General features: G+C 40.7%; 4 protein-coding genes and 1 pseudogene across 5 annotated transcripts; 1 reads left to right on the top strand and 4 right to left on the bottom strand.

Annotated features, from left to right (window-relative positions):
* Positions 1–34,907: 34,907 nt before the first annotated feature.
* On the bottom strand, positions 34,908–53,115 carry LOC308688567 (adhesion G protein-coupled receptor E3-like). Its single transcript, XM_081361702.1, has 14 exons — positions 52,993–53,115; positions 52,527–52,844; positions 49,931–49,962; positions 42,007–42,078; positions 41,668–41,857; positions 40,055–40,174; positions 39,748–39,929; positions 39,477–39,638; positions 39,195–39,401; positions 38,885–39,117; positions 38,735–38,801; positions 38,561–38,652; positions 37,394–37,544; positions 34,908–36,733 (listed from the first exon to the last, which is right to left on the bottom strand). Exons 1-14 carry the CDS (start codon positions 53,030–53,032, stop codon positions 36,569–36,571), a joined length of 2,031 nt encoding a protein of 676 aa, XP_081217828.1. The 5' UTR covers positions 53,033–53,115; the 3' UTR covers positions 34,908–36,568.
* A 24,563-nt stretch (positions 53,116–77,678) lies between these two features.
* On the bottom strand, positions 77,679–106,824 carry LOC308687496 (adhesion G protein-coupled receptor E3-like). The gene is made up of 14 exons (XM_081360070.1): positions 105,619–106,824; positions 105,257–105,505; positions 102,546–102,577; positions 100,240–100,311; positions 99,835–100,027; positions 93,871–93,990; positions 93,564–93,745; positions 93,296–93,457; positions 93,014–93,220; positions 92,704–92,936; positions 92,554–92,620; positions 91,145–91,236; positions 80,750–80,900; positions 77,679–78,284 (listed from the first exon to the last, which is right to left on the bottom strand). Exons 1-14 carry the CDS (start codon positions 105,620–105,622, stop codon positions 78,144–78,146), a joined length of 1,905 nt encoding a protein of 634 aa, XP_081216196.1. The 5' UTR covers positions 105,623–106,824; the 3' UTR covers positions 77,679–78,143.
* Positions 106,402–199,610, bottom strand: LOC308687455 (hemicentin-1-like). Its single transcript, XM_081360017.1, has 28 exons — positions 199,477–199,610; positions 199,132–199,380; positions 198,799–199,044; positions 190,471–190,527; positions 182,431–182,487; positions 168,218–168,274; positions 161,460–161,516; positions 150,761–150,817; positions 144,123–144,179; positions 130,707–130,763; positions 116,316–116,657; positions 115,969–116,217; positions 115,627–115,881; positions 115,258–115,512; positions 114,150–114,404; positions 113,783–114,037; positions 113,415–113,669; positions 112,307–112,561; positions 111,940–112,194; positions 110,832–111,086; positions 110,465–110,719; positions 110,097–110,351; positions 108,989–109,243; positions 108,621–108,875; positions 108,248–108,502; positions 107,880–108,134; positions 107,512–107,766; positions 106,402–107,398 (listed from the first exon to the last, which is right to left on the bottom strand). Exons 1-28 carry the CDS (start codon positions 199,553–199,555, stop codon positions 107,205–107,207), a joined length of 5,583 nt encoding a protein of 1,860 aa, XP_081216143.1. The 5' UTR covers positions 199,556–199,610; the 3' UTR covers positions 106,402–107,204.
* Positions 199,611–223,206: 23,596 nt separating this feature from the next.
* Positions 223,207–226,540, top strand: LOC308688880 (dnaJ homolog subfamily B member 1-like; annotated as a pseudogene). Its single transcript has 3 exons — positions 223,207–223,239; positions 223,347–223,847; positions 226,302–226,540. The product of its transcript is annotated as a dnaJ homolog subfamily B member 1-like (transcript).
* A 760-nt stretch (positions 226,541–227,300) lies between these two features.
* LOC308687488 (adhesion G protein-coupled receptor E3-like) lies at positions 227,301–270,946 on the bottom strand. Its single transcript, XM_081360060.1, has 14 exons — positions 270,835–270,946; positions 270,385–270,732; positions 252,205–252,236; positions 249,708–249,779; positions 249,361–249,550; positions 240,015–240,134; positions 239,708–239,889; positions 239,437–239,598; positions 239,155–239,361; positions 238,845–239,077; positions 238,695–238,761; positions 238,521–238,612; positions 235,944–236,094; positions 227,301–228,509 (listed from the first exon to the last, which is right to left on the bottom strand). Exons 1-14 carry the CDS (start codon positions 270,887–270,889, stop codon positions 228,345–228,347), a joined length of 2,076 nt encoding a protein of 691 aa, XP_081216186.1. The 5' UTR covers positions 270,890–270,946; the 3' UTR covers positions 227,301–228,344.
* Between the last annotated feature and the right edge of the window lie 17,412 nt (positions 270,947–288,358).

The following is a 288,358-nucleotide window of genomic DNA, read 5'->3' as shown; positions in this document are numbered from 1 at the left end:
TGTTTGTTTTTTGGATGACCAAGGCTACTGGAAACATGTTTTGTTTTTATTTAGTTTTTACTATGCTTTCTATGCATATATTGTGTTTGTTTATTGTTTGTGTTTTTTTTTTGTTTAGATTGCTTTCCAGTTTTGAAAATGTGGGTTGGGTTGCTCTTTGGCAATATTAATAAATGATGCAAATGTTTTCAGAAATGTGTTTGAATCATCTGTTGTAACTTATCTTAACATAAAGAGGGACCATTTTTACATTTCTCTTTTCTGTATGTTGGATATTGTTGATGCAGAGTTCACTTAGTGTCAGTGATATTCAGTCACTGAGTTTCCCAAAGTTTAAATGGCACAGCATGCACACACAAAAACACACATTTAAGGCTTATTTAGTTAATTCTTGGCTAAAATGTGGCTGAACAAATGGCCTGCTTGTGGCCCAGATCTGTTAAACAGGAGTGGACTACCCAAGTGCTATCATTTCAGGTATACATACAAGGTGTCGAATCTGGGCCCGAATTAAAATGAACTGTGGCTCAGATATGGGCCAGTTCTGCTTCATTTGTTTTGTTTATGGCTGACATGTGGCATTGCTATGGCTTAATTGTGGCCCAAATCTGGCAAACAAGAGCGGACCGCCCAAGTGCCATCATTTTCATCTGGCCCACATACCGCGTGGAATGATGGCACTTGGGCGGTCCGCTCTTGTTTGTCAGATTTGGGCCACAATTAAGCCATAGCAATGCCACATGTCAGCCATAAACAAAACAAATGAAGCAGAACTGGCCCAGACACCAAAGTTGCTGTGGCCCAGATCAGGCCCACACTTGACACTTTCATCTGGCCCACATACCGCGTGGAATGATGGCACTTGGGCGGTCCGCTCCTGTTTGCCAGATGTGGGCCACAATTAAGCCATAACAATGCCGCATGTCAGCCGTAAACAAAACAAATGAAGCAGAATTGGCCCATATCTGGCCCAGACACCAAAGTTGCTGTGGCCCAGATCCGGCCCACACTTGACACTTTCATCTGGCCCACATACCGCGTGGAATGATGGCACTTGGGCAGTCTGCTCCTGTTTGTCAGATGTGGGCCACAATTAAGCCATAGCAATGCCGCATGTCAGCCATAAACAAAACAAATGAAGCAGAACTGGCCCATATCTGGCCCAGACACCAAAGTTGGTGTGGCCCAGATCCGGCCCACACTTGACACTTTCATCTGGCCCACATACCGCATGGAATGATGGCACTTGGGCGGTCCGCTCCTGTTTGCCAGAGGTGGGCCACAATTAAGCCATAGCAATGCCGCATGTCAGCCGTAAACAAAACAAATGAAGCAGAACTGGCCCATATCTGGCCCAGACACCAAAGTTGCTGTGGCCCAGATCCGGCCCACACTTGACACTTTCATCTGGCCCACATACCGCATGGAATGATGGCACTTGGGCGGTCCGCTCCTGTTGGCCAGATGTGGGCCACAATTAAGCCATAGCAATGCCGCATGTCAGCCGTAAACAAAACATATGAAGCAGAACTGGCCCATATCTGGCCCAGACACCAAAGTTGCTGTGGCCCAGATCCGGCCCACACTTGACACTTTCATCTGGCCCACATACCGCGTGGAATGATGGCACTTGGGCGGTCCGCTCCTGTTTGCCGGATCTGGGCCACAGCAACTTTGGTGTCTGGGCCAGATATGGGCCAGTTCTGCTTCATTTGTTTTGTTTACGGCTGACATGCGGCATTGCTATGGCTTAATTGTGGCCCACATCTGGCAAACAGGAGCGGACCGCCCAAGTGCCATCATTCCACGCGGTATGTGGGCCAGATGAAAGTGTCAAGTGTGGGCCGGATCTGGGCCACAGCAACTTTAGTGTCTGGGCCAGATATGGGCCAGTTCTGCTTCATTTGTTTTGTTTACGGCTGACATGCGGCATTTTTATGGCTTAATTGTGGCCCAAATTTGGCAAACAGGAGCGGACCGCCCAAGTGCCATCATTCCACGCGGTATGTGGGCCAGATGAAAGTGTCAAGTGTGGGCCGGATCTGGGCCACACCAATTTTGCTATCTGGGAAAGATGAAGATGAAGGTGGTATTGATGAGGTTGAAGATGTGACGGGTCTGATGGATGCACTATCTTCATTCGCTGGTTTAGTCATGTGATCTGAAGCTGTTGTGGTTGGTTTACGTGACTTCCTCTCTGATGTGTCTGAAGCACAAATGATCGTTGGGTTTAATTTATGATACATAATATATAGATGATGACATTAGAAATCTAAATGACAGTCTGTATGCAGTTATTGCAGAATAAAAACTATTTAAGATTGTTTGCTTGCATATATTGAGCATGCATTTAAGAAGAAGTCATATTGTGGCCAGTCATGTGACCACTTTGAACTTTATATGACACAGCTGTTATTAACGCTTCACTGATGTCAAGAGTGTGGTGCAAATATAGCACTGTATGTGTGACCAGCAACACTTGTTAAATACAGTCTTCTAGACTGCAAACAACAAACAAATCATTATATATAATTTTACAATCAGATGATGATCTTAAAAATAAGTTCAAAAGGCTGATAGCATCTTACCATAATAAATGAGAGATTTAATATCCCAAAGTCTCTTTATGGCACAGCAGTACTGATGTCCATCCTTGAGTCTCATCCTTGAGAACGGCTTCTCTGTTAACAAAGACTGATAATGGAATAAATATAAAATGAAAAGGTATTTTACAATAGAAAGACCTGAACTTTTGTGTACAGATAATGTATACTTTGTGTTTTGAATGAGCGATTTCTCCATAACTGAGACAGTGTTGTGTGTGAGGTGTGAAGTGATGTGGGTCAGTGTCTGTGGTGTGAACACTCGCTTATCATCATCATCTACAGAGGATACTGTGGTTTCTGTTCTCTCGCCTCTTTACATCTTTACAACACGTATACAGCGCTCTCTCAGACACACACAGACCTCTCTGATGTTACTGATATATTAGTTATGATTATATGTGTTTTACACCATATCTGTGTGCACTGTCCACTTCACTCATACAGAATATTCTGACTTACCAGGTTTAATTTCCAGGATAATCTCTGTGTATTTATCAGATTTTCCCAGTCATGTCCTCACAGAACACCAGTATTTGCCTTGATCCTCTGTTCTCAGATCAGTGATGGTGACGGTGAAGATGCGGGTCATTCTGTCATCGGTCAGAGAGAATCTTCTGTCTTTAGCTGGAGATCCAGATTCAACAGGAATGTCTTTATAAATATCTTTCACTAGGCTTACTAAACACTCTCCTCTGCAGAAATACTTATTCTTCTCTTCATATCCAGACTCATAGGGACAGCGTATTTCAACTTTTCCTCCTTCATAACCAGTGAAAGTCAAGATCTCCGTCGTCTCACACGCCAAGACTAAAAACATAAGAGAGAGAAACTCAGCTCAGAGCGAACATGGACCTGATTGAGAACAGATCGGCTACGACAATATTTGCTCGGCTTCTCGAATGAATAAGGCGGTGGTGATTTCCGTGATAGAAGAAAATTTGGTTAATCGTCTGATAAGCAACAGCGTTGTGGTAAGTGGTACCTTTATTACTGTTTCACCGCTGGTTACACCTACTACTAGAGTGACGATATCAAATGTGCCGCCATTCATTAAGAATAGTGAAATTGAACGAGCTCTTGCTAGGCCGCTGTACGTGAGCTGTATCGTTCAGTTTCGTTCCACCAAACGGGGTACTAATTTTTCTTTTGCTCAATATGTTCAACGTTAATAAAAGGTATCCAAGCAAAAAGTTCTCCACGCATTTTCCTGCAGTTAATGAGAAAAGTGTATTTATTGGCGCACTATATTGACTGCGTATTGAGACATATAAAACGGTTGAGCTCGATTTTCAACCAATCAGCATCGAAAATGTAAGTAGGTCACAGCCGAAATCAAGCCAATATCACTACGCACATGTAAACAGAGGAGGACGTAAGCAGCGCATCTTCATCTGATAGCGGCGATCAAGCTCGATTAACACCCGTAAAGTGTATTCTTCATGTCGGAAAAGATGGTGGGAAAGGTCCGCAGCCCTTTCCTGAAGTCCGATGGGAAAAAAATCAAGCAATGTGCGTAGGAATGGCTCAAAACGTCGGACACTACGGAGCTAACGTTAGCTATTGCTAATAAACATGTTGCCCTCCTGGACAAACTGGTCTCTGATGTCCCAACAACTACGGGTTTCACCCGGCCTGCTATCGGCGTTTTATAGACGCTTGACTTGTGTGCATGTGCGTGATGGGTAGGTTAAGGGGTCGAGTTAGTGTGTGGGTGGGTGTGTGTGTGTGTGTGTGTGTGTGTGTGTGTGTGTGTGTGTGTGTGTGTGTGTGAGAGAGAGAGATGGGTAGGTTTAGGGGTCAGGTTAGTGTGTGTGTGTGTGTGTGTGTGTGTGTGTGTGTGAGAGAGAGAGAGAGAGAGAGAGAGAGAGAGAGAGAAAGAGAGAGAGAGAGAGAGAGATGGGTAGGTTTAGGGGTCAGGTTAGTGTGTTTGTGTGTGTGTGTGTGTGTGTGTGAGAGAGAGAGAGAGAAAGAAAGAGAGAGAGATGGGTAGGTTTAGGGGTCAGGTTAGTGTGTGTGTGTGTGTGTGTGTGTGTGTGTGTGTGTGAGAGAGAGATGGGTAGGTTTAGGGGTTGGGTTAGTGTGTGTGTGAGAGAGATGGGTAGGTAAATAAATAAATCAAAATTAAATCTTGTTTACAATAATCATTCCTGTGAATATGTACATTTAGTGCAGTTACTGCTCGTGTATGCAAATGAACAATTCACCATTAAATGTGTTATTATTAAAAGTGTTTTTCTTTGTATACTTTTGAGTTTAACTTGGAGTGAGATTTGGGGAGATTTGGGGAGATTTGGGGGGGGGGGGTTTGCAAAAAAACACTTGCATCACAATAAGTGTATTGTGATTGTCAAAACATTTTAGTAACTAAACTGAATTTTGACAACATGTTACAATGTGTATATGGTACAATTTCTGGTAAGCTAAGTTTTTTTTTGTTTGTTTTTTACAAATTTCTTAAAGAAATTTCACGATTTCAATTCTTGTGATTTGATTTAATGTTGACTCATTTGGATAAATATTAGGTACACAAGATAGGCGTTCATTTTTCTCAAGAAAAATAGGCTACACACAGACAGCCCTATTAGCTGGTAGTATTATTTAAGGTTAAAAATAACTAAAATTAAATATGTGTTTTTTATTATAATAACAACTTTATTTAATGATATAAGTACAAAATTTAATAAATATGTAATATAGTACACACATATTTAGCAAAATACTCTCTATAGCTCTTTTTCTAGCCAACTAACGTGCCTATATTATGGTCAATAAATGGCTTTCCTGAGAATGGATGTGTGTCGTGAGAGCGTGTGAAAAGTGTCAATTGCGTGAGTCTCACGGTGAATGCGTGAGAGTTGGGAGTTCTGTTATTATATTTTGGCTTAATTCTATTTGTTATTCAGATTTTACCTCAAATATTACCTTTGAATTGGAACAACATAATGAGAAGTAATTGGGATGTTAATGTTACAGTAGAAGTTTTCTTGATAATCTCATCATGTTTACTGTCCCTAGATAGCAACTTCAGGTATATCACAAATTTCAAACTGGTTTATTTTGTAGGCTACTTCAAGTGGTAATTCGGCATTTTTGGGTTTATATGATAAACAGGTTTGAAAGTGCAAAATTCCCTATGTTTTCCCTTTTTTTCAAAATGGGCACCTTTAGCATAATTTTTCTCAAATTTTTTTTTTTCTCATTTTTTTCAAAAAGATTGTGTGTGGAGAACTTTTTCCTAAGGAATCTCTATATATTTCTGATATTAAATATGTGGAACGAAACGCTATTTCTAGGCCTCTTTTAGGCTACTGACAATCTCTCTCTCCTCACACACACTCACACACTAACCTGACCCCTAAACCTATCCATCTCTCTCTCTCTCTCTCTCTCTCTCTCTCTCTCTCTCTCTCTCTCTCTCTCTCTCTCTCTCTCTCTCTCTCTCTCACACACACACACACGCGCACACTAACCCGACCCCTAAACCTACCCATCTCTCTCTCTCTCTCACACACACACACACACACACACACACACTAACCCGACCACTTAATCTAGCCATCACGCACATACACACAAGTCAAGCGTTTTTTTTTTTTTTTTGTCTAGCCTATAAAACGCCGATAGCAGGCCGGGTGAAACCCGTAGTTGTTGGGACATCAGAGACCAGTTTGTCCAGGAGGGCAACATGTTTATTAGCAATAGCTAACGTTAGCTCCGTAGTGTCAGACGTTTTGAGCCATTCCTACGCACATTGCTTGATTTTTTCCCATCGGACTTCAGGAAAGGGCTGCGGACCTTTCCCACCATCTTTTCCGACATGAAGAATACACTTTACGGGTGTTAATCGAGCTTGATCGCCGCTATCAGATGAAGATGCGCTGCTTACGTCCTCCTCTGTTTACATGTGCGTAGTGATATTGGCTTGATTTCGGCTGTGACCTACTTACATTTTCGATGCTGATTGGTTGAAAATCGAGCTCAACCGTTTTATATGTCTCAATACGCAGTCAATATAGTGCGCCAATAAATACACTTTTCTCATTAACTGCAGGAAAATGCGTGGAGAACTTTTTTCTTGGATACCTTTTATTAACGTTGAACATATTGAGCAAAAGAAAAATTAGTGCCCCGTTTGGTGGAACGAAACCCTATTTCTAGGCCTTTTTTAGGCTACTGACAGCGGCCTATGCGAGTTATGGAACGTTTGCTAGTCCAGTTAAAATGATTTCTCTTGGATGCAAAAATGAGGCTGTAAGGACCATCCATTGGCCCAACGACGGAATCCAACGGCCTGGCGAAGGTTTAAAGCGTGTATGTCTTTTCAGCGATCCAGTGAAGTTCACTTAATTTATTGGAACTTAGTTTTAGTATTACTTTAGCTCTATGCGTAATCTGACTCCAATTTCAAATGATAACCAAATTTAGATCGTATTTCTGATTAGAAAATACTCATAAATATTGATTATGAATTAATTTAGATCTTTGATTATTCTGATTATCCCATACTTTCAATTATTCGTTCATTACGGACCTAGTGTCGCTTTGAGACGTCACGTCGCGACTGCGCGCTCACGATCACAAACTTGCCAGTCCTGAAATAGTCAGAGGGTGTAGTACAAATATTTTACCCTATGCGGTCGCACACTACAGACCCATAGGTGTAATTTATATAATATTTGTAGCATACAACATGCTAAGTCAGGGAATAGTCAGAAATCAGAAGGTCTCCTAAGATGTGCCCCATGGTCCATTCAAAGTGCCTTCAGTTTGATCTATCCTGGACAAAGATTTGCGGAAACACCAGACTACACATTAATCTACTGGAAATAATGATTTCAGAAGAATGCAGAATAAATCAAGGTTAACATTTATTTGTCAGGTAAAAATGTATCATGCCAATTACAGAAGTAAATTATTAAAAGCCAATTCAAAAAGACATAACATCATTTACTCAAAGATTACTCTAAAAGTAAGTAATGTTTTCCTGACAAAGACACACAGTAATGTGTCAGGATTTTCCAACAGGAAAATACTGCCATGCATTACTGTGTGGGGGATGATCCCGGTAAAAGATTCCCAAAGTGTGTTCTATTCCCTCGCCTTAAATACCAGACCAGAACAAAAGGGGTTAAACAAATGTTGTTTAGAGTTGGTTGGGCCAATCCATGTACCCTAGGGGGGTAGCACCTGGTTTCTTGAGATATCGTAAAGAGATATCAGCCAGAGAGATACAAGATTATCCTAAGTTCTCAATCTTTCTCATTAAACCAATGACTGCAATGAAATTAAGACCATTTTACCAGTCGCACTGTGCCCTTTAAAATGACATCAAACATGTAAAGGAAAAACAACACATTCACAAGAAACACCATATGTGTTAAATAGACATTCTTAATGAACTTTCAGTGCCTTGAGGAGGGAGAAGAGGAGGGAGAGGGGGGATGAGTTGAAGTCAAACAAAGGGACAAGGAGATACGTTTGGGCAGGACAAGGTTCTGTGCTCTGTCTTTGCTATCTGCTGTCAGGGGGCATTTTATGGCGTTATTGCAGGGTGCGTTTTGTTTTAGCAGGAAAATCAGTTCTTACAGACGGCCCCTGGCCCCTTGGGACAGATTTAGATCAGGCCTAAGGGGACATTTTTTGGACATTTTCCTGTTTCCACATTTTCAGTGTTATTCTCTGAGTGTTCATAGGGCTGACCACTGTAGTTTGCAGTGTTAGTCGATTGGTGCAGGAATCCAGTCGTCACCTGAAATAACAGCATTAAGACAGGTTGAATATTAAAATGAAAGCATGGCAGAATGCGGGGATTCTGCAGCAGCTGGACAGGGTGTCACATGACCCTCTTGGCCGGGTTTGCTTCCACCTGCACTTGGCTGCGTTGGTGTTCAGTCTGTAGAATGATCTCGTTGTATCAAGTCTGTTTGCTTTGGTCAGCATGATCAGAAAGTGTCATTGGAAAGTGTCATCATAATGCTTTGCGGAAACATCTTTGTCCTCCCTAGGATGTTTTAACTGACCCTTTGAGAAGTCCTCGGTCACCTTCAAGCAGAAGGTTTCATTTGCCGGGTAGATCAGAACTCCATTGTTGAAGGAATCATTTCACTGATGACGCTCCACTGCGTGTAAGACACCTGAACAACTTTTGAATGACCATGCAATAATTGAACACTGATGTATTTGTGGTTATTGTAAGATGAGGAAAAGTTATTGGATAAACACAAGAACACAAGATAACAAAACATGATGTACTCAAAAATATGAAACCCAAAAGTCAAAGGTGCGAGTGGTAAATATGGTCTCTTTTTCAGAATCATATATTTAATGAACAGGTGTAATTTGATCACCAAATTCTTCACCACCGCAGTGATCTGGTAGTGGGATTTAGACTTGGTCTGGATGAATCAAGGACGGGTAGCAGAAAGTCACCATAACTAGTATATTTACTAGTTGTATGCATAATTAAAGTAATTAGAGTATATCACATAATTAAACATGGAAATACACAATTTCATAATTATAAGATTGTCTACATTAGTTGTTATAAGTGCAAATCATCAATGAAACTTAATGTTTTAATGGATTCAATTAGAGAATGAAATGTATAGAAACAGAGATTTAAATTCTCTGGTTTAACTTTTGTAATTATCCTCTGTGCATTTGATGTACAGACTAGGTCACACTCAATAGTGCAGGTCTGAATTGTATCGTTGACAAATAGAAATGCCTGCATTTTAGATTTAGCTGTTTGGATCATTTTTTATCGTCATTAGTCATTTGTTGGAAACTAGGGGGCCCTCCTGGTTTGCAACAACGCTAACGACTGGACATAATAAATATTTTGTCCAAAGACCAGTTGCATTGATTAATAGGTCTCAATAAGATTTTTTTTTTTTTTTATGTGGATTTAAATCAATCGATGTGTGACCACAGCCATGCATGTCCTATGCACAGCACAGTATTTACATACAGGAAGTTTTGAAGACTGTAATGCTGAAAAGAAATTATTAAAATAATTTTCCTTGTCCTATATGTATGAAGGTAAATGATGTATTGCATGATGTGAATAATTTTGGCCTGGTTAGTCTTATGATCTATGCCAGGTAGAGATGTTCTAAGATTGCCATAGTGATGGTGTGTATTGTGTATGTTTGTGTACAGGAGATGGGTGGTGTTTTATCCTACCATAATCTGTGTTGCATAATTTAGTTCCAGTTCTAAACTGGGAGGCCACATACAAGAGCTACTTCTGTAGTGTTATGAGGTGTGAGCGGCCCCTTGAAGTTTCTCCACCCCCATCTCCTAATGTAAAGTTGTGTGTCCTGCTTAAGGCAGGCAGAACCAGACCCTTATGGAATCTGGTTCTAAAGAAAGTAATTTGTCAGCCTGTAAGGAAATAGACCTAGAGAGGAAAACACAGTTTAATCTTGAGCCTTTATACAAATTGCATTTAAGATAGATGGTCGATCTCAATATTTATTTGATGGCCTTAGCCAGACAGTTGTTACTGATGGCTTTGATCTGTTAAGATTTTATGCCATTAGAAGAAACTTTGTTTTTGTTTACAAAGACATATCATTCTCATTGTCAGGCTGCAGGGTAGATGAAGTAGGAGGCAAACTCGCAGATGAAGTAATCCAAGGTTTTAATTCACAATCTCACAAAAACAAGGAACAGGGAGCATGTGCTCAGGCAAAGATCGCCTAACATAAAACATTGACCGACAAGTGAAGACTGAAACACTCAGGGCTTAAATACAGGGGAGAACAGATCAGGGAAACAAGACACAGCTGACAAGACTAACGAGGAACCAGGTGATACAAATGAACTAATGAGGGTAACCATGGAAACCAAGGAGTGGCGGGAAAACAAAACAAAGGAAGTCATGTGACTAGTGACCAAAAAACACTCAGACAGAACAGAATCGTGACATAACTCCCCCCTCCCGGTAGGCGCGTCCTCGCGCCGTAGAAAGACCAAAGGGGTGGGAGGGTGGGCGCCCTGGAGGCTGACGGGGAAGACAAGGCAAGGGAGACAAGGCAGGAAGCCTCCAGGGCGGAGCAGACTGTAGGTGTGGCCACGGTGGAGCAGACCCTTCGGGCGGCCACGGCGGTGAGGACCCTTCGGGCGGCCACGGCGGTGAGGACCCTTCGGGCGGCCACGGCGGAGAAGACCCTTCGGGCGGCCACGGCGGAGAAGACCCTTCGGGCGGCCACGGCGGAGAAGACCCTTCGGGCGGCCACGGCGGAGAAGACCCTTCGGGCGGCCACGGCGGAGAAGACCCTTCGGGCGGCCACGGCGGAGAAGACCCTTCGGGCGGCCACGGCGGAGAAGACCCTTCGGGCGGCCACGGCGGAGAAGACCCTTCGGGCGGCCACGGCGGAGAAGACCCTTCGGGCGGCCACGGCGGAGAAGACCCTTCGGGCGGCCACGGCGGAGAAGACCCTTCGGGCGGCCACGGCGGAGAAGACCCTTCGGGCGGCCACGGCGGAGAAGACCCTTCGGGCGGCCAGGACGGAGCCCTATGGCCCCCCCCAAAAAAATACTTGGGAAAAGTCCCGGGTACCAGAGAGGGCTCGGTGCAGGGCAGCTCCAGCGACGAGGGCTCGGTGCTGGGCAGATCCAGCGACGAGGGCTCGGTGCTGGGCAGATCCAGCGACGAGGGCTCGGTGCTGGGCAGATCCAGCGGTGAGGGCCTTGTGCTGGGCAGATCCAGCGATGAGGGCTCGGTGCTGGGCAGATCCAGCGGTGAGGGCTTTGTGCTGGGCAGATCCAGCGACGAAGAGGGCTCTGAGCTGGACAGGACCAGCGGCGAAGAAGGCTCTGAGCTGGACAGGACCAGCGGCGAAGAAGGCCCTGAGCCGGACAGGACCAGCGGCGAAGAAGGCTCTGAGCTGGGCAGGACCAGCGGCGAAGAAGGCCCTGAGCCGGACAGGACCAGCGGCGAAGAAGGCTCTGAGCTGGGCAGGACCAGCGGCGAAGAAGGCTCTGAGCTGGGCAGGACCAGCGGCGAGGAAGGCTCTGAGCTGGACAGGACCAGCGGCGAAGAAGGCCCTGAGCCGGACAGGACCAGCGGCGAAGAAGGCTCTGAGCTGGGCAGGACCAGCGGCGAAGAAGGCTCTGAGCTGGGCAGGACCAGCGGCGAGGAAGGCTCTGAGCTGGGCAGGACCAGCGGCGAGGAAGGCTCTGAGCTGGGCCGGACCAGCGGTGAAGAAGGCTCTGAGCTGGGCAGGACCAGCGGTGAAGAGGGCTCTGGGCTGGACGGGACCAGCGGTGAAGGCTCTGGGCTGGACGGGACCAGCGGTGAAGAAGGCTCTGTGCTGGATGGAACCAGCGGCGAAGAGGGCTTTAGGCTGGACGGAACCAGCTGTGAAGTGGGCTGTGAAGTGGGCTCTGAACTGGACGGAACCAGCTGTGAAGAGGGCTTTGAACTGGACGGAACCAGCTGTGAAGAGGGCTTTGAACTGGACGGAACCAGCTGTGAAGAGGGCTTTGAGCTGGACGGGACCAGCGGCGAAGGCTCTGTGCTGGACGGGACCAGCGGCGAAGGCTCTGGGCTGGACGGGACCAGCGGCGAAAAGGGCTCTGAGCTGGGCGGGACCAGCGGCGAAGAGGGCTCTGAGCTGGACGGGACCAGTGGTGAAGGCTTTGAGCTGGACGGAACCAGCGGCGAAGGGAGCTTCAGGGTCGACGGAATAAAAGAAAACAAAAGCTCTGCGGGCATGACGCTGTCTGTCACAGGCGCAGCGGGCATAACGCTCACAGTCTCAGGGGCGGCGGGCATGACGCATACTGCCTTGGCTTCGGCAGGTCTGGCGTGAAGTGCAGGCTCGGCTGGACTGGCGTGAAGTGCAGGCTCGGCTGGACTGGCGTGAAGTACAGGCTTGGTTGGGCTGATGAGAGGAGGGAGATCAGAGAAGTCATCATCCCTGGAGATTGGTTCGATTGAACTGATGAGATGAGGATAGGACTGGGTGTGAAGATCTGGTTGGACACGTAGATGTTGGCTCTGGATAAAGTGTCCGGCCCCATATCGCCCACATCCTCCCCTGTGACCTCCACGGGTCCCCCTGAACACAGCTTGGCGGGTTCCCACAAAGGCCTGCCTCCATGTCTCCATATTTTTTTAAGGTCGGTCAATCTGTCAGGCTGCAGGGTAGATGAAGTAGGAGGCAAACTCGCAGATGAAGTAATCCAAGGTTTTAATTCACAATCTCACAAAAACAAGGAACAGGGAGCATGTGCTCAGGCAAAGATCGCCTAACATAAAACATTGACCGACAAGTGAAGACTGAAACACTCAGGGCTTAAATACAGGGGAGAACAGATCAGGGAAACAAGACACAGCTGACAAGACTAACGAGGAACCAGGTGATACAAATGAACTAATGAGGGTAACCATGGAAACCAAGGAGTGGCGGGAAAACAAAACAAAGGAAGTCATGTGACTAGTGACCAAAAAACACTCAGACAGAACAGAATCGTGACACTCATGATCATGTGTTTGCAAAGAAAAGGTCAATTAAACAGTGATAATGGTCAGATCTTACTGCTATTGCATCTAAACTCACACAGTCTGCTGTGTTGTGAGCATTAGGACCCTCAGGTCTGCTAGGGAAGTCTCTTTACATGATGCTGTTTATTTACACTAGCCAGATCTGTGTTTAGAGCAATTAGATCACCAGGTGTGGTGCTATGCTTGTTTGTTTTAGCCTTTGGAATTTATGGTGCCATTCAACTCTTGACCATTTGGATCTCTGTGGTCCATAAAGACTGTAGATTTTCTGCCTGATGTTTACATTTCACACACCTGTTCTTAAATGTTCAGTAAAATACCTTCCCAGATCAGATTCCATGTGAGCTGAAGCTCCCAGAGAGGGGTTTGTTAACACTTGCACCACTTCGTTTGTGGTTTTGTTGCAAGAGAAAGTTTAAATTTGTACCTCCCCTTGTTACTGGGTTAAAGACCTGTTAGATCAAAATTAAATCATCCTGTGGCTTTGGATGGATATTTAAGACATGGTAATCAGGTTGATCATTTTAGTTGGTATATACTGAGCATTGTAATTTCTCTCATTAAAGATTTTTGCACAAATAGACGGTAAAGAAGTTCTTTCTGATTCATTCTTCCTTTCAGTTTCCTTTCTTACCAATACTTTCTCTAACCATCTATTATCTCATTCCTCCCAACACTAGTAGTGTTCCTCCTTCTTGTTCCCTACATACACGTACCATCTTTCTACATTCTGATTCTTTTAATTCTCATTAAACATTCTTTCCTCTTCCAACCCAATGCTGAATCATTACGAGATTAAAGCCATTCTTGGCCATTACAATATAATATACATTACAATCTGGTCATAATATAAATTATATTTTATAAAATTGTATAAATCATACCAATCTTATTTACTGGTCTCGGGGGTTTTTACTGAGTAATTTGTCCAAACTGACTTGTTATCTTCTCACTGATCTTTTAGAAGGTGATTGGCCCTGCAGCTCCAGCTGTGCTGGCATGAGCATTGTGTACACAGCAACAACACAAACTGGAAACCAGTTACAGCTGCTTTGATGCTGTGAACATTCAATGGACTGCATGAATTGAGAAACATGGGTCAAATCATTGCTCAATTTAAAGATTTTTGTGACTACAATTTAGAATTGGACACAATTATCTTATTTTAGGCTGAGATGTTATCAGTTGCATTCTTTTAAGAATCTTATTTGAATATGAAAGAAAGGTTGGACAAACAGGTCTCATGGAGGGCGCCAAGATTGTTTTATGGTTTGTTGCTTTTGTCAGTCTCTTTTGAGACCTCAAAAACATACAAGAATGCAGTGGTTGCAAAGTCTGACATAAAACCAAATTAAAAGCTATGTTTTATAAAACTGAGCCTTAAATGGTGTTGTTTAAACCATATTTGGGACATCAGTCATGAACTTTTTTGACACTATTGAAAGATTTTCAAAGAACAATGATTACTTTGATGTAATTCATAGTGGTCTTTGTCTAAATTATCTCATAAGATAAGGACAAGCTGTGCATGTCCTCTGACACTATCAGGGCTGGTAACAAGCCTCTTAGTAACACAATAATTTTCATTATATACATCAGTTGTAAAGTTTAGCGTATTTTTCCAAATTTCAGCCTCTAGGACTTCTGCATAGCAGCTGTTCTCTAGGACTGAAATCAATTTCTCAGATAATTTCTTTTGAAATATTCTAATTGCATTGCACTGTTTTGTCCAACTTTACACTTCACACACAAGGGATTCAAGTGAGACAGTTTTACTTGTTATCTTTTAGCTCATCAAATCACAAGGTTTTTCACAAGTTAGCGTGACCATTTTCTTATTTCCAGTGTTGCAATGTTGTTGCAACAAAACAAATAATTAAATGTAACGACATTATTTACCTCAGAATTTAAGTTTTTAGTTTTCAACCCTCTGTTGAGTACCAGAATAAAAAATTTAATTATGTTATTCCAATTTAGGTTTCATCACTTGTTGCTTGGGCAAACAAGGAGGTATTTAAAGTTAAAGCAAGGGATATCTTTTCTCATCTACGCTGCCGCTATCATGTCCCTGATATGTGGTTTTATCTAATTCTCAAGCCCCACCGGATTTTGCGTTCTCCGGTCTAACTGGGTATGCCGACCCATTCTACAAATGTGTCTATATGAGGTGCGTCTGAATTTACCCTCAACCCTTCTAAAAGGCAAAATAGAATTGACTTACCAAACGGCTGAAGAAAGAGAAGGACATCTTACTTCTCTTATTTGTTGCAAGTCCCAATATTTCACTGAAAAGACACTCACAACCTGGAGAATCACGTCGAGGTCACCACTTTGTAAGGACCATCCATTGGCCCAACGACGGAATCCAACGGCCTGGCGAAGGTTTAAAGCGTGTATGTCTTTTCAGCGATCCAGTGAAGTTCACTTAATTTATTGGAACTTAGTTTTAGTATTACTTTAGCTCTATGCGTAATCTGACTCCAATTTCAAATGATAACCAAATTTAGATCGTATTTCTGATTAGAAAATACTCATAAATATTGATTATGAATTAATTTAGATCTTTGATTATTCTGATTATCCCATACTTTCAATTATTCGTTCATTACGGACCTAGTGTCGCTTTGAGACGTCACGTCGCGACTGCGCGCTCACGATCACAAACTTGCCAGTCCTGAAATAGTCAGAGGGTGTAGTACAAATATTTTACCCTATGCGGTCGCACACTACAGACCCATAGGTGTAATTTATATAATATTTGTAGCATACAACATGCTAAGTCAGGGAATAGTCAGAAATCAGAAGGTCTCCTAAGATGTGCCCCATGGTCCATTCAAAGTGCCTTCAGTTTGATCTATCCTGGACAAAGATTTGCGGAAACACCAGACTACACATTAATCTACTGGAAATAATGATTTCAGAAGAATGCAGAATAAATCAAGGTTAACATTTATTTGTCAGGTAAAAATGTATCATGCCAATTACAGAAGTAAATTATTAAAAGCCAATTCAAAAAGACATAACATCATTTACTCAAAGATTACTCTAAAAGTAAGTAATGTTTTCCTGACAAAGACACACAGTAATGTGTCAGGATTTTCCAACAGGAAAATACTGCCATGCATTACTGTGTGGGGGATGATCCCGGTAAAAGATTCCCAAAGTGTGTTCTATTCCCTCGCCTTAAATACCAGACCAGAACAAAAGGGGTTAAACAAATGTTGTTTAGAGTTGGTTGGGCCAATCCATGTACCCTAGGGGGGTAGCACCTGGTTTCTTGAGATATCGTAAAGAGATATCAGCCAGAGAGATACAAGATTATCCTAAGTTCTCAATCTTTCTCATTAAACCAATGACTGCAATGAAATTAAGACCATTTTACCAGTCGCACTGTGCCCTTTAAAATGACATCAAACATGTAAAGGAAAAACAACACATTCACAAGAAACACCATATGTGTTAAATAGACATTCTTAATGAACTTTCAGTGCCTTGAGGAGGGAGAAGAGGAGGGAGAGGGGGGATGAGTTGAAGTCAAACAAAGGGACAAGGAGATACGTTTGGGCAGGACAAGGTTCTGTGCTCTGTCTTTGCTATCTGCTGTCAGGGGGCATTTTATGGCGTTATTGCAGGGTGCGTTTTGTTTTAGCAGGAAAATCAGTTCTTACAAGGCCTTGAAGCACGTGTTATCATTCAGAAGACAAGTTTTTATGTTTCTGAATGAACAAGATTTGAATGTTTCTTTTAGACTGGGGCATGAAGGAAAGTCGTATCTGGTTTATGCGAGTACCGGGAATAATAAATGCTTTGAATGTGGAGACATTGGGCATAAGAGGGTTGCATGTCCACATAAGGCTCAGAATGTTGAGAATACGCAGCAGAATGTTGAGAATACGCAGCAGAATGTTGATGATGGGAATCGTGAAATAGATCGAGGAATACAACCTCAGGCTGTGAGTGAAGTACATGATGGTGGCGTTGCTGTGGGTGATAGAACGAGGCCTAGCGAGGAGCCTACACAGCAAAAACTCCAGTGTTAAATTAACACTCCTGGGAGTGTATATGAGTCCACGCTCAAGAGTGTAAAGTGTTAAAATATGAGTGTTAAATTAACACTCAAGAGTGTTAAAGTTAATGAGGTAATCAAGTGATTAATTGAGTGATGATTGATCATTATTGAAGACACCTGATGATAACAAGCAGAATCACTGAAGGAGAAAATCACAAATTGTAAGTTACCATTATGGTGATTGGTGTTTGCTTTAGTTGGGCTCTTGAACCTTTTATGTTTACTTTATATTTTGCTTGTCTGCTGTTATTAATTTATAACAGTCAGATGAACAAAGAAAAAATGTGATCTGATGGTGTTGGTTATGTTTTGACATAATCATGTTGTGATCTGAAAAACTAATTAAACTAACTCTAAACATATTGAGATAGTTTGGTTTAACTAGTTAATTACAACAGCTCTGTGATTCTACAGCATATGATTTTCAGTATTTTTCATATAATCGAAAATATTTAATAAACATTATTCTTATCAACAGACTTTCAAATGAATTTATTGAGAAACACAGACATCAATAATCAGCCTGTGAATCTCAACAATGGTGACAATAATAAAGCATGTTGCAGTGGCTGCCACCAATCACAACTCATTAATGGCTCCCATCATGCATTGCGGTATGAATAAATTATGATCTGAATTGTCTATGTAATTTAATTTTCCCTACTTGAATATTCTGCTTGTCACCATTGTTGAGATGCATAGACTGAATCTTGACATCTGTGTGTGCCTAAAAGAAAGATTTTTTTTTTCAAAACAACTTTTAAGAAATCCTTTGTATTATATCTAAAATTCTGGATATCTATGCAGAATCACAGTTATGCTGTAACCAACAACATAAATTTAAGTCAGAAATAAGGATCTTAATGAGTTCAGTGATCAAGTTCAAATGATGATTGTCATAATATAACCAACACCATCAGATCACATTTTTTCTTTGTTCATCTGACTGTTATAAATCAATAACAGCAGACAAGCTAAATCTAAAGTAAACATATAAGGATCAAGAGCCCAACTAAAGCAAACATTGATCGCCATAACGGTGGCTTACAATTTGTGATTTTCTCCTTCAGTGATTCTGCTTGTTAACATCAGGTGTCTTCAATAATGATCAATCATCACTAAATTAATCACTTAATTATCTCATTAACTTCAACACTCTTGAGTGTTAATTTAACACTCATATTTTAACACTTTACACTCTTGAGTGTGGACTCATATACACTCCCAGGAGTGTTAATTTAACACTGGAGTTTTTGCTGTGTACTGTTGTTGTGAAGCAAAGTAGGGATACTGAGAGAATGATGAGGGCTGATGAAGTTACAGTGACAGCAGAAGTAAGTGGAGTAGGTGTAGAAATGGTGATTAGTGAGGCTGGTGGAAGTGAAATTGAGCCACAACCTGAAACATCACAGGGCTTTGAAATGAGTAATGATGACAATGAGATGGTGGATGACGATGCTTGTTCGGAAATTTCTGAATTTGGTTCCCATGTTATGGGAGAATTGTATACATTGCAGGAAATAAATGATTTCTTGGATGTAACTTTTGGTAAGATAGTTGAAGTAAATGACTTCTTCTCAGATGTGGATAAGTTTATTGCTTCAGTAATTATGCTACAGAAAACGGTAAGCCATGACGAACTAAGTAAGAAGAAGAGATTTCGTTTGAAGAAACTCTTAACGAAATTACGTCAGGGTAAATCTCGTGCTTCAAATTAAAGCAATGCAATGATTAAGTTGCACAGGGTGTCTCTCTTACAATGGTTTCTTTTTCTATCCCTATCCTTTCATTTTTCTATGGAGTGTTTGAGGGTTGGTTCCTTAAATATAAATGGGGGTAGAGACAAGAAGAAATTGGCAATGGTTTCAGAATTTTTGAAAATAAAACAGATTAATGTTGCATTTTTACAGGAAACACATACTGATAATAATAATGAAATAGAATGGGGTATGTGGTGGGGTGGAAAGCTCGTCTTAAGTCATGGGTCAAATAATAGTGCTGGACTTGCTATTTTATTTTCAAAGAATATGAATGTTAATATTTTAAATGTTGAGGAAATTGAAAAGGGGAGGATTATAATAACACAAATAGAGTTTGAGGTTTTTTTTTTTTGCTTTTGTAAATGTATATGCCCCGAATAATGGGTCAGAAAGGGTGAGGTTTTTTATGAAACTGAATGAATCTCTTAAGAAAATTGATGATGGTGTGTGTATTATTGTAGGGGGAGACTGGAACTGTACAACAGATTTCACTGTTGATAGAAATGGTGAAGAACCTCATAATCAATCTAGTTTAGTACTATCCAAAATAATGGAAAAAAGAGGTTTGGTACATATATGGAGAGTAAGGAATGGAAGGGAAATACAGTACACATGGGTTAAAGTGACTGACAATATTGTTTGTGGGGCTAGATTGGACCGGTTTTATCTTGGAAAAATATGGAACAACAGAGTAATGAATGTTTTTCATTCACCAAATGCCTTTTCAGATCATCATATGGTTGGTTTAGATCTTAACATGAAAGAATTGTCAAGACGTACATATTATTGGCATTTTAATGTTAAACTGTTACAAGATGTTTTGTTTTGTGAAAGATTTACAATGTTTTGGAATGAGTGGAAAATGAAAAAAGAGTTTTTTTGAGAATATTAGCCAGTGGTGGGAAGTGGGAAAAGCCCAAATAAGAGTTTTTTGTCAGAATTATACCTTGCATTCTTCATCTCAAATTAAAGTAACAGTACAAAGACTGGAAAGAGACATTGTGCAGTTAGAAAAAGAAATTATGGATAATCCTGGAACTGTGCAGAAAGACTTTTTGGAAAAGAAGAGAATGGAACTTGGATCTTTTTTACAGGAACGGACTAAGGGAGCACTGATTAGAGCCAGGTTTTGCTCGATTAAAGATATGGATGCTCCTAGTTCTTATTTTTTTAATCTGGAAAAGAAAAATGGTCAACAGAAACAGATGTATCATCTTCGTCGTGCAAATGGAACTCTAACCTCTGATCCGGTGGAAATCAGAAAAATGGCAGTGAATTTGTATGCGTCGTTATATAGTAAAGAATCATGTGACTCTAAAAGTACTGAGGAATTACTGCTTGATCTACCAAAGTTACCAGATGGACATAAGAAATTGCTGGATAATGAAATTACCTTTAAGGAACTCACAGAGGCAATGCAGCAACTGTCTTCAGGTCGGTCTCCAGGAATAGACGGATTGCCAGTTGAATTTTATAAGCAATTTTGGAATCTAGTTGGAGTGGATTTGTATGAAGTATTTTTAAATTGTTTTAAAGAAAAATCACTCCCGTTAAGTTGTCGACGTGCAGTCCTCTCACTGCTACCAAAAAAAGGGGATTTATGTTTATTGAAAAATTGGAGACCAGTGTCCTTACTATGTCTGGATTATAAGATACTGTCAAAATGTCTGGCTAATAGAATTAAGCATTGTTTAGAGTGTTTGATTGATAAAGATCAAACGTATTGTGTCCCAGAGAGATCTATTATAGACAATGTATTTGTGTTACGAGATTTAGTTGATTTTAGCCACCTTAATAATAGTGATCTTGGAATTGTATCATTAGACCAAGAAAAGGCATTTGACAGGGTGGATCATGGGTATCTGTTTAATGTTTTAAAACATTTTGGTTTTGGTGAAAACTTCTTATCATATGTAAAATTGTTGTACTCTGATGTGTTTATCATGGTAAAGGCTGGTGGGGGTCTTAGTGCTCCAGTACCTCTTGGTAGAGGGATCAGACTAGGCTGTCCATTGTCTGGGCAGCTGTATAGCCTAATGATTGAACCTCTCTTACATAGATTAAAAAAACATTTACAAGGTGTGTTATTTAAAAATGGAAGTGAAAGTGTTAAATGAGTTTTGTCTGCTTATGCAGACGATATTACGGTGTTTATCACGAGGCAAGAGGATATTAGAAGTTTAAATGAGGACATTAAGCTTTATGAAAAAGCGTCCACTGCCAAAGTTAATTGGGAAAAAAGTGAGGGTTGTATTATGGGTCAGTGGGACGAGGTAGGATATCCACAACTTCCAGGTGGCTTGAGATGGGGAAGGGAAGGTTTAAAAGTGTTGGGAGTTTTTATAGGCAATAGACAATATCAAATGAAGAATTGGGAGGGTATGCTGGATAAGGTGTCTGCCCGATTGTCTAAGTGGGAATGGCTGTTACCACAGTTGTCTTATAGAGGGAGAGTTCTGGTCGCCAATAACCTGGCAGCTTCTACACTATGGCACAGGTGTGTAGACATGGATCCACCTGAGGACATTATATGTGAAATTCAGAGGAAATTGGTAATTTTTTTCTGGAGTGGCGAGCACTGGGTCAGAGCATCAGTGATCTTTTTGCCAGTTTGCGAGGGAGGACATGGCCTGGTGGACGTTAAGAGTCGTATCCACGCGTTCAGATTACAAGCAGCAAAAAGATTTCTTTATCAAAAAGACTTGTTATGGACTCCTACAGCATGTGCCATCTTGCAGAGGGCAGGTGGGCTTGGTCTTGATAAACACCTGTTTTTAATGAACTTGGAGGATATGAATTTGTCTGAAATCACACCTTTTTATCGGACAATGTTTCACGTGTTGAGGAATGTTTTAAAGGTGGACAGAGATTGGAGCAGTTCTATTCACTGGGCTCCTGAGGAACCATTGTTTTTTAACAACATGATCCAGACAAGACTTTTGTCCTCAGTGAGTGTGCGAGCATGTCTGCTCAGGAATGGTATCGTGAAGCTGGGTCATCTAATGGATAAAGATCGATGGAAATCTGTGGAAAATATTAAGGAAGTGACTGGTTTACGATCACAGAGACTTGTTTCAAAAATGATAGAGGAAATTTCTCTGGCAATACAAATAACTTATGGAGAAAGTATAGCAACAGGACAAATGTCAAATCAGAATGACATGAAAGTTTTTCCAAGGATCAAGATTTCGTCACTAATGTGTGATGAGAATGAAGGGGAAGTTGCCGATTCTATCTTGAATTTACAGACACCTCAACTGGAGTATCTGGAATGTGCTTCGAAGAAGGCACTTTACCACACAGCAGTTAAGGTGATACACCAGAGGTCACTGAAGAGACAAAAAGCTTCCAGATGGCTAGAGTTGTTGGGACCAGACTTCCTTGCTAGAGACAGGTGGAGGACCCTGTACAAACTCCCTGTAGAAAAGCGAACTGGTGATCTGCAGTGGAGGATCATACATGGGGCGATAGCTACGGACAGGCATGTGGCACACCTGAACCCAGCAGTGGGGGGGGGGGGGGGTGAGGGTGTGGTGAGGGTGAAGATCTAGAGCATCTGTTTTTAAAATGCAATAGATTAAACGATTTGTTTGAATTACTTGCAACTTGGTTTCAGGGGTTTGCGGAAGAATTTTCAGATAAAATATTTATAGGAGGGTTGAAATATAGATTTTTATTAAGAAGGAGAGTATGTTTATTGAATTATCTAATAGGGACAGCAAAATTGGCCATATGGAAAACTAGAAAGAATAAGGGCCTAGAGTTGGCAGCAATGAATTCTAGAGTAATGTGTATGAGTCTGGTGGCAGCAAGATTGAGAATGGAATTTACATATTACAGTCTCACAAATAATGTAGCTGCTTTTTGTGAAATCTGGTGTATTAATGAGGTTCTATGTGTCGTACATGATGATCAATTGGTCTTAAGTTTTTAAAAAAATATGTATTTTTATTTAGTTTTTTGAATATTACATTTTATTATTATTATTATTATTATTATATTATTATTATTGTGAGTGAGATATAAATGATGTCTAAATAAAAGTTGTTTAATCCTCTCTCTCTCTCTCTCTCTCTCTCTCTCTCTCTCATTCACTCACACACTCCCCCTCCTCTCTCTCTCTCACTCACTCACTCACTCACACACACACACACACACACACACACTCATTCGCACACACTCACTCGCGCACACACACACACACACACACACACACACACCCACACTCTCTTTATCTCTCACTTCCAGTGTGATTGTTGAGCAAGTGTGTGCGGGGCGGTGTGAGCGTTGTGCAGACTGGTGTGAGTGTTAAAGTGTTAAAGTGGTGTGGTGTGAAAGTTTTTTATTCTCTTCATTCTGCTGTGTTGGATTTTTTTATTAATCAACTAACATTTATTTTATTTTTTTGCAGGAATGACATTCCTATGCTTTTAAATATTTCCAAACTCTTTGGGGAAAACTTGTTACTCTGAGTGTGAGTGTGAGTGTGTGTGTGTGTGTGTGTGTGTGTGTGTGTGTGTGTGTGTGTGTGTGTGTGTGTGTGTGTGTGTGTGTGTGTGTATAAATAAAAATTAGGGGAAGTGAAACTAGACAGATTACTAGTTCTCACACTTTGTGAAGAGTAATCACAAAAACAGAGTTTGCTTGTGCCAGTGACAGAGGGAAAAGTTTGGGGCTTTTGAACCAATTGAACCAATCATATTGAAGGTGACATGTTAGTCACTATAATCTTATTTGTTGTCTTGATTCTATAAAAACTGTTGTATCCGTGTTTTCTGGTGGGATTCTCAATGGAATGTGTCTGAGATCCTCCGGCCTTGCTTCTTGGGAGAGATTCCCTGAGAACTGCTCGGAAAGATCTCCTGGCCGTGATTAAAGCATTTAAAGGACATTTGCTGAAGTCTGTTTGTCGATCATTCCTGTGCAGGAAGTAAGCTAGTTTAGGGGAACAAGTTAGTTAGCTGACTATTATTGAACTGGGACGTCGATTTGTAGACGAGATCCAGATAGTTATGTTTAGGGAAAAATCTACCACACTGCTTATCTTTGTGTTGATTTTTTTGTTGTCTGGTTTGTTAATAGTTTTTGTTAGTTTAGTTTGAGGGCTGTGTGCGACCCGTTATTTGGAGGCATGTCGGCCGAGCAAACACAGGGTTTGAGTTCACTCAAGAGACGCCATGCGATTAAGGTGGCGTCTGCGGTGAGCGACGAGGAATGTTGTTTGGCCGTTCAACATGACATCCTGACTTTGCGTAAACATACACGCCACTTTCAAGTCAAGGGGCGTGTTATTTATACGCATTTTGAGCTTTCCGCGTGTATGTCCACGCGCGTGTATGTGTACGCCGTTAAACGTCAGAGTGATTCCGCGTGTATGTGTACGCCGTTAAATGTCCGAGCGAAACGGGGGAAAATGTATATCTACATCTGGGGAGCAATATTTGTTTTCCTAGGATGGTAGGGGAACACTCATAAATGGTATTAACCCGAGTGATGGGTAGGTTTAGGGACGCGGTTGGGGTAGGTCATATATATTTATATACAGTAATGTAACGTAAATCAACGGCGTTGATAAACACGCTGAAAAGCGATTATGCGTGTTGATAACACGCCAAAAATGGAAATACGAATTGGCGTGTCATACATATGCCATTTCATGAGATCAGTCTGCCGGGGAAGTGGTGGGACACGCTAGCGTTTTGTCCGCTTCTAGAATGAACAATGCAACAGTGTTTTTTCTGGATAGTGTAGACAAGGTGAATGAGTTGGTAGAGCGGGGAATTGTTATTGATGGCGATATTTATTTCAGTTCTCCCACTCTCCTTACCAGCGAAAATCATTATTCTATCTAATGTACCACCTTTTGTTAGTGATGGATTTATAACGCAAGCTTTGACACGCTATGGAAAGTTGGTGTCCCCAATAAACAAGATTCCAATTAGTAGCGAGTCGCCTTTATTGAAACATATTGTTTCTTTTAGAGAGTTCGTATACTTGATTATTCCGGACGATGCAGATCTATCTGACACTGAATTATCGTATTGACGATTTTAGCTATGCTATTTTCATCACTACTGGAAAAGTCAGATGCTTTGGATGTGGTAATAAAGGGCATTTAATTCGGAATTGTCCGAACAAAAATACTGAGGGAGAGGAAGGAAAAGAAAACGGAAGAGTTGAACAAGGTATTGACGAAAAAATGTGAATGCATTTTTATACAAGTCTTTTAAATGATAAATTATTTACTGAATTGTTTACATTTTTTTGGAAGGTATGTAAGGAGAAGTAATCTTCCTTTAAATCTATACAACAATGGTGGTTTGTTGCACCTTGTTCATTATATGGCAAAGTGCAGATAAAACAATTTACGCAACAATATACTCAGATGTCACAAAATAATTGAATTGTTGTTTAGAAATTCTTGAAAAGCATTTTGATGCTTTTGATGCTTTTTCAAGCTTTTGATGGATTTACAAAAGTTGTCTCACACCTCAAGTGATATTAATTTAAGGGAAAAGCTGAACTTAAAGAGCTGTTAGAGCATAAAGCACAAGGAGCATTAGATGTAATATTGATCAGATGGATGCACCTTCCAAATATTTCTATGGTCATAAGAAGAAAAATGGGAAAAAACGTTTAATTCATGCTCTGCGTTCTGAGGATGGGACTTTGTTATCAAATCCCAGACAGATGCGTGAGGTAACAATGCAGTTTTATCAGTCCCTTTACAGAAGTGAACTTGAGCCGGAAGAGAGGGAAAAATCTCCTTTCCTAGAAGATCTACCCAAGATCTCAGAAGACTCCAATGAAGAACTGGGATGTGGTCTAACTCTGGGAGAGCTCTATAAGACACTCTGAAATATGGAGTCTGGGAAAGCTCCAGGTGTGGATGGGCTTCCAGTGGATTTCCTGAAAGCTTCCTGGTCGGAGATGGGATTTGATCTGCTGGAGGTGTTCAATGACAGCTTGCTGAACCGTTGAGCTGCCGAAGGGCAGTGGTTACTCTTCTTCCCAAAAGAAGATCTCACTGAGATAAAGAACTGGAGGCCAGCATCACTTCTGTGCAGTGATTATAAATAACTATCTTAAACTAGCTAATAGATTGACTAAAGTAATAGGACGGGTGATCCATATCAATCTTATTTTGTACCAAACAAAACTTGTACTACTTAATTAGAGATATTATACAGGCTTCCAAATTATTTAATATCAATTGTGCTGTGTTGTCTTCAGACCAAGAGTAAGCGTTTGATCGGGTTGAGCATGCTTATCTATGGAATGTTTTAGAAGCTTTTGGTTTTAATGAGAAGTTTTCAAACATGTGACATTGAGAGTGTTATGAGAGAATGTCTAATAGGAAGAGAATTGGCACTCTCTGCTTACTTCCGGTATTTGGACTGGCTGCAGTAACACGTCTCTGTCCATGCGGGGACGCTCGCAGGCGAGTGCAGAATGAATGGAGGTCTATGGCGAAATACCCCTCAAAATCCACTTTTCTCAGGATATAATTTTTTGTCTAGTAATTTGAATGTTGTATTCGAAAGGAGATTACACATTGCTGGGTGTTAGATTTTTAGAGTCACTTTTTTGCTTTAAAAAGTCTTTTAAAATGTCAATGACGTCATACACATCGTACGACCAGAGATACTGCTTTATGGCAATCCTTCAGTCACTTTGGTGCTTTCGCACTCTGCACTTTCTTTTCTCTCGAGGCATCGACAACACAGCTGACACAGGTAAACATACAACACAGCTGACACAGGTAAACACACAACACAGCTGACACAGGTAAACACACATCACAGCTGACACAGGTAAACACACAACACAGCTGACACAGGGAAACAAACAACTCAGCTGACACAGGCAAACACACAACACAGCCGACACAGGTAAACACACAACACAGCCGACACAGGTAAACACACAACACAGCCGACACAGGTAAACACACAACACAGCCGACACAGGTAAACACACAACACAGCCGACACAGGGAAACACACAACACAGCCGACACAGGGAAACACACAACACAGCTGACACAGGGAAACACACAACACAGCTGACACAGGTAAACACACAACACAGCTGACACAGGTAAACACACAACACAGCTGACACAGGTAAACACACAACACAGCTGACACAGGTAAACACACAACACAGCTGACACAGGGAAACACACAACACAGCTGACACAGGTAAACACACGACACAGCTGACACAGGTAAACACACAACACAGCTGACACAGGGAAACACACAACACAGCTGACACAGGTAAACACACAACACAGCTGACACAGGTAAACACACAACACAGCTGACACAGGTAAACACACAGCACAGCTGACACAGGTAAACACACAGCACAGCTGACACAGGTAAACACACAACACAGCCGACACAGGTAAACACACAGCACAGCCGACACAGGTAAACACACAGCACAGCTGACACAGGTAAACACACAGCACAGCTGACACAGGTAAACACACAACACAGCTGACACAGGCAAACACACAACACAGCCGACACAGGGAAACACACAACACAGCCGACACAGGGAAACACACAACACAGCTGACACAGGGAAACACACAACACAGCTGACACAGGGAAACACACAACACAGCCGACACAGGTAAACACACAACACAGCTGACACAGGGAAACACACAACACAGCTGACACAGGGAAACACACAACACAGCTGACACAGGTAAACACACAGCACAGCTGACACAGGTAAACACACAGCACAGCTGACACAGGGAAACACACAACACAGCTGACATGGAAACACACAACACAGCTGACACAGGTAAACACACAACACAGCTGACTCAGGTAAACACACAACACAGCTGACACAAGTAAACACACGACACAGCTGACACAGGTAAACACACGACACAGCTGACTCAGGTAAACACACGACACAGCTGACACAGGTAAACACACGACACAGCTGACACAGGTAAACACACGACACAGCTGACGCAGGTAAACACACAACACAGCTGACACAGGTAAACACACAACACAGCTGACACAGGGAAACACACAACACAGCTGACACAGCTGACACAGGCAAACACACAACACAGCTGACACAGGTAAACACACAACACAGCTGACACAGGTAAACACACAACACAGCTGACACAGGTAAACACACGACACAGCTGACTCAGGTAAACACACGACACAGCTGACACAGGTAAACACACAACACAGCTGACACAGGGAAACACACAGCACAGCTGACACAGGTAAACACACAACACAGCTGACACAGGGAAACACACAACACAGCTGACACAGGCAAACACACAACACAGCCGACACAGGGAAACACACAACACAGCCGGCACAGGGAAACACACAACACAGCCGACACAGGGAAACACACAACACAGCTGACACAGGGAAACACACAACACAGCTGACACAGGTAAACACACAGCACAGCTGACACAGGTAAACACACAACACAGCTGACACAGGGAAACACACAACACAGCTGACACAGGGAAACACACAACACAGCTGACACAGGTAAACACACAGCACAGCTGACACAGGGAAACACACAACACAGCTGACACGGAAACACACAACACAGCTGACACAGGTAAACACACAACACAGCTGACACAGGTAAACACACAGCACAGCTGACACAGGTAAACACACAACACAGCTGACACAGGTAAACACACAACACAGCTGACAGGGAAATACACAACACAGCTGACTCAGGTAAACACACAACACAGCCGACACAGGTAAACACACGACACAGCTGACACAGGTAAACACACAACACAGCTGACACAGGTAAACACACAACACAGCTGACTCAGGTAAACACACAACACAGCTGACACAGGTAAACACACAACACAGCTGACACAGGTAAACACACAACACAGCTGACACAGGTAAACACACAACACAGCTGACTCAGGTAAACACACAACACAGCTGACACAGGCAAACACACAACACAGCTGACACAGGTAAACACACGACACAGCTGACACAGGGAAACACACGACACAGCTGACACAGGTAAACACACAACACAGCTGACACAGGTAAACACAATACACAGCTGACACAGGCAAACACACAACACAGCTGACTCAGGTAAATACACGTGCTAGAAGAGTTTTTGTTTTGTTTGTTTCTGGTCCCGCTTCGGATTCCACGATGCCATCAAGCGGTATCTCTGGTCATAATCAGTCCTTCACTGACCAATCAGCGTTCATTAGCAGAATGCTAGCGTGTTATGGGCAACAACAACTCAACCTGTAAGAGATCGAAAGGACATAAGTACTCGTTCATTCAACTTTCGACCTATAACCCATGTTGAACTTGCAAAACCTACAATAAAATCTGAGATTTCTCAACGGCAATTGGGTGAAAGAGACACATTTAGCCGTCTAGCCCCATAGACTCCCATTCAGTCTGCACTCGCCCGCGATCACCTCTAGTGGAATTATAATGGAACTTCAACCAAGATTGATACAATGGGGCTAATAGGAAGTGCCAAGGCTCTCTGTAGACGGGCTCTGGTGTTATTAAGTTTAATAGTGGCTTATGTGCTTCATTCGAGGTCAGTAGAGGTATTAGACAAGGATGTTCATTGAATGTTATATTCTCTTGTTATTCAACCACTTCTACAAACAATTAGGAAGAATTTAGATGGTTTTAGGATACCACTTCGTGATGTCAAGTTTTGTATATCAGCTTATGCCGACGACCTTATAATAATTCATAAACAAAGTGACATATATGTTCTACTAGAATTCAGCTGTACATTAAAGACTTCCCAGTGTTGGTGTGACAGCGCGATCAGCGGTGGTGTCATTCCGCTTGTGCGTTTTTGGAAGCCGTCGCCAGCAGATGGCCACAGTAGTTGCCTCTCGTGTTTGGGCATTCAACACGCTGAGGCAGCTTTTGTGGATAGTTCATGTTCCCATTGAGGGAATATGACTATCACAGCGCTGAGATCGAGTATCACCTTCCTGAAGGGAGGTGCAGTCCCCTCGCCTATGCCCAGATCTAGCGTCTATTCTGCCCCGCAGAATAAACCTACTTCTGTGCATGACCTGGGTGATCTGAGGATTACTGTGAGGGCTTCCCCGCCGAGACAACCTCCGCGGGCCCCTCACGCCTCACAAGTGCTGCTGCCATTGGAGCCCCTTAGTGAACGTCTTGGTCCTTCTCCTGGACGACCAACTGTTTCCTTTGGGGCTGGGAAAATGCTAATAATCATGAAATAGACTGATTAAGTGTGATCTTTTAATCTAATCCCTGTGTTACTGCAGCATGAGATCCAGCAATATTATAACAATAAGTTAGAAAACTTCAACAAACATGAGCATGCAGAAGTCAGTTTATGATGACACACACAGACATCAACAATCAGTGTATGAATCTCAACAATGGTGACAATCAAAAGTACCTTGCTGCAATGCATGTTGGGTACCAGCATAGTACAAAACTCCCATTATGCATTGCAGCATGAATAAATTATACAGCTGAATTTTCCTATTATTTTAATTCTAAATATTTACATTTATTTTTTTTTGCTGTTGTTTTTGTTGTGAATTAGTAGCTTTTCAGTGATGCTCTGAATTGATCTGCGTATCTAAATATTATTTGTGATTGTCACCATTGTTGAGATTCATACGCTGATTGTTGATATCTGTGTCAGCTTACGTACGCTTTTTTTTTTTTTTTTTTCATCCTTGTTAAAAGATTTAAACCAATTTATATATTGCTGGATCTCATGCTGCAATAACACAAGGTTTGTGACGTGAATATATTAGTGGAACAACATAATTGTTAGATTATAAAAACCTCAGGGAATCAGGTTATTTCATGATGATTATAAAACCATCAACAGGTAACCATCATCACCTGATCTCATTTCACTTTAGCTTTCTTTGCTGCTGCAAATGTGTTTGACACACACACTGTCATAGTGGCCAAAAAAGACAAAAGGTATAATAAGAGTTAAGAGCCCAACTAATGGAAACACTACTCACTGTTATGGTGACTGCAAATGAAACAGAGTTAAACCTCTGTTAAATCTCAAAAAAACTTTTGTAGACGTCTGACAGAAATAAAGTCAGTCTGGTTAGTAATAAGTGAAGCTGGTAATGCTGTTTGTGGAGTTGTTTGATCCTCTGCTGAGATCTTCACAGATTTAATGTCTCTTGTCTTGTCTTCATTTGATTTTATCTAAGATTGTGGCTGAAATTACTCCATATTTAATATACACAGATTAGTAACATTAGTAATATGTACCTTTGAGGGACTAATATGTACTCTTTAGGTACAAAAGTGTACCTTTTGAAAAGGTACCGCCACAGCGACAGCGACAGCTTTTGTACCTTTTTTTTTAGAGTGTAGTTGGGCTCTTGACCCTTAAATCATTAACCCCCTGAGGTCGACGGTATCGCCGGCGATACCAGCTCGCTTTTTTTTTATCAGTGTAAAAGAAACTCATGAATACTCTGTTGACTTTGATTTTCCATAGGAGTTCCATACATCAATCGATTCTGTTAAATGTGTATTATTTTTGTGTATACTCACAATAAAAACATAGTGTTGTGCTTTTCGACAAATAAAGAAAAATAAACACGAAGCGAGTTCTGCCTTCTCTCTGTCCGTGTAGTCCATTCTGAAACGCGTCCGAAAATGAACCATAACTCAGTGAATACTTCTCACACATACACGTGATATATGTCTTTATGAAGCTTGAAATCTCTTCTTTTAAATGAAGTAATTTATATAAAAAACAAATATTCTCATCTTGTGAAATCTGTATTAAAAGAGAGCGATTCCAGTCGACCTAATTAGAGCTAATTCAAATGTAATGTGACTCCGCCCACGGAGAGCGCACGCTATTCAAACGCAAATGGCTGAGGTAATCCGCGCAATCCTGTGAACGCCCCCATCAGCTCGAGAAAACCAAAACACAAGTTTATTCAGAACATTACTTGCTTACACCGTCTTGCAGCGCTGTAAGGAATAATGAGGAATACGAGGAATAGGAGCTGAGGAATACTAGTAAGTTTTTCCTTCTCGGGTTTCTGTTTATTGACGAATGAACGGCATGCGCTCTGTTTTTTCTCCATTATGGACGCGAGCTCTAAAAAAAAAACACTAAAAGACTTTCAAACTTTCACAGAGACCTCAAAACAGAAAGTACAAATCCTTTCTTTAAAACGAATTTCGTTTTGTATCAATTGTATCTTAATTTTAATATTTTTTTCATTAACAACTTTCCTGGATTTAAAGTAAATAAGCCTATCGTCAACGAATGATGATGTTTTAGCAAACTGTATTGCTATACTGAGATGAGTAAAAATCGACTGAAATATGTTGAAATAAAATGTTGGCTATTTGTATAAGCAACGTAAACTGCAAATTAACATTTATATGCCCTAATATTTCATGAAAACAACTTTACAGTCAGGCGAAATATGAAAGACAACATTTTGTTTAGTAGATTTGGGTACAGTTTTTACTGTAGAATATACTGCCTCGTCAAATAAGCTTTTGTTTAGCAATTTCTATATATAAAATAGCCTAATATTTTTGTCAAAAATAAAGTCATCAACTAAGATGTTAGCTGTTCCAATGTTGGCTATATTCAAAGTAATGAATACATAGATAAAATGTAGGCCTATAATCTTTCTTTTTTTTTTTACAAAGAAAGAGTACACTTGAAATATTGTTGTAATTGTAATTATTGTTGTAATTGTAACCTTTTTAATAAAATAGCACAACATATGTACAAGATAGATGTAAGCAAAATCTTAAATGGTCAATATAAGTCTTCTTCTAAATATCTTTTGTCCAAGCATTGTGGCTCAGCCAGTTTCACACCTGTGTGAATGGCTCATCATTATGCAGAGTGGGTGGTAATTCAGGTGAAAACCACTCCTCGTTCACGCCCCCTCGCATATTGGCTTTCCAAGCAAAACCTGTTTTACATCAATTTAAATCAATGTATGGTTTTATTTGAACGATAAAGCAAGACTATTTTCACATAATTTTGAAGAAAAAACTATAGGCGACGACATCCATTGGTCAAAAGTCTTATTGACACATATTTACTATGTGTTTTGTGGCCTTATTTCAGAAATTTTAGTTTTTAGTTTTTTCAATATCCACGCATAAACATTATTCTCTCAAAAATTAAAACATGTACATACACGTGGCTCACATATTATGGTAGCCCTGTTTGTGCTTTATAGAGTGAATTTACACCTTTGCCATTAATATGTTTATAAGCAACTGAAAAAAGCACAAATGTCAGGGCATGTCAGAACATCTCAAGGGCCCAGAAAACCGCTCAGACTCCAGAGGGTTAACTTTAGATTTTGTTTGGCTGCTGTATCTGAGTTATAACAGCCAGATGAACAAATACAAAATGTGATCTAATGGTGTTGGTTGTGTTTTAACATAATCATTATTTCACAATCATTCATGAACTCATATAGAGCCCAATTTCTGAGTTAGGTTTACTTTATTAATTATAGCAGCACTGTCCTTGTACAGCATAATATTTTTAGCCTTTTCAATGAATTTTTTTTTACTGATTTGATTATTGGATTTCATTGAAAAAGCTAAAAATATTATGATTAGGATGAGCGCAATCAAATATCCCGCAGATGTGGTGTTTGTGGTGAAGGATAAGCCACATACAGTGTACAGAAGAGACAGATCATTTATTCTGCAAAAATTACACTCAAAGAGGTAAGATGGGCTCCTATTTTAAAAGTTGGCTTACAAATTCTTTTCTTCCCTGTCTGTATTTTTCTAATCCTGTTCTTCTCTACTTTCTCAGGCACTTTGTGGTTGCACAGTTAATGTTCCAACACTGGATAATCACACGGTTAACTTAACAACTCAAGACATTGTCCGTCCCAGGATGAAACGGCGTGTCACCGGGGAGGGTCTTCCTCTTCCGAAATCCCCAGATCGTCGTGGGGACTTGATTGTCGAGTATGAGGTCAAGTTTCCCGAAAGATTAAGCCAGAGTGCCAAAGACAAAAGCTCAAAGTCAGATAGAGGACAAATTTGTAACAAATACTAGATTTATTTAAAATAAATGATTCAAACTATTGTGGGTCATTTCCAGAGGCGGACAGAGTACACAGCTTCATTACTTGAGTAAAAGTACAGATACCCCTTGCTAAATTTTACTCAAGTACAAGTAAAAGTACTACAGTCAGATACTTAAGTAAAAGTACTGAAGTACTTGTTTTTAAAAGTACTTGAGTACCAAGAGTACAAGAGTACATTTTCTAAATATTGCATTACTACTGCCATAGTGCTTACATTTATGTACAGAAACGTCCTACATGGAGTTATGAAAAATGTTAATGTTAATAATACCTTGGAGAATGTAAAGAAATTGAAAGTAAAATCAAGTCATTTTCATCTTTTTACCATGCTGCTTTATTTAACATTTTCACTTGCTACTAAAGTACAGATCCCTCAAAATTGTACTTAAGTACTGTACTCAAGTAAATGTACTCCGTTACTGTCCGGCTCTGGTCATTTCTTATGCAAAATTATATGGAACCTTTTTCTGTTTTATTACAGGTAATTTATGTTATTGTTTTTAATGGTAACACTTTAGAATACTGTATCTTACTTACTGCATAACTAATAAGTAATTATTGAGGAACTAATAGATAATTATTTATTAACACTTAAGTCACTACTGTTAACTACTAAGGAAGATGTGTTAACTAATTAGTATGTAATAGAATTGTATGATTGTGTTAAGTTTCAGTTAGTTAATCAATAACTAATAAATTATGTCATAACTCTTGAAGAACTATTATTAATTATCTATTAATTAAAGTGCAAGAAAAATAACTAAGAAGTAACTACTAATGAACAGTCATACACAGTGGTTACTACAATAAACCATTTTATTTTAGCAGTGGAGTGGTGGATGAAGTACACAAATCAAGTACTTGAGTAAAAGTACAGATAACCCAATAAAATATTACTCCAGTAAAATGATAAACTATTGGCCTATTCATTTTCAAAATTACCTTAGTAAATGTACAAAGGTAATTACTTGAAAAGTAAAAAGCACAGATCAATGTTTTTTATTTTATTTTCTAGCCAGTTTTAGTCATTCTTCAGCACTAATAAGAAAGATGAGTGCAGACATTTACTAGGCTATATATTGATCTGCAAATAAGCAAACTTTTTATTTAATTAGCAAAATGTATCATAATGTATGATAACTTATCTATTTTACAAAGGTTTAGATAATACCGTTAATAATGTGTTTTTTACAGTAAGTTTGATTTGAGTCAGAAGTATGTGGTAATTCTGTATTAATTACTAATGAGTTCCCTATATTCTCACTTTAGAATACTGTTCCAGGTTCCAAGTAATTCATCAAGAATTATCTAATAATTATTTGTTAATTACCAATTAATTTCCTTATATGTTCACTTTAGAATACTGTTTCAGGTTATAAGTAGCCTAATTCCTGGATAATTATTTGATAATTATTTATTAATTACTAATGAGTTCCCTATATTCTCACTTTAGAATACTGTTCCAGGTTCCAAGTAATTCATCAAGAATTATCTAATAATTATTTGTTAATTACCAATTAATTTCCTTATATGTTCACTTTAGAATACTGTTTCAGGTTATAAGTAGCCTAATTCCTGGATAATTATTTGATAATTATTTATTAATTACCAATGAGTTCCCCATATTCTCACTTTAGAATACTGTTCCAGGTTCTAAGTAATTCCTGCAGAATTATTTGATAATTATTTATGAATTACTAATAAGTTCCCTGTATTTTCAGTTTCCCTCAGTCATTGCCTCAAACATGAATTTACTCAATGGCATTCTATGCTGAGGAAAACAGACACACACAGTACTGTATATAAAATATAAAAACTAATCTGAGGTTAGTTTTGTATGACTGTTCATTAGTAGTTACTTCTTAGTTATTTTTCTTGAACCTTAATTAGTAGATAATTAGTAGTAGTTCTTCAAGCGTTATGACAGAATTCATTATTTATTGATTAACTAACTGTTACTTAACACAATTAACACAAATATATTACATACTGATTAGTTAACACATCTTCCTTAGTAGTTAACAGTAGTGAAGAAGTAGTTAATGAATAATTACCTATTAGTTCTTCAATAATTACTTATTAGTTATGCAGTAATTAAGATACAGTATTCTAAAGTGTTACCTTTTTAATTGTGAAACTAAATTTGTTTATTCACAAATAACTTCTGTGGGATCTTTTTGTATTGTGAGATTATGAGTTATGAATATGTTTTGAGTTTTGAATAGATTGTTTAATAGAAAATAAGATTTGAAATGTTACAGATATCACACTGCTTTAATAAAACACTTTAAACTGAAAAAAACAATTGCTTTATCTTATTATTTTTGTTAGCGTATTAAACGTGTAACCCTTTATACAAGCCTCTAAAAATCATGCTAGTTCCTCTACCAAAGAAATGTTGCACTTAAAGAAATGTATAGATTCACATAAGTGTATTGACCGCTGTAAATATATAGCATGTTAACTAGTGAAATTTGTCACAGAGTCGGTCATGACAGAATCACTTTCATAAGAATTGCACTTCCTTTGCTGAATATGGATGCTTGTGTCATCAGTGTTTCTTGATGGTGTTAATTTGAGTCCACAGCAAAGACTTCTGAAGAACTTCCTGTACTGCTGCCTGACCTGGACAAGAATGAGAAGAGAAATAGTTTTAAACTCTGGTTAAAAAAACTAAAACACAGAACATGTCCAGGTTATTTTTCAAGAATTTAATTTTAGAAGATGAGAAATGAAAAATTAACTTAACCCTTTAGAACCTGAAGCTAAAATAGGTGTGAGAAAAATATATTGACTAAAACAGCTAGCTTTCGTCAGACGTCCGTACGCAAGTCGACTTGCACCATAAGAGTAACCAGTGACGCATGTATGACGTAGATGTAGGAGTGGCGTAAGCTTTGACGCCTCTCACGGTTCAAACAAACAGGGCTGGGCAACAAACTCAAGCTCCTCTCATATTTTCTCTCAAAAAAAATATTTTTAAACTAATTTGTGACTGGTGTTTTGTTTTGCTCTATCTCCGTGTTCATCATTACGTTGTGCGTCAGGTCAAGGGTCACTCTTTCACCGAAACGGCCATTCACTGCCATTATAAAGCTTGGAAGAGCCAGGACATTTTTAAATAAATCTCGGATTGTATTCGTCTGAAAGAAGAATGTCATATACACCTAGGATGACTTGAGGGTGAGGGAATCATGGGCTAATTTTCATTTTTGGGAACTAACCCTTTATTATAAAGTAGGTGAGAGATGATTTTCTGGTAGACTGTCTGTACTGATGTCTGACCTGATTATTGAAGACACAATAGACCAGGAACATGAAGGTTCCCTGCTGGGAGTTCAAGATCAGGAAGGGGATCTCCAGCTCCTTCCAGAAACCCAGAATCCAGGAGCAACCAAGAACCACAAACTGAGCCAGTGTTTTAAATGTCATTTTCCTGCAGAGAAAGATGGAGAGTTAATATATATTTATTGATTATATTGTTGTGGAAAATCTGCAATTGTCCTGTTATAAGTATGACTTTTTGTCTGTAGAACACTTCTGTATTGTAATCAACCACACTTGAAACTTGTTTATTAAGAAAGTGGTTTATGAAGAAAAACTCTGCAATTGTTATTGTAAAATATATATTTTTAAGAAAGTGGTTTATAAAGAAAAACATACCACACTTAATGTTTTAAGCATTAATTAAAAAGCATAGAGAGGAACAAAACATGTATTAGAAAGAGCTTTGCTAAAGAAAGAAGATAAATGCAAGCATTACCGTCGGATGTGTTGCGGACGAAGCGCAGAATGCAACAAAGAAGAAAAGTCTGAAGAAGGAAGACTAAGAGTCGAAAGGGTCCGAAATTAATTCCCAGAACTCATGACACCTCAAGACTTAGGATTGGATAAATTGTCTGTAAGAGACTAATAATTTATGGGGATTTCCAAAGATGACGACCTCAAGAAATCTGATGGTCTATAAAAGGCTGAAAGGAGAAGATGAAGGCAGACGCTGATTCGTAATGGCCTCTCCGGTGTTACAACGCTTGTAAATGATTTACTCTTGATGTTGTTTTATCTTGTTTTTTATATATTAGTACTTTATATATAAACTAATTAACCTGTAGATAATAAAACTATATTTAATTGAAACTAAGAAACTCTTTTGCTACTCTCGACTGCCAAAAGTCTTTGATTTCTAAAAAAGTGAGCTGAACAGACCATGAAGAAGTCTTCTGACCTGTGGATTGTGAGTATGAAAATTCAGATGCTTATGATTTAGGACACATTTGACTTTACCTAACCTGAGAATAATCAAAATAAGGTTAAAGGTGTCTAGAAATATGCAGCATGTAACAATATATATATATATATATATATATATATATATATATATATATATATATATATATATATATATATATATATACACATTTCATGGAGTGTTCAAATCATATTGTTTGTTACTTGGTTTGTTTCATATGTGAAACTTCAGCGTTCAGATTTTTCAAGGTGGAGGTCAGACTGATGATGATGTAGATGAAGAGAATCATGTTTAACTGCACAGTAAGAGAAACAACAGTAATTAATCTTTAATCACTTTTCCTTTTAATACAAAGTCATGATGAGAAATGTGCTTACTGCTAGTATGACGCAAACAGGTCCCTGAAAACTCCAGTTAAAGCCTTTATCCATTTTAATCCAGCACCTGTTTAGAGGAAGAAAAATAATTAAATGAACAAACATGAAGGATGAAGGTGTTGATCTCTGAGTCGCTCAAACTAAACTCACTGTTCACTTCCGTAGCCTTTAGGATTCACCCCAGCAGACACAGCCACCACAACCAGAGCAACCGTATATCCAATCACACACAGGAATCCACTCCTAAGCACGCCCCTCCTTTTGGAGCTGATCTGTGATAGGTTCTTCACACAGATGAAGAGCAGCACAGCTTCAATGAACATCCACACAAAGCCGGAGAGAAAGAGGAAGTGCAGCACACCTGATATCACGGCACACAACACCTGGAGATCATGAGAGACGGTTATGATGATTCTCAGTGAGACTGTGCTGAGCTGTAGAGCTCCTTCATCATTCTCACCTGATGACGGCGTATGAGGCTCAGGAACTGTTGTGTGAGCAGGAACAGAAGGTGAGCCAACAGAAGACTCACGCAGAGGTTGATTCGAGCCACATTATTCACTCCAGGACTCCACTGACAAAGGGCAAAGGTCAACAGGGCCAAACTGAAGAACACCAGCCCAACTGGCACACACACCAAATTCAACACGTCCATCAGTGAGTTGCTCTGAGGAAACATGTCAGAGTACATGAGTGCCAAATCTGTGCTGTTCTTCAATGCTCACTATAAATGTTCTCGTACCTCTGATGGGCGGTTGGTTTGCATGATGACAGCGAATGTGGACAGATGACCACAGGAACACACAGTGTAGCTTCTGTTGGTCTCTAAAACAGAACAACCATCTACAATCCACTCGCTGATGTTCCAGTACACACAGGACAGAAATGTGTTGTTCTCAATCTCCTGCAAAAAGAAGAAAGAACATGCAGAGAATAGTATAACTCTGAATGTTAGATGTTTTCAGATGTTCATCAGTTCTCAGGTTGGACAAAAACACATTTCAGTCTCTCACTCTGATGTGTCTAAGGGTGAAGTTGACTGGTTTGGTGAGTTTAGTGTTGGTGGTTTTGGGAAGAGTAGCTGAGATCACAGTGGACATCATGGTTTTATTCGTGTTAGTTGATGTGTTGAAGAAGTCTGGCTTCAGTAAATTCTCCATTGTGTTATAACTCATGAAAGCCACAGCAGCTGATCCTGTGTGACAGAAATAGAAGAAACTTGTATTCAATACATTAAAACCTTTAGTTAAATGTGGTTTAGTGATATATCTTCTAAAAATGTTTTATTAAAAATGTTGTATTAAAACACATCTCACATACTTGTTTCATTGTTGTTCTTGGCGATCTCAATGAGATCGATGTCCACAGAAGAATTTGTCGTGACAAGTCGAGGGATTTTATCTAAGGTGACACTGGGTCCAACCATGAAGATTTCAACCTCTGATTTAGAAAATAAGCAGTTATGTTTTGTTTTTTGTTTTTATTAAAGTTGATTCAATCTGCACAAATGTGCAAAAAACAAAACAATAAAAGACTAAAATAAAATATCTATTTAATCTAATTACTAGTTTGAACTAATCAGTTAACTTTGTACACAGCAAAATCCCGAGAGTTAAATTAAGTCAAGCTGGTAATGCTGTTTGTGGAGTTGTTTAATTCTCTTCTGCTGAGATCTTGAGAGATGTAATGTCTTCTTTTATCTTTAGTTGATTCATCTTAGGGTAGGGGAGACCGGGGAGTGTTGCAACAGGGGATGGTTGCAACATGTCATTTTTCTCCAATTAGAAAAAAACTAGAGTGATGACACTCATACTGCAGATGCACAGTTAGACCCTTCCCCCAACAAGAAGACAGTAGACATATTCAACATATGAATAATAGTATAATAATACTATAATATTATAGTAGGCCTAAAACAGTTAATATTTTCAGAATTCTATATGCTCATTGAGACAAAAAGCTAAAGTTAATTAGTGAAATTTAAGGTATTTTTAACATGTTGCAACCGTCTCATGGTTGTGTTGCAGCTGTCCCCTGGGTTGGGGTCAGTTACAACATCTGACTTCTTCCATTCAAATAAATACTGTGAGCGATATGTCATATATAATCATCTTTAAATGGTATGGGTAATTAGCAGACAAATTTGGTTGATCTAGTCCCAATAGTCTCTGAGTAACTGAGAGAAATGCAAAAAGTGTTGCAACTGTCCCCGGTCTCCCCTACGTTTACACAACAACGATACGCTTAAAACTCAGAAGTGTTTCCTTTGAGTTTACAAAACTTTGCATTTTCAGGCATCCAAACTGACTCTTTGTTGTCGTGGAAACGAACAGCAAAAACTTATAAAAAGTTTTATGTTTTTAGTTGAAAACGGTGTCGTGTAAACAGACCCTAAGACTGTGACTGAAGCGGGTGTTCATCACTAATGCTCAATCATCTCTTAATTAATCACTTAATTATCTCATTAACTTTAACACTTTTAACACTCTTTAGATTGGGACAATATGTACTCTGAGCAGTGTTGATTTAACACTGGGGATTTTGCTGTGTGCCTGTAACGTTGTAGTAATCATGAAGACATTGATTAGCTTGTTCAGGTGTGTTTGATTAGGGTTGGAGCTAAACTCCAGGAAAGTGGATCTCGTGGTCCAGAGTTGAGATCTCCTGCTCTACACCAGTGGTTCTCAATTCCAGTCCTTGGGACCCGCTGCTCTGCACATTTTGTATGTCTCCCTTATTTACCAGATCATCAGCTCATTAGGAGAGACTCCATGAACTGAACTGAGTGTGTCAGATAAGAGAGACATACAAAATGTTCAGATCAAGGGGTCCCGAGGACTGGAATTGAGAACCCCTGCTCTAGACTATATAAACTCCCTGATATCATATATAAGCTCAGTTTCATCATCAATAATAACAGTGTCTCCACTCACCAACAGCAGCAAGAGTAAAACTGACACTGTCATGTGTGTCTGTCGGCTTCACCAATGTAGAGATGAGTTTCTCGTTGGTTTTTAACACATGGTTTCCGTTGAAGGCTAGTTCAGCTGAGCTGACTGATGATGAAGACTCTGAAATCTCTCCTGAAGCGTTGAGGACCATATTCAAAAAATCGGTCACAGCCTAATTTATTTATCAGAAAAAAAAAATACTGTAAATGTAAATATTAAGAAAGCCAATTAATCAGACCTGCGATGTCAATCTTGTAACTGACAATTACATTTGATTTGATTATTTTATATATATAAAAAAAATATATCTTGAAGACTTACAGTCAAAGGAAGCTCTTGAGCTGTAATGTTCTCGATCTGCTCTAGAAGATTTTGAAGCTTTTCAGTCTGACTCTGAAATCAAAATTGAGAAGACAGAATTTGACGATGTGTGAGTGATGACTTTAACCGGGTATGCTGAGTGCCTCTGAAATGAGACACAGACAGTGTTTTTTAACAAATTTCTTTAACAAATGATTCAATGACATATATATTTTAAACATTTGTCGCCACCTACTGGTGGAAATGAAAACACTTTTCTAAAGGTGCTTTTCTCTATTTTGCTCGCTACAGTGGACAGTGTTTGTATCCAAACCATTGCCGGCCCGAGCCTTTTGGGGGCCCTAAACTGAATTTGATTTGGGGGCCCCCCTCCCACCACGCGTAGTTAAAAAAGTTTTAACTTTTCCTTTACTCTTTTACTAACTCTTTGAAACTTCTGAAAACAAACTGTAAACATATTCCAGCATTGCAATCTTGACATCGCAGCCTGATCATTATAGCCGTAATAAATATATAATAATAAAATAGTCAACCTAACATATAAAACTTACACTGCTCTGTTTAAATAGTCAGTAGTACAATTCATACCGTTCACAGTAAGCACCGCTCCACTGTGATGTTTCCAAGCACATTTTTGCGTGTGAAAAGGATGATTTTTTCCGTCGATATTGGAATGTGAGTGAAGTACAAAGAAGCCTATAATAAAGAATAGTTTACCATCCAAATACATCGCAAATCGCTTACTTTCACTTTCACTTTAAATTATTTCGTTTTGGCTTGTTTATAGTTATTTTTTTATTCTTGTTCTGTTCTGAATATCATTAAATTTAAAGGATAAATCATTGATTTAAATGTTAATCATCGATCATTGATCAAATCAAATTTTTGTATCATGGCTTAACATTACCGTGACTTTGAGCATGAATTGTTTGCACGCGAGATTATGCTCATGACTCAAACACTGGAAGAAAGAGCAGCAGATGTAGACAGGTATATTGATCATGAAATCAGAATTTTACTTGTCTTGAATTATTCATTCATTCATTCATTTATGTCACTTGTTTAAGTTAATTAATATGTAAAAAACAGGGGGTGGCCAGGGGGCCCCAAGCAGACACTTAGTTCGCTTATGCCTTGGGCCGGCCCTGATCCAAAATAACAAACTTTTGTCACAGAAGTACTGGAATAAAAGTTTAAGTTTGTAAAAGAAGTAAAGAGAATGTGTGGTTGAAATGGACAGCTTCGTGGACAGCTTTCTCTGCGCATTAAATCCCCCATATTGCCAGCAAACAATGAGAATGCAGAACAATGATGATGACAGAGAGTATAGGCTTCAAAGCTATTGTGGACCCGCTTACCCAAAACCCTGGTTTGGCAAATAAATGAATGACGGACAGTTATGTATTTCCAAAATTTTATTATGTAAGCTTTATGTTACTCATCAAATAACAAGGGAATTTGTAGTCATAGTGTTAATTAATTAGCGAGTCCACAAACTCATTCTTTCAATTGGCTTTTGTATGCAGAGTATTCACAGCTTATATGGACTGAATGCCCCCATAAACCATCAGCAATTATTAGCTGTCAGAAATAGGGTACAGTAGGAGTCCATTTCTGTCCCCCAAGGTACATATATGTACCTTTTTGAGGGTCAAAAAGGTACATATATGTCTCCAAGCATTTAAAGGTACATATATATATATATCACAATATCAAAAGACAGCCTCTAGTAAGTATTTTTTTTTTTTTGTAAAAAAAAAGTTTTTTTTTTTTTTTACGGTTTTAATGATACCTTAATCATTTAATGCAGATTTTAACTTATCACTATATTTGAGTAGCCTTGAAATAAAGGAAATAAAAGTTTTGTAAGTCAATTTACTGATATTAAATCATTATAACACAGCAAAAACTCCAGTGTTAAATGAACTCTCCTGGGAGTTTATATGACGACTCAAGAGTGTTAAAGTGTTAAAATATGAATGTTAAATTAACACTCAAGATTGTTAAAGTTAATGAGATAATTAAGTGATTCATTGAGTGATGATTGACCATTATTGAAGACACCTGATGTTAACAAGCAGAATCACTGAAGGAGAAAATATATATTTTTAAGACACCATTGTGGTGATCAGTGTTGGATTTAGTTGGGCTCTTGACCCTTAAATCATTAACTTTAGATTTTGTTTGGCTGTTGAATCTGAGTTATAACAGCCAGATGAACAAAGAGAAAAGTTGATCAGGTGGTGTTGGTTATGTTTTGACATAATCATAATTTGTCTGAATCACTGACCTCATTTAAAGTCTAATCTCAGGCTTAAATGTATATTGTTGATTACAGAATCACTGTGATTCCACAGCATAAGATCCAGAATTTTCAAAATAATCTAAAGGATTTCTTAAAAGTTGTTCTGATAATACAAATCTTTCTTGTAGGCACACACAGACATCAAGAATCAGTGTATGAATCTCAACAATGGTGACAAGCAGAATATTCAATTAGGAAAAGGAAATTAGTAAGACAATTCAGATCATAATTTATTCATACCGCAATGTATGATGGGAGCCATGCATGTGTTTTGATTGGTGGCACCCAGAATGCACTGCAACATGCTTCATTATTGCCACCATTGTTGAGATTCACAGGCTGATTATTGATGTCAATGTGTCTACATAAAGTCATTTTCAAAGTCTTTTGATCAGAACAACTTTTAAGAAATATTTTGGATTATATTGAAAATGCTGAAAATCATTTGCTGTAGCATCACTGTGATGCTGTAATCAACAATATATATTTAAGTCTGAGATTAGATTCTAAATTAGTTGAGTGATTCAGGAAAATTATGATTATGTCGAAACATAACCAACACCACCTGATCAGTGGCGGATTTAGCAAATTGGGGGCCCAAGGTGAAGGTATGTATGGGCCCCCCATCCGATCTTTAAAGGTGCAATGTGTCATATTCTGAGGATCTATTGACAGAAAAGCAATATAAGATCCATAACTATGTTTTCAGTGGTGTATAAAGACCTGAACCGTTATGTTCTTATTACCTTAGAATGAGTCATTTATATCTACATAACCGCGGAAACCCCCTTCTATGAAGATCGACATATTGTGACATCTAAAAATCACACACTGCACCTTTAAAAGAGTTTAAACCACAAAAAAGTTTGTTACCTTATTCTGCAATTTTTCCTCCTTTTTTCAGCACCGCTTGGGTAGCTTCGCTTCGTTTTTACTCTACTACTCTGTACACTCTGTCAATCACTTCTTTTTCTCTGTCAGTTTTTTGTCGCAATACAGCCTTGTCACTTTCGCAGATGTGTGAGATAATGGAATAGTCCAATGTAGTGAGGTGGGGGGCCCCCTCCTTTCTGCGACTAATGATTTGATGCCATTTTTTGCAAATGAAGATTTAGAAATATATAATTTGCGAAAAGTAAAAAATAAATAAATAATAATAATAAAAAAAACTTAAGCATAAGTTAATGGGGCATTTTGGGGGCCCCTAGGTAGTTTGGGGCCCAAGGCAATTGCCGACCTTTGCCTAATGGTAAAGTCCGCCCCTGCACCTGATCAACTTTTCTCTTAGTTCATCTGGCAGTTATAACTCAGATACAACTGTCAAACAAAATATAATGTTAACAGTTTAAGGGTCAAGAGCCCAACTAAAGCAAACACTGATCACCATAACGGTGTTTTAAAAAATAATATTTTCTCCTTCAGTGATTCTGCTTGTTAACATCAGGTGTCTTCAATAATGGTCAATCATCACTCAATGAATCACTAAATTAGCTCATTAACTTTAACACTCTTGATTGTTAATTTAACACTCATATTTGAACACTTTAACTCTCTTGAGTCTGGAGTCATATAAACTCCCAGGAGAGTTCAATTAACACTGGAGTTTTTGCTGTTGGACCTCAAGGTACATATATGTACCTTTTTGAGGGTCAAAAAGCATTAAAAGGTACATATATGTACCGTTTCTTTTAAAGGTGCCTTGTGTCAAAAATAATAAATTCATACTCCACATTCCATACCAGATGGGGGCAGTATACCTCCAGAAAGTGAGTTGGTCTACTCTAGAGTATGAATATGACATCTTCAAGCTACTCCCCTTCACCTTTACCAGTGAATATGTTCATATTCGTTTTGTTCATATTACATTTTTATTGTTAGTTTGAATTACATTAATTTGGCAGACAGCATTCTCTGATGTTGACCAAGCTAGCGCCAACGTAACCAGAGCTGCCAACTCTCACGCATTCACCGTGAGACACACGCAATTGACACTTTTCACACGCTCACGCCACACATCAATTTTCTCATGCACAGAAAAATCGCGAAGCAAAGAGGACACGGATACCGACAGACTAGACAGAGCAGGTTAGTTATGATATAAAAAAAATCTCAGCTCTCAGATTCTGTCAATTTTATTACGCAATTCAAACAATAAATACCGTTTTGGCGCGTGTAAATGTTACACGACAGATCCCTAGCGCACGTGAACCGATCATCTCTACTTATAGTAAAAAAACACGAACACTGTTGAAAGATACAGTAGGCCAGTGGTTCCCAAACCTGTCCTGAAGGACCCCCAACACTGCACATTTTCTTTGTCTCCCTAATCAAACATATCAGATTCAAGAAACCTTCAGGACAGGTTTGGGAACCACTGCAGTAGGCTATCAACTTACCAAAATGTATTCCTCATACATAATATCGACCAATCAGTGTTTTTTATCAGCGTGAAGAGGTCAATAACACAGTTGGAGAACAATTATGTCAGATTTACCTCAGGAAAGCCATTTAATAAACATAATATAGGTCACGTAGTTGGCAAGAAAAAAAGAGCTATAGAGATTGTGCACAGCAAAAACTCCAGTGTTAAATTAACACTCCTGGGAGTGTATATGAGTCCACGGTCAAGAGTGTAAAGTGTTAAAATATGAGTGTTAAATTAACACTCAAGAGTGTTAAAGGTAATGAGATAATTAAGTGATTCATTTAGTGATGATTGAACATTACTGAAGACACCTGATGATAACAAGCAGAATCACTGAAGGAGAAAATCACAAATTGTAAGTTACCATTATGGTGATTGGTGTTTGCTTTAGTTGGGCTCTTGACCCTTATAGGTTTACTTTATATTTTGCTTGTCTGCTGTTATTGATTTATAACAGTCAGATGAACAAAGAAAAAATGTGATCTGATGGTGTTGGTTATGTTTTGACATAATCATGTGATCTGAAAAACTATTTAAACTAACTCTAAACATATTGAGATAGTTTGGTTTAACTAGTTAATTACAACAGCTCTGTGATTCTACAGAATATGATTTTCAGTATTTTTCATATAATTGAAAATATTTAATAAACATTGTTCTGATCAAAAGACTTTCAAATGAATTTCTTGAGAAACACATACATCAATAATCAGCCTGTGAATCTCAACAATGGTGACAATAATAAAGCATGTTGCAGTGGCTGCCACCTATCACAACTCATTAATGGCTCCCATCATGCATTGCGGTATGAATAAATTATGATCTGAATTGTCTATGTAATTTACTTTTCCCTAATTGAATATTCTGCTTGTCACCATTGTTGAGATGCATTGACTGAATCTTGATGTCTGTGTGTGCCTAAAAGAAAGATTTTTTTTTTCAAAACAACTTTTAAGAAATCCTTTGTATTATATCTAAAATTCTGGATATTTATGCAGAATCACAGTTATGCTGTAACCAACAACATAAATTTAAGTCAGAAATAAGGATCTTAATGAGTTCAATGATCAAGTTCAAATGATGATTGTCATAATATAACCAACACCATCAGATCACTTTTTTCTTTGTTCATCTGACTGTTATAAATCAATAACAGTAGACAAGCAAAATATATAAAATATAAAGTAAAAGGTTCAAGAGCCCAACTAAAGCAAACATTGATCGCCATATCGGTGGCTTACAATTTGTGATTTTCTCCTTCAGTGATTCTGCTTGTTAAGATCAGGTGTCTTCAATAATGATCAATCATCACTAAATTAATCACTTAATTATCTCATTAACTTCAACACTCTTGAGTGTTAATTTAACACTCATATTTTAACACTTTACACTCTTGACTGTGGACTCATATACACTCCCAGGAGTGTTAATTTAACACTGGAGTTTTTGCTGTGTTCTATATATGTGTACTATTACAATACTATATTTATGTACGTTATATGTTTATCGAACAGCCTTCGATACATTTCTATGTTATAACTTCCCGAAAAAACTACACAAACATATAAAACAAACTTCTAACGAAATACTAACAGCATCTTACTTACCAATCCAAAAGAAATGTTGCAAGTTCGGAGTCGAACCTCATTTCTTTCATGTCCATTAGTTGCTCCAGCGATGGAAAGCAGTGCCAATGTTTACTCTGGTTCTGTTCCTTTTTTTTTAATCAGATTTTATTTGAATGTAGTAGTGGGCGGTAGGCTACTTTCCACACGATTGACATCAGGTTCAAGTACGCCCACAAGCCGTGCGAGTTATTCGTGTATTGCATGTTTGACTGGTGGTTATGTTGCCCGCATACCGCCTCCCATGGCCGAAACTGGTATTACGACACCTGTCGGGCCGTGGCTAGTAATGCTAATGCTAATTCAGGTTGATATCTCTGCAGCACTATAACTTGTCATTTTTTTAATGACATCATCGCCCTTATTTCTTCTCATTCTTTTGATGCGTGTAGCTAATTTTTTGGATATTTTTACCTCAATTCTTACACATGGCACCTTTAAAGGTTAAGGTACAATATTGTACCCTTGAGGGTACAGCCCCAGTGACAAGCGATTGTACCCCTAAAGGTACAACTTTATTTTCTGAGAGTGTATGTAGAGCCAGCCCTGATTGGCTGCTTGAATCTCAATTTAAAAGAATGTCCAGTTCGCGGTCTTTCTTTCTTTTGACCATCGGTGGAGAAGTCATAGCACGGTTACTCATGGTTCTTACAGGGCTTTCAACCGAGGAGGTCCTTCAGAAAATATCAGAAGCAGACATAGAAGTAACCGAAGTCGAGATGAAAGGAGATAAAATGGACTTTCAGGCAAATGAAACCTACTCAGATGATAATAACTTATATGTCACAGTTTGACATTGAGTTAAAAATGAAATGTTGGAAAATGTGAAAATGAAAAGGATTTAATAAATTCTGATTTTAATTCATCGTGTGTGTAATATATATATTTATCTCATTATAGTCAACGATTGTACACAGTAAATTCCCCAGTGTTAAATTAACACTGATCAGAGCACATATGGTCCCACTCTACATGGTGTTAAAGTAACACTGAAGCAGTGTTAAAGTTAATGAGATAATTAAGTGATTAATTGAGTGATGATTGAGCATTATTGAAGACACCTGATGATAACAAGCAGAATCACTGAAGGAGAAAATCTCAAATTGTAAGCCACCATCATGGTGATGGGTGTTTGCTTTAGTTGGACTCTTGACCCTTACATTTTTAACTTTCATTTTTGTTTGATTGCTGTATCTGACTTACAACTGCCAGATGAACAAAGAAAAAAAGTGATCTGATGGTGTTGGTTATGTTATGACAATCATCATTTGAACTTTATGTTTTTGATGTATGTTGTTGGTTACAGCATAACTGTGATTCTGCATAAATATCCAGAATTTTAGATATAATATAAAGGATATTAAAGTACAATTATGTACTTTAAAGTACTTTAAAGTACAATTGTACTATAAAGTACAATTATGTACTTTATTTTCTGAGAGTGTTAGAAAAGCACATTCATATTTCAGATTACACACATATCTAAAATGCACATGTTATTGCACTGCTTCAGTTTGGACTATTATTGATAGGAGTCTCTACAACTTCAATTTCAGAAACTCAACTTACGTTGCGTCCTTCCAGCAGTGTTATATTTATACCTGCAATGACAGAAATCAGAATGAAGACAATAATATAGTAAACTGCAAAACTTAGAAAAATAACTATTTTATTAAGCAGCAATTTCAGCAAGATTGTGGATTCAGCAAGATTTCAGCAGTTGTGGATTAATGGTGAGAGCAGTGGATCCAACTTTTTAGAGTGGTGTACCTCCTTCTGCGTTCCCCCTCTCTTCCGGACTTCAGTACCTTTTCCATTAAGGGACAATATTTGCCCCCTAAATTTATTTCCCAGTGCTTTTTTTTACTTTATGAATAAGTTTATGAAATAAAAAATGTTTTAAGTGAAAAATGTTCAATAGAGGAATATTCAATGACGGAAAAACGAAGTGGTTCTTTGAAATATTAAACTAAAACCAGTAAGTCACTGTTTTCTCAATGAGCGAGTCATTGATCCTTACATTCAGTAACAAAGCAACTAGCTGTATTTATCAATGAATCATTGAATGATTGACTCACAATTCTTTTCAAAGCTGCAGAATTGTTTACGAAACACTGCACTCTTAAAAGAGATGTGTTAAAAATGACACTTGTTGTGTAGATTTTAACACATGAAGTGTGTGTGTGCTCAGGGACATGTTGTGTCAAATTTAACACACAACCTGTGTCGATTCTTAACACATCTCTGTGTTTATAAGGACTACACATTTTGTATTAACTTTAACACAACTAATGTGTTATTCCTCTTACACAGAAGTATGTTGAAACCTTTTACACACTAATGTGTTATAGTTACACAACTTGTGTCAGATATGTGTCACATGTGACTGTAGTCGGTGTGTATTTGCCAGAGTTACTTCCTGTGCTTTTACAACTGAGTGTTTGGATGAACACTGAAACGTATTGTTAACTTGTGTTTATGGAGTCCAGTGACGTTTAATAAAGAGTTTGTTTGAACATTTGGATGGTTTAGACATCATGAATCTACATAGACAAGCTCTTATTGAGAATTAACTGAGTTTTAGATGTTGATGTTTCACTGAATGTTTTATTTGAAGTCACCAGAATCGTGATTAATGGCTGCTTTATTTGAGCTCTTGACCCTTTACTCTTCTTTTAGTTTTCCTCTGGCTGCTTTAACTGTATTTTAATAAAATACATTTGTTATGGCGAGAGAAAATATGATCAGATGTTTTTTGATGATGTCATAATCAGCAAGTGCTGATCTGATCAAGTTTATGAGTATATGGATGGTGCACATTTAATTTATTTATGTGCTGTTAGTCATAACGATCTTATCACACTACATCATGATATCCAGCAGTACAGAATAAAAAAAATAAATGTTTTCTGAAATTTTGTTGTATTTAATGTTGTTGTATTTAATGTTGATAACAAGCAAGAATGCAATTGTTCCCAAATATCCACACGATGGCAAACGTGACATTGACTACGTTTACAAGCTGTCAATATTCGGGTTATGGTCGGGTTAAGGTCACTATTTGGGTTTCTGAAACATTAGGAATAACCCGTTTACATGCGTGAGTAGAGAGAGTTACTCCTGTATACATGGAACTTGTAATCAATGGGCAATATCCCGATGTAAACGGCGACGCACGGTTAGCGTCTGGACGTACGGACAACCTTAAGACGCAATATGCGTCATTTCCGATTCTTCTTCCTGTATCCAAAGACAACAGCAGCAGCACGCGGATAATGAATAGTTCGGGGCAGATAGCGATCGCCTTTGTTTGCACTTTCCACGCTCCAAAAGTGTGTTGCTGTGCTGCGTCTCGCCATGTTTACCTCTACTTCTTGTTTACTTCCGGTATACTGCACGTGGGTTTCTGTATGCGCCGTCTCTACTCAAAAGACCAAGATTCCTTGCGAATAGAACATGCGCAGAACACAAATCAATGTTCCTTTTGATGGGGATATGCCGATACGCGTTTACATGACCAAATATTCGGGTTAGAAAAGGGGTACCCCAGGGATCATATTCGGGTTTTTGCCGGTGTTTACATGGCCGTGCGCGACCGGGTTATTGCTAATATCCCGGTTTTGAACGGGTTATTGGCTGCATGTAAACGTAGTCACTGATTATCATACAACAGGTCAACAAAATCTGAAACACAAAATGTTTATTTTAAAAACAGTACTATCAGTACTTACTCTATTTTGCAACAAAACAATAGTTCCAACGAAAGAGAAAAGCAGAACTGCAGCACACAATTGCCTAACTCCTCGATGCAACTCAAAAGGGTTAGATTTGTTCGAGTTTGTAGAATGGATGAAACGAGGACATAAATATAGAATCTTTACCCACTTGATAAAACGACTCCCAGACCCAAATTGCACTTGTAGTGCAAGTGTGGTAAAGTGGACCAACAGAAACACTGAAAACTGCACTTGTAATGTATCCAAATTACAACACTAGTACTAAAGTAAATAATGTGGTAATACTGTCCAAATTGCCACACTAATTATGCAACACCAAATGACCACTCAGATGTCCAAGTTCAATGTGAACGTCTGTTATTACAGTAAGTGTTGAATATCGTGACGTTGTGGAGATCATCATGAGTTTGAGGGTCTCAGTTACTCACCTGTTAAAACCTCCAGATTCACTTCAGTGCGGGGATCTGTTGTTAATACATCAACTCCACACTGGTACGTCGCAGAATCCCGTTCTATCAGATCTCTGATGGTCACAGTGAAGACTGCTGAACTTGTGTCGTCATACAGAGAGAATCTATCATTCTTAACCCATTTATCTTTCTCATTAGTCCTGATTTTATCTCTGCACACTGACCCCTGTTCTTTACAAATATACTTTTTATTCTCTGTATATCCTTCATCATATTTGCATTTGATTGTGACTCCTTCTCCTGAATATCCTGTCACACTCATGTTGCTCACGACACCTACAACAAACCAGCATTAAAACACTTTAATTTACACAGAAATTAACTCTCCTCAACAGTCAATAGAACAACATGAACTGAAGTTAAAGACTTTCCTCATCAAATCTGTGCTGTTTTTTCATGATCTACTCTGAGTTCAGATTCTTACCAGGAATCATCAGCAGAGTGAAAGTCCAGATGATCTTCATTCTTCTCTCTTATTAAATGATCTTCTCTGTTGTTAGTAGATTCAGTTCTTCTGAAGCTCTCGATGTGTGTTCAGAAGAGTTATGAGTGTTTCTTTCCTGGTTACATGTTTAACATGAAGAGCTGAATGTGTCAGAGATGCCCACTTCCCCTGAGAGAGAGAGAGAGAGAGAGAGAGAGAGAGAGAGAGAGAGAGAGAGAGAAAAGAGAGAGAGAGAGAGAGAGAGAGAGAGAGAGAGAGAGAGAGAGAGAGAGAGGGGGGGTAGGGTGGGGTTAGGGGAGAGAGAGAGAGAGAGAGAGAGAGAGAGAGAGAGAGAGAGAGAGATTTTTTTGAATTTTAAATACACCTTTATTATAACAATTTAGTCTTGAATTATTCACACTTCATCCAACATTTTTTTATTTCGTTTATACACATGTATATTTAAAAAGTCAACACCAATTCATTTCTCTCACATAAAGTACACAATACCTCATCAACACACCAGATTTCTACTAGTTCTCTAGTTGTTTTATGCGCACGTGAACGTCATGGCAACGTACAACACAAAGTGCCTCCCGCGGGAAACACTTAACATAACGCGTAAATGCGCGTAGCTAACATAAATCAAGCAAGTATGCATGGGCCACGAAGTGTTGGCAAAATAACACATTAACGGACCGGAGGAAATAATATGGATTTTTGTTCCAGAAAACTTAATTAACAAAATAAATTCAAGCACTTTCAAGGAACTGTATCTATTATGTTCATTTTCAAAAACTTTCCAGGGCCTTGAATTTTTATTTTTTTTTCAGATTCACAAACTTACAAGGATTTCAAGGACCCGTGGGAACCCTGCTTACAACACGTGTTACAGCGCTCTCTCAGACACACACAGATCTCTCTGATGTTACTGATATATTAGTTATGATTATATGTGTTTTACACCATATCTGTGCACTGTCCACTTCACTCATGCAGAATATTCTGACTTACCAGGTTTAATTTCCAGGTAAATCTCTGTGTATTTATCAGGTTTTCCCAGTCCTGTCACACCACACCAGTATTTGCCTTGATCCTCTGTTCTCAGATCAGTGATGGTGACGGTGAAGATGCGGGTCGTTCTGTCATCGGTCAGAGAGAATCTCCTGTCTTTAGCTGGAGATCCAGATTGAACAGGAATGTCTTTATTGCGTACTGGACACTCTCCTCTGCAGAGATACTTAGGCTATTCTGCTCTTCATATCCAGACTCATAGTCACAGCGTATTTCAACTTTTCCTCCTTCATAACCAGTGAAAGTCAAGATCTCCGTCGTCTCACACACCAAGACTAAAAACATAAGAGAGAGAAACTCAGCTCAGAGCGAACATGGACCTGATTGAGAACAGGTGCTGTTTTAGAAAGACCCAGAAACACAGAATAAACTCTTACCTGACATGATGAGCAGGAGAAATATGAGAAGTTTCATTTTCGGCTTTATCTGTGATCCGCTGGTGGCCTGTTTTATGAAGAGCTCTCTCTCTCTCTCTCTCTCTCTCTCTCTCTCTCTCTCTCTCTCTCTCTCTCTCTCTCTCTCTCTCTCTCTCTCTCTCTCTCTCTCTCTCTCTCTCTCTCTCTCTCTCTCTCTGTGTGTGCGCATGCGTTGAGTGAGTGAGGTGCGTGGATGGAGAGTGCGTGACGGCGTTGTGAGGTACGAGTGTTTGGAAACTCTTTTTCTGCCTTTTTCTACCCTTTTCTATCTTTAGTAATTGTTTTTAGAATTTTATATTGAGGTTTAGGTAATATTTGTGAGGGAGGTGGTTGTTTTTGGGGGAGTTTTTACTCCCAGTCGGTGTGCTGGGAGAATGGCAGCTCCGGGTGCGGAGACCTTGGAGTTTCTAACAAGGCGTCATGGTGTGAAAATTGATGTTACTGCAAGTATAGAGGAGTGTAGTTTAGCGGTGAGTGCAGTAGTTGGTCATGAGAATGTTTTGTCGGCGTCGCGAATTAACAATGCGATTGTTTTGTTTGTTAAGACGATCGATTTGGCGAACTTGTTAGTGGAGAGTGGGGTTTTTACCTCAGTTTTGCCTCTTTCTACGCCGTCTAAGAGAGTAACTTTATCTAATGTGCCGCCGTTTATTAGGAATGAAGTTTTAGTTGGAATGCTCGCTAGGTATGGAAAACTGGTCTCTTCAATTAAAATGATCCCAATTGGAAGCAAGTCATCTTTGTTGAAGCATGTGGTGTCTTTCAGACGTTATGTTTACATTGTATTGAAAGATAACGTTGAGGAACTTGATCTGACTCTAAATTTTCGGCATGAAGAATTCAATTATGTAATATATGCCACTACTAATACAATGAGGTGCTTTGGTTGTGGTGAAAATGGACACCTGATCCGTGCTTGTCCAAAAAGAGAGGATAACACAAATAAAAATGCACCAACTGTTGCTTCAGAAAATGTAACTGAAGTGCAGGGTGAAATAGCCACAGTTGTTGAGGAGGTGCCGGGTCCAAGTAGAGTGTCGGTTGCTCCAACAATGGTGGAGAGTGTCTCTGAGACTATAGAAAAAGAAGTTGTTGAAGAAGTCAGTGTAGCTGTAGCTGAGGAAGAGGAGGTCATAAATTCCCAGAGGAGAGAACAAGCAGAATGTGTTTCAGATGATGATAGTAACAGTGGAGACGAGGCTAGGGTAAACCCAGAGGATGGGGGTTCTGTGTTGGAAGATGAAGAATGTTTTTTTAAAATCCCCCAAAAAAGGAAGTTGTTGGAATGCCCTGCTGATAAAGAACAGATGGTATTCACATGAGCCAGACTGACACTGAGAGCGAAAGCGACATGTCAGAATGTAGTGTCAATGTTAGTCTTCCCCAAAGTGGCTTCTCTAGCCGTACATATACTGTTGGAGATATTAAGTCCTTTTTGAAAATGACGAAAAATGTGAAAAAGGTCAAACTAGAGGAGTATTTTCCTGACATAGTACAGTTTATTGAGAAGGTAAAGGTTTTTAGAAGTGAAAGTTGTTTCACCAATCAAGAGGTTCTTGATTGGTGAAAGGATCGAGAAAATTCTTACGAAATGAAGTAGTCAGTCAGGTGGGCCCAGTGAATCCAGCCAGAATGGATAAATTGATGCATCTTTTATGGCTTTATTTCTTTTGCTCTCTTTTTTTATCCTTTATGGGGGAAATAAATCTTGCTTCTTTGAATGTTAATGGAGCAAGGGATTTTAAGAAGAGAGCTCAAGTATTTGAATTAATGAAACATAAGAGAATTGATGTGTTGTTCATTCAAGAGACCCATAGTGATGTATCAAATGCTGTAGAATGGGTTAAAGAATTTGACGGATTAGTGATTTTAAGCCATTATACTTCATTGAGTGGCGGAGTTGCTGTGTTATTTTCTAAAAACTTTACTCCACATTCCTATAATGTAGAGGAAACAATTAAAGGAAAGTTGCTGAAGATCAAAGCTGTATTTGAAAATAGTTCTTTTGTTTTTGTCTGTGTATATGCTCCAACTATGGCATTGAAAAGAATGACTTTTTTGAACACTTTGGATGGTGTTTTAAATGATTGTAACAATGATGATTTGTTAATGTTGGGAGGGGATTTTAATTGCACTGAAAACGTCATAGACCGGAATCATGTTGAACCACATATGCAGTCAAGAAAGAGGCTAATTCAAATGAAAAAGTCTCATAGCTTAATTGATATATGGAGAAATTTCCATGGTACACAGAGACAGTACACTTGGGCTCACGCTCATGATAATCAGCTATCGCTGGCAAGGCTTGATAGATTCTATGGTTTTAAGCATCAATTAAGTATGTTTAGAGAATGTTCAATTAGTCCGGTTTGTCTTTCTGATCACAGCTTGATAAAATGTGTTGTAGCAAAAAGTTTTGTGAAATCAAAAAGTGCTTTTTGGCATTTTAACAACAATTTATTATGTGACACTTTTTTTAGAGAAGTTTTTAAAGAGTTTTGGACAAATGCTAAATCTATGAAAGCTTCTTTCGTAACTTTGCAGCAGTGGTGGGATTTTGTGAAGATACAAATCAAACAATTGTGTCAACAATATACTCACAACGCCACAAGAGATATAAATAGCTCAATGAGTGTGTTAGAAGAAGAGCTGATGAAGCTACAGGAGCTTGCAGAGTCCACAAAGGAAGCCACATATATAGAGCACATTAAAAAGAAAAATAATTTGTTAGCCGATATGCTAGGTTGTACAACAAAAGGTGCCATCATTAGATCACGTTTCCAAAGTGCAGAATTAATGGATGCTCCTTCAAAATTCTTTTTCAGTTTAGAAAAAAAGAATGGTCAGAAAAAGTTTATTCATGCCTTGCGATCAGAAAAAGGGTTTTTATTGACAAATCCCTCCGATATTAGAAAAAGAGCTGTACATTTTTATGAAGATTTGTACAAAAGGGAAATTTCAGAAGAACAAGATGGTAATTTGGATTTTTTGGAAAATTTACCACACATAACTAAAAATGCAAATGAGGAAATAAGTAAAACTTTGAGTTTAGTTGAGCTTGAAAATGCCCTTAAAAAAATGGCAAATGGAAAGGCACCAGGTATTGATGGCATTACAACTGAATTTTATAAATCTTTTTGGGTAGAAATAGGTCCAGAATTGGTAAAAGTTTTTAATGAGAGTTTGGTAAATGGACAACTGCCACAAAGCTGCCGGAGGGCAATTATTGCTTTATTGCCGAAAAAAGGAGATTTAAATGACATCATAAATTGGAGACCAGTAAGTTTATTATGTAATGACTATAAAATATTGTCCAAAGCTTTAGCAGTCAGATTGGGTGAAGTTATTGGATCTATTGTTCACCCAGATCAGTCATATTGCGTCCCAGGAAGAAGAATCTTTGATAATGTTTCTTTTATTAGAGACATTGTAGACTGTGGAAACATTTTTGACGTAGATTTTGGTATGATATCCATCGATCAAGAGAAGGCTTTCGACAGAGTCGAGCATATTTATTTATGGAAAGTTTTAAAAGCCTTTGGTTTTAGTTCAGAGTTTATTGCAATGATTAAAATGATGTATTGTGGCGTTGAGAGTATATTAAAGATTAATGGTGACTTATGCTCTCCGTTTAGGGTGTACAGGGGTGTCAGACAAGGCTGTGCGCTGTCAGGCATGTTATACATCTTAGCCATAGAACCCCTGTTAAATAAACTAAGAACTGATGTGTGTGGATTGCGCATGCCAAATTGTGTTAATGTTTTTAAGTTATCAGCGTACGCTGATGATGTCGTTGTCATAATCAGTGAACCCAATGATGTCAATGTGATGTTGAAGGTTTTGGATGATTTTAAGACTCTTTCTTCTGCAAAGGTTAACTGGAAAAAAAGTGAGGCCATATTAGTTGGAAAATGGCCAAAAGGTGAACCAAGAGTTCCTGATGGTCTAAAATGGACAAGAGATGGTTTTAAATATCTAGGAGTCTTTTTAGGAAATGAACATGTTGTAAAAAAGAATTTTGAAGGCACTGTTGAAAAGGTCAAAGGGCGACTGGATAAGTGGAGGTTTTTACTCCCTAAAATTTCCTATAAAGGAAGAATCTTGATCATCAACAATCTGGTTGCCTCTGCACTTCTGCACCGCCTGGCCTGTATAGATCCCCCAGTGGATGTGTTGATGAAAATTCATGTTAATAGATTTTTTCTGGGACCGAATGCACTGGGTACCAAAAAGTGTTCTGTATTTATCAAAAGACGAAGGAGGACTTGGTTTGATACATTTGCAGAGCCGAACGGCTGCATTTCGTCTGCAATATGTGCAGAGACTCTTACAGTGCTCTTCAGAGTCGAGTTGGATGGGAGCTGCTTGTGCAATCCTTCGGAATATTGAAGGGCTTGGACTGGACAAAACTTTGTTCTGGTTGGACTCTCAAAGATTAAAACTATCTAATTTTCCAGTTTTTTATCGCAACTTATTTAAAGTCTGGTCTCTATTCAAGAAAAATAGGGAAAGCAATGTTGCTTCTCTGTTTTGGTTACTTCAAGAGCCATTGGTCTGTGGCTCACGTTTGGACTTATCACGTGAGATTTCGTTCCTCATACCAGAAAGGACTTTGTGTAATGCCAAGTTGACAGTAGTTGATCATTTACATCAAATAGCGGGATCTGCTTTTAAGAATGTGACTGCGATTGCTGAGCATTTGGGACTCAATCCTGCCGTATAGTAGCAAAAGCTCTTGAAAAATGGAGATCGGCTCTTACTGAGGAAGAGACAGAACTGTTGGATCAATACTCAAAGGGGTTGATATTTCCTGATTGTAGAGACCCTTTTCCGAATTTGGGTATATCTCCCATTTTGGGAGAACACAACAGTATGTTTTTGGATTGTAAAGAAGTAATGATTGTGGGTTCACATGTTGCACTTGGGAAAGAACTGTACAAGGTTTGTGTGAAAGCTTTTAATAAGAAATTTTTAGATAACAAGTGTGATACACCTTGGCGAAATATACTCAATCTTGCTGTCAATGAAAAACCAGAATGGAGAGCCTTGTATAAGTCACCATTAGTCAAAAAAACTGGGGATTTACAGTGGAGAGTGTTACACGGGGCTATTGCAGTAAATGCTTTTGTCTCCTTGATCAATTCTGAAGTGACTGAGGGTTGCCCTTTTTGTTTGGAGAAAGAAACCATTTTTCATGCGTTTATGCACGGTATGAGGTTAAAACCCTTATTTGATATCTTGAGAAATATGTTTGCTTCTTTTGATGTGGTTTTCTCAATGAAAGTGTTTATTTGTGGGTTTAAATATGTGAAGAAAAATCGTCATCTGTGTCAATTGTTAAACTTCTTGTTGGGTCAGGCAAAAATGGCGATTTATGCCACAAGAAAAGAAAAAATTGAGCAAAATGTTTGCAACAGTTTGGCAGCAGTTTTTGTAAAATTAGTCAAATCTAGGATTTTGATTGATTATCATTATTATAGATTAATGCATGATCTTTTATCTTTTGAGGTAATGTGGTGTTTAAATAAGATCCTTTGTGAAATTGTTGAAGAAGAGTTGTTGTTTTCTTTCTTTTAAGTCTTTTGTTTTTAATATTAATGGTGTTGTTTGGTAGTTTGTAATAGTTTTTTGTGATGTAAATTGTAATAAAGGGTTTTGAAAATCAAAAAATCTCTCTCTCTCTCTCTCTCTCTCTCTCTCTCTCTCTCTCTCGTGCGCATGTGCGGAGTGATTGTGGGAAGCGTGCGACTGTGAGTGAGTGACGGCGTTCTTGAGTGAGTGCTTTAAACTTTCCTTCTAACTTTTTTCTTTTTTTTTTGTATAATTTTGCTAGTTAGTAGTTTGTAGTAGGTTTATTTATAGTCCAGTCGTGTGGTCATTATGGGTTCAAACTCAGATGGGTTTTCAATCTTGACTGTCCGACATGGTTGCAAATGCATACCAGATGATTCGGTGTCGGTGGAAGATTGCTTGATAGCAATCGGAAATGAAATGAAATTGGTGCACAAAATATTTTGTCTGCGTCAAGGATGAATAAGGCTATTGTTATCTTTCTGAAGGAGTTAACTATGGTGGATCATTTAGTTGAGTGTGGTGTATCAGTGAGAGATAATTTCATTCCTGTACTGCCGCTGTCTAACCTTTCAGAAAAGGTTATTCTTTCAAATGTCCCGCCGTTTATTCCCAACGATATGCTTGAACGCATTCTTGCGCGTTACGGCAAAATCGTCGGTTTAATGAAGATGATTCCTCTGGGTATAAAAAAAAAACAGACTTAAAACACATCATGTCTTTCAGAAGACAAATGTTCATGATTTTGAGTGCTGAATATCAGGATTTTAATGTTTCAGTGAAGCTGACAGTGTTGAGTAAGGATTATACTATCTTCATTACTTCCGACACAATGAGATGTTTTGTCTGTGGAAAGCATGGACATACTAGACAAACGTGTCCCACAAAAAAGGACGCTGAACAAGTTAACAATGGGGATGAGTCAGTCACTGTTAATGAGCAGGTAAATCATACTCCTGATGAAAACAATGAAAATAAAACTGTTCAGAACTCTGAAAAAGTTAGTGACAGCCTTAGTGAACCTAGTGTGTCTGGTTGTGTTGATAACTCTGATGTGGTCCCCATTGTTCTTGATGTATTGAGTGAAATTGTTGCTGGTGATTGTGTAGGAAAACAGGATGGTGCAGAACTTGTTGGTGCTGATAGCGCTAGGGTTTCTGAGTACATTGGAGAACAAGTGGAATTTGAGGGAGCGACGAATTTGATGGATTCACAAATAGATAACTTGTCGCATAATGAGACTAGAGATGGTTTGGAACATGATGGACGCTCTCTTTATGATTCTGACAGTGAATACTCAGATAGTTGTGGAGAGAGCATTGATGCAACCTCTCAAGGAAGTTCCACTTCTAAAACAAATGTATCCTACTATACGGTTGAACAGTTGAATAATTTTCTTGATTCTACAAAAAATCAACAGAGACCAAAAATTGAAATGTTTTTTCCAAGTCTGAGGCTTTTCAATGAATCATATGCCATTGCCATGAGAAAAGCTAGAGGAACTTGATCATCCAAAACGCTATCGACTTAAGAAATTCATGTGTGATGTATAAGAAAAAGAATGAAGACTTGATCTGCGAAAAACGATTAAGATTATGAGTTTTGTGGTGTTTGTGCTATTGCTCTTTCAATTTCTTTATCTTATCCCCATGACTTCATTTAATATAGGTTCTTTTAATATTAATGGTTGTCGGGGCATTGAGAAGAGAGCTGCATTATTTGATTATTTGCAGTTAAAAAAGACAGATATAGTCTTATTACAAGAGAGGCATACGAATGTTCAAAATCAGACGCAATGGATGACTGAATGGAAGGGAAGAGCACTGCTTAGTCACGGTTCAAACTTAAGCGCAGGTGTTGCAATACTTCTTTCATCATGGGTAAATAGTCAAGCTTTTGTGTCTGAAATAATTTCTGGTCGGATTTTACGAGTGGATATTACTTTAGGAGATTCCAATTTTTCTTTTTTTAATGTTTATGCACCAAATACAGGGAATGAACGTATATCTTTTTTTGAAAAACTCTCTGAAGCTGTATCAGAATGTTCCCAGGATAAGATTATTGTGTTGGGGGGGGGGGGGGGTGATTTTAACTGTACTTTAGATCAAGCTGTGGATAGGAATCATGAGGAACCTCATGCTTGTTCGGCTGAAGCACTTAGGTCTGTTATTAATTATCATAGTTTTACTGATTTATGGAGAGACAGTTTTCCAGGGGTTAGGCAGTATACCTGGCTCAAACAGAATTCTAATGAAATATCAGCTGAAAGACTTGATCGGTTTTATGTGAAGGCTAATAATCGAGGGAGATTTTTTTGGTGTCTCTATTTCACCAAACTTCTTGTCTGATCACCACTATATTTCTATGACTGTTTCCGTTCCTTGTATTAAATCTTATTCTACGTATTGGCATTTTAATAATAATTTACTCCAGGATAATTCTTTTATTCATGCTTTTCATTTCTTTTGGAAAGCTTGGAAAGAGGAAAGAGATAGTTTTTCATCCTTAAGTCGTTGGTGGGATATAGGAAAAGTACAGATAAAATGTTTCTGTCAACAGTACTGCTCACAGCACCAGAGCCCTGAAGGAGAAAATTAATATACTAGAACAAAATATACTTCAGACTAACTTACAAGCCAATAATGGTGAGTCATCTTTCACATAATGTTGAAAGAAATAAATTTCTCTTAAAGAATCTCACTCACTCACACACTCTCTCACACACTCTCTCTCTCTCGCGCGCGCGCACACACACACACACACACACACACACTCCTTCTCTCTCACTTCCGGTATGGTTGTTGAGTGAGTGTGTGTGCTGTGATGGATTTTTTAATTAATTAACTTTAATTAATCAACTAACATTTGTTTTTTCTTGCAAGAACGACATTCATATGCTTTTAAATGTTTCCAAACTCTTTGGGGAAAACTTGTGACTTTGAGTGTGTGTGTGTGTGTGTGTGTGTCTGTGTGTATAAATAAAAATTAGGGGAAGTGAAACTAGATAGATTACTAGTTCTCAAACCTTGTGAAGAGTAATCACAAAAACCGAGTTTGCTTGTGCCAGTGACAGAGGGAAAAGTTTCGGGCTTTTGAACCAATTGAACCAATCATATTGAAGGTGACTTGTAAGTCACGATAATCTTATTTGTTGTCTCGATTCTATAAAAACTGTTGTATCCATGTTATCTGGTGGGATTCTCAATGGAATGTGTCTGAGATCCTCCGGTCTTGCTTCTTAGGAGAGATTCCCTGAGAACTGCTCGGAAAGATCTCCTGGCCGTGATTAAAGCATTTAAAGGACATTTGCTGAAGTCTGTTTGTCGATCATTCCTGCACAGGAAGTAAGCTAGTTTAGGGGAACAATTTAGTTAGGTGACTATTATTGACCTGGGACGTCGATTTGTAGACGAGATCCAGATAGTTATGTTTAGGGAAAAATCTACCACACTGCTTATCTTTGTGTTGATTTTTTTGTTGTCCGGTTTGTTAATAGTTTTTGTTAGTTTAGTTTGAGGGCTGTGTGCGACCCGTTATTTGGAGGCATGTCGGCCGAGCAAACACAGGGTTTGAGTTCACTCACGAGACGCCATGCGATTAAGGTGGCGTATGCGGTTGTTTGGCCATTGGGGAAGTGGGACACGCTAGCGTTTTGTCCGCTTCTAGAATGAACAATGCAACAGTGTTTTTTCTGGATAGTGTAGACAAGGCGAATGAGTTGGTAGAACGGGGAATTGTTATTGATAGGGATGTCCCGATACCACTTTTTCACTTCCGATATCGATACCGATGCCGCAGCTTTGGCTATTTGCTGATACCGATATCAATCCGATATTTTAATTTTATTCTTGAACTAATACTACTAATAATAAAATATAATGGAAGCACTTTGCTCAATTAGCCACTTAAAAACATCTCACTCAAATGGAGAACAAATACTTCTCCAGTATATAGTCCACAACAACAGTTGATAATGAAAGACTGCCAGCCTTTATTCAAAAGACCTCGAGATATGTTTGGTAACCTGAATGAATTTAAAATTAATTTGCTATATTTCAGATCAATATATTTGTTTGTTTCCTTTAAATTTTAATTAACTTTAACTTTATTCTCATCTGAATTATAAATAATTTATTTCTGTATAAAATAATACTACTTTTAAAAACACATTTGATTTTCTTTTTTATTCAATGTAGAATGTGTAACTTAAAAATAAACAGATGAGTGCTCTGTTTTAGGACAAGAAATGAAAACCAATGCAATGATGAATGTCCAAAAAGATGAGATCATTTTTGCTTTTAAACAGCGTGTGTGTGTGTGTGTGTGTGTGTGTGTGTGTGTGTGTGTGTGTGTGTGTGTGTGTGTGTGTGTGTGTGTGTGTGTGTGTGTGTGTGTGTGTGTGATTTTGGTTGGGTGACAGTTACAGTTTGACAAGAGTTTACAGTTTGACAAAAGCACAATGTTGGGTTTTACACAAATATAAGTAGGCTAAACACTTTTTCCAGTTTTAATGATGTCCTGTATGAAAATGACGGAGTATGTTTTTTTGTTTCCACTGTTCGATCGCGCCCGTGCCTCTCTCTCTGACACACACACACACACACACACACACCAGCATTGCAATCTTGACATCGCAGCCTGTTCATTTTGCTGCGTTCATACCAAACTCGAATAGAGCGTCAAATTTGCGTCTATCGCGTCTAGTTCGATGCTTGAACAGTTTGAATCCATTCGCGCGTCCAAAGTGAATAGGACGCGCCGCGCGCGTATAATGATAAAGTGAGCGTTTGAAGCGATATAGACGCGCGTTCAGAGCTAAGGCGGGCTACAGATTAGGTGTCCCTAAAGAACCCGCATATGCGCGTATCTAACAGTAACGTTAGTTTCGTATTACATTAATTAATGTGCACGCGAGATTTATTTATTTTTATACCGTGTATTCTCTGTGTAAATCCATGCACCGAACGTACGTTCAGTACGAATACGTACCGTTCCACCCCTAATGGGTATCGGATCATAGGTATCGGATAATTTTTTTTCTCCCCTCCGATATCCGATCTAGCGTTTTGGGCCAGTATCGGCACGATACCGATGCCGTGGATCGGATCGGGACATCCCTAGTTATTGATGGCGAATTTATTTCAGTTCTCCCACTCTCATTTGCAGCAGTGAAAAGTACTTTTATAATATACTCACCTTTATGAAGAGAGAGAGAGCCATTTTCAGTTTGGTCACACCGGTGTATTTCTCTTTATATAAAAACAGTTCAGATGATGAGTTTCCTTTACAGTTTAGAGAGAGAGAGAAAACAAACAAATTACCCGAGATATTCATGCATGACTTTAGTTTGTTGCATGACTTTGCGTGATTTTAGTCAAACACACATGGAAATCCCACTGTATTTGTGAGTTTACAGTACATGTTGCAACAGTCATAAATGAGGAGAGTCTGTAATGATTTAGAGACACACGATGGCGCCATTAAGCTACTCTATCTTACTTTTATTTGTGAAAAGAAAGAGAGAATGAAGAGGTTTGTGTGTGTTTATTGCAGGGCCGTCGCTAGACTCTTTTTACGGGGAACGAGTCCCAGTGAAATACAGTAAAATATCACTGATATAAATCCTTGGTTGATGGTGGAGATTAAATTATACCGTCCTGCTCATCATTCACTGATATTTCAACTATCACGTAATATGTGTTTTCTGTCAGAACTAGCCATTCACGAATAAATCACTATTGGTCTAATTGGGGCCGTTTACACAACACTGTTTTCAAAAAAAAACTGATTTTAAAATTGTATGCCTTTTGGGGACTGAAAACAAACTTTTGAAAACAGGTTTCAAAGAGCAAGTTTATGAAAACGATAACGTTATCGTCTCCATGATAGTAAACTTGAAAACATTGACAGCATGCACACACGTATTACGTGTTTAGTGTAGTAAAATAAAGCATATCTGTCCCCAGTGTGAATAATTTCATATGAACCTATTGTTTCTATATTGTAAAAATCTTATTTGCTGCAAATACTAGGAGGGGTTTGAAAAGGCACAGAGTCTAACTCTTCGCCTATGATCCTAGTTGGGATATTATTTGAACTGTTTATGATTTGCGTGTGAATTTCACTTATTCAAAGTGAATAGTTGTATGTTGTATGTATTACTTTCACACTACATTTATGTCCATTTTGGAGCATGAAACCTCTGAACCCAGTTTTTATTCACCTTGGATCCGAGAAACACCTTATCTCTTTATTTCCATTCTGCTGTGACAAGATAAACACAGATCTGCCCACTACTTTACATCTTGCATCAAAGATGCAAATCCACCAAGGATTAGAGGAATGCGTGACGTCGTTTGAGCTAATATTTAATAACTTCATTTTATTTGTTGCTGATGTAGCTTATGGGAATTGATCAATAAGTTATGACAACATACGTTTTTACATTGCTTTAAGTCATTCAAATAAGTTAAGCTTAAAAATTTAAAGCAGAATTTTTTTTTTTATACAGAGCATATATTTTGAGAAAAAATAAACTTGTATTTGATTGATCAGTAGTTTTTCAGTAGGTGAAATTATATTATTTGTAGTAAAAAATAAATAAAAAAGCCTTGTGGCAGAAAAAGACCCGATCTGGCCTGAAACACCATTGAAAAAACTGCAGGAGGAAGATGCAGAATGCCTGAACTGCATTAAATTGTTCCCTTTCGAGGGAACTCGAACTGCGTCGAATGACACTTTGGGGGAACGCCCCTCAGCGCAGCGCCTCTGAAGTATGAATTAAACTAAGCAAATACTGATTGGTGTTGCGTCATGAGGTAATGTGTGATGGCATATGCGGAAACTACAAAAGGACGCCGACACACAACAGAGATAGCTTTTTGTTCTTCAGCAAAGCGCTTTCTGTCTCTTGTCTGTCTTATCTGGTGTTGTATTGTCACAATCACACACACACACACACACACACACACACACACACACACACACACACACACACACACACACACACACACACACATACACTCACCTAAAGGATTATTAGGAACACCATACTAATACTGTGTTTGACCCCCTTTCACCTTCAGAACTGCGTTAATTCTACGTGGCATTGATTCAATAAGGTGCTGAAAGCATTTTTTAGAAATGTTGGCCCATATTGATAGGATAGCATCTTGCAGTTGATGGAGATTTGTGGGATGCACATCCAGGGCACGAAGCTCCCGTTCCACCACATCCCAAAGATGCTCTATTGGGTTGAGATCTGGTGACTGTTGGGGCCATTTTAGTACAGTGAACTCATTGTCATGTTCAAGAAACCAATTTGAAATGATTCGAGCTTTGTGACATGGTGCATTATCCTGCTGGAAGTAGCCATCAGAGGATGGGTACATGGTGATCATAAAGGGATGGACATGGTCAGAAACAATGCTCAGGTAGGCCGTGGCATTTAAACGATGCCCAATTGGCACTAAGGGGCCTAAAGTGTGCCAAGAAAACATCCCCCACACCATCACACCACCACCACCAGCCTGCACAGTGTTAACAAGGCATGATGGATCCATGTTCTCATTCTGTTTACACCAAATTCTGACTCAACAGAAATCGAGACTCATCAGACCAGGCAACATTTTTCCAGTCTTCAACTGTCCAATTTTGGTGAGGTCGTGCAAATTGTAGCCTCTTTTTCCTATTTGTAGTGGAGATAGTGGTACCCGGTGGGGTCTTCTGCTGTTGTAGCCCATCGCCTCAAGGTTGTGCGTGTTGTGGCTTCACAAATGCTTTGCTGCATACCTCGGTTGTAACGAGTGTTTATTTCAGTCAAAGTTGCTCTTCTATCAGCTTGAATCAGTCGGCCCATTCTCCTCTGACCTCTAGCATCAACAAGGCATTTTCGCCCACAGGACTGCCGCATACTGGATGTTTTTCCCTTTTCACACCATTCTTTGTAAACCCTAGAAATGGTTGTGTGTGAAAATCCCAGTAACTGAGCAGATTGTGAAATACTCAGACCGGCCTGTCTGGCACCAACAACCATGCCACGCTCAAAATTGCTTAAATCACCTTAAATCACCTTCTTCCGAACGAGTGGAGAGCCCAATGCTTGAGCTGTCTGCTTACGAGGAAGTAGACGTGCTCAGCATTGAAGGCGGGGATTTTGGGGATGACTCGCCACCCCATGTCCCCGCATATGAGGAGCTGGTGGAGGTTGCTGGTAAGCTGGTAAGACAGCCCGTCTTAACATCAGTTGGCCACATGAGAGGCAGGAAGCGCTAGTAAAAAGCAAGTTGGACGAGCGCTTCCTGCAGCACAGAGAGCAACCTCATCATCGGGGTTCACCGTTCTTTCCCGATTTACACAACGAGTTGTGTAAATCGTGGAACAAGCCACACTTGTCTCGCGTATCCAACCCCCCTGTGTTAAACTACAGTAATATATTGGGGGCGCGAGAGAACGGTTATGGGATGATGCCTCGGGTGGAACAGCCGCTTGCCATCTATTTTGCCCCCGAGTCCGCATCATCCCTAAAAACCCCGGTGTTGCCCACTAAACCATGCCTTGATACATCTTCGTTAGTGGGCAGGGCTTATATGGCTGCGGGTCGGGCTGGTGCTAGTCTGCACACAATGGCAGTACTTCAAGCGTACCAGGCCGACCTTCTTAAAGATATCGATGAGGGCGAGGGTCCAACTCTGGAGGACATTGCGGAGTTGAGGAAGGCTGCAGACCTGTCTCTCCGAGTCGCCAAGTAAACGGCCCGTGCAACCGGCCGTTCCATGTCGGCAATGGTGGTCTCGGAGAGACATTTATGGTTAATAGGAGAAGGACAGGGCCTTCCTCCTTGATGCCTCCTGTTCGACGACTCGGTTAATATCGTCATCGGCAGGTTTCAGGAAGCGAAGAAAAAGTCTGGAGCCTTCAGACAATACCTCCCTCGCCGCTCAAAATCTAAGAAGCCTGCCCCCAGCGGGCAGCCGCAGCCATCCGCCAGCTCCTCCGCCTACAGACAGGCGCAAAAGCAGAGCGTCGCTTCTAGAGCCCCCCCTCAAGCAGCCTGGGGGCATAGATGCAGGGGGGCCGCCCTGAGGACCATCCTGCAAGCGAAGAAGGCTTCGAAAAATAGGCCCTAGCCAGCCTAGGTCCTCTACGGGCGGCCCCACCCGTGGTGGGGCGATCGAGGTCGCCTCCTCCGCGGAGCCCGCAGGAAATCGATGTCGACTTCCCGCCGCCAAGTGGGCTTCGGGACGCATCGGTTTCCAGCGAACGCGCCCTGCACTGTCCGCCCCACAGGCTTGCGGTCAGGCAGCACTCGCATCCTCACATCGAGAATCATTTTTGGTCGAACTCTGCCGGAGATCCGCTTCAGGGGGCCAGGAACGAATCCCGATTAATACCCGAAGCCAGCCTTGAGAGGGTGGTTCCCTTAGTAGAATATTTCGATGCATGGAAAAATCTCACAAATATTTCTCCTTGGGCTCTGTGCACCATTCAAAAGGGGTACAGACTACAGTTCGGTTCCCACCCACCAAAGTTCAACGGGGTGGTCTGGACTGTAGTCGACCCAGAGCAGAGTCGGGTTTTGGAACAAGAAGTAAACTCCCTGTTGATAAAAGAAGTTATAGAACGAATTCCTCCTCCAGACAGGGAGTCCGGATTTTACAGCCGCTACTTCATAGTTTCGAAGGAGGATGGGGGGTTGCGTCCGATAATAGATCTCAGGCACTTGAATCGGTCTCTGAGGAGATTCAGGTTCAAGATGCTCACTATTCCCATTATCGTGAACCAAATTCAATCCGAGGTCCTCAATTATATCGACGACTGGCTGATTCTGGCCTAGTCACAAGAGCTGGCAGTTCGGCATCGAGATGTCATCCTTGCCCAAATCCAGAGCCTGGGGTTGAGACTCAACACGAAAAAGAGCGTGTTGGCACCAGCCCAGAGAACCACGTTCCTGGGAGTGGTGTGGGATTCGGTCACGATGCGGGCACAATTGTCTCCTGCACGGATCGAATCCAGCCTGGCCACGATGACCAGGATAAAGGTAGGCCAGGACATCACTTTAAAACATTTTAAGAGAGTGTTAGGGCTCATGGCAGCAGCATCCAACATCATTTCACTCGGTCTCCTGTACACAACACTTTTTTTCTCTCAGTTACTCAGAGATTATTTGGACTAGACCAACCAAATTTGTATATATTAAACTTGCATCTGTCTGCTTATTACCCATACCATTTAAAGATGATTACATATGACATATCGTTCACAGTATTCATTTAAATGGAAGAAGCTAGATGTTGCAACTGACCCCAACCCAGGGGACAGTTGCAACACACCCATGAGACGGTTGCAACATGTTAAAAATACCTTAAATTTCACTAATTAACTTTAGCTTTTTGTCTCAATGAGCATATATATATTCTGAAAATATTAACTGTTTTAGGCCTACTATAATATTATAGTATTATTTATTTCTATAATAATATTATTGTAGCCTATTATTTATTTATTTAGTGATATTTATCAAATAACAGTTATTGAGTTTTGTTTGTTTATGTGTAGAACATAAGCCTAAATATATACAGTGTGCAGGTGTTACAGATGCTATTCAATTTCTCCATATTTCAGTGCCAGACAGGAAGAATTGAACAATTTGCAATGCAACAAACTTTTATTAAATATGGAATTTATAACTTGTTGCAACTGTCCCCAAACCTATCAGCCATGACAGACATCATATGCCTTCTAGACACACTGACTTTGACACATGCAAACCATGTCACTTAGAAGTCAACAAAACAATAATTCAAACCAAGTAAGTTTTGATTAATTCATACAAAATGTCAGGACAGTATGACAAAATTACATCTCAACTCTAGCTTGTTTCTGATTGGAGAAAAATTACATGTTGCAACCATCCCCTTTTGCAACTGTCCCCGGTCTCCTCTTCGCAAAATTGTAGTTTTTTGCATCACTGATATTAGCTTGTTGCCGACCATTGAACATTTCTATCATAAATCAGTTGTCAAATATTTACATCTAGTTACACCTCACCCCACAATCTTTCAATGCAAAAACTGAAAAGAGACTTGAAAGGGACTTTAGTTGGAATTTGCACTTGTCTTATGTGAACATTAAGCCCCACCTTCTTTGATTTGATTGGTCATCTCAAACATTTTGACATTGATGAGCAGCGCTGTTAGACAGCATTTTAAAATTTTCTAATTACATTATGGCCATTTCTAATAATTGCGGGGGACTTGTTGGTAATTATAATGGTGGTTATGGCCCTAATTTAAACTACAATAACTGATTGTATTGATGAGATTTTGCATAAAAGTTCAGTTTCTGTGAATTTGAGTTAGGAAGAGTGTGTAGTAGTTGGGTAATCAAGGTAATGAACAGTTCCATGTAAAATAATAAACATTTCATTAATACATCTTAATTCATTAAATTTTGTCCCTTGGTGCAGTTTTTATGAGTTGTCTATCATTGTTGTACAACACCACACAGTTCTGTAATATGTGCTCTCTTTGTTTACTCTTTCAAACACATGTATGTTGTTACGGTGGCATGGACGAGGGAATGGAAACTGATGACCCATTTGCTAGTTTTGGCATGGGTGGTTTCCCACGCTCCTTTAACACGTGAGGTCCCAGCGAGGCACTGGACAAAAAACAGGATCCTCCCTTGACCCACGACCTGAGGGTCAGTCTAGAAGAAGTGTTCACTGGCTGCACCAAGAAGATGAAGATCTCCCGCAAACGCCTGAATCCCGACGGAAGAACGACGCGCACTGAGGACAAGATCCTTACCGTGGAAGTGAAGAAAGGCTGGAAAGAAGGAGCCAAGATTACTTTCCCTAAGGAAGGGGATGAGACGCCATCAAATATCCCCGCAGATGTGGTGATTGTGGTGATGGATAAGCCACATCCACCGGATCGGGCATTATTTATTCTGCAAAAATTACACTCAAAGAGGTAAGATGGGCTCCTATTTTAAAGGGGTCATATAATACCATTTTTGTACAAGTTAATATGATTCTTAAGGGTCTAAATGAAAAGTTTGTAATATACTTTAATTAAAAATTCGCATTAGTATAGTAAGAAAACACTCATTTTACCTGGTCAAAAACAACTCTGTTTTCAGTAAGCCATTTAAGTGCATGTGTCTTTAAATGATAATGAGCTTTGCTCACCCCGCCCCTCTGTTCTATGGGGCGTTTTGACCACAACACACGTGGAGTGTTGCCTTGACAACAGTTGAGGGTATATTTTGGAGAAAGAATGGCAGCGGGAGTCTCTGAGGACACATCTGTGCAACCAACCGTATCAATTTGAACCAGAGACGGACCCGGAACAAGATGACGGCCCCGAAGAAGTTCGACAATTAAGGCTCGAACAGGACGTTTCTGAATGGTTGGTTAACGTAATGTCACTTTGATCTATCTTTGTTTGTACTGGCAGGGTAGAGTAGTGAGATACGAACGCTATGTGTTTACTGATGTATACATTAGTTAATTGACAAATTGATGTTACAGCTAATGGTAATGAAAAACTTTTTTTCAGTAAATGTAGGCTTGTCAGTAAAGCTTAACGTTATCTATGCAGTGTTAGGAACAACTGTCAGGGCTGAAGTATGGAAGCAAATAAGAGACATAACTATTTGAAATTTAACAGCCACTGAATCCTTAGTTTTGAAATATTTTATTTTGAAAAACATTTCATCTGAATTTATTTGCTCTGAATTCACCCCTTTGAAATTATTTTACTTTGGAAACCATGTATCTGAATTTATTTGTTTCGAATTTACCTCTCAAAACCTGAATTTCAATGAATATTTTTAATGCTCACAAATTCAGATACAAAAAAAAATAAAAATAAAATCAACTTACAGAATTTCAGATAAAATAGATTCAAGTTGATCAAATTTGATTGCTAAAATTCAGATCTCAAATTTCAAGTTAATATTTTTCAAAGAAAACATCAGTCTAATTCGACTGCTCAAATTCAGATCGAAAAATTCAAGTTAAATATTCACATGGTAACATCCGGGCTACCCAGGATAGGAAAAACAGTTGAGCGCCTATCAGACCACGATGATCATGTGTGCAAGGTATACAGGTGGCGTTAATACTCCTAAGGAGTGAACGACCATGAAACGGAAAGAAGAAGAGCAGCACCAGTGTTGTGCCAGTTCATACTTAAAAAGAACTAGCTCAAAGTTCAGTTCACACAGATGATAATGAACTAGTTCATGTTCATAGTTCTTTTTTTTTTTAATGAACTAAGTTCACATATCTAAAAATGAACTAGTTCACGTTCATTTGTTAAATTCTTTTTAAGATAGGCCACTATCTTACTCAATAGAACCTCTTTACCAGTGCTTAATTTGTAAAGTGTGAGGTCCCGGAGCGCAGATGGGGGGTGGATCCGGCGACTCAAAACGGGGGTTGGAGGTAACGAAAAAAAAAAAAAAAAAAAATTACACTGCCTACGTAGCTTCTCTGCAGGGACAGCATGCTGAGTGGGTGCTAGATCATTGACGGGGAGCTGCGCAAAACTTGGTCACTAAATATTTAATATTCAGTTATGTTAATGATCACAATTAAAGTTTTAATTTTATTAAATTGAACAAGCGCAACATTCAGCATTCAATCAAATAGGCCTATTATAAAAGATATAGGCTATTATTAATAATAATATTATTTCAACACAATATCTCGTTATTTCGAAATAATATGTGTGCGTGCATCTGTAAATCCGGTGACGCGTGTATTGATTTTTATTAATAAACAAGTGTTTTCTCTAAAAGTGTCGACTCGGCTGCAAAGATGAAGTTGACGATCGCCATCTCCGTGTGAACGTGCTTATGGAGAGAAATGCACATAAATAAGCCTAATGGATTACATAATCAGAGAGTAGCCTTTTTCTTTTTTCGTTTTGAATTATTTTGTTTAAAGACATTTCAAGCTTTGTGTATTTGATGTATTTGTCATGTCTGTGTGAGGCATACACTGAGTTTCATTAAGTTAGGATGTGCTCTAGTTCACGTGCAATGCAAGTGAGCGCGCGGGCGCCTCCGTTATATTTGTTTCGTCGGCCTATTCATTAAATACAGGCAATTGGTTGATGAAAAATTGATTAAAATTAAGATACAATTTATACAAAACGAAATTCACTTTAAAGAAAGGCTTTCTATAACAACTTCAACTTCAACGGTCAAAATCATGTCTGACCCGCTCCATGTCTCATATTGCGCATCCTATCTTACTCGGTCGTGCTGTTCACTTTTCATAAATCAACATAAACGGAAAAAAAATAACATTATAATATTTTAACAAATATGAAACGCGCTTTTTTTAATGGCTACAATAGTATAGTAGGCCTACATAGCCTACTCTCTATTTGTACAAATTTCTGCACATTAATTGAATTCTGAATTTTGCACACACAAGTTGAAAGGCATTTGTTCAAATCAAGTTCACGGATAATTGTGCGTGCATTTATTAAGCCTAATCATTATGATACTAAAATCCTAACAAATAGGCTATGCTATGTACAAAAAAACAGATGAGCCCATAATATGAACGGTTAAGCATTTTCCTCCCATAGGAAACCATTAGGCTATAAGAACGCTTAATGTGGCTTAATGCAGATTAGAATGTCCCCTTATTATGTCGAAATAACGAGATATCGATACTAGGCTACTTTGTCCACCGTGGTCTCCTTTTTGATCAGCAGAAACGATTTTTGCTTGTTTGGGATCTGACTGTGAAGCGTATTTGAAAAAATTAAGCAAACTTTCCTGTCTTTTTGACATTTTTCCCCTGAGTGAAACGATCGAGGCTAACAGCAATCTCAACTCGTACAACAAGCGCGCAAGTCATGTGTCACAAACACTGAACACTACACATACAGTAATTTTTTTTTTTCATTTAGGCAATTCATTTTAGTGACACAGGAGGTGCCGGATCCAATAAAAAAGGTTCCGGATCCAATTTCGGAGGTGACGGAACATGTTCCGGCTCAAATTAAGCCCTGGTAAAACCTGACTTTTCAAATGAGCGTGAACGTGAACTGCGCGTGCTGCTCATTCCTGCCAGAGTGAGCGCCGCTCTCGTTCACGTTCATTGTATGCAGGGTTCTAAATTAACACCCGCCAACCCGCCAAATGCGGGTTAAAATTCATTTTGGCGGGTGATAAAACTTACTAGCCAGTTTGGCCGGTGATGCATGAGGCATTACATGCAGGGATGTAGTGGAGGCTAAACGCACGTAAACGCCGTTTACGCACCTCCCAAAATTCGGAAATAGCGTTTACCCACCTCCTAAGTGTGTTTATCCACCTCTAAATTGCATTTATCCACCTCTAAATTTCACGCTTTTCAAGTGCGGAGCAGAACATTGAGCAGAGAGCGCAGCGCGCCGACACACACACACACGGAAGAGAACGGCGCGGAAAAGACACGCTCGTGAAGTTACTAGCTGCGAGAGAATGAAACCTGATCGCCGAACACGGAGGCGAGACGGAACATTTTTGGTTTTATTTTTTTATTTTTTGCAAAATCGTCTGTTAATGTCGGCAGTCATTACACTTGTGGAAACTACAGTGCAACTTGTATTGTCTTTCTTCTAATAATTACAGAAACTTTTTTCTGAGTTTTCTTTAGCCTAAAGTTTGCGAGAAACCATGGAAACGAATGGACACAGAAAACACAAGAAATAAGACAAACGGAGTTGGCTAGTAAAGTATTAAACGAAATGCGGCAGTGGTACTTGGGACAGACTTCTGGGGGCGAGAAGAGGAACGAGGCAGGGGATGAGATCTCGACAGAGAAACTAAGAAAAGAAAATGCCAAATGGCTGACGGGTCGTGAATGGCTAGTGTTTGATCACAATAATGTCATCATGTATTGTCAGGATTGCCACATGTAGCCTACTCAAAAAAAAAATGTTTGGCTAGTGGATATTCTGATTGGCTGGTAACTTTAGAAAGTTACCAGCCACATTGGCTGGTGATCAAAAAAGTTCATTTAGAACCCTGTATGAAAAGTGATTCGTTCAGTTCAGCGTTCGGCGAAAATATGAACGCGTTCAGTGAACGTCGTTCATTGAACGCGTTCATGCACAACACTGAGCAGCACGACGACCTGTCTGTCGTGATCCAAGTAGTCGATTGTTGCTATATTGGGTAAATTTGCAGGGGCATAAGCAGGGTCATCCAACCAAACCAGTGTTGAACGCATGTTTGGAACATGGAAAGAAACAATTTAACAGTTTTGGATGGATGGGAAACAGTCAAGCTGAGAAACTGGGACTAAATTAACTAACAGCTGTACAGTGGCATTACCTGCTATTCCTCCTTGGATATTTCCATTACCAGTTGTGGATCTTGAAATCGCAAAGATATTAAAACAATGCAAGGAATATGGCAGGATGAACGATCTGGTAAAACAATATCTAGGTCTCAAGTATAATACTAGTATTCAAATATTTACAGACGGCTCAAAAGACCCAAATACAGGAAAGACGGGAGCAGCAGTATATATACCACATTTACAGAAGTCAATACTAAAAAGAACTTCAGATCATTTAGCAGTTTACACTGTGGAACTTTTAGCTATTTTACTAGCACTCACATGGATAGAGGAGGTTGGGCCTAATCAATATATCATCTGTTCAGACTCAATGGCATCATTAATAAGTATTGCAAATTGCAAATCTGTTTGTAGGCCTGACTTGATTTATGAAATCTATATAGATGACAAAATCTTAGTATTACAGTGTGTTTTATGTGGGTCCCATCTCACGTTGAAATAGAGGGTAATGAAGCAGCTGATCGTTTGGCTAAAAAGACTGGATGGATTTTTATCATTATATGATGGTTGTGTACAGGCACTGCCAACACACATTTCAGTACAATCAACTAGCAATCAACATTTCAGTTTCCCGAAAGATTAAGCCAGAGTGCCAAGGACACTATTGCAAATGTTTTGCCGGCTTCTTGAGCCGTGTATACTGCAATGCTGGAGACATTTCAATTGTGAATTTTTGGTTTCATAGTATTTAAAGGATGAACATGAGGGGCTGCTGAAATTGTCGAACTGTTATTCTGTAATGTACTGCCAATGAGAGACTATCTGAACCAAAAACATTGCTGGACTAGACTGGTTTATGTGTTTGTCATGTGCATTTTTCGCTTCCTAAATTTTTAGTTCCCCCTATTTTAGTTTACTTTGGGTCAAATCCAGCAGAAAGTCTCCAGCTGCGAACTCTTGGCCAGTGTTTTGTTGTCAACTACACACATCTAACACATCTAAGTTTACTTATTCCAAAGATGGACAGTAGAGCATGTTGTGATGTTGCGGGGCTACAATAATATAGTTTCTTATCAGCAGCCTGATCCTTTGGACACCTCAGGGAAGTCTTTCTGTGAAAGCAGCCTGTATTTTTTCTGCTAATACGGACTAATACGGTTCTGCTGATGCCACTAAAAGTCATTTCCAATATAGTGGTGGCTCAAAGTGATGCTTGGATCCTCTCTCTTCTAAGTATGTAAATAAACACTTGATGCAGAAGTTATATGGTGAGAAACTCAAAAGCTCAAAGTCAGATAGAGGACAAATTTGTAACAAATACTAGATTTATTTAAAATAAATGATTCAAACTACTGATATTGTGGGTCATTTCTTATGCAAAATCATATGGAACCTTTTTCTGTTTTATTACAGGTAATTTATGTTATTGTTTTTAATTGTGAAACTAAATTTGTTTATTCACAAATTCTGTGGGATACTTCTGTGGAATCTTTTTGGATTGTGAGATTATGAGTTATGAATATGTTTTGAGTTTTGAATAGATTGTTTAAAAGAAAATAAGATTTGAAATGTTACAGATATCACACTGCTTTAATAACACACTTTAAGCTGAAAAACAATTGCTTTATCTTACTTTTTTTTTTTAGCATATTAAAAGTGTAACCCAGTATACAAGCCTCTAAAAATCATGGTAGTTCCTCTACCAAAGAAATGTTGCACTTAAAGAAATGTATAGATTCACATAAGTGTATTGACCGCTGTAAATATATAGCATGTTAACTAGTGAAATTTGTATCTGAGACGGTCACGACAGAATGACTTGTATAAGAATGGCACTTCCTTTGCTGAATATGGATGCTTGTGTCTTCACTGTTTCTTGATGGACGTCTGAAGAACTTCATGTACTGCTGCCTGACCTGGACAAGAATGAGAAGAGAAATAGTTTGAAACTCTGGTAAAAAAAAAAAAAAAAAAAAAAGAACATGTCCAGGTTATTATTCAAGAATTTAATTTTAGAAAATGAGAAATTAAAAATGAACTTTACCCTTTAGAACCTGAAGCTAAAATAGGTGTTTTTCACATATTTAGATTTTTCTGTCTGTACAATTCTAAAACAATGTGCTATCTTAATGTGCAAGGTGTCATCTTTTTCAGAAGAAGATTAGCTTTCAACATATTACAGTTATTGACCATTAATTGTGTGTGGTGAGTTTGTAAATAGAATTTAAATAGACAAAAATAAAAATTGTACGAGAATAAATGTAATTTTTATTAAAAAAAAAAAAAAAAAAAACCCAGAAAAAATCATGAACGAAAGAAACTAACACTTTAAAGTTGAAAAATGATCTATAATACATATATACAAGTCTTTTTTTGTGACATTGGGTGGCACAGTTTTCATTTAGGACACTTTTTTTTCATACACGCATACATACAAATGCACGCATTCATAGGCATGCACACATACACATGCACTCACTACATGCTTAGATACGTGAAAGAGTAACGGCCATCCCAAGTTTCATTAAAAATCATCCCAATCCCCTCTTCTGCTGTCTAACACTTCTTTCGCCATGTATTTGTTCATTTCTTTTATTATTTTATACAATCCAAAACACTCTAACCTACCACACTTCGTATCTCTCTGTTCAAATCCTTCCTTCCCACACTGCTGTCATTTGCAGACATTACCATAACAAGACGTATATTGCTGAAAAGCGTATGTTGTCTACTGTCAGGCACAATTTGAATGGTTTTGATAGTGCAAACGGTTGAAGAGTTACGGTCAAATGAAAACAGATTGCTGGTATGTGTCGGTGACGACACAGCCGGTTCTAAGGGGTTAAAGGGTTAGTTCACCCCAAAATGAAAATTAGCCCATGATTTACTCGCCCTTAAGTCATCCTAGGTGTATATGACATTCTTCTTTCAGACGAATACAATCAGAGTTATATAAAAAAAAATCCTGGCTCTTCCAAGCTTTATAATGGCAGTGAATGGCCATTACTTTTGGTGCAAGTCGACTTGCGTACGGCCGTCTGCCGGAAGCTAGTTGTTTTAGTCGATATATTTCTCTCACACAAACACATTGCTTCACTTCAGAAGGCCTTTATTACTGTATGTACACACCGTCGCCGACTTGAGCTTCCAAAGTTACCGGAAGTCATTCATTTTCAATGGAAGCTGGCTTCTCTCAGCTGCAAGGAGCGTCAAATCCATCGGCATCGATTTTTGAGCGACCAGAGCGTCAATCAGAAAGTTTAAAGTAGCTCAACTTTATGGTAATGAGCTATGACACGGTTCAGCGGCAAGCAGCGGCAAAACGCCAGCAACCAATCAAAATATAGACGTCCTTCTCGCTGGCTGATTCCGGAGAAACATTCGATGTAAACTTTCGTTCCTACCAAAACATTAGTTCCAAGAAATTGGAGAAGCTGATCATCGCCGTTGCTGGGTTTCCTATCATTTATGATATGACGTTGTTTGCTTATAGGGACCAGTTACAAAAGAACAAGGCATGGGATAAAATAGCTGGGATAGTTGATGATTTATAATATTTTTAACTAGTACTGATAGAAACTCAAATTTGTCTCTGTCTTACCAGTAGGGCTGCACTATGTATCGTTTAAGCATCGATATTGCGATATACGAATCCACGATAGTCAGGATGTGCGATGTCAAGAATAGGTAGGCTATCGTAATTGATCCGTGATTCATTAACCGTACAGGCCAGCTGCTCCCCGGCTCTTAATTGCACAGTTTAACCATCATAGAGTGAAAGTTTGCCTGTGTTTTTAAGTCCTGTCAGTTTAACAGGGCGCGTTTGACAGGTCATATATAAGAACGAGCAGAGAGAGAGAGAGAGCCCCGGCAGCACGCGCGCACTCACCTTCACCATCTTCAAACAACACGAGCGCGTCAATGTATTGCTTGTTTTTTCTCTTTACATTTCATGGTGTGACACTTCTCTCCTCCCATGATCGAACATAGATTGCTGCTACGTCAGAGCGGCCAAAGCATCAACAAGCTTCCCCGTACTTTTTGACAAGCGTCCTTGACAGGGCGGCCAGAGTTTCTTTGCAGCTCAAGACGGCGGCGGTGTGTACGTACAGTTAACCCCCCAGAGCCGTGTGGAGCACTTTTATCATGGATGGATTATTAACAGAAACGGCCATTCACTGCCATTATAAAGCTTGGAAGAGCCAGAACATTTTTAAATATATCTCTGATTGTATTCGTCTGAAAGAAGAATGTCAAATACACCTAGGATGACTTGAGGTTGAGTAAATCATGGGCTAATTTTCATTTTTGGGAACTAACCCTTTAATATAAAGTAGGTGAGAGATGATTTTCTGGTAGACTGTCTGTACTGATGTCTGACCTGATTATTGAAGACACAATAGACCAGGAAGATGAAGGTTCCCTGCTGGGAGTTCAAGATCAGGAAGGGGATCTCCAGCTCCTTCCAGAAACCCAGAATCCAGGAGCAACCAAGAACCACAAACTGAGCCAGTGTTTTAAATGTCATATTCCTGCAGAGAAAGATGGAGAGTTAATATATATTACTGATTATATTGTTGTGGAAAATCTGCAATTGTTCTGTTATAAGTATGACTTTTTGTCGAACTTTTTGTAGAACGCTTCTGTATATCAATCAACCACACTTGAAACGTATTTATTAAGAAAGTGGTTTATGAAGAAAAACAATTGTTATTGTAAAATGTTTTTTGAGAAAGTGGTTTATAAAGAAAAACATAGGCCTACCACACTTAATGTTTTAAGCATTAATTAAAAAGCATAGAGAGGAACAAAACATGTATTAGAAAGAGCTTTGCTAAAGAAAGAAGATAAATGCAAGCATTACCGTCGGATGTGTTGCGGACGAAGCGCAGAATGCAACAAAGAAGAAAAGTCTGAAGAAGGAAGACTAAGAGGTGAAAGGCTTTACAAAGACAGGTCTGAAATGAATTTCCAGAACTCATGACACCTCAAGACTTGGATAAATTGTCTGTAAGAGACTGATAATTTATGAGGGGATTTCCAAAGATGGCGACCTCAAGAAATCAGATGGTCTATAAAAGGCTGAAAGGAGAAGATGAAGGCAGACGCTGATTCTTAATGGCCTCTCCGGTGTTACAACGCTTGTAAACGATTTACTCTTGATGTTGTTTTGTCTTGTTTTTTTATATATTAGTACTTTAAATGTAAACTAATTAACCTGTAGATACTAAAACTATATTTCATTGAAACTAAGAAACTCTTTTGCTACTCTCGCCTGCCAAAAGTCTTTGATTTCTAAAAAAGTGAGCTGAACAGACCATGAAGAAGTCTTCTGACCTGTGGATTGGGAGTATGAAAATTCAGATGCTTATGATTTAGGACACATTTGACTTTATACTGAAAAAAATGATACTTTGGATTAACTTAAAAAAAATTTATGTAATTTGTTACAGCTAATTATTTTTAGATTTTCTCAAATTGTATTTATGATTTAGTTAAAACCATACATTTTGATATAATGTCAAACCAAAATTAATTTTTTTTCCAACTCAACGTTTACCTTAACCCCCTGAGGTCGGCTGTCGCGCCGGCGCGATAGGCTCGTTTTTTTCCGTATGAGTGCAAAAAAAAAATAAAAAAAAAAAATAATTTTTATCTTATATGCTTGTGTTATACATCAATCGATCCTGTTTAGTGTGTATTTTTTTTGTGTATGCTCATAATAAAAACAAAGTGTTGTGCTTTTTGCCAAATAAAGAAAAATAAACATGATGCGAGTTCTGCCTACTCTCCGTCAGTGAAGTCAATTCTGAAACGCGTCCGAAAATGAACTGTAACTCAGCGAATACTCAGTCAAACAGGCATACAGTCACACAGGCATGAAGCTTGAATTTTCTTCTTTTAAATGAAGTAATTTTTATGAAAAACAAATATTCACAGTTTATGTAATATGTATGCAAAGAGAGAGATGTCAGTCGTTCTCATCTCAGCTAATTAAGTTTTAATGTGCTCCGCCCACGGAGAGCGCGCGCTATTCAAACGCAAATGTGAGGCGATCCAAACAAACCTGTGAAACGCCCACATCAGCTGGATAACACACACCGCGAGTTCACTTTCAGACTTATGTACTTTACGATGCTGTGAGGAATAATACTATCTTGATAATAATCCTGCAAAAATTTAGCTCAGAAGTTCTGGAAGTATCATTTCGAGGAGCAAACGGATCCCGCTGAGGAATTAGGTCAGTTCTGTTTGCTTTGTTCTAATCTGAATGAATGAACGCACAGATGCGTGCTGTTGTGGAGCTACTACAGCTGGCAAAAATACTGTTTAAATATGAATCGCGTTTCTATGAATGAATGAACGCACAGATGCGTGCTGTTGTGGAGCTACTACAGCTGGCAAAAATACTGTTTAAATAATATGAATCGCGTTTGAATGAATGAACGCACAGATGCGCGCTGTTGTGGAGCTACTACAGCTGGCAAAAATACTGTTTAAATAATATGAATCGCGTTTGAATGAATGAACGCACAGATGCGCGCTGTTGTGGAGCTACTACAGCTGGCAAAAATACTGTTTTAATATGAATCGCGAATACAAAGAAAGATTACACTGGAAATATTGTTACAATTTTAAATGGTGTTGTAATTGTATAACCTTAATTGTATATAAAAAAAAAAATATATATATATAAGGATAGATGTAAACAAAATCTTAAAAGGTCATTATAAGCCTTCTCTTTTAATAATTTTATTATGCTTTATTAGTGACACATTTGGGAAGAGAATATATTCCAAATCTGAAAATACAGTATGAGAACAATTAATTGCACAATTACTAGAAATGTTTACCTTGGATATTGTACAATTTGCAAGCAAAATTTGTGGAAAAAACCAACAAACCAGTTATATATTGTCCTTGCATTTTTGTGGCTCATTCACACACCTGAATGAAAGGCTCATTACGTATGCAGCCTCATTATGCGGGCCCCATTGACTCCACAGGTGTGAATCACGCCCACCCGCATATGGCCTTTCCAAACAAAAAGTGTTTTACAAGATTTAAATCAATGTATTGTGTTATGTGAATGATTAGGCAGGATGATTTTCACATAATTTTGAAGAAAAAATTCTAGGCAACGTCATCCATTTGTCAAAAGTCTTATTTACATATATTTAGAATGTGTTTTATGGCCTTATTTCAGAAACTTTAGTTTTTTGTTTTTGAAAAAACCATGCATAAACATTATTCTATCAAAAATACAAACATGTACATGCAAGTTGTTCATATATTATGGTAGCCCTGTTTGTGCTAAATAGAGTGAATTTACACCTTTGCCATTAATATGTTTATAAGCAACTGAAAAAAGCACAAATGTCAGGGCATGTCAGAACATCTCAAGGACCCCAAAAACCCCTCAGACCCCAGAGGGTTAACCCAAAGTACACAGCAAAAACTCCAGTGTTAAATTAACACTCAAGAGTGTTAAAGTTAATTAGATAATTAAGTGATTAATTTAGTGATGATTGAGCATTATTGAAGACACATAATATGCTATCTGTTTCTAATGCAGAAAAGTTAGTTCATGCATTCATGACCTCGAGACTAGATTACTGTAATGCTTTATTAGCTGGTTGTCCTGCATCCTCAATAAACAAGCTACAGTTAGTCCAAATGCAGCCGCTAGAGTTCTTACTAGATCAAGAAAATATGATCATATAACACAGATTTTATCATCACTACATTGGTTACCTATAAAGTTCCGTATTAATTATAAGGTATTGCTACTTATAAACGGCTTAGCTCCAGTTTATTTAACGGATCTTCTATCGCCCTATAATCCATCGCGCTCTTTAAGATCACTTAATTCGAGGCTTTTGGTCATACCTAGGATATCCAGATCCACCAAATGAGGGAGAGCATTTTCACATTTAGCTCCAAAACTCTGGAATAGTCTTCCTGATACTGTTCGTCGCTCAGACTCGCTTTCCCAGTTTAAAACTAGATTAAAGACGCATCTCTTCAGTCAGGCATTCTTATGATATTTTTAATCTTACAGTTAAATCCGGTCTCTAGTTCATAAATGCCAGAGGAGAACTGGCCCCCGACCGAGCCTGGGTTCTCCCAAGGTTTTTTTTTTTTTCTCCATTAGGTCACTTGATGGAGTTTTTCGGTTCCTTGCCACTGTTGCCTTTGTACGGAAGAGGATTAGGGCCAGGCAATAATAAAAAAATAAAACCATCTCGAGATTAAAGTCATTATAATGCGAGATTAAACTCGTTAAATTTCGAGAAAAAAAGTCGAAATACAATCTTGAGAATAAACTCATTAAATATCGAGAATAAAGTCGTTGTGTTGCGAGAAAAAACTCGTTAAATTTCGAGAAAAAAAGTCGAAAAACAATCTCGAGAATAAACTCATTAAATATCGAGAATAAAGTCGTTGTGTTGCGAGAAAAAACTCGTTAAATTTCGAGAAAAAAAGTCGAAATACAATCTTGAGAATAAACTCATTAAATTTCGAGAATAAAGTCGTTGTGTTTCGAGAAAAAAAGTCGAAATGAAATGTACAGAATAACGCATTCGATCAGTGTTCATTGCATAGCCTCGATATCAACCTCATCGAGGTTTCGTGGTTTCCCAGGATACCATAAGACACATTATTAATCGTTGTTGGTTGTGTACGCCTCCATCCACAGAATGTAACGACTGTAACCATCTATACAGCCATTAATGGCAATGCCGTACGGTTTTAATTTATCATGGCTGTCCATATGCCAGAATGTATTTGGGCCAGCGAAAGTGGCGTCTTCTCAAGCGTCTCCTTCGTCGAAATTCCACACCTTGAGGATCAACAAGTTTAATAATGCGTCTTATGGTATCCTGGGAAACCATGAAACCTCCATGAATTTCATGTTGGACAAAAGCGAGTACATCGCGCAAATTGGACTGATTTTTTCTTCTAAAAACACCTAGCCGACCTAGACCTAATGTTCTATTCTTTGTTACTGAAAGAAAGTCAAAAATATAGATTGTCTAAGTGATCTAACTCTGCCATGTCCTCTATCAGGTTATGCAATGAACACTGATCAAATGCGTTATTCTCTAACGTTACATTTCATTTCGACTTTTTTTCTCGAAACACAACGACTTTATTCTCGACATTTAACGAGTTTATTCTCACAATTACTTCGACTTTTTTCTCGAAATTTAACGAGTTTTTTCTCGAAACACAACGACTTTATTCTCGAAATTTAATGAGTTTATTCTCAAGATTGTATTTCGACTTTTTTCTCGAAATTTAACGAGTTTTTTCTCGAAACACAACGACTTTATTCTCAATATTTAATGAGTTTATTCTCAAGATTGTATTTCGACTTTTTTTCTCGAAATTTAACGAGTTTAATCTCGCATTATAATGACTTTAATCTCGAGATGGTTTTATTTTTTTTATTATTGCCTGGCCCTAATCCTCTTCCGTACCTTTGGCTTGCTCAGTTGGGGAAATTTAATTTAATTTAATCAATCAATAATACTATTGATCAGCCTTACCAAACGTGGACATTTTTTTCCACTAGAAACAAACCTTGTTGTGCTATTTTGATTTAATACTGCTTTGATACAATCTGTATTGTGAAAAGCGCTATACAAATATACTTGACTTGACTTGACTTGACACCTGATGTTAACAAGCAGAATCACTGAAGGAGAAAATCACAAATTGTAAGTCACCATTATGGTGATCAGTATTTGCTTTATATGTTCACTTTAAATTTTGCTTGTCTGCTGTTATTAATTTATAACAGTCGGATGCACAAAGAGACAATGTGATCTGATGATCTGATAATCCAAAATATTTAATAAACATTGTTCTGATCAAAAGACTTTCAAATAAATTTATATAGAAACACAGACATCAATAATCAGCCTGTGATTCTCAACAATGGTGACAATAATAAAGCATGTTGCAGTGGCTGCCACCAATCACAACTCATTAATGGCTCCCATCATGCATTGCGGTATGAATAAATTATGATCTGAATTGTCTATGTAATTTACTTTTCCTAATTGAATATTCTGCTCGTCACCATTGTTGAGATGCATAGACTGAATCTTGATGTCTGTGAGTGCCTGAAAAAAAATATTTTTTTTGTTTGTTTTCCAAAACAACTTTTAAGAAATCCTTTGTATTATATCTAAAATTCTGGATATTTATGCAGAATCACAGTTATTCTGTAATCAACAACATAAATCTACGTCAGAAATAAGGGTCTTAATGAGTTCAGTGATTAAGTTCAAATGATGATTGTCAAAATATAACCAACACCATCAGATCACTTTTATTCTTTGTTCATCTGTCAGTTATAACTCAATAACAGCAGCCAAACAAAATCTAAAGTAAACATATAAGGACCAAGAGCCCAACTAAAGCAAACACTGATCACCATAATGGTAACTTACAATTTGTGATTTTCTACTTCAGTGATTCTCTAGTTAACACCAGGTAATGCTCAATTATCACTCAATTAATCACTTAATTATCTCATTAACTTTAACACTCTTGAGTGTTAATTTAACACTGGAGTTTTTGCTGTGTACTTTGGGTTAAGGTAAACGTTGAGTTGGAAAAAATGTAAATTTTGGTTTGACATTAAATCAAAATTTATGGTTTTAACTAAATCATAAATACAATTTGAGAAAAAAAAAAATAGCTGTAACAAATTACACTAATTGTTTTAAGTTAATCCAAAGTATCATTTTTTTCAGTGATAGAGGGCGTAACACTTACTTTGAGGCAAAGTGAAAACAGAAGGTATAAACTGAAAACGTCTCAGGTTACGACTGTAACCTATGTTCCCTGAGAACAGGGAACGAGACACTACGTCAGAATGACGCTATGGGGAACGCCTCAGGCGTGACAGGTGTCTGAAATCAAATATCAACTCACGTCAATCATGTTGACCGGCGACAGCCCGTGAATCGTCAGCTTGATTGATTAACGCGCGACCTGGATGTATAAAGGGGAGCCTTGCACACATGACAACATCCTATCGTCTGAAGGGACTGTTGCAGGCAGGCCCCGAGGCATGGCAGGAAGACGTAGTGTCTCGTTCCCTGTTCTCAGGGAACATAGGTTACAGTCGTAACCTGAGACGTTCCCTTTCGAAAGGGAACTCTACACTACGTCAGAATGACGCTATGGGGAACGATATACCAACGCCACCATGCTAAGGGGAGTGCATGCCCTCAGGTCACACTGGGCTGTCAGTGACAGCATTCCCTACGGTCATAGCCCAAGCTAAAGGATACCACAGAAAAACCTCCACAGATTTAAAGGAAGGTCTACCTGGGCCAGCTCAAAGGCCTAGGACCACAATTCAAAAACTAGAAAGGGTCCCCTTCTAGGGAATGTGGCTAGGGGACCCGAGGGAACCCCAGCCAGTCACTATTCAGGGGAACGTGCCACCTGAAATGCCACCAGGCAGGCCTGACCTGGTGTCACTACATAAGACACTACAGTCTGGCCACTTCCTGTCTGTCCGAAGACAGAGCCTCTGGACACTTGCCTTAGGAAGGCATCCAACCCGAGGGACTGCGAAGCAGGCAGTGAACCACTCAGCCCGGATCTCAGAGACGGGACATCCTGGAGAGTATGACTCAGCATAGTGCTTTACAACCCTTGCCAGCGAGGGGAGTTTCTCTACTCAATCCATGGATCTACCCAGTGTTTGTGTTTCAAAACACTGAGGAGGCCTGTGAGGGCCTAAAGGGAGCTTACCTCCAGGAAGGCCTGGTAGGACCTCTAACCTGGTGACCACAACATGGAGGAGCTTGTATTCAACCACAATATGTGGGAGCTTACCTTCAGGAAGGCCGGTGAGGCCTCTAACCTGGCGACCACAGCATGTGGGAGCTCATATCAGGAAGGCCGGTGAGGCCTCTAACCTGGCGACCACAGCATGTGGGAGCTCATATCAGGAAGGCCGGTGAGGCCTGTAACTTGGGGACCACAACCTGTGCTTACTTTCAGAAAGGCCCTAGAACCGAAGTCTGGGCCATGTAAGAAAGGGAATTAAGCGTACGGCGCACAACCCTTACCATAAATATGGATTATAAAAAGTACATGAAAGAAAGTGCATGTACTTAGCCATTCTGAATCCAAGAAGGCCTGACGAGGCCTGTAACCTGGCGACCACAGTAAGTGGGAGCTCATTCTTAGAAAGCCCACAGTATGTGGAAGCTCACAACAATACGACCCTCATATGGAGAGGAAGCCTACTACATACACTAACACAACACTAGCTTGCTACTTGCATGAAGGCCTCTGCAGGATGACTCTGAAAGTAGAGGAAGCCTGAAACATGCAATATGTATATGGAGGCCTCAGCAGTACGACTCACATATGGAGAGGAAGCCTACAACGTATACTGACAAAAGCTAGCTAGCTATTTGCATGAAGGCCTCTGCAGGATGACTCTGAAATCAGAGGAAGCCTGACACATGCAGTATGTATATGGAGGCCTCATACAATAAGTATATGGAGGCCTCAACAATACGACCCTCATATAGAGAGGAAGCCTACTACATATACTAACACAAAACTAGCTTGCTATTTGCATGAAGGCCTCTGCAGGATGACTCTGAAAGCAGAGGAAGCCTGAAACATGCAGTATGTATATGGAGGCCTCAGCAGTACGACTCTCATATAGAGAGGAAGCCAACAACATATACTGACAAAAGCTAGCTTGCTATTTGCATGAAGGCCTCAGCAGGATGACTCTGAAAGCAGAGGAAGCCTGAAACATGCAGTATGTATATGGAGGCCTCAGCAGTACGACTCTCATATGGAGAGGAAGCCTACAACATATACTGACAAAAGCTAGCTTGCTATTTGCAGGAAGGCCTCTGCAGGATGACTCTGAAAGTAGAGGCCTGAAACATGTAGTATGTATATGGAGGCCTCAGCAGTACGACTCTCATATGGAGAGGAAGCCTAGCACATATATCAGCAATACAATAAGTATATGGAGGCCTCAACAATACGACCCTCATATGGAGAGGAAGCCTACTACATATACTAACACAAAACTAGCTTGCTATTTGCATGAAGGCCTCTGCAGGATGACTCTGAAAGTAGAGGAAGCCTGAAACATGCAATATGTATATGGAAGCCTCAGCAGTACGACTCTCATATGGAGAGGAAGCCTACAACATATACGGACAATAGCTAGCTAGCTATTTGCACGAAGGCCTCTGCAGGATGACTCTGAAAGTAGAGGAAGCCTGAAACATGCAGTATGTATATGGAGGCCTCAGCAGTACAACTCCCACAGGGAGAGGAAGCCTAGCACATATATTGGCAATAACTAGCCCGCCTAGGCTCAATAAGTATATGGAGGCCTCAGCAATACGACCCTCATATGGAGAGGAAGCCTACTACACATACTGTTAAAATCTAGCTTATAATAAGCTATGAGAACTTGTCAATGCTAAATTAATGTCATAACCAGGAAGGCCTGGTGAGGCCTGTAACCTGGCAACCGCAGCACCTGGTGAACACAGTATGTGGGAGCTCATATTAAACCACAGTATGTGAGAGCTCATACTCAGGAAGGCCTAGTGAGGCCTATGACCTGATAGCCACAGTATGTGGGAGCTCATTCAACCATAGTATGTGGAAGCTATATTCAGAAAGGCCTAGTGAGGCCTATAACCTGATAACCACATTCCAAGCGCTGTCCGGTTGCAAAATGGGGACTGTCTGGTCAAGGAGGCCTGTTAAGACCTTCTACCTGACCATCGAAAAAATCTCTAGATTTACTTTCTTACCCAAACCATTTTGCCCCAGACTCTAAAACAGGAGACGTAGTCTGAAAAGAAACAGAAATATGTTAATTTCACATTTTACAAAAACACCAGAATTACACCTGCTCTTTTTGTTCACAGCCATAACCACCAGACAATACTGTTTTAATACTTATTCATACGTTCTCGTAATCTACACACTGCCTCGGCAAGCGTGAGAAACGAGCCGTTAAAATATATATAGCTTTCATCCCTCAAGAAGAAAGTCAACAGGTGCGAGGTTGAAACATCCGACAGCGCACGGATTTTCCTTTCTCACGCTCGCCGAGATATTTCTTAATGAACACTGCCAGCACCCTCAGGAACTGACTGTGAACGCCTCGTACCCAAACAGTATTGTTTCACAGATCGCCACAGGGCTCAGATGCTGAACCCTCCTCCCTCGAGAAAAGGGTCCGACGAGAGCGGAGCATCTTTAAAAAACGCTCACAGTTTGCACAAGAGGCTCTCTCGAGAGCCTCCCGCGCTTCACTTGCGATATTCTGAAAACAGACAAAACAGTCCCTGAAGACGAAAAGATGTTGTCATGTGTGCAAGGCTCCCCTTTATACATCCAGGTCGCGCGTTAATCAATCAAGCTGACGATTCACGGGCTGTCGCCGGTCAACATGATTGACGTGAGTTGATATTTGATTTCAGACACCTGTCACGCCTGAGGCGTTCCCCATAGCGTCATTCTGACGTAGTGTAGAGTTCCCTTTCGAAAGGGAATCACAATTTTCCATTGGACCAATGTAAATATATATTTTGAATGAATTGCAAAATATATGTTTTGCAATGTTTCACTTTTTTCAGTGTACCTAACCTGAGAATAATCAAAATAAGGTTAAAGGTGTCTAGAAATATGCAGCATATAACAACATATATATACACATTTCATGGAATGTTCAAATCATATTGTTTGTTACTTGGTTCGTTTCATATGTGAAACTTCAGCGTTCAGATTTTTCAAGGTGGAGGTCAGACTGATGATGATGTAGATGAAGAGAATCATGTTTAACTGCACAGTAAGAGAAACAACAGTCATTAATCTTTAATCACTTTTCCTTTTAAAGGTCCCATGACATGAAATTTTCACTTTCTGAGGTTTTTTAACATTAATATGAGTTCCCCTAGCCTGTATATGGTCCCCAAGTTTCTAGAAATTTCAATCGGTGTAAATCGAGCTTTTGTTATCTTTCTCTGCCTTTGAGAAAATGGAAGCTCAATCGCGCTGATCTTGAATCTCCTCCTTGTGACGTTATAAGGAGGAATGTTACCTCCCCTGTCTCTGCTTTGCCCGCCCAGAGAATATTTCTCGCCCATGAGAAAATGAGCTAGGAAGGAAGTAGGAACGCGCGCGCGCGATTTTAGTTTGTCCACGAGAGATATCATGGCTTTTGAGCGAGCGAAGCATAACAATTGCTCAATAATTGGATGTCCAAATGAACACGAAAGGGTCAATACAGAGCTGGGCTTGCTGAACGTCTGAAACTAAAGTCTGGATCACTCTCTTTGGCTCAGCTACACACCTCGGAACAGTAAGTCAACTAATGATATATAAGTGTGTTGCTTTACTGTTTATGTTTGCCTAGACTGTTACAAGTAGAATGTGGCTGTCACATTAGCTATGCAGCTATGCAGTTTATGTGTGTGAATACACACACTGTAACGCGAGTGTTGTACACTTCTTTGTTATTTGGATAACCGTTTTCCTGTTGGTTATACGGCGCGTGCGATATCCGCATTTCAAGATCGCAGAGCTTGATGATGTAATTGTAATAAGATAAATTACAGATGTTACAGATCTCTCATGAAAAGGCAACAGTAGGTTAGCGTTAGCTACATGATAATAACTGTAAACCATCCGAATAAAGTACCGTATCCAGACATAATATTTTAAACTAACCATTCGGAAATGTCCTGCTGGAGCCGCTGAGTTGCAACTTCTTCATCCGTTGCTTCTCCATCCGGATCAGATTCTGGGTCAAACTGAAATGCTTGAACGACTGCGTGTCTCCGTGCCATTGCAATATATCCAATGTAAACATGCATGGTCTACCATTGCCGCAGATGGTCAAGGCCACACCCACCCTCCACCTTGCGCCGCCTTTCTCCTCCTTATTAGTATTTAAAGCTACAGACACCGAAACGGCCTGTCTGAAGGAAGCTCATTCTGGGACTGGCTTATAGTGGCTATAATTCTGCACTGAGACTGAATTTTTGAAAAGAGATTTCAGATACAGTACTAGGGACCACTAAGGCCTATATTAAAGCCTACAAAAAATAGCATGTCATGGGACCTTTAATACAAAGTCATGATGAGAAATGTGCTTACTGCTAGTATGACGCAAACAGGTCCCTGAAAACTCCAGATAAAGCCTTTATCCATTTTAATCCAGCACCTGTTTAGAGGAAGAAAAATAATTAAATGAACAAACATGAAGGATGAAGGTGTTGATCTCTGAGTCGCTCAAACTAAACTCACTTTTCACTTCCGTAGCCTTTAGGATTCACCCCAGCAGACACAGCCACCACAACCAGAGCAACCGTATATCCAATCACACACAGGAATCTACTGCTAAGCACCCCCCTCCTTTTGGAGCTGATCTGGGATAGGTTCTTCACACAGATGAAGAGCAGCACAGCTTCAATGAACATCCACACAAAGCCGGAGAGAAAGAGGAAGTGCAGCACACCTGATATCACGGCACACAACACCTGGAGATCATGAGAGACGGTTATGATGATTCTCAGTGAGACTGTGCTGAGCTGTAGGGCTCCTTCATCATTCTCACCTGATGACGGCGTATGAGGCTCAGGAACTGTTGTGTGAGCAGGAACAGAAGGTGAGCCAACAGAAGACTCACGCAGAGGTTGATTCGAGCCACATTATTCACTCCAGGACTCCACTGACAAAGGGCAAAGGTCAACAGGGCCAAACTGAAGAACACCAGCCCCACGATCACACACACTAAATTCAACACGTTCAGCTCTGAGTCGCTCTGAGGAAACATGTCAGAGTACATGAGTGCCAAATCTGTGCTGTTCTTCAATGCTCACTATAAATGTTCTCGTACCTCTGATGGGCGGTTGGTTTGCATGATGACAGCGAATGTGGACAGATGAACACAGGAACACACAGTGTAGCTTCTGTTGGTCTTTAAAACAGAACAACCATCTACAATCCACTCACTGATATTCCAGTACACACAGGACAGAGAACTGCCGGGCTCAAACTCCTGCAAAAAGAAGAAAGAACATGCAGAAAATAGTATAACACTGAATAGATGTTTTCAGATGTTCATCAGTTCTCAGGTTGGAAAAAAAAACATTCCAGTCTCTCACGCTGATGTGTTTGAAGGTGAAGTTGACTGGTTTGGTGAGTTTAGTGTTGGTGGTTTTGAGAAGAGTAACTGAGATCACAGTGGACATCATGGTTTTAATCGTGTCAGTTGATGTGTTGAAGAAGTCTGGCTTCAGTAGATTCTCCATTGTGTTATAACTCATGAAAGCCACAGCAGCTGATCCTGTGTGACAGAAACAGAAGAAACTTGTATTTAACAAATGAAAACCTTTAGTTAAATGTGGTTTAGTGATATATCTTCTAAAAATGTTTTATTAAAAATGTTGTATTAAAACACATCTCACATACTTGTTTCATTGTTGTTCTTGGCGATCCCAATGAGATCGATGTCCACAGAACAATTTGTCGTGACAAGCCGAGGGATTTTATCTAAGGTGACACTGGGTCCAACCATGAAGACTTCAACCTCTGATTGAAGTCAAATAAGCAGTTATGTTTTGTTTTTTTGTTTTTATTAAAGTTGATTCAACCTAACCCTAACCCTAACCTAACCCAAAACAATAAAAAGACTAAAATAAAATAACTATTTCATCTAATTACTAGTTTGAACTAATCAGTTAACTTTGTACATAGCAAAATCCCCAGAGTTATCTTAAGTCAAGCTGGTAATAGTATAGTATAGTATAGTATATATTTTATTGTCCCTTTAGGGAAATTCTTTTTCACATTTCCAGAAACGCTTTTCATTGTACATACTCACGGCACATATAGACATACATATTTTCATACACAGTAAACATTTGACACATACATCTATGGGAAAAAAAACCATACATTATTTCACTGCAAAACAATTTATCTATCTGTGTGGCTTTGTCTTATTGAGTGTTTGGATAGCTGAGGGGATTAGGCTTCTGCTGAAGCGGGTTTTATTGCATCTTATGCTTCTGAACCTCCTGCCAGAGGGTAGGAGTGAGAAGTAGCGGTTGAGTGGGTGAGTAATGTCCAGGGATATTACATGAGCGATACGTGTGATGGCTTTGGTGTTTAGTTCTTGTAGATTTGGAGTGGGCAGACCTATTATTTTGGAGGCAGTATTGGTTATCTTGGTAAGTTTGTTACGTTTTTTTACAGTAAGCATGTTGAAAAAACAGGTGGAACAGTATAGTAGGATGGGTTGAGCAATGCTAATATACAGTAGTAGGAGTAGATGGGGGGCAACATGAAGTCCTTTTAGTTTACGCACCGCTGACAGTCTTTGGATTCCTTTTTTCTGTATGTCTGTTTTGTGGTGTTCAAAGGTGAGGTTATTGTCAATTGTGAGTCCAAGATATTTGAAGTGATCTACTGTCCCTACTGTTTCGTTGTTAATGATAATGGGGTGGTGGGATTGTGCCGATCCAAAAAACATTTCTTTTGTTTTGCCGATGTTGAGTTTGAGATAGTTATTTCCACACCACTGCGTGAAATGGGAGACTGTATTAAGATATTCTTGGGTTGAATGTGTGTCTGTGAGGAGTCCAAGGATTGCAGTGTCATCGGCATACTTGAGGAATATGGTGTTGGGTGAGGGACTGGTACAGTCGTTTGTGTAAAGGGTGTAAAGAAAGGGGCTTAAAACACAGCCCTGCGGGGCTCCTGTGTTGGAAGTCAGTATAGTTGTGGTGGTTGTGCTTACCCGTACAGCCTGTTGTCTGTTGGTGAGGAAGTTGTGGAGTAGATGGATCAGGCGGGAGGGGACATTGAGGTGGAGCAGTTTCTGGATCAGTAGATGTCTCTGAATGGTGTTGAATGCAGAGCTGAAATCTGCAAACAGAATCCTGACAGTCGTGCCTGGAGAATCCAGGTGTTGTAGGACGAGGTGCAACAGGCATGCTACAGCGTCCTCAGTGCCTCTCTTGGCCTTGTAAGCAAATTGGAGGGGATCCAGATGTGGACGGACATGTGGCAGGATGGATTGTAGCAGCAGATACTCCAGACACTTCACACAGCAAAATCCCCAGTGTTAAATTAACACTGAAAAGTGTGAATTATATAAACTCTAAGCAGTGTTAAATGAACACTGAAGCAGTGTTAAAGTTAATGAGCTAATTAAGTGATTAATTGAGAGATGATTGAGCATTATTGAAGACACCTGATGTTAACAAACAGAATCACTGAAGGAGAAAATCACACATTGTAAGTTACCATTATGGCGAATAGTGTTTGCTTTAGTTGGGCTCTTGACCCTTATATGGTTACTTTAGACTTTGTTTGGCTGCTGTTAGTGAGTTATAGCAGCCAGATGAACAAAGAAAAAAAAATTATCTGATGGTTATGTTATGACAATCATCATTTGAACTTGATTAGCTTCACTGAACTCATTGAGACCCTTATTTCTGACTTAGATTTATGTTGTTGATTTCAGCATAACTGTGATTCTGCATATCTAGAATTTTAGATATAGTACGAAGGATTTCTTTATTTTTTTTTTTAAAGAAAATATTTCTTTTAGGCACACACAGACATCAAGATTCAGTCTATGCATCTCAACAATGGTGACAATAAGAATATACAATTAGGAAAAGGAAATTACTAAGACAATTCAGATCATAATTTATTCATACCGCAATGCATGATGGGAGCCATTAATGAGTTGTGATTGGTGGCAGCCAGAGGAAAAGTTATTGTTACCATTGTTGAGATTCACAGGCTGATTATTGATGTCTGTGTTTCTAAATAAATTAATTTAAAAGTCTTTTGATCAGACCAACGTTTATTAATTATTTTGGATTATATTAAAAAGCTGATAATCATATGCTGTGGAGTCACAGAGCTGCTGTACTTATCAAGTTAAACCAAATTACCTCAATAAGTTTCATTTTTCAGATCACAACATGATTATGTCTAAACATAACCAACACCATCAGATCACATTAGATCTTTGTTCATCTGACTGTTATAAATCAACAACAGCAGACAAGCAAAATCTAAAGTAAACATACAAGGGTCAAGAGCCCAACTAAAGCAAACACTATTCTCCATAATGGTAACTTACAATGTGTGATTTTCTCCTTCAGTGATTCTGCTTGTTAACATCAGGTGTCTTCAGTAATGTTCAATCATCACTAAATTAATCACTTAATTAGCTCATTAACTTTAACACTGCTTCAGTGTTCATTTAACACTCTGCTCAGAGTTTATATAATCCACACTCTCAGTGTTAATTTAACACTCTCAGTGTTAATTTAACACTGGGGGATTTTGCTGTGCATCAGGATGGGTGTAAGAGCAATGGGGCGGAAGTCATTGAGTTCTTTAGGACGTGTTTTTTTTAGGTACTGGAATTATTGTAGCTGTTTTCCAGAGGGTGGGGATTTTGCATTGATGGTAGACTTCACAGAAGAGTGGGTGGATTATTGCAGAGAGTTCAGTAGCACAGGTCTTAAGCACCCTTGCTGGGATCCCATCAGGCCCTGGGGCCTTGCCTGGCTTGCATCTACTCAGTTGCCGCCTGACATCCTCCTTTGAGAAGGGGGCTGGGTCATTTGGGTCCAGCAGGGGGAGTACATCCAGCTGACTGCGACATTCCTCTGAGTAGTAAACTGAGTCGAACCGGTTAAAAAAGATGTTCAGCTTATGTCCTTGCTCTGGTGAGATTGGTGAGCTGGGTCTGGGTGCATTTCCTGTCAGTGTTTTGGTCATCTGAAAGGCTTGTCTGGTGTTCATGGAGCTGAATTTTTGTTCCAGTTTATTCTTGTATTGTTGTTTGGCTTTAAAAACCTCATTTTTTACTGCTCTGTTTGCTGTATTAAGTGCTGTCCAGTCCTTGAGCTTGAAGGCTCTGTGTTTTTCCTTCAGGCTTTTTCTTAGCTGATGTGTAATCCATGGTTTAGAGTTAGGATATTTTTTTATTTTCTTAACTGGTATAGTGGTCTGAATACAGAAGTTGATGTAATCTGAGATGATGGAGACTCTGTCATCTAATTCCCCATCAAAAATGTCCCAGTCAGTGCATGCCAGGGAGCCTTGGAGTTGCGCAATGGCATCCTCCGTCCATGTAGGGGCGCTGTATGTCTCTGGCTTGTGTGTTTTGAGTTCCTGTTTGTATACCGGAAGTAAACAGATCATATTGTGATCTGCAAGTCCGAGTGGAGGGTAAGAGCGTGTGCGGTACGCATCGATAATGTTACCATAACATAAATCCAAGATGTTATCCCTTCTGGTGGGGGTGTCAACATACTGGTGGAATGATGGCAAAACAGATTCTAGTCTGCAGCTGTTATAATCCCCCATGATAAGCACCGGAGCCCCCGGGTACTTAGCAAGCATCGAGTTAGCCTCTTCAGCCACCAGCTCAGATGCTGTCTTGGTGTTAACGTTTGGGGGGATATAAACACAGCTAGACACAACAGTGGGGAATTCACGGGGGAGATAGTGGGGGCGCAGTGATACAGTCAACATCTCCAGATTGGGTGTACATATCTTTTGATGGATTTTGATATTAGTACACCATCTGTCGTTGATGTAAAAACAGACACCTCCCCCTCGCGTCTTCCCTGATTGAGCCGTTCTGTCCGACCTTATGATGGTGAAGCCGTCCAGGGCTACCTCGTTGTCAGAGATCGCCTCGTCCAGCCAGGTTTCGGTCAAGGCGATGATGCAGATGTCTCTGAAGGCTCTTTCCAGACGGCATCGGGCATGTAGCATGTCCATTTTGTTGCGGAGGGACCGGACATTTGCCAGGATGATGGAGGGAAGAGGTGGTTTGAAGGGACGTCTTCTTATCCTGCTTCGGATCCTCCCCGTTTGCCCCTTTTCCTGGGTCGGAGCTCCGGGGGTACGGCCGCCACGGGCTTGATGTTACTTGGAGGAGAGTCCCGTAATAATAGCAGGTCTTCTCGGCTGTAGGTGAGTAACTCTCCATCTATCACCGGTTGCACTGTAAGGCCGTCGCAGATAAACAGTTGTCTTGTAAACACCAGCACAATCAATAATGTAAGAGTTTTTGCCATAATCAACAGATCGGGGACACAAGACGAGACAAGACAAACTTTAGACAGAACTTAGACAAGCCGTGGAGCTCGGACGAGACGCGTAAGGAAACTGTGTTGTCGCAGCAGAGCATGCGCCAGACTCTAATGTTGTTTGTGGAGTTGTTGAATCCTCTTCTGCTGAGATCTTTAGAGATGTAATGTCTTCTTTTATCTTTAGTTGATTCATCTTAGGGTAGGGGAGACCGGGGAGTGTTGCAACAGGGGATGGTTGCAACATGTCATTTTTCTCCAATCAGAAACAAGCTAGATTGATGACACTCATACTACACATGCACAGTTAGACCCTCCCCCCAACAAGAAGAAAGTAGACATATTCAACATCTGCTGCTGTTTTGGAGGTATGAAAATAACATTTCAACTTACTTAGTTTGAATTATTGTTTTGTTGACTTCTAAGTGACGTAGTTAGCATGTGTCAAAGTCAGTTTGTCATGGCTGATAGGTTTGGGGACAGTTGCAACAAGTTATAAATTGCATGTTTAATAAAAGTTTGTTGCATTGCAAATTGTTCAATTCTTCCTGTCTGGCACTGAAATATGGAGAGATTGAATAGCATCTGTAACACCTGCACACTGAATATATGTAGGCCTATGTTCTACACATAAACAAACAAAACTCAATAACTGTTATTTGATAAATATCACTAAATAAATAAATAATAGGTTACAATAATATTATTATAGAAATAAATAATACTATAGGCCTAAAACAGTTCATATTTTCAGAATTCTATATGCTCATTGAGACAAAAAGCTAAAGTTAATTAGTGAAATTTAAGTTTTTTTTTAACATGTTGCAACCATCCCATGGTTGTGTTGCAACTGTCCCCTGGTTTGGGGTCAGTTGCAACATCTGGCTTCTTCCATTCAAATAAATACTGTGAACGTTATGTCATATATAATCCTCTTTAAATGGTATAGAGTTTAATATATACAAATTTGCTTGATCTAGTCCCAATAGTCTCTGAGTAACTGAGAGAAATGCAAAAAGTGTTGCAACTGTCCCCGGTCTCCCCTACGTTTACACGACAACGATACGCTTAAAATTCAGAAGTGTTTCCTTTGAGTTTACAAAACTTTGCATTTTCAGGCACCCAACCTGACTCTTTGTTGTCGTGGAAACGAACGGCCAAACGTATAAAAAGTTGTACGTTTTTAGTTGAAAACGGTGTCTTGTAAAAAGACCCTAAGACTGTGGCTGAAGCAGGTGTTTTCTATATAAACTATATCATATATAAGCTCAGTTTCATCATCAATAATAACAGTTTCTCCACTCACCAACAGCAGCAAGAGTAAAACTGACACTGGCATTTGTGTCTGTCGGCTTCACCAATGTAGAGAGGAGTTTCTCGTTGGTTTTTAACACATGGTTTCCGTTGAAGGCTAGTTCAGCTGGGCTGACTGATGATGAAGACTCTGAAATCTCTCCTGAAGTGTTGAGGACCATATTCAAAACATCGGTCACTGGAGTCTAATTTATTGATCAGAAAGAAAGAAAAAATACTGTAAATGTAAATATTAAGAAAGCCAATTAATCAGACCTGCGATGTCAATCATGTAACTGACAATTACATTTGATTTGATTATTTTATATATATATATATATAAAATAATCAGACCTGCGATGTCATTCATGTAACTGACAATTACATTTGATTTGATTATTATTACTTGAAGACTTACAGTCAAAGAAAGCTCTTGATCTGTAATGTTCTCGATCTGCTCTAGAAGATTTTGAAGCTTTTCAGTCTGACTCTGAAATCAAAATTGAAAAGACAGAATTGGACGATGTGTGAGTGATGACTTTAACCGGGTATGCTGAGTGCCTCTGAAATGAGACACAGACACTGTTTTTTAACAAATTTCTTTAACAAATGATTCAATGACATATATTTTTTTAAACATTTGTCGCCACCTACTGGTGGAAATGAAAATACTTTTCTAAAGGTGCTTTTCAGTATTTTGCTCGCTACAGTGGACAGTGTTTGTATCCAAACCAGTGCCGGCCCGAGCCTTTTGGGGGCCCTAAACAGAATTTGATTTGGGGGCCCCCTCCCACCACGCGTAGTTAAAAAAGTTTTAACTTTTCCTTTACTCTTTTACTAACTCTTTGAAACTTCTGAAAACAAACTGTAAACATATTCCAGCATTGCAATCTTGACATCGCAGCCTATTCATTATAACCGTAATAAATATATAATAATAAAATAGTCAACCTAACGTATAAAACTTACACTGCTCTGTTTAAATAGTCAGTAGTACAATTCATACCGTTCACAGTAAGCACCGCTCCACTGTGATGTTTCCAAGCACATTTTTGCGTGTGAAAAGGATAATTTTTTCTGTCGATATTGGAACGAGAGTGAAGTACAAAAAAGCCTATAATAAAGAATAGTTTACCATCCAAATACATCGCGAATCGCTTACTTTCACTTTCGCTTTAAATTATTTAGTTTTGGCTTGTTTATATATATATATATTTTTTTTTTCTGTTCTGAATATCATTAAATTGAAAGGATAAATCATTGATCAAATAAAATTTTTGTATCATGGCTTAACATTACCGTGACTTTGCGCACAAATTGTCTGCACGCGAGGTTATGCGCATGACTCAAACACTGGCAGACACAGCAGCAGTTGTACGCAGGTATATTGATCATGAAATCAGAATTTTACTTGTCTTGAATTATTCATTCATTAATTCATTCATGTCACTTGTTTAAGTTAATTAATATGTAAAAAAAAAAAAAAAAAAAAAAAACACTGAAAAAAGTGAAACATCAGTGCAATTCATTCAAAATATATATTTACATTGGTCCAATGGAAAATTGTGATTTTCAGTTTATACCTTCTGTTTTCACTTTGCCTCAAAGTAAGTGTTACGCCTTCTATCACTGAAAAAAAATGATACTTTGGATTAACTAAAAAAAATTAATGTAATTTGTTACAGCAAATTTTTTTAGATTTTCTCAAATTGTATTCATGATTTAGTTAAAACCATAAATTTGTATTTAATGTCAAACCAAAATTAAACCATTTTTACTCAAGAGTGTTAAAGTTAATGGGATAAATAAATGATTAATTGAGTGATGATTGACTATTATTGAAGACACCTGATGTTAACTAGAGAATCACTGAAGGAGAAAATCACAAATTGTGAGTTACCATTATGGTGATCAGTGTTTGCATTAGTTGGGCTCTTGACCCTTATATGTTTACTTTAGATTTTGTTTGGCCTTTGTATGTTATAACTGACAGATGAACAAAGAAAAAAAAAGTGATCTGATGGTGTTGGTTATAAATAAATAAATACAAATTGAGAAAATCTAAAAAAAAATTGCTGTAACAAATTACATCAATTTTTTTAAGTTAATCCAAAGTATCATTTTTTCAGTGCAGGGGGTGGCCAGGGGGCCCCAAGCAGCCACTTAGTTCGCTTATACCTTGGGCCGGCCCTGATCCAAACTAACAAAAGTACTGGAATAAAAGTTTAAGTTTGTAAAAGAAGTAATGAGAATGTGTGGTTGAAATGGACAGCTTCGTGGACAGCTTTCTCTGCGCATTAAATCCATATTGCCAGCAAACAATGAGAATGCAGAACAATGATGATGACAGAGAGTATAGGCTTCAAAGCTATTGTGGACCCGCTTACCCAAAACCCTGGTTTGGCAAATAAATGAATGACGGACGGTTATGTATTTCCAACATTTTATTATGTAAGCTTTATGTTACTCCTCAAATAACAAGGGAATTTGTAGTAATTTCTAGTATTAATTAATTAGCGAGTCCACAAACTCATTCTTTCAATTGGCTTTTGTATGCAGAGTATTCACAGCTTATATGGACTGAATGCCCCCATAAACCATCAGCAGTTATTAGAAAAGCACATTCATATTTCAGATTACACACATATCTAAAATGCACATGTTATTGCACTGCTTCAGTTTGGACTATTATTGATTAACTTCAATTTCAGAAACTCAACTTACGTTGCGTCCTTCCAGCGGCGTTATATTTCTACCTGCAATGACAGAAATCAGCATGAAGTCAGTAATATAATAAACTGCAAAACTGAAAGAAATAACTATTTTATTAAGCAGCAATTTCAGTAAGATTGTGGATTCAGCAAGATTTCAGCAGTTGTGGACTAATGGTGAGAGCAGTGGTTCCAACTTTTTAGAGTGGTGTTCCTCCTTCTGCGTTCCCCCTCTCTTCCACTTAGACTTCAGTCATACCTTTTCCATTAAGGGACAATATTTGCCCTCTACATTTATTTCACAGTGCTTTTTTTACCTTTATGCATAACTTTATGAAATAAAAAATGTTTTCAATGAAAAATGTTCAATAGAGCAATATGCAATGATGGAAAAAATAAATGATACTTTAAAATATATTACTCTAAAACCGGTAAGCCACTGTCTTCTCAATGAGCGAGTCATTGAGTCATTCTTACATTCAGTAACAAAGCAACTAGCTGTATTTATAAACGAATCATTGAATGATTGACTCACAATTATTTTCAAAGCTGCAGAATTTTTTACGAAACACTGCACCCTAAAAAGAGATGTGTTAAAAATGACACATGTTGTGTCAGTTTTAACACGTTGTGTCAAATTTAACACACAACCTGTGTCGATTCTTAACACATCTCTGTGTTTATAAGGACTACACATTTTGTATTACCTTTAACCGATAAACGTTATCATTCAAATTCACTAAAGTATTAAAATTTGCTTTATACTTTGGTAATATACTGATAACCCCCATAATAATACAGGAGATAAAAAGAAAAAGCACATGATGATTCAAAGTTCACCACCATTGGTTTTCCACGAATCGAGAAACATGTTAATGTAAAGAAGGTGCACAGTGTCATACACACAAACACAAAACACCATCATGGTGACACACACATGACTCCAAATAATGCCATAAACATTCATTAAACAATATATGATGTAATATAAACCCCAAATGTACATGACTGGTACAAAAACTAAGAAGAAACTTATTTAAATGAAATAGCATCAAATGTGAAGTGTCACGCAGGGAATTCTGGGAATGTACATTTAGAGAAACAACAAGAACAGAAAAAAGAGACGAGCAGAAACACAAGAACTACAAATGACTTCAGTCACAGCCTCAGATGAAATCAACTGAAGAGAAAAGAAGACATTAAATCTGTGAAGATCTCAGCAGAGGAGGATTAAACAACTCCACAAACAGCATTACCAGCTTCACTTATTACTAACCAGACTGACTTTATTTCTGGCAGACGTCTACAGAAGTTCTTATTGAGAATTAACAATTGATTTATTAAAAAGAGTTTTAAAAATCACCATGATGGTGATCAGTGTTTCTTTAGTTGGGCTCTTGACCCTTGACTTTCTAACATTAGTTTTTCTCTGGCTGCTGTAACTTTGGTTATGGCAAGAAAATCAGAGAGAAAATGAATCAGGTGATGTTGGTAATGTGATGATGATGACATAATCATAATGTAGTAGTCTGATTCACTGAGCTCTTATTGAGTCTTATCTTTGATTATATGGGTCATTAATTTTACATTAATGATTGTAGTAGCCCTATGATTCTACAGCATGTGATCCATCAGTGTTTTGATAATGAAGGAACGTGACGGCTCTATCCAGGCTCCCAGCGACCGAACCAGCAGGACCAATGGGACCACAGGCAGAGGACAGAGACCCGTCCCGGAGTGGGGTCTGAGTGTGCAGTGCAACACTACCTGGCTCCACAGTTTGGCAGGGGTGCGTGAGAAAGCATACCGCTTGTTCTGAGACACTGCTTATGATTTATGGGGAATCAAAAAGAGGAGTGGGTGGATGTTTATTATTATAGGGTGGTTGTGTACACACACTGTCGACACATTTATGTTCAAACACTATGTAAAAGTGAATTTCTCATAATAGGTGCCTTTAAAAACCTTGTTAAATTAAAGTTTACAAAAACATCATAGAAGTTTATAAAAATGTAAAATATATATTTTTTAATTTTATATAAAACTCTAAAACTTCAAGAAAATTAAAGCTAAATATCTGAACAAGTTCTGTGACAAATTTTAGGTTGATGTCTCAAAAATATTTATCAAGTTTTTTTTAGCGCAGTACCAAACTTTTCCACTAGATGACATCCAGACTCCTCTGGTGACCATATAAGGACTCTTCGATTTCCATATATGGATTGAGTGATCTTAACCATATATTTCCATACTTTAAAAAAATATATTTATGAAGTAGACATCCTATTCAGAAGTAGTCTAGGTAGTAATGTTAATATTTGATTTAATTTGAATTCAATCTCTAAAATACATATAAAAACATACGAAAGAATCAGAGCATGTGTTATAATTGGGCACCACATATTTCTAAAATCAGTCGTCAAATATGAAAACTACAGTCTGAACACTTTCAAATGCTATATAGTTTGTCAAGATTACTTTAGGTTTTGACTAAGATATTATTGTTATAAATGTATAATGGCGGGTGTTGGGGAGGGGCAGTCTTAAAAATAGTGGTTAAAACATTTTTATAAATCATAAATTCAGAAATGTATTCTTTGTAATGTGTGAAAAGTATTGATATTAAAAAGAAAAAGTCAATCTGTACTCACACATGACATTGAGCTGAACAGATTCATTTGAATCACTCTAGAAAGAGTAATGTAAGTATAAGAGCCGCTCTACCTTTAACAGTGACAGTTACAGCGTCTGATCTCTGAGATCCATGTTGATTGTGAGCCTGACAGTTGAAGCGTCCACTCTGTAGTGCACTGAAACTCTGTCCAGATCCAACAGCTGAGGTTTCATTCTCCTTAAACCAGCTGAAGTTCAGAGCAGGAGGGTTTGAGTCACTGATGCAGTTCAGAGTCACTGAATCTCCCTCCACTATTACACCAGATCCACTCATCAACACTGAGACGTTCCTGGGAGGGTCTAATAACAATCACCAAATTATTTAAGACCTCTGACACATTTTTAAAATGACTAATATGAACCGAATTAATCCAAACAGAGAATTAGCATCTTATGTTTTATAATAAACTCACACATGACATTTAAAGTCACAGTATCTGAGTATTTCTCTCCATGTTCGTTGATGGACTTGCACTTGTATTCTCCACTGTCATCAGCAGAGCCGGATTAACCCAAAGGCAAACTAGGCACGTGCCTAGGGCCCGATTGGCGGGATGGGGCCCAGACAGAGGGACAAAAAAAAAATTGTACATATGTCCTATCTACAATTTATTTCAATATTTATTAATTAACTAAAAATAGTGACGATGTTTATCTTAACCATAGACTGTTACATTACTGCAGTTAAACCAATTAATGTGTCCGTTACAAAGCGGGTGCCGGCTTCTGAAAGTATAACGAACGCATCCATCAGGTGCTGCGAGGCAAAAGCCTAATAAGCACACAAAGAAGCACAGCTCATAATGCAGGTGTGTGAGTTGTCGTCATCTATTTTGGAGTGATTATGTATTCTAAATATAAACTTGTAGCCTACTGTAGATCAGCGTCATTTCTGGAAAAATCATTCACCGCTTTATTACGAGTTTAAAAGAGCGCGAGCGTCATTAACGTGCCCAGACGCGACGCTTTGAATTTGCGCGTACAATGAATAACATCGTGTCGGGAGCTGACTAGTAAAAAAGCTACAAAATTAAAAGACAAGACGTGTGTATTCTAAGTTAAAAAGCCAACACAGTACAACATTTTTAAATGTTTCTAATAGGCTAAAGGATCTCATATCTATGGGCTTCTAAATTCTGCTGATGATTAGACATCTCCTGACATTACGCCAATAATATCAGTTTATATTTTTTTTTCTGCTCAGTAGCGATCGTGTCTTTCTCTTCCACTTGATTTGTGTAAAGCATATTTAAGGTAGCAATGCAATATAAAAGCACTTAGTGGGATTCTGGAACTGTGAATAAATTGAATAAAACAGCAAAATAACAACAACAACAACAACAATAACAATAACATCTTCATTAAACAAAAAAGACATTACCTTAGATAAAGTTTGATTAATATGTACATACAGTACCGGTAAAAGTCTGGACCCATTACTATTTTTAATGTTTTTGAAAGAAGTTTATTATTATGCTCTACAAGCCTGCATTTATTTGATCAAAAATACAGGAAAAAACAGGAATATACTGTACTTTTTTAAAAACAACTTTTTAATAATCAAAAATCCTGAAAAAAAGTATCAGGTTATAAAATAAATATTAAGCACCATTTCTAACATTTGATAATAAATCAGAATATTATAAAGTTTTCTGAAGGATCACGTGACACTAAATTCAGCTTTGCATCACATAAATATAAAGTATAGTAAAATAGAAAACCATTATTTAAAATTTTAATAATATTTCACTATATTATTTTTCTTTATTTTTGATCAAATAAATCCAGGCTTGATGAGCATAAGAGACTTCTTTCAAAAACATTACAAATAGTAATGTGTCCAAACTTATGTACTGTGTAAGTAAAAATATACTGCTTTTAAAATTAAATGTTGTATAAATAAAAAGGTTAGGAATCATATTTGTTTTCAAGTGTTTTTTTATGGGGGGTGGCGGGTGGGGGGCCTCCAACATGAATTTTGCCTAGGGCCTCCTAATGTCTAGAACCGGCCCTGGTCATCAGAGCTGATCTTTGAGATGTTGTAGATTCCTCCAGATCCTACAATCGTTCCTCCTTTAATCCAGCTGATTTCTGCAGGAGGGTTTGAGTCACTGATGCAGTTCAGAGTCACTGAATCTCCCTCCACTATTACACCAGATCCACTCATCAACACTGAGACGTTCCTGGGAGGGTCTAATAACAATCACCAAATTATTTAAGACCTCTGACACATTTTTAAATTGACTAATATGAACCGAATTAATCCAAACAGAGAATTAGCATCTTATGTTTTATAATAAACTCACACATGACGTTTAAAGTCACAGTATCTGAGTATTTCTCTCCATGTTCATTGATGGACTTGCACTTGTATTCTCCACTGTCATCAGAGCTGATCTTTGAGATGTTGTAGATTCTTTCAGATCCTACAATCGTTCCTCCTTTAAACCAGCTGATTTCTGCAGGAGGGTTTGAGTCACTGATGCAGTTCAGAGTCACTGAATCTCCCTCCACTATTACACCAGATCCACTCATCAACACTGAGACGTTCCTGGGAGGGTCTAATAAGAATCACCAAATTATTTAAGACCTCTGACACATTTTTAAATTGACTAATATGAACCGAATTAATCCAAACAGAGAATTAGCATCTTATGTTTTATAATAAACTCACACATGACGTTTAAAGTCACAGTATCTGAGTATTTCTCTCCATGTTCATTGATGGACTTGCACTTGTATTCTCCACTGTCATCAGAGCTGATCTTTGAGATGCTGTAGATTCTTCCAGATCCTACAATCGTTCCTCCTTTAATCCAGCTGATTTCTGCAGGAGGGTTTGAGTCACTGATGCAGTTCAGAGTCACTGAATCTCCCTCCACTATTACACCAGATCCACTCATCAACACTGAGACGTTCCTGGGAGGGTCTAATAACAATCACCAAATTATTTAAGACCTCTGACACATTTTTAAAATGACTAATATGAACCAAATTAATCCAAACAGAGAATTACGATCTTATGTTTTATAATAAACTCACACATGACATTTAAAGTCACAGTATCTGAGTATTTCTCTCCATGTTCATTGATGGACTTGCACTTGTATTCTCCACTGTCATCAGAGCTGATCTTTGAGATGTTGTAGATTCCTCCAGATCCTACAATCATTCCTCCTTTAATCCAGCTGATTTCTGCAGGAGGGTTTGAGTCACTGATGCAGTTCAGAGTCACTGAATCTCCCTCCACTATTACACCAGATCCACTCATCAACACTGAGACGTTCCTGGGAGGGTCTAATAACAATCACCAAATTATTTAAGACCTCTGACACATTTTTAAAATGACTAATACAGTATGAACCGAATTAATCCAAACAGAGAATTAGCATCTTATGTTTTATAATAAACTCACACATGACATTTAAAGTCACAGTATCAGAGTATTTCTCTCCATGTTCATTGATGGACTTGCACTTGTATTCTCCACTGTCATCAGAGCTGATCTTTGAGATGTTGAAGATTCTTCTAGATTCTACAATCGTTCCTCCTTTAATCCAGCTGATTTCTGCAGGAGGGTTTGAGTCACTGATGCAGTTCAGAGTCACTGAATCTCCCTCCACTATTACACCAGATCCACTCATCAACACTGAGACGCTCCTGGGAGGGTCTAATAACAATCACCAAATTATTTAAGACCTCTGACACATTTTTAAAATGGCTAATATGAACCAAATTAATCCAAACAGATAATTAGCATCTTATGTTTTATAATAAACTCACACATGACATTTAAAGTCACAGTATCAGAGTATTTCTCTCCATGTTCATTGATGGACTTGCACTTGTATTCTCCACTGTCATCAGAGCTGATCTTTGAGATGCTGTAGATTCTTCCAGATCCTACAATCGTTCCTCCTTTAATCCAGCTGATTTCTGCAGGAGGGTTTGAGTCACTGATGCAGTTCAGAGTCACTGAATCTCCCTCCACTATTACACCAGATCCACTCATCAACACTGAGACGTTCCTGGGAGGGTCTAATAACAATCACCAAATTATTTAAGACCTCTGACACATTTTTAAAATGACTAATATGAACCAAATTAATCCAAACATACCCCTTTTCCACCAACAAGAACCGGGTGCTGGTTCAGAGCCAGAGCCAAAGCTGGTTCAGAGTTGGTTCGACTGACGAGCTTACTAAGAACCGGTTTGCCTTTCCACCGGCTAGAGAGCCACAACAGAGCCAGATCTTACGTCACTGTATACGTCTCATGTTGCCCAGCAACCGCTAGTGCGGTAGCGCCAAACACAAACACGCCAGGCTTGTTCGAGATGCATCGGCTTCTCGCAGATCGATCACCGCATGACACCAAAGCACTGCGATAGCAATCTAAAAGCACAAGGAGTCGTATGTTCTCCAAACTCTCCCGCAGCTCCGATCGGTCCTCGCTGCTCCGATGCATCTCGAACAAGCCATCAACAATAATGGACGTTGCAAGACTATGTGCTCATGGGTTTGCAAAAATACATCGGAATCCAACGCGTTCGTGTAGCTCGCCGTAACTTACATAGATGGATATTATAATCGAGCTGCTATTAGCTCGACTAGCTGCTATTTAAAAATGGCGATCACAAGTTTCTTGTTGGTCACGGTAACCCCGCCCCCAGCCCCTGACGCAAGCGGTTCTTTCTTGGCTCCGTTCTAGACCCTGCAATGATTTGGTGCTACTTAAGAACCAGTTTTACTGGTTCGGAGCTGGTGCTTTGGCGGTGGAAAAACAAAGAACCGATTTGAAACTAGGCTCTGGCTCCGAACCAGCACCAGCTCTGCCTTGGTGGAAAAGGGGTAACAGAGAATTAGCATCTTATGTTTTATAATAAACTCACACATGACATTTAAAGTCACAGTATCAGAGTATTTCTCTCCATGTTCATTGATGGACTTGCACTTGTATTCTCCACTGTCATCAGAGCTGATCTTTGAGATGTTGTAGATTCTTCCAGATCCTACAAACGTTCCTCCTTTAATCCAGCTGATTTCTGCAGGAGGGTTTGAGTCACTGATGCAGTTCAGAGTCACTGAATCTCCCTCCACTATTACACCAGATCCAACCATCAACACTGAGACGTTCCTGGGAGGGTCTAATAACAATCACCAAATTATTTAAGACCTCTGACACATTTTTAAAATGGCTAATATGAACCAAATTAATCCAAACAGAGAATTAGCATCTTATGTTTTATAATAAACTCACACATGACATTTAAAGTCACAGTATCAGAGTATTTCTCTCCATGTTCATTGATGGACTTGCACTTGTATTCTCCACTGCCATCAGAGCTGATCTTTGAGATGTTGTAGATTCCTCTAGATCCTACAATCGTTCCTCCTTTAATCCAGCTGATTTCTGCAGGAGGGTTTGAGTCACTGATGCAGTTCAGAGTCACTGAATCTCCCTCCACTATTACACCAGATCCACTCATCAACACTGAGACGTTCCTGGGAGGGTCTAATAACAATCACCAAATTATTTAAGACCTCTGACACATTTTTAAAATGGCTAATATGAACCGAATTAATCCAAACAGAGAATTAGCATCTTATGTTTATAATAAACTCACACATGACGTTTAAAGTCACAGTATCAGAGTATTTCTCTCCATGTTCATTGATGGACTTGCACTTGTATTCTCCACTGTCATCAGAGCTGATCTTTGAGAAGCTGTAGATTCTTCCAGATCCTACAATCGTTCCTCCTTTAAACCAGCTGATTTCTGCAGGAGGGTTTGAGTCACTGATGCAGTTCAGAATTACTGAATCCCCCTCCACTATTACACCAGATCCACTCATCAACACTGAGACGTTCCTGGGAGGGTCTAATAACAATCACCAAATTATTTAAGACCTCTGACACATTTTTAAAATGACTAGTATGAACCAAATTAATCCAAACATACCCCTTTTCCACCAACAAGAACCGGGTGCTGGTTCAGAGCCAGAGCCAAAGCTGGTTCAGAGTTGGTTCGACTGACGAGCTTTCTAAGAACTGGTTTGCCTTTCCACCGGCTAGAGAGCCACAACAGAGCCAGATCTTACGTCACTGTATACGTCTCATGTTGCCCAGCAACCGCTAGTGCGGTAGCGCCAAACACAAACACGCCAGGCTTGTTCGAGATGCATCGGCTTCTCGCAGATCGATCGCCGCATGACACCAAAGCACTGCGATAGCGATCTAAAAGCACAAGGAGTCGTATGTTCTCCAAACACTCCCGCAGCTCCGATCGGTCCTCGCCGCTCCGATGCATCTCGAACAAGCCATCAACAATAATGGACGTTGCAAGACTATGTGCTCATGGGTTTGCAAAAATACATCGGAATCCAACGCGTTCGTGCAGCTCGCCGTAACTTACATAGACGGATATTATAATCGAGCTGCTATTAGCTCGACTAGCTGCTATTTAAAAATGGCGGTCACAAGTTTCTTGTTGGTCACGGTAACCCTGCCCCCAGCCCCTGACGCAAGCGGTTCTTTCTTGGCTCCGTTCTAGACCCTGCAATGATTTGGTGCTACTTAAGAACCAGTTTTACTGGTTCGGAGCTGGTGCTTTGGCGGTGGAAAAACAAAGAACCGATTTGAAACTAGGCTCTGGCTCCGAACCAGCACCAGCTCTGCCTTGGTGGAAAAGGGGTAACAGAGAATTAGCATCTTATGTTTTATAATAAACTCACACATGACATTTAAAGTCACAGTATCAGAGTATTTCTCTCCATGTTCATTGATGGACTTGCACTTGTATTCTCCACTGTCATCAGAGCTGATCTTTGAGAAGCTGTAGATTCTTCCAGATCCTACAATCGTTCCTCCTTTAAACCAGCTGATTTCTGCAGGAGGGTTTGAGTCACTGATGCAGTTCAGAGTCACTGAATCTCCCTCCACTATTACACCAGATCCACTCATCAACACTGAGACGTTCCTGGGAGGGTCTAATAACAATCACCAAATTATTTAAGACCACTGACACATTTTTAAAATGGCTAATATGAACCGAATTAATCCAAACAGAGAATTAGCATCTTATGTTTATAATAAACTCACACATGACGTTTAAAGTCACAGTATCAGAGTATTTCTCTCCATGTTCATTGATGGACTTGCACTTGTATTCTCCACTGTCATCAGAGCTGATCTTTGAGAAGCTGTAGATTCTTCCAGATCCTACAATCGTTCCTCCTTTAAACCAGCTGATTTCTGCAGGAGGGTTTGAGTCACTGATGCAGTTCAGAATTACTGAATCCCCCTCCACTATTACACCAGATCCACTCATCAACACTGAGACGTTCCTGGGAGGGTCTAATAACAATCACCAAATTATTTAAGACCTCTGACACATTTTTAAAATGACTAGTATGAACCAAATTAATCCAAACATACCCCTTTTCCACCAACAAGAACCGGGTGCTGGTTCAGAGCCAGAGCCAAAGCTGGTTCAGAGTTGGTTCGACTGACGAGCTTTCTAAGAACTGGTTTGCCTTTCCACCGGCTAGAGAGCCACAACAGAGCCAGATCTTACGTCACTGTATACGTCTCATGTTGCCCAGCAACCGCTAGTGCGGTAGCGCCAAACACAAACACGCCAGGCTTGTTCGAGATGCATCGGCTTCTCGCAGATCGATCGCCGCATGACACCAAAGCACTGCGATAGCGATCTAAAAGCACAAGGAGTCGTATGTTCTCCAAACACTCCCGCAGCTCCGATCGGTCCTCGCCGCTCCGATGCATCTCGAACAAGCCATCAACAATAATGGACGTTGCAAGACTATGTGCTCATGGGTTTGCAAAAATACATCGGAATCCAACGCGTTCGTGCAGCTCGCCGTAACTTACATAGACGGATATTATAATCGAGCTGCTATTAGCTCGACTAGCTGCTATTTAAAAATGGCGGTCACAAGTTTCTTGTTGGTCACGGTAACCCTGCCCCCAGCCCCTGACGCAAGCGGTTCTTTCTTGGCTCCGTTCTAGACCCTGCAATGATTTGGTGCTACTTAAGAACCAGTTTTACTGGTTCGGAGCTGGTGCTTTGGCGGTGGAAAAACAAAGAACCGATTTGAAACTAGGCTCTGGCTCCGAACCAGCACCAGCTCTGCCTTGGTGGAAAAGGGGTAACAGAGAATTAGCATCTTATGTTTTATAATAAACTCACACATGACATTTAAAGTCACAGTATCAGAGTATTTCTCTCCATGTTCATTGATGGACTTGCACTTGTATTCTCCACTGTCATCAGAGCTGATCTTTGAGAAGCTGTAGATTCTTCCAGATCCTACAATCGTTCCTCCTTTAAACCAGCTGATTTCTGCAGGAGGGTTTGAGTCACTGATGCAGTTCAGAGTCACTGAATCTCCCTCCACTATTACACCAGATCCACTCATCAACACTGAGACGTTCCTGGGAGGGTCTAATAACAATCACCAAATTATTTAAGACCACTGACACATTTTTAAAATGGCTAATATGAACCAAATTAATCCAAACAGAGAATTAGCATCTTATGTTTTATAATAAACTCACACATGACATTTAAAGTCACAGTATCAGAGTATTTCTCTCCATGTTCATTGATGGACTTGCACTTGTATTCTCCACTGCCATCAGAGCTGATCTTTGAGATGTTGTAGATTCCTCTAGATCCTACAATCGTTCCTCCTTTAATCCAGCTGATTTCTGCAGGAGGGTTTGAGTCACTGATGCAGTTCAGAGTCACTGAATCTCCCTCCACTATTACACCAGATCCACTCATCAACACTGAGACGTTCCTGGGAGGGTCTAATAACAATCACCAAATTATTTAAGACCTCTGACACATTTTTAAAATGGCTAATATGAACCAAATTAATCCAAACAGAGAATTAGCATCTTATGTTTATAATAAACTCACACATGACGTTTAAAGTCACAGTATCAGAGTATTTCTCTCCGTGTTTATTGATGGACTTGCACTTGTATTCTCCACTGTCATCAGAGCTGATCTTTGAGAAGCTGTAGATTCTTCCAGATCCTACAATCGTTCCTCCTTTAAACCAGCTGATTTCTGCAGGAGGGTTTGAGTCACTGATGCAGTTCAGAATTACTGAATCCCCCTCCACTATTACACCAGATCCACTCATCAACACTGAGACGTTCCTGGGAGGGTCTAATAACAATCACCAAATTATTTAAGACCTCTGACACATTTTTAAAATGACTAGTATGAACCAAATTAATCCAAACATACCCCTTTTCCACCAACAAGAACCGGGTGCTGGTTCAGAGCCAGAGCCAAAGCTGGTTCAGAGTTGGTTCGACTGACGAGCTTTCTAAGAACTGGTTTGCCTTTCCACCGGCTAGAGAGCCACAACAGAGCCAGATCTTACGTCACTGTATACGTCTCATGTTGCCCAGCAACCGCTAGTGCGGTAGCGCCAAACACAAACACGCCAGGCTTGTTCGAGATGCATCGGCTTCTCGCAGATCGATCGCCGCATGACACCAAAGCACTGCGATAGCGATCTAAAAGCACAAGGAGTCGTATGTTCTCCAAACACTCCCGCAGCTCCGATCGGTCCTCGCCTCTCCGATGCATCTCGAACAAGCCATCAACAATAATGGACGTTGCAAGACTATGTGCTCATGGGTTTGCAAAAATACATCGGAATCCAACGCGTTCGTGCAGCTCGCCGTAACTTACATAGACGGATATTATAATCGAGCTGCTATTAGCTCGACTAGCTGCTATTTAAAAATGGCGGTCACAAGTTTCTTGTTGGTCACGGTAACCCCGCCCCCAGCCCCTGACGCAAGCGGTTCTTTCTTGGCTCCGTTCTAGACCCTGCAATGATTTGGTGCTACTTAAGAACCAGTTTTACTGGTTCGGAGCTGGTGCTTTGGCGGTGGAAAAACAAAGAACCGATTTGAAACTAGGCTCTGGCTCCGAACCAGCACCAGCTCTGCCTTGGTGGAAAAGGGGTAACAGAGAATTAGCATCTTATGTTTTATAATAAACTCACACATGACATTTAAAGTCACAGTATCAGAGTATTTCTCTCCATGTTCATTGATGGACTTGCACTTGTATTCTCCACTGTCATCAGAGCTGATCTTTGAGAAGCTGTAGATTCTTCCAGATCCTACAATCGTTCCTCCTTTAAACCAGCTGATTTCTGCAGGAGGGTTTGAGTCACTGATGCAGTTCAGAGTCACTGAATCTCCCTCCACTATTACACCAGATCCACTCATCAACACTGAGACGTTCCTGGGAGGGTCTAATAACAATCACCAAATTATTTAAGACCTCTGACACATTTTTTAAAATGACTAATATGAACCGAATTAATCCAAACAAAGAATTAGCATCTTATGTTTTATAATAAACTCACACATGACATTTAAAGTCACAGTATCAGAGTATTTCTCTCCATGTTCATTGATGGACTTGCACTTGTATTCTCCACTGTCATCAGAGCTGATCTTTGAGATGTTGTAGATTCTTCCAGATCCTACAATCGTTCCGCTTTTAATCCATCTGATTTCTGCAGGAGGGTTTGAGTCACTGATGCAGTTCAGAGTCACTGAATCTCCCTCCACTATTTCACCAGATCCACTCATCAACACTGAGACGTTCCTGGGAGGGTCTAAAAAGTACAAAAATTAAAACCCTAAATCATCTAATTCAAACACAATCTCTGGTTATTAAAAAGACTAAAATAATCTGCACTCACACATGACATTGAGCTGAACATCAGGAGAGATGTGAGTGTGTCCGTCTACAGCACAGCTATATCTGCCTGAATCCTCTCTTCTGACTGACTGCAGCAGGAGTTCATTGTTTCTGTCTCTTCTCTCAGTTAATGGCTGTGAGTTTCTGTACCAGATGAATGTTGCTCTGTCAGTCAGAGCGCAGCTGCTTTTACATCTCAGAGTGACTGAATCTCCCTCTGTCACTCTCTCAGGAGACTCCACCTGAAGATCTGAACACAACACACACATTATATCTAGTGCTGCTGTCATACACTGATGAGGTTTATCTCTTCTTCTGTGCATTATGTTGAATAATAATCAAAGTCACCTGTGACAGTAAGATTCACTCCTGGATCACCAGTCAATTTCATATTTTTATCAGTGATGAATCTGAAATAGTACATGTGTGAATCCTTCAGTGTCACATGACTCAGTCTGACGGTGCAGTTCTGCTGTTTATCTCCCAGATACTGAAGCCTCTGACTGTATTCAGGGTCATTAGACAGATCTGGAGACTCATCACCCTTTTTTGACTCGTTGGTCCAGAACACTTTCTCGATCTGATGTCCAGTAGGGTATGTATAAGTGCATCTCATTATCACTGTTGAGTCCTTTAGTGCACAGATGTGTGAAGGACTGTAACTCACACCCCAATCAGCACTAGAAACCACTGAAACACAGAATTCATCAAACTGTAAATGTAGTTTTATCTGTTATATTGGGCCATGAAAACATGACAATACTTTATTACTATTATAAAACAGCGACTCATTACAGGAAATATAAGATGAATGTAAATAAATAATCTCAGTGTGAATAACTTTAAGACAGAGGAGTGAAGAGAGAACCAAGAAATCAGCCAAAAACAACAAGCTGCAAAATTACAGTTTTTCTGAATTGCTAAAACACATTTCTTGAAACCATCACTCACTTTCTCAAAACCTTAAACACAAAAGCAAATGTTCAAAACTCATTCAGAGAATCTCTGACTCTTCTGGCAAAATCAAACAATGCTTTCAGATCTTACACACATCAGTCAATATTAGAAACACTACAGATCATTTGTTACACACTACATGACAAATGGAGAACACAGAATCCAAAGCATGCAGTTACAGGACAAATATTTATTTATTGTAAGAAAGTAAACAAATTTTGCAATTCTGTAAAAAATAGTACTGACACCTGACAGTGGTGAGTGAATAAATACTGAATGCACTGCAAGTACTGTATAGTAGAGGTCTTCACGGGTCCAAAAATTTGTGCCCGAACCCGAACGAGACCCGTAATGTGCTAAACCGAACCGACCCGGACTCTCTATTATTTCAAAAGCTGGACCCGGACCTGTGCAGATCCGAGAAATGCCTAACCGGACCCGATCTGGACCCGTCTATTATTTTGAAAGCTGGACCCGAAACCGCCGGGAAGACACAGACCCGACTGGACCCGATTGTCACATATTCCACCTTAAACTGCTATTACAAGTCAATAAACCTGTTGCGAAAAATACAACTTTTTGTCTTACCTAATTTAAGGAGCCGTGGTAGCGTAGTAGTCTCCTCTCCCTTCCTTGTAACGTTAACGTTATCTGACTGGCTGTGATCATGCATTACCTCCGACAAGAACGTTATTCATGTTATTCCTCTCGTTATTCCAAGTCCAAGCTTAATCCACTCATTATTTCAGCTTCAAAAGTCCACTTGTTGTCACGGTGACGGATGACAAATGCAACTTTGCACATGTAACTTACATTCTGACTCGTGTTAACTTGCATAATAACTTTGACTGTTTGCCCTTTTGAACTAACGTTATAATAACGATTGCTCGTTCAGTGCCATGGCCGCTGACGTTATTTATTTGCTATCATCTCCGTGCTCTCTGCTCTGCATCGAGTCTGAATCTGACCACTAAAACTTTAAGATTAAACAAGACGGTTAATTTATATTGTAAAATCTAAAGCGCGGTTTGGCGGTCCCTCACTGAAGCTCTGGTAACTGGTTGCCATAGAAACATGACACGCGCTTGAGACTGCACATGCACGCTCGCTGGATCAACCTAAAATATGCTTTTTAAAGCAATTTATTTTGAGTGTCCTGATTTTACAAGTTGCAAGTTACAAAAAAACACAAGCAGTGTCTAATCACGGCCGGGTTTTCTCCGAGTCTGATCTAATGACTCTGATCGCACGGGTATTACACACAATGTTAAACAGACCCGGGACCCGAAGTAATAAATTCGGACCCGACCCGGACCCGGCTGATCATTTAAATATAGACCTGAACCCGTACGGGTCCCGGGTCGACGGGTCTCGGGTTCACTGTGAAGACCTCTACTGTATAGTATTGCACTGAATATTGTATAGTATGGAATGTCTGTATATTCAGCATTTGCATACTGTGAAATACAGTGACCAACTGCAGAAGCCCAAAAGGTTACAGTAAAAAACTGTAAATGGAAAGCATGTTACTGTAAAGTACAGTCAGAAGAGTTGAGCAACTGCAGAATCAAGGTCAGTGAGAGAGATTTATTCTGCTTCAGCTTCACGTCTTCATGTCGGTCCGGCCGGAGAATATCAATCTCTGCAGGAGAAGAGGAAAACCCTGAAGCAGATCCAGCCTTGACCACATTCTCCACACCTTCCTCCTAACCCTAACCCTAACCCTAACTCTTCATCCTCTTATACAGACACTCTTCCTCCTCTTATACTCACACTCTTCCTCCTCTTATACTCACACTCTTCCTCATCTTATACTCACACCCTTCCTCCTCTTATACTCACACTCTTCCTCATCTTATACTCACACTCTTCATCCTCTTATACTCACACTCTTCCTCCTCTAACTCACACTCTTCCTCCTCTTATACACACACTCTTCCTCCTCTTATACTCACACTCTTCCTCCTCTAACTCACACTCTTCCTCCTCTAACTCACACTCTTCCTCCTCTTATACACACACTCTTCCTCCTCTTATACTCACTCTCTTCCTACTCTTATACTCATACTCTTCCTCCTCTAACTCACTCTTCCTCCTCTCATACTCACACTCTTCCTCCTCTTATACTCACACACTCTTCCTCCTCTTATACACACACTCTTCCTCCTCTTATACTCACACTCTTCCATCTCTAACTCACACTCTTCCTCCTCTAACTCACACTCTTCTTCCTCTAACTCACACTCTTCCTCCTCTTATACTCATACTCTTCCTCCTCTTATACTCATACTCTTCCTCTTCTTATACTCATACTCTTCCTCTTATACTCACACTCTTCCTCCTCTTATAATCACGCTCTTCCTCCTCTTATACTCATACTCTTCCTCCTCCTCTTATACTCACACTCTTCCTCCTCTTATACTCATACTCTTCCTCCTCCTCTTATACTCACACTCTTCCTCCTCTTATACTCATACTCTTCCTCCTCTTATACTCACACTCTTCCTCCTATAACTCACTCTTCCTCCTCTTATACTCACACTCTTCCTCCTCTTATACTCACTCTTCCTCCTCTTATACTCTTCCTCCTCTAACTCACTCTTCCTCCTCTTATACTCACACTCTTCCTCCTCTTATACTCATACTCTTCCTCCTCTTATACTCACACTCTTCCTCCTCTAACTCACACTCTTCCTCCTCTTATACTCATACTTTTCCTCCTCTTATACTCACACTCTTCCTCCTCTAACTCACACTCTTCCTCCTCTTATACTCATACTCTTCCTCCTCTTACACAAATACTCTTCCTCCTCTTATACTCATACTCTTCCTCCTCTTATACTCACACTCTTCCTCCTCTTATACTCACACTCTTCCTCCTCTTATACTCACACTCTTCCTCCTCTAACTCACACTCTTCCTCCTCTAACTCACACTCTTCCTCCTCTTATACTCACACTCTTCCTCCTCTTATACTCATACTCTTCCTCCTCTTATACTCACACTCTTCCTCTTCTTATACTCACACTCACTCTTCCTCCTCTTATACTCATACTCTTCCTCCTCTCTTCCTCCTCTTATACTCATACTCTTCCTCCTCTTATACAGACACTCTTCCTCATCTTATACTCACACTCTTCCTCATCTTATACTCATACTCTTCCTCCTCTTATACTCACACTCTGCCTCCTCTTACACATACTCTTCCTCCACTTATACACACACTCTTCCTCCTCTTATACTCACACTCTTCCACCTCTTATACTCATACTCTTCCTCCTCTTATACTCACACTCTTCCTCCTCTTATACTCATACTCTTCCTCCTCTTATACTCTTCCACTTCTACACTCTTCCTCCTCTTATTCTCACAATCTTCCTCCTCTTATACTCACACTCTTCCTCCTCTTATACTCATACTCTTCCTCCTCTTATACTCACACTCTTCCTCCTCTAACTCACACTCTTCCTCCTCTTATACTCATACTTTTCCTCCTCTTATACTCACACTCTTCCTCCTCTAACTCACACTCTTCCTCCTCTTATACTCATACTCTTCCTCCTCTTACACAAATACTCTTCCTCCTCTTATACTCACACTCTTCCTCCTCTTATACTCACACTCTTCCTCCTCTAACTCACACTCTTCCTCCTCTAACTCACACTCTTCCTCCTCTTATACTCACACTCTTCCTCCTCTTATACTCATACTCTTCCTCCTCTTATACTCACACTCTTCCTCTTCTTATACTCACACTCACTCTTCCTCCTCTTATACTCATACTCTTCCTCCTCTCTTCCTCCTCTTATACTCATACTCTTCCTCCTCTTATACAGACACTCTTCCTCATCTTATACTCACACTCTTCCTCATCTTATACTCATACTCTTCCTCCTCTTATACTCACACTCTGCCTCCTCTTACACATACTCTTCCTCCACTTATACACACACTCTTCCTCCTCTTATACTCACACTCTTCCACCTCTTATACTCATACTCTTCCTCCTCTTATACTCACACTCTTCCTCCTCTTATACTCATACTCTTCCTCCTCTTATACTCTTCCACTTCTACACTCTTCCTCCTCTTATTCTCACAATCTTCCTCCTCTTATACTCACACTCTTCCTCCTCTTATACTCATACTCTTCCTCCTCTTATACTCTTACACTTCTACACTCTTCCTCCTCTTATTCTCACACTCTTCCTCCTCTTATGCTCATACTCTTCCTCCTCTTATACTCGTACTCTTCCTCTTCTTATACTCACAATCTTCCTCCTCTTATACTCATACTCTTCCTCCTCTTATACTCATACTCTTCCTCCTCTTATACTCACACCCTTCCTCCTCTTATACTCATACTCTTCCTCCTCTAATCTTCAATGCAACATTTTGAGTAAATCTAGGCACTTTAAACTGTCTTGTACAGTTGGTTTTTTCTCATCATTAGAAATAAGTGTGAACAATTTTGAGTCGTTGTGTGTAAACGATGACAGCTGTGTTGTAGTTGTGTTTAACTTTAGCCTGCCTGTGTTTAGCGTTTTGAAACATAAGTGCATCTTAGTGAGAAATGTGTTTTAATGAGTGAGAAAGTGTTTTGAGTTTTGCAAAAAGAGTGCATGAGATTTACAAACAGCGTTTTAAATACATGAACTTGTTTAATGTTTTACAGAAAGAGTGATTTATTTGACAAATTGGTTTAGGCTATTGAGAATTTGGTTCAGAGAAGTGTGTTTAGTGTTTTAGCAATTCAGGAAAACTGTACTCAGAGAAAAATCGACACTGACCAGAGGTGTATAGTCCAGGGGGTCAGAACAGGGGTGGAGAACGTCGGTCCTGGAGAGCCACTGTCCTGCAGAGTTTAGTTCCAACCCTAATCAAACACACCTGAACCAGCTAATCAATGTCTTTAGGATCATTAAGGCTACAATCAGATGAGTTTTTATCAGGGTTGGAGCTAAACTCTGCAGGACATTGGCTCTCCAGGACCGACGTTCGCCAGCCCTGGGTCAGAAAGTTGAAGTCCTGCCATATGTTTATTCCACTCATGAACTCAGAAGCTGATTTCACTAATTAGTTATCCTGTCTGAATTAGCAAATCCAGGTGATTGGAACAAAATACTGAGGAGGACTTTTACTTTCTGAACCTGGACTTTACACCTCTGACAGCAACAGACAAGACAGAGCTGGTTACTTTTGATATGAAACAAATTCTCAGCCCTCAGATTCTGTCAATTTTATTTCGAAATTAAAACAATAAATAACGTTTTGGCGTTGTAAATGTGACGTGTAAATATAAAGTGGCAGATTGCTGTAGCACCTCAGTAGTCGTATAGATTCAAATACTCGTATATTGTTATTCATATCAACTCATGCTCCTCCCCGATTTGCGCCTCGACTCTAGACGCGGCCTCCCTCCGGGGAAAGCAGGCCGCGTCGAACCTCGGGAGACTCAGCTGGCCCGTCTGAAAAGGTTGTCCGCAGCAGGGGCGACCGCGGGTGCGTCGGGAGGCTTGGACGGTTGGTGGGGTTTCCTTGGGGGCCCCCACCCCGCCGGCGCGTCTTGGAGCCGAACTTCGCCCTGCGCCTCCCTCGCTTTGAAAGCACCCTTCCCGGTTACGGCCTCGATCCAGAGGCCTCCTCCTTCCACACAGACGGGTGAGAGGGTTCCTAATGCGCCCTATGAGCGGCCGTGCCGCCTCGAGCCCAGGCCAGAGCGGAGCAAGACCCGCGTGTAGGAAGCCAGCGCGTGGCGGTTCGCTCGTCCGTCTGTGGTGCTCCTCGGTCGATCCCCGAGGTAAATGAAAAAAAACATATGCTTGTCGAACGCTCGGTCTGGGTAAATGGCGAAATGACTCCAGGGGCTTGAGGCACCCCTGGAGAAAAAGGGAGCGGTGGAGCAAAGATGTGGACAGAAAAAAAACGGACAGAGTCCAAAACGCTGCGGTTTGAACAGACTCCCACGAACGCTCGACTCCTCTGGCTGGTGACCAAGGAGGGTGCCTCTGTGTCGGTCACGATCGAATCCATCCGCCGTGACGGATCTAGGGTCTAGATAGGGCCCCTGATATGTTGGTCTAGTGGTCCCCCCACGCCCAGAGTATGGAGCCCCAACTCGGCTTATTTTTCGAGTTATACCCGGTCAAAGTTGAAACTTCAAGCGGCTATATCTCTGGAACCAATCCGAGTTGGGGCCCCATACTCTAGGCACAAGGGTGTCCCCTAGTGGTCCCCCCACGCCCGGCGTATGGAGCCCCAACTCGGCTTATTTTTCGAGTTTTACCCGGTCAAAGTTGAAACTTCAAGCGGGTATATCTCTGGAACCAAGACGAGTTGGGGCCCCATACTCTGGGCACAAGGGGGTCCCCTGGTGTTCCCCCCATGCCCAGAGTATGGAGCCCCAACTCGGCTTATTTTTCGAGTTATACCCGGTCAAAGTTGAAACTTCAAGCGGCTATATCTCTGGAACCAATCCGAGTTGGGGCCCCATACTCTGGGCACAAGGGGGTCCCCTAGTGGTCCCCCCACGCCCGGTGTATGGAGCCCCAACTCGGCTTATTTTTCGAGTTATACCCGGTCAAAGTTGAAACTTCAAGCGGGTATATCTCTGGAACCAATCCGAGTTGGGGCCCCATACTCTGGGCACAAGGGGGTCCCCTGGGGCTCCCCCCATGCCCAGAGTATGGAGCCCCAACTCGGCTTATTTTTCGAGTTATACCCGGTCAAAGTTGAAACTTCAAGCGGCTATATATCTGGAACCAAGTCGAGTTGGGGCTCCATACTCTGGGCCCAATGGGGTCCCCTGGGGGTCCCCCCACGCCCGGTGTATGGAGCCTCAACTCGGCTTACTTTTCGAGTTACGGCCGGTCAAAGTTGAAACTTCAAGCGGCTATATCTCCGGAAGGAAGCCGAGTTGGGGCTCCATACATCAGGGGTGGCGAGGCCCTATGGGACTCCCCCCACGCCCGGAGTATGGAGCCCCAACTCGGCTTACTTTCGGAGATACGCCCGGTCAAAGCTGGACCGGAAGTGGCCGTATCTCGGCAACCGAGAATAAGATTCGTCTTATTTTTCATATATTTCATTATTTGAGAGTGCATCATGTTGTTTGTCGTTCTCTCTTCACTCCTCTGTCTCTGTACATTTACTTTTGCTTTTCTGCAACACCGTAATAAGTTTATTGTGATTGGCAAAACATATCAGAATTGTATTATTTAAAATAACAGAATTTTAGAAGTTTAGTGACAACATCTTAAAATGTTTACATAGTACAATGACTGGTAGGCTACTGTTTTATTTAATTATTATTATTGCTTGACACAAATTTCATGATTTCAATTCTTTCAATCTCTATCACGAATTCAATTCTTGTGATTTGATTCCGATCTTGATTCAATATCGATTAATTTGGATGATATTAGGTACAGTAGATAAATGTACATTTTTCTCAAGAAAAAACTAATCTCACACATTGCTGTAATCATACAGAGCCCTGTCAGCTATTATTATTAAAGATTAAAAATAACAACTCTAATTAAATATAATGTGTTTTTTATTATAATAACAACATTATAATATTGTAGTGATATAGGTAAAAAAAAATCTAATAAATATGTAGGCTAATATAGTGCACATATTTAGCAAATGGTCTCTATAGCAAATTTTTCTAGCCAATTAACGTGCTATGGTCATTAAATGGCAAGAGAACCGGGCCACTGGTAACCCAAAATCGACTTAGGCTATGGCGGCTGGCCATGAGGAGAGTTCCAGGGTGGAGTAGGGACCCACCCGGCTCTCCTATCCGCCTCGGAGAACCAGAGCTCCGGGCAGGGACCCCCACCTTGGTCAACCCTCCGCCCGACTCGGAGAACCAGAGCTCTGGGCAGGGAGAGTATATTACAGTTTATACCTTGAAACACACTCACACATCTGTTCAATTCTACAGATCCACAAACATTCAGACAAAACACAATCCAACAGAGGGAACATTAAGGGGACACATGCTCCGCTCGGACAAGGTTGAGAGGAAAGGAAGAGAAAACGGGTGCCCTCCGGGGTCCCCTTCGGTTCGGTTGCCTACACCCCCATTGTACCCGTCAGGGTGGAGGCTCTCGCCACTCGAGTTTTTCCCCGAAAGGGGGTTTCGGTGGCATTTGATTTTTGTCCTGGGTAGAGGCTGGCACCTCCCTAGGCCCGGAGACCTGTAATGATCCTTCCGCAGGTTCACCTACGGAAACCTTGTTACGACTTTTACTATCTCTAGATGGTCAAGTTTGATCGTCTTCTCGACGCTCCGCCAGGACCCAACGAGGAGCCCCGGCAGGGCCGATCCAAGGACCTCACTAAACCACCCAATCGGTAGTAGCGACGGGCGGTGTGTACAAAGGGCAGGGACTTAATCAACGCAAGCTTATGACCCGCGCTTACTGGGAATTCCTCGTTGATGGGAAACAGTTTCAATCTCCAGTCCCGATCACGAGCGGGGTTCAGCGGGTTACCCGTAGGCACACGCTGATCCGCCCATTGTGGCGCGCGTGCAGCCCCGGACATCTAAGGGCATCACAGACCTGTTATTGCTCCATCTCGCGTGGCTGAACGCCACTTGTCCCTCTAAGAAGTTGGACGCCGACCGCTCGGGGCCGCGTAACTAGTTAGCATGCCGGAGTCTCGTTCATTATCGGAATGAACCAGACAAATCGCTCCACCAACTAAGAATGGCCATGCGGTCTTCTTTGATAGAAGACTTTGGAAAATGGTCTTCAGAAAAAATAAATTGTAAAAAAAGTGGGGCATTTTTATTAGGGGATTGGAATCAAGGGAAACCAATTCTTCCTGAAGGTCTGAGTTGAAATAGGTAGGGTTGCAGAGATTTATAATTATTATTTTATTTTTTTTAAGATATGATAATATCTTACAAAAAAATTGGGATGATTTATTACAAAGAGTGAAAGGTCGTCTAGACAAATGGAAGTGGATTCTACCCAACCTGTCTTATAGGGGAAGAACACTTATTGTAAATAATTTGGTCGCTTTACTCTTATGGCACAGACTGGTTTGTATTGATCCTCAAGTGAAATTGATGGCCGGGATTCAAGCGGATTTTGTTGACTTTTTTTTGGGAGTATTTTATTTTTGCCCAAAGAAGAAGGGGGCCAAGGAATGGTTCATCTCCAGAGAAGAAGTGCAGCTTTCCAGTTGTGTTTTTACACAGGACTGTTGGAAACCTTGGAATAGATAAATCTCTTTTTTTAATGGACCCTAAGTGCTTGGATATTTTAAAATTGTTGTCTTTTTATCAGCATCTTTTCAAGATTTGGAGTTTTATTCATATTCAAAGGACAGAAAATTTGTATTCCATTTTTTGGTTTCTGAATGAACCCTTGATTTTTAAGGCAACCAGCTCATAGACATAATAATTGCCTGGACAGGCTTTGACTTTAATGGGAAAAAACAAACGGAGTTGCTAACTGTCTTACAATGAGCTAATTGTCTTACAATGACAGCTGTCAGTGTGAAAACCTTGTCCCAAGATGTTTTTGATAAATTTTGGACGCAGAAGGACCACCTCTCGTCGAGGAGCATTCAAGTGGGACTTAAATATTCCATGGAGGGATAAAAGATTATAAAATAAATATGGTGGGTGACAAGATTAATTTGGAAGCGAGGGTTTACAGATCACAAACAAGCGGGAGACGCCTCATGTTGCAGTTGTCACGATCGCAGAAAAACAATATCTAGGATCAACACTGTTCATTTATACCGCAGGCTAAGTTTAAATTAATTTACGTTTAACCAGTTTAATATGGAGAGGCACTCCCAGTCAACAATTTGATCTCTCAGTGATCTCACCATGAGCTCTCATGATACCTGTGATGTGTTCACAATCTGAGTTCACAGTGAGCTAAAAGTGTATCCTCACAGCGCCCTCACTGTGTGCTCATGCTATAGTCATATATAGCAACTATATTGGTCTGATTGGTTGAAGGACTATCCAATTGCGTTCAGAGTCATTTGAACTATGTCCGTTGATCACGCCTCTCGTGCAGGAGAAAACACAGAGCAGACTCACCAGACTAATGTTCAATCTTAAAAGATTGAGCTTGGTCTGGTGATAGCCAGACTACACAAAGACTAGATACCCAGCATGCACTGCACCATGAAGGTTTCGATCGTCACCATTGTTGAGATTCATAAGCTGATTCTTGATGCCTCTTTGTGTCTAAATGACACAGTAGTTCAAATGTTTGTGTCTTATTATGCAATTCAGATCCATTATAAATGATTATGACACTGTTGGATATCAAACTGTGTAATCTGAGGTCCATTATCATTTAAAATATCAATGTCAAACAAAATAATAAAACATCAACATTTAAATCTCTATTAATTGCTGAGATCTTCACATATTTAATGTGAATATATTTAAGTAATAGGACAGGTGATCCATCTAGATCAATATTAGTTTTGATGATGATGTGGATCGTATCCTGGAAGCTACGATGAAGGGAATGGCAGACAGGAAACTCCAAACAATGACAACCATGATAACCAGCATCGCCACAGAAAGGTTTGGCTTGGTAGAAAAGCACGCTGCTACAAACCAGTACTCCGAGAACCGCAGGGCAGAGAAGTTTGCACAGCTGAGACAGGAACTCCGACTCTTGAAGAGGCAGTTCAAGGGGGCAACTGAGGATATGAAGCCAGGGCTGGCAGTGCTACGAGACATCCTCAGAATGAAGCTGCTGACGCCGAGCAGAGTGACATAGGAGGCGGGCTAAGGAGAGAGCCAAAAGACGAGCTGCCTTCCTTGTTAACCCCTTTGGGTTTACCAAGCAGCTGCTAGGCCAGAAGCACAGTGGCCAACTCGCTTGTTCAAAAGAGGAGATAGACACCTACTTGCATGACACCTACAGCGATGCAGCCCGGGAAGAGGATCTTGGCGAATGCAGACACCTCTTTAATCCACCAACACCAACCATTGACTTCAACATCAAAGTACCCAGTTGGAAAGAAATTCAAACTGTTGTTAAAGCTGCCCGAACCCGCTCAGCACCAGGACCTAATGGTGTGCCATATCTGGTGTATAAGAGGTGCCCCAAGCTCTTGCATCGCCTGTGGAAGATACTGAGGGTCATATAGAGGAGGGGGAAAGTTGGCCAACAATGGAGATCTGCAGAAGGGGTGTGGGTTCCGAAGGAAGAGAAGTCAACCACCATAGAGCAGTTTAGGACCATCTCGCTGCTAAATGTCGAGGGGAAGATATTCTTCAGTATCCTTTCCCAACGGCTGTCAGACTACCTCCTAAAGAACCAGTACATCGACCCCTCTGTGCAAAAGGGAGGGATCCCAGGGGTTCCCGGGTGCCTTGAACACAGTGGAGTGGTGACACAACTGATTAGAGAGGCTCGTGAAGGGAAAGGAAACCGGGCTGTACTATGGCTGGACTAAGCCAATGCGTATGGCTCCATTATTATAATAACTTTAATCTGAGGTTCACTTCCGGCAAAGTTACATCTGAGTGGCATCATCTGGAAAAAGGGATCATCACTGGATGCACTGTGTCAGTGATTCTCTTTTCCCTGGCCATGAAAATGCTGGTCAAATCCGCTGAGCCGGAATGCAGAGGCCCCAAAACCAAGTCCGGAATCCATCAGCCCCCCATCAGGGCATTCATGGACGACCTGAAAGTAACAACTGTAGCAGTACCAGGATGCAGATGGATTCTCCAGGGCCTAGAGAGGTTAACCACCTGGGCAAGGATGCGTTTCAAGCCGGAAAAATCCAGATCCATGGTACTGAAGAGAGGGAAGGTAACAGACCAGTTTCACTTCTCCCTAGGAAGTACCCAAATCCCATCAGTCACAGAGAAGAAGCCTGTGAAGAGTCTTGGGAAAACCTTTGACTGCTCTCTTAAGGATGCCGCTTCTATCAGGGCAACAAATGATCAACTGGAGAGCTGGCTGATGACAGTTGACAAGTCAGGCCTTCCGGGGAAATTCAAAGTTTGGCTATACCAACATGGAATCCTACCTAGGATATTGTGGCCATTGTTGGTGTACAAATTTCCAATTTCCACCGTGGAAGGATTTGAGAGGAGGGTGAGCAATTACCTAAGACGGTGGTTGGGCTTGCCAAGAAGTCTGAGCAGCATCGCCCTCTACGGCAAGAAGAACAAGCTAACACTACCAATCAACAGCCTCAGTGAGGAGTTCATGGTTACCAGAGCAAGGGAGGTGCTTCAGTACAGGGATTCCAAGGACACAAGAGTATCTCAAGCTGGCATTGAGGTCAGGACTGGCAGAAAGTAGAAGGCACATGAGGCGGTGGACCAGGCAGAATCACGGCTGCGTCATAAGGAATTGATGGGTCCCGTGGCTATTGGCCGTGCAGGACTGGGAAGCACCCCAATAATCCATTATAACAAACTGAAGGGTAAGGAAAGGCGGGACCTGGCCCAAAAAGAAGTGAGGGCTGGGATCGAGGAGCAGCGTGCAAGCCAGATAGTGGGATTGAGGCAACAGGGCGTATGGATCAGATGGGAAGAAACCATGGAGAGGAAGATTTCATGGGCAGAGCTGTGGAGGTCTGAGCCCTATCGCATCAAATTTCAAGGTGGAAACTCTGGCATGTACCTTGTGCAAGGGAAGAGGATCGCTGGAACACATCCTCAGCAGCTGTCCTAAAGCACTTGGGGAAGGCCGCTACCGCTGGTGCCATGACCAGGTGCTGAAGGTGGTTGCTGAGTCCATCACTACTGCTATCAATCAGAGCAAGCGTTTATAACCACCAAGGCGAAAAATTTCATTCTTAAGATCAGGAGAACCCCAACCTTCCCGACCAACAGTTCAGACAGGCCTACTGGGAACAGCGAATGACTGGCAGCTAATGGTGGACCTGGGAAAGCAACTCATGTTCCCCCGAGACATAGTGGAGACCAGCCTTAGACCCGACATGGTTCTTTTCTCAGTAACATCGAAGCAGGTTATCTTGTTGGAGCTAACAGTGCCCTGAGAGGAGAGGATGGAGGAAGCGAGTGAAAGGAAAAGGGAGAAATACGCGGAGCTGGTGGAGGAGTGTCAGAGACGGGGGTGGCGTGCACAGTGCTTGCCCATCTAGGTTGGGGAAAGGGGCTTTGCAGGAAGGTCACTCTGCAGGGCCCACAGCCTCCTGGAAATCACAGGAGTGTGCAAGAGAAGAGCCATCAGTGCAGCGTCAGAGGTTGCAGAAAAAGCCTCACGATGGCTGTCATCAGGAGGGACAAACAGTGGGCGAACGCTTCTTGGACACAGGCCGGGAACTGATCACTCCTGGTCGGGTCGCCTGGGCGAGGGGGTCTGAAGTTGAAAGACCCGAAACCCCCTATGACCTCAGGTACTACCAGGTACTGTGTATGTTAAAATGACTAATGGACCCTAAGTGCTTGAATATTTTAAAATTGTCGTCTTTTTATCAGCATCTTTTCAAGATTTTGAGTTTTTTTCATATTCAAATGACTGAAAATTTTCATTCCATTTTTTGGTTGCTGAATGAACCCTTGATTTTTAAGGCAAGACTGGATCTGTCTGCGACCAATTTTTTTACCAGGATTCAATAAGATTTGACAAAATTCAGGTTCCCTTTCAGTCGCTCACGTTCGACGTAACGTCGACGTGACGACATAATTTTCCCCCTAGTTTATACCTTGAAACACAAACACACTCACACATCTGTTCAATTCTACAGATCCACAAACATTCAGACAAAACACAATCCAACAGAGGGAACATTTGGAGTACATTACCAGCTGAGGTCGTCTCTGGTGTGACTGTTGTATCGGGGCTGATGATGTTAGTAACAGCTGAAAAAGAATGACTAATGGTTAATACCAATGAATCAACAAACACAAATAATACCAAGAGCTCATGAACACATAATTATCTGCACAGTATGCTGAATAGCGCACAGTTGTTCTAACCAGCTCATAGACATAATAATAGCCTGGACAGGCTTTGACTTTAATGGGAAAAAACAAAAGGGAGTTGCTAACTGTATTACAATGACAGCTGTCAGTATGAAAAACCTTATCCCAAGATGTTTTTGATAAATTTTGGACGCAGAAGGACCACCTCTCGTCGAGGAGCATTCAAGTAGGACTTAAATATGCCATGGAGGGATAAAAGATTATAAAATAAATATGGTGGGTAACAAGATTAATTTGGAAGCGAGAGTTTACAGATCACAAACAAGCAGGAGAAGCCTCATGTTGCGGTCGTCACGATCGCAGAAAAACAATATCTAGGATCAACACTGTTCATTTATACGGCAGGGTAAGTTTAAATTATTGTACATTTAACCAGTTTAATATGGAGAGGCACTCCCAGTCAACAATTTTATCTCTCAGTGATCTCACCATGAGCTCTCATGATACCTGTGATGTGTTCACAATCTGAGTTCACAATGAGCTAAAAGTGTATCCTCACAGCGCCCTCACTTTGTGCTCATGCTATAGTCATATACAGCAACTATATTGGTCTGATTGGTTGAAGGACTATCCAATTGCGTTCAGAGTCATTTGAACTATGCCCGCTGATCACGCCTCTTGTGCAGGAGAAAACACAGAGCAGACTCCCCAGACTAATGTTCAATCTTAAAAGATTGAGCTTGGTCTGGTGATAGCCAGACTACACAAAGACTAGAAAGACTAGATACCCAGCATGCATTGCAGCATGAAGGTTTCGATCGTCACCATTGTTGAGATTCATAAGCTGATTCTTGATGTCTCTTTGTGTCTAAATGTCTCTTGATGTCTCTTGATGTCTCTTTGTGCCGAGCGTTGAGGTCGCGATCAGCAATTGGTTTCGTTCACTCCAGCTCCAACACGCCACCACGAAGCCTGGATATTTCCGCAGTGGAAGACGCGAGTCAGGTCTAGACCAAGAAAACTCTCTCCGACCCTCCCGGTTTTCGAGATATCCACACAAAACCGCTTCTCCCCTCTTCGCGAAACAGAACGCGATGCTGTGATCATCGGCGATTCCATCGTTCGACACGTACACGCTACGTTAAATAAAATTAAGGTGCATAGTCACTGCTTTCCTGGTGCTCGTGTTTCTGAAATCGCTGCTCACGTTCCCGAGATTCTGAACGAGCGCGTCGGAACTGTGGTCTTGCACGCGGGAGTGAACGACATCAGGCTGGGCCAGACGGAGGTTCTGAAGAAAGACTTCAGGAATCTGATCGATACGGTACGCAGCACATCGCCTGATATAACGATCATTGTGTCAGGACCGCTTCCCACGTACCGACTAGGTCATGAAAAGTTTAGTAGATTATTCGCGCTAAATGAATTGTTAATGTCATGGTGCAATGAGCAGAAACTGTTCTTTGTAAATAATTGGAATCTGTTTTGGGAGCGTCCTAGGCTTTTCCGTGCTGATGGCTTACACCCAAGCAGATTCGGAGCGGATCTTCTGTCAGATAACATCTCCAAAATGTTAAATACCTTTTGACTAGTAACCAAAAGTCCAAATCATAGTCTCTGCTGCACCAATTTAACTGATATAAATAGTGTAGAACATTGCATAGAAACTGTGTCTATTCCTCGTTTAGTGAGATCAAATAATAAATCTACTGCAGGATCTAGAAAAAATCTAATTGTTATTAAACCAGAAAATGTTGCTATTAGTAATCAAAAACAATTTCTAAAGCTAGGTCTTCTAAACATTAGATCTCTCACACCTAAGGCAGTTATTGTAAATGAAATAGTCACAGATAATAGCTTCGATGTACTTTGCCTTACTGAAACCTGGCTTAAACCAAATGATTATTTCGGTCTAAATGAGTCTACTCCATCAGGATACTCCTATAAGCACGAGCCCCGTCTGATTGGTCGTGGCGGCGGTGTTGCAACAATCTATTATGATGTTCTCAATGTTACTCAGAAAACGGGTTATAAGTTTATTTCATTTGAAGAACTTGTACTAAATGTTACGCTCTTAGATGTTCGAAAAACATCCCTATTATCTCTAGCCATGGCTACCGTATATAGACCGCCTGGGCCTTACGCTGATTTCCTAAAAGAGTTTGCAGATTTTCTCTCAGACCTATTAGTTAATTTCGATAAAGCATTAATTGTTGGAGACTTTAATATCCACGTAGATAATCAAAATGATGCGTTAGGGGCTGCGTTTACAGATTTATTAAACTCCTTTGGGGTCAAGCAAAACGTTACCGAACCAACTCATCGATTTAATCATACACTCGATTTAATTATATCACATGGAACCGATCCAACCGATATAGATATCATTCCACAAAGTGATGATGTCACTGACCATTACATGGTAACTTGCATATTACGTACTCCTGTAATATATCATGCTGCGTCACGTTATCGATTAGGCAGAACAATCCTTCCATCCACCATAGATCATTTTTCAAATAGCTTATCGGATCTGTCTCAGCTGCTCAGTGAACCCAAACAAACAGATGAACTTGAGGAATTAACTAGCACTATGAGCACTATTCTCTCTGGATCATTGGATATTGTTGCACCCATTAGATTAAAAAAGGTCAGAGAGAATAGTAAAGCACCATGGTACAACAATACTACGGGTGTTCTAAAGAGAGAAACCCGTAATTTAGAGCGTAAATGGAAACAAACTAACTTAGAGGTCTTTAGAATCGCATGGAAAGACAGTATGTCACGTTATAAAAAGGCCCTAAAAGAGGCCAGGGCTGAGCATCTCCGCAAACTAATAGAAAGCAACCATAACAATCCTAAGTTCTTATTTAACACCGTGGCTAGACTAACAAATAAACAGATGTCTCCTGAACAAAATATTCCGTTACAGTGTAGTAGTAATGATTTCATGAAGTTCTTCACTGAGAAAATAGAAAACATCAGAACCACAATTGTAAACGTTCAATCCTCAATCGCGCCTTATAACTCAGCCTCAATTATCATCCCGCAAGAACAATTACAGTGCTTTACAACTATAGAACAAAAAGAGTTAAATAAACTTATCACTTCATCTAAAACAACAACATGTTTACTAGATCCTTTACCAACTAAACTATTGAAAGAAGTGTTACCTGTAGTGGAAGAGCCTTTCCTCAATATTATTAACTCGTCTTTAACTTTAGGTCATGTTCCAAGAACATTTAAACTGGCAGTTATAAAACCTCTCATTAAGAAACCACAATTAGATCCACATAATCTAGCAAATTATAGACCCATTTCAAATCTACCTTTTATGTCTAAAATACTAGAAAAAGTTGTGTCCGCTCAACTGGGCTCTTTCTTACAAGAAAATGACACCTATGAAAAGTTTCAGTCTGGGTTCAGGCCGCATCATAGCACTGAAACTGTGCTCGTTAAAATCACAAATTATTTACTTTTAGCTTCTGACCAAGGCTGTATCTCAATATTAGTTTTACTTGATCTTAGTGCTGCGTTCGATACTATAGATCATACAATACTCTTAGATCGATTACAAAATTATACTGGTGTTCAAGGACAAGCATTAAGCTGGTTTAGATCGTATTTATCAGACCAATACCATTTTGTTTATTTAAATGGAGAAAAATCGATCATAACTCCAGTAAACTATGGAGTGCTGCAGGGATCTGTGTTAGGCCCTCTATTATTCTCAATATATATGCTGCCACTTGGAAATATTATAAGGAAACATGGAATTAGTTTCCATTGTTATGCTGATGACACTCAAATCTATATTTCATCACGGCCAGATGAAAACGCTAAATTATCTCAATTGACAGAGTGTGTTAAAGATATAAAGATTGGATGACGCGTAATTTTCTTTTATTAAATCCAGACAAGACAGAGGTACTAATCATCGGTTCAAAAAACCACCCACAAAACCTCTCACAATACAACTTTAATTTAGAAGGGTGTCCTGTTACTTCATCCTCTACAGTAAAAGATCTGGGTGTTATATTAGACTGCAACCTGTCTTTTGAAAATCATATCTCATATGTTACAAGAACAGCCTTTTTCCACCTTAGAAACATTGCTAAGCTACGTAATATGCTATCTGTTTCCGATGCAGAAAAGTTAGTTCATGCATTCATGACCTCGAGACTAGATTACTGTAATGCGTTATTAGCCGGTTGTCCTGCATCCTCAATAAACAAGCTACAGTTAGTCCAAAATGCAGCCGCTAGAGTTCTTACTAGATCAAGAAAATATGATCATATAACACCGATTTTATCATTACTGCATTGGTTACCTATAAAGTCCCGTATTAATTACAAGGTATTGCTACTGACTTATAAAGCCCTAAACGGCTTAGCTCCAGTCTATTTAACGGATCTTCTATAGCCCTATAATCCATCGCGCTCTTTAAGATCACTAAATTCGAGGCTTTTGGTCATACCTAGGATATCCAGATCCACCAAAGGAGGGAGATCATTTTCACATTTAGCTCCAAAACTCTGGAATAGTCTTCCGGATACTGTTCGTTGCTCAGACTCGCTCTCCCAGTTTAAAACTAGATTAAAGACGCATCTCTTCAGCCAGGCATTCATATAATACTTTTAATCTTACAGTTAAATCCTGTCTATAGTTCATAAACGCCAGAGGAGAACTGGCCCCCGACTGAGCCCGGGTTCTCCCAAGTTTTTTTTTTCTCCATTAGGTCACCTGATGGAGTTTTTCGGTTCCTTGCCACTGTTGCCTTTGGCTTGCTCAGTTGGGGATATTTGGGGATATTTAATTTAATTAATCAATCAACGATACTATTGATCAGCATTACCAAACGTAGACGTTCCACTAGAAACAAACATTGATGTATTGTTTTAATTTATTACTGTGAAGCTGCTTTGATACAACCTATGTTGTGAAAAGCGCTATATAAATAAACTTGACTTGACTTGACTCAAATGACACAGTTGTTCAAATGTTTGTGTCTTATTATGCAATTCAGATCCATTATAAATGATTATGACACTGTTGGATATCAAACTGTGTAATCTGAGGTCTATTATAATTTAAAATATCAATGTCAAACAAAATAATACAACATCAACATCTAAATCTCTATTAATTGCTGAGTATACTGAGTAATTTTTGTATACAATATCAGCTTATGTCGACGACCTTATAATAATTAATAAACAAAGCGACATATATGTTTTATCTAAATTGGTAGAAGACTTTGGAAAATGGTCTTCAGCAAAAGTAAATTGTAAAAAAAGTGTGGCATTTTTATTAGGGGATTGGAATGAAGGGAAACCAATTCTTCCTGAAGGTCTGATTTGAAATAGGTAGGGCTGCAGAGATTTATTATTATTATTATTATTATTATTATTATTATTATTTTTTAGGAGATGATAATATCTTACCAAAAAAAAATTGGGATGATTTATTACAAAGAGTGAAAGGTTGTCTAGACAAATGGAAGTGGATTCTACCCAACCTGCCTTATAGGGGAAGAACACTTATTGTAATTAATTGGGTCGCTTTACTCTTATGGCACAGACTGGTTTGAATTGATCCTCCAGTGAAATTGATGGCCGGGATTCAAGTGGATTTTGTTGACTTTTTTTGGGAGTATTTTATTTTTGCCCAAAGAAGAAGGGGGTCAAGGAGTGGTTCATCTCCAGAGAAGGAGTGCAGCTTTCCAGTTGTGTTTTTACTCAGGATGGTTGGAAAACTTGGAATAGATAAATCTCTTTTTTTTTTAACGGCAACCGGGGCGGGAAGGGCCAGCAACCCGATCCGTATCTTCTGTGAGGAAGAACCCAAAACACAGCTACGAAGAGTCCAAGAGAATAATATCCCCAGGGGAGCCCGAGAAGGGGGAAGAATGAGCACCCCGAATGGACAGTCAACCAGGCAACGGACAGCACGAACTGACAACCGACGATGAACACTATTTGTGTATGTGGAAAGAGCTGCAAAAACCCACGAGGTCTGAAGATCGACCAGACCAAGATGGGATGTTTGGTGAAAGTGCAGCCAGAGCAGCGCTCAAGGAACTACCTCATTGTGATGCAGGAGGAACTATGCTGGGAGACATCCCAAAATTCACAGAACCTCCACACTCCAGAGGACCTTGGTGAGACGCAGGAGGAGCTGAGCCCGGAGTCACCCCACAGCGATCAAAACCTCCATGTTCCGGAAGCCCAAAAACCAGGCATCCCACAACACCAACGAGGGGTTAAGTGGCCTCCAGCCTGCAAAGGGAGTGAGTGGCAGAAATTTGATGATGATGTGGATCGTATCCTGGAAGCTACGATGAAGGGAATGGCAGACAGGAAACTCCAAACAATGACAACCATGATAACCAGCATCGCCACCGAAAGGTTTGGCTTGGTAGAAAAGCGCGCTGCTACAAACCAGTACTCCAAGAACCGCAGGGCAGAGAAGATTGCACAGCTGAGACAGGAACTCCAACTCTTGAAGAGGCAGTTCAAGGGGGCAACCGAGGATATGAAGCCAGGGCTGGCAGAGCTATGGGGCATCCTCAGAAAAAAGCTGTTGACCCTCCGCCGAGCAGAGTGGCATAGGAGGCGGGCTAAGGAGAGAGCCAAAAGACGAGCTGCCTTCCTTGTTAACCCCTTTGGGTTTACCAAGCAGCTGCTAGGCCAGAAGCGCAGTGGCCAACTCGCTTGTTCAAAAGAGGAGATAGACACCTACTTGCATGACACCTACAGCGATGCAGCCCGGGAAGAGGATCTTGGCGAATGCAGACACCTCATTAATCCACCTACACCAACCATTGACTTTCAACATCAAAGTACCCAGTTGGAAAGAAATTCAAACTGTTGTTAAAGCTGCCCGAACCCGCTCAGCACCAGGACCTAATGGTGTGCCATATCTGGTGTATAAGAGGTGCCCCAAGCTCTTGCATCGCCTGTGGAAGATACTGAGGGTCATATGGAGGAGGGGGAAAGTTGGCCAACAATGGAGATCTGCAGAAGGGGTGTGGGTTCCGAAGGAAGAGAAGTCAACCACCATAGAGCAGTTTAGGACCATCTCGCTGCTAAATGTCGAGGGGAAGATATTCTTCAGTATCATTTCCCAACGGCTGTCAGACTACCTCCTAAAGAACCAGTACATCGACCCATCTGTGCAAAAGGGAGGGATCCCAGGGGTTCCCGGGTGCCTTGAACACAGTGGAGTGGTGACACAACTGATTAGAGAGGCTCGTGAAGGGAAAGGAAACGGGCTGTACTATGGCTGGACTTAGCCAATGCGTATGGCTCCATACCCCACAAGCTAGTGGAGGTGGCATTGGGGAGACATCATGTTCCGAGCAGCATCAAGATCCTCATAATGGATTATTATAATAACTTTAATCTGAGGTTCACTTCCGGCAAAGTTACATCTGAGCGGCATCATCTGGAAAAAGGGATCATCACTGTGTCAGTGATTCTCTTTTCCTTGGCCATGAACATGCTGGTCAAATCCGCTGAGCCGGAATGCAGAGGCCCCAAAACCAAGTCCGGAATCCGTCAGCCCCCCATCAGGGCATTCATGGACGACCTGAAAGTAACAACTGTAGTAGTACCAGGATGCAGATGGATTCTCCAGGGCCTAGAGAGGTTAACCACCTGGGTGTTACGTTTTCCTGATTGGTCTAGGGGAGGAATGAAACAGTAAAAATGGATGGTGGTGAAATGAATGTGCAACAGCATGAAGCCACCCCGTCTCCAGACCCAGAGTTGTTTCACAAGAACCACATAGTGATCTCATTCAAGAAAGTAGTTTTATTTACAAATTAGGCAAAAGAAAGAGAGAGGTATCAAGTTCAGAAGGGGGTATAGCCAAAATAACAAACATAATCAATCTTACTCCTCATTAATCAAACTACCTAAACTAAAAGAAAAGAAAACAAAAGTACAACAAAATAAGCTAACTCCCTTGCTAGCATAAACAGCAGAAAAAAGTATGATTCAAAAAAAATGGCACCCACCTCCCTACTAACCTCACAAAATAAAGAAATAAATAATTATGACCGCCGCTAGCGTAGCTAGCGAAAGCGGTCATATAGGGATTGTCAAAGTTTTGTTTTTTTTTTTTTCCGTCACCTTACTGAATTTTTCGTCAACGATACCAGGGACACCGAAGCACCGGGGAACATGAAATTTGGTGGGCATGTAGCCCCACTAGACTTCTAAGGAAAAATTTCGTTTGGTCCCCGGGGACCACTCCCCCCCCGCGCTGGGCCCCCCCAAACCCCAAAAAAATGCAGTTTTTCCTAAATAACTACCTGAACCGTGGCACCGAGGATGAAGAAATTTTTATGGTATGTTGGTCTACTAGACTTTTACGGAAAAATTTCGTTTTGTCCCCGGGGGCCACTTCCCCCCCCGCGCTGGGGCCCCCGTAAATTTTTCGTCAACGATACCAGGGACACCGAAGCACCGGGGAACATGAAATTTGGTGGGCATGTAGCCCCACTAGATTTCTAAGGAAAAATTCCGTTTGGTCCCTGGGGGCCACTCCCCCCCCGCGCTGGGCCCCCCCAAACCCCAAAAAATGCAGTTTTTCCTAAATAACTACCTGAACCGTGGCACCGAGGATGAAGAAATTTTTATGGTATGTTGGTCTACTAGACTTTTACGGAAAAATTTCGTTTGGTCCCCGGGGGCCACTTCCCCCCCCGCGCTGGGGCCCCCGTAAATTTTTCGTCAACGATACCAGGGACACCGAAGCACCGGGGAACATGAAATTTGGTGGGCATGTAGCCCCACTAGACTTCTAAGGAAAAATTTCGTTTGGTCCCCGGGGACCACTCCCCCCCCGCGCTGGGCCCCCCCAAACCCAAAAAAATGCAGTTTTTCCTAAATAACTACCTGAACCGTGGCACCGAGGATGAAGAAATTTTTATGGTATGTTGGTCTACTAGACTTTTACAGAAAAATTTCGTTTGGTCCCCGGGGGCCACTTCCCCCCCCCGCGCTGGGGCCCCTGTAAATTTTTCGTCAACGATACCAGGGACACCGAAGCACCGGGGAACATGAAATTTGGTGGGCATGTAGCCCCACTAGACTTCTAAGGAAAAATTTCGTTTGGTCCCCGGGGGCCACTCCCCCCCCGCGCTGGGCCCCCCCAAACCCAAAAAAAAAGCAGTTTTTCCTAAATAACTACCTGAACCGTCGCACCGAGGATGAAGAAATTTTTATGGTATGTTGGTCTACTTGACTTTTACGGAAAAATTTCGTTTGGTCCCCGGGGGCCACTTCCCCCCCCGCGCTGGGGCCCCCGTAAATTTTTCGTCAACGATACCAGGGACACGAAGCACCGGGGAACATGAAATTTGGTGGGCATGTAGCCCCACTAGACTTCTAAGGAAAAATTTCGTTTGGTCCCCGGGGGCCACTCCCCGCCCGCGCTGGCCCCCCCAAACCCCAAAAAATGCAGTTTTTCCTAAATAACTACCTGAACCGTGGCACCGAGGATGAAGAAATTTTTATGGTATGTTGGTCTAATAGACTTTTACGGAAAAATTTCGTTTGGTCCCCGGGGGCCACTTCCCCCCCCGCGCTGGGGCCCCCGTAAATTTTTCGTCAACGATACCAGGGACACCGAAGCACCGGGGAACATGAAATTTGGTGGGCATGTAGCCCCACTAGACTTCTAAGGAAAAATTTTGTTTGGTCCCCGGGGGCCACTCCCCCCCCCCCGCACTGGGCCCCCCCAAACCCAAAAAAATGCAGTTTTTACTAAATAACTACCTGTACCGTGGCACCGAGGATGAAGAAATTTTTATGGTATGTTGGTCTACTAGACTTTTATGGAAAAATTTTGTTTGGTCCCTGGGGGCCACTCCCCCCCCCGCGCTGGTGCCCCCGTAAATTTTTCGTCAATGATACCAGGGACACCGAAGCACCGGGGAACAGGAAATTTGGTGGGCATGTAGCCCCACTACACTTCTACGGAAAAATTTCGTTTGGTCCCCGGGGGCCACTCCCCCCCCCGCGCGCTGGGCCCCCCCAAACCCCAAAAAATGCAGTTTTTCCTAAATAACTACCTGAACCGTGGCACCGAGGATGAAGAAATTTTTATGGTATGTTGGTCTAATAGACTTTTACGGAAAAATTTTGTTTGGTCCCCGGGGGCCACTCCCCCAGACCCCCCCCCCCCCGCGCTGGGGCCCCCGTAAATTTTTCGTCAACGATACCAGGGACACCAAAGCACCGGGGAACATGAAATTTGGTGGGCATGTAGCCCCACTAGACTTCTAAGGAAAAATTTCGTTTGGTCCCCGGGGACCACTTCCCCCCCGCGCTGGGCCCCCCCAAACCCAAAAAAATGCAGTTTTTCCTAAATAACTACCTGAACCGTGGCACCGAGGATGAAGAAATTTATATGGTATGTTGGTCTAATAGACTTTTACGGAAAAATTTCGTTTGGTCCCGGGGGCCACTTCCCCCCCCCCCCCGCGCTGGGGCCCCCGTAAATTTTTCGTCAACGATACCAGGGACACCGAAGCACCGGGGAACATGAAATTTGGTGGGCATGTAGCCCCACTAGACTTCTAAGGAAAAATTTCGTTTGGTCCCCGGGGGCCACTCCCCGCCCGCGCTGGCCCCCCCAAACCCCAAAAAATGCAGTTTTTCCTAAATAACTACCTGAACCGTGGCACCGAGGATGAAGAAATTTTTATGGTATGTTGCGGTACATGCGGTACATCTAGATGCGAGATGCGGTACATCTAGTTTAGTAACAAACTTCAAAAAAACCAAGAGAAAATGATCCTTTAAGTCAAACAATGATTAGCCATTAAAGGTAACACTCACTTCTGCCTTTAAAGTCTCAATCAGGGATTGAAATGGAAAGAGACTAAAAAGAGAAAACTACTTCACTAAGAAGTACACACAATATAAGGTAGAGATACACTGTTCACTACTGGCTTCAACAAAGTCTCAGGTCTGGGGTTGAAGAAGGGACCTCATTGCTGCTGCTGCACACAGTCAAGCCACCACCAACACAGCTCTGATGGTGTTTGCAGTTTAAATACTCCCAGCATCCAATCACAGCAGGCCATTGATTATCTGTACCAGGTGGAACCATTTCTCCTATGAAGAGAGACAGGGATACAGAAAGAGAAAACAGCACAGCTGAACACACACAAACAGAACCTTACGGCTCTGGACGTAACACTGGGCAAGGATGCGTTTCAAGCCGGAAAAATCCAGATCCATGGTACTGAAGAGAGGGAAGGTAACAGACCAGTTCCACTTCTCCCTAGGAAGTACCCGAATCCCATCAGTCACAGAGAAGCCTGTGAAGAGTCTTGGGAAAACCTTTGACTGCTCTCTTAAGGATGCCGCTTCTATCAAGGCAACAAATGATCAACTGGAGAGCTGGCTGATGACAGTTGACAAGTCAGGCCTTCCGGGGAAATTCAAAGTTTGGCTATACCAACATGGAATCCTACCTAGGATATTGTGGCCATTGTTGGTGTACGAATTTCCAATTTCTACCGTGGAAGCATTTGAGAGGAGGGTGAGCAATTACCTTAGACGGTGGTTGGGCTTGCCAAGAAGTCTGAGCAGCATCGCCCTCTACGGCAAGAAGAACAAGCTAATACTACCAATCAACAGCCTCAGCGAGGAGTTCATGGTTACCAGAGCAATGGAGGTGCTTCAGTACAGGGATTCCAAGGGCCCAAGAGTATCTCAAGCTGGCATTGAGGTCAGGACTGGCAGAAAGTGGAAGGCACATGAGGCGGTGGACCAGGCAGAATCACGGCTGCGTCATAAGGAATTGGTGGGTCCCGTGGCTATTGGCCGTGCAGGACTGAGAAGCACCATTATAACAAACTGAAGGGTAAGGAAAGGCGGGACCTGGCCCAAAAAGAAGTGAGGGCTGGGATCGAGGAGCAGCGTGCAAGCTAGATAGTGGGATTGAGGCAACAGGGCGCATGGACCAGATGGGAAGAAACCATGGAGAGGAAGATTTCATGGGCAGAGCTGTGGAGGGCTGAGCTCTATCGCATCAAATTTCTCATTTAGTCTGTCTATGACACCACTCCCAGTCCATCTAATCTCTTTTGCTGGGGCAAGGTGGAGACTCCGGCATGTACCTTGTGCAAGGGAAGAGGATCGCTGGAACACATCCTCAGCAGCTGTCCTAAAGCACTTGGGGAAGGCCGCTACCGCTGGTGCCATGACCAGGTGCTGAAGGTGGTTGCTGAGTCCATCACTACTGCCATCAATCAGAGCAAGCTTTTACAACCACCAAGGTGAAAAATTTCATTCTTAAGATCAGGAGAACCCCCACCTTCCCGACCAACAGTTCAGACAGGCCTACTGGGAACAGCGAATGACTGACAGCTAAGGGTGGACCTGGGAAAGCAACTCGAGTTCCCCCGAGACATAGTGGAGACCAGCCTTAGACCCGACATGGTTCTTCTCTCAGTAACATCGAAGCAGGTTATCTTGTTGGAGCTAACAGTGCCCTGGGAGGAGAGGATGGAGGAAGCGAGTGAAAGGAAAAGGGAGAAATACGCAGAGCTGGTGGAGGAGTGTCAGAGACGGGGGTGGCGTGCACAGTGCTTGCCCATCGAGGTTGGGGGAAGGGGCTTTGCAGGAAGGTCACTCTGCAGGGCCTACTTCCTGGGAATCACAGGAGTGCGCAAGAGAAGAGCCATCAGTGCAGCGTCAGAGGCTGCAGAAACAGCCTCACGATGGCTGTGGATCAGGTGGGACAAACAGTGGGCGAACGCTTCTTGGACACAGGCCGGGAACTGATCACTCCTGGTCGGGTCGCCTGGGTGAGGGGGTCTGAAGTTGAAAGACCCGAAACCCCCTATGACCCCAGGTACTATCACTGATGATGTGTCCAAGAGGTGTATGTAACAATCACCAATGGACCCTAAGTGCTTGAATATTTTAAAATTGTCATCTTTTTATCAGCATCTTTTCAAGATTTGAAGTTTTTTCATATTCAAAGGACTGAAAATTTTCATGCCATTTTTTGGTTGCTGAATGAACCCTTGATTTTTAAGGCAAGACTGAATCTGTCTGCGACCAATTTTTTACCAGGATTCAATAAGATTTGACAAAATTCAGGTTCCCTTTCAGTCGCTCACGTTCGACGTAACGTCGACGTGACGACATAATTTTCCCCCTAGTTTATACCTTGAAACACAAACACACTCACACATCTGTTCAATTCTACAGATCCACAAACATTCAGACAAAACACAATCCAACAGAGGAAACATTTGGAGTACATTACCAGCTGAGGTCGTCTCTGGTGTGACTGTTGTATCGGGGCTGATGATGTTAGTAACAGCTGAAAAATAATGACTAATGGTTAATACCAATGAATCAACAAACACAAATAATACCAAGAGCTCATGAACACATAATTATCTGCACAGTATGCTGAATAGCGCACAGTTGTTCTAACCAGCTCATAGACATAATAATAGCCTGGACAGGCTTTGACTTTAATGGGAAAAAACAAACGGAGTTGCTAACTGTATAACAATGACAGCTGTCAGTGTGAAAACCTTATCCCAAGATGTTTTTGATAAATTTTGGACGCAGAAGGACCACCTCTCGTCGATGAGCATTCAAGTAGGACTTAAATATGCCATGGAGGGATAAAAGATTATAAAATAAATATGGTGGGTAACAAGATTAATTTGGAAGCGAGGGTTTACAGATCACAAACAAGCAGGAGAAGCCTCATGTTGCGGTCGTCACGATCGCAGAAAAACAATATCTAGGATCAACACTGTTCATTTATACGGCAGGGTAAGTTTAAATTAATGTACATTTAACCAGTTTAATATGGAGAGGCACTCCCAGTCAACAATTTTATCTCTCAGTGATCTCACCATGAGCTCTCATGATACCTGTGATGTGTTCACAATCTGAGTTCACAGTGAGCTAAAAGTGTATCCTCACAGCGCCCTCACTTTGTGCTCATGCTATAGTCATATACAGCAACTATATTGGTCTGATTGGTTGAAGGACTATCCAATTGCGTTCAGAGTCATTTGAACTATGCCCGTTGATCACGCCTCTTGTGCAGGAGAAAACACAGAGCAGACTCCCCAGACTAATGTTCAATCTTAAAAGATTGAGCTTGGTCTGGTGATAGCCAGACTACACAAAGACTAGATACCCAGCATGCATTGCAGCATGAAGGTTTCGATCGTCACCATTGTTGAGATTCATAAGCTGATTCTTGATGTCTCTTTGTGTCTAAATGACACAGTTGTTCAAATGTTTGTGTCTTATTATGCAATTCAGATCCATTATAAATGATTATGACACTGTTGGATATCAAACTGTGTAATCTGAGGTCTATTATAATTTAAAATATCAATGCCAAACAAAATAATAAAACATCAACATCTAAATCTCTATTAATTGCTGAGATCTTCACATATTTAATGTGAATATATTTAAGCAATAGGACAGGTGATCCATCTAGATCAATATTATTGTGTACCAAACAGGTCAATCTTTGACAATATTTCCTTAATTAGAGATATTATATAGGCTTCCAAATTATTTAATATCAATTGTGGTGTGTTGTCTTTTGACCAAGATAAAGCGTTTGATCATGTTTAGCATGCTTATCTATGGAATGTTTTAGAAGCTTTTGGTTTTAATGAGAAGTTTACGTTTAAGTTTAATAGTGCTCTTATGTGCTTCATTCGAGGTCAGTAGAGGTATTAGACAAGGATGTTCATTATCAGGAATGTTATATTCTATTGTTATTCAACCACTTCTACAAACAATTAGGAAGAATTTAGATGGTTTTAGGATACCACTTTGTGATGTTAATTTTTGTATATCAGCTTATGCCGACCTCCTTATAATAATTAATAAACAAAGCGACATATATGTTTTATCTAAATTGGTAGAAGACTTTGGAAAATGGTCTTCAGCAAAAGTAAATTGAAAAAAAAGTGTGGCATTTTTATTAGGGGATTGGAATGAAGGGAAACCAATTCTTCCTGAAGGTCTGAGTTGAAATAGGTAGGGTTGCAGAGATTTATTATTATTATTATTATTATTATTATTTTTTAGGAGATGATAATATCTTACAAAATTTTTTTTATTATTTATTATTCTACCCAACCTGTCTTATAGGGGAAGAACACTTATTGTAAATAATTTGGTCGCTTTACTCTTTTGGCACAGACTGGTTTGTATTGATCCTCCAGTGAAATTGATGGCCGGGATTCAAGCGGATTTTGTTGACTTTTTTTGGGAGTATTTTATTTTTGCCCAAACAAGAAGGGGGTCAAGGAGTAGTTCATCTCCAGAGAAGGAGTGCAGCTTTCCAGTTGTGTTTTTACTCGGGACTGTTGGAAAACTTGGAATAGATAAATCTCTTTTTTTTTTAACGGCAACCGGGGCGGGAAGGGCCAGCAACCCGATCCGTATCTTCTGTGAGGAAGAACCCAAAACACAGCTACGAAGAGTCCAAGAGAATAATATCCCCAGGGAAGCCCGAGAAGGGGGAAGAATGAGCACCCCGAATGGACAGTCAACCAGACAACGAACCACACGAACTGACAACTGACGATGAACACTATTTGTGTATGTGGAAAGAGCTGCAAAAACCCACGAGGTCTGAAGATCGACCAGACCAAGATGGGATGTTTGGTGAAAGTGCAGCCAGAGCAGCGCTCAAGGAACTACCTCGTTGTGATGCAGGAGGAACTATGCTGGGAGACATCCCAAAGTTCACAGAACCTCCACACTCCAGAGGACCTTGGTGAGACGCAGGAGGAGCTGAGCCCGGAGTCACCCCACAGCGCTCAAAACCTCCATGTTCCGGAAGCCCAAAAACCAGGCATCCCACAACACCAACGAGGGGTTAAGTGGCCTCCAGCCAGCAAAGGGAGTGAGTGGCAGAAATTTGATGATGATGTGGATCGTATCCTGGAAGCTACGATGAAGGGAATGGCAGACAGGAAACTCCAAACAATGACAACCATGATAACCAGCATCGCCACCGAAAGGTTTGGCTTGGTAGAAAAGCACGCTGCTACAAACCAGTACTCCAAGAACCGCAGGGCAGAGAAGATTGCACAGCTGAGACAGGAACTCTGACTCTTGAAGAGGCAGTTCAAGGGGGCAACCGAGGATATGAAGCCAGGGCTGGCAGAGCTACGGGGCATCCTCAGAAAAAAGCTGTTGACCCTCCGCCGAGCAGAGTGGCATAGGAGGCGGGCTAAGGAGAGAGCCAAAAGACGAGCTGCCTTCCTTGTTAACCGAGCGCAGTGGCCAACTCGCTTGTTCAAAAGAGGAGATAGACACCTACTTGCATGACACCTACAGCGATGCAGCCTGGGAAGAGGATCTTGGCGAATGCAGACACCTCATTAATCCACCTACACCAACCATACCCCTTTTCCACCAACAAGAACCGGGTGCTGGTTCAGAGCCAGAGCCAAAGCTGGTTCAGAGTTGGTTCGACTGACGAGCTTACCAAGAACCGGTCTGCCTTTCCACCGGCTAGAGAGCCACAACAGAGCCAGATCTTACGTCACTGTATACGTCTCATGTTGCCCAGCAACCGCTAGTGCGGTAGCGCCAAACACAAACACGCCAGGCTTGTTCGAGATGCATCGGCTTCTCGCAGATCGATCGCCGCATGACATCAAAGCACTGCGATAGCGATCTAAAAGCACAAGGAGTCGTATGCTCTCCAAACACTCCCGCAGCTCCGATCGGTCCTCGCCGCTCCGATGCATCTCAAACAAGCCATCAACAATAACGGACGGTGCAATACTATGGATGCTCATGGGTTTGCAAAAATACATCGGAATCCAACGCGTTCGTGCAGCTCGCCGTAACTTACATAGACGGATATTATAATCGAGCTGCTATTAGCTTGACTAGCTGCTATTTAAAAATGGCGGTCACAAGTTTCTAATCGTCTTGTTGGTCACTGTAACCCCGCCCACAGCCCCTGAAGCAAGCGGTTCTTTCTTGGCTCCGTTCTAGACCCTGCAATGATTTGGTGCTACTTAAGAACCAGTTTTACTGGTTCGGAGCTGGTGCTTTGGCGGTGGAAAAACAAAGAACCGATTTGAAACTAGGCTCTGGCTCCGAACCAGCACCAGCTCTGCCTTGGTGGAAAAGGGGTACCATTGACTTCAACATCAAAGTACCCAGTTGGAAAGAAATTCAAACTGTTGTTAAAGCTGCCCGAACCAGCTCAGCACCAGGACCTAATGGTGTGCCATATCTGGTGTATAAGAGGTGCCCCAAGCTCTTGCATCGCCTGTGGAAGATACTGAGGGTCATATGGAGGAGGGGGAAAGTTGGCCAACAATGGAGATCTGCAGAAGGGTTGTGGGTTCCGAAGGAAGAGAAGTCAACCACCATAGAGCAGTTTAGGACCATCTCGCTGCTAAATGTCGAGGGGAAGATATTCTTCAGTATCATTTCCCAACGGCTGTCAGACTACCTCCTAAAGAACCAGTACATCGACCCCTCTGTGCAAAAGGGAGGGATCCCAGGGGTTTCCGGGTGCCTTGAACACAGTGGAGTGGTGACACAACTGATTAGAGAGGCTCGTGAAGGGAAAGGAAAGGAAACCGGGCTGTACTATGGCTGGACTTAGCCAATGCGTATGGCTCCATACCCCACAAGCTAGTGGAGGTGGCATTGGGGAGACATCATGTTCCGAGCAGCATCAAGATCCTCATAATGGATTATTATAATAACTTTAATCTGAGGTTCACTTCCGGCAAAGTTACATCTGAGCGGCATCATCTGGAAAAAGAGATCATCACTGGATGCACTGTGTCAGTGATTCTCTTTTCCCTGGCCATGAACATGCTGGTCAAATCCGCTGAGCCGGAATGCAGAGGCCCCAAAACCAAGTCCGGAATCTGTCAGCCCCCCATCAGGGCATTCATGGACGACCTAAAAGTAACAACTGTAGCAGTACCAGGATGCAGATGGATTCTCCAGGGCCTAGAGAGGTTAACCACCTGGGCAAGGATGCGTTTCAAGCCGGAAAAATCCAGATCCATGGTACTGAAGAGAGGGAAGGTAACAGACCAGTTCCACTTCTCCCTAGGAAGTCAGGCCTTCCGGGGAAATTCAAAGTTTGGCTATACCAACATGGAATCCTACCTAGGATATTGTGGCCATTGTTGGTGTACGAATTTCCAATTTCCACCGTGGAAGGATTTGAGAGGAGGGTGAGCAATTACCTAAGACGGTGGTTGGGCTTGCCAAGAAGTCTGAGCAGCATCGCCCTCTACGGCAAGAAGAACAAGCTAACACTACCAATCAACAGCCTCAGTGAGGAGTTCATGGTTACCAGAGCAAGGGAGGTGCTTCAGTACAGGGATTCCAAGGACACAAGAGTATCTCAAGCTGGCATTGAGGTCAGGAGGTCAGGACTGGCAGAAAGTGGAAGGCACATGAGGCGGTGGACCAGGCAGAATCACGGCTGCGTCATAAGGAATTGATGGGTCCCGTGGCTATTGGCCGTGCAGGACTGGGAAGCACCCCAATAATCCATTATAACAAACTGAAGGGTAAGGAAAGGCGGGACCTGGCCCAAAAAGAAGTGAGGGCTGGGATCGAGGAGCAGCGTGCAAGCCAGATAGTGGGATTGAGGCAACAGGGCGCATGGACCAGATGGGAAGAAACCATGGAGAGGAAGATTTCATGGGCAGAGCTGTGGAGGTCTGAGCCCTATCGCATCAAATTTCAAGGTGGAAACTCTGGCATGTACCTTGTGCAAGGGAAGAGGATCGCTGGAACACATCCTCAGCAGCTGTCCTAAAGCACTTGGGGAAGGCCGCTACCGCTGGTGCCATGACCAGGTGCTGAAGGTGGTTGCTGAGTCCATCACTACTGCTATCAATCAGAGCAAGCGTTTATAACCACCAAGGCGAAAAATTTCATTCTTAAGATCAGGAGAACCCCAACCTTCCCGACCAACAGTTCAGACAGGCCTACTGGGAACAGCGAATGACTGGCAGCTAAGGGTGGACCTGGGAAAGCAACTCAAGTTCCCCCGAGACATAGTGGAGACCAGCCTTAGACCCGACATGGTTCTTTTCTCAGTAACATCGAAGCAGGTTATCTTGTTGGAGCTAACAGTGCCCTGAGAGGAGAGGATGGAGGAAGCGAGTGAAAGGAAAAGGGAGAAATATGCGGAGCTGGTGGAGGAGTGTCAGAGACGGGGGTGGCGTGCACAGTGCTTGCCCATCTAGGTTGGGGAAAGGGGCTTTGCAGGAAGGTCACTCTGCAGGGCCCACAGCCTCCTGGAAATCACAGGAGTGTGCAAGAGAAGAGCCATCAGTGCAGCGTCAGAGGTTGCAGAAAAAGCCTCACGATGGCTGTCATCAGGAGGGACAAACAGTGGGCGAACGCTTCTTGGACACAGGCCGGGAACTGATCACTCCTGGTCGGGTCGCCTGGGCGAGGGGGTCTGAAGTTGAAAGACCCGAAACCCCCTATGACCTCAGGTACTACCAGGTACTGTGTATGTTAAAATCACTAATGGACCCTAAGTGCTTGAATATTTTAAAATTGTCGTCTTTTTATCAGCATCTTTTCAAGATTTTGAGTTTTTTTCATATTCAAATGACTGAAAATTTTCATTCCATTTTTTGGTTGCTGAATGAACCCTTGATTTTTAAGGCAAGACTGGATCTGTCTGCGACCAATTTTTTTACCAGGATTCAATAAGATTTGACAAAATTCAGGTTCCCTTTCAGTCGCTCACGTTCGACGTAACGTCGACGTGACGACATAATTTTCCCCCTAGTTTATACCTTGAAACACAAACACACTCACACATCTGTTCAATTCTACAGATCCACAAACATTCAGACAAAACACAATCCAACAGAGGGAACATTTGGAGTACATTACCAGCTGAGGTCGTCTCTGGTGTGACTGTTGTATCGGGGCTGATGATGTTAGTAACAGCTGAAAAATAATGACTAATGGTTAATACCAATGAATCAACAAACACAAATAATACCAAGAGCTCATGAACACATAATTATCTGCACAGTATGCTGAATAGCGCACAGTTGTTCTAACCAGCTCATAGACATAATAATAGCCTGGACAGGCTTTGACTTTAATGGGAAAAAACAAAAGGGAGTTGCTAACTGTATTACAATGACAGCTGTCAGTATGAAAAACCTTATCCCAAGATGTTTTTGATAAATTTTGGACGCAGAAGGACCACCTCTCGTCGAGGAGCATTCAAGTAGGACTTAAATATGCCATGGAGGGATAAAAGATTATAAAATAAATATGGTGGGTAACAAGATTAATTTGGAAGCGAGAGTTTACAGATCACAAACAAGCAGGAGAAGCCTCATGTTGCGGTCGTCACGATCGCAGAAAAACAATATCTAGGATCAACACTGTTCATTTATACGGCAGGGTAAGTTTAAATTATTGTACATTTAACCAGTTTAATATGGAGAGGCACTCCCAGTCAACAATTTTATCTCTCAGTGATCTCACCATGAGCTCTCATGATACCTGTGATGTGTTCACAATCTGAGTTCACAATGAGCTAAAAGTGTATCCTCACAGCGCCCTCACTTTGTGCTCATGCTATAGTCATATACAGCAACTATATTGGTCTGATTGGTTGAAGGACTATCCAATTGCGTTCAGAGTCATTTGAACTATGCCCGCTGATCACGCCTCTTGTGCAGGAGAAAACACAGAGCAGACTCCCCAGACTAATGTTCAATCTTAAAAGATTGAGCTTGGTCTGGTGATAGCCAGACTACACAAAGACTAGAAAGACTAGATACCCAGCATGCATTGCAGCATGAAGGTTTCGATCGTCACCATTGTTGAGATTCATAAGCTGATTCTTGATGTCTCTTTGTGTCTAAATGTCTCTTGATGTCTCTTGATGTCTCTTTGTGCCGAGCGTTGAGGTCGCGATCAGCAATTGGTTTCGTTCACTCCAGCTCCAACACGCCACCACGAAGCCTGGATATTTCCGCAGTGGAAGACGCGAGTCAGGTCTAGACCAAGAAAACTCTCTCCGACCCTCCCGGTTTTCGAGATATCCACACAAAACCGCTTCTCCCCTCTTCGCGAAACAGAACGCGATGCTGTGATCATCGGCGATTCCATCGTTCGACACGTACACGCTACGTTAAATAAAATTAAGGTGCATAGTCACTGCTTTCCTGGTGCTCGTGTTTCTGAAATCGCTGCTCACGTTCCCGAGATTCTGAACGAGCGCGTCGGAACTGTGGTCTTGCACGCGGGAGTGAACGACATCAGGCTGGGCCAGACGGAGGTTCTGAAGAAAGACTTCAGGAATCTGATCGATACGGTACGCAGCACATCGCCTGATATAACAATCATTGTGTCAGGACCGCTTCCCACGTACCGACTAGGTCATGAAAAGTTTAGTAGATTATTCGCGCTAAATGAATTGTTAATGTCATGGTGCAATGAGCAGAAACTGTTCTTTGTAAATAATTGAAATCTGTTTTGGGAGCGTCCTAGGCTTTTCCGTGCTGATGGCTTACACCCAAGCAGATTCGGAGCGGATCTTCTGTCAGATAACATCTCCAAAATGTTAAATACCTTTTGACTAGTAACCAAAAGTCCAAATCATAGTCTCTGCTGCACCAATTTAACTGATATAAATAGTGTAGAACATTGCATAGAAACTGTGTCTATTCCTCGTTTAGTGAGATCAAATAATAAATCTACTGCAGGATCTAGAAAAAATCTAATTGTTATTAAACCAGAAAATGTTGCTATTAGTAATCAAAAACAATTTCTAAAGCTAGGTCTTCTAAACATTAGATCTCTCACACCTAAGGCAGTTATTGTAAATGAAATAGTCACAGATAATAGCTTCGATGTACTTTGCCTTACTGAAACCTGGCTTAAACCAAATGATTATTTCGGTCTAAATGAGTCTACTCCATCAGGATACTCCTATAAGCACGAGCCCCGTCTGATTGGTCGTGGCGGCGGTGTTGCAACAATCTATTATGATGTTCTCAATGTTACTCAGAAAACGGGTTATAAGTTTATTTCATTTGAAGAACTTGTACTAAATGTTACGCTCTTAGATGTTCGAAAAACATCCCTATTATCTCTAGCCATGGCTACCGTATATAGACCGCCTGGGCCTTACGCTGATTTCCTAAAAGAGTTTGCAGATTTTCTCTCAGACCTATTAGTTAATTTCGATAAAGCATTAATTGTTGGAGACTTTAATATCCACGTAGATAATCAAAATGATGCGTTAGGGGCTGCGTTTACAGATTTATTAAACTCCTTTGGGGTCAAGCAAAACGTTACCGAACCAACTCATCGATTTAATCATACACTCGATTTAATTATATCACATGGAACCGATCCAACCGATATAGATATCATTCCACAAAGTGATGATGTCACTGACCATTACATGGTAACTTGCATATTACGTACTCCTGTAATATATCATGCTGCGTCACGTTATCGATTAGGCAGAACAATCCTTCCATCCACCATAGATCATTTTTCAAATAGCTTATCGGATCTGTCTCAGCTGCTCAGTGAACCCAAACAAACAGATGAACTTGAGGAATTAACTAGCACTATGAGCACTATTCTCTCTGGATCATTGGATATTGTTGCACCCATTAGATTAAAAAAGGTCAGAGAGAATAGTAAAGCACCATGGTACAACAATACTACGGGTGTTCTAAAGAGAGAAACCCGTAATTTAGAGCGTAAATGGAAACAAACTAACTTAGAGGTCTTTAGAATCGCATGGAAAGACAGTATGTCACGTTATAAAAAGGCCCTAAAAGAGGCCAGGGCTGAGCATCTCCGCAAACTAATAGAAAGCAACCATAACAATCCTAAGTTCTTATTTAACACCGTGGCTAGACTAACAAATAAACAGATGTCTCCTGAACAAAATATTCCGTTACAGTGTAGTAGTAATGATTTCATGAAGTTCTTCACTGAGAAAATAGAAAACATCAGAACCACAATTGTAAACGTTCAATCCTCAATCGCGCCTTATAACTCAGCCTCAATTATCACCCCGCAAGAACAATTACAGTGCTTTACAACTATAGAACAAAAAGAGTTAAATAAACTTATCACTTCATCTAAAACAACAACATGTTTACTAGATCCTTTACCAACTAAACTATTGAAAGAAGTGTTACCTGTAGTGGAAGAGCCTTTCCTCAATATTATTAACTCGTCTTTAACTTTAGGTCATGTTCCAAGAACATTTAAACTGGCAGTTATAAAACCTCTCATTAAGAAACCACAATTAGATCCACATAATCTAGCAAATTATAGACCCATTTCAAATCTACCTTTTATGTCTAAAATACTAGAAAAAGTTGTGTCCGCTCAACTGGGCTCTTTCTTACAAGAAAATGACACCTATGAAAAGTTTCAGTCTGGGTTCAGGCCGCATCATAGCACTGAAACTGTGCTCGTTAAAATCACAAATTATTTACTTTTAGCTTCTGACCAAGGCTGTATCTCAATATTAGTTTTACTTGATCTTAGTGCTGCGTTCGATACTATAGATCATACAATACTCTTAGATCGATTACAAAATTATACTGGTGTTCAAGGACAAGCATTAAGCTGGTTTAGATCGTATTTATCAGACCGATACCATTTTGTTTATTTAAATGGAGAAAAATCGATCATAACTCCAGTAAACTATGGAGTGCTGCAGGGATCTGTGTTAGGCCCTCTATTATTCTCAATATATATGCTGCCACTTGGAAATATTATAAGGAAACATGGAATTAGTTTCCATTGTTATGCTGATGACACTCAAATCTATATTTCATCACGGCCAGATGAAAACGCTAAATTATCTCAATTGACAGAGTGTGTTAAAGATATAAAGATTGGATGACGCGTAATTTTCTTTTATTAAATCCAGACAAGACAGAGGTACTAATCATCGGTTCAAAAAACCACCCACAAAACCTCTCACAATACAACTTTAATTTAGAAGGGTGTCCTGTTACTTCATCCTCTACAGTAAAAGATCTGGGTGTTATATTAGACTGCAACCTGTCTTTTGAAAATCATATCTCATATGTTACAAGAACAGCCTTTTTCCACCTTAGAAACATTGCTAAGCTACGTAATATGCTATCTGTTTCCGATGCAGAAAAGTTAGTTCATGCATTCATGACCTCAAGACTAGATTACTGTAATGCGTTATTAGCCGGTTGTCCTGCATCCTCAATAAACAAGCTACAGTTAGTCCAAAATGCAGCCGCTAGAGTTCTTACTAGATCAAGAAAATATGATCATATAACACCGATTTTATCATCACTGCATTGGTTACCTATAAAGTCCCGTATTAATTACAAGGTATTGCTACTGACTTATAAAGCCCTAAACGGCTTAGCTCCAGTCTATTTAACGGATCTTCTATAGCCCTATAATCCATCGCGCTCTTTAAGATCACTAAATTCGAGGCTTTTGGTCATACCTAGGATATCCAGATCCACCAAAGGAGGGAGATCATTTTCACATTTAGCTCCAAAACTCTGGAATAGTCTTCCGGATACTGTTCGTTGCTCAGACTCGCTCTCCCAGTTTAAAACTAGATTAAAGACGCATCTCTTCAGCCAGGCATTCATATAATACTTTTAATCTTACAGTTAAATCCTGTCTATAGTTCATAAACGCCAGAGGAGAACTGGCCCCCGACTGAGCCCGGGTTCTCCCAAGTTTTTTTTTTCTCCATTAGGTCACCTGATGGAGTTTTTCGGTTCCTTGCCACTGTTGCCTTTGGCTTGCTCAGTTGGGGATATTTGGGGATATTTAATTTAATTAATCAATCAACGATACTATTGATCAGCATTACCAAACGTAGACGTTCCACTAGAAACAAACATTGATGTATTGTTTTAATTTATTACTGTGAAGCTGCTTTGATACAACCTATGTTGTGAAAAGCGCTATATAAATAAACTTGACTTGACTTGACTCAAATGACACAGTTGTTCAAATGTTTGTGTCTTATTATGCAATTCAGATCCATTATAAATGATTATGACACTGTTGGATATCAAACTGTGTAATCTGAGGTCTATTATAATTTAAAATATCAATGTCAAACAAAATAATACAACATCAACATCTAAATCTCTATTAATTGCTGAGTATACTGAGTAATTTTTGTATACAATATCAGCTTATGTCGACGACCTTATAATAATTAATAAACAAAGCGACATATATGTTTTATCTAAATTGGTAGAAGACTTTGGAAAATGGTCTTCAGCAAAAGTAAATTGTAAAAAAAGTGTGGCATTTTTATTAGGGGATTGGAATGAAGGGAAACCAATTCTTCCTGAAGGTCTGATTTGAAATAGGTAGGGCTGCAGAGATTTATTATTATTATTATTATTTTTATTTTTTTTTTAGGAGATGATAATATCTTACCAAAAAAAAATTGGGATGATTTATTACAAAGAGTGAAAGGTTGTCTAGACAAATAGAAGTGGATTCTACCCAACCTGCCTTATAGGGGAAGAACACTTATTGTAATTAATTGGGTCGCTTTACTCTTATGGCACAGACTGGTTTGAATTGATCCTCCAGTGAAATTGATGGCCGGGATTCAAGTGGATTTTGTTGACTTTTTTTGGGAGTATTTTATTTTTGCCCAAAGAAGAAGGGGGTCAAGGAGTGGTTCATCTCCAGAGAAGGAGTGCAGCTTTCCAGTTGTGTTTTTACTCAGGACGGTTGGAAAACTTGGAATAGATAAATCTCTTTTTTTTTTAACGGCAACCGGGGCGGGAAGGGCCAGCAACCCGATCCGTATCTTCTGTGAGGAAGAACCCAAAACACAGCTACGAAGAGTCCAAGAGAATAATATCCCCAGGGGAGCCCGAGAAGGGGGAAGAATGAGCACCCCGAATGGACAGTCAACCAGGCAACGGACAGCACGAACTGACAACCGACGATGAACACTATTTGTGTATGTGGAAAGAGCTGCAAAAACCCACGAGGTCTGAAGATCGACCAGACCAAGATGGGATGTTTGGTGAAAGTGCAGCCAGAGCAGCGCTCAAGGAACTACCTCATTGTGATGCAGGAGGAACTATGCTGGGAGACATCCCAAAATTCACAGAACCTCCACACTCCAGAGGACCTTGGTGAGACGCAGGAGGAGCTGAGCCCGGAGTCACCCCACAGCGCTCAAAACCTCCATGTTCCGGAAGCCCAAAAACCAGGCATCCCACAACACCAACGAGGGGTTAAGTGGCCTCCAGCCTGCAAAGGGAGTGAGTGGCAGAAATTTGATGATGATGTGGATCGTATCCTGGAAGCTACGATGAAGGGAATGGCAGACAGGAAACTCCAAACAATGACAACCATGATAACCAGCATCGCCACCGAAAGGTTTGGCTTGGTAGAAAAGCACGCTGCTACAAACCAGTACTCCAAGAACCGCAGGGCAGAGAAGATTGCACAGCTGAGACAGGAACTCTGACTCTTGAAGAGGCAGTTCAAGGGGGCAACCGAGGATATGAAGCCAGGGCTGGCAGAGCTATGGGGCATCCTCAGAAAAAAGCTGTTGACCCTCCGCCGAGCAGAGTGGCATAGGAGGCGGGCTAAGGAGAGAGCCAAAAGACGAGCTGCCTTTCTTGTTAACCCCTTTGGGTTTACCAAGCAGCTGCTAGGCCAGAAGCGCAGTGGCCAACTCGCTTGTTCAAAAGAGGAGATAGACACCTACTTGCATGACACCTACAGCGATGCAGCCCGGGAAGAGGATCTTGGCGAATGCAGACACCTCATTAATCCACCTACACCAACCATTGACTTCAACATCAAAGTACCCAGTTGGAAAGAAATTCAAACTGTTGTTAAAGCTGCCCGAACCAGCTCAGCACCAGGACCTAATGGTGTGCCATATCTGGTGTATAAGAGGTGCCCCAAGTTCTTGCATCGCCTGTGGAAGATACTGAGGGTCATATGGAGGAGGGGGAAAGTTGGCCAACAATGGAGATCTGCAGAAGGGGTGTGGGTTCCGAAGGAAGAGAAGTCAACCACCATAGAGCAGTTTAGGACCATCTCGCTGCTAAATGTCGAGGGGAAGATATTCTTCAATATCATTTCCCAACGGCTGTCAGACTACCTCCTAAAGAACCAGTACATCGACCCATCTGTGCAAAAGGGAGGGATCCCAGGGGTTCCCGGGTGCCTTGAACACAGTGGAGTGGTGACACAACTGATTAGAGAGGCTCGTGAAGGGAAAGGAAACGGGCTGTACTATGGCTGGACTTAGCCAATGCGTATGGCTCCATACCCCACAAGCTAGTGGAGGTGGCATTGGGGAGACATCATGTTCCGAGCAGCATCAAGATCCTCATAATGGATTATTATAATAACTTTAATCTGAGGTTCACTTCCGGCAAAGTTACATCTGAGCGGCATCATCTGGAAAAAGGGATCATCACTGTGTCAGTGATTCTCTTTTCCTTGGCCATGAACATGCTGGTCAAATCCGCTGAGCCGGAATGCAGAGGCCCCAAAACCAAGTCCGGAATCCGTCAGCCCCCCATCAGGGCATTCATGGACGACCTGAAAGTAACAACTGTAGTAGTACCAGGATGCAGATGGATTCTCCAGGGCCTAGAGAGGTTAACCACCTGGGTGTTACGTTTTCCTGATTGGTCTAGGGGAGGAATGAAACAGTAAAAATGGATGGTGGTGAAATGAATGTGCAACAGCATGAAGCCACCCCGTCTCCAGACCCAGAGTTGTTTCACAAGAACCACATAGTGATCTCATTCAAGAAAGTAGTTTTATTTACAAATTAGGCAAAAGAAAGAGAGAGGTATCAAGTTCAGAAGGGGGTATAGCCAAAATAACAAACATAATCAATCTTACTCCTCATTAATCAAACTACCTAAACTAAAAGAAAAGAAAACAAAAGTACAACAAAATAAGCTAACTCCCTTGCTAGCATAAACAGGAGAAAAAAGTATGATTAAAAAAAAATGGCACCCACCTCCCTACTAACCTCACAAAATAAAGAAATAAATAATTAAGTAACAAACTTCAAATAAACCAAGAGAAAATGATCCTTTAAGTCAAACAATGATTAGCCATTAAAGGTAACACTCACTTCTGCCTTTAAAGTCTCAATCAGGGATTGAAATGGAAAGAGACTAAAAAGAGAAAACTACTTCACTAAGTAGTACAAACAATATAAGGTAGAGATACACTGTTCACTACTGGCTTCAACAAAGTCTCAGGTCTGGGGTTGAAGAAGGGACCTCATTGCTGCTGCTGCACACAGTCAAGCCACCACCAACACAGCTCTGATGGTGTTTGCAGTTTAAATACTCCCAGCATCCAATCACAGCAGGCCATTGATTATCTGTACCAGGTGGAACCATTTCTCCTATGAAGAGAGACAGGGATAGAGAAAGAGAAAACAGCACAGCTGAACACACACAAACAGAACCTTACGGCTCTGGACGTAACACTGGGCAAGGATGCGTTTCAAGCCGGAAAAATCGAGATCCATGGTACTGAAGAGAGCGAAGGTAACAGACCAGTTCCACTTCTCCCTAGGAAGTACCCGAATCCCATCAGTCACAGAGAAGCCTGTGAAGAGTCTTGGGAAAACCTTTGACTGCTCTCTTAAGGATGCCGCTTCTATCAAGGCAACAAATGATCAACTGGAGAGCTGGCTGATGACAGTTGACAAGTCAGGCCTTCCGGGGAAATTCAAAGTTTGGCTATACCAACATGGAATCCTACCTAGGATATTGTGGCCATTGTTGGTGTACGAATTTCCAATTTCTACCGTGGAAGCATTTGAGAGGAGGGTGAGCAATTACCTTAGACGGTGGTTGGGCTTGCCAAGAAGTCTGAGCAGCATCGCCCTCTACGGCAAGAAGAACAAGCTAACACTACCAATCAACAGCCTCAGCGAGGAGTTCATGGTTACCAGAGCAATGGAGGTGCTTCAGTACAGGGATTCCAAGGGCCCAAGAGTATCTCAAGCTGGCATTGAGGTCAGGACTGGCAGAAAGTGGAAGGCACATGAGGCGGTGGACCAGGCAGAATCACGGCTGCGTCATAAGGAATTGGTGGGTCCCGTGGCTATTGGCCGTGCAGGACTGAGAAGCACCATTATAACAAACTGAAGGGTAAGGAAAGGCGGGACCTGGCCCAAAAAGAAGTGAGGGCTGGGATCGAGGAGCAGCGTGCAAGCTAGATAGTGGGATTGAGGCAACAGGGCGCATGGACCAGATGGGAAGAAACCATGGAGAGGAAGATTTCATGGGCAGAGCTGTGGAGGGCTGAGCTCTATCGCATCAAATTTCTCATTTAGTCTGTCTATGACACCACTCCCAGTCCATCTAATCTCTTTTGCTGGGGCAAGGTGGAGACTCCGGCATGTACCTTGTGCAAGGGAAGAGGATCGCTGGAACACATCCTCAGCAGCTGTCCTAAAGCACTTGGGGAAGGCCGCTGGCGCCATGACCAGGTGCTGAAGGTGGTTGCTGAGTCCATCACTACTGCCATCAATCAGAGCAAGCTTTTACAACCACCAAGGTGAAAAATTTCATTCTTAAGATCAGGAGAACCCCCACCTTCCCGACCAACAGTTCAGACAGGCCTACTGGGAACAGCGAATGACTGGCAGCTAAGGGTGGACCTGGGAAAGCAACTCGAGTTCCCCCGAGACATAGTGGAGACCAGCCTTAGACCCGACATGGTTCTTCTCTCAGTAACATCGAAGCAGGTTATCTTGTTGGAGCTAACAGTGCCCTGGGAGGAGAGGATGGAGGAAGCGAGTGAAAGGAAAAGGGAGAAATATGCAGAGCTGGTGGAGGAGTGTCAGAGACGGGGGTGGCGTGCACAGTGCTTGCCCATCGAGGTTGGGGGAAGGGGCTTTGCAGGAAGGTCACTCTGCAGGGCCTACTTACTTGGAATCACAGGAGTGCGCAAGAGAAGAGCCATCAGTGCAGCGTCAGAGGCTGCAGAAACAGCCTCACGATGGCTGTGGATCAGGTGGGACAAACAGTGGGCGAACGCTTCTTGGACACAGGCCGGGAACTGATCACTCCTGGTCGGGTCGCCTGGGTGAGGGGGTCTGAAGTTGAAAGACCCGAAACCCCCTATGACCCCAGGTACTATCACTGATGATGTGTCCAAGAGTGCATCACAAGGTGTATGTAACAATCACTAATGGACCCTAAGTGCTTGAATATTTTAAAATTGTCATCTTTTTATCAGCATCTTTTCAAGATTTGAAGTTTTTTCATATTCAAAGGACTGAAAATTTTCATGCCATTTTTTGGTTGCTGAATGAACCCTTGATTTTTAAGGCAAGACTGGATCTGTCTGCGACCAATTTTTTACCAGGATTCAATAAGATTTGACAAAATTCAGGTTCCCTTTCAGTCGCTCACGTTCGACGTAACGTCGACGTGACGACATAATTTTCCCCCTAGTTTATACCTTGAAACACAAACACACTCACACATCTGTTCAATTCTACAGATCCACAAACATTCAGACAAAACACAATCCAACAGAGGAAACATTTGGAGTACATTACCAGCTGAGGTCGTCTCTGGTGTGACTGTTGTATCGGGGCTGATGATGTTAGTAACAGCTGAAAAATAATGACTAATGGTTAATACCAATGAATCAACAAACACAAATAATACCAAGAGCTCATGAACACATAATTATCTGCACAGTATGCTGAATAGCGCACAGTTGTTCTAACCAGCTCATAGACATAATAATAGCCTGGACAGGCTTTGACTTTAATGGGAAAAAACAAACGGAGTTGCTAACTGTATAACAATGACAGCTGTCAGTGTGAAAACCTTATCCCAAGATGTTTTTGATAAATTTTGGACGCAGAAGGACCACCTCTCGTCGAGGAGCATTCAAGTAGGACTTAAATATGCCATGGAGGGATAAAAGATTATAAAATAAATATGGTGGGTAACAAGATTAATTTGGAAGCGAGGGTTTACAGATCACAAACAAGCAGGAGAAGCCTCATGTTGCGGTCGTCACGATCGCAGAAAAACAATATCTAGGATCAACACTGTTCATTTATACGGCAGGGTAAGTTTAAATTAATGTACATTTAACCAGTTTAATATGGAGAGGCACTCCCAGTCAACAATTTTATCTCTCAGTGATCTCACCATGAGCTCTCATGATACCTGTGATGTGTTCACAATCTGAGTTCACAGTGAGCTAAAAGTGTATCCTCACAGCGCCCTCACTTTGTGCTCATGCTATAGTCATATACAGCAACTATATTGGTCTGATTGGTTGAAGGACTATCCAATTGTGTTCAGAGTCATTTGAACTATGCCCGTTGATCACGCCTCTTGTGCAGGAGAAAACACAGAGCAGACTCCCCAGACTAATGTTCAATCTTAAAAGATTGAGCTTGGTCTGGTGATAGCCAGACTACACAAAGACTAGATACCCAGCATGCATTGCAGCATGAAGGTTTCGATCGTCACCATTGTTGAGATTCATAAGCTGATTCTTGATGTCTCTTTGTGTCTAAATGAAACAGTTGTTCAAATGTTTGTGTCTTATTATCCAATTCAGATCCATTATAAATGATTATGACACTGTTGGATATCAAACTGTGTAATCTGAGGTCTATTATAATTTAAAATATCAATGCCAAACAAAATAATAAAACATCAACATCTAAATCTCTATTAATTGCTGAGATCTTCACATATTTAATGTGAATATATTTAAGCAATAGGACAGGTGATCCATCTAGATCAATATTATTGTGTACCAAACAGGTCAATCTTTGACAATATTTCCTTAATTAGAGATATTATATAGGCTTCCAAATTATTTAATATCAATTGTGGTGTGTTGTCTTTTGACCAAGAGAAAGCGTTTGATCAGGTTTAGCATGCTTATCTATGGAATGTTTTAGAAGCTTTTGGTTTTAATGAGAAGTTTACGTTTAAGTTTAATAGTGCTCTTATGTGCTTCATTCGAGGTCAGTAGAGGTATTAGACAAGGATGTTCATTATCAGGAATGTTATATTCTATTGTTATTCAACCACTTCTACAAACAATTAGGAAGAATTTAGATGGTTTTAGGATACCACTTTGTGATGTTAATTTTTGTATATCAGCTTATGCCGACCTCCTTATAATAATTAATAAACAAAGCGACATATATGTTTTATCTAAATTGGTAGAAGACTTTGGAAAATGGTCTTCAGCAAAAGTAAATTGTAAAAAAAGTGGGGCATTTTTATTAGGGGATTGGAATGAAGGGAAACCAATTCTTCCTGAAGGTCTGAGTTGAAATAGGTAGGGTTGCAGAGATTTATTATTATTATTATTATAATTTTTTAGGAGATGATAATATCTTAAAAAAAAAATTGGGATGATTTATTATTTATTATTCTACCCAACCTGTCTTATAGGGGAAGAACACTTATTGTAAATAATTTGGTCGCTTTACTCTTATGGCACAGACTGGTTTGTATTGATCCTCCAGTGAAATTGATGGCCGGGATTCAAGCGGATTTTGTTGACTTTTTTTGGGAGTATTTTATTTTTGCCCAAAGAAGAAGGGGGTCAAGGAGTGGTTCATCTCCAGAGAAGGAGTGCAGCTTTCCAGTTGTGTTTTTACTCAGGACTGTTGGAAAACTTGGAATAGATAAATCTCTTTTTTTTTTAACGGCAACCGGGGCGGGAAGGGCCAGCAACCCGATCCGTATCTTCTGTGAGGAAGAACCCAAAACACAGCTACAAAGAGTCCAAGAGAATAATATCCCCAGGGGAGCCCGAGAAGGGGGAAGAATGAGCACCACGAATGGACAGTCAACCAGACAACGAACCACATGAACTGACAACCGATGATGAACACTATTTGTGTATGTGGAAAGAGCTGCAAAAACCCACGAGGTCTGAAGATCGACCAGACCAAGATGGGATGTTTGGTGAAAGTGCAGCCAGAGCAGCGCTCAAGGAACTACCTCGTTGTGATGCAGGAGGAACTATGCTGGGAGACATCCCAAAGTTCACAGAACCTCCACACTCCAGAGGACCTTGGAGACGCAGGAGGAGCTGAGCCCGGAGTCACCCCACAGCGCTCAAAACCTCCATGTTCCGGAAGCCCAAAAACCAGGCATCCCACAACACCAACGAGGGGTTTAGTGGCCTCCAGCCAGCAAAGGGAGTGAGAGGCAGAAATTTGATGATGATGTGGATCGTATCCTGGAAGCTACGATGAAGGGAATGGCAGACAGGAAACTCCAAACAATGACAACCATGATAACCAGCATCGCCACCGAAAGGTTTGGCTTGGTAGAAAAGCACGCTGCTACAAACCAGTACTCCAAGAACCGCAGGGCAGAGAAGATTGCACAGCTGAGACAGGAACTCTGACTCTTGAAGAGGCAGTTCAAGGGGGCAACCGAGGATATGAAGCCAGGGCTGGCAGAGCTACGGGGCATCCTCAGAAAAAAGCTGTTGACCCTCCGCCGAGCAGCGTGGCATAGGAGGCGGGCTAAGGAGAGAGCCAAAAGACGAGCTGCCTTCCTTGTTAACCCCTTTGGGTTCACCAAGCAGCTGCTAGGCCAGAAGCGCAGTGGCCAACTCGCTTGTTCAAAAGAGGAGATAGACACCTACTTGCATGACACCTACAGCGATGCAGCCCGGGAAGAGGATATTGGCGAATGCAGACACCTCATTAATCCACCTACACCAACCATACCCCTTTTCCACCAACAAGAACCGGGTGCTGGTTCAGAGCCAGAGCCAAAGCTGGTTCAGAGTTGGTTCGACTTACGAGCTTACTAAGAACCGGTTTGCCTTTCCACTGGCTAGAGAGCCACAACAGAGCCAGATCTTACGTCACTGTATACGTCTCATGTTGCCCAGCAACCGCTAGTGCGGTAGCGCCAAACACAAACACGCCAGGCTTGTTCGAGATGCATCGGCTTCTCGCAGATCGATCGCTGCATGACATCAAAGCACTGCGATAGTGATCTAAAAGCACAATGAGTCGTATGCTCTCCAAACACTCCCGCAGCTCCGATCGGTCCTCGCCGCTCCGATGCATCTCGAACAAGCCATCAACAATAACGGACGTTGCAATACTATGGATAATCATGGGTTTGCAAAAATACATCGGAATCCAACGCGTTCGTGCAGCTCGCCGTAACTTACATAGACGGATATTATAATCGAGCTGCTATTAGCTCGACTAGCTGCTATTTAAAAATGGCGGTCACAAGTTTCTATCTGTCTTGTTGGTCACTGTAACCCCGCCCACAGCCCCTGAAGCAAGCGGTTCTTTCTTGGCTCCGTTCTAGACCCTGCAATGATTTGGTGCTACTTAAGAACCAGTTTTACTGGTTCGGAGCTGGTGCTTTGGCGGTGGAAAAACAAAGAACCGATTTGAAACTAGGCTCTGGCTCCGAACCAGCACCAGCTCTGCCTTGGTGGAAAAGGGGTACCATTTACTTCAACATCAAAGTACCCAGTTGGAAAAAAATTCAAACTGTTGTTAAAGCTGCCTGAACCAGCTCAGCACCAGGACCTAATGGTGTGCCATATCTGGTGTATAAGAGGTGCCCCAAGCTCTTGCATCGCCTGTGGAAGATACTGAGGGTCATATGGAGGAGGGGGAAAGTTGGCCAACAATGGAGATCTGCAGAAGGGATGTGGGTTCCGAAGGAAGAGAAGTCAACCACCATAGAGCAGTTTAGGACCATCTCGCTGCTAGATGTCGAGGGGAAGATATTCTTCAGTATCATTTCCCAACGGCTGTCAGACTACCTCCTAAAGAACCAGTACATCGACCCCTCTGTGCAAAAGGGAGGGATCCCAGGGGTTTCCGGGTGCCTTGAACACAGTGGAGTGGTGACACAACTGATTAGAGAGGCTCGCGAAGGGAAAGGAAAGGAAACCGGGCTGTACTATGGCTGGACTTAGCCAATGCGTATGGCTCCATACCCCACAAGCTAGTGGAGGTGGCATTGGGGAGACATCATGTTCCATGCAGCATCAAGATCCTCATAATGGATTATTATAATAAGTGATTCTCTTTTCCCTGGCCATGAACATGCTGGTCAAATCCGCTGAGCCGGAATGCAGAGGCCCCAAAACCAAGTCCGGAATCCGTCAGCCCCCCATCAGGGCATTCATGGACGACCTGAAAGTAACAACTGTAGCAGTACCAGGATGCAGATGGATTCTCCAGGGCCTAGAGAGGTTAACCACCTGGGCAAGGATGCGTTTCAAGCCGGAAAAATCCAGATCCATGGTACTGAAGAGAGGGAAGGTAACAGACCAGTTTCACTTCTCCCTAGGAAGTACCCGTCAGTCACAGAGAAGCCTGTGAAGAGTCTTGGGAAAACCTTTGACTGCTCTCTTAAGGATGCCCCTTCTATCAGGGCAACAAATGATCAACTGGAGAGCTGGCTGATGACAGTTGACAAGTCAGGCCTTCCGGGGAAATTCAAAGTTTGGCTATACCAACATGGAATCCTACCTAGGATATTGTGGCCATTGTTGGTGTACGGATTTCCAATTTCCACCGTGGAAGGATTTGAGAGGAGGGTGAGCAATTACCTAAGACGGTGGTTGTGCTTGCCAAGAAGTCTGAGCAGCATCGCCCTCTACGGCAAGAAGAACAAGCTAACACTACCAATCAACAGCCTCAGTGAGGAGTTCATGGTTACCAGAGCAAGGGAGGTGCTTCAGTACAGGGATTCCAAGGACACAAGAGTATCTCAAGCTGGCATTGAGGTCAGGACTGGCAGAAAGTGGAAGGCACATGAGGCGGTGGACCAGGCAGAATCACGGCTGCGTCATAAGGAATTGGTGGGTCCCGTGGCTATTGGCCGTGCAGGACTGGGAAGCACCCCAATAATACATTATAACAAAATGAAGGGTAAGGAAAGGCGGGACCTGGCCCAAAAAGAAGTGAGGGCTGGGATCGAGGAGCAGCGTGCAAGCCAGATAGTGGGATTGAGGCAACAGGGCGCATGGACCAGATGGAAAGAAACCATGGAGAGGAAGATTTCATGGGCAGAGCTGTGGAGGTCTGAGCCCTATCGCATCAAATTTCTCATTTAGTCTGTCTATGACACCATTCCCAGTCCATCTAATCTCTTTTGCTGGGGCAAGGTGGAGACTCTGGCATGTACCTTGTGCAAGGGAAGAGGATCGCTGGAACACATCCTCAGCAGCTGTCCTAAAGCACTTGGGGAAGGCCGCTACCGCTGGTGCCATGACCAGGTGCTGAAGGTGGTTGCTGAGTCCATCACTACTGCTATCAATCAGAGCAAGCGTTTATAACCACCAAGGCGAAAAATTTCATTCTTAAGATCAGGAGAACCCCAACCTTCCCGACCAACAGTTCAGACAGGCCTACTGGGAACAGCGAATGACTGGCAGCTAAGGGTGGACCTGGGAAAGCAACTCAAGTTCCCCCGAGACATAGTGGAGACCAGCCTTAGACCCGACATGGTTCTTTTCTCAGTAACATCGAAGCAGGTTATCTTGTTGGAGCTAACAGTGCCCTGAGAGGAGAGGATGGAGGAAGCGAGTGAAAGGAAAAGGGAGAAATACGCAGAGCTGGTGGAGGAGTGTCAGAGACGGGGGTGGCGTGCACAGTGCTTGCCCATCTAGGTTGGGGAAAGGGGCTTTGCAGGAAGGTCACTCTGCAGGGCCCACAGTCTCCTGGGAATCACAGGAGTGTGCAAGAGAAGAGCCATCAGTGCAGCGTCAGAGGTTGCAGAAAAAGCCTCACGATGACTGTCATCAGGAGGGACAAACAGTGGGCGAACGCTTCTTGGACACAGGCCGGGAACTGATCACTCCTGGTCGGGTCACCTGGGTGAGGGGGTCTGAAGTTGAAAGACCCGAAACCCCCTATGACCTCAGGTACTACCAGGTACTGTGTATGTAAAAATCACTAATGGACCCTAAGTGCTTGAATATTTTAAAATTGTCATCTTTTTATCAGCATCTTTTCAAGATTTTGAGTTTTTTTCATATTCAAATGACTGAAAATGTTCATTCCATTTTTTGGTTGCTGAATGAACCCTTGATTTTTAAGGCAAGACTGGATCTGTCTGCGACCAATTTTTTACCAGGATTCAATAAGATTTGACAAAATTCAGGTTCCCTTTCAGTCGCTCACGTTCGACGTAACGTCGACGTGACGACATAATTTTCCCCCTAGTTTATACCTTGAAACACAAACACACTCACACATCTGTTCAATTCTACAGATCCACAAACATTCAGACAAAACACAATCCAACAGAGGGAACATTTGGAGTACATTACCAGCTGAGGTCGTCTCTGGTGTGACTGTTGTATCGGGGCTGATGATGTTAGTAACAGCTGAAAAATAATGACTAATGGTTAATACCAATGAATCAACAAACACAAATAATACCAAGAGCTCATGAACACATAATTATCTGCACAGTATGCTGAATAGCGCACAGTTGTTCTAACCAGCTCATAGACATAATAATTGCCTGGACAGGCTTTGACTTTAACCCTCTGAGGTCGGCAAACGCGCCGGCGCGTTTTGCCGGATTTTCTCCACATTGTAGCACTATAAACTTAAATTACTCCATCATTTATGGTCATACAGAAAAAAGAAATATAAAAAAATAATCTGTGATATTTCTCCTTTTGTATGTGTCCACTTACAATCAAATCAAAACATTGTGCTTTTGTAAAATAACGAAAATAAACAGGGTGTGCGTTCTGCCTCTCCGTCGCGGTGAACTTTTTTTTCTTGAGCACGTCTATAAACTGAAACAAAACTCGGCGAATACTTGTCACACATGTATGAGCCATATACCTTTATAAACACTTAAGTGTGTACTTTTAAATGATCGGATTCATACTGAAAACAAATATTCTCTGTTTAAGTAATTTGTATAAAACCAACAAGATGTCCAGCTTCTCAAACGCTTCCTAATTATTTTTAATTTGAACACGCCCACTCGCGCAAAAGAGATTGACATGCAAATCTCCACGTGGAACGTGATCGCGCTCATTACCTCAGAAACAAAACACCAAAACACTTCACAGGTCTCTGCTTTTCGTCGAGCGCCGTGAGCTTACATTGGAATTACCTCAGAAGAAGAAGAACGCAAGAAAGATGTAAGGTAAGAAATTCTTACATATTAGTTGGTTATTGTTGCATAAATTTCACATTGCAGTTGAACTGTTGCTAGATAGGCCTATATGGTGAATATTATAATATTTAGACCCGTGTTTACTGTTACTGTGTTTGTGGATATCTGCTCAAATGTAGATATGGTAATCATAATGTTTTATATTTGAGTGCGATCGCGTTTGAATGTATCATATTTGGAGCGCGGTCGCGTTTGAATGTATCATATTTGGATCGCGATCGCGTTTGAATGTATCATATTTGGAGCGCGATCGCGTTTGAATGTATCATATTTGGTGAAAAGCACCAAACGGCTTCATGTTTTTACTATTATCTCATGCCATATCATCATAACAAATGGAAACATTTGAAGTAACATGATAATCAATATATTTTTCTCTAGCTTAGTTGTTACTGAAATATTTTGGAAGATTTATAGGCTGCTAATATGGTTATTGTTATTATTTTATGCAGCGCTGCGCATAGCCTATGCCTATAAGGCACAATAAACCTGATGTTCATTATTATTGGAAACATTTATGTGTGTGTGTGTATGTGTGTATTCTGTGAATTTTAAAAAGCAATTTTAACCAGAAAAATCTCAAATTTATACCCAAAATCGTGCAGGCTTATAGTTTCTCTTGATATCAGTATGTTCACTTTTTTTTTTTTCTTTCAGGGCCCAGATGCCACTCCTGCTGACTTCAACATTCACATGAGTCTCTCTCTGTACATGAACACGGTAAAGTGAAAATCAAACACCTTGGAAATGAAAGGTATGTACAATGTTTTTAGGAATGGCACAAAGGTCTCTGTCTTTGGATAATAGTTTTCAGTGAGTGCTTTTTTGTCATTTGTTTTGTATCTTTGTATTATGTTGTGTTGTAAATAAATCCAAACAATTTAAAAGCCATTCTTTTTTTAAATCTCCTCATTTACAGTATTGTGCAAGGTTGCTCAGAATGATAGGCCCCTGATAGCTCCTAATAGGGCCATTAGGGAGTGTCTTTGTATTTCTCAGGTGAGAAAAGCTTGAATATTAATGAGCTCTCGCATAAGGCTTTTTCACACAAAACACGTCGTAAATTTTTTAAATCAATATATTGTCTTATCTGAATGAGCAGTCAGGGTGATTTTCACATAGTTTTGGAGCAAATATTCTAGGCTACGTCATACAATTTTCAAAAGTCTTGTGAAGAAATAATCAGTATGGGTTTCATGGCCTTATTTCAGTGAGAATTTTCGCATAAATGTCATTATCTCAAAACTACAAACTTTTACACACATGCTGCTGAAATATTATTGTAGCAGAGTTTGTGCTGAATACAGTGTAATTAGACTTTAGCCATGAAAATGTCACAAGTAACAGAAATAAGCACAAATGTCAGAGCATGTCAGAACACCTCCAGGGCCCAGAAAACAGCTCAGACCTCAGAGGGTTAATGGGAAAAAACAAAAGGGAGTTGCTAACTGTATTACAATGACAGCTGTCAGTATGAAAAACCTTATCCCAAGATGTTTTTGATAAATTTTGGACGCAGAAGGACCACCTCTCGTCGAGGAGCATTCAAGTAGGACTTAAATATGCCATGGAGGGATAAAAGATTATAAAATAAATATGGTGGGTAACAAGATTAATTTGGAAGCGAGAGTTTACAGATCACAAACAAGCAGGAGAAGCCTCATGTTGCGGTCGTCACGATCGCAGAAAAACAATATCTAGGATCAACACTGTTCATTTATACGGCAGGGTAAGTTTAAATTATTGTACATTTAACCAGTTTAATATGGAGAGGCACTCCCAGTCAACAATTTTATCTCTCAGTGATCTCACCATGAGCTCTCATGATACCTGTGATGTGTTCACAATCTGAGTTCACAGTGAGCTAAAAGTGTATCCTCACAGCGCCCTCACTTTGTGCTCATGCTATAGTCATATACAGCAACTATATTGGTCTGATTGGTTGAAGGACTATCCAATTGCGTTCAGAGTCATTTGAACTATGCCCGTTGATCACGCCTCTTATGCAGGAGAAAACACAGAGCAGACTCCCCAGACTAATGTTCAATCTTAAAAGATTGAGCTTGGTCTGGTGATAGCCAGACTACACAAAGACTAGAAAGACTAGATACCCAGCATGCATTGCAGCATGAAGGTTTCGATCGTCACCATTGTTGAGATTCATAAGCTGATTCTTGATGTCTCTTTGTGTCTAAATGTCTCTTGATGTCTCTTGATGTCTCTTTGTGCCGAGCGTCGAGGTCGCGATCAGCAATTGGTTTCGTTCACTCCAGCTCCAACATGCCACCACGAAGCCTGGATATTTCCGCAGTGGAAGACGCGAGTCCTCCCGGTTTTCGAGATATCCACACAAAACCGCTTCTCCCCTCTTCGTGAAACAGAACGCGATGCTGTGATCATCGGCGATTCCATCTTTCGACACGTACACGCTACGTTAAATAAAATTAAGGTGCATAGTCACTGCTTTCCTGGTGCTCGTGTTTCTGAAATCGCTGCTCACTAAATACCTAAATACCTTTTGACTAGTAACCAAAAGTCCAAATCATAGTCTCTGCTGCACCAATTTAACTGATATAAATAGTGTAGAACATTGCATAGAAACTGTGTCTATTCCTCGTTTAGTGAGATCAAATAATAAATCTACTGCAGGATCTAGAAAAAATCTAATTGTTATTAAACCAGAAAATGTTGCTATTAGTAATCAAAAACAATTTCTAAAGCTAGGTCTTCTAAACATTAGATCTCTCACACCTAAGGCAGTTATTGTAAATGAAATAGTCACAGATAATAGCTTCGATGTACTTTGCCTTACTGAAACCTGGCTTAAACCAAATGATTATTTCGGTCTAAATGAGTCTACTCCATCAGGATACTCCTATAAGCACGAGCCCCGTCTGATTGGTCGTGGCGGCGGTGTTGCAACAATCTATTATGATGTTCTCAATGTTACTCAGAAAACGGGTTATAAGTTTATTTCATTTGAAGTACTTGTACTAAATGTTACGCTCTTAGATGTTCGAGAAACATCCCTATTATCTCTAGCCATGGCTACCGTATATAGACCGCCTGGGCCTTACGCTGATTTCCAAAAAGAGTTTGCAGATTTTCTCTCAGACCTATTAGTTAATTTCGATAAAGCATTAATTGTTGGAGACTTTAATATCCACGTAGATAATCAAAATGATGCGTTAGGGGCTGCGTTTACAGATTTATTAAACTCCTTTGGGGTCAAGCAAAACGTTACCGAACCAACTCATCGATTTAATCATACACACGATTTAATTATATCACATGGAACCGATCCAACCGATATAGATATCATTCCACAAAGTGACGATGTCACTGACCATTACATGGTAACTTGCATATTACGTACTCCTGTAATATATCATGCTGCGTCACGTTATCGATTAGGCAGAACAATCCTTCCATCCACCATAGATAATTTTTCAAATAGCTTATCGGATCTGTCTCAGCTGCTCAGTGAACCCAAACAAACAGATGAACTTGAGGAATTAACTAGCACTATGAGCACTATTCTCTCTGGATCATTGGATATTGTTGCACCCATTAGATTAAAAAAGGTCAGAGAGAATAGTAAAGCACCATGGTACAACAATACTACGCGTGTTCTAAAGAGAGAAACCCGTAATTTAGAGCGTAAATGGAAACAAACTAACTTAGAGGTCTTTAGAATCGCATGGAAAGACAGTATGTCACGTTATAAAAAGGCCCTAAAAGAGGCCAGGGCTGAGCATCTCCGCAAACTAATAGAAAACAACCATAACAATCCTAAGTTCTTATTTAACACCGTGGCTAGACTAACAAATAAACAGATGTCTCCTGAACAAAATATTCCGTTACAGTGTAGTAGTAATGATTTCATGAAGTTTTTCACTGAGAAAATAGAAAACATCAGAACCACAATTGTAAACGTTCAATCCTCAATCGCGCTTTATAACTCAGCCTCAATTATCACCCCGCAAGAACAATTACAGTGCTTTACAACTATAGAACAAAAAGAGTTAAATAAACTTATCACTTCATCTAAAACAACAACATGTTTACTAGATCCTTTACCAACTAAACTATTGAAAGAAGTGTTACCTGTAGTGGAAGAGCCTTTCCTCAATATTATTAACTCGTCTTTAACTTTAGGTCATGTTCCAAGAACATTTAAACTGGCAGTTATAAAACCTCTCATTAAGAAACCACAATTAGATCCACATAATCTAGCAAATTATAGACCCATTTCAAATCTACCTTTTATGTCTAAAATACTAGAAAAAGTTGTGTCCGCTCAACTGGGCTCTTTCTTACAAGAAAATGACACCTATGAAAAGTTTCAGTCTGGGTTCAGGCCGCATCATAGCACTGAAACTGCGCTCGTTAACCCTCTGGAGTCTGAGGTGTTTTCTGGGCCCTGGAGGTGTTCTGACATGCTCTGACATTTGTGCTTTTTTCAGTTATTTATAAACATGTTAATGGCAAAGGTGTAAATTCACTCTATATAGCACAAACAGGGCTACCAAAATATGTGATCACCATGCATGTATATTTTTTTATTTTTAAGAGAATAATGCTTATGCGTGGTTATTGAAAAAATAAAAAATGAAAGTTGCTGAAAGAAGACCTCAAAACTCATAATAAATATGCATGAATAAGACTTTTGAGAAATGGATGTTCTTCCTTCGAGTTCTGGCTTCAAAATTATGTGAAAATAGTCTTGCTTTATCGTTCAGATAAAACCATACATTGATTTAAATTGATGTAAAACAGGTTTTGCTTGGAAAGCCATTATGCGAGTGGGCGTGAACGAGGAGTGGTTTACACCTTGGAATACAAAATGTCCCACCCATTATGCATAATGACTCTGCATAATTAGCCATTCATTCAGGTGTGACTCTGACTGACTGAGCCACAATGCAAGGACAAAAAATTAGAAGAAGACTTATATTGACCATTTAAGATTTTGCTTACATCTATCTTGTAAATATGTTTTGCTATTTTATTAAAAAGGTTACAATTACAACAATAATTAAAATTTCAACAATATTTCAAGTGTACTTTTTCTTTGTAAAAAAAAAAAAAAAAGATTATAGGCCTACATTTTAGGCCTATGTATGTATTCATTAGTTTGAATATAGCCAAAATTGGAACAGCTAACATCTTAGTTGATGACTTTATTTTATATATATATAAATGTTGCTAAACAAAAGCTTATTTGATATATATATCAGTATATTCTACAGTAAAAACTGTACTCAAATCTAGTCAACAAAATGTTGTCTTTCATATTTCGCCTGACTGTAACGTTGTTTTTATGAAATATTAGGGCATATAAATGTTAATTTGCAGTTTAATACGTATTGCTTATACAAATAGCCTACATTTTATTTCAACATATTTCAGTCGATTTTTACTCATCTCAGTATAGTAATACAGTTTGCTAAAACATCATCATTCATTCACACACGCGATTTAAATTTAAACTGTCTTTTTGCGAGCTGTGGTAAACAGCGCGCATCTCTGCCGTTCATTCATCAAAAACAGAAACCCGATTCACGTGAGAAGAAAAAAAAAACGTACAGTATTCCTCAGCTCGCTCCTCGATATACCCGCACTTGTGAGGTACTTTTTTCATCAAAAGCTTATGTGGCAGTATATTCTACAGTAAAAACTGTAGCCTACTCAAATCTAGTCAACAAAATGTTGTCTTTCATATTTCGCCTGACTGTAACGTTGTTTTTATGAAATATTAGGGCATATAAAATTGCAGTTTAATACGTATTGCTTATACAAATAGCCTACATTTTATTTCAACATATTTCAGTCGATTTTTACTCATAGTAATACAGTTTGCTAAAACATCCTCATTCATTCACACACGCGATTTAAATTTAAACTGTCTTTTTGCGAGCTGTGGTAAACAGCGCGCATCTCTGCCGTTCATTCATCAAAAACAGAAACCCGATTCACGTGAGAAGAAAAAAAAACTTACAGTATTCCTCAGCTCGCTCCTCGATATACCTGCACTTCTGAGGTACTTTTTTTCATTATTGTTATTGCTCACAGTGCTGCGAGACGGTGTTAAAGTAATGATCTGAATAAACTGATATGTGGGCGTTCACAGGTTTGCTTGGATTGCCTCATTCATTTGCGTTTGAATAGTGCGCGCTCTCCGTAGGCGGAGTCACATTACATTTGAATTAGCTCTAATTAGGTCGACTGGAATCGCTCTCTTTTAATACAGATTTCACAAAATGAGAATATTTGTTTTTTATATAAATTACTTCATTTAAGAGAAGAGAATTCAAGCTTCATGCCTGTATGTCTGTTTGCCTGTTTGACTGAGTATTCGCTGAGTTATTGTTCATTTTCGGACGCGTTTCAGAATGGACGACACTGGCAGATAGAAGGCAGAACTCGCATCACGTATATTTTTCTTTATTTGGCAAAAAGCACAACACTTTGTTTTTATTGTGAGTATACACAAAAATAATACACATTTAACAGAATCGATTGATGTACAAAACAAGCCTAAAAGATAAAAATTAATATTTTTATTTTATTATTTTTTTGCACTCATACGGAAAAAAACGAGCCTATCGCGCCGGCGCGATAGCCGACCTCAGGGGGTTAAAATCACAAATGATTTACTTTTAGCTTCTGACCAAGGCTGTATCTCAATATTAGTTTTACTTGATCTTAGTGCTGCGTTCGATACTATAGATCATACAATACTCTTAGATCGATTACAAAATTATACTGGTGTTCAAGGACAAGCATTAAGCTGGTTTAGATCGTATTTATCAGACCGATACCATTTTGTTTATTTAAATGGAGAAAAATCGATCATAACTCCAGTAAACTATGGAGTGCCGCAGGGATCTGTGTTAGGCCCTCTATTATTCTCAATATATATGCTGCCACTTGGAAATATTATAAGGAAACATGGAATTAGTTTCCATTGTTATGCTGATGACACTCAAATCTATATTTCATCACGGCCAGATGAAAACGCTAAATTATCTCAATTGACAGAGTGTGTTAAAGATATAAAGATTGGATGACGCGTAATTTCTTTTATTAAATCCAGACAAGACAGAGGTACTAATCATCGGTTCAAAAAACCACCCACAAAACCTCTCACAATACAACTTTAATTTAGAAGGGTGTCCTGTTACTTCATCCTCCACAGTAAAAGATCTGGGTGTTATATTAGACTGCAAACTGTCTTTTGAAAATCATATCTCATATGTTACAAGAACAGCCTTTTTCCACCTTAGAAACATTGCTAAGCTACGTAATATGCTATCTGTTTCCGATGCAGAAAAGTTAGTTCATGCATTCATGACCTCAAGACTAGATTACTGTAATGCGTTATTAGCCGGTTGTCCTGCATCCTCAATAAACAAGCTACAGTTAGTCCAAAATGCAGCCGCTAGAGTTCTTACTAGATCAAGAAAATATGATCATATAACACCGATTTTATCATCACTGCTGGTTAGGGTTAGGGTTAGCTATTATCACTGCTGGTTACCTATAAAGTTCCGTATTAATTACAAGGTATTGCTACTGACTTATAAAGCCCTAAACGGCTTAGCTCCAGTCTATTTAACGGATCTTCTATCGCCCTATAATCCATCGCGCTCTTTAAGATAACTAAATTCGAGGCTTTTGGTCATACCTAGGATATCCAGATCCACAAAAGGAGGGAGATAATTTTCACATTTAGCTCCAAAACTCTGGAATAGTCTTCCGGATACTGTTCGTTGCTCAGACTCGCTCTCCCAGTTTAAAACTAGATTAAAGATGCATCTCTTCAGCCAGGCATTCATATAATACTTTTAATCTTACAGTTAAATCCTGTCTATAGTTCATAAACACCAGAGGAGTACTGGCCCCCGACTGAGCCCGGGTTCTCCCAAGGTTCTCCATTAGGTCACCTGATGGAGTTTTTCGGTTCCTTGCCACTGTTGCCTTTGGCTTGCTCGGTTGGGGATATTTGGGGATATTTAATTTAATTAATCAATCAACGATACTATTGATCAGCATTACCAAACGTAGACGTTCCACTAGAAACAAACATTGATGTATTGTTTTAATTTATTACTGTGAAGCTGCTTTGATACAACCTATGTTGTGAAAAGCGCTATATAAATAAACTTGACTTGACTTGACTTAAATGACACAGTTGTTCAAATGTTTGTGTCTTATTATGCAATTCAGATCCATTATAAATGATTATGACACTGTTGGATATCAAACTGTGTAATCTGAGGTCTATTATAATTTAAAATATCAATGTCAAACAAAATAATACAACATCAACATCTAAATCTCTATTAATTGCTGAGATCTTCACATATTTAATGTGAATATATTTAAGCAATAGGACAGGTGATCCATCTAGATCAATATTATTGTGTACCAAACAGGTCAATCTTTGACAATATTTCCTTAATTAGAGATATTATATAGGCTTCCAAATTATTTATTATCAATTGTGGTATGTTGTCTTTTGACCAAGAGAAAGCGTTTGATCAGGTTTAGCATGCTTATCTATTGAATGTTTTAGAAGCTTTTGGTTTTAATGAGAAGTTTAAGTTTAAGTTTAATAGTGCTCTTATGTGCTTCATTCGTCGTCAGTAGAGGTATTAGACAAGGATGTTCATTATCAGGAATGTTATATTCTATTGTTATTCAACCACTTCTACAAACAATTAGGAAGAATTTAGATGGTTTTAGGATACCACTTTGTGATGTTAATTTTTGTATACAGTATCAGCTTATGCCGACGACCTTATAATAATTAATAAACAAAGCGACATATATGTTTTATCTAAATTGGTAGAAGACTTTGGAAAATGGTCTTCAGCAAAAGTAAATTGTAAAAAAAGTGTGGCATTTTTATTAGGGGATTGGAATGAAGGGAAACCAATTCTTCCTGAAGGTCTGATTTGAAATAGGTAGGGCTGCAGAGATTTATTATTATTTTTATTTTTTATTTTTTTTAGGAGATGATAATATCTTACCAAAAAAAAATTGGGATGATTTATTACAAAGAGTGAAAGGTTGTCTAGACAAATGGAAGTGGATTCTACCCAACCTGTCTTATAGGGGAAGAACACTTATTGTAATTAATTGGGTCGCTTTACTCTTATGGCACAGACTGGTTTGAATTGATCCTCCAGTGAAATTGATGGCCGGGATTCAAGTGGATTTTGTTGACTTTTTTTGGGAGTATTTTATTTTTGCCCAAAGAAGAAGGGGGTCAAGGAGTGGTTCATCTCCAGAGAAGGAGTGCAGCTTTCCAGTTGTGTTTTTACTCAGGACGGTTGGAAAACTTGGAATAGATAAATCTCTTTTTTTTTTTAAAGGCAACCAGGGCGGGAAGGGCCAGCAACCCGATCCGTATCTTCTGTGAGGAAGAACCCAAAACACAGCTACGAAGAGTCCAAGAGAATAATATCCCCAGGGGAGCCCGAGAAGGGGGAAGAATGAGCACCCCGAATGGACAGTCAACCAGGCAACGGAAAGCACGAACTGACAACCGACGATGAACACTATTTGTGTATGTGGAAAGAGCTGCAAAAACCCACGAGGTCTGAAGATCGACCAGACCAAGATGGGATGTTTGGTGAAAGTGCAGCCAGAGCAGCGCTCAAGGAACTACCTCGTTGTGATGCAGGAGGAACTATGCTGGGAGACATCCCAAAATTCACAGAACCTGCACACTCCAGAGGACCTTGGTGAGACCTAGGAGGAGCTGAGCCCGGAGTCACCCCACAGCGCTCAAAACCTCCATGTTCCGGAAGCCCAAAAACCAGGCATCCCACAACACCAACGAGGGGTTAAGTGGCCTCCAGCCAGCAAAGGGAGTGAGTGGCAGAAATTTGATGATGATGTGGATCGTATCCTGGAAGCTACGATGAAGGGAATGGCAGACAGGAAACTCCAAACAATGACAACCATGATAACCAGCATCGCCACCGAAAGGTTTGGCTTGGTAGAAAAGCACGCTGCTACAAACCAGTACTCCAAGAACCGCAGGGCAGAGAAGATTGCACAGCTGAGACAGGAACTCTGACTCTTGAAGAGGCAGTTCAAGGGGGCAACCGAGGATATGAAGCCAGGGCTGGCAGAGCTATGGGGCATCCTCAGAAAAAAGCTGTTGACCCTCCGCCGAGCAGAGTGGCATAGGAGGCGGGCTAAGGAGAGAGCCAAAAGACGAGCTGACTTTCTTGTTAACCCCTTTGGGTTTACCAAGCAGCTGCTAGGCCAGAAGCGCAGTGGCCAACTCGCTTGTTCAAAAGAGGAGATAGACACCTACTTGCATGACACCTACAGCGATGCAGCCCGGGAAGAGGATCTTGGCGAATGCAGACACCTCATTAATCCACCTACACCAACCATTGACTTCAACATCAAAGTACCCAGTTGGAAAGAAATTCAAACTGTTGTTAAAGCTGCCCGAACCCGCTCAGCACCAGGACCTAATGGTGTGCCATATCTGGTGTATAAGAGGTGCCCCAAGCTCTTGCATCGCCTGTGGAAGATACTGAGGGTCATATGGAGGAGGGGGAAAGTTGGCCAACAATGGAGATCTGCAGAAGGGGTGTGGGTTCCGAAGGAAGAGAAGTCAACCACCATAGAGCAGTTTAGGACCATCTCACAGCTAAATGTCGAGGGGAAGATATTCTTCAGTATCATTTCCCAACGGCTGTCAGACTACCTCCTAAAGAACCAGTACATCGACCCGTCTGTGCAAAAGGGAGGGATCCCAGGGGTTCCCGGGTGCCTTGAACACAGTGGAGTGGTGACACAACTGATTAGAGAGGCTCGTGAAGGGAAAGGAAACCGGGCTGTACTATGGCTGGACTTAGCCAATGCGTATGGCTCCATACCCCACAAGCTAGTGGAGGTGGCATTGGGGAGACATCATGTTCCGAGCAGCATCAAGATCCTCATAATGGATTATTATAATAACTTTAATCTGAGGTTCACTTCCGGCAAAGTTACATCTGAGCGGCATCATCTGGAAAAAGGGATCATCACTGTGTCAGTGATTCTCTTTTCCTTGGCCATGAACATGCTGGTCAAATCCGCTGAGCCGGAATGCAGAGGCCCCAAAACCAAGTCCGGAATCCGTCAGCCCCCCATCAGGGCATTCATGGACGACCTGAAAGTAACAACTGTAGCAGTACCAGGATGCAGATGGATTCTCCAGGACCTAGAGAGGTTAACCACCTGGGCAAGGATGCGTTTCAAGCCGGAAAAATCCAGATCCATGGTACTGAAGAGAGGGAAGGTAACAGACCAGTTCCACTTCTCCCTAGGAAGTACCCGAATCCCATCAGTCACAGAGAAGCCTGTGAAGAGTCTTGGGAAAACCTTTGACTGCTCTCTTAAGGATGCCGCTTCAATCAAGGCAACAAATGATCAACTGGAAAGCTGGCTGATGACAGTTGACAAGTCAGGCCTTCCGGGGAAATTCAAAGTTTGGCTATACCAACATGGAATCCTACCTAGGATATTGTGGCCATTGTTGGTGTACGGATTTCCAATTTCTACCGTGGAAGCATTTGAGAGGAGGGTGAGCAATTTCCTTAGACGGTGGTTGGGCTTGCCAAGAAGTCTGAGCAGCATCGCCCTCTACGGCAAGAAGAACACGCTAACACTACCAATCAACAGCCTCAGCGAGGAGTTCATGGTTACCAGAGCAATGGAGGTGCTTCAGTACAGGGATTCCAAGGGCCCAAGAGTATCTCAAGCTGGCATTGAGGTCAGGACTGGCAGAAAGTGGAAGGCACATGAGGCGGTGGACCAGGCAGAATCACGGCTGCGTCATAAGGAATTGGTGGGTCCCGTGGCTATTGGCCGTGCAGGACTGAGAAGCACCATTATAACAAACTGAAGGGTAAGGAAAGGCGGGACCTGGCCCAAAAAGAAGTGAGGGCTGGGATCGAGGAGCAGCGTGCAAGCTAGATAGTGGGATTGAGGCAACAGGGCGCATGGACCAGATGGGAAGAAACCATGGAGAGGAAGATTTCATGGGCAGAGCTGTGGAGGGCTGAGCTCTATCGCATCAAATTTCTCATTTAGTCTGTCTATGACACCACTCCCAGTCCATCTAATCTCTTTTGCTGGGGCAAGGTGGAGACTCCGGCATGTACCTTGTGCAAGGGAAGAGGATCGCTGGAACACATCCTCAGCAGCTGTCCTAAAGCACTTGGGGAAGGCCGCTGGCGCCATGACCAGGTGCTGAAGGTGGTTGCTGAGTCCATCACTACTGCCATCAATCAGAGCAAGCTTTTACAACCACCAAGGTGAAAAATTTCATTCTTAAGATCAGGAGAACCCCCACCTTCCCGACCAACAGTTCAGACAGGCCTACTGGGAACAGCGAATGACTGGCAGCTAAGGGTGGACCTGGGAAAGCAACACAAGTTCCCCCGAGACATAGTGGAGACCAGCCTTAGACCCGACATGGTTCTTCTCTCAGTAACATCGAAGCAGGTTATCTTGTTGGAGCTAACAGTGCCCTGGGAGGAGAGGATGGAGGAAGCGAGTGAAAGGAAAAGGGAGAAATACGCAGAGCTGGTGGAGGAGTGTCAGAGACGGGGGTGGCGTGCACAGTGCTTGCCCATCGAGGTTGGGGGAAGGGGCTTTGCAGGAAGGTCACTCTGCAGGGCCTACAGCCTCCTGGGAATCACAGGAGTGCGCAAGAGAAGAGCCATCAGTGCAGCGTCAGAGGCTGCAGAAAAAGCCTCACGATGGCTGTGGATCAGGTGGGACAAACAGTGGGCGAACGCTTCTTGGACACAGGCCAGGAACTGATCACTCCTGGTCGGGTCGCCTGGGTGAGGGGGTCTGAAGTTGAAAGACCCGAAACCCCCTATGACCCCAGGTACTATCACTGATGATGTGTCCAAGAGTGCATCACAAGGTGTATGTAACAATCACTAATGGACCCTAAGTGCTTGAATATTTTAAAATTGTCATCTTTTTATCAGCATCTTTTCAAGATTTGGAGTTTTTTCATATTCAAAGGACTGAAAATGTTCATGCCATTTTTTGGTTGCTGAATGAACCCTTGATTTTTAAGGCAAGACTGGATCTGTCTGCGACCAATTTTTTACCAGGATTCAATAAGATTTGACAAAATTCAGGTTCCCTTTCAGTCGCTCACGTTCGACGTAACGTCGACGTGACGACATAATTTTCCCCCTAGTTTATACCTTGAAACACAAACACACTCACACATCTGTTCAATTCTACAGATCCACAAACATTCAGACAAAACACAATCCAACAGAGGAAACATTTGGAGTACATTACCAGCTGAGGTCGTCTCTGGTGTGACTGTTGTATCGGGGCTGATGATGTTAGTAACAGCTGAAAAATAATGACTAATGGTTAATACCAATGAATCAACAAACACAAATAATACCAAGAGCTCATGAACACATAATTATCTGCACAGTATGCTGAATAGCGCACAGTTGTTCTAACCAGCTCATAGACATAATAATAGCCTGGACAGGCTTTGACTTTAATGGGAAAAAACAAACGGAGTTGCTAACTGTATTACAATGACAGATGTCAGTGTGAAAACCTTATCCCAAGATGTTTTTGATAAATTTTGGACGCAGAAGGACCACCTCTCGTCGAGGAGCATTCAAGTAGGACTTAAATATGCCATGGAGGGATAAAAGATTATAAAATAAATATGGTGGGTAACAAGATTAATTTGGAAGCGAGGGTTTACAGATCACAAACAAACAGGAGAAGCCTCATGTTGCGGTCATCACGATCGCAGAAAAACAATATCTAGGATCAACACTGTTCACTTATACGGCAGGGTAAGTTTAAATTAATGTACATTTAACCAGTTTAATATGGAGAGGCACTCCCAGTCAACAATTTTATCTCTCAGTGATCTCACCATGAGCTCTCATGATACCTGTGATGTGTTCACAATCTGAGTTCACAGTGAGCTAAAAGTGTATCCTCACAGCGCCCTCACTTTGTGCTCATGCTATAGTCATATACAGCAACTATATTGGTCTGATTGGTTGAAGGACTATCCAATTGCGTTCAGAGTCATTTGAACTATGCCCGTTGATCACGCCTCTTGTGCAGGAGAAAACACAGAGCAGACTCCCCAGACTAATGTTCAATCTTAAAAGATTGAGCTTGGTCTGGTGATAGCCAGACTACACAAAGACTAGATACCCAGCATGCATTGCAGCATGAAGGTTTCGATCGTCACCATTGTTGAGATTCATAAGCTGATTCTTGATGTCTCTTTGTGTCTAAATGACACAGTTGTTCAAATGTTTGTGTCTTATTATGCAATTCAGATCCATTATAAATGATTATGACACTGTTGGATATCAAACTGTGTAATCTGAGGTCTATTATAATTTAAAATATCAATGTCAAACAAAATAATACAACATCAACATCTAAATCTCTATTAATTGCTGAGATCTTCACATATTTAATGTGAATATATTTAAGCAATAGGACAGGTGATCCATCTAGATCAATATTATTGTGTACCAAACAGGTCAATCTTTGACAATATTTCCTTAATTAGAGATATTATATAGGCTTCCAAATTATTTAATATCAATTGTGGTGTGTTGTCTTTTGACCAAGAGAAAGCGTTTGATCATGTTTAGCATGCTTATCGATGGAATGTTTTAGAAGCTTTTGGTTTTAATGAGAAGTTTACGTTTAAGTTTAATAGTGCTCTTATGTGCTTCATTCGAGGTCAGTAGAGGTATTAGACAAGGATGTTCATTATCAGGAACGTTATATTCTATTGTTATTCAACCACTTCTACAAACAATTAGGAAGAATTTAGATGGTTTTAGGATACCACTTTGTGATGTTAATTTTTGTATATCAGCTTATGCCGACCTCCTTATAATAATTAATAAACAAAGCGACATATATGTTTTATCTAAATTGGTAGAAGACTTTGGAAAATGGTCTTCAGCAAAAGTAAATTGTAAAAAAAGTGGGGCATTTTTATTAGGGGATTGGAATGAAGGGAAACCAATTCTTCCTGAAGGTCTGAGTTGAAATAGGTAGGGTTGCAGAGATTTATTATTATTATTATTATAATTTTTTAGGAGATGATAATATCTTAAAAAAAAAAAATTGGGATGATTTATTATTTATTATTCTACCCAACCTGTCTTATAGGGGAAGAACACTTATTGTAAATAATTTGGTCGCTTTACTCTTATGGCACAGACTGGTTTGTATTGATCCTCCAGTGAAATTGATGGCCGGGATTCAAGCGGATTTTGTTGACTTTTTTTGGGAGTATTTTATTTTTGCCCAAACAAGAAGGGGGTCAAGGAGTGGTTCATCTCCAGAGAAGGAGTGCAGATTTCCAGTTGTGTTTTTACTCAGGACTGTTGGAAAACTTGGAATAGATAAATCTCTTTTTTTTTAACGGCAACCGGGGCGGGAAGGGCCAGCAACCCGATCCGTATCTTCTGTGAGGAAGAACCCAAAACACAGCTACGAAGAGTCCAAGAGAATAATATCCCCAGGGGAGCCCGAGAAGGGGGAAGAATGAGCACCCCGAATGGACAGTCAACCAGACAACAAACCACATGAACTGACAACCGACGATGAACACTATTTGTGTATGTGGAAAGAGCTGCAAAAACCCACGAGGTCTGAAGATCGACCAGACCAAGATGGGATGTTTGGTGAAAGTGCAGCCAGAGCAGCGCTCAAGGAACTACCTCGTTGTGATGCAGGAGGAACTATGCTGGGAGACATCCCAAAGTTCACAGAACCTCCACACTCCAGAGGACCTTGGTGAGACGCAGGAGGAGCTGAGCCCGGAGTCACCCCCCAGCGCTCAAAACCTCCATGTTCCGGAAGCCCAAAAACCAGGCATCCCACAACACCAACGAGGGGTTAAGTGGCCTCCAGCCAGCAAAGGGAGTGAGTGGCAGAAATTTGATGATGATGTGGGTCGTATCCTGGAAGCTACGATGAAGGGAATGGCAGACAGGAAACTCCAAACAATGACAACCATGATAAGCAGCATCGGCACCAAAAGGTTTGGCTTGGTAGAAAAGCATGCTGCTACAAACCAGTACTCCAAGAACCACAGGGCAGAGAAGATTGCACAGCTGAGACAGGAACTCTGACTCTTGAAGAGGCAGTTCAAGGGGGCAACCGAGGATATGAAGCCAGGGCTGGCAGAGCTACGAGGCATCCTCAGAAAAAAGCTGTTGACCCTCCGCCGAGCAGAGTGGCATAGGAGGCGGGCTAAGGAGAGAGCCAAAAGACGAGCTGCCTTCCTTGTTAACCGAGCGCAGTGGCCATCTCGCTTGTTCAAAAGAGGAGATAGACACCTACTTGCATGACACCTACAGCGATGCAGCCCGGGAAGAGGATATTGGCGAATGCAGACACCTCATTAATCCACCTACACCAACCATACCCCTTTTCCACCAACAAGAACCGGGTGCTGGTTCAGAGCCAGAGCCAAAGCTGGTTCAGAGTTGGTTCGACTGACGAGCTTACTAAGAACCGGTTTGCCTTTCCACCGGCTAGAGAGCCACAACAGAGCCAGATCTTATGTCACTGTATACGTCTCATGTTGCCCAGCAACCGCTAGTGCGGTAGCGCCAAACACAAACATGCCAGGCTTGTTCGAGATGCATCGGCTTCTCGCAGATCGATCGCCGCATGACATCAAAGCACTGCGATAGCGATCTAAAAGCACAAGGAGTCGTATGCTCTCCAAACACTCCCGCAGCTCCGATCGGTCCTCGCCGCTCCGATGCATCTCGAACAAGCCATCAACAATAACGGACGTTGCAATACTATGGATGCTCATGGGTTTGCAAAAATACATAGGAATCCAATGCGTTCGTGCAGCTCGCCGTAACTTACATAGACGGATATTATAATCGAGCTGCTATTAGCTTGACTAGCTGCTATTTAAAAATGGCGGTCACAAGTTTCTATTCGTCTTGTTGGTCACTGTAACCCCGCCCACAGCCCCAGAAGCAAGCGGTTCTTTCTTGGCTCCGTTCTAGACCCTGCAATGATTTGGTGCTACTTAAGAACCAGTTTTACTGGTTCGGAGCTGGTGCTTTGGCGGTGGAAAAACAAAGAACCGATTTGAAACTAGGCTCTGGCTCCGAACCAGCACCAGCTCTGCCTTGGTGGAAAAGGGGTACCATTGACTTCAACATCAAAGTACCCAGTTGGAAAGAAATTCAAACTGTTGTTAAAGCTGCCCGAACCAGCTCAGCACCAGGACCTAATGGTGTGCCATATCTGGTGTATAAGAGGAGCCCCAAGCTCTTGCATCGCCTGTGGAAGATACTGAGGGTCATATGGAGGAGGGGGAAAGTTGGCCAACAATGGAGATCTGCAGAAGGGGTGTGGGTTCCGAAGGAAGAGAAGTCAACCACCATAGAGCAGTTTAGGACCATCTCGCTGCTAAATGTCGAGGGGAAGATATTCTTCAGTATCATTTCCCAACGGCTGTCAGACTACCTCCTAAAGAACCAGTACATCGACCCCTCTGTGCAAAAGGGAGGGATCCCAGGGGTTTCCGGGTGCCTTGAACACAGTGGAGTGGTGACACAACTGATTAGAGAGGCTCGTGAAGGGAAAGGAAAGGAAACCGGGCTGTACTATGGCTGGACTTAGCCAATGCGTATGGCTCCATACCCCACAAGCTAGTGGAGGTGGCATTGGGGAGACATCATGTTCCGAGCAGCATCAAGATCCTCATAATGGATTATTATAATAACTTTAATCTGAGGTTCACTTCCGGCAAAGTTACATCTGAGCGGCATCATCTGGAAAAAGGGATCATCACTGGATGCACTGTGTCAGTGATTCTCTTTTCCCTGGCCATGAACATGCTGGTCAAATCCGCTGAGCCGGAATGCAGAGGCCCCAAAACCAAGTCCGGAATCTGTCAGCCCCCCATCAGGGCATTCATGGACGACCTAAAAGTAACAACTGTAGCAGTACCAGGATGCAGATGGATTCTCCAGGGCCTAGAGAGGTTAACCACCTGGGCAAGGATGCGTTTCAAGCCGGAAAAATCCAGATCCATGGTACTGAAGAGAGGGAAGGTAACAGACCAGTTCCACTTCTCCCTAGGAAGTACCCGAATCCCATCAGTCACAGAGAAGCCTGTGAAGAGTTTTGGGAAAACCTTTGACTGCTCTCTTAAGGATGCCGCTTCTATCAGGGCAACAAATGATCAACTGGAGAGCTGGCTGATGACAGTTGACAAGTCAGGCCTTCCGGGGAAATTCAAAGTTTGGCTATACCAACATGGAATCCTACCAAGGATATTGTGGCCATTGTTGGTGTACGAATTTCCAATTTCCACCGTGGAAGGATTTGAGAGGAGGGTGAGCAATTACCTTAGACGGTGGTTGGGCTTGCCAAGAAGTCTGAGCAGCATCGCCCTCTACGGCAAGAAGAACAAGCTAACACTACCAATCAACAGCCTCAGTGAGGAGTTCATGGTTACCAGAGCAAGGGAGGTGCTTCAGTACAGTGTGACACTGTCACATTAATTTAAGTGTTCATTTGAAAACAGAAATGCTTATGATTGCTCAGGAGGTATTATATTGGTTTACATAATGTTTATGTATGATGAATGATACTCCTGTGTATTCCCGTGTGATATGCTTAGCTTCCACTGTGTATGTTGGTAAGAGGGGATGTCTCTTTAAGGCTCGGCCGCCCGCACTTACTATGAAGGCGTGCCTAAGCTTATGAATGGAGGGGTGAATCCGGAACCGGGAGAGGTGTGTTTGAATTCATGGCGCCAGCAATGTTTGCTGCAGCTATAATATTTAAAGCTTGTTCCTTATGGTTTGATAGCATTTTCAAACCTTACTTTAAAGGGATAGTTCAGGATTTTAGACATGAATCTCTATAGCTTCCCTATAAGCAGTGTGGTGCATTGACCATGACTTACCCCCGACAGCGTCCTGTGAGCCAAGCTCCGGTCCAGTTTTGGTCAAGATGAAATTAGTCCGGCAAGTTTGCTGGGGTCACGGCAATAAAGCTTTTTTCTTCTCAAATCAATATGTGTTCAAAAGAGTGATATATTTGCGTCACAAAACCTATAGAGATTCATGTCTAAAATCCTGAACTATCCTGAACTATTCCTTTAAGAGACTGCTTTAATGGTGGAGAGAGGACAGAGAATTATTCAACCACCTGGATTTTTCACTCGTGTACACATCTCTGGCAAACGGATTATTCTCACGGACTAATTGTTTCCTTTTTTGGTGTGTGTGTGGATTACTTTTTTGTCTCGTTCCGTTCGAGGATCATTCCCATGGACTAATGGACTAAATGTTTCCCGGTTGGAAAGACTGTAGCAAGCTCATGAGGCAGCCCGGACATTTTTTTTACTTATTTTTCCTGTACGGGGTGTTTGAAGGTGGTGAGTGCACGGGATAATTGTTTCATTATAATATACTGCGCTCAGCGCGTCATTCAATTGAGCTGTTTTGTGTGTTTATGTTTATGGTGTTCAGCGCCGTCTGAATATTATTGTTATCTTTTATGCTGTGTGACTTATTCACTATCATACATCTGCTCGTGATAATTTATATGTTAGAGAAAGCATTGATGTAGGTGACAGTATTGAGGCTTTGGTGATATTCGCCATTATTGTATTCATTCCAAAGAATCTCCTTGTGCGTTTATAGTAACACAGCTGTTTAAAAAGAATATTTGAGGGCGGATTGTTACAACAGGGATTCCAAGGACCCAAGAGTATCTCAAGCTGGCATTGAGGTCAGGACTGGCAGAAAGTGGAAGGCACATGAGGCGGTGGACCAGGCAGAATCACGGCTGCGTTATAAGGAATTGGTGGGTCCCATGGCTATTGGCCGTGCAGGACTGGGAAGCACCCCAATAATCCATTATAACAAACTGAAGGGTAAGGAAAGGCGGGACCTGGCCCAAAAAGAAGTGAGGGCTGGGATCGAGGAGCAGCGTGCAAGCCATTTAGTGGGAGAAACCATGGAAGAAACCATGGAGAGGAAGATTTCATGGGCAGAGCTGTGGAGGGCTGAGCTCCATCTCATCAAATTTCTCATTTAGTCTGTCTATGACACCACTCCCAGTCCATCTAATCTCTTTTGCTGGGGCAAGGTGGAGACTCCGGCATGTACCTTGTGCAAGGGAAGAGGATCGCTGGAACACATCCTCAGCAGCTGTCCTAAAGCACTTGGGGAAGGCCGCTACCGCTGGCGCCATGACCAGGTGTTTAAGGTGGTTGTTGAGTCCATCACTACTGCCATCAATCAGAGCAAGCTTTTACAACCACCAAGGTGAAAAATTTCATTCTTAAGATCAGGAGAACCCCCACCTTCCCGACCAACAGTTCAGACAGGCCTACTGGGAACAGCGAATGACTGGCAGCTAAGGGTGGACCTGGGAAAGCAACTCAAGTTCCCCCGAAACATAGTGGAGACCAGCCTTAGACCCGACATGGTTCTTCTCTCAGTAACATCGAAGCAGGTTATCTTGTTGGAGCTAACAGTGCCCTGGGAGGAGAGGATGGAGGAAGCGAGTGAAAGGAAAAGGGAGAAATATGCGGAGCTGGTGGAGGAGTGTCAGAGACGGGGGTGGCGTGCACAGTGCTTGCCCATTGAGGTTGGGGGAAGGGGCTTTGCAGGAAGGTCACTCTGCAGGGCCTACAGCCTCCTGGGAATCACAGGAGTGCGCAAGAGAAGAGCCATCAGTGCAGCGTCAGAGGCTGCAGAAAAAGCCTCACGATGGCTATGGATCAGGAGGGACAAACAGTGGGTGAACGCTTCTTGGACACAGGCCGGGAACTGATCACTCCTGGTCGGGTCGCCTGGGTGAGGGGGTCTGAAGTTGAAAGACCGAAACCCCCTATGACCCCAGGTACTATCACTGATGATGTGTCCAAGAGTGCATCACAAGGTGTATGTAACAATCACTAATGGACCCTAAGTGCTTGAATATTTTAAAATTGCCATCTTTTTATCAGCATCTTTTCAAGATTTTGAGTTTTGTTCATATTCAAAGGACTGAAAATTTTCATTCCATTTTTTGGTTGCTGAATGAACCCTTGATTCTTAAGGCAAGACTGGAACTGTCTGCGACCAATTTTTTACCAGGATTCAATAAGATTTTACAAAATTCAGGTTCCCTTTCAGTCGCTCACGTTCGACGTAACGTCAACGTGATGACATAATTTCCCCCCTAGTTTATACCTTGAAACACAAACACACTCACACATCTGTTCAATTCTACAGATCCACAAACATTCAGACAAAACACAATCCAACAGAGGGAACATTTGGAGTACATTACCAGCTGAGGTCGTCTCTGGTGTGACTGTTGTATCGGGGCTGATGATGTTAGTAACAGCTGAAAAATAATGACTAATGGTTAATACCAATGAATCAACAAACACAAATAATACCAAGAGCTCATGAACACATAATTATCTGCACAGTATGCTAAATAGTGCACCGTTGTTCTAACCAGCTCATAGACATAATAATAGCCTGGACAGGCTTTGACTTTAATGGGAAAAAACAAACGGAGTTGCTAACTGTATTACAATGACAGCTGTCAGTGTGAAAACCTTATCCCAAGATGTTTTTGATAAATTTTGGACGCAGAAGGACCACCTCTCGTCGAGGAGCATTCAAGTAGGACTTAAATATGCCATGGAGGGATAAAAGATTATAAAATAAATATGGTGGGTAACAAGATTAATTTGGAAGCGAGGGTTTACAGATCACAAACAAGCAGGAGAAGCCTCATGTTGCGGTCGTCACGATCGCAGAAAAACAATATCTAGGATCAACACTGTTCATTTATATGGCAGGGTAAGTTTAAATTAATGTACATTTAACCAGTATAATATGGAGAGGCTTTCCCAGTTAACAATTTTATCTCTCAGTGATCTCACCATGAGCTCTCATGATACCTGTGATGTGTTCACAATCTGAGTTCACAGTGAGCTAAAAGTGTATCCTCACAGCGCCCTCACTGTGTGCTCATGCTATGGTCATATACAGCAACTATATTGGTCTGATTGGTTGAAGGACTATCCAATTGCGTTCAGAGTCATTTGAACTATGCCCGTTGATCACGCCTCTTGTGCAGGAGAAAACAAAGAGCAGACTCCCCAGACTAATGTTCAATCTTAAAAGATTGAGCTTGGTCTGGGTGATAGCCAGACTACACAAAGACTAGATACCCAGCATGCATTGCAGCATGAAGGTTTCGATCGTCACTATTGTTGAGATTCATAAGCTCTTGATGTCTCTTTTTGTCTAAATGACACAGTTGTTCAAATGTTTGTGTCTTATTATGCAATTCAGATCCATTATAAATGATTATGACACTGTTGGATATCAAACTGTGTAATCTGAGGTCGATTATAATTAAAAATATAAATATCAAACAAAATAATAAACATCAACATCTAAATCTCTATTAATTCTCAATAAGAACTTATGTAGACGTCTGACAGAAATAAAGTCAGTCTGGTTAGTAATAGTGAAGCTGGTAATGCTGTTTGTGGAGTTGTTTAATCCTCCTCTGCTGAGATCTTCACAGATTTAATGTCTGCCACCAGGTTCTATTTTAATAGCCTATATTTAGCCTACTTCTTATTAAATCCAGACAATTTGTTGATGAAACATCGATTAAAATTAAGATACAATTAAAACAAAACGAAATTAAATTTAAAGACAGGCTTTGTGCTTTCAGTTTGAGGTCTCTGTGAAAGTTTTAAAACATTATTTTAGTGCCGCTTTAGTGCGCTCACGTCTGTAACGGAGAACTGTCTGTAACTTTTTTTTTTTCTAAAAAAAGTTAAACTTAGTCCAGGGCGACTTAGGCTAAATATGTTTTTTTCTTCCTCGTGGCGCATTTTTTCACTGATATGCGTCTCCGGAGCGACTTATAAAATAGACTACGGTAAGTTATTTATTCTTTTTGTGCAAATGTCCCATAAAGTCCCACCCTTTAAGGATTCATTTATGTCCCATTGACCAGTCCATTGCATTACGAATAAAAGCAGAATCAATAAAGTCAAAAATGTAATGTGCAGTCAGGTGGTTGGAGTGTGCGCGCGTTTTTTGACGAGTTTTATAGTCTTGATATTGTTTCTTATTCAAAAGTGGTGACGCTAAAAAAAAAATAATAATCAGCACCCCCAACCTAAAACCTCTTCCCGCGGCCCTGTCTAACAAACTCATTTATGTTGTGTTTATATTATGTGGACCCGACTCTTATTTTGACATCGTATCTTCATTTTTAATCCAATTCGTTTTAACACGCTTTTTAGTTTCGGTTTCATTACTGAACATGTACTCGTCTTTGTGCCTGCTGACCACAGCGTAACACTTATTTATTTAGCAATAAATAAATGGAGATAAAAACGCATATCGAGTTGAGTCACTCAAAATTACCTCAAGGGAAATTCCTTCAGCACGACAGCCCTACTTGTTTCTTGGCTATTTTGACAGCACTGACGTAATAACAGTCTGGCTCATCCCGATTTAAAATCTTAAATATCAAACATGTTTTATATGATCGGGGCGAGCCCGATTTGTGTGACAGCAGATCGGGAGGTGCAAGATTCGATCTGTGAACGCCTCACATTACCAGATAATCTGCGCCGAACATCGGAACCGATCGAGGTCATTGACAAGATTTTTCCTCCGATTCTCGGGAGGGGTAAATCGGGCATAAATCGGCCTAAAACTCCTGTAGTGTGAGCCAGGCATTAGTTGGGATCTTGACCCTTGACTTTCTAACATTAGTTTTTCTCTTGCTGCTGTAACTTTGGTTATGGCAAGAAAATCAGAGAGAAAATGAATCAGGTGATGTTGGTAATGTGATGATGATTATATAATCATAATGTAGTAGTCTGATTCACTGAGCTCTTATTGAGTCTTATCTTTGATTATATGGGTCATTAATTTTACATTAATGATTGTAGTAGCCCTATGATTCTACAGCAGGGGTGGGCAAACTACGGCCCGCGGGCCACATACGGCCCGTTAGGCTGTTTGAATCCGGCCCGCTGAGTATTTAAAAAATTGTCTTAAGCTTGCATTAATTTTGCCTTTTTTCTTGCAATACTTTGCCTTATATATTGCGTTGCATATATTTGACAATCGGAATATCAGATATTGCATGCATGCCATAGCTAACAAATGTAAAAAAAGGAAAAATGACATAAAAGCTGATCATCATTCATTCAGCGCTGTTGTGGCTGCGGTGCGTCACGTAACAAGCAATGATGCGTCACCATGGAAACTAAACAGACAGCGACTTAAGCGCATAGACTGGTTGCACGTTAATGTTTTTTCCTTTTTTGGAAGCTCACAGAGAAAAGAATGTTTGGTAACCGCTTGCACACTTTAGTTTTTCCTTTGATTTGTCTGCTATTTAGTTTTAGTTATTTTAAATATTAGTTATTTAGCTCCTCTGGATTTGTGGATGTATCCTGACTGATTCCGTTTATCGACCTTTATCGCCCGGCTTTCGACTACGCTTGTGTCTGCCATGTAGTGCTACAGAACGTTTTTTTTTTTCATTAAATGTTCTGATTGTCACATTCACGGTCTGTCATCGTCCTGTCTGCACTACAGTTCCCAGAATCCTCCCTGTTTCCACACCTGAACTCACTCCCTTCATTACCCACCTGTTCTTCATCATGATCTGCATCACCTGTCTTGTGTTCATCTGTGTGTGTATTTAAGTTCCTGGTTTTCACTCTGCACTTGTCGGTCAATGTTTAATGTTAGGTTCCTGTCCTGAGCACACGCTCCCTGTTTTTGTGTTATCTATTATCATTGAGAATTAAAACCTTGGAATTCTTCATCTTTGAGTTTGCCTCCTACTTCATCTACCCAAGAAGCCTGACAGATTGACCGACCACACACCGTGCAAGCTCCAGCGGCACTGAAGGTCACCACGCTCCCCTTCGCAACATTTCACGCCCTCCTTCAGGATGTGCTGGGATCGGATCGCGGCGATGGCTCAGGAAAGCCGCGATCTTTTTGAGTTCACTATTAAGTTTTGCTCATTGGCTGTTGACTGTGACCTGAGTGACGAGATCATAAAAGCTTGTTACGAGATCGGGGCCAGATACGTCGACCCTCGACCGCTCCCCGATGTCTCCGGTATGGACTGGAAGGAGGCAGTTTCCGTTTGCTGGGAGAGTTTTACCCCCAAGTATGCGATTTTCTCCGAACCGGAACCTCCCATCAGACCCACCAAGCCTGCTCACCTCATCAGCCCAGTCAAACCCACTGAGCATGAACTCAGTGTTCGTCCCGGACCAGACGCGGGATCGTCTGGCCCAGAGCCCGAAGACTGTTTTCTGATAGTGTCGACCTGACGTCCAAGTTATTTGACCCCGTATTGATGTCCGTCCGGGGAGCTCGCAGGTCTGCTCCACGTTCCACCAAACAAGTTGTCTGTCCTGCCGAGCCTGCACTTCACGCCAGTCCAGCCAAGCCTGCACTTCACGCCAGTCCAGCCGAGCCTGCACTTCACGCCAGTCCAGCCAAGCCTGCACATCACGCCAGTCCAATCGAATCTGCACTTCACGCCAGTCCAGCCGAGCCTGCACTTCACGCCAGATCTGCCGAGACCAAGGTAGTAAGCGTCGTGCCCGCCGCACCTGTGACTGACAGCGATCTTCGTCCTCTCATCGGCCCGCCAGAGCCCTCTTCGCCGCTGGTCCCGTCCAGCCCAGAGCCTTCGCCGCTGGTCCCGTCCAGCCCAGAGCCCTCTTCACCGCTGGTCCCGTCCAGCTCAGAGCCCTCTTCACCGCTGGTCCCGTCCAGCTCAGAGCCCTCTTCGCCGCTGGTTCCGCCCAGCTCAGAGCCCTCTTCGCCGCTGGTCCTGCCCAGCTCAGAGCCCTCTTCGCCGCTGGTCCTGCCCAGCTCAGAGCCCTCTTCGCAGCTGGTCCTGCCCAGCTCAGAGCCTTCTTCACCGCTGGTCCTGTCCAGCTCAGAGCCCTCTTCGCCGCTGGTCCTGCCCAGCTCAGAGCCCTCTTCGCCGCTGGTCCTGCCCAGCTCAGAGCCTTCTTCGCCGCTGGTCCTGTCCAGCTCAGAGCCTTCTTCGCCGCTGGTCCTGTCCAGCTCAGAGCCTTCTTCGCCGCTGGTCCTGCCCAGCTCAGAGCCTTCTTCGCCGCTGGTCCTGCCCAGCTCAGAGCCTTCTTCGCCGCTGGTCCTGCCCAGCTCAGAGCCCTCTTCGCCGCTGGTTCCGCCCAGCTCAGAGCCCTCTTCGCCGCTGGTTCCGCCCAGCTCAGAGCCCTCTTCGCCGCTGGTTCCGCCCAGCTCAGAGCCCTCTTCGCCGCTGGTTCCGCCCAGCTCAGAGCCTTCTTCGCCGCTGGTCCTGCCCAGCTCAGAGCCTTCTTCGCCGCTGGTCCTGCCCAGCTCAGAGCCTTCTTCGCCGCTGGTCCTGCCCAGCTCAGAGCCTTCTTCGCCGCTGGTCCTGCCCAGCTCAGAGCCTTCTTCGCCGCTGGTCCTGCCCAGCTCAGAGCCCTCTTCGCCGCTGGTCCTGCCCAGCTCAGAGCCTTCTTCGCCGCTGGATCTGCCCAGCACAAAGCCCTCATCGCTGGATCTGCCCAGCACAAAGCCCTCATCGCTGGATCTGCCCAGCACAAAGCCCTCATCGTTGGATCTGCCCAGCACCGAGCCCTCATCGCTGGATCTGCCCAGCACAAAGCCCTCATCACTGGATCTGCCCAGCACCGAGCCCTCGTCGCTGGATCTGCCCAGCACCGAGCCCTCGTCACTGGATCTGCCCAGCACCGAGCCCTCGTCGCTACCCTGCATCGAGCCCTCTCTGGTACCCGGGACTTTTCCCAAGTATTTTTTGGGGGGGGGGGCATAGGGCTCCGTCCTGGCCACTCGAGGGGCCATGGCCACCGGAGGGGTCCTCACCACCATGGCCACCTGAAGGGTCTTCTCCGCCGTGGCCACCTGAAGGGTCTTCTCCGCCGTGGCCACCTGAAGGGTCTTCTCCGCCATGGCCACCCGAAGGGTCTTCTCCGCCATGGCCACCCGAAGGGTCTTCTCCGCCGTGGCCACCCGAGTGGTCTTCACCGCCGTGGCCACCCGAAGGGTCGTCTCCGCCATGGCCACCTGAGGGGTCGTCTCCGCCATGGCCACCCGAAGGGTCCGCACCGCCATGGCCGCCCGAGGGGTTGTCTCCGCCATGGCCGCCCGAAGGGTCCGCACCGCCCTGGCCACCAGAAGGGTCCTCTCCGCCATGGCCGCCCGAGGGGTTGTCTCCGTCCTGGCCACGCCCACAGCCTGCTCCACCGTGACCACACCCACAGTATGCTCCGCCCTGGAGGCTTCCTGCCTTGTCTCCCTTGCCTTGTCTTCCCCGTCAGCCTCCAGGGCGCCCACCCTCCCACCCCCTTGGTCTTTCTACGGCGCGAGGACGCGCCTACCGGGAGGGGGGAGTAATGTCACATTCACGGTCTGTCATCGTCCTGTCTGCACTACAGTTCCCAGAATCCTCCCTGTTTCCACACCTGAACTCACTCCCTTCATTACCCACCTGTTCTTCATCATGATCTGCATCACCTGTCTTGTGTTCATCTGTGTGTGTATTTAAGTTCCTGGTTTTCACTCTGCACTTGTCGGTCAATGTTTAATGTTAGGTTCCTGTCCTGAGCACACGCTCCCTGTTTTTGTGTTATCTATTATCATTGAGAATTAAAACCTTGGAATTCTTCATCTTTGAGTTTGCCTCCTACTTCATCTACCCAAGAAGCCTGACACTGATCTGCCTTTGCTTTTTATGTTTAAATTTATTTTTCTTAAAATAAATTTGTATTCGTTTATTTATTTATTTTTTTCACAAATGTATGACTTTTGGAAGTGCAAATTGCCATGCAGTTTTGATAAAGGTGAATTAACGTAAACTTCTGTCATTTTTACTCTTCTAAGTGTACACTTGCAGGTATTTTGTTTCTAATTTACTGTTAGGCCCATTAAATAATAATAAGAATAAACAATATTTAAAAAGTATAGGCTATCTAACATCTGACTAATTAAAAATTAACATCAAGACATAACATGCTAAATGGGGGATATCTAACATAAAAAAAATGTATTGTCAGAATATCGTCTCTCAGTTGTTGAATTTCACGCAGACGTTGCCACAACGTAAGTCTGTTTGCTCACATCGATCTCATGAAAGTGCGAATACCACAAATTGTATTTGTAGTGCTTATGATACGCAAATTTCGCGTGCATATGATACACACTTTATGGCATGTAATAGGCACGCACTCCACACCCCTAATCCTAACCAAGGGGTTTACAGTGCGTAAAAAAAAAAAAAAAAAAAAAAAAAAAATTTTTGGCGTATAAATGGCACGAGAAATAAAATTCGTGGTATAGATACGCACTTTCATGAGATTGTGCTTCATAATCTGCTACTGAGCCAGCCCTCAGTCAAATTTTAAAACCCAGTGTGGCCCTTGAGCCAAAAAGTTTGCCCACCCCTGTTCTACAGCATGTGATCCATCAGTGTTTTGAAAATTAAGGAACGTGACGGCTCTAGCCAGGCTCCCAGCGACCGAATCAGCAGGACCAATGGGACCACAGACGTACCTGTGGAGGGGCAGCGAGGTGGAGGACAGGGACCCATCCCGGAGTGGGGTCTGAGTGTGCAGTGCAACACCACCTGGCTCCACAGTTTGGCAGGGGTGCGTGAGAAAGCATACGGCTTGTTCTGAGACACTGCTTATGATTTATGGGGATTCAAATAGAGGAGTGGGTGGATGTTTATTATTATAGGGTGGTTGTGTACACACACACTGTCGACACATTTATGTTCAAACACTATGTAAAAGTGAATTTTGCATAAGGTGCCTTTAAAAACCTTGTAAAATTTAAGTTTACAAAAACGTCATAGAAGTTTATAAAAATGTAAAATATATATTTTTAAATTTTATTAAACACATAAATTCAAGAAAATCAAAGCTAAATATCTGAACAAGTTCTGTGACAAATGTTAGGTTGATGTCTCAAAAATATTTATCAAGTTTTTTTAGCGCAGTACCAAACTTTTCCACTAGATGACATCCAGACTCCTCTGGTGACCATATAAGGACTCTTCGATTTCCATATATGGATTGAGTGATCTTAACCATATATTTCCATACTTTAAAAAAAATATTTATGAAGTAGACATCCTATTCAGAAGTAGTCTAGGTAGTAATGTTACTATTTGATTTCATTTGAATTCAATCTCTAAAATACATATAAAAACATACGGAAAGAATCAGAGTGTGTGTTATAGTGTGTGTCCGGCACCACATCTTTTGAAAATCAGTCGCCAAATATGAAAACTACAGTCTGAACACTTTCAAATGCTATATAGTTTGTCAATATTACTTTAGGTTTTGACTAAGATATTATTGTTATAAATGTATAATGGCAAGTGTCCCACAGGAGGGGAGGGGCAGTCTTAAAAATAGTGGTTAAAACATTTTTATAAATCATAAATTCAGAAATGTATTCTTTGTAATGTGTGAAAAGTATTGATATTAAAAAGAAAAAGTCAATCTGCACTCACACATGACATTGAGCTAAACAGATTCATTTGAGTCACTATAGAAAGAGTAATGTAAGTATATACCTTTAACAGTGACAGTTACAGCGTCTGATCTCTGAGATCCATGTTGATTGTGAGCCTGACAGAAGAAGCGTCCACTCTGTAGTGCACGGAAACTCTGTCCAGATCCAACAGCTGAGGTTACATTCTCCTTAAACCAGCTGAAGTTCAGAGCAGGAGGGTTTGAGTCACTGATGCAGTTCAGAGTCACTGAATCTCTCTCCTCTATTTCACCAGATCTCATCAACACTGAGACGTTCCTGGGTGGGTCTAAAACAGACAAAAATGAAAACCTTAAATCATCTAATTCAAACACAATCTCTGGTTATTAAAAAGACTAAAAAGATCTGTACTCACACATGACATTGAGCTGAACAGCAGGAGAGATGTGAGTGTGTCCGTCTACAGCACAGCTATATCTGCCTGAATCCTCTCTTCTGACTGACTGCAGCAGGAGTTCATTGTTTCTGTCTCTTCTCTCAGTTAATGGCTGTGAGTTTCTGTACCAGATGAATGTTGCTCTGTCAGTCAGAGCGCAGCTGCTTTTACATCTCAGAGTGACTGAATCTCCCTCTGTCACTCTCTCAGGAGACTCCACCTGAAGATCTGAACACAACACACATTATATCTAGTGCTGCTGTCATACACTGATTATTATTCAACATAATGCACAGAAGAAGAGATAAACCTCACCAAAGTCACCTGTGACAGTAAGAGTCACTCCTGGAGCACCAATATAATTTCCATCAGGTTTATCAGTGATGAATCTGAAATAGTACATGTGTTCATCCTTCAGTGTCACATGACTCAGTCTGACGGTGCAGTTCTGCTGTTTATCTCCCAGATACTGAAGCCTCTGACTGTATTCAGTGTCATTAGACAGATCTGGAGACTCATCACCCTTTTTTGACTCGTTGGTCCAGAACACTTTCTCGATCTGATGTCCAGTAGGGTATGTATAAGTGCATCTCATTATCACTGTTGAGTTCTTTAGTGCACAGATGTGTGAAGGACTGTAACTCACACCCCAATCAGCACTAGAAACCCCTGAAACACAGAATTAATCAAACTGTAAATGTAGTTTTATCTGTTATATTGGGCCATGAAAACATGACAATACTTTATTACTATTAGAAAACAGCGACTCATCACAGGAAATATAAGATGAATGTAAATAAATAATCTCAGTGTGAATTACTGACAGAGGAGTGAAGAGAGAACCAAGAAATCAGCCAAAAACAACAAGCTGCAAAATTACAGTTTTTCTGAATTGCTAAAACACATTTCTTGAAAGCATCACTCACTTTCTCAAAACCTTAAACACAAAAGCAAATGTTCAAAACTCATTCAGAAAATCTCTGACTCTTCTGTCAAAATCAAACAATGCTTTCAGATCTTACACACATCAGTCAATATTAGAGAACACAGAATCCAAAGCATGCAGTTACAGGATAAATATTTATTTATATATTGTAACAAAGTAAACAAATTTAGCAATTCTGTAATAAAGCAGTAATGACACCTGACAGTGGTGAGTGAATAAATACTGTATGCACTGCAAGTACTGTATAGTATTGCACTGAATATTGTATAGTATGGAATGTCTGTATATTCAGCATTTGCATACTGTGAAATACAGTGACCAACTGCAGAAGCCCAAAAGGTTACAGTAAAAAACTGTAAATGGAAAGCATGTCACTGTAAAGTACAGTCAGAAGAGTTGAGCAACTGCAGAATCAAGGTCAGTGAGAGAGATTTATTCTGCTTCAGCTTCACGTCTTCATGTCGGTCCGGCCGGAGAATATCATCTCTGCAGGAGAAGAGGAAAACCCTGAAGCAGATCCAGCCTTGACAACATTCTCCACACCTTCCTCCTAACCCTAACCCTAACCCTAACTCTTCATCCTCTTATACAGACACTCTTCCTCCTCTTATACTCATACTCTTCATCCTCTTATACAGACACTCTTCCTCCTCTTATACTCACACTCTTCCTCCTCTTATACTCACACTCTTCCTCCTCTTGTACTCACACTCTTCCACCTCTTATACTCATACTCTTCCTCCTCTTATACTCACACTCTGCCTCCTCTTATACTCATACTCTTCCTCCTCTTATACTCACTCTTCCTCCTCTTATACTCACACTCTTCCTCCTCTTATAATCATACTCTTCCTCCTCTTATACTCACACTCTTCCTCCTCTTATACTCATACTCATCCTCCTCTTATACTCACACTCTTCCTCCTCTTATAATCACGCTCTTCCTCCTCTTATAATCATACTCTTCCTCCTCTTATACTCATACTCTTCCTCCTCTAATCTTCAATGCAACATTTTGAGTAAATCTAGGCACTTTAAACTGTCCTGTACAGTTGGTTTCTTCTCATCATTAGAAATAAGTGTGAACAATTTTGAGTCGTTGTGTGTAAACGATGACAACTGTGTTGTACTTGTGTTTAACTTTAGCCTGCCTGTGTTTAGTGTTTTGAAACATAAGTGCATCACAGTGAGAAATGTGTTTTAGTGAGTGAGAATGTGTTTTGAGTTTTGCAAGAAGAGTGCATGAGATTTGCAAACAGTGTTTTAACCCTGTGAGGTCGGCAAACGCGCCAGCGCCAGCTTCCTAATTATTTTTAATTTGAACACGCCCACTCGCGCAAAAGATATTCACATGCAAATCTCCACATGGAACGCGAACGGGCTCGTTAACTCAAAAACAAAACACCAAAACACTTCACAAGTCTCTGCTTTTCGTCGAGTTTGAAAGACGCGCAGTGAGCTTACATTGGAATTACCTCAGAAGAAGAAGAACGCGATTTGAAGACAAGAAAGATGTAAGGTAAGAAATTCTTAAATATTAGTTTGTTATTGTTGCATAAATTTCACATTGCAGTTGAACTGTTGTTAGATATATGGTGAATATTATAATATTTAGACCCGTGTTTACTGTTACTGTGTTTGTGGATATCTGCTCAAATGTAGATATGTATATGGTAACCATAATGTTTTATATTTGAGCGCGATCGCGTTTGAATGTATCATATTTTGGATCGCGATCGCGTTTGAAAAGCACCAAACGGCTTCATGTTTTTACTATTATCTAATTTCATATCATCATAACGAATGGAAACATTTGAAGTAACATGATAATCAATATATTTTTCTCTAGCTTAGTTGTTACTGAAATATTTTGGAAGATTTATAGGCTGCTATGGTTGTTATTATTATTATTTTATGCAGCACTGCGCATAGCCTATGCCTACAAGGCACAACAAACCTGGTGTTCATTATATTATATATTGTTGGAAACATTTATGTGTGTGTGTGTATGTGTGTATTCTGTGAATTTTAAAAAGCAATTTTAACCAGAAAAATCTCAAATTTATTCCCAAAATTGTGCAGACCTATAGTTTCTCTTGATATCAGTATGTTCACTTTTTTTTTTTTTCAGGTCCCAGATGCTGAGTCCTGCTGACTTCAACATTCACATGAGTCTCTGTACATGAACATAGTAAAGTGAAAATCAAACACCTTGGAAATGAAAGGTATGTACAATGTTTTTAGGAATGGCACAAAGGTCTCTGTCTTTGGATCATTGTTTTCAATGAGTGCTTTTTTTGTCATTTGTTTTGTATCTTTGGATTATGTTGTGTTGTAAATAAATCCAAACAATCTAAAAGCCATTCTTTTTTAAATCTCCTCATTCTTTGTGCAAGGTTGCTCAGAATGATAGGGCCTGATAGCTCCTAATAGGGCCGTTAGGGGAGGGTCTTTGTCTTTCTCAGGTGTGAAAAGCTTACATATTAATGAGCTCTCGCATAAAGCGTTTATATGCAAAACACGTCGTAAAATTTTTAAATCAATATATTGTCTTATCTGAATGAGCAGTCAGGGTGATTTTCACATAGTTTTAGAGCAAATATGCTAGGCTACGTCATACAATTGTCAAAAGTCTTGTGAAGAAATTAATCAGTAGGGGTTTCATGACCTTATTTCAGTGAGAATTTTTTTTTTTTGTATTTTCACAAACCACTCATAAATGTCATTATCTCAAAACAACAAACTTTTACACACATGCTGCTGATATATTATTGTAGCAGAGTTTGTGCTGAATACAGTGTAATCAGACTTTAGCCATGAAAATGTCACAAGTAACAGAAATAAGCACAAATGTCAGAGCGTGTCAGAACACCTCCAAGGCCTAGAAAACACCTCAGACCCCAGAGGGTTAACGACCTGAACTTGTTTAATGTTTTACACAAAGAAGGATTTATTTGACAAATTGGTTTAGGCCAGGGTTCACCAATCTCAGTCCTGGAGGGCCGCTGTCCTGCAGAGTTTAGCTCCAACCCCAATTAAACACACCTGAACCAGCTAATCAAGGTCTCACTAGGCATACTAGAAACTTTCAAACAGGTGTGTTGGAGCTGGTTGAAGCTAAACTCTGCAGGGACAGCAGCCCTCCAGGACCGAGATTGGTGAACCCTGGTTTAGGCTATTGAGAATTTGGTTCAGAGAAGTGGGTTTAGTGTTTTAGCAATTCAGAAAAACTGTAAATCCTGGAATATAACTAAATAAATATTTAACATATACACATTCACTTCCGAGAACAAGAGCAAAATATATTCACGATCTAGTGCTAGGGCAGGGCTGTGAACTGTCACACTTTCAGCCTGAGACTCTAATCGACACGTTTCACACACTCTCACGCCACACACACATTTTCTCACGCAGAGAAAAATCGCACTTATACTGACCAGAGGTGTATAGTCCAGGGGTCAGAAAGTAGAAGTCCTGCCATATGTTTATTCCACTCATGAACTCAGAAGCTGATTTCACTAATTAGTTCTCCTGTCTGAATTAGCAAATCCAGGTGATTGGAACAAAATACTGAGGAGGACTTTTACTTTCTGAACCTGGACTTTACACCTCTGACACCAACAGACAAGACAGAGCTGGTTACTTTTGATATGAAACAAATTCTCAGCCCTCAGATTCTGTCAATTTTATTTCAAAATTAAAACAATAAATAACGTTTTGGCGTTGTAAATGTGACGTGTAAATATAAAGTGGCAGATCGCTGTAGTGCCTCAGTAGTCATATAGATTCAAATATATATATATATTTGAATAATGAATATATATATTTATATATATATAACTCATATATTGTAATTCATATGTTTTATTATTATGTATTGTTGGTTACCATTTAGTAAGTAGGCTGTAGATGTTTATGTTAACATCACTTAAACCTGCGTGTACTGGCGAGTGACACTAGGGGGCAGTGGTGAGCCGCAGGGCGTTTCACTTTTTGACATGAAGTAGTCACACTGCCAGCTACTTTGGCCCTGTCCCAAATGGCACACTCCGGACTTATGGACTTCCTCAGAGTCCACACTTAGGTGACGTCATGTAGTGCAGACCTATAATATCATGTAATATATCTATTTATTGTTGTCTTTGTTGAATTTTCAGATTGTACAGCGTTTGACAGAAATAAAAATTATGTGTCACCAGAAAACACAGCCTCTTCTGTGTGTGCAACACCTCATACATAATATCGATCAATCAGTGTTTTTCAACTGCAGAAAGAAGTCAATAAAACAGCTGGAGAACAAGAATATCACATAACATTACATAACGCTGGAGAAGCATAACATTACATTTACCCTAGGAAAGCCATTTAATGACCATAGCACGTCAATTGGCTAGAACAATTTGCTATAGAGACCATTTGATAAATATGTGCACTATATTAGCCTACATATTTATTACATTTTTACCTATATCACTACAATATTATAATGTTGTTATTATAAAACAAAACATATTAAATTTAATTAGAGTTGTTATTTTTAATCTTTAATAATAATAGCTGACAGGGCTCTGTATGATTACAGCATTGTGTTAGATTAGTTTTTTCTTGAGAAAAATGTACATGTATCTACTGTACCTAATATCATCCAAATTAATCGATATTGAATCAAGATCGGAATCAAATCACAAGAATTGAATTCGTGATAGAGATTGAAAGAATTGAAATCATGAAATTTGTGTCAAGCAATAATAATAATTAAATAAAACAGTCATTGTACCATGTAAACATTTTAAGATGTTGTCACTAAAACTTCTAAAATTCTGTTATTTTAAATAATACAATTCTGATATGTTTTGCCAATCACAATAAACTTATTACGGTGTTGCAGAAAAGCAGATGTAAATGTACAGAGACAGAGGAGTGAAGAGAGAACCACGAACAACATGATTCACTCTCAAATATGAAATATATGAAAAATAAGACGAAGAAAATAATCAAAGCTGATTTATTAAATACCCAATGACATCAACATATTAGTTTTGTGGCTTTTAGTTCTTATCTATCAGCTCAGGGCTCATTTATGCGAGTGAACTCCTTTGACATGATACATATTTAACATGTACAAATTCACTTCCGAGAACATGAGCCAAACATATTCATGATCTGCTGCTACAGTGATTTTTGTCCAATCAAAAGCTCTGAACTTTGAGAAAGTCCCTCCCCCTAAACCATGTGACACTGACTAGTAAGTAGCGAAAGACAATTGGACATTTCTAAAAGGAGCGTTTGACAAGTTCAACACAAACTTCCTGTTTCAGAGAGAAATATGTGAGAACAGGACAGAAGAAAGTGCAGATCAGCCGCTCATGAGGCCTTAAATAAAACATCAGAGTGTTTAATGTGAATGTAAGAGAGACTCACCGTGAATCATGAGCAGAAAGAAGATCAGAGGAAGAGGAGGAGCCATTCTGACCCACATCAGCATAACATATATCTATAATACAGCATTCAATTCAATTCAATTCACATTTATTTGTATAGCGCTTTTCACAATACACATCGTTTCAAAGCAGCTTTACAGAAAGTCCACATTACAATTTAGAGTGATCTGTTATCAGAGGAAACTGTCTAAGATATGCATTTCAGAAATGTACATATACAAAGTCACAGTTATCTAAAAATGTATTAATTTAAACAATGTAATAATTTCAAGCAGAAACAATGAGCTCATTGAAGTAATGAATACTTGCACTAATATATTCATCATTTAAACAAGTATATGTAAATCACCCTATTCTTAACATTTCTCATGTAAAGACAGTAAGACACGCATGTTATATGAGCAATAATCATCAGTTTTATTTAAGTAAGAGTGTGTTTGCCTTACCATGTTGAAGCTCATCAGATCAACAGCAACCAAATGACTGACTGTTTTAACACAAGCACTTTAGCTTTACAGTGAATGACTCTGTGTAGTTAACACTGTTTATTAATGACCAGCGACGGAAATATCACAGTCCCTCCCTTAACAAGAGAACAACATTACTGGACTAAACCTACTTAAAGAGAAATGATGATCTTTTTCTGTAAGTTGAAGATGAATAATTGTGAAGATGAATGAAGATGAATGATAGTGATTTACAGGTGAGCCTCATCAAGGTGGATGTCAGACGCAGGAGATGGTGACCTCTGGTGGCAGTTTGAGGGACTGAACTCAGTGCATATTTCCACTGTCATCATCTGGGATCAGGGCATATTCCCACTGTCATCATCTGAACTCAGTGCATATTCCCACTGTCATCATCTGGGATCAGGGCATATTCCCACTGTCATCATCTGGGATCAGGGCATATTTCCACTGTCCACCAACAGGTTTGCAGGGCTGACTCAGGCGATGGCTGCCAGTCACTGAGATGTTCTCAGAAAGAGGAGGAAATAAGAAATTAACTCACATACTCAAAAGACAGCAGCCCTCCAGAACATATTTTAGTGTTTATATTATATACTGTTCATAGTTTTTTAAAAAATATCTAATATCATAATCTAATATCCATGTGTAAAAAGTCAGTTATTTATAAAAATTACAATATTTGCCTCTGAGATGAAGAGAAGTTGAATAACAAACTAAAGTACTTCCAAATGATACTTTAATCCAGAGTAAATGTATGTTGTTACATTCCACCACTGGTTATTTAGAAAATGAAACTAACAAAAATGTATTGTCACATTATAGTCCAGGCGTTTTAGGAAAAAAGGGTTAACAAATTGCAACAGATGCAAACTCAGCTGATTTTGTATCCTCCATATGTCCTGAGTAAGGACACAAAAGCCCCGAAGAAACCCATTAGGGGAAAGTTCCAAGAAAGACCCAAATATATCCTATTCATACGCCTATTCATTATTTTTCTCACATGAATGGGGTAAAAAATTTAACCTTTAGATATCACCATGAAAATTACTGAGTTGATTACTTATATCAAGACAAACAAAAAATGTATTACAATTTTTTTTAATTGTTTGTTAACATGGACAAACGGTGCATAATCTAATTACAGATGTGCTAATTTGCATAAATACCACAACAGATCTAAACATTGGGTATAGCCAGGTGAAAATGTCTTGTTGAATCTTGTTGACACAGTAAAATACTTAATATTAAGGTCTGAATGGAACCCATTTAGGCTACCCATGAGCATTAATACACAGGCTACCCATGAGCATTAATACACAGAGGCAGGAAGAAGTACTTTAGAAACCAGCCTTTATTAATTTTTAAGAGATGGGGTTTGGGGATGGGTCCATGGGACTGTTTCTGGGGGACGAGTCTGAGGCAAGAACCGGAGACAATGGTAAGGAGAATGCAGAAGACAAAAGGTATAAGTAAAATAAAAAGTAAATCCCCAGAAACAGTCCCATGGACCCAGCCCCAAACCCAATCTCTTAAAAATTAATAAAGGCTGGTTTCTAAAGTACTTCTTCCTGTTAACACGTTTTGTCCATGTTAACAAACAATTAAAAAAAAAATTGCAATACATTTTTTGTTTGTCTTGATATAAGTAATCAACTCAGTAATTTTCATGGTGATATCTAAAGGTTAAATTTTTTACCCTATTCACGTGAGAAAAATAATGAATAGGCGTATGAATAGGATATATTTGGGTCTTTTTCGGAACTTTCCCCTAATGGGATTCTTCGGGGCTTTTTTTTCCTTACTCAGGACATATGGAGGATACAAAATCAGTTGAGTTTGATTCTGTTGCAATTTGTTCACGGTTGAATCCCATTTTGGCTTAAAACGCCCGGCCTATTAACAAATTGTTGCTAGCTGTGTCCCAGGAGTGATTCAATGGGACTGTCTGGTTTTGTCGCCTAGCAACTAGTGACAGCCGTTGTGACGAGCGGCAGTAACATTTGTACTGTAGGCTAGGCTACTTTATATATAAAACTTTATATATACACTCACCTAAAGGATTATTAGGAACACCTGTTCAAATTCTCATTAATGCAATTATCTAATCAACCAATCACATGGCAGTTGCTTCAATGCATTTAGGGGTGTGGTCCTGGTCAAGACAATCTCCTGAACTCCAAACTGAATGCCAGAATGGGAAAGAAAGGTGATTTAAGCAATTTTGAGCATGGCATGGTTGTTGGTGCCAGACGGGCCGGTCTGAGTATTTCACAATCTACTCAGTTACTGGGATTTTCACGCACAACCATTTCTAGGGTCTACAAAGAATGGTGTGAAAAGGGAAAAACATCCAGTATGCGGCAGTCCTGTGGGAGAAAATGCCTTGTTGATGCTAGAGGTCAGAGGAGAATGGGAAGACTGATTCAAGCTGATAGAAGAGCAACTTTGACTGAAATAACCACTCGTTACAACCGAGGTATGCAGCAAAGCATTTGTGAAGCCACAACACGCACAACCTTGAGGCGGATGGGCTACAACAGCAGAAGACCCCACCGGGTACCTCTCATCTCCACTACAAATAGGAAAAAGAGGCTACAATTTGTACGAGCTCACCAAAATTGGACAGTTGAAGACTGGAAAAATGTTTCCTGGTCTGACGAGTCTCGATTTCTGTTGAGACATTCAGATGGTAGAGTCAGAATTTGGCGTAAACAGAATGAGAACATGGATCCATCATGCCTTGTTACCACTGTGCAGACTGGTGGTGGTGGTTTAATGGTGTGGGGGATGTTTTCTTGACACACTTTAGGCCCCTTAGTGCCAACTGGGCATCGTTTAAATGCCACGGCCTACCTGAGCATTGTTTCTGACCATGTCCATCCCTTTATGATCACCATGTACCCATCCTCTGATGGCTATTTCCAGCAGGATAATGCACCATGTCACAAAGCTCGAATCATTTCAAATTGGTTTCTTGAACATGACAATGAGTTCACTGTACTAAAATGGCCCCCACAGTCACCAGATCTCAACCCAATAGAGCATCTTTGGGATGTGGTGGAACGGGAGCTTCGTGCCCTGGATGTGCATCCCACAAATCTCCATCAACTGCAAGATGCTATCCTATCAATATGGGCCAACATTTCTAAAGAATACTTTCAGCACCTTATTGAATCAATGCCACGTAGAATTAAGGCAGTTCTGAAGGCGAAAGGGGGTCAAACACAGTATTAGTATGGTGTTCCTAATAATCCTTTAGGTGAGTGTATGTATATATACAGTAGATAGATAGATAGTTATAACTGCCTAAAAACAAAACGGGGTTGAAAACCTATCTAAACATGTTCACCATGGTCAATGTACATAATAAAGTCTAGAGTATTTACTAGCCTATGTAAAATCACATACTAGTAACATATAAGTCAACATTTGAACCTTTATTGTATTTTATTATTATTATTATTATTATTTTAGTTTTTAGCATTAGATACATTAGATTACACAATTCAATTGAAATACAATACTTACATTTAAAAGTGTAATCTGGCCATTTCGTCTCCGGTGCGCAATGAATTCTGGGGTAGGCAAGGCTGCGAAGGATCCTTATGATGTATCCTGCATTCACAGGAAAAGAAGGATGCATTTGCAGACTGCATTTTGAAGGAGCCTTCGAAGTACCTTCGAATTGGGACATCATTTGTCGCGCAGTGATGACGCAGTCGGCTATACTTTCCCCTTTAAACGAGTCTCGGTGTGTCCTCCTTCAAAGGATGCAGCCCCTGAATTGGGACACAGATATACACTCAATGGCTAGAGTATACCCACAATGCACTGTGAGAGTCGTTTGCCAAATGAAATTCCTGCATCTGAACAGAAGATGGCGCCGCAACTGAATCATCCATCCATCCATCCATTTTCCAAACTGCTGGTCCAATGTCGCTACAGCATAATATAAAACAGGTATTAATTCCTTATTTATTGATTATTAAATTGTTAAATTAAGGTTTATACATGCTAGTTTCCATGTTAAATTACATGCTAGATTCTGTGATAGAGTTCAAGGTGAATCTTTTCATTACTACTGGAGCAAACATGTTGAAGATCAGCCGATGGGGTGTCGATGGGCTGTTAAATGATAAGCTATTCCCTCACTAAAGCGGTTTATTCAGTGTTATGAAGCCTCTCCTCCATTGACAACCATTTAGAAAATGGCCTCTGGTCTCCTTCCCAGCGTAGCACAGCATTAGCTAGCGTTACACTTTTTTCGGCTAAGGTTGCAGGCTTGCCAAAACAACTAACCCTAACTTCACAATAACTACAAGCTCCAGCATAACGAATACCCAACCCCACCACTAAACCTGACCTTAATGCTGCTGTAATCTCCACGCTAACAGCCGGTCTGAGACTGCTGGTCTGGCGCTGCTGTGGCGTGTGGCTCTGCGCTGGGCTAGTATTGGATGAGCGCATCACTAATAAAACTGATCACTTAAAGGGAAAGTTACAGGAACACAAAGACAGAATAACAGAAGCTGATAATATTGACCATAAAATGATAGAGTGTCTGTTGTGAAGTGGCACAATTATGATTTTGTTCAGTATATTAGGGTAAAATGATTAATTATCATTTAAAGCTGAGAAATGCACATGTATCCACCAATGAACATCACTTTAGGTGTTTTACTCCTCTGACTTAATTTTAGCATTTATATATATTTTTTTATATACAGCGACAATTCACTTTTAACTTTCATTTAATTCCACTGTTACATCATGTTATTTAGCTATACAGAAATACATCTCTTTTAGTGACTCATCACTGATGATCCCTGTCAATCATCAGTGGCTCCGCCCACAGAGCTCAGGATTGGTTCATTTGTGCTCCGCCTCTCACTGCAGAATCTTCCTGTTGATCTGAACAAACAATACGATGAAGAAAGACATTTTTAACAAAGCACTGTTAAATGATGTGTTTGTCTGTTTATAACAGCAACCAAGACAAAGGCTGAGCAGAAAAAAACAGGTGTTGGTCCTGCACCCCCACATTACAGAAGAGCTGGCCCTTGGGTTAAATGTGAACCGACCCGTCATGGAGATCATCCCTGGGTTCAGCTCTTCCTCAGACCCACAGCCAGAGACCAGTAGCAGCAACTCCTTCATTACTGGTAAATACTGGAGCTTTCAATTATCTTACTAAACTGTGAAATAATTTGTTTCTGCATTAAATTAAGTAGGCCAATAATCCAAATGGCTGGTACAGTTATTTAAACTGTTAAATCTTGAGTAATGAATTGCTTTGAGTTGTGAAACTGATAAACTTATGTTAAAGGTCCCGTTCTATGCCCCTTTTCACAAGATGTAAAATAAGTCTCTGATGTCCCTAGAGTGTGTATGTGAAGTTTGAGCTCAAAATACCCAACAGATCATTTTTTACAGCATGTTTAAATTGACATTTTTTGGGGCTCAGAAAAACGAGCCGTTTCAGTGTGTCCCCTTTAAATGCAAATGAGGTACTGCTGGACGACATAGGGGGCAGAGCTTCATGAGCTCGTGCTCAGTCTGTCAGGAAAAATTCATCTCACGGAATGATGATAATATCAGAAACTCTCAGTAACGGCGTTCATTTCGAGTCGGACAATAATGCCTACAGAGTCAGATTGCTGTATAGAGATGAAACAGGTATGGTTTAGTAGTTTAATTACGGTTATTATAACGTATTTGTCATCTGCTTGTAGGCTATGTATCCATTATTTATTAATAGCCTACAAGTCTGCTGTCTGAATGATGATCAAACATGTACTGATGAGTTTAATTTAAGTTTATTGTACATCACACAAAAGATGAAGCGTCAGTTTTACTTCAGAAAATCACCGTAAGAGCTGAGTAAACACAGTAGGCTAAGTTATAAGAAGTGCGCAAGTAGCCAGTAGAGCAAGAAATGGTTCTGGTGATGTCACTAATGCAGGATGTAGAGGGGTGTAGTCCAATCGAGCCGTTTTTTGTAGTCAACTTCTGTTAAATAAAATATCTCGCTTGGCATTGAACTTTGAGCTTTATAATTTTACAGATATTATTTATGCTCTAACAGCAACATTACACACTAACTAAAGTTTGAAACATGGAATCGCATGCAACGGGACCTTTAATATAAAAAAATATTTTGCCATGGGTTATTGATCACATCTTTACAGTTTTACATAATGTAATACTTGCTTGTGTGTGTTCTCGAGGCTTTAATCCAAAGATAACTTTAGGAATATAGCAATAAAACCCTTGGACACGGACAAGTTCTTCTTTAGCCCCTCTCTCTCTTTATTAACTCTTTCTATTCCACTCTCCTCTCTGTCCCCCGTCATAATAAAAGTCCTCACAACAACATCCACTTTAACACAATATATACTGCTGAATTACTATTTAAATATTCAAATATAACATCAGCATTAATATTTTATTATAATGTGCAACACTTTTATCTGTTCCCAAGCAAGTGGTGGCTGAAGCATGTGCAGTAAGTGGACTTTTTCTAACTTTTTACAATCCAAGGGAAGAGAGTGCAACTCTTTGTAATACCCATTTGCTTCCATTGCACAGGACAGTGAAGAAACCCTCTCAGATGACTGTCCTTTGGAGGAAGTACCTGTAAGTGCATAAATAACTTTACTTAATTTATACTTGTGTATCTACTATTCCTGACAGCAATATGAGTTGCAGGAGTCCACATCTACAGAAAGTCCTACAGAAGAGTCAGCACAAAGAAGTGATACTGAGGTCGGCAGTGTCGTACTTTTCCACTGTCGTACTTTCCACAAAAACACAAATAATAAAACAGACAAATACAGAAAAACAAAAAGAGTCCACATATCACATATTTACATGTAAAACATCAATGGTTCCACATACTGGAGAAGAACCTGATTGAACTTAGTGCCGGGTTTGTCAGTTTTGAAATGGACCTGTTTGCAGAGTGATAACCTACACATACATCTGTACATGATATTGCACACAGCAGAACAGGGGAACACGTCAACACTGACACACATTTGGCTTGCTCTGCTCCATAGTGGCACCTTCAGCATCAGCCTATCCTATCATTATATGATACACTGAGTTTCTGCACGCTGCTCTTTCTGTAGCGCCGCCACAAATGAGAAGCACACAAAGGTACATAGGGCTACAATATGCTCTAAATGTATAGTCTTTACAGATCCTGAGCACATGCTAAATTAGCTAATCAACATGTTAGCTTGTGCATAGATCATACGACACTGTCTGTAAATGTCCCAATCATCAGAAAGGTCGTCAGTTATATAATGTCATAAGTATTTCTCCTCATCACATACTTTAAGGACAATATCAGAGAGAAATCAGGAAAATAGTTTCATGTCTTCCCTACCCTTACGAAAAATAAGTTTATTCAAGTGTGCTATTAGTATACTTCTTTTAAACTAAAATAAGAAAGTATACTTTCAGTCTACTTTTTATATACTTCTCAAAAATATACTTTAAGTACTTCTCAGAATATACTTCAAATTCCACTTAAGTGTACTTGACTTATTCTGAAATGAAAGTCTAAGTATATTTGGCCTATACTTGTTGATTGAGATATACTTAAAAGTATAATTAAGTATTCTAAGTATTCTTGGCTTGTACTTGTGTTTACTATTTTATAGTAACAAGCTTTCGGGTGGAATAGCTTATAGAGTAAATAAAATAAGCACGGAGCTGAACCTGATCTTGTATACAGCGATAATAATTCCCCTACAAAAAAAACGTTTATTCACGTGTTCTATTAGTATACTTCTTTTCAACTAAAAATAATAAAGCATACTTTCAGTCTACATTTTATATACTTCTCAAAAATATACTTTATGTACTTCTCAGAAATATACTGTACTTAATTACACTAAAGTGTACTTGACTTATACTGAGAGAAAAGTCCAAGTATATTTGGCCTATACTTGTACTCAATCTTTGTACACTGTAAAAAAGAATACATTGATTTAATTGATATCTAATCAATAAATATGAGGCAACAGATTACAAGCAATATTATTAATTAAATTTAACAAATTAGAATTGAGTAATAGTTAATCAAATGAATTCCTTAAAAGTTAACCATTTAAAATGAGTAAAATTTACAAAATATCTTTTATTGCCAACATTGAAGACACCTGGTGTTAACAAGCAGAATCACTGAAGGAGAAAACCATAATTAAAGTCACCATTGTGGAGATCAGTGTGTGTTTTAGTTGCAGGGCTCTTGACCCTTAACTTATTAACTTTAAGTTTTGTTTGGCTGATACATTGATAAAAAATCAATGTATTCTTTTTTACAGTGTATGGAGATATACTTAAAAGTTTAATTATTCAAAGTATACTTGGCTAGTAGTTGTGTTAAAGGGAGACTTCACCCATTTGCATCAAGCCTTGTGTCGTTAGAAACCCAGTCATATTTTTGAGTTGTTTAATCCTCCTCTGCTGAGATCTTCACAGATTTAATGTCTTCTTTTATTTCATCTAAGGCTGTGGCTAAAGTCAGTTGTATGTTTGGAGAACGTTCTTATAAGAAAGATCTGTTATCAGGGTGTGTACTCATACTGTGAGCTCACCATGTGACACCAAACATTTTGAAAAGGTACAGGAACTGTGGCAAAGTGACACTAATTAATGTTGCCAATCATAGAAAGGAGCCTCCATCGCTCTATATTATCTTTTAATCTGTCAATCTTAGCCAAAAAAATTAATTTAAAGTGTGTTGTTTTATGGGACGATTTACATAAAAATGGTTTGAGAGCCAATTCTGCTTTTGATGACAAACATTTGATGACAAATGTTGATCAAACAGTATATCCTCTTTCTAAAAACATGATATTCTGCGTATTAAAATCACAACGAAAGAGAAAAGCAGAACTACAGCACACAATTGCCTAACTCCTCGATGCAACTCAAAATAGTTGTTCGAGTTTGTCAGAATGAATGAACGAGGACATAAAAATAGAATCTTTACCCACTTGATAAAACGACTTCCAGACCCAAATTGCACTTCAGTTTTAACTGTAGTGCAAGTGTGGTAAAGTGGACTAACAGAAATACTGAAAACTGCACTTGTAATGTATCCAAATTACAACACTAGTACTAAAGTAAATAATTATTAGTACTTAAGTGGTAATACTGTCCAAATTGCCACACTAATGATTCAACACCAAATGACCACACAAACTTTCACTCGGATGCCCAGTTCCTGAGTTCACACACTGCTGTATCTCTTCAAGAATATGACATGTAGATATTTAAGTATCTTCATCAATGGTTGATCTACTACAGGGGTCTTCAATTATTTTCCCAGAGATCTGTCTTCCTGCAAAGTTCAGCTTCAACCCTGATCAAACCCAGCTGAACCAGCTAATGAAGATCTCCAGGAGTCCTTGATCATTACAGAGTTTGATCAGGGTTGGATCTGAACTCTACAGATCTCCAGGAACAGGATTGAGCACCCCTGATCTATAAAATAATCCTGTTTGCAAATCTACAAGAACAGAATAAACCTGGTTCTTCATTCTATTTGCACATTCAAGCAATAGTTTTACAGACATTTATCAAAAAATTTGAGTGTTGCATCTCATATTTGTAGTTTATAATGACGTTTCCTCCTGAATATCCTCTCACTGTCTCACTGATTTGTTGACCTGCTAAACACAAACCCAGATAGTTTGTCATGTTTTTCCCAATATAAACAATATGTCACTTTGCAACATTTATTAATGCAAGTCAAGATTATGAGTTTAAGTCTTACATCAAGAGACAAAAAGGTTGTTGAGGGTGTCTGTTTCACATGTGAATGTCTGTTATTACAGTCACAGTGTTGAGTATCGTGATGTTGTGTAGATCATCATGAGTTTGAGGGTCTCAGTTACTCACTTGTTAAAACCTCCAGATTCACTTCAGTGTATAAATCTATATCGTAAGGGATATCAGTTCCACAGTAGTACGTCCCAGAATCCTCTTCACTCAGATCTCTGATGGTCACAGTGAAGTCTGCTGATCTTGTGTCGTCATACAGAGAGAATCTTCCAGACTGAACCCATTTATCTTTAATATCAGTCTTGATTCTGTCTGTGCACAGTGACCACTGTCCTTTACAAAAATACTTTTTATTCTCTGTATATCCTTTATCATATCTGCATGTGATGTTGACTCCTCCTCCTGAATATCCTGTTACATTCATGGAGCTCACAACACCTACAACAAACCAGCAAGTGCAGCGGTGGTAGCGAAATCACTTTTTTGAGCTCATGAAGTTACGAACCCCCTAAAATAAATTCTAAAATAGTAAATAGTAAAAAATAGTAGCTACTGCTACTATTCCCCACCAATTCACAAGCATAAGAGAAAAAGTATTTTGTACTTACATTTAATACCCCTGGAACTCAATGGAAGTTGATTGAAGATGACATAGTTGGTAGTGTTGTTATAACCAGTCAACTGACCCAACAATCTTTTCACAAATCTGACAAAACCTCGTCAAACTGTCAAAATCCATCAACATTCCATGCATGAGCTACTTTCTGACATCATATCTGAATATCAAAATACATGATAGAAACATTTTGTTAAACCACTAACAAGTGTTATGTTTACAACACCATTGACTACACTATTGAAACAATTACTTTTTATTACAACTGTACATGAATAAATAGGCCATTTCGCCCTGGACTAATAGGGTATTCTATTTGTCCATTCTATTGTCTCTATTCTCTTTTGAAGACTTGTGCTGGCTGCACAAGTCTAATTTAAGGCTTTCACAAATAAATAGTATGGGTATATTATACATTTTCTGAGTCATCAGAGTGCCTTGAGTATTGAAGTTGTTGAGTTTTGTGTCCATGGTGTTCTTTCATGCCACAGGGATAAAAGAAAGCATACAGTTTAGGCGGAAATTGTGAAAAAATGTGTGTCATTTCTGGTTTAAAGAAGTCTTGTGACCTCTGTGTTTGACAGACAGATTCAGTACTGGGCTTAAATGAAAGCCTAAAAGGTCCCCTTTCCAATGATACCAAGCAACATATTATAGAATATTGATAATATCCCTAGCATGAGCCTAAACCAGATATACACCAGATTTCAAAAACGGAATTTATACTAGGGGGTTAGTAACTTCATGAGCTCAAAAAAGTGATTTCGCTACCACCCCTGCACTGCTATCGTGATTTTTCTAATACTAGGGGTGTATACCTTGCCAAAAAACAATGATAGCATTTGTTTCCTCTCTATACTCTCCCCCTACTCTCAGGGAACTGAGGTTACGTTAGTAACCGAGTACGTTATTTCTTATTTTATTTTTCTGATATTGAAAATTGTTTTAATCAGGGCATTTGTCTGGTTGGGCAAGTACAATTCAAGTGCAAGTACAAAAGACACGTGTCACGGACAAGCGTTAATGTCGAAATTCTATTCAGATCAGTAAATTACCAAACAATCATAAAAGAAAGAAATATTATCTTACCGTCATCGTGAGGTGAAAATGAGGATCCACTCTGCCAGACTCGCGTGAAAGTGCTTATCTATAGCACGAAATTTATTTCTCATACCATTTATTCACCAAAAAATGTTTTTGCGTGCATATGATACGCACTTTATGGCGTGTAATACACACATACTCCACACCCCTAATCCTACCCAAGGGGTTTGCAGTGTGTATCATTTACAAGAGAAAAAAAAAAAAAAAATATATATATATATATATATTTTTTTTTTTTTTTTTTTTTTTTTTTTTTTTTGGCGTAAAATGGCACGATCAATAAAATGTATCTGTTTATAAATTTGAGCGTCTTTTCAGACCCAAATCTAATTTGAATTACTTTCTAATGGGAGCGGCAGCGCAATACTTTGTTTAAAATAAATATATATAAATTATGTTTCTATTATTTTAGTTTTAATGAAAAACCAGGGGACCCCCCGAAGTAATTTTTTTGGGCCTTATGGGGGGTTCCTTGATGCTAATGGGGGGTCCTGGACCCCCCCAGCCCCCCCTCAATTCGAACACTAGGTAGGAGGTGAACCAGGATAGGGCAGTTCCAGAAATACCAAGAGCAGAGAGTTGTGAAATGAGAATACTATGAGAGATTGTATCAAATGCAGAGAAAATGTCTAGGAGAATTAGAATACTGATGGAGCCGGAGTCAGTGGCAACAAGGAGATCATTAACAAGCCTAAGAAGTGCAGTCTCAGTGCTGTGGAGGGTGCGAAAACCAGATTGAAAACATTCATAAATGTTGTTGGATGACAAATGAGTTTGAAATTGAGCAGCAACCACTTTCTCAAGCAGTTTTGAAAGAAATGGTAAATTAGAAATAGGTCGGTAGATGGCCATGTCAGAGGGGTCGAGGCCAGGTTTCTTTAGGACAGGAGTGACAGCAGCAGTTTTCAGTTCCAGAGGAACACCACCAGTGCTTAGAAGTTGAGTGATGAGAAGTGAAATCGATGATGAAATAACGGGTGCACATTTTTTGAGAATTAGAATACTTGAGGAGCCGGAGTCAGTGGCGATCGAGGTCATTAACAACCCTAAGAAGTGCAGTCTCAGTGCTGTGGAGGGTGCAAAAACCAGATTGAAAACATTCATAAATGTTGTTGGATGACAAATGAGTTTGAAGTTGAGCAGCAACCATTTTCTCAAGCAGTTTTGAAAGAAATAGTAAATTAGAAATAGGTCGGTAGTTGGCCATGTCAGAGGGGTCAAGGCCAGGTTTCTATAGGACAGGAGTGACGGCAGCAGTTTTCAGTTCCAGAGGAACAACACCAGTGCTTAGAAGTTGAGTGATGAGAAGTGAAATCGATGGTGAAATAACGGGTGCACATTTTTTGAGTAGAGTAGTAGGAACAGGATCAAGATGACAGGAAGATGAGTTTGCTTTGTTAATTAGCTCAGAGATATAAGCAGGGGTTGGAGGGGCAAAAGCAGTGAGAGTACCAAATGTAGAAGAGGTGGGGAAGACATGTGTAAGAACAGTAGAGGTAGTGGCTGGGAAGAGAGTATAAATTCTATCAGTCTTACCCATGTTGAAATATGACATAAATAAGAATAACTAGTTTAAAAGCTGCATAAATAAGTTTGAAAGATAAGTGATTCATTTAATTTAAGTTAATTCATCAGAGTTAAAAATGTTAATACAACAATTTAATGTTTAAGATTAAGGAGAGACACGGCAGGCAAAAACATCGATTTTTCATGCAGTGGTCAGTTTTGAGATTTTGGGCTAGTTTATAAGCCCAAGATATATATTGAGATTTTGGGCTACATTTGGTACTCTCACTGCTTTTGCCCAAACAAAATGTAATAAAATAAACATCTTAATGTATATTTTCAGCGTTTTCTTTATAGCAGCTTGAAAGAACACATATTAAAGGAGTATACTCCTTTAATATGTGTTCTTTCAAGCTGCTATAAAGAAAACGCTGAAAATATACATTAAGATGTTTATTTTATTTCATTTTGTTTACTTGCGGCAGTAAGTTTCTCCCGAATTTACCAGGAAGTTAGTATTCCAACGACACATGCCGAGCTCCGTGAGCCTCCGTCTGTTTACTGAAGTCTGTCATGACCGGTATCACTGTGAAGCTCTGAGTCTTCTGCACAACGCTATGTAACCCAAATATGGGTATTTCCTTTCTATCAGTAACCAATCGTGAATGTCCAAAGGGGGATTTAAAGCTGACGATTTCTCATTTAGAGCTATTTAAATCTTTAACTGCTGTTTTCTCAAAATGAGTTTTTTGTCATTCTCCCGTATAAACATCTCAGCCTATGTAGCACCTATGTACACCAAACTTTCCAGTTATACACTTAGCAGTATTCTGAAGATATTTTCAGAGGGATTTGTTAATAAGGCCATTCCTGGCCTGATCTATGTGACATTTTAATCAAAAAAAAAAAAAAAAAAAAAAAAAAAAAAAGGCTAAAATCGATTTTTTAAGGCTATGGACAGTATATTTTGATTTTTTAGGTAATGAAAGCATATATCCTGAAATCCCTCTGAGTTTTTTTTTCATCTTGTGTGTAAACAAAATGAAAAAAGAATTTTGCACCTGGCTTTATCATATGTTCAGATCTATCTACCGAAAATATATGCAAAATCATGCATATTTAATGAGATAATGCCTAATTTTCATAATTAAACATACACATTTCTAAAACTTGTAATACATTTTTTTTTATATACTTGTGTAAGTAATCAACTGAGGAAGTTTCATGGTGATATCTATTATTTTAAAATTTTACCCTATTCACCTGTAGTGTCTCGCCTTAAAAGTATGCTGACAGAAAATTCATATCACTGCCCCTTTAAGCCTAGTTCACACTACATGATTTTAAGCCCGATTTAAGCCCGATTTGCAAATCGTTGAGCTCGCCGACAGGTCGGGGTGTTATCGCGTGCAAATCGCGGGGGATTAGCGGGCGATGAACGCTCGCCAATCTGTTAGTATGAAAGAGCCAACAACACATCAAAGACGCTCGCAGACGCCTCGCAGACGCGTCGCCGAGCCCAGAAAAATATCTAGCATGCTAGATATCCAGAGCTGTCGGCCGACTCAACCTCACTGATGTCATGAACTTCAGCCAATCAGAGCAAGACATGGGTTGAGGTCACCGGGTAAATACGCGGTTTTCAAAGACGCAATGCTTAATCATAAAACAGATATAAATATCCAGCAATCTATTTACATAGTACATTGATTGGGTTTAAGTGGTCGTTCAGTGAGGCCTATGTTGATCCATCGAAATTAAGCGTGTATATAAGTGGTCCAGGGGTAGAATTTTTGCCACGCGTGTCAGAGGTTCTGGGTTCTAATCCGCACTCATATAGTTTTTTTTTTTTCTCATCAAAACCGATTATGTTTTTCAGTGGTTGTATATCAGGCAGGGACACTTTTTTGTGTGTGTTTTTTGTTTTCTAACTGCACCGGAACCGAGTCTCTCCACAACGGATTGAAGTGCACGTCTGAGTGAAGGCTGTGCGCGAGCCAGAAACAAACACAGTATCCGCGCCACTGATCGCAGCGGCAACGAGCACTTTGATCAGTTGATTTAAAAAAAAACCACATATTTCAGCGCTAGATCGCGTCTTATTTAAAAAAACGAACGAAATGAATGCTCTGCTAGTTAACTGAAGATGTTTTGTTTATTTGTATTGGTACATTCGGCGAGATGTTTCAATAGTGGTGGGGACCATATCAACCTAAGAAAATAGTGGTGGGGACATGTCCCACCCATCCCACCCGCAAATTACGCCTATGGTTGGGTGACAGAGTTGTTGTCAACTCCTGTAGTGCGTTACCTCCTGTTGCGGATCAATCACGTTGTGTCGTGTGGTGTGAACAGCTCAACAACTTGAACACTCCTGATTTCACACAGAGCAAGTCATGTAATGTGAACCGCACAGTTCAGCCTGACGTTTTAAAGTCATGTAGTGTGAACTAGGCTTTAAGGGACTAGTGACGCTAGACGCACTGTACTTCAGTCAGTGACGCTGCACAGAGGCCTGAGGAAGAGAGCACAGAGATCGGAGAGAATGAATTGTGTTTAATAAGTAGAGAAAAGAGTGAAAAAGTTGATTTTGCAGTTGAAAAACATAACTTACCTGGTCGGGAACTGACGGGGATTTTATGAGAACTAAGCCACACCGGTTTTGGTGAGTTTGAATTGTTTTCTCGCATTTTGCTGTGTTGTATTTTTTTTTTCTTTCTCTGGCGGAGAGCTAACATTAAAAACGTAGCTGTTTACAAGGAAATGCTTCGCCATAAACTGTTTACCAGTTAATATTTAGGGTTTATGAAAACTGTGAATGTTATAAAAGTGAATGTATGCTTTGCAAATGAAAGATGTGTGCGGTAGTTGTGTGGAAACGGAGCCGTGAGTTAAAGTCGGCATGAAATCAAATTTGACAAATCTTCTTTTTATATGTAATATTGTAGTGTTTATTATAAATGATTTATCTGTGCACTTCATTATTTTTTTAAAATTCATGTACCCTTATAATCTTTAATCAAAAACATTACCCTTCCCTCCCCCCTCGAAACGACCTCTCTTCTCTTTTGGTCACGTGCCATGGCGAAAGGGTGCGACCAGAGCCGATGAGGGTGCGGCTATCGAGATGCTCTCGAGGGTGAACTTGACTGATAACAGAGAATGTCTAATAAGGCTGATAACTTGACTTGACTCATCTTGGTTCGCGGGAATAATAAAATAAAATAAAAAATCCTTCATGGGAGGGTAACGGCGGGGAGTCCGGTGGAGAGCTTCTGTGAGATTTACTCGCACACAGACATCAAGAATCAGCATATGAATCTCAACAATGGTGACATGTTTCATGCTGCAATGCATTCTGGGAGCTATGGATAAGTTTCGTATGATGCACCCAGAATGCATTGCAGCATGAAGCATGTCACCATTGTTGAGATTCATATGCTGATTCTTGATGTCTGTGTGCGAGTAAATCTCACAGAAGCCCAAAATATGTAAATGGTGTGTTAAAAATCATTTGACGTTCTGATTAAATTCTATTATTCTCTTGCTGTAGAAAAAAAAAGAATAACATACTACCCATATAACCTCACACATAATCAATGAGCTAAGCCACTACATGATGATTCTACTCTTATCATCAATCAGCTTACAGCATCTGATTATATTTTCTCTTGCTGTTCTCGCCATAACAAACAGACACAGCTGCCAGAGAAAAACTAATGTTAAAAAGCCAAGAGCCTGACTAAAGCACACACTGATCGCCACAATGGTAACATCAAATCAAACTATTACTTTCAAATAAGTAATCAACATCTAAACCTCTTCTTAATTCTTTTCTGTAGATGTCTGACATAATTAAAGTCAGTCTGGTTAGCAATAAGTGAAGCTGGTAATGCTGTTTGTGGAGTTGTTTAATCAGATCTTGAGAGATTTAATGTATTTTATCTTCAGTTGATTTCATCCAAGGTTGTGGCTGGAAGTAGTTCTTGTGTTTCTCTTTCCTTCAGTGATTATGCTTGTTAACAGCAGGTGTTCATCAATAATGCACAATCATTATTCAATCACTTAATTATCTCATTACCTCCAACACTGATTCAGTGTTACATTTAACAGCCTGTACTGTGCACACTAAGCAGTGTTCATTTCATCTGGGCAAACCCATGTGGGGCCTACATGGAAACCGAAGACAAAACTGGCTGGGTCCCAGTTAGATAGCCCAGGTCAAACCCATTTGGGCCCCACATGGCTGTGCAGGCTGGGAAGAGTACTTCGATTTCTAACATTATTCTCTCAACAGACATTTACATCGATAGCGACCACACAGTTCTGTAATATGTGCTCTCTTTGTTTACCCTTTCGAACACATGTTTGCCGTAACGGTGGCATGGACGAGGGAATGAAAACTGATGACCCATTTGCTAGGTTTGCCATGGGTGGCATGGGTGGTTTCTCCACGCTCCTTTAACACGCGAGGTCCCAGCGGGGCACTGGCCAAAAAACATGATCCTCCCGTGACCCACGACCTGAGTGTCAGTCTAGAAGAAGTGTTCACTGGCTGCACCAAGAAGATGAAGATCTCCCGCAAACGCCTGAATCCCGATGGAAGAACGTCGCGCACTGAGGACAAGATCCTTACAGTGGAAGTGAAGAAAGGCTGGAAAGAAGGAACCAAGATTACTTTCCCTAAGGAAGGGGATGAGATGCCATCAAATATCTCCACATATGTGGTGATCGTGGTGAAGGATAAGCCTCATCCAGTGTACAGAAGAGACGGATCGGACATTATTTACTCTGCAAAAATTACACTCAAAGAGATAAGATGGGCTCCTATTTTAAAGGGGTCATATGCCATTTTTGTACAAGTTAATATGATTATTTAGGGTCTAAATGAAAAGTCTGTAATATACTTTAATTAACAATTATCAAAAAATTTTTTTTTTTTTTTTCAAAAATTGGGGTTTCAAATATTTTTCAAAATTTAGAAAAATAACCCCTGAAATTATGAATTCTGGTGAATATTGTGGAAACTAATTGATACATTTAGATAATATATTTCATATATTGTAGCATATTATAAAACAACTTAAACAACTTATTAGGCCTATATATTTATAGAATTGCAAAGTAGGCTAATCAATATACAAGACTGAACCACATAGATGTGAAATATAAAGGCTATCATGATCATTTTGCCAGCAATGAACCATGGATTTGTTTACTTTATAATATGTTTTATTTTTAACTTAAACAAATACAACATATAACCAGACATCCCAAGTCTCCCGGAAGTTCCGGGAGTCTCCCGCATATTGATAGCGGCTCCCTGATGCCCGCAAATCAGTTAAAATCTCCCGGAAGCAAGAGCGCGCAAGCGTAGCGCGCGCACGGCAGAGAGAGGGAGCGAGAGACCTTGCGTGTGTGCGTTAGTGTGCGTGTGTGCCTTGGGATTTTATCTCTACTCTCGAACCGAATTAATCAGAACGACTCCCCCCCCCCCCGTTGGAGATTTCTCGAACCGAATTATTCATAACCGAATCGCACCCCCAGCCCCCCCACCCCCCGTTGGAAATTTCTTGACTCCCGGAAATGACTTTGTGCAGGTTGGGATGTCTGTATAACATTCAAAACTCATCGGCTTAGACTGCATTTGAAGAACAATAAACACAACAGTATTCCCTCACGCATTCCAGCCATGGGTAGTCATTTTCCCATTCAATTCTATGTTGCTGCTCGGAGGTAGTGATTTTTACATTTCCCGCTGTTGTCACTTGTCGTCATCGTTGCTACGATACGTGACTCACAAAGACTGAAACGACCAATTAAAAGGGCATTCTCTGATGATGTTCCAAGATGTTAAAAACGCTACGCTGATCATAGACAAACAGAGGGAGAAATTAGTATCTACCACACCGTCGGGTTTTTTTCTCTATTGTATATTAGAAGCTATGTGTCTGTCATGGATTTGCACTGAATTGATTCTCAAAAATACGGAACAAAGTGCGTTCCGTATCAGTTCAATACGGACCAAGACTTTTATGTGTCAAATACGGGACGATTCCATATTATACGGAACGGTTGGCAACCCTACAACTCTGTTTTCAGCACGCCATTTAAGTGCATGTGTCTTTAAATGATAATGAGCTTTGCTCACCCCGCCCCTCTGTTCTGTTCATTTGACACAACACACGTGGAGTGTTGCCTTGACAACAGTTTATTTATTTATTTATACAGGTAAGTTGAGTTGAGGGTATATTTTGGAGAAAGAATGGCAGCGGGAGTCTCTGAGGAAACATCTGTGCAACCAACCATATCAATTTGAACCGGAGTCGGACCCGGAACAAGATGACGGCCCCGAAGAAGTTCGACAATTAAGGCTCGAACAGGACGTTTCTGAATGGTTGGTTAACGTAATGTCACTTTGATCTATCTTTGTTTGTACTGGCAGGGTAGAGTAGTGAGATACGAACGCTATGTGTTTACTGATGTATACATTATTTAATTGACAGATTGATGTTACAGCTAATGGTCATGAAAAACTTTTTTTCAGTAAATGTAGGCTTGTCAGTGATTCGTAACGTTATCTATGCAGTGTTAGGAACAACTGTCAGGGCTGAAGCACTAACATTTTACTGATCTGTTTAAAAAATAACCAGTCTGTGAGACTATGACAGTCATTAGGCACATAAACAACACATACTCAGACAGGAGCTAATACCTTTTTCAGTGTTCTCGTTTAAAAAAGCAGTCTGGTGAGAAATGATTCACGCAAACATGAAAGCATTGACGTTGATCATGGGGAATATTCCCTTTGAAAACAAAACTCAGCCACTGCGTCTTCAGCGGTTCAGATTTAGGAACATCAAAATGACTGCTGTGTTCGTTATTACACTCAAGAACAGAACACCACAATCGCTTAGACGCCATTCTGCTCCAGCGTATCAACAATGGCGGACTATGATGACAGCTCGCTCAGGGCAGGTCTGTGTTGAAACACTGCTGTCAATTAACAATCGTGGGAGGGGCGTCCAACCGTGTGATGTCACATGGTCAGACAGCTTGATTTGAGACAGGGGAAAACATATAAGATAAAAAAAAAAAAACACTGGATGGATTTTTATCATTATATGATGGTTGTGTACAGGCACTACCAACACACATTTCAGTACAATCAACTTGTAAAAGTGCATGTACCACTTTAAGAGTTTGCTTACAAACTCTTTTCTTCCCTGTCTTTATTTTTCTAATCCTGTTCTTCTCTACTTTCTCAGGCACTTTGTGGTTGCACAGTTAATGTTCCAACACTGGATAATCGCACGGTTAACTTAACAACTCAAGACATTGTCCGTCCCGGGATGAAACGGCGTGTCTCCGGGGACGGTCTTCCTCTTCCGAAATCCCCAGATCGTCGTGGGGACTTCGGGGTGGAGTATGTCCCCACGACGAGTTTCCCGAAAGATTAAGCCTGAGTGCCAAGGACACTATCGCAAATGTTTTGCCGGCTTCTTGAGCCGTGTATACTGCAATGCTGGAGACATAGCCATTGGGAATTTTGGTTTCATAGTATTTAAAGGACAAATCAAGTGAAAAATGAACCTGGGGTTAATTAACACATGGTTACCGAGTCGATCGTTCCCTGCGATGCGTTTTCATGAAAATCGAATGTAAAGAGTTTTATCTTTAAAAACAGATTAGCTCATAACACTAGTATATTGGGCACAGAGTAAGTACAAATAAATCGCTAGTTAATACCACTAACAAGGCTCAAAATAGCCTCACACTAACACGGTAACATAATGAGGGTCCTTACATACAAACCGAAGCATTGAGAACTTTGTAAGTGTACAGACAGTTTAATAAGAAGATACTTTTTAAAGACAGTACATTACGCGTTGACATGCAGGATCCATCTTGGAAAACAGTCTCGACTAATTGAGTCACGAACGCCGTCGATAGGATAGCTGGTCGATAGGAATTACGTTTGTGAAATCTAATGTAGCACGGCGTTCGTGGCTCTATCTGTACACTTACAAAGTTCTCAATGCTTCGGTTTGTATGTAAGGACCCTCATTATGTTACCGTGTTAGTGTGAGGCTATTTTGAGCCTTGTTAGTGGTATTAACTAGCGATTTATTTGACTTACTCTGTGCCCAATATACTAGTGTTATGAGCTAATCTGTTTTTAAAGATAAAACTCTTTACATTCGATTTTCATGAAAACGCATCGCAGGGAACGATCGACTCGGTAACCATGTGTTAATTAACCCCAGGTTCATTTTTCACTTGATTTGTCCTTTAAATACTATGATTATGAGGGGCTGCTGAAATTGTTTAACTGTTATTCTGTAATGTACTGCCAATGAGAGACTATCTGAACCAAAACATTGCTGGACTAGACTGGTTTGTCATGTACATTTTTAGCTTCCTAAATTTTTAGTTTCCCCCCATTTTAGTTTCCTTGGGTCAAGTCCAGCAGAAAGTCTCCAGCTGCGAACTCTTGGCCAGCGTTTTGTTGTTAACTACACACATTTAACACATCTAAGTTTACTTATTCCAAAGATGGACAGTAGAGCATGTTGTGATGTTGCGGGGCTACAATAATATAGTTTCTTATCAGCAGCCTGATCCTTTGGACACCTCAGGGAAGTCTTTCTGTGAAAGTAGCCTGTACTTTTCCTGCTAATACGGACTAATACGGTTCTGCTGATGCCACTAACAGTCATTTCCAATATAGTGGTGGCTCAAAGTGATGCTTGGATCCTCTCTCTTCTAAGTATGTGAAACAACACTTGATGCAGAAGTTATATGGTGAGAAACTCAAAAGCTCAAAGTCAGATAGAGGACAAATTTGTAACAAATACTAGATTTATTTAAAATAAATGATTCAAACTACTGATATTGTGGTTCATTTCTTATGCAAAATCATATGGAAGCTTTTTCTGTTTTATTACAGGTAATTTATGTTATTGTTTTTTATTGTGAAACTAAATTTGTTTATTCACAAATTCTTTGGGATACATCTGTGGGATCTTTTAGGATTGTGAGATTCTAAGTTATGAATATGTTTTGAGTTTTGAATAGATTGTTTAAAAGAAAATAAGATTTGAAATGTTACAGATATCACACTGCTTTAATAAAACACTTTAAGCTGAAAAACAATTGCTTTATCTTATTATTTTTGTTAGCGTATTAAAAGTGTAACCCAGTATACCAGCCTCTAAAAATCATAGTAGTTCCTCTACCAAAGAAATGTTGCACTTAAAGAAATTTATAGATTCACATAAGTGTATTGACAGCTGTAAATATATAGCATGTTAACTAGTGAAATTTGTAACTGAGTCGGTCATGACAGAATCACTTTCATAAGAAGTGCATTTCCTTTGCTGAATATGGATGCTTGTGTCATCAGTGTTTCTTGATGGTGTTAATTTGAGTCCACAGCAAAGACTTCTGAAGAACTTCCTGTACTGCTGCCTGACCTGGACAAGAATGAGAAGAGAAATAGTTTTAAACTCTGGTTTAAAAAAAAAAAAAAAAAAAAAAAAAAAAAACAGAACATGTCAAGGTTATTTTTCAAGAATATAATTTTAGAAGATGAGAAATGAAAAATTAACTTAACCCTTTAGAACCTGAAGCTAAAATAGGCGTTTTCACATATTTAGATTTTTTGACTGTACAATTCTGAAACAATGTGCTATCTTAATGTGCAAGGTGTCATCTTTTTTCAGAAAAAGATTAGCTTTCAACAAATTACAGTCATTGACCATTAATTGTGTGTGGTGAGTTTGTAAATAGAATTTAAATAGACAAAAAAAATAAACGAGAATAAATTGACTGATTTTTATTAATAAAAGAAACTAACACTTTAAAGTTAAAAAATGAACTATAATACATATATACAAGTCTTTTTTGTGACATTGGGTGGCACAGTTTTCATTTAGGACACTTTTTTCATAAACGCAGACATACAAATGCACGCATTCATAGGCACACACACATACACATGCACTCACTACATGCTTAGATACGTGAAAGAGTAACGGCCATCCACTTCCCAAGTTTCATTAACAATCATCCCAATCCCCTCTTCTGCTGTCTAACACTTCTTTCGCCATGTATTTGTTTGTTTCTTTTATTATTTTATAAAATAAAATCAAGGCAAGGCAAGGCAAGTTTATTTATATAGCACATTTCATACACAATGGCAATTCAAAGTGCTTTACATAAAAGAAATTAAAATAATAAAAAGAAATAAGAATAATTAAAACAGTTAAGAAAAATAAAAAAATAAAATACAGTACAGTGCAAACAGTCGGACGAACAGCGGCACAGTGCTCATTCAGTAAATGCACAGCTAAACAGAAGTGTTTTGAGTCTGGATTTGAATGTGACTATTGTAGGAGCACATCTGATCTCCTCTGGAAGCTGGTTCCAGCTGCGGCTGGCATAATAGCTAAAAGCAGACTCACCATGCTTAGAGTGAACCCTTGGTATTTCTAGCTGATATGATCCTAATTATCTGAGTGATCTGTTGGGTTTATATTCAGTGAGCATATCTGCAATGTATTGAGGTCCTAGGCCATTGAATGATTTATATACCAGCAATAATAATTTAAAATCAATCCTAAATCTAACTGGGAGCCAGTGTAAAGACCTGAGGACTGGTGTGATATGTTCATATTTTCTAGTTCTGCTCAGAATCCTGGCGGCAGCGTTCTGTATGAGCTGCAACTGTCTTATGGTCTTTTTGGGAAGGCCAGTGAGGAGTCCATTACAATAATCCACCCTGCTGGTGATGAAAGCATGCACAAGTTTCTCTAAGTCTTGTCTGGAAACAAAGCATCTAATTCTTGCAATATTTTTCAGATGATAGTATGCTGATTTAGTTATTGCTTTGACATGACTACTGAAACTAAGGTCTGACTCTAGTCAAAGAGTATAGAAGCCCAAGAGGCGAAACTCAATAGAACGCTCCATAGCAACAGTTGCCCCCATGACGTGACGGCGCGGCCGCCATTATGGACTGAAAACTGAAGGAAAACGCCGAAAAATAATGGGAGTCAATGGCACTGAAAAACTTAACATAACAAAAACTTAACATAACTTAATTTTTTCTGGCCGTCATATCTCAATATGAAAACAATTTAAAATACATTAATGAGGATGACCGACGTTAAATGACGTTAAATGACAGAAAATATACGTCTATGTGTTGGTTATGCATGGCCTAATTACCCTTAGGAAAATAGTATTTTGGGACAAAATATTACTATAGAAGTACTATAAGACTACTATAGAAATACTATAGCGGCTCTAGGATATTATAGAGGTATTACAGAACATAACATACTTCTGTGATTTTCTGTAATACCTCTATAATATTTTAAAGCTGCTACAGTATTTATATAGTAGTCTTATCGTACTTCTGTAGTATGTCCCAAATTACTATAGTATTCCTATAAGATTACTATAATATTTTGTCCCAAAATACTATAAGATTCCTATAGTACTTTTTAGTAAGGGTATGTCCCCCACCGAATCGGCTTCATTAGCCTACCACTTACGGTTTGCAAAGATAAAATTATAAAATTACTGCAAAACTTTAATCTATCAATATTTATGTTCTATTATGCATTTTCCTAGTTATATGACTAACAGAAATTCATGAAATAATATAGGCTATAGGCAGACACACAGTAATAAGATATAAGTAATAAGATGTTTATTCAAATGTTGATTTTGAAATTAGTGAACATCACCATATATATGATTTGGAAAAATAAATAAATAAATAAAATTATAAATGAACATTTCTAAAGACAGTTAATATTTTACATAGAATATCACAAAAATATTAACTTGTTTTTTCAACATCTTCAGTGAAAGTGCACACAGTGAACGTTTCAATGGGAAGAACAAAAACAATCTGTGAATGTCCTATTACAGGCGGAAAGGTACAAAAAAGATGTGCAATCTAGCAAGTGCACACATGAACTATAAACGCCTATTAAAATGGATTTTGCCATTGACTGGCGCTAACGATTTCAGCAGCTTTCAGTCCATAATGGCGGACGCGCCTCCGCAGCGCCATCTACAGACTGTTACCCATAACACAACAGAGTTTCGCCTCTTGGGCTTCTATACTCTTTGCTCTAGTGTCACACCAAGATTCCTGACTTGATTTTTAGTTGTTTGACCCCTAGAGTGAAGGTATGCATTCACCTTGAGAACTTCATCTTTGTTTCCGAACGCAATGACTTCAGTTTTGTCTATGTTTAACTGAAGAAAGTTTTGACACATCCAACTTTTGACTTCATCAATGCATTGGCACATGGAGTCAATGGGGCTGTAATCGTTAGGCGATAGGGCTAAGTAGAGCTGTGTGTCGTCTGCATAGCTGTGGTAAGCAATTTGGTTCTTTCTCATTATTTGGCTCATTGGGAGCATATACAGGTTGAACAGGAGTGGCGCAAGAATTGAGCCTTGAGGGACTCCGCATGACATGGATGTCCACTCAGACTTATGATCTCCTATACTCACATAATAACCTCTCCCATCTAAGTATGACCTGAACCATTTTAGGACTATCCCAGAAAGCCCCACCCAGTTTTCCAGCCTGTCAAGAAGTATGTTATGATCGACAGTGTCAAATGCAGCACTGAGGTCGAGTAACACCAGCACTGATAGTTTGCCTGAGTCAGTATTTAAGCGAATATCGTTTATTATCTTTATGAGCGCTGTCTCTGTGCTGTGGTGCGGTCGGAAACCAGATTGAAAATTGTCAAAGTATCCATTCGAGCTTAAGAATTTGTTCAGCTGATTGAAGACAACTTTTTCAATGATCTTGCCTATGAAAGGAAGATTTGAGATCGGCCTATAGTTGCTTAATATGGTCTTATCCAGATTGCTCTTTTTCAGGAGGGGCTTGACAACTGCAGTTTTCAGGGAGTTTGGAAAACTCCCAGAGCGAAGTGAGACATTTACCACTTCTAGAAGATCTGCTTCTAAACTGTTTAACACACTTTTGAAAAATGATGTGGGAAGTGTGTCAAGAGCGCAGGTTGATGTTTTAAGGTGCTGTACAGTTTCTTCCAAAATTTTGCCATCAATTTCTTTGAAATCAGACATAGTAACTACTTTCTCAGGTGGTTTGATCTGTCTGACCCCAGAGCAACTCAAGCATGTGCTGATCACCTTTCTGATATTTTTCTCAGAGAAGAAAGAAGCAAACTCACTGCACTTGTTCTCTGAGAGCATTTCACTGGGAATCTGGCTTGGGGGGTTTGTCAGTCTCTCTACAGTTGCAAAAAGAGTGCGTGTGTTGTTTAAATTGCTGTTTATAATATTTGAGAAGAAAGTCTGTCTAGCTTTGCCTAGTTCCATATTGAAAGCATGGATGCTGTCTTTGTAGATGTTATAATGGACTACAAGTTTAGTCTTCCGCCACATGCGCTCTGCTTTTCTGCATTGTCTTTTCATAGTTTGCACAGCTGTTGAGTTTCTCCAAGGTGCTTTTTGTCTGCCACTCTTCTTCCTGACTTTCACAGGAGCAATATCATCAATTACACTTTTAACTTTTGAGTTAAAAGAATCAAGGAGAAAATCAACAGAGTCTGCAGATATGCTTGGTGTTAAGGATATAGCCTTCATAAATAGTACACTAGTGTTCTCATTTAAGCATCTCTTCTTGACAGACACAGATCTAGCTTCAGTGGCAGGAGAGATCAATATATCAAAGAAAATACAGAAATGATCAGACAGCGCTACATCCTTAATAACAATCGATGAAATGTTTAGACCCTTACTGATAAGTAAATCTAGAGTGTGTCCACGATTGTGTGTGGGTCCATGTACATGCTGAGTCAGATCAAAAGTTTTTAAAACACTTTTGATTTCTTTTGCCATATTGTTTTCTGCATTATCTATGTGGATGTTAAAATCTCCAGCAATGGCAAAACAGTCAAACTCTGAGGTAATTGCTGATAACAGTTCTGTAAAGTCCTCAGCAAAGGCTGGAGAGTATTTTGGAGGCCTGTAAATAATGATAAGTGAAATGCGTGGAGCACCTTTTAACACAATACCCAGATATTCGAAAGAAGGGTAATTCCCAAATGATATTTGCTTACATTGATAGATATCTTTAAAAAGAGCAGCTAGACCCCCACCTCTCTTAACAGCTCTGCAGACACTCATAAAAGTAAAGTTGGGAGGGGCTGTTTCATTGAGGATTGTTGCACTAAAGCTGTCTTCTAGCCAGATTTCATTTAGAAGCATAAAATCCAGGTTGTTTGTGGTTATTAAATCGTTGACTAAAAGTGATTTATTTTTAAGTGAACGAATGTTTAAAAGTGCTAACATAACAGTCTTACTTTTTGTCCCCACATCAATCTTACTTTGACGTGTAATAGGCACCAGATTAGTTAGGTTTGCTGTACGGCTATTGAAGGCCTTAGACTTTCTATCTTGTAATAGAACAGCAATAGAGAAAGATACCGGCACACTGGGATCTCGCTTGTTCTGTAAACATTTGAGAAAGTTACTGTTATCAGAGCGGGGACCCAAAACACATCACTGAGAGCTGGTATCAGTTGTTTTTGGTTCACCTCGAGCAGATGGAGGAGGGTGTGGGCCCTTGCGTTGTGGCAGAGGCCGAAGAGCTCTCACAGGAGGGGGAGGGTGAGCTGAGCCCGCAGGCTTTGGTGGTAATGGTGCCTGTCGTTTTTTGGTTGGTATCTGGGGGCTTGCAGCAAAAGAGTGGGATAGTCTGGTTCCAGCATACACCAGTTCTTCCATTTTCTGTGAGAAACACAGAAGAGGCGAGGCTGGAGAGAGGGATAGCGTGTCTGGTGAAAGGGGCTGTTGCTCTGGTGTTATAGGAGGTTGTGATATGCTGTCCTGGCTTCCCTGGCTGTTTTCCAGGAAGTCGTCCTTGGGTGCTGAATCTTCAAGCAGTTCTGATATGTCTCTCTGTGGGCAGGGCTCAGCTGAGATTGTGTCCGTGAGCAGAGGTTGTTGTGGCGGAGTGGTGTTATCATTGTCCTTGTGTGATATGTCAACCACATGTCCATTTTGCTGCTGAAGTGAAGTCCCGTGGTCATTCATACTGTGTCCAGGTGTGTGTGTGCCGTTCAGATTGAGTTGATTGGCACAAACTGCAGAAGGATGATTGAGGGAGAAGTAGATATTGTCCTTTAACACTCTTGAACCAAGTTTGTTTGGGTGATGGCCATCCCGATGAAACAGTTGTCTCTGACTCCAGAAAAGATTGAAATTGTCAATGAAGTTTACTCCTTTTATATTGCAGGTTTTTTGCAGCCATGTGTTTAGCCCAAGCAACCGTGAAAACCTGTTCGTTCCTCTTGCTGGGAGAGGTCCACTGATGAATGTTTGAACTTTCAGTCTTTTAAGTGTTTCAAAAAGTTCATTGAAATCCTTCTTAAGGAGTTCTGACTGCTCTTTATGAATATCATTCTTCCCCACATGAATGATGAGTCGATTTGCAGTCTTATGTTTCATCAGAATGTTTTGAAGTTCCCTGTTTACATCAGAAGTTGTTGCTTGAGGAAGGCAGCACGTAGTTGTATCCCTGCCGCTAATGTTTCTGATTATGGAGTCCCCCACTATCAGAGTCCTGGGCTCGGCTGCGCTCTGAGCTGAGTGCCGCTGTCTGCTCAACCTTGAGCGCCAGTTAGCATCAGTGTTAGCTACTGGCCCATTCAGTCTGTGTTCGATCATATTCATCACATTTGGGGATTCCTCATTTACATTCATTAGCACTTCAAATCTGTTCTCAAGATGTATAGGGGGTGGTAGAAGACCGGTGTTTGCAATCCTTGTCAGAGCTGTATCTGGGGTAGAGGATGCTACTGCGGCAATATGTGATGCTCGTGACAATCTGATGTCTCGAGTGCCTTTGGGTCTCGCTCCCTGTTTGTGCCATCGATTAGTAAGTCGATCGGCTTGTTTCTCTACCTGTCGAGGAGCACTAGTTTCATGGGACTCACCGGTATGCTGAGGGTGTTCATGACGAAGCTCTGTTGTGTGCTCCGTCTGGTTTGATGGTCCCGTAAGTAACTTTGTTTCGAGAACTGCAATCCTTTGTAAAAGTCTGTGGCAGTTAGTGCAGCAAGTAGATTCCAGAAGAGGCATTTTCTCTTATCCGTATGAATGTAGGCAGTTGTGTTTTCCTTTCCCGGAATGTAAGCTGGTCGGGTAAAAGAATTCTGCGTTTTTGTAGTAATCCAAACTTTGTTGTCTGAGCACTGTGCTGTTTGCTGAAGTTAAAATTAGGTGATAAAAGGAAATAAAATATAAAAATATAGGAGATAAAATGTAAAAGCGATAGAGCAAAGCGCGGAGCAGTGAGCAAGAGCGTCCGAACAGTAGCTGATATACGCTTCGTATATCTCTGTTCAAATCCTCCTTCCCGTGCTGCTGTCATTTGCAGATGGAAAGCATGAAATTACGTAATAAGCCGTATATTGCTGAAAAGCGTATGTTGTCTACAATTTGAATGGTTTTGATAGTGCAAACGGTAGACTTGCAAGTAGACAAGTAGACTTGTGTACGGCTGTCTGCCCGAAAGTAATTTTAGTCGATATATTTTTCTCACACAAACACATCGCTTCACTTCAGAAGGCCTTTATTACTGTACGTACACACCGCCGCCGACTTCAGCTTCCAAAGTTACCGGAAGTCATTCATTTTCAATGGAAGCTGCAGACTCCTCTCAGAGCCAGGACATTTTTAAATATATCTCTGATTGTATTCGTCTGAAAGAAGAATGTCATATACACCTAGGATGACTTGAGGGTGAGTAAATCATGGCTAATTTTCATTTTTGGGAACTAACCCTTTAATATAAAGTAGGTGAGAGATGATTTTCTGGTAGACTGTCTGTACTGATGTCTGACCTGATCATTGAGGACACAATAGACCAGGAACATGAAGGTTCCCTGCTGGGAGTTCAAGATCAGGAAGAGGATCTCCAGCTCCTTCCAGAAACCCAGAATCCAGGAGCAACCAAGAACCACAAACTGAGCCAGTGTTTTAAATGTCATATTCCTGCAGAGAAAGATGGAGAGTTAATATATATTTACTGATTATATTGTTGTGGAAAATCTGCAATTGTCCTGTTATAAGTATGCCTTTTGTCTGTAGAACACTTCTGTATTGTAATCAACCACACTTGAAACTTGTTTAAGAAAGTGATTTATGAAGAAAAACTCTGCAATTGTTATTGTACACATTTGACTTTACCTAACCTGTATGGAAGTAAAATAATGTCAAATGTTTTTGAAATAAAAAGCCTGTTGAATTGCACTACTTAAAAGAAAATAGGCATTGCATTAAAGGGATACTTCACCTCTGGGAAGATGAATGTGTATTTAAAATAGGTCATTTAAGTAGAAGAAATGTGAAGAAATTTTTGAATTAGGAGCTTTCTAGACTGAGAAAAGCCAGAAAATGTATTTTTGGCTTATGTGGATGAAAGGCAACAACTCCCAGAATGCACTTGCTTCGCTGCCCTAGGAGGCCATTCCCAAGCCATGCCTACCAGTAAGAGAGCGCAGTTGAAAACAACAAGGCTAGCCTACGTGATGAGTTTGCCAGGGATTTAGAGATCGCCCAAAATGTCCGGGATTCGGCTTTTGCGTTCTACAGTCGCCATTCATTCATCATGTTTACTGTGGCGAGCAGGACGAGGCTGACGGCCGCGGGAGAACGGCACGAGGCCGGTGGTGTGATTACTGAGACGCTGTGGTCTCGTATCTCTCACGGTTTTACCTTCCATTGGGACAAAATGCTTAACGCATACAGTGATATGAAAGACCAATCTTGCACCTTATTGGGGATGTAGGCTGTAGGCTATATAGGCTACAGGCAAGAAGAAGGACTCCGAATATAAACTTAAAGCACAAAGTTTCATGCTGAGCGTTTCGTGATATACTGAAAAACAACACTTGATCAATTAATGCTAACACTTTCTATTCTATTCTATTCTATTCTATTCTATTCTATTCTCTCTCTCTCTCTATATATATATATATATATATATATATATATATATATATATATATATATATATATATATATATAGTATGCCTACGTGTATTGCATTAGCTTAAACTGGGAAGAATCGTAGCACTTGCATATTTTTGTCCTATTGTTAGTTTAACTGTAAATCGCTTTGGATAAAAGCGTCTGCTAAATGACTAAATGTAAAATTGGCTTGACTTTAGACATTCGCACATTTAGGGACCGTCTCTAAAGTTGCATTCAACATTGGCATACATGTTTCTAACTTCAATAGCAAACTTAAATTTATTTGAATAAATATCAAAAATCCAAAGGGTGCGCATTATGCCTGACACTACATGAACACTTTACAGTTGGTTTTATGACTGTACGCCGTTCTATTCAAATGCTATCGGAGTTAGAAACGTGTATACCAAAGTTGTATACACTTTATAGACGGTCCCTAAATGTGCGAATGTCCAACATCAAGCCATCTTTATGCCAGTCTATCACTGGGAAACGCTCAGCTTTGCGCATTATTCTGAGTCCATCTGCTTGCCTGCGAGTTTGGTCTTTTACATCAGTGTAGTCCATTAAGCTACGTTAAGCGTTGTATATGTCCAGAAGTATTGAGGGAAACCCTAATAGCCTGCATGCAGCACATCGCCACAATATAAAGTTAAGGCAACTAAACAACCAAGAGAAATATATGTCAACCTCAAAAAACTAACATTGGATCTGTATATCCGCATCGGGGAATAACATTATAATCTTGTTCACGGTAGAGAAAGATGCATGTAGGCTACACAGGAAAAGTAAAGAACTGTGAAGGCACTGAATTTAACATAAAACAGCCGTCATAATAATAACAAATACACTTACATTGCTGTAAATGAGTTTTATGAATGAATGACTTGCTCTAATTATGCTGGTCTTCATCAACAACACACTCTGATGGTGAGGTTGACTAACAGCAGATGGAGAGTATGCTCAGCAATCTACTGCTTTTCCTGCAGTTCCTGGATGTCGATGTTGAATTTACTGTTGAATTTGAACCACTGAATTTATGGAAGCGAAATAAAATGGACCGAAAATTGCCTGTTAAATTTTTTAGGTTGTATATTTAAATAGTTTGAATATTTTGGAAGTGAAATTTGAATGGTGAATATGGATTATTGAATTTTTAATAATGAATAGGTTTTTGAAATGTTTTTAATTGTAATATTCACAGCTTAAATATTCAACCATGTTGAATTTCAGCCCATAAAAATGCAAGCCCTAAAAATACAATTCATGCAATGCCTATTTTTTTCAAGTAGTGCAATTCAACAGGCTTTTTATTTAAAAAAACATTAGACATTATTTTACTTCCATAACCTGAGAATAATCAAAATAAGGTTAAAGGTAAATATGCAGCATATAACAATATATATACACATTTCATGGAGTTTTCAAATCATATTGTTTGTTACTTGGTTTGTTTCATATGTGAAACTTCAGCGTTCAGATTTTTCAAGGTGGAGGTCAGACTGATGATGATGTAGATGAAGAGAATCATGTTTAACTGCACAGTAAGAGAAACAACAGTCATTAATCTTTAATCACTTTTCCTTTTAATACAAAGTCATGATGAGAAACGTGCTTACTGCTAGTATGACGCAAACAGGTCCCTGAAAACTCCAGATAAAGCCTTTATCCATTTTAATCCAACACCTGTTTAGAGGAAGAAAAATAATTAAATGAACAAACATGAAGGATGAAGGTGTTGATCTCTGAGTCGTTCAAACTAAACTCACTTTTTACTTCCGTAGCCTTTAGGATTCACCCCAGCAGACACAGCCACCACAACCAGAGCAACCGTATATCCAATCACACACAGGAATCCACTCCTAAGCACGCCCCTCCTTTTGGAGCTGATCTGTGATAGGTTCTTCACACAGATGAAGAGCAGCACAGCTTCAATGAACATCCACACAAAGCCGGAGAGAAAGAGGAAGTGCAGCACACCTGATATCACGGCACACAACACCTGGAGATCATGAGAGACGGTTATGATGATTCTCAGTGAGACTGTGCTGAGCTGTAGAGCTCCTTCATCATTCTCACCTGATGACGGCGTATGAGGCTCAGGAACTGTTGTGTGAGCAGGAACAGAAGGTGAGCCAACAGAAGACTCACGCAGAGGTTGATGCGAGCCACATTATTCACTCCAGGACTCCACTGACAAAGGGCAAAGGTCAACAGGGCCAAACTGAAGAACACCAACCCCACGATCACACACACCAAATTCAAGATGTCCAGCAGTGAGTCGCTCTGAGGAAACATGTCAGAGTACATGAGTGCCAAATCTGTGCTGTTCTTCAATGCTCACTATAAATGCTCTCGTACCTCTGATGGGTGGCTGGTTTGCATGATGAGAGCGAATGTGGACAGATGACCACAGGAACACACAGTGTAGCTGCTGTTGGTCTTTAAAACAGAACAACCATCTACAATCCACTCACTGATGCTCCAGTACACACAGGACAGAGAACTGCCGGGCTCAAACTCCTGCAAAAAGAAGAAAGAACATGCAGAAAATAGTATAGCACTGAATATTAGATGTTTTCAGATGTTCATCAGTTCTCAGGTTGGACAAAAACACATTTCAGTCTCTCACTCTGATGTGTTTGAGGGTAAAGTTGACTGGTTTGGTGAGTTTAGTGTTGGTGGTTTTGAGAAGAGTAGCTGAGATCACAGTGGACATCATGGTTTTATTCGTGTTAGTTGGTGTGTTGAAGAAGTCTGGCTTCAGTAAATTCTCCATTGTGTTATAACTCATGAAAGCCACAGCAGCTGATCCTGTGTGACAGAAATAGAAGAAACTTGTATTCAACACATTAAAACCTTTAGTTAAATGTGGTTTAGTGATATATCTTCTAAAAATGTTTTAATAAAAATGTTGTATTAAAACACATCTCACACACTTGTTTCATTGTTGTTCTTGGCGATCTCAATGAGATCGATGTCCACAGAAGAATTTGTCGTGACAAGTCGAGGGATTTTATCTAAGGTGACACTGGATCCAACCATGAAGACTTCAACCTCTGATTTAGAAAATAAGCAGTTATGTTTTGTTTTTTGTTTTTTTATTAAAGTTGATTCAATCTGCACAAATGTGCAAAAAACAAAACAATAAAAAGACTAAAATAAAATAACTATTTCACCTAATTACTAGTTTGAACTAATCAGTTAACTTTGTACACAGCAAAATCCCCAGAGTTAAATTAAGTCAAGCTGGTAATGCTGTTTGTGGAGTTGTTGAATCCTCTTCTGCTGAGATCTTGAGAGATGTAATGTCTTCTTGTATCTTTAATTTATTCATCTGAGGCTAGGGGAGACCGGGGAGTGTTGCAACAGGGGATGGTTGCAACATGTCATTTTTCTCCAATCAGAAACAAGCTAGAGGAGTGATGACACTCATACTGCACATGTACAGTTAGACCCTCCCCCCACCAAGAAGACAGAAGACATATTCAGCTTCTGTTGCTGCATTTATTGAACAAAACTTGTTTTGGAGGTATGAAATAAGGCTGGGCGATATATATCGTGAGACAACCCGGTATCACGACAAGACGTGAAATAATCACGTTGGTCCCCTTTGGAAAACGTGTAGATGTCACAGTTTAACGCCCTCATACGTGAATCTCACACATTCCCTCAAACGTGAATCTTACACGTACCATTATCCCGGGACGTTTGCTAATCCTACCCCAATCTAATCATAGCCATTTCTTAAAACTAAGTTACGTAGGCTACAATTATAAAGAAAAACAACAGACAGACAAGTATAATCACAATAATTTATTGAGAAAATATCAAAATCGGTACCAAAGTTGTTCACGTGACGATGTGTCGCAGTCCTCTCTGGCAGTGGTTTTGTATGAGGTAACAGAGCAGAATTTAAGTTATTAATTCAAATCCATGAAAATGTTAATCCGTCTTCGGTTCGGTAGTTCGGTTCGCTGAGGGCTGCGCGCTTCATTTCAAATGTGAATGTGCATGACGCAATCTGTGACGAAGCAGGCGAGGCGAGAGCCAATGAGCGTTTGATATTGCCGTAACCATAGTAACCCTGAGGGCGCAATTTTTGAATTTGAATTCATAACAAGGGCGGGGTTTGACGTTTACGGTCAAGATGACGATTACTGGATAAAGGGCTGAGTTTGGATCTTTTTCTTGCAAATAATATATGGATTCTGAAGGTTTGGATTACATCAAGCTAATAAAATTTATGTATTTTGTGAATCGATGTTGTGTTGTAAGGTTAGTATATTATGGTTATTAGGAACGATAAATAAATTATTGTGATCATACTCGTCTGTCTGTTGTTTTTCTTTATAATTGTTGCCTAGGTAACGTTAGTTTTAAGAAATGGTTATGGTTAGGTTTAGGGGTAGGATTCGTGGCTCAAACTATCTTTTAATGCCATATTGTTCATAAAAATGCCATTTTCATACACATATCTGTCCATACGTTTTATCATTTTAATATTGTCCATAAAATGGGTATGTTTAGGTGTGGGAGTAGAAGGGATCTTACATTTATAATCTATAAAATGGTAAGGAAATTGTACAGATCTTCAATGGCAAACGTGTAAGATTCACGTTTGAGGGCGTTAAACTGTGACATCTACACGTTTTCCAAAGGGGACCAACGTGTTTATTTCACGTCTTGTCGTGATACCGGGTTGCGGGAGATTGTTATGTGCATCTCGTCAGTAAAGCCGGTTCCTTGATTAGTAGTAAATCGCCATCATCTGCTTTCAGATTGAGCGGCATTTACTACAAAGAGCCATAGTTAACTGACAAGCTGAGCCATATCGCATTAATATTGCGGACGTATCGCCAGCGATAATTAATGCGATATGGCTCAGCTTGTCGGTTAACTACGGCTCTTTGTACACAGCAAGCCAGCCCTAGTATGAAAGTAATTTTTTTTCATGAGATGTAACTTTGTCATACTGTCCTGACATTTTGTATGAATTAATCAAAACTTACTTAGTTTGAATTATTGTTTTGTTGACTTCTAAGTGACATGGTTAGCATGTGTCACAGTCAGTGTGTCTAGCAGGCATATGATGTCTGTCATGGCTGATAGGTTTGGGGACAGTTGCAACAAGTTATAAATTGCATGTTTAATAAAAGTTTGTTGCATTGCAAATTGTTCAATTCTTCCTGTCTGACACTGAAATATGGAGAGATTGAATAGCATCTGTAACACCTGCACACTGAATATATGTAGGCCTATTTTCTACATACCCAGCTAACAGGGGACGTCCCCCGGACTTTTCGAACGTCCCCTTAGGTCCGCGTTTGGTCCGCTTTGTAACGTTCCCGAGTGGACGTTCGGAGGACGTCCGCATTTGGTCCGCTTTGTAACGTTCGGTGACGGACATTCCGATGACGTTCGCATTTGGTCCGCTTTGTAACGTTCGGTGACGGACATTCCGATGACGTTCGCATTTGGTCCGCTTTGTAACGTTCGCTGACGGACATTCCGATGACGTTCGCATTTGGTCCGCTTTGTAACGTTCGGTGACGGACATTCCGATGACGTTCGCATTTGGTCCGCTTTGTAACGTTCGGTGACGGACGTTCTGAGGACATTTGTCCGGGCCAGTGTGCGAACGTCCCTATTTCGTCCCTCACCTGCCATTTCCATGACAACACTTGCAAAATCCAGTCGCACGTGCGTTTTCTTTTATCATCAGACCTGACAGCTTGCAACTCAGACAAAAGAATAATTAAACAAAAATATAGGCTAAATGCAAATAAACTAAAAATATTTGAATTAATTGTAAAATTAAGTTTGTTAAAAATGTTAGTGTTTTAATTATGTTAAGATAATAAACTTAGTAACTTCTATCACTAGTTAAAGATGTAATCAAATCACAAGACTGTTTTCAGCGTTATAATTTAAACATCAAAATATGATAATTGATTGAAATATCATATTTTAATATGTGACCCTGGACCACAAAACCAGTCTTATGGGTAATGTTTTTTTTTGTTTTTTTTTTAATTGAGATTTATACATCTGGCCACGACTGTGACTCCTAAACGAAGACCATCATATAGGGTTAAGGTGGGATTCGTGGGAAATGTACAAAATATCTTCATGGAACATGATCTTTACTTAATATCCTAATGATTTTTGGTATAGAAGAAAAATCTATAATTTTGACCCATACAATGTTTTGTTGGCTATTGCCACAAATATACCCGTGCAACATAAGACTGGTTTTGTGATCCAGGGTCATATATAAGCTACAATTTATAGGCTATTCATGCATGAAGAAAATAAGGTTGAATGCAGGAGCTCTAAAAGAATGCATCGACTTGAGGAAAACGGCAGCCAAGTAAAACGTGAAGAATGGAAAAGCACATTGCTGGGAAGAAAGTGGAGAATAACACAGGTAAGACATAAAATTATCCTAACTGTCCTATCCTATCCTAAATTATCAAACTGTTGGTCAGGCGAAGGTGACTGGTTTTATTCAAAAGAAGTTATTTTAGGAAAAATGTTATTCTAATTATTGCACAATTATTCTGACTGATAGCACATGCAGCTCAAATAACAAAAAAAGAGTGTAATATAGCTACACGGGGAGAAACAAGCAAGTGACGATCAAGTGCACCTAAGCGAGTGACGTCATTCCTTATGGCACGCACCATGTATCCATGGCAACGCTCAGCTGTAGTGACAGTTATAACGGTCCTCCTCAGACACGGCCTTGTGTTTTCTCTTTCGTCTGTCTAAAAGGTATTTTTAATTTTTAAATTAGTATACATTAGTTACCGTAACCACTGTCCATCTTTAAATTATATGAAAATGTTACCTTTTAAAACGTTTGCTTAAGTTGTCTGCCGTGTACCGCTGCAAACCGTATGCTAACACTACGAAGCTAACGTTAATGTTATGATGAGAAGAGACGACGTTATATTTAACATATATGGATATATTATATAGACATATACAATCATAATACTACTGAATGTGTTTATTTTGTTGTTTTAGGTAGATGCCAAGGGGAAGAATTGCTGGACTAACCCCACAGCTGACGGACAAACACACACACACAGCTGCCAGCGCGTTTGAAGACACACACACACTGAAAGAGCACAACACCTTTGTTCAAATAAAATACATTTACTTTGTTCCTTACAACGTGTGTGTTTTCTTTGGTTAGCCAGAAGTAGAATAAAATATAATGATATTCAGGGTACTAAACGCGAAAGTCCCCTAAACGTTCCGAATGGCCGTTGGTGGTCCTGTGAATGTCCTCTTGAACGTACGGAGGACGTCTTCGCGAACGTCCGCGGGACATCAAGCGGACTCCACATGGGGACGTTCGGGGGGACGTTCGCACAGGCCATTTAGGGGACGTTCTGGGGACCTTTTTTTGTTAGCTGGGTATAAACAAACAAAACTCAATAACTGTTATTTGATAAATATCACTAAATAAATAAATAATAGGTTACAATAATATTATTATATAAATAAATAATACTATAGGCCTTAAACAGTCCATATTTTCAGAATTCTATATGCTCATTGAGACAAAAAGCTAAAGTTAATTAGTGAAATTTAAGGTATTTTCGGTTGGGGTCAGTTGCAACATCTGGCTTCTTCCATTCAAATAAATACTGTGAACGATATGTCATATACAGTGTTGGGGAGTAACTAGTTACATGTAACGGCGTTACGTAATTTAATTACAAAATAAATGTAACAGTAATTCGTTACAGTTACTGACAAAAAAAATGTAATTAAATTACAGTTACTTATGAAAATGTTAAAGATTACAAATGGGGTTACATCTAAAAATGTTCTTTAAAAATCTGGGATATGTTGAATAATATTAATCTGTTGCTTTGCCTGTTTTTGATATGCACGATGCCTTTTGCTAAAGCCATTTATTAAAGCGGTGCTATTTTGATGCTTTTGATTGGTTTATCGGTTTGAATTTGCGGCGCACCACGTCTGCCAATTACGTTAATCCTCTTTGCCGCTAGGCTACTACAACCAGTCTGAAAGCTGCCACCATGGCGAATGATAAAAATGCATTTCATTGCTGGAAATTTAAAAATAATTTCACCCTGAAATCCGAGAGGGGCCCAAATATAACAGTTCAGTGCAGAATTTGTTTGCCAGCTGTTAAAATACTTTCGACATCAAAAGCTTCAATGTCGAACCTGAGGAAGCATCTGCAGGTATGTAACCTAGCCTTTATTTATTTTATTGTGAGTGTACAGAAATAAAAACAGACCCTTTCACTTCGAATGATATATTACTCGTTTCTGTATGATAAAAAGTGACGGAGTAGTTTTAAGTCGATTTACTGTAGGTGCTATGTGAAAAAAAAAAATCACCAAAACGCACCCTCGCGTTCATCGTCCCCTTTGTGTATTCGAGACCAATATTAAAAACATTCATAACAAATTAGCTAGCCTGCTAGCTGCCTATACCAGACACACTTGTTTTTATGAACCCTTTCACACAAAAAAATACATAGCTTGCATTTTTTTTCCTTGAATGAGGTTGGTAATGTCAAATCTAATATAACTTAGTTTTTTTTTTTGGCATTGTAGTATACGTTATGACTCACAAAGTTATCGATTTGTGAAATTCAGGGCACCAGCAGACTCCTCTGGCCAAAGCGATTTTATCACATTAACCCATTTTAATTTTGAGTGTCATTTGTAAAATCAGTGTTTAGACTACTGCGTGATTTTCAGCTGAAACGTGACTAATGATTTGAAGGATGAAAATCCGCTGCAGTTAAGTTTATTTTCGAAAAATATAAATCTATTAGAGGGCTTGAAACTTTTCTCTAATGATCGATGTTGACCTAACGTGCCACCTAGCGGACAAATCTCTCAATTAGTTTGTCCCAATTTGTCTTTCAAAATCGAGCTATTATCTAGTGAAGCACCCCAATTGGTCATTGAATCTAAGCAGTTTAGATGAAATGTAACTCTTTAAAACAATAAAAAAATAAATAGACAATAACATGGATTTTTTTGACACAGCTACAATGATGCAGTCTGTTTGGATTTGGCAGTATCTATTCTAGAATATATTCTTGCTTCTGTTAGTGAGAAATAATTATTAGCCCTGTATGGTATAATGTTTTCCCTTCACACATAGTGGTAAAAAATAATGCAGATTTTTACTTTTTTTTTTATTATATCAGTAAGAAGAAAAAAAAAACGTGTTTTTACTACATTTTTATAATCTAGAATTGTGTTTTCTCTTAAATATAACTAAAAATAATTCTCTCTGTTTTTTTTATTTTTTTTTTAGAGGAAACATTCAAGAACTTTATTGATGCAAGACACGAGTCAGTCTGATGGGATGGAAGATGCAACAGCTAGCTCCTCTACCCATGTGGTTACACATTCAGGGCTTAGTGTTCAGGGCTTAGTGTGTCACAGCAACGTGTGAACAAACTGGTGTTCAACTTTCTGGTTGATGATGTACAGTGCTTTTCATTGGTGGAGCAGCCATCCCTCCGAAAATTGATTGAGGGAATCAGTGGCGGGAAGAAAGTGATGTGCCGAAAAACTCTGATGCAGCGCATTGACAGAGAGTTTGCTGTAATGAAGGAATCGGTCATCTCCAAGCTTAGTAATGTGGACACTGTCTGCACGACAGCAGACATTTGGTCAGCACAAAACCGCAGTTTCTTTGGAGTCACATGTCATTGGATCGACAAAGACACGCTGGAGAGACATTCTGCAGCACTGGCATGTACACGTCTCAAAGGTCGACACACCTATGATGCAGTTGCAGCAAAACTAAATGAAATTCATGCAGAATACAGGATTCAAACCAAAGTCAAATCAACTGTGACTGACAATGGAAGTAATTTTGTATTACAGTGTAATAATATGTCATATAATAATATGTAGTAATTATGATTACAGTGATGAAGTGAGATTTTTGGATGTCGGTGGTCTTCTTCAGGAAGATGGAGATGGAGAGCAGTTTTTTCTTCCACAGCATCAGCGCTGTGCTGCTCATACATTAAATATAATCGCCACCAATGAGATTCACAAAGCAGCATCAAATGGGCCATCACGTAAGCTATACAGAAGTGCCATGGCTAAATGCTCATCTATCTGGAATAAAGCACATAGGTCTTCATTGGCCACAGAAGTTGTTCAGGAGATTGCCAATATGCATCTGACTGTCCCATCAGTCAGAAGATGGAACTCAGAGTTCAGGGCTATCACAAAACTTGCAGGGCTCCCAGAAGAAAAGCTGAGGGAGATCTGTGATAAGCTTGATGTGCCAAGGCTTCATCCACAATAGTCTGTATTCCTGAAAGAGTACATTGAGGTTCTGAAGCCTCTAGCTGTTGCCACTGACATTCTCCAGGGTGAAAGCAAATGTTACCTAGGATTTTGAATCCCTACTTTGCTTAGCCTTAAGACTAAGCTATTTGAAAAGATGCCTCATTTGCTTTATAATTCACACATCGTTACCACTATCGGTGAGGCCATAGAAGAACGCTTTGGATCAGTGTTAGCCAGCCATGAAGCAAAGATGGCGACCGCAACCCTGCCAAAGTTCCGCTTAAACTGGCTTAGCCCTGAGAAGAGAGACGACGTGAGGAGAACCTTACTGCAGGAAGCTATTGCTCAGGAACCACTGCACAGTCCAGCTACAGTGAGAGATGACAACTCTGAGAAATCTGATGAGTCAGAGGAAAACTTTTTTGTCTTTCATAATGCCAAATCATCATCTGACAGCACAACTCATGATGAAGTCAGAAAGTACTTAGAAGATTCACATAACAACCTGACGTCTCTTAAGGCATTTCCCACAGTTAAGAGGCTTTTTATCAAGTACAACACCACATTGCCTTCCAGTGCTCCAGTGGAGCGTCTTTTTAGTCATGGAGGCAATCTTTTGACCTCATCTCGAAACAGAATGAGTGATGACCACATAGAACAGGTCTTACTGCTCCGTTACAACAAACAGCACTGTCCCAGTGACCTACCCCTTAATGACTGATGTGTGGTGTGGACACTCTATCTGTCGCTCTATTGCCCAGTTTGATTTTTGGAGGGTAAAGAGCATTTGCACACACACACATTTAATTAATTTCTTTCCCTAATTGCATTGATGGCTATGAGACACCAGTGTTTTTTTTTTTCTTTTATGTAACTGTTTTAATAACTGTTTTAACTGCCTATCTGGTTTTATGTATATCTTTATTTAAGATTTTTTTCAAGGCATTGTTACTTGCCAGTGTGTTCTGTCATAGCTATGCAAAATTTAGATTTTGTAACGGCAGCAAACAATTTTTTTTGTTATAAGATCTGGTTTTGTGGTTGTTATACGTTAAAATTAAGTTAATATAATCTTAATTCAAGCGATGAAAGATTTTGAAATTCTCACAGTAAACAGAGCTACTGTAAGGTCACACCTGCTTGGTATAAATGCTTGAAAATGATTTAGTTGAAAATATCCATTAGAAACTTAAAAGTAATCAAAAAGTAATCAGATGTTATTAGTTACTTTACTTTTATAAAGTAATTGGAAAGGTACACTACTTATTACATTTTAAATAGGGTAATTTGTAATCTGTAATCTATTAAATTTCCAAAGTAACCTCCCCAACACTGGTCATATATAATCATCTTTAAATGGTATGGAGTTTAATATATACACATTTGCTTGATCTAGTCCCAATAGTCTCTGAGTAACTGAGAGAAATGCAAAAAGTGTTGCAACTGTCCCCAGTCTCTCCTACGTTTACACGACAACGATACGCTTAAAACTCAGAAGTGTTTCCTTTGAGTTTTCAAAACTTTGCATTTTCAGGCACCCAAACTGACTCTTTGTTGTCGTGGAAACGAACGGCCAAAACTTAAAAAAGTTTTACGTTTTTAGTTGAAAACAGTGTCGTGTTAACAGACCCTAAGGCTGTGGCTGAAGCGGGTGTTCATCACTAATGCTCAATCATTTCTTAATCACTTAATTATCTCATTAACTTTAACACTTTTAACACTCTTTAGATTGGGACAATATGTACTTTGAACAGTGTTGATTTAACACTGGGGATTTTGCTGTGTGTTGTAGTAATCATGAAGACATTGATTAGCTTGTTCAGGTGTGTTTGATTAGGGTTGGAGCTAAACTCCAGGAAAGTGGATCTTGTGGTCCAGAGTTGAGAACCCCTGCGCTAGACTATATAAACTCCCTGATATCATATATAAGCTCAGTTTCATCATCAATAATAACAGTTTCTCCACTCACCAACAGCAGCAAGAGTAAAACTGACTCTGTCATTTGTGTCTGTCGGCTTCACCAATGTAGAGATGAGTTTCTCGTTGGCTTTTAACACACGGTTTCCGTTGAAGGCTAGTACAGCTGGTCTGACTGATGATGAAGACTCTGAAATTTCTCCTGAAGTGTTGAGGACCATATTCACAATATTGGTCACAGTCTAATTTATTCATCAAAAAAAAAAAAAAAAAAATACTGTAAATATAAATATTAAGAAAGCCAATTAATCAGACCTGCAATGTCAATCATGTAACTGACAATTACATTTGATTTGATTATTTTATATTATATAAAACAAAATTCTCTTGAAGACTTACAGTCAAAGAAAGTTCTTGATCTGTAATGTTCTCGATCTGCTCTAGAAGATTTTGAAGCTTTTCAGTCTGATTCTGAAATCAAAATTGAGAAGACAGAATTTGACGATGTGTGAGTGATGACTTTAACCGGGTATGCTGAGTATCTCTGAAATTAGACAAATTAAACAAATTTCTTTAACAAATGATTCAATGACATATATTTATTTTTTAAAAACTAACCTTAAAATGAAAAGGGCCAAGAGCCCAACTAAAGCAAACACTGACCACCAAAATGGTAACTTGAAAAGAAAAATTCCATAAAACATTACCGTCTAAACTTCTGTTGAATCTCAAGAACTTTTGTCGATGTATGCCAGAAATAAAGTCAAACTGGTAATATTAAGTGCAACAATGTGTAATGACTTGAAGTCAGTTGTAGTTCTTGTGTTTCTCTTTTTTCTGTTATTGTTTTTTCTCTTTCCGTCAATGATTCTGATTATTAACATCAGGTGTCACCACTAATGGCCAATCATCACTTAATTAATCTCTTAATTATCTCATTAACTTCAACACTGCTTCAGTGTTAATTTGAACACCCTGTAGAGTGGACACATAAACACTGAGGAGTGTTGATTTAACACTGGGAATTTTGCTGTGTGTTCATCACTAATGCTCAATCATCACTCAATTAATCACTTAATTATCTCATTAACTTTAACACTGCTTCAGTGTTACTTTAACACTCTGTAGAGTGTGACCATATGTGCTCTGAGCAGTGTTGATTTAACACTGGGAATTTTGCTGTGTAGTTATGTGGGACCTGTTGACATAAAAAAGTTAATTAAAGCCAACTAGGGCTGGGCGATATATATCGTGAGATTGTTATGCGCATCTCGTCAGTAAAGGCGGTTAATTGATTAGTAGTAAATCGCCTTCACCTCCTTTCAGATGGAGCGGCATTTACTACAAAGAGCCGTAGTTAACTGACAAGCTGAGCCATATCGCATTAAAATCGCGGACGTATCGCCAGCGATAATTAATGCAAAATGGCTCAGCTTGTCAGTTAACTACGGCTTTGTACACAGCAAAAACTCCAGTGTTAAATGAATACTCCAGGGAGTGTATATGAGTCCACACTCAGGAGTGTTAAAGTTAATGAGATAATTAATTGATTAATTTAGTGATGATTGATCATTATTGAAGACACCTGATGTTAACAAGCAGAATCACTGAAGGAGAAAATCTCAAATTGTAAGCCACCGTAATGGTGATGGGTGTTTGCTTTAGTTGGGCTATTGACCCTTATATTATTAACTTTAGATTTTGTTTGGCTGTTGTATCTGAGTTATAACTGCCAGATGAACAAAAAAAAAGTGATCTGTTGGTGTTGGTTATATTATGACAATCATCATTTGAACTATGTTTTTGATTTATGTTGTTGTTTACAGCATAACTGTGATTCTGCATAAATATCCAGAATTTTAGATATAATATAAAGGATTTCTTAAAAGTTGTTTTGCAAAAAAAAAAAAAAAAACTCTTTCTTTTAGGCACTCACAGAGGTCAAGATTCAATCTCAACAATGGTGACGAGCAGAATATTCAATTAGGAAAAGTAAATTACATAGACAATTCAGATCATAATTTATTCATACCGCAATGCATGATGGGAGCCATTAATGAGTTGTGATTGGTGGAAGCCACTGCAACATGCTTTTTTATTGTCACCATTGTTGAGATTCACAGGTTTCTAAATAAATTCATTTGAAAGTGTTTTGATCAGAACAATGTTTATTAAATATTTTGGATTATAAGAAAAATACTGATAATCACATGCTGTAAAATCACAAAGCTGCTGCTAAAAAGTTTAACCAAACTATCGCAATAAGTTTCATTTTTCAGATCACAGCATGATTGTCTAAACTTTTTTGTCTTTTTGTTGTTTATTTGACTGTTATAAATCAATATCAGCAGACAAAGAAAATTTAAAGTGAATGTATAAGTGTCAAGAGCCCAACTAAAGCAAACACCCATCACCATAACGGTGGCTTACAATTTGAGATTTTCTCATTCAGTGATTCTGCTTGTTAACATCAGGTGTCTTCAATAATGCTGAATCATCACTAAATTAATCACTTAATTATCTCATTAACTTCTCTAACTTCTTTCTTAATTTAACACTGAAGTTTTTGCTGTGTAGTAAATGCCGCTCCATCTGAAAGCAGATGATGGCGATTTACTACTAATCATGGAACCGGCTTTACTGACGAGATGCACATAACAATCTCACGATATATATTGCCCAGCCCTAAAGCCAACATAGCATTTTTTAGAGTGTATGCAGAGTATTCACAGCTTATATGGACTGAATGCCCCCATAAACATCAGCAATTATTAGAAAAGCACATTCATATTTCAGATTACACACATATCTAAAATGCACATGTTATTTTATTGCTTCAGTTTGGACTATTATTGATAGGAGTCTCTACAACTTCAATTTCAGAAACTCAACTTACGTTGCGTCCTTCCAGCAGCTTTATATTTATACCTGCAATGACAGAAATCAGCTTGAAGACAATAATATAATAAACTGCAAAAATTAACTATTAAGTATTATTTTGACCTTTAAAAAATAACTATTTTACTAAGCAGCAATTTCAGCAAGATTGTAGATTCAGCAAGATTTCAGTGGTGTACCTCCTTCTGCGTACCCCCTTCTCTTCAACTTAGACTTGAGTCATACCTTTTCCATAAAGGGACAATATTTGCCCCCTAAATTTATTTCCCAAGGCTTTTTTTTTACTTTATCCATAACTTTATGAAATTAAAAATTGTTTCAATGAAAAATGTTCAATAGAGTAATATGCAATGACGGTAAAAACGAAGTGATACTTTAACTTATATTACACTAAAACCAGTAAGTCACTGTCTTCTCAATGAGCGAGTCATTGAGTCATTCTTACATTCAGTAACAAAGCAACTAGCTGTATTTATAAATGAATCATTGAATGATTGACTCACAATTCTTTTCAAAGCTGCAGAATTATTTACGAAACACCGGTGTGTGCTGTAGTTCTGATGTGTCCTTCGTTGGAACTATTATTTCGTTGCAAAATAGAGTAAGTACTGATAGTACTGTGTTTAAAATACACGTTTTGTTTGTTGACCTGTTGTATGATAATCAATGTCACGTTTGCCATCGTGTGGATATTTGGGAACAATTGCATTCTTGCTCGTTATCAACATTAAATACAACAACTCGCACAAGTTGTTTTTGTATCAAAGAAAGTTCGAGTCTTAAATCTCTCACTCTGTGTCTATATTTATTCTTCTGTGAGTACGTACTAAATCCCCACTTTTGGTGCGTTGTCGAGAACGGCGGTAATGTAGCGCGGCAATACTCTGCACGCAATCTGTCATATGCTCACTGCCTGTCACTAATCACTTATCAACAGATAAGTAGGAGTCAAAATGAAAGAAAGATTCAATTTGTGAAATATTGATCCAACACACAAAAAATAAAAATATTGAAAAATCAACCATGTGACCATGTGAAGAAATGACCAGAAATTGACCTATCGGTAAGCTCCGCCCCCCTTAGTTACGGTTGCTAACTCGGACAAACAAACGGAGTGGCTAACTGTCTTACAATGAGCTAACTGTCTTACAATGACAGCTGTCAGTGTGAAAACCTTGTCCCAAGATGTTTTTGATAAATTTTGGACGCAGAAAGACCAGCATGCATCGAGGAGCATTCAAGTGCAAGTACAGCTCGCTGCATCGTGCGGTGGACATCCAACCCGGCCCACATCCAAGTGTGACGTCAGAAGATACGCCCATGTCCAAATACGGCACGTGACTCATTTCCTGCGGGGGATATCCAACCCGGCCCACATCCAAGTGTGACGTCAGAAGACACGCCCATATCCAAATACGGCACGTGACTCGCATGCGCAAAATGGCGCTGCACTTCCTGTAGGAAATGTTTACGGTTATCATATGGTTATCATAGTTATTGGTTTATAATAAAAATGGTAGGCCCACATGGTCATACGTTACATCTGCATTGCTCACTGGTTTTGTAAGTCAATGACATGGTAATACAAGTAAACAATGTACGTTAAAGTCCCCATGAAATCAAAATTGACCCTATTTACTTTGTTAGCGCATATTACTAGTCTTGTGGTGAACAATTAATCCGTGCAAGAAAATATTTTAAAAAAAATTTTTTTACCATGGTAATCTTTAATCAAAATCTGAAAATGCCCCTCCCCTCTGCATTGGAGGACCTTCTCTGATGACGTAGGTTTGAGGAATTGGTTTGGGCAACGCTTAACCACTCCCCTCAAACCGTTAGTCTGTTATGAGCAGAGATGGAGAGGAGGAGCGCTAGAGTAAAACCCTGCCCTCTGTTCAATATTCCGTTTCACTGGGAAATACGTCATAACACTGGAGAAAAGTCGTTTGCAACTTCCGGTTCACGGGGACTTTAAAACAATATTTTTGTATTTCTGTTACACAAATGGTAATCAATAATCATGGTTTTGCTATAATAAACGTTTAAGGGAGCATATACTTAAACTAAAACGAGTTTGTCACTTTCTTAATTATATGTGGACTCCAAATTGCACTTATATATTTACCCCTTCTAAATAAAAAAAAATAAATGTAAACTTTTTTACATTTCTTTCTATGTGTTTATAGAAATATTGCATTTTTACAACCAAATTAAGACTTATTAATTTGCACTTATTAATTCCTGTTATAGCAAATAAAACAATAGAACAGCAGAATGGAATTTAAGTTAACCTTAAGTTAAAAAAAACAATATGGTGAAACTTGAAAAAAGTTCATTTCAGTAATTCAACTAAAAGCTGATACTAATATATAATATAGATTCATTACATGCAAAGTGAGATATTTCAAGCCTTTATGTGTTCTAAATTTGATTATTATGGCTTACAGCTATGTTGAATTACTAAAATAAAGGAACTTTTGCACAATTTTCTAACACATAAAAACCAGTTAATCCCTCACTTATTTAGTAAGCTAGTTTAACATATCAAAATACCATCAGTTTAAAATATCTTGGTCACAAATTAATATTTTGTGTTAATACATCAAGTTTACACACATGGGTAAATTTTAATTTACACAAAACAATTAAAAAATGTATATCAATCTTTAAACAACTGAAAAATTGGAGTGAGTCTTAGTTTATTGAATTGTAATGATTAACCTCCTTAAGTTTAACTAATTTGCTCATTATCAGGGAAAATAATGATGCAATCATCATATGCAGTCACTAAATGATATGGCAAGATATAAGAAGGAAAAACTCGAGAATGATTCAAGAATGAATTTATTTATATATACATGCATTTATTTATATTATATGAAAAAAATATTTGTGGAAACAAAATATTGTGCTACAACCAACTTATGCATATTACAACAGTTTATCATCACATTACATTATCTAAACGTGTATTGCTTATTTACATAAGCAATACACTTACATAGCAATGACTGAACAGTGAACATAGATTATTTACATAGCAATGACTGAACAACTACAAATTTTTCAATATGCAGTTACAACTGACAGAGTGACAATCAATTCTCAAATTCTCTAGAAGCAGAATAAGATTTACAGAATGTAACGTCACACATAAGCACTGAAATAATATAATTTTCATATCTACCCTTAACGTTAGTTAACGTTAACTTGCCGATACGAAATACACTCAGCCAATGTAACACACAACTCAGTTAAGAGACATCACAGGAGAGTTCCCTTAAGAGAACGTTCTCTCGTACTGCGTTGAAAACGCTGTGGGAAAAGTCCTTTTCTCGAGAATATTGAAGCCTTTATTTTAAAACGCATTGCTGCAGCACATGCGAGAGCTAGAAGCTCGCGTGAGCGTGCTGATTGGCTTGTGCAAAGCAACTGCATGAACCAATGGCGGAACAGCAGAGGAGCGCGAGCCAATCAGGGCGCTTGGCACTCTGCCAGAGTCAAGCGCGCGAAACTGCACGTGACAGAAGAGTATAAATACACAGAGAATCCGCCATTTGACAGATTTTATCTCCTTCAGCTTTCGACTCACCTCGTCGCTGATTCTCTCCAGAGTGAAGCCGCTCGTCGTCGAACAGCCTTCCAGCGGAACTGCTTCGCATCTCGGCGTCTGCCAAGCTGAGCGTTTCCCTGTGGCATCCGACGAGTATCCTTTTTTCTAACTCAAAAGAGCATTCTAAGAGAGCAAATCGCTGTTTTCACAGCGCGCGGCGTTGTTTCAAATGCCGCTCACCGTGTGTGACTCATGCGGGGTCTCCCTGCACGCCTCTGACACACACTCTTGGTGTGTTGCCTGCCTCGGCCCTGAGCACGCCGAGGCAGCGCTCACTAAAGGCGGCTGCCTCCACTGTGACGGAATGCCTGTTGCCACGCTCCGTGCCAGATCTTCCGCCGCCTCGCTGAGTGTTCCCGCCCACCTTCCATCTCCGGCGCCCCGTGAGCCCCGTAGGAAGAAGCGGCGCGACCTGAGGCCTCCTGAACGCGCTCATCTGGACGAATGCACGCCGGGTCTCTCCCCGCACGCTTCGCCCGCGCCTTCATCTCCAGTCCTGTTCTCCCAGAGCGACCAACGCCCCTCTTCTGAAACGGCAGGTCTCGTCTCTTTCGGTCTGTCAACAGAAGAACTGGACGACGCTGTTTCTATGGCAGCATCTGAAAGTGAGGAATGGTCGGGCTCCGCGGACCCCGCCCCCCTCTCTCAGCTGGATCCCACTGACACTCGAGCGAGCATTGACGCCGAACTCTTCCGTGTCATGTCTCGCGCTGTCGAAGAACTGGGACTCGACTGGCTTTCCCCAGCTGAGCCTACCAAAAGCCGCCTCGACGAATGGTACCTGCCGGGGCGCCAACAGGCCCCTCGTCAACGTGCCGCCCCCTTTATGCCCGAGGTCCATGATGAGCTCACTAAAAGCTGGCGCGCGCCCTTTTCAGCGCGAACGCACTCTTAAAGCTTCTTCAACGCTCTCCTCTGTCGACGGCGCTGAAGAGAAGGAGTATGTTTCTCTCCCTCCATTAGAGGAAGCGGTCGCTGCACACTTATGCCCCCCCACTGCTGGGAGTTGGAGGGCTAAAACCGTGCACCCCTCTAAGCCGTGCAGGACCACTTCGGCTCTCGCCAGCCGCGCTTATGCTGCCGCCGGTCAAGCCGCCTCTGCACTCCACGCTATGGCGACCCTGCAGGTGTTTCAAGCTAAGCTCCTCCGCACTATGGACGAGTCTGGCCCGGATCCAGACACCTTCAAAGACCTCAGGAGTGCTACAGATTTGGCGCTGAGGGCCACGAAGACCACCGCGCAAGCACTGGGCCGCAATATGTCTAGCCTGGTTGTCTTAGAGCGCCACCTGTGGCTCACTTTAACGGAGATCAGGGACGCTGACAAAACTGCCTTCCTCGACTCTCCAGTCTCTCCATCCGGTCTCTTCGGCCCTTCTGTAAGTGGCTTCGCTGATCGCTTCACGGAGGCTCAGAAAGCTTCAAGTGCTATGAGGCACTTCCTGCCCAAGCGCTCTAGCTCGGTCCAACGGCGCCCCAAGAGCACGCCGCGACCGGAAAAGCCCGCGTCTCAGGTTCTCCAGCCCCGCCCCGCGGCTGACACCACTCGACGCCTGAAGCCTGCAAAACGATTCCCGTTTCCCAGGCGCCAGGGCCCTCGACCGAAGCTGACGCTCGACCATGAGGCCAAGAAGCCGTCCTAACCGGCAGAAAAAGGGGTCTATGTCCCGCCGCGGCCGGACCAGCCCCGAAGATCGCTCGAGTGCTTCTCACAGCCCCCTCTTCAGTTCAGGCGGCTGGAGCAGTTGTGTATGCAGACAATGGGCCCGTCACGTGTTACGCACCCCTGCACCCAAACGCTGTTTTAACGGCGACCCACACAGAGCACAAAACGAGCAAAATTTCTCCCCTGACTTCATATCAGTTCGAGCCCCCGTCTCTGGGCGTTCCAGATATGATGATGCCTTTGGCTCTTCGGGCTCTAGCCTGGCAGGCTATCCCAGGAGTTTCAAAATGGGTGATAAACATCATAAAGCACGGCTACTCGCTTCAGTTTGCACGCAGACCCCCGCGCTTTCGCGCTGTGATTCAAACCTCGGTCAGCAGCACACTGTGTCATGTCCTCCGCACCGAAGTACTAAGTCTGCTAGCAAAAGGGGCTATCGAGAGGGTTCCTCCTTCTCTAAGCGAGTCAGGCTTTTACAGCCGTTACTTTCTCGTTCCGAAGAAAGACGGCGGCCTGAGGCCCATTTTAGATCTCAGGCATCTGAACAAGGCTCTCATGTCACGGCCGTTCAGGATGCTCACGACCAGACATATACTGGCGCAAATTCGCCCAGGCGACTGGTTTTTCTCAGTAGATCTGAAAGACGCTTACTTTCACATTCAAGTGAATCCCCACCACAGGCCATTCTTGAGATTCGCCTTCGAGGGGCAGACATACCAGTACACGGTTCTACCGTTTGGACTGGCTCTGGCACCTCGTACATTCACGAAGTGCATGGATGCAGCTCTCTCCCCCCTGAGACAGCGGGGAATGCGCATTCTAAACTACCTCGACGACTGGCTCATTCTGACTCACAAACTCACAAAGCCTGGCTCCTCAGCCATCTAGAATGTCTAGGGCTCAGGGTGAACTTTTCAAAGAGTATTCTGTCACCCAGCCAACGTATCATGTTCCTGGGGACAGTATTCGACTCCGTTCTTATGAGAGCATGGCCCTCCCCGGCCCGTGCTCTATCGATTCAGCGGCTCGCCGCATCGTTCACGGAGGGCTCTCATGCACCCCTCAGAACGTTTCAGAGGATCCTTGGCCTTATGGCCTCAGCATCATCAGTACTCCAACTAGGCCTACTGCGCATGCGTCCTCTTCAGCTATGGCTAGCACCTCGGGTGCCACCCCACGCCTGGCACTCAGGCCGATTGATTATCAAGGTGGATCAGCGCTGTGTTCAAGCCCTGGCCCCTTGGACGAACGCCAGCTGGTTTCAGCAGGGCGTGAGTATGGGGGTGGTCTCCAAGAGGAGGGTGATTTCAACAGACGCTTCCAACTTAGGTTGGGGAGCCCTGTACGAGGGCAGGCCTGCCTCCGGCCTCTGGTTGAGCTCGGAGAAACGCCTACACATCAACTGCCTCGAAATGAGGGCAGTTTTTCTGGCCCTGAAAACCTTCCTCCCATACCTGGCTGGATACCACGTATTGGTTCGGACGGACAACATGTCAGTGGTATCTTACATAAATCGCCAGGGCGGCCTCAGGTCCCGCAACCTGCTTGCCATAGCCACACAGCTACTGTTATGGGCTCACACCAATCTGCGCTCGCTCAGGGCAGCTCACGTGCCGGGCACGTTGAACACAGGAGCAGACATGCTCTCTCGGGGCAGGGTTCCCCCAGAGGAATGGTCTCTCCACCCTCAGACGATTCTCCTACTTTGGGAGGTCTTCGGGAAGGCGGAAGTAGATCTCTTCGCCTCAGAAGACAATCGTCACTGCCCAATCTTCTTTTCAAAGAGCAGGGATGCGTTGGCCCACGACTGGCCCAGCCTTCCCCTCTATGCTTTTCCTCCGGTCTCGATGCTCCCTCAGGTCATCGAACGGATCAGAGACACGAAATGCGCAGTGCTCCTGATAGCTCCTCTATGGCGAACCCAGTCTTGGTTCCCGGAGCTGATACGGCTGTCTGTGACAGACCCTTGGCCAATCCCAGTGAGGCGCGACCTCCTGGCTCAGGCTAGCAGGACTATATGGCATCCCCGTCCCGATTTGTGGGCCCTACACGCTTGGCCACTCAACAGGTACCCCAGGACCTCCCAGAGGGCGTCCTGAACACGATCAGGGAAGCTAGAGCTCCGTCTACCAGACGCCTCTACCACCATAAATGGTCAGTGTTTTCCAGCTGGTGTTTAGCTCGAAACCTCGACCCACACACTTGTGAAATTCCAAGAGTGCTATCCTTTCTCCAGGAGATGCTGGATGCGGGTCGCTCCCCCTCCACTCTCAAGGTATACGTAGCAGCCATTGCTGCACAGCATGTATTGGAAGCCGGAGCCTCCTTAGGAAAATGCGACCTTATAGTTCGCTTCCTTAAGGGCGCCAGAAGGCTTAACCCGCCTCGGCCGCCATCTGTCCCAGCATGGGACCTTTCTTTGGTTCTGCGGGCTCTTAAGGGACCTCCCTTTGAACCACTTCGGTTAGCCGACCTGAAACCTTTCTCCCTGAAAACCGCCCTGAAGTTGGCACTGGCGTCAGTCAAGAGAGTAAGTGACTTACAGGCGCTCTCTACTAGCGCTTCCTGTCTGGAATTCGGCCCCAATGACTCTAAGGTCATCCTTAGGCCAAGACATGGATATATTCCTAAGGTGCTCTCAACTCCGTTCAGAGCCCAGGTTATTTCTCTGTCAGCTCTTCCCATCTCAGAAGAGTTCAGTGATGTTCTCACACTCTGCCCTGTCAGGGCTTTGAGGATTTATTTAGAGCGTTCAGCCTCTTTCAGACAGTCTGAACAGCTTTTTGTTTGCTTCGGGGGCCGAACCAAAGGTCTTCCTGTCACGAAGCTCACGCTGTCCAGGTGGATAGTGGATGCCATTGCTCTGGCCTACACCTCACTGGGCCTTACATGTCCCATAGGTGTAAGAGCTCACTCCACGAGAGGCGTCGCCTCCTCGTGGGCCTGGTCAAGTGGTGTTCCTATCGAAGACATTTGTGCGGCGGCCGGATGGTCCGTCCCGTCCACATTTGTGGGATTTTACAACCTGGAAGTTCCTGCTCTGCAGGCACGAGTTCTCTCTATCTAAGCTCTAGCTCTGCGGACCCAGGCTAGTTTTGATATTTCCTTCTGTCACATTTGTGCGATGACCGGCTAGTCTGTTTCGTCCACATTTGTGAAACGTTACAACCCAAAAGTCCCTGCTCCGCAGGTACAAATTCTCTCTAGCTAGGCCCTGGCTCTATGGATCCAGACTAGTTACGAAAATGCCTATGTAGGACCTTATGCGGCGGCCGGCTGGTCCGTTCCGTCCGCACCTTAAACCTCTATGGCACCTGCCTTATAGGCATGAGTAAGTCTCTATCTAACGTATGCGGCGGCCGGCTGGTCCGTTCCGTCCGCATCTTAAACCTCTATGGTACCTGCCTTATAGGCATGAGTAGTCTCTATCTAACGTATGCGGCGGCCGGCTGGTCCGTTCCGTCCGCATCTTAAACCTCTATGGTACCTGCCTTTTAGGCATGAGTAGTCTCTATCTAACGCTGGCTCTGTGGACCCAGACTAGTTTTTGACTCAGACACTGGTTGTCATCTCGAGTTGTGGGATTCTTAAGACTGGCCCTTGGCCCAGCTTTATCTGTTTGGATATCTAAGGGCCCGAAGATTCGGTCTCTTTATCCTAGGCTATTCTGTACTTCCTGGAGCTCTCGGTGAGTCAGATTGGCCAAAGACGACAAGCACGGCGTTTTAAATAGTGTTCCCACAGCGTTTTCAACGCAGTACGAGAGAACGTTCTCGTAAGGGAACGTACTTGGTTACTTACGTAACCTCGGTTCCCTTAGAGATAAGGGAACGAGTACTGCGTTGCCTTGCCGTGCTATTGTCTCTTATGGCAGGTGTCTTTTCGCTTCAGTCGATTTAAACCTGTCAAATGGCGGATTCTCTGTGTATTTATACTCTTCTGTCACGTGCAGTTTCGCGCGCTTGACTCTGGCAGAGTGCCAAGCGCCCCGATTGGCTCGCGCTCCTCTGCTGTTCCGCCATTGGTTCGTGCAGTTGCTTTGCACAAGCCAATCAGCACGCTCACGCGAGCTTCTAGCTCTCGCATGTGCTGCAGCAATGCGTTTTAAAATAAAGGCTTCAATATTCTCGAGAAAAGGACTTTTCCCACAGCGTTTTCAACGCAGTACTCGTTCCCTTATCTCTAAGGGAACCGAGGTTACGTAAGTAACCAAGTACGTTAAATGACCAAATGTAAGTTGAAGATAATTCATAGTTCTAAAACAACATCTTCAAATCTTATTCATTCGCATTACATCCATATTTTGACAATTTATTACATATCACGGACTTTTGCGCTCGGAGCAGGCATGCTAGTCAAGTGATCAGTCGCACTGCACTGACCTCATAAACTATTATTAAAGTAATAAGAGCTGCTTTCAACAGGTAACATTTCATTCTCATACAACTCATTCGTATAATGTTGAACAGTATTTATACTAAAACCGCGTGGCTTGTTTTGTGCATTTTGTTTCGCAGTTACCTTCGTCTTCTTGTCTTCTCGATGCTTCTTCGTTAATGAGAATGTGTCCAATTTGGGCATGGGCGTGCCGGCCTAATGGCTTCTGACGTCACACTTGGATGTGGGCCGGGTTGGATGTCCACCGCAGGTTGCAGCGAGAGGCTTCTCTTCAAGTGGGACTTACACAGCAAAAACTCCAGTGTTAAATTAACACTCCTGGGAGTGTATATGAGTCCACACTCAAGAGTGTAAAGTGTTAAAATATGAGTGTTAAATTAACACTCAAGAGTGTTTAAGTTAATGAGATAATTAAGTGATTAATTGAGTGATGATTGAGCATTATTGAAGACACCTGATGTTAACAAGCAGAATCACTGAAGGACAAAATCTCAAATTGTAAGCCACCGTTATGGTGATCAGTGTTTGCTTTAGTTGGGCTCTAGACCCTTATGTGTTTACTTTAGATGTTGTTTGGCTGCTGTATCTGAGTTATAACTGCCAGATGAACAAAGAAAAAAAGTGATCTGATGGTGTTGGTTATATTATGACAATCATCCTTTGAATTTGATCACTGAACTCATTAAGATCTTTATTTCTTACTTAGATTTATGTTGTTGATTACAGCATAAATGTGATTCTGCATAAATATCCAGAATTTTAGATATAATACAAAGGATTTCTTAAAAGTTGTATATATTAAAAAAAAAAAAAACTTTATTTTAGGCACACACAGACATCAAGATTCGGTCTATGCATCTCAACAATGGTGATGAGCAGAATATTCAATTAGGAAAAGTACATCACATAGACAATTCAGATCATAATTTATTAATACCGCAATGCATGATGGGAGCCATTAATGAGTTGTGATTGGTGGCAGCCACTGCAACATGCTTTATTATTGTCACCATTGTTGAGATTCACAGGCTGATTATTGATGTCTGTGTTTCTAAATAAAATCATTTGAAAGTATTTTGATCAGACCAATGTTTATTAAATATTTTGGATCATATAAAAAATGCTGAAAATCATATGCTGTAGAATCACAGAGCTGCTGTAATTAAAAAATTTAAACCAAACTATCTCAATAAGTTTCGTTTTTCGGATCACAACATGATTATGTCAAAACATAACTAACACCATCGGATCACATTGTCTCTTTGTTCACCTGACTGTTATAAATCGATAACAGCAGACAAGCAAAATTTTAAGTAAACCTATAAGGGTCAAGAGCCCAACTAAAGCAAACACCCATCACCACAATGGAAACTTACAATTTGTGATTTTCTCCTTCAGTGATTCTGCTTGTTAACATCAGGTGTCTTCAATAATGCTCAATCATCACTAAATTAATCACTTAATTATCTCATTAACTTTAACACTCTTGAGTGTTAATTTAACACTCATATTTTAACACTTTACACTCTTGAGTGTGGACTCATATACACTCCCAGGAGTGTTAATTTAACACTGGAGTTTTTGCTGTGTATATATGTCATGGAGGGATAAAAGATTATAAAATAGATATGGTGGGTAACAAGATTAATTTGGAAGCGAGAGTTTAAAGATCACAAACAAGCGGGAGAAGCCTCATGTTGCGATGGCAGACGTCACGATCGCAGAAAAACAATATCTAGGATCAACACTGTTCATTTATACCGCAGGGTAAGTTTAAATTAATTTACATTTAACCAGTTTAATATAGAGAGGCACTCCCAGTCAACAATTTGATCTCTCAGTGATCTCTTAGAAGAAAAGGGTCTATCAGGCGCTACATATTTGGAACCCCTAAAAGGTTCTATACAGAACCCTTTTTAAGGGTTCAATCAAAAGAACCCTTTAGGGTTCTTTGTAACCAGGAAAAAGGTTCTATATGGAACCTTTTAGGGGTTAATTCATTAGGGGAAAGTGGGGTGAGTTGTGCCAATTTTTACTCAAAGTGACTTTAAAGTGAGGCCATGGCAGTAATGCCTTCAACTTAAGGATGTACATATATTTCAGGATGTGGTGCATCCCTGAGAACAATAACTTTGGATCTGAAAAAAATTGTTTCAGAAATATAGCTCTCAGGAAAAAAGTGGTCTCATGGCACAACTTGCCCCTGGTGCGGGGGAAGTTGTGCCTTTGGGGGAATACATTGGGGTAAATTGTGCCAGTGATTTCTGAAGTAAAACAGAACATTTTAATGTTATGAACCGTAATGCTATATGAAAGCAAGATAAATTCAATACAAAATTACTCATTTAAGGTTTATTTAGATATTTGTCACCCTGGAATACCATAGCATGTGTTTTTCCTACTATGGTCAATTGCATAATGATTTTGTATTGAACATAACTCTGGATCACAGTGTCATAGAGACAAGGGGGCGGGTTCATTTTACTCAGACGACCATTCAGTCTCTCAGGATCATTGTGAAGCTATCAAGCCACGCCGTAGCAACCATTTAGAGCACCATAGCAACACAATATATGATATTTGTGAATCATTTCAGGCAAAAAGGCTTTGGCAATGGATGCCTGTTGACATAGTGCTGTCTGTCAATTATGTAACATATAAGAATAAAGTGACTAGGCTAATTTCTAAACATCCTATTGTGATATAGGCCACTTAAAAACAGAATAAAACTTCTCTTTAATAACAGTGCAAACTCAAAACTGAAATCAGTGTTAGCTAAATTAAACAAATAGCAGGCAGGCCTAAGTCAAACAATGATGAGGCATGACCATCTCCTCACTTCTCAAGATTATCCCCTGTGAGTATGTAGGTCTTGGTGGTCTGGATCTGGCACAACTTAACCCAGGCCCTTTGGCACAAATCACCCCAGACCCACAAGTTTGAATAATTAGCATGATCCAGCAGTTAAGAGCTAACATCATGCTAACTGTATAGACTCATTGTGTAGCCTACTAAAGCACTAAAACATGTGTGAAATGTTGTCAAACTTGTCTATAATTGTTCAGACACTACAATCAAAAAACCTTAATCATAGAAATTTTACTTTGAAAGGGAAAAAACAGTTTTTTGCACTAAAATGTGCTTAACTCTCATGCCATGTGTCTCTCTTCTTTGGAGGACGAGTAAAAGGGATTGCTTTTCAAAATTATGTGGTCACATGACCAATTTCTTCTATGGTTTTCCAGAAACAAGGGGTGGAACTACTTCCCCCCTGGCACAAATCACCCCACTCTCCCCTATCATTTGTCATTTTGTGCCAAAAGGGTTCTTTCTTGTCATTATAGAACCTTTTTAGCATAAAATGTTCTTTGGAGTTGAGTAAAGAACCCTATGGTTCTATATAGAACCCCGATGAACCATTTTTTCTAAGAGTGTGAGCTCTCAGGAGACTCGTGATGTGGTCACAACCTGAGTTCACAGTGAGCTAAAAGTGTAACCTCACAGCGCCCTCACTGTGTGCTCTATGCTATAGAAGGACTATCCAATTGCGTTCAGAGTCATTTGAACTATGCCCGTTGATCACGCCTCTTGTGCAGGAGAAAACACAGAGCAGACTCACCAGACTAATGTTCAATCTTAAAAGACTGAGTTTGGTCTGGTGATAGCCAGACTACACAAAGACTAGATACCCAGCATGCATTGCAGCATGAAGGTTTCGATCGTCACCATTGTTGAGATTCATAAGCTGATTCTTGATGTCTCTTTGTGTCTAATTGATACAGTAGTTCAAATGTTTGTGTCTTATTATGCAATTCAGATCCATTATAAATGATTATGACACTGTTGGATATCAAACGGTGTACTCTGAGGTCTATTATAATTTTAAATATCAATGTCAAACAAAATAATAAAATATCAACATCTGAATCTCTATTATTCTCAATACCAACTTTTGTAGACGTCTGACAGAAATAAAGTCAGTCTGGTTAGTAATAAGTGAAGCTGGTAATGCTGTTTGTGGAGTTGTTTAATCCTCCTCTGCTGAGATCTTCACAGATTTAATGTCTTCTTTTATTTGATCTAAGGCTGTGGCTGAAGTCAGTTGTATGTTTGGAGAATGTTCTTATGAGAAAGATCTGTTATCAGGGTGTGCATTCATACTGTGAGCTGACCATGTGACACCACGCACGTCCCATCATTGCCTCTCTCATCTACTACGCAATATCACAGTTTGACATGTCTGTCATTGGAAAGTTCCACGTGGTGTCATGAATAATTAAGAGCAAGTGTCTTCTCATTGGATAAGAAAACTCAGTCACATGAATAATTATGAGACACCGATGAGTCATCAAAGTACTATAGTGCTCTGACACGATGAAGATTTTAAACCCGGAAGATGAAAATAGTGGAAAAAGCTATGGCAGGTGATGTTCAGATGTTCCCCAGTCACACGAGACACGACAGACACTAAATCAGGGCATAAATGAGAGATTTAATATCCCAAAGTCTCTTTATGGCACAGCAGTACTGATGTCCATCATTGAGTCTCTGTTATAGTGACAGTATGGGCTGTTTAGTCTAATGTAAATCATGTCAGCTATGTTTTGGTGTGAACAGCTTCTCTATTAACAAAGACTGATAATGGAAAAAAATATAAAATGAAAATGTATTTTACTACAGAAAGACCTGAACTTTTGTGTACAGCCCAGCAGGCACCTTGATGTCAAAATTATGTCAAGAAATAGGTCAAAAATGAAAGTCATATTGACGCCAAAGTGTCGATGTCAATTTGATGTCAAGATTTTGACCTCTGCTGATGTCATTTTGCCAAACAAAAAGGTGAAATGCATGGCCGCACACTTATCACCAGCTTCACTTAAACTAACCAGATTAACTTTTAATTAACATTAAAACTGCTGTTTTGCACAGAAATTCATTGCAGCCGGCTTTGTTTTTGATGTTTATTTGTGAGTAGGTATTGTATGAATAACATAAGTATGGCGTCATTTTTTAGTCAAATGTTATGAGCGTGTAAGACATGCTCACGAGCACATTATGTTATTTCACACGCGCAAAAATGAACCTTCAGCTGGCATGATAAAAGTACTCGCGCACAAATTCAACAACCGAGAGGTGTACAGGTAGCTGCGAGCGAGCGCCTGGCATACTCTCATGCTTGTACTGTGGAATCCTGCTCGCGCGCAGCGGGCTTCTGCTCGCGGAGTGCTGTTTTGCTCGCGCAGTGGATTTCTGCTCGCTCAGCTGATTTCTGCTCGCTCGAGTCTACAAGACTTTTGACAATTTGGGGGCGGAAACCAAGGAGGGCACTGACCCTCTTATGATTGGTCACTTTCATCATGGAAAATCTTGGGAAATCCTAACCCCGCCCACCTTCAGACGCAGCGCGAGTCACTCAGCTCGCTCTGCTACTCCGGCTATCTCTGTATATTTTAGGCAACGAAATATGTGATAAAACACCTTACTAACTATTTTCGTTTTCATTTAAAGAAATCTTAAACATGATAGCCACACAAATGCGGTTCATGCAACACGTATTGATTATATTCACTGCACATAACGTTTGCCTATTTATAAATATATATATATATATATATATATAAAACAAAAACCTGCCTCTTTTCGTTTTAAATATAATATAAAAACATTAAACATTTTAATATGGCCCAGGCAATATGTGCATTTGTACTAAACAACAGATTTTGCAGTAAACAACAGTTTTTAAATTTTTAAATACAATTTTTAAATACAATTATTACAATTTAAAATGACAAAACTCAACCCAGTCTCTTTTTGTTAAATTTCAGTTTTATCAATATTAGCCATTATAAAAGTATAAGTAAAAGGTATAAGAAGCTATACAAATAAAGCAAACAATTCAGTCAAACACACAAAGTCAGCGCTCTATAAAACCATACAAAGGTAATGTTAAATAGCTTATAAAGTTATGAAACTTCCCCTCAGCCAAAACGATTGACCAGGGAATAAATTATAGATTCACGAGACCAAAAATCGCCCGTTAGATATACACAAGACGAATTATATCTCATTTTTAACCACTACAGAGACGCCAGCGAAAGCGGCGAACGTCAGAACGACTATAGCTGAGGAAAGGCTGTTCCAGGCGGGGTACATGAGTGCCGAGCGCCCGGTCATCGTTGTATGGTTAGACTAGCGCTGACTTTGTATGTTTGACTGAATTGTTTGCTTTATTTGTATAGCTTCTTATACCTTTTACTCATACTTTTATCATGGCTAATATTGATAAAACTGAAATTTAACAAAAAGAGACTGGGTTGAGTTTTGTCATTTTAAATTGTAGGCTAATAATTGTGTTTAAAAATTTTAAAACTGTAATGTTGTTTACTGCAAAATCTGTTGCTTAGTACAAATGCACATATTGCCTGAGCCATATTAAAATGTTTAATGTTTTTATATTATATTTAAAACGAAAAGAGGCAGGTTTGTGTTTTATATTTTGTTTTGTTTTTATAAATAGGCAAACATTATGAGGCGTGAATATAATCAATACGCGTTGCATGAACCACATTTGTGTGGCTATCATGTTTAAGATTTCTTTAAATGAAAACGAAAATAGTTAGTAAGGTGTTTTATCACATATTTCGTTGCCTAAAATATACAGAGATAGCCGGAGTTGCAGAGCGAGCTGAGTGACTCGCGCTGCGTCTGAAGGTGGGCGGGGTTAGGATTTCCCAAGATTTTCCATGATGAAAGTGACCAATCATAAGAGGGTCAGTGCCCTCCTTGGTTTCCGCCCCCAAATTGTCAAAAGTCGTGTAGACTCGAGCGAGCAGAAATCAGCTGAGCGAGCAGAAATCCGCTGCGCGCGAGCAGGATTCCACTGTACAAGCATGAGAGTATGCCAGGCGCTCGCTCGCAGCTACCTGTACACCTCTCGGTTGTTGAATTTGTGCGCGAGTACTTTTATCATGCCAGCTGAAGGTTCATTTTTGCGCGTGTGAAATAACATAATGTGCTCGTGAGCATGTCTTACACGCTCATAACATTTGACTAAAAAATGACGCCATACATAAGTCAACGTAGCTTTACACATACACACACTTTGCACTAAAAGTAAATCCAAAATAGTGATGTCACTGTCTAAGCAGAGGGATGTTGTGCAACCCTATGGAACATAGTCTATGACAAATGAGGTAATAATCAATATTTCCCAGTGATTATTTCCAGGATAAACTGAGATGCCCCCAAGCTGGCTTCTTAAAACTGACAAAATATTTAAAAAGAGCCAAAAGAGCCGTTCTTTTGAACGGCTCTTTGAAAGGAACGATCCGGATCCCCTCAAAGAGCCATAAATCCCATCACTACAGCCCAGTGATTTTATAGCATACAATTTGTAGCATTTTCTATATAATTAAAAATATTTCTTAAAAGTTCTGTTCAAAAGATGTTTTATTTGGACACACAGAGATCAAGATTCAGCCTGTGAATCTCAACAATGGTGACAAAAATAAAGCATGTTGCAGTGCATTCTGGGTGCCACCAATCAAAACCCATTCATGGCTCCCATCATGCATTGCAGTATGAATAAATTATGATCTGGATTGTCTTATTTATTTTGTTTGCCACCATTGTTGAGATTCATACACTCAATCTTGATGTCTGTTTGTGCCTAAAAAAAAAACAGTTTTTTTTTTTAATCAAAACAACTTTTAAGAAATAGTTCAGATTATATTGAACTTTCTGGATCTCATTTTTTAGAATCACAGTGATGCTGTATATCAACAATATAAATCTAAGTCAGAGATTAGACTCTAAATGAGTTTTGTGATTCAGGTCAAGTGATGATTATGTCAAAACATAACCAACAACATCTGATCACTTTTTCTCTTTGTTCATCTGGCAGTTATAACGTGTAAGAGTGTCCTTACAACAGCCAAACAAAATCTCAAGTAAAAAATGTAAGGGTCAAGAGCCCAACTAAAGCAAACACTATTCTCCATAATGGCAACTTAAAAATAGAGATTTTCTCTTTCAGTGATTCTGCTTGTTAACATCAGGTGTATTCAATCATGCTCAATCATCACTCAATTCATCACTTAATTATCTCATTAACATTTTAATCACTGGAGTTTTTGCTGTGTACGTTTTAGGAGAACATTCTGGGAACCAAAATAAAACTACCCGCTGAAAACATTATTAGAACTTCATGGTAATGCTCTCAGAACGTTTTTAGAACAAAACATTTCTAACATTTCATGTGTGTGAGGAAGTGATGCGGGTCAGTGTCTGTGGTGTGAACACACTCCCTCATCATCATCTACAGAGGATACTGTGGTTTCTGTCATCTCGCCTATTTACATCTTTACAACACGTGATACAGCGCTCTCTCAGACACACACAGACCTCTCTGATGTTACTGATATATTAGTTATGATTATATGTGTTTTACACCATATCTGTGTGCTCTGTCCACTTCACTCATGCAGAATATTCTGACTTACCAGGTTTAATTCCCAGGTTAATCTCTGTGTATTTATCAAGTTTTCCCCGTCCTGTCCTCACACTACACCAGTATTTGCCTTGATCCTCTGTTCTCAGATCAGTGATGGTGACGGTGAAGATGCAGGTCGTTCTGTCATCGGTCAGAGAGAATCTCCTGTCTTTAGCTGGAGATCCAGATTCAACAGGAATGTCTTTATAAATATCTTTCACTAGGCTTACTAAACACTCTCCTCTGCAGAGATACTTATTCTGCTCTTCATATCCAGACTCATAGGGACAGCGTATTTCAACTTTTCCTCCTTCATAACCAGTGAAAGTCAAGATCTCCGTCGTCTCACACGCCAAGACTAAAAACATAAGAGAGAGAAACTGAGCTCAGAGCGAACATGGACCTGATTGAGAACAGGTGCTGTTTTAGAAAGACCCAGAAACACAGAATAAACTCTTACCTGACATGATGAGCAGGAGAAATATGAGAAGTTTATGATCACAGATCTGGATCATTTTCTGCTTTATCTGTGAGCCGCTGGTGGCCTGTGTTATGAAGAGCTCTCTCTCTCTCTCTCTCCCACTAACTCACTCACTCACTCACCCCCCCCCCCCCCCCCCCCCCCCCCCCCTGAAAATATGGCAATACTGTATTACTATTGGAAACATTGACTCATCACAGGAAATATAAGCTCATCTTCTCAGAATCTATGGAGTGATAAATGTGAATAAATGATCTCAGTGTGAATTACTTCATCAGCTTTTATGGAGGGTGTTGCAGAAAAGCAGAAGTAAACGTACAGAGACAGAGTGAAGAGAGAACCAAGAAATCAGCCACGAACAACGACGCACTCTCAAATAATGAAATATATGACAAATAAGACAAAAATAATCAAAGTTGATTTATTAAAAACCCAATGACATCAAAATATTAGTTTTGTGGCTTTTAGTTCTTATCTATCAGCTCAGAGTTCATTTATGCTAGTGAACTCCTTTAACATGATAAATATTTAACATGTACAAATTCACTTCCGAGAACTTGAGCCAAACATATTCATGATCTGCTGCTACAGTGATTTCTGTCCAATCAAATGCTCTGAACATTGAGAAAGTCCCTCCCCCTGAAACCATGTGACACTGACTAGCAAGTAGCAAAAGACTATTGGACATTTCTAAAAGGAGCGTTTGACAAGTTCAACACAAACTTCCTGTTTCAGAGAGAAATATGTGAGAACAGGACAGAAGAAAGTGCAGATCAGCCGCTCATGAGGCCTTAAATAAAACATCCAGGGCCAGTTGTTCAAAGCTAATCTGATCTGATTTTGGTTATCGGATTGGATCAAATCTTGAAAATGGGTTGCTCAAAAGGGAAAGTGTAATCTGAAATCAGATTAGATCACGGAATCCAGTCCTAGTTTTAATCTGGATCAAACCTTCAGTTTGTGTTGTTTAAAACTTGTCAGTAGGATTTGGATAACTTTGAGCCAAAAAAAAAAACACGATTATCCTGATCCCAACAGGGGGTAGGATTTCAAGGTGGATTCCAGGAAGAAAATGTAGTAAAACTTTAAAATTGGTCAAAAATACAACATTTGTATCATGTAATATACACACACACACACACTCATATTTTTATTTTGCTTTTGATTAGCTTAACTGTTAAAGTAATACATTAGAAGTAGACATTAGGCTACATATTAAGACTTTCGGTAGCCTACTGTAAAGTAAAAAAGAGATTTTGGCGCCATTAAATAATCCCCAAACAGCTGTAAAAATCAAACAAAAATAGTATATTTAATTCGAAGTGTTTTATCACTGTTTCTAAACTACACTGGTACAACCATAAGAGATGAACCAGTCAAAAGATCTTTGCAAGCGAACAAAGTTTTTTTTTGGTGAACGCTATACGAAACTTTTCTGAGAATGCAAAAGCATTGAAATATATATATATATATATATATATATATATATATATATATATATATATATATATATATATATATATATATTTATTTATTTATTTATTTATTTTTTTTTTTTTCATCTCATATTTTTTACATGACCATGTCCCTTTGGGGCTTCTGTAGAGCACCAGTAATCCAGATTTGGTAATCGGAAAAAGTTTACATCCAGATCAGGGTGATTCAATCCAATTTTGCTTTGAAAAACCGGCACAAAAGTAAGATGGATTACCTGATCCTGGATAGCAAAATATGGGATTTCCAAATCCAGATCATTCTGATCCAGATTAAACTTTTTGAACAACTGGCCCCAGAGTGTTCCTAATGTGAATGTAAGAGAGACTCACCGTGAATCATGAGCAGAAAGAAGATCAGAGGAAGAGGAGGAGCCATTCTGACCCACATCAGCATAACATATATCTATAATACAGCATTCAATTCAATTCACATTTATTTGTATAGCGCTTTTCACAATACATATCGTTTCACAGCAGCTTTACAGAAAATACACGAGTCCACATTACAATTTAGAGTGATCTGTTATCAGAGGAAACTGTCTAAGTTATGCATTTCAGAAATGTACATATACAAAATCACAGTTAGCTAAAAATGTATTAATTGAAACAATGTAAAAATTTCAGGCAAAATAATGAGCTCATTGAAGTAAGGAACCGTTCGGTATTTATGGAATGGACCACCGGAGGAAAATAGAGGAGGGTCATGTCTTTTTATTCTCTGTTGAGGGGTCATCCAATTTTTTTAGTCGGAGGGGGAGGGGGGGGGTGTATTCATGAAACTTTTGTATTTCATGAATACAACTTTTGTATTCATGAAAACAGCAACATTTCAAACTGGCTTGTTTTGCGTATATTTTTCCATCGCTAGCAGATGGGTCTGACCCTACATAAGTTCAGTTTGGCGCTGTTTGACAGTGCGCGCTTCGGGGCGTACACGCTCAGAAAAAGTGCATCATGTCAGAACAGAACGCCAATGAAATGTTTACCCGGCTGTAAGAATTGAGAAATTAGGTAATGCCGGACAGTCTGTTTGAAGAGCGACCAGACCCTGAGAGAACAAAGGACCTCTCTGGAAATTACCATTTGAACTCCCCCTCTTCCCCCCTCTTCCCCACTCCCCCCTCCCCCTCTTCCCCCTCTTCCCCCTCTTCCCCCATGCGTTTTTGGCCTAAAAAACGCATGACATCGCTTAGAGCACCTTTAACTATACAGAAATAAATCTATTTTAGTGACTCTTCTCTGATGATCCCTGTCAATCATCAGTGGCTCCGCCCACAGAGCTCAGGATTGGTTCATTTGTGCTCCGCCTCTCACTGCAGAATCTTCCTGTTGATCTGAACAATAAGATGAAGAAAGACTGACTGAAGTTCATCAACAACATTATAAAACCTTTCACAAAATACATAAAACAATCACACTATACTGAAGAGAGTTTTATTGATTATATTGACAAGAGCTGCAGGTTCTGACACTTACTGATGGATTCGCATATTTAGAAAAGCTCTGAGGATCAAGAGTCCAGCAGGAGTCTGTTCTTCGTCCATCGCTTACAGTGATTTCCAGACATCCCAAGTCTCCCGGAAGTTCCGGGAGTCTCCCGCATATTGATAGCGGCTCCCTGTTAAAATCTCCCGGAATCTAGAGCGAGTGAGCAAGTGTGCTCCAAATGTGTAGTGCGCGCACGGCAGAGAGGGAGAGGGAGTGAGAGACCTTGCGTGTGTTCTAGTGTGCGTGTGTGCCTCATGAAGTGCATGTAAGATAGAGAGCATCCTGATTGGCCTGTTTTGGTAAATCAACCAATCAATTGTCAGTGTGGGCAGGCTTTTATCTCTTCTCCAGAACCGAATTAATCAGTTCAGTGTAACTAGAAATAGGAGCACCATGGCAGAGTACGACGCCGTAGAAAGATGCTCCGACTTAAATCGAATTACTTGACTGTGTTCTCTGGAATCCTCTCAAGCGGAGGACTTCTACATTCCGATTGGCTGCCGCCGAACCGCCTTCAACTATTCAATCTTCAATTGACCTGACTTCAACTCTTCTCACCGCTCTTGCCGCCCAAGAAGCGCCTCGCCGCCGACTCGCATTGAAAATGAATGACTTCCGGCTACTTTGACGCTCTTGCCGGCGGTGGTGTGAACGCACAGTAAGACACATTTTAAGCCAGACTACAAGAAAGTGTACCCCTGTCTTATAAGAGTAAAACGTAATGACAGTCTTGTAACAGTGACTTCATTTTTACAAATGATTGTAAAATACATGTTGAGGTGAGTTCAACAAGTTTCCCTCCCTGAGATGACTTTTTGCAGGTTGGGATGTCTGCCAACCGGTATGTGGGCCCGTTAGTATTTTTTACTAATAATAATGTTTTTTAAAATGTTTTTTTTTTTTTTTTTAAGTGCGATGACATGTCATGTTATTTAATCCAAAACATAAACAATAAATAGATTAAAATGTGTTTCTTTGAGCGCCTTGCGATTGCTTAGCGTCTCATTGGTTCTGAACATAATTGTTATCTGACCGGGACCCAGCAAACTTCCATCATGGCCCATTTAATCGCGGACTATTCCAGCAAAAGAAAGGGCGATGACCCCAAAAATAGTTCAATGAACATCCACACAAAGCCGGAGAGAAAGAGGAAGTGCAGCACACCTGCTATCACGGCACACAACACCTGGAGATCATGAGAGACGGTTATGATGATTCTCAGTGAGACAGTGCTGAGCTGTAGAGCTCCTTCATCATTCTCACCTGATGAGGGCGTATGAGGCTCAGGAACTGTTGTGTGAGCAGGAACAGAAGGTGAGCCAACAGAAGACTCACGCAGAGGTTGATTCGAGCCACATTATTCACTCCAGGACTCCACTGACAAAGGGCAAAGGTCAACAGGGCCAAACTGAAGAACACCAGCCCCACGATCACACACACCAAATTCAACACGTCCAGCGCTGAGTCGCTCTGAGGAAACATGTCAGAGTACATGAGTGCTAAATCTGTGCTATTCTTCAATGCTCACTATAAATGTTCTCGTACCTCTGATGGGCGACTGGTTTGCATGATGAGAGCGAATGTGGACAGATGACCACAGGAACACACAGTGTAGCTTCTGTTGGTCTCTAAAACAGAACAACCATCTACAATCCACTCGCTGATGCTCCAGTACACACAGGCCAGAGAACCGTCGGGGTCAAACTCCTGCAAAAAGAAGAAACAACATGCAGAAAATAGTATAACACTGAATATTAGATCTTTTCAGATGTTCATCAGTTCTCAGGTTGGACAAAAACACATTTCAGTCTCTCACGCTGATGTGTTTGAGGGTGAAGTTGACTGGTTTGGTGAGTTTACTTTTGGTGGTTTTGAGAAGAGTAGCTGAGATCACAGTGGACATCATGGTTTTATTCGTGTTAGTTGATGTGTTGAAGAAGTCTGGCTTCAGTAAATTCTCCATTGTGTTATAACTCATGAAAGCCACAGCAGCTGATCCTGTGTGACAGAAACAGAAGAAACTTGTATTCAACACATTAAAACCTTTAGTTAAATGTGGTTTAGTGATATATCTTCTAAAAATGTTTTATTTAAAATGTTGTATTAAAACACATCTCACATACTTGTTTCATTGTTGTTTTTGGCGATCTCAATGAGATCGATGTCCACAGAAGAATTTGTCGTGACAAGTCGAGGGATTTTATCTAAGGTGACACTGGATCCAACCATGAAGATTTCAACCTCTGATTTAGAAAATAAGCAGTTATGTTTTTTTTATTTATTTTTATTAAAGTTGATTCAATCTGCACAAATGTGCAAAAAACAAAACAATAAAATAACTATTTCATCTAATTACTAGTTTGAACTTATCAGTTAACTTTGTACACAGCAAAATCCCCAGAGTTAACTTAAGTGAAGCTGGTAATGCTGTTTGTGGAGTTGTTTAATTCTCTTCTGCTGAGATCTTGAGAGATGTAATGTCTTCTTTTATCTTTAGTTGATTCATCTTAGGGTAGGGGAGACCGGGGAGTGTTGCAACAGGGGATGGTTGCAACATGTCAGGTTTAATAAAAGTTTGTTGCATTGCAAATTGTTCAGTTCTTCCTGTCTGGCACTGAAATATGGAAAGATTGAATAGCATCTGCACACTGAATATATGAAGGCCTATTTTCTACATATAAACAAACAAAACTCAATAACTGTTATTTGATAAATATACTAAATAAGTAATACGCTACAATAATATTATTATAGAAATAAATAATACTATAATATTATTGTCATGTTTCGTACAAACGAAGCAGGCAAGATGGTAAGTTTGATATTTTAATAGCAGAATGGATCGGATACAGCGTGAAAGGTGAGTAAACAGGAAGTAGATAATTGGATGAAGCTTAACTGAATTATAACAAAGTCTCTCTTTCTCTTGCAGATGCAGATGATGAAGATTCTCTGAAGATGGACTGAAGACAGGCTGAAGAGGATCGGCAATGGTAGGTATGCCAGTAGGTAATGAAGAGAGTCTGTGTGTTATGGAATGACATGTACCCACTAAACATTGGACGTCGGATAGACGTGCAGATCAAGTCTATATTGGGTCCGTCGGTCCATGACCAATTCTGGACATCAATTCGACGTCCAAACTAGGTCCACTATTTGGACGTCCAACCATGACCCAACTTGGACGTCATATTTACGGTCAACATTGGACCTTTGAACTGGGTAATTTTTTTCGACGTCCAAACTAGGTCCACTATTTGGACGTCCAACCATGACCCAACTTGGACGTCATATTTACGGTCAACATTGGACCTTTGAACTGGGTAATTTTTTTCAACGTCCAAACTAGGTCCACTATTTGGACGTCCAACCATGACCCAACTTGGACGTCATATTTACGGTCAACATTGGACCTGAACTGGGTAAATTTTTTGGACGTCATTTGGACGTCTATGACAGTGCAGGAAATTTACATGATTATTAATATTTTTTTTAATTTACAAATGAAGAGCTCTTTTCCAAAACGCGAGTTTGTCATGTCATTTTGCTGTGTACTGAACCTATTCACTGCTCCATCCACGTTTCCAAATCGCTATATTTAAAATGTACTGCAAGATGCAGTTTCTTTCCAAACCGCGATAAGCGCCGAACCTATTTTTAGCCTAAACGCGAATCAGAAATTATCTCACTCTCTTGGTGTTAAAACATTTATCAACAATTTTGTTATTTGATTTAATAATCATTGTTCAACATGTTTAGAGTGATAACTGAAGACGCGTACAAAAGTCTGATGCTGTAGCTCAAACAGTAGAGTGTTGGTGCTTTCAACATAAGATCATGAGTTCGATTCCCAGGTAAAGTGTGTGTGTGTGTGTGTGTGTGTGTGTGTGTGTGTGTGTGTGTGTGTGTGTGTGTGTGTGTGTGTGTGTGTGTGTGTGTGTGTGTGTGTGTGTGTGTGTGTGTGTGTGTGTGTGTGTGTGTGTGGCCGCCGACCCCGTCTCCTTCCTTGTTCCCACAAACAAACTTTTGTGGACGGACGTCAACATTAGACGTGCGGAAGACGTCGAAAAAAGACGTCGCCTGGCGTTACAAAACAACCCCTTCAATGGACCAAATTTGGACGTCCAAAAATTACATGAAAATGACGTCACTACGACATCACATTGCGCAGTGGGTATAGATAGACGTATTGACGAGACCAGACGAGGAGTGAAGGGAGAGTGATGAATATATAGGGCTTGTTAATGAGGGAGTGCTGGTGATGATGATGATGATGATGATGATGGCTGATAGAGTGCAGGTGTACCAAGGAGGATGATGGGAAGTGTAGTGCACACACAGATGAGGAAGACAGACGGTGGATGTGACAATTATAGTAGGCCTAAAACAGTTAATATTTTCAGAGTTCTGTATGCTCATTGAGACAAAAAGCTAAAGTTAATTAGTGAAATTTAAGGTATTTTTAACATGTTGTAACCGTCCCATGGTTGTGTTGCAACTGTCCCCTGTGTTGGGGTCAGTTGCAACATCTGGCTTCTTCCATTCAAATAAATACTGTGAACCATATGTCATATATAATCATCTTCATATGGTATGGGTAATTAGCAGACAGATGCAAGTTTACAAATTTGCTTGATCTAGTCCCAATAGTCTCTGAGTAACTGAGAGAAATGCAAAAAGTGTTGCAACTGTCCCCGGTCTCCCCTACGTTTACACGACAACGATACGCTTAAAACTCAGAAGTGTTTCCTTTGAGTTTTCAAAACTTTGCATTTTCAGGCACCCAAACTGACTCTTTGTTGTCATGGAAACGAACGGCCAAACGTATAAAAAAGTTTTACGTTTTTAGTTGAAAACGGTGTCGTGTAAACAGACCCTCACCCCGGATTTCCACCAACTGCGGAACGGCTGCGGATCGGCTCCGCTGCGTGTCGGCTCCGTGCTCCGCTGTCCTTCAATACCCACCAGGTCCGGATTTGTTGCGGAACGGCTGCGTCCATGACTGACAGCTGAAGTCACGAGGACCCACGAGATCTCGCTAATTCACATATGATCGCGCGATATATAGTTTCTATAAACAGAACGTTATGAGGAATGGTATATTATGACGTTTTCAAGGTGTAGTGTAGGGAAATATGATCCGCCATGATCACGGTGTATTTTATTTAGAAAATTAACCGGATCTTTTATTTTGTTTTGGTTTGTTCTGTTTTTTTGCTCGACTTCCTGTCCTGCGCACTCTGCCCTGTAGTGCTGCAGAGCTCTCCGGCATCCGGCAAAAATAGAAGCTCTGCGTATCTGCTCCGGAGGGCTGCGGATCGCCGGAGTCGGAACGCAGCCGTTCCGCAGTCAGTGAAAATACACACATTGACTTTAATGGAAACCTATTGACTTATTGTCCCTATTGTCCCAATCGCAAAGTTAATGAGATGATTAAGTGATTAATTAAGAGATGATTGAGCATTAGTGATGAACACTCGCTTCAGCCACAGCCTTACCCCCAATTTCCAACAACTGCGGAACGGCTGCGGATCTGCTCCGGAGGGCTGCGGATCGCCGGAGTCGGAACGCAGCCGTTCCGCAGTCTGTGAAAATACACACATTGACTTTAATGGAAACATATTGACTCCGCCGCCGTTCCGGAGCGGATCCGCAGCCGTTCCGCAGTTGGTGGAAATTGGGGGTAAGGCTGTGGCTGAAGCGAGTGTTCATCACTAATGCTCAATCATCTCTTAATTAATCACTTAATCATCTCATTAACTTTGCGATTGGGACAATATGTACTCTGAGCAGTGTTGATTTAACACTGGGGATTTTGCTGTGTGCCTGTAACGTTGTGGTAATCATGAAGACATTGATTAGCTTGTTCAGGTGTGTTTGATTAGGATTGGAGCTAAACTCCAGGAAAGTGGATCTCGTGGTCCAGAGTTGAGAACTCCTGCTCTAGACTATATAAACTCCCTGATATCATATATAAGCTCAGTTTCATCATCAATAATAACAGTTTCTCCACTCACCAACAGCAGCAAGAGTAAAATTGACTCTGTCATGTGTGTCTGTCGGCTTCACCAACGTAGAGATGAGTTTCTCGTTGGCTTTTGGCACACGGTTTCCGTTGGAGGCTAGTTCAGCTGGGCTGACTGAAGATGAAGACTCTGAAATCTCTCCTGAAGCGTTGAGGACCATATTCAAAACCTCGTTCACTCGACTCTAATTTATTGATGAAAAAAAATAAAAAATACTGTTAATGTAAATATTAAGAAAGCCAATTAATCAGACCTGCGATGTCAATCATGTAAGTGACAATTACATTTGATTTGATTATTTAAAAAAAATTCTCTTGAAGACTTACAGTCACAGGAAGCTCTTGAGCTGTAATGTTCTCAATCTGCTCTAGAAGATTTTGAAGCTTTTCAGTCTGACTCTGAAATCAAAATTGAGAAGACAGCATTTGACGATGGTTGAGTGATGACTTTAACCGGGTATGCTGAGTGCTTCTGAAATGAGACACAGACAGTGTTTTTGAACGAATTTACTTAACAAATGATTCAATGACATATATTTTTTTAAACATTTGTCGCCACCTACTGGTGGAAATGAAAATTCTTTTCTAAAGGTGCTTTTCTGTATTTTGCTCATTACAGTGGACAGTGTTTGTATCCAAACCAGTGCCGGCCCGAGCCTTTTGGGGACCCTAAACAGAATTTGATTTGGGGGCCCCCCTCCCACCACTCGTAGTTAAAACAGTTTTAACTTTTTCTTTACTCTTTTACTAACTCTTTGAAACTCCTGAAAACAAACTGTAAACTTATTCCAGCATTGCAATCTTGACATTGCAGCCTATTCATTATAGCCGTAATAAATATATAATAATAAAATAGTCAACCTAACACATAAAACTTACACTGCTCTGTTTAAATAGTCAGTAGTACAATTCATACCGTTCACAGTAAGCACCGCTCCACTGTGATGTTTCCAAGCACATTTTTGCGTGTGAAAAGGATGATTTTTTCCCGTCAATATTGGAACGTGAGTGAAGTACAAAGAAGCCTATAATAAAGAATAGTTTACCATCCAAATACATCGCAAATCGCTTACTTTCACTTTCACTTTATATTATTTCATTTTGGCTTGTTTATAGATACTTTTCTATTCTTGCTCTGTTCTGAATATCATTAAATTTAAAGGATAAATCATTGATTTAAATGTCAATCATCAATCATTGTGCACGAATTGTCTGCACGCGAGGTTATGCGCATGACTCAAACACTGGCAGACACAGCAGCAGTTGTAGGCAGGTATATTGATCATGAAATCAGAATTTTACTTGTCTTGAATTATTCATTCATTCATGTCACTTGTTTAAGTTGATTAATATGTAAAAAAAAAAAAAACAGGGGGTGGCCAGGGGGCCCCAAGCAGCCACTTAGTTCGCTTATGCCTCGGGCCGGCCCTGATCCAAACTAACAAACTTTTGTCACAGAAGTACTGGAATAAAAGTTTAAGTTTGTAAAAGAAGTAATGATAATGTATGGTTGAAATGGACAGCTTCGTGGACAGCTTTCTCTGCGCATTAAATCCCCCATATTGCCAGCAAACAATGAGAATGCAGAACAATGATAATGACAGAGTATAGGCTTCAAAGCTATTAAATGAATGACGGAAAGTTACGTATTTCCAAAATATTATTATGTAAGCTTTATGTTACTCCTCAAATAACAAGGGAATTTGTAGTAATTTATAGTGTTAATTAATTAGCGAGTCCACAAACTCATTCTTTTTTAATTGGCTTTTGTGTGCAGAGTATTCACAGCTTATATGGACTGAATGCCCCCATAAACCATCAGCAATTATTAGAAAAGCATGTTCATATTTCAGATTACACACATATCTAAAATGCACATGTTATTGCACTGCTTCAGTTTGGACAATTATTGATAGGAGTCTCTACAACTTCAATTTCAGAAACTCAACTTACGTTGTATCCTTCCAGCAGTGTTATATTTATACCTGCAATCACAGAAATCAGCATGAAGACAATAATATAATAAACTGCAAAACTTTAAAAAATTACTATTTTATTAAGCAGCAATTTCAGCAAGATTGTGGATTCAGCAAAGATTTCAGCAGTTGTGGATTAATGGTGAGAGCAGTGGATCCAACTTTTTAGAGTGGTGTACCTCCTTCTGCGTACCCCCTCTCTTCCGGACTTCAGTCATACCTTTTCCATTAAGGGACAATATTTGCCCCCTAAATTTATTTCCCAGTGCTTTTTTTTTACCTTTATGAAAAACTTTATGAAATAAAAAATGTTTTCAATGAAAAATGTTCAATAGAGCAATATGCCGGAAAAACGAAGTGATACTTTAAAATATATTACACTAAAACCGGTAAGTCACTGTCTTCTCAATGAGCGAGTCATCCTTGCATTCAGTAACAAAGCAACTAGCTGTATTTATAAATGAATCATTGAATGATTGACTCACAATTCTTTTCAAAGCTGCAGAATTGTTTACGAAACACTGCACTCTAAAAAGAGGTGTTAAAAATGATACTTGTTGTGTAGATTTTAACACATGTAGTGTGTGTGCTCAGGGACAACACATGTTGTGTCAGTTTTAACACATGCAGTGTGTGTGCTCAGGGACAACACATGTTGTGTCAGTTTTAACACATGTTGTGTCATAATTGTTTATGAAACACCGGTTTGTGCTGTAGTTCTGCTTTTCACTTTTGTTGGAATTATTATTTCTTTGCAAAATAGAGTAAGTACTGACAGTACTGTGTTTAACCCTCTGGGGTCTGAGCTGTTTTCTGGGCCCTGGAAGTGTTCTGACATGCTCTGACATTTGTGGTTATTTCTGTTACTTGTGACATTTTCATGGCTAAAGTCTGATTACACTGTATTCAGCACAAACTCTGCTACAATAATATATCAGCAGCATGAATGTAAAAGTTTGTAGTTTTGAGATAATGACATTTATGCGTGGTTTGTGAAAATACAAAAATAAATTCTCACTGAAATAAGACCATGAAACCCATACTGATTATTTCTCCACAAGACTTTTGAAAATTGTATGACGTAGCCTAGAATATTTGCTCTAAAACTATGTGAGAATCACCCTGACTGCTCATTCAGAGAAGACAATAGATTGATTTCAAAATTTTACGACGTGTTTTGTGTGATAAAGCAATATGCGAAGGGGCGGATCATCTCATTAATATGAAAGCTTTCCACACCTGAGAAAGACAAAGAACCTCCCTAATGGCCCTATTAGGAGCTTATCAGGGCCCATCATTCTGACCACCCTTGCACAAATAATGAGGAGATTTAAAAAAGAATGGCTTTTAAAATTGTTTGGATTTATTTACAACACAACACAACATAATCCAAAGATACACAACAAAAAAGTACCATGTTCATGTACAGAGACATGTACTGTGAACGTTGAAGTCAGCAGGACTCAGTGGCATCTATTTATTATTTTTTATTATTTTGGCTCCTGCGATGGGTAGGGGGGCATCCCATCCCTGTGCGTTGAGCCGACCAGATGAACCAGTTGTTTCCAATGCTGACGGTCTTGTGCCAGCTGCTCTGCATCCTCCATAGCAACTCCATGTTGTTGGAGGTCGCCCGCAAGGACGTCAAGCCATCGGGTGCGGGGTCTACCTCGTGGTCGTCTCCAGCCTGCAGCCTTCGGATCAAACTGGAGAATGGCTCTTGTCGGATGGTCAGGAGGATGGCGGAGGACATGGCCAAACCAGCGGGTGCGACGTTGCGCAGCCAGGCAGGATGCTCTGGGCTGGCATGTGCGGGCTCTAAGCACTTGATTGGAAACCCGCTGGGTCCACCTGATGTTCTCGATGGTTCTGAGAGCCCTGCTATCAAAGCCATCTAATCTTGCAGCCAGTGTCTTATTTAAGGGCCAAGTCTCCGAGCCATAAAGCAGGATGGAGAGTACTGCTGAGTTGTAAATCCGGATCTTCGTCTTGCGTGAGATGGTCTGGTGCCGCCAGAGTGGTTTCCAGAGAGACTGCAGGGCTGATGCAGCCAGGGCTCTTCTGCGGGTAATTTCTGGTTTTAGGTCCCCGTTGTCTGTCACTATGGATCCCAAATACACAAAGTTCTTGACAGGCTCTACAATGTTATTGCCAAGCCGCAGGGAAAAAAAAAAAAGTGAACATACTGATATCAAGAGAAAGGCCTGCACGATTTTGGGAATACATTTTAGATTTTTATTGTTAAAATTGCTTTTTAAAATTCACAGAATACACACACACACTCACACAAATGTTTCCAACAATATATTATATAATGAACACCAGGTTTGTTGTGCCTTGTAGGTATAGGCTATGCGCAGTGCTGCATAAAATAATAACAATATAGCAGCCTATATATATTTTCAAAAAGATTTCAGTAACAACTAACCTAGAGAAAAATATATTGATTATCATGTTACTTCAAATGTTTCCATCCGTTATGATGATATGAAATGAGATAATAATAAAAACATGAAGCCGTTTGGTGCGTTTCGCTTTCATCCAAAATATGATGTGTACATTCAAACGCGATCGCGCAGGAAAATATGATACATTCAAACGCGATCGCTATCAAAAATTTGATACATTCAAACGCGATCGCGCTCAAATATGAAACATTATGGTTACCAAATACATATCTACGTTTGAGCAGATATCCACAAACACAGTGACAGTAAACACGGGTCTAAATATTATAATATTCCCCATATATCTAGCAACAGTTCAACTGCAATGTGAAATTTATGCAACAATAACAAACTAATATGTAAGAATTTCTTACCTTACACCTTTCTTGTCTTCAAATTGCGTTCTTTTTCTTCTGAGGTATCCTAAATCCAATGTAAGCTCAGGCACGTCTTTCAAACTCGACGAAAAGTGAAGTGTTTTGTTGTTGAGGTAATGAGCGAGACGCGGTCCATGTGGAGATTTGAATGTGAAAATCTTTTGCGCGAGTGGGCGTGGCCAAATTAACTGTAATGAGGAAGCGTTTGAGAAGCTGGACATCTTGTTGGTTTTATACAAATTACTTAAACAGAGAATATTTGTTTTCGTTTTGAATCCGATCATTTAAAAGTACACACTTAAATGTTTATAAAGGTATATGGCTCATAAATGTGTGACAAGTATTCGCTGAGTTTTGTTTCAGTTTATAGTGCTCAAGAAAAAAAAGTTTACCGCGACGGAGAGGCAGAACGCACACCCTGTTTATTTTCTTTATTTTACAAAAGCACAATGTTTTGATTTGATTGTAAGTGGACACATACAAAAGGAGAAATATCACAGATTCTTTTTTTATATTTCTTTTTTCTGTATGACTATAAATGACTGAGTAATTTAAGTTTATAGTGCTACAATGTGGAGAAAATCCAGCAAAACGCGTGTGTGCTGTAGTTCTCTTACGAGAGGTTCTCTCGTATTGCGTAGTTGCTACGCTACGGGAAAGCCTTTCTTTCTCGAGATACTGAAGCCAAAAATTATCCTTAATTTTTATAATCTTGTCAACGCAGTGCGGCAGCCTGCAGACCTAGGGCAAGCTTACTAGCGTGCCCATTGGCTGCCCTGCGGCAACTGCAGCAGCCTACCGCTGAGCCCTTGGCGTGACGTCACGACCAATGAGTGCGCTTGGCGCGCTTAATGCGTCACAGCCCGCGAAAAGGGGTGTGGCTTAGCGTATATAAACCGGGCTCGGAGGCTGCTTCTCTGATTTCTGTCTTTTCAGCGAAGCTCTCCGCATCGCTGGACTCTGAGGAAGCCGCCGTCGAATCAAGCGACCAGCACGCCGAGGATCTCAGACTGAGGATGCCGGCCGCCTTCGCCGCCTTCAGCTTTCCCTGCCTGCTTCGCTATCCGGCGAATATATCCTTTATTTGCTCTGTGTTGTGTGTGTTTGTGTGTTCGCCCTGCGACACACTTTGCATCTAAAAGAGCGCGAGGCGTTGTTTCAAATGCCTCGCTCGTCCTGTGGATCGTGCAGAGCCACGCTCAGCGACAGAGACCCCCATGTATCTGCGCTCTCTGCCTGGGCTTCGACACGCAGCCGCGCCCTTTCCTCGGGCGGCTGCGAACAGTGTGAGGATTTGCCAATGTCGACCCTGCGGGCTCGACTCGCCATGTTTGATGATCCTCCCCCTTCTCCGGCTGCCTCTTCCGGGCCGCGTAAGAAGAAACGCCGCTCTCAAAGGCCTTCCGAGCCGGTTATGGCAGCTGAGCGCTCGCCGGAGCCCCTCCCGCGAGCCTCGCTATCTCCTTCTCCCCCCCACCTCCTGACGCGCAGCGACCGGCTTCGCCCGCACTGCCGTCGCCTCAGGGGATGAAGCAGTCCAGCTGGTTACTCCCCTCTGTCAAGCCGCGCTAACGGCGCCGCTCACAAGGGATGTCAGAACGGACGGTCACGGGCTATAGCTTCCTTTACGTTACAAGAAAGCTACCCCCCCCCCCCCCCGGATGACGCACGCCCTCTCCCCCTCTGTTCGAGCCGCGCAAGGCGCCGCTCACAAGGGATGTCAGAAGTAGACTGTCACGGGCTGGCTTCCTTTACGTTTCTCACACATTTCTCAGTCCCCTCCTAAGCTCAGGCGACTAGAAATATCTATATTGCAGTAAACAAGCCTGTTTTTATACATGCACGCCTGCAAACAAACGATGTCACAGCACATGATGACATCTTCCCGCTCTCTCTCCCTTTGTTCGAGCCGAAGAAAGGATATCAGAGCGGACGTCACGAGCACCGGCGAAAGGAGGAAGAGAGTGTTCTCGTCCCGCCTAGGCCGGACCAATTTCTCGCATATTTCTCAGTCCCCTCCAAGTTCAGGCGGCTGGAAATACTAATACTGCAGTAAACGAGTTTTAATACACGCGCGCCTGCAAAAAAACGCCGAAACGAAACACGCCGCTCGGTCATATGCTCGCACTGACTGGAAGCTCATGTATGTCCTGTGGCTCAGTGGCAGAACATTAGGCTTCCGCACCAGAGACCCGTGTTCTAATCCGGCTCTGGCGGCAGAAAACTTTTTTTTTTTCTGCTTGCTTCTCCGAGCTCGCGGCCAGCTTTCTTACATACAGAAAGCAAACCCGCATCTCACGGGATACATATTTCTCAGTCCCCTCTAAGTTCAGGTGGCTGGAAATACTATACTGCAGTAAACGGGCCTGTTTTAATACACGCGCGCCTGCAAACAAACACCGAAACGAAACACGACGCTCGGTCATATGCTCGTACTAACTAGAAGCTCATGTGTGCTCCTGTGGCTCAGTGGCAGAATTTTACGCTGCCGCACCGGAGACCCGTGTTCTAATCCGGCTCCGGCGGCAGAAATATATTTTTTTCTGCTGGCTTCTCCGAGCTCGCGGCCAGCTTTCTTACATACAGAAAGCGAACCCGCATCTCACAGGATGGTGCTTGAGTATTTATGAGCGTCTAAACATATGAGCCATCAAAGCATTTGCTCTATAACGCCTATGGTGTTACAAGTGTAGAAAATGTGCCCACTCCCATGTGCTCACTGCTACACACAAACACGGTCGCCCCGGTAACGCTCACAGAGCGCACTCTCATAAAGCGGACACATGCCGCTTGAGTACTAAGTGTAGTAAATGTGCCCACAACTCTGTGCTCACACCTAGCTGCTGCCCGTTCTGTCACACAGTTACCCCGGGTTGCAGATCCTCTAAAGCTCACAAACATTCCGGCTCTGGCCGAAGGTGTCATAAGTGTAGAAATTGTGCCCACTCCCATGTGCTCACTGCTTCACACAAACAGGGTCCCCATGGTAACGCGCACAGAGCGCTCTCTCATGAAGCGGACGCAAGCCGCTCGAGTATTAAGTGTAGAAAATGTGCCCACAACTTTGTGCTCACACCTACCCGCTGCTCGCTCTGCCAGTCAGTTACCTTGGGTCGCAGACCCTCTAAAGCTCCCAAACACTGGCTGTGTCATAAGTGTAAACTCTGCGCCCGCTCACGAGCATGCGCACTCACTTTTAGACATTATAATCCCTACGCCACTCTCGCGCCTGGGATGTTTGACAGCAAATCACGCTCCATCCGATGGGACCGAGCTACTGAACGCTGTACAGTCGGCCAATGCTGTTTACCAGCCCCCGTGTTCGAGCACCAGCGGCGCGCACGCCGCTCCATCCTCTCTGATACAGGTTCCCCATCCCGCGCAGTGCGCCGATCTGAACCCAGAGACCATTCGACCCCTAGCTATGCATGCGAAAGCATGGGAAGCGATTCAGGGCGCGTCAGAATGGGTGCTGAATACTATAAAACACGGCTATTCGCTTCAATTCACTCGTCGCCCTCCGCGCTTTACAGCACAGACGGAGACGAGAGTGAGTCCAGAAGCTGCGCACCTGCTTCAAGCAGAAATAGCGAAGCTGCTGCGCAAAGGGGCTATAGAACAGGTTCATCCTTCTCTGAGCGAGTCGGGCTTTTACAGCCGCTACTTCCTCGTACCCAAGAAGGACGGAGCGTTA

This window comes from Scardinius erythrophthalmus, assembly GCF_964197995.2.
Source record: "Scardinius erythrophthalmus genome assembly, chromosome: 3".
NCBI lineage: Eukaryota > Metazoa > Chordata > Actinopteri > Cypriniformes > Leuciscidae > Scardinius > Scardinius erythrophthalmus.
The sequence above is the reverse complement of the archived record's forward strand: the minus strand, read 5'-3'. Positions and strand labels throughout refer to the sequence as shown.

Excerpts from the sequence above, each read along its gene's own strand:
- LOC308688567 (XM_081361702.1), bottom strand. The coding sequence starts at position 53,032 with ATGAAGATCATCTGGACTTTCACTCTGCTGATGATTCCTG. Across the intron at positions 49,963-52,526 it reads GAATCTGGAGGTTTTAACAG|GTATAAATATAACACTGCTG; the intron begins GTGAGTAACTGA and ends CTGTCATTGCAG. Across the intron at positions 39,639-39,747 it reads TCACCCTTAGACACATCAGA|GAGATTGAGAACAACACATT; the intron begins GTGAGAGACTGA and ends TTCTTTTTGCAG.
- LOC308687496 (XM_081360070.1), bottom strand. Across the intron at positions 100,028-100,239 it reads ATCAAGAGCTTTCTTTGACT|ACTCCAGTGACCGATGTTTT; the intron begins GTAAGTCTTCAA and ends TCAATAAATTAG. Across the intron at positions 92,621-92,703 it reads AAAGGCTACGGAAGTGAAAA|GTGCTGGATTAAAATGGATA; the intron begins GTGAGTTTAGTT and ends TCCTCTAAACAG.
- LOC308687455 (XM_081360017.1), bottom strand. The coding sequence starts at position 199,555 with ATGTACTATTTCAGATTCATCACTGATAAACCTGATGGAAATTATATT. Across the intron at positions 182,488-190,470 it reads ACCAGAGACGACCTCAGCTG|CTGTTACTAACATCATCAGC; the intron begins GTAATGTACTCC and ends ATTATTTTTCAG. Across the intron at positions 109,244-110,096 it reads TGTGACTTTAAATGTCATGT|ACCCTCCCAGGAACGTCTCA; the intron begins GTGAGTTTATTA and ends GATTGTTATTAG.
- LOC308687488 (XM_081360060.1), bottom strand. The coding sequence starts at position 270,889 with ATGATCCAGATCTGTGATCATAAACTTCTCATATTTCTCCTGCTCATC. Across the intron at positions 270,733-270,834 it reads TCTCCTGCTCATCATGTCAG|TCTTGGCGTGTGAGACGACG; the intron begins GTAAGAGTTTAT and ends TTATGTTTTTAG. Across the intron at positions 238,762-238,844 it reads AAAGGCTACGGAAGTAAAAA|GTGTTGGATTAAAATGGATA; the intron begins GTGAGTTTAGTT and ends TCCTCTAAACAG.